The sequence below is a fragment of the Myotis daubentonii genome, chromosome 8 (assembly GCF_963259705.1).
Source record: "Myotis daubentonii chromosome 8, mMyoDau2.1, whole genome shotgun sequence".
NCBI classification, from domain to species: Eukaryota; Metazoa; Chordata; class Mammalia; order Chiroptera; family Vespertilionidae; genus Myotis; species Myotis daubentonii.
Window position 1 is genome coordinate 54,817,366 of NC_081847.1, and position 287,504 is coordinate 55,104,869.

At 48.5% G+C, this 287,504-nt stretch overlaps 4 protein-coding genes across 29 annotated transcripts in view; 3 read left to right on the plus strand and 1 right to left on the minus strand.

The window, feature by feature from the left end:
- Window positions 1-2,350, plus strand: part of SALL3 (spalt like transcription factor 3) — a 19,479-nt gene extending 17,129 nt beyond the window's left edge. For both annotated transcript variants that reach the window (XM_059706401.1, XM_059706402.1), the window contains one exon: window positions 433-2,350. In XM_059706401.1, the coding sequence (XP_059562384.1) occupies window positions 433-864 (432 nt within the window). In that variant the 3' untranslated portion in view covers window positions 865-2,350. The remainder of the gene's footprint in view (window positions 1-432) is intronic.
- A 23,434-nt stretch (window positions 2,351-25,784) lies between these two features.
- ATP9B (ATPase phospholipid transporting 9B (putative)) lies at window positions 25,785-172,267 on the plus strand. Of its 11 annotated transcripts, XM_059706404.1 has the most exons (31): window positions 25,786-26,039; window positions 32,696-32,869; window positions 33,777-33,839; window positions 40,710-40,860; window positions 43,476-43,589; window positions 52,696-52,804; window positions 62,800-62,858; window positions 70,589-70,640; window positions 76,397-76,491; window positions 80,903-81,007; window positions 84,959-85,039; window positions 85,362-85,437; window positions 89,061-89,137; window positions 117,780-117,940; window positions 133,476-133,618; window positions 140,313-140,425; window positions 145,313-145,561; window positions 151,681-151,842; window positions 152,386-152,478; window positions 155,492-155,575; window positions 155,857-156,027; window positions 158,169-158,267; window positions 159,866-159,955; window positions 160,272-160,416; window positions 160,656-160,720; window positions 161,462-161,617; window positions 161,702-161,766; window positions 163,743-163,851; window positions 169,378-169,435; window positions 170,018-170,221; window positions 171,845-172,267. In XM_059706404.1, exons 1-31 carry the CDS (start codon window positions 25,924-25,926, stop codon window positions 171,979-171,981), a joined length of 3,576 nt encoding a protein of 1,191 aa, XP_059562387.1. In that variant the 5' UTR covers window positions 25,786-25,923; the 3' UTR covers window positions 171,982-172,267. The 11 variants fall into 11 exon arrangements, with proteins under 11 accessions (XP_059562392.1, XP_059562391.1, XP_059562395.1 ...); XM_059706409.1 differs by lacking the exon at window positions 151,681-151,842 and having other exon boundaries at window positions 25,785-26,039; XM_059706408.1 differs by lacking the exon at window positions 43,476-43,589 and having other exon boundaries at window positions 25,785-26,039.
- LOC132239707 (large ribosomal subunit protein eL36-like) lies at window positions 124,156-124,504 on the minus strand. The gene has a single exon (XM_059706403.1). The coding sequence runs from the start codon at window positions 124,466-124,468 to the stop codon at window positions 124,169-124,171; it is 300 nt and encodes a 99-aa protein (XP_059562386.1). The 5' UTR covers window positions 124,469-124,504; the 3' UTR covers window positions 124,156-124,168.
- A 15,056-nt stretch (window positions 172,268-187,323) lies between the features above and the next one.
- The window catches only part of NFATC1 (nuclear factor of activated T cells 1), a 105,731-nt gene continuing 5,550 nt past the window's right edge, over window positions 187,324-287,504 (plus strand). The window contains exons 1-10 of one of the 15 annotated variants that reach the window (XM_059706419.1): window positions 187,324-187,599; window positions 200,999-202,097; window positions 213,611-213,770; window positions 223,431-223,633; window positions 225,151-225,323; window positions 226,384-226,524; window positions 234,951-235,006; window positions 239,055-239,187; window positions 254,342-254,724; window positions 254,836-255,031. In XM_059706419.1, the coding sequence (XP_059562402.1) occupies window positions 187,473-187,599; window positions 200,999-202,097; window positions 213,611-213,770; window positions 223,431-223,633; window positions 225,151-225,323; window positions 226,384-226,524; window positions 234,951-235,006; window positions 239,055-239,187; window positions 254,342-254,724; window positions 254,836-255,031 (2,671 nt within the window). In that variant the 5' untranslated portion in view covers window positions 187,324-187,472. Of the gene's footprint in view, window positions 187,600-190,175; window positions 190,237-191,393; window positions 191,846-196,111; window positions 196,213-200,998; window positions 202,098-213,610; window positions 213,771-223,430; window positions 223,634-225,150; window positions 225,324-226,383; window positions 226,525-234,950; window positions 235,007-239,054; window positions 239,418-240,660; window positions 240,754-241,633; window positions 241,844-254,341; window positions 255,032-287,504 lie in introns of those variants that run through there. The other 14 variants (XM_059706427.1, XM_059706428.1, XM_059706421.1 and 11 more) reach the window with 14 other exon arrangements.

The following is a 287,504-nucleotide window of genomic DNA, read 5'->3' on the forward strand; positions in this document are numbered from 1 at the left end:
CAGGGGGCAGACGCTCAAGCAGGAGCTGCCCCCTGGTGGTCAGTGCACTCCCACAGGCGGAGTGCTGCTCAGCCAGAAACCGGGCTCACGGCTGGTGAGCGCAGCGGCAGTGGCAGGAGCCTCTCCTGCCTCCGTGGCAGCACTAAGGATGTCCGACTGATGGCTCCTGGCCTGTGAGAGGGCACAGGCCGGGCTGAGGGAAACCGCCCTGCTCCCCCGGGTGCACAAATTTCGTGAACCAGGCCTCTAGTTGAAGCATAAGATGCTCCGAAAAGTTTGCCTCATATGGACTGGCTTACTAGTAGGATGGGAACGGAAATGGAAACAAGTTCTAAGTGAGTCACGCGTGTGTGGATGGCAGTGGGGCATGCATCCACAGGCACACTGCCTCGTGCTGCTTGCTCACTGATTGTCGCCCTGTCTTCCACGCAGGTGCACATGGGCACACACATGTGGAACAACGCCCCTGCAAGGCGGGGCCGCCGCCTGTCGGTGGAAAACCCCATGGCTCTGCTGGGGGGCGATGCCCTGAAGTTCTCGGAAATGTTTCAGAAGGACCTGGCAGCGCGTGCCATGAACGTGGACCCCAGTTTCTGGAATCAGTATGCGGCGGCCATCACCAACGGTCTGGCCATGAAGAACAATGAGATTTCCGTCATCCAGAATGGGGGCATCCCCCAGCTCCCGGTGAGTCTGGGTGGGAGCGCCATGCCCCCTGTGGGCTCCCTGGCTGCCGGCATGGACAAGGCTCGCACGGGCAGCAGCCCACCCATGGTGGGCCTGGACAAAGCCAGCTCCGACACGGGGGCCAGCCGGCCGTTCACGAGGTTCATCGAGGACAACAAGGAGATCGGGATTAACTAGCCTGCGCAAGGCAGCTCATCTGCCGTTCTGTCCCTCCTACACACTGTGATGTGTGACCGTCAGGTACACACCTGCCGTACCCGGGTTCTCCTTAAAATTGTCCCCATGGCAGAAAATTCGTTCGCTGTGTGGCTGCTGGAAGGTCGTCTCGTAAGCGCTGCATGGTCCTTTCTCAGTGAGCTTGACTGTTCTTGAGAATTCTTCAACCTTTTAAATAAACATAAATCAGAAGTCCCTGGAAAACCGCCTTGGGAACAGAAAGGGCTCCGAGCACATCCGCTGTCTTTCTCCTGAAACCTAATAACCCTGGGAGGGAACCTGGGGGTCCCCTGCCGTATTCCAGCGACACTCATTCAAAACAGACATTGAACTCTTATCCTAAAGACGTGGTCCCGCCCTCCCAACATCGTGTCTTATGACTGTACCTTTGTCTGTAGTATTTATAATGTTACGATTATGCGGGTAACAGACATGCAGCCCCAACTTGAAAGGTAGCTTTCGTACTGCAGAATACATCTGGCAGTGTGATTTTTTTTTTTTTTTGAAAGCAAGATTTGTTTTACTATAAATAAGTGGGTTATTTCAATGCAGGCAACATTGTGAAGTTCCACTGGGAAAGATAGCATGCTTTTTTGTGTGCAAGTACCTGTCAGTAACAAGCCTTTTTTATTTTTATTTAAATGTTTGTAGCTGCTATGTGGACAGTTGTTCTCTAGTGTGGTCTGTGGCCCAGCGACTGGGAACCCATTACAGACGAGCGTCACCGTAAATTATTCACAACATTATAAACCGTTGTGAGTAAATATTTCACGTATCAAAGCTGTACAATAAAGAGGTAATGTTTGTATAATGTGGTTGCAAACTCTTAATTTATACTGTTGCACTTTTAGTATTTTGTATTAGGGAGGTTGTCTATAATTTGAAGATTTAAAAAGATGTAAAGTATTTTATAAATAGTACTTTGATTTAAGGAAAATGAGGGGGAAAGACTTATTGTTTCTTGTTTTAAGGTCAGACAACATGAGAAATCAATGCTACTTAAAACAGAAAAGCCACCCAGACCTCTCAGTTCCGCAGTAATCTAGGGCCTGCCATTTCTTCAGTTAAAATGACTTACGTAACTTTTCTACAAAGCGCATTTAAGAACTTGACCCCCTCTAACGAAACTTTGATGAATTCATCTTAGGAAGGGACAACCGTGGGAGCCAGGAGGTAAGAGGAGGCTGTGTAGGTACAATCTTACTGTTATCTCTATCTCTGTCTTACATACCCATAAGGGAGCCCTGCCTGCCGCGAGCACGGGTCCTCGTGTCCCTAAACTGGGGAGAAATATCTGTCTGGCAGGTAATCAGTTTTAACCGGGAAATTCGCTCCATTCCTGGTGGATTTGTTACCTTCTCAGATGAAAACAAAGCACAGTGTCATCGGATTTCTCAGAACACCAGTTTCAGCTGGTGACTTCCTGGCCTGAGTGAGGACCCGCCCTGCAGCCAGGTGGGTGGGTGGGCGGGGCTGGCGGTGGGGGCGGGGCTGCCTGTTCTACCTCATTTTGTGTGTTGGGATCAGGCTGCAGTCTGAGACTATGGGCTTCTTCCAGCACCACTGTCCCAGAGAGGTCGGGTCCCAGTGCCCTGAGAAGGAATCAGACAGCGACTCAGCTGAAACAGAAAAATAGGACAATCTTTCCAACACACCCACAGCAGTGGCAGATCACATCGTTGAACAGTGTGGACGAATCATAACAAAGCAGACTGCGAAGTTTGTTTCTGTCCAGGATGAACTCTGAACTCGCTCCACAGCCCTGTTTTCTGAGGGATGGGGTCGTGTCCCCACCAGTGCCGCCGCCCCTCCTCGTGGGATGGGGGCAGGGGTTGTCTCAGCATCGTTGGGAAAAGAAACAGGTGGCTTCCTGTAGCTGTGTTTCAGCAGTTGAATGTTTTTATTATTTATCTGTGTCCTTTTTTGCCGTGAATTTTTTGTTGTTAGTATTTGATCCCGTGTAGGGTTCTGTCTCCTCCCAAGAGGATGTGTATATATAACTTCAGAGAAATGTAAAGTGTGTAAATAAGACGGCTCGTGACAGGACCGCGAGACTGACCCCTCTGTGTTCAGGGCGAGGCCGCCCCTCTCTGCATGGTGAAGAGAGACACTATTTTTCTACTGGCGTGCCATGTGGGGCCAGGGCCTCCCCGAAGCAGCGGGAATTGTTACCTAGATCCAATATTTTTTATGACGAAATCTGTGGCTCAACACACCTGCTGATCAAAATGGATGTCTTAGTCTAGGTTCCTATTTTGTCATATGGAGTTAAATAAAATGCAGGATGTCCTACTATTTCTGAATCACGTTCCTTGATTATTCAAATTGAAGCAATGGAATTTGAGGTGATGGCCTCACTTATGCGGGGGGGGGGGGGGGTGTGTACATCCCTGGTGTTTCTCTGAGGAAGGTCAGTGTGGGTGGGCTGCTCAGATGTAAGCAGTATCTCTGTGTATCTTGATTGGTCTTGAAATGTTTAGTTTTTCCTTTTTTCTAAAATAAAAAGGCAGCCTCCTGACTGTGGGTTTTTTTTTCACCTACGATGGAACAGGTAGCGTAGAAAATGCCTATTAGAGGCTGTTGGCAGTGTCCAAAAATGACTGCGCTCAGTGATTTTCCCGTCGTCAGCTCCCAGTGAGGATAGTGCCTCCTCCAGTCACTGGGAAGATAGGCAGCTGTGCAGGAAGGACCTGGAATGGGAGGTGCCACTGTGAACCGCGGGCGCACCTGCCCCGCTATTCCCGGTGGAAGATGTTCTCGACTCTAAAAGAAGCTTTACCTCACCCATAACATCTGATAAGACTTACAACTTTAAATATTTAATAGCTCCTGGATTTCAACATATATAATCCATTTTCTTTTTTTTTTCTTTAGTAACTACTGATACCTAGGAGCCACAGTAACTTTTACCTGGAAAGTGCCAGGTGATTTTAAAGAACTGAACAAGGTACTAACCACTAATTGAACTGCCCGGGCCACCCTCCCAACCTGTCATCAGCCTTAGGAATTAATTCCATGTTGATTTCACTGCTAGTCTAGAAATGATGGGATAGAAAGTGACTAAATCAGTAGATTTGGTTTTTTTTTAATGGTAAGAAAATAGCAAAAATGTCTATAACCATTTAAAACAATTAATATAAATTAAACTGTGGGGAGAGGACCGAGGAGACAGGGCTATACTTCTTATTTCAGAAATATCTCCAATGTAAAACCAGAGGCGGCTCAGCTTCATAAGCGCTGGGTATTTGCTACTTTGTAGCATCAACCCTGGTTGCTTAGACTATACAACAAAGAATCAGAAATGCCAGCCATCCCTAAATATTATTTATTTAAATATGTTTCTGTTCTAAGTGCATTACAGGAACCGTTAACATTTAACACCAATTAAAAAGTATTGCTAAAGGGCCAAAAAGCAATTGTTCTTAAACTCTCCGCTGTTTAATTTCATCCCGGTGGCAGCTTGAAGGCGTGTGGGTTCCCTGCCTGCCTCTCTCTCCTGTGGTTGGCAGACACAGCGGCTCCTGCTCAAGCCTCACAAAGAATCGGGTCACGGCCACATCAGGGGCATTTCTTTATTACGAGGCTGCATGAATGTTTCCAGCCCAACCAACTTCAAATCACTGCACTCATTCTGGCTGTCTGCCTGATGCCACACAAGTCCAGACCCCTCATTTCCCTCCTGCGTGCTTGCAGCAGGTGACTATGTCACACACGTGGAATTCTGCGTCCAGCCACCCTGTGGGCTTCCAGGTTCAGCCCTTTGTGTTAAAGTCCAGGCTCACTCGCCCATTCCCAGACTGGGGTCAGGAGGGAGGGCTTGTTTTCTCCTCTGGCAAGTTGCTGGGGACACATGGAAAACAGGCCTGTTTGCTGACTTCAAGCCACCGTAAAACCTGATCTGCAAAATACTCTACAAAACTGGGAAGAAAATTCAATTCCCCTTTTCCACGTAAGTGGAAATAGTAAGCATTATTTCAGCTTTCTTCTAAGAAAGGACACGTTTAAAGTGAAATCACCCTAGAGGCATTTTCCTACCATTCTGTTCACGTGTTTGTACCAAGTTAACAGGCTTGGGGGGGCGGGGGGGGGGCGTGTCCCCTGGTCTGTGGCCCAGCTGGGCTTGCTCCGCGGTGGCCACAGGCGGGCCACCAGAGCCAGGCTGGCCTCTCTGTGCAATGTGACAGCTTCAGCCCCTCCCTTCCCTCCGCCTCCTTGTCTGTAAGAACGGAGTAGAATTTGATGATATTAAAATCCTTCCCACTTCAAAAATTCTGTTTTTTAACAAGAACTACCATTAATGTACACCTTCCTTTTTCTCCCCAAAATTCACTACACAGACTGACAGTATTTATAGAGAGAATATACAGGTGATTACCTAAGAATATAACTGAGAAATCTATTACAAATGACTTCGCTAAACAAAATGTGTGGAATCATTTTTGGACCGTGAGAAATATGCTGGTATCTTTGACTTGTGTTTTTTTTTTTAAATCATTGAATTCATTGAAGCTTTTTAAAATGCAATTATATTTAAGGTAAAATAAAATCAAGCTCTGTGGACATCATGCTTACTGCGTTTTCTTGTAAAGAGTCTCGTAAAGTGGCCTGCTTTGTGTCCTGGGTACGCGCACGCAGGCACAGTACGGCTTCTCATTAAGGTGAGATGTATATGTGTTCCAGAGAGTATGCAGCTTGTAGCCACGGTTACTTCTTATTGTTCCTGTTAGTAGTATCGGAGAACTTAAGCTATTAACAGCGGTGGTCCTGTCCTAATTTGTAACTGCCGGCACTGTTCGGTCTATCTCACCCAGGGGTGGGCAAACGTTCTGACTCGAGGGCCACAATGGGTTCTTAAACTGGACCAGAGGGCTGGAACAAAAGCATGGATGGAGTGTGTGTGTGAACTAATATAAATCCAAAGTAAACATCATTACATAAAAGGGTACGGTCTTTTTTTTCAATAGTTTTATTCATTTCAAATGCGGGCCGTAGTTTGCCCACGGCTGAACCTCTCTGGCAGTATTACAGATGGTTTCAGGGTAGCTTTGCCTCTTGCTCACCCCATTCGGCTGCATTCGGTATGTTACTGAGCGAGGAGTAGCCCAGTGGGAGATAATCCGCGTTGCTGAGACAGGAAAGAGGTGCCACTAATGTAAGTACCATCCTGCTCTGTTATGTCCAAAGCTCTTTATGTCACCAAATGAAACAGCGATCCACCAGCCAAGCCCGGGAAGCGAAGGGTGCGGGGACCCACACATTCAGTGACTCCCTCCCTGTGTGTGACTCAAACACAGAGACAGGTCGCTCCAAAATGGGACTATCTGTGAACATGGGAATTTTGTAACCCGCTCCCTCCCATACTTTCTAGGTTGGTATGATGCACATATTCTTAAATTATAGTACGATCTTATAATCCAGGATTTTTACAGACCTGTGAGTTGTCTGCTTCACACTCCATCCTGATACTTCATGGACTCACTGATTCCATGCCGTGTATTTTCTTCCAAGCTTAACTTACAGGACAATTGAATTCAACTTCTTACAAGCAGGGATTTAAACATCTGAATAACAACTCATAGAATTTCTTTCGTAACTGGAAGATCTCTTAATTACACGTATGATACAGCACACTTCTATCTTATTTTTCCTATTTGCTGCATCAAGGAAAATTCAAAAGCAGCTTTTGTTATGACCTAAAATTACCCAGAGGAATTATGTCACAGCCTCCCCTAACCACCACTGCTGAGGACAGACAAGCAGCCTGGGAAAACATATGTCCACACCTCACATGGTGAAAGCCTTAGGGATAAATAATGGAAAATTATCTAGAAACATAAATTATTACTCATTCGAATAATTTAAGGATAAATTAAGATTTTGAATTATAAATCCATTTTCCTTCACAAAGAGGCCGAGTTCTGTTTTCCTAGGAAGTCCTCTGGTCTCGACCAGTTCGGGGTGTGAGTATGTGCAGTGAGCAAGAAACACGGACACTTCCTTGACATTTTCTCTTCGTGTTTTGTTTGGAGCTTTCTGTTTTGCTTTGTTAGTGTGTTTTCCTCACAGCGTTAGGTGCAGGCTGCTCAGCGGACGCCGACTTAAAATGCTGGGTTTGGGATCGCTGAACAGGCCTGTGCCCAGACGGTTCCTGTAACTGAGGGGCGGGGGTGGGTGGGGAGGGACTCAGGGGCTCCCTGGTACAGGTGGACCATTCGGTGATGTGACATCGGTCTGAAGACACACGTGCTGAGTGAGAAGTCGAGCCGCCTGTGACTCCCCGGAAAGGACTGCAGGGGTGGGCAAACTTTTTGACTCGAGGGCCACAATGGGTTCTTAAACTGGACGGGAGGGCCGGAACAAAAGCATGGATGGAGTGTTTGTGTGAACTAATATGAATTCAAAGTAAACATCATTACATAAAAGGGTACGGTCTTTTTTTTTTTTTTTTTTTTTAGTTTTATTCATTTCAAACGGGCCGGACCCGGCCCGCGGGCCGTAGTTTGCCCACGGCTGGACTGGAGCATCACTGGCGCGTGTCCAGAGGGGAGCACCATTCAGGGCAGCCGGTCCAGAAGCTGCACAGCAGCGGAGAGAGGCCGGCAGAGGTGGGGAATGTCCTCAACCCCCGTCCCCGGCATCTCACAGCCTCTGGCTGTACTCAGCTCACAGATTTCAGTTAGGAGCTACAGGCCATTTGGGGAAATGAACTTTATCAATACATATTTGTAAATGATTAGCTTTACCTGAGGAACTCTGGACATTTTCCATACGCTCAGTCCATCTCATAGTGTGTTGCAAACATAAATCTCAGGGTTAACTCCTTGCCTGTGGGAGACCTGCCTTCTATCCGTTCCCATTTGCGTGGCTGTCTTCCCCAGAACTGAGCTCCTGGCTTGGTGTTGCTGGCTTTTTCTCTGTCTGTTTTGACCTTGCTCCTATCACTTTTGCCAACAGTTTTTGCTGGAGAATAGAAAGAGAACAAGCTTTACATTGAAACCATAATTTGGTTGTTTTCAAGGGTGATCCCTGAGGCTAAGCTCTGGACCCAAAAACCTTTCCAGTGGCCTGAGTTGGATGCACAGTTTTAGAAACAGTCTGTGGTCCTCAAAGAAGTGAAATCGGAGCTGAACTTGGTATTTAACTGAAGACAAATCAAGGATTTCTCACAGGCCCTGGAAAGGGAGCAGATGATGAGTTCAAGTCCTGACACCCTCCCCGCCTGCTAGCGTCAGTTTAGGTCACACAAGCCGCCTCAGTGGTACTCAGGGCAGCATGCTGAGCACCCAAGCAAATGCATGAGCCTTACCTGCTGAGCCTCGGGGAGCTGGCCGGGATCCGGTGTGTATCTGTGGGCGTGGGCATCTGTGTTTATGTGGGGCGTGTGCACCTGCTGGTCTCATGCATCTGCAGGGCGTGTGCCTCTGCAGGTCTTATGCATCTGTGAGGTATGTGCATATGTGTGGGGTGTATGCATCCGTGGGGCATGCATGTGAGAAACAGACAAGGGACCGGCTGTGGCTCAGCGTGCCTCGTTTCTGGGGCCGATCAGGCGTGAACCCTGACGCTGCAGGGTGGCCGAGGCAGTGCACTGCCTGTGCGGTGCTCTATGGAGGCTGGCTGGCTTTGGGGGCATCAGGAGAGTAATGGTAGGCTGTGTAAAAATTATAAGAGCATTGAAATCATATTTTTAAGCACAGAAAAAACTACCCCATACCCCAACCTAGCCTTTAGGATGAGCTGCAGAGGGAGTGGGGGGCAGGGGGGGTGTGCTGGGAGAGGGGAGGGAGGGGGGATTTCTGGGAGGGGGCTACTGGGAAGGCCTGTCATCCCCACTGAGGCTGGTATGTTGACTCCTCTCTCGAAGGCAGTTTTCTGTCTCCAGCCTCCAGGATTTCTGCCACCAATACAACTGCTGAGCAGTGAGGGGACAGCGTTGGCTTAGTGGGGTGCCCTCAGGATGAGTCTCAAGGGTGGCAGACACTGCTGAGTCTAGACCAAGAGGGGCCATCAGGGTGAGGCCAGGGCCCGCAGTGTTGCTGGCACACAGGGTCCCAGCCGTGGACTCCGTAGGAGGTCCAGCGAGGCTCTTGCCACCGTCTCACCCCCATCGGCCGGCACCAACACGGGGGCCACTTCCCCACAGTCCACAGTCGGCTCTGCCCACTCATCCCTTATGGTGCTGTTTTATGAGCTGAGAATCAGCACTGTTTCCTGTTTCACCGCACACATTGCTCAGTCACATCACACTGTTTTATTGTAAATGTCACGTGTGTCAGGTTCCTGCTCGCACTGCAGGAGCAGTCATACCACCAATGGGCAGGCTGGGCACACTGGGAACTGCTGAGCGCTTTCCCTTTCCACGCACAGAAACCCTGTAACACCCCAGGGGGAGAGCTGGCAGGAGAGTGCGCGCACTAGCGGCCCGCTGGTTAGCTCTGCTCACGAACAGAACCAACCTAAAAGTAAGGGCACATTACAGCACACCTCCCGAGTGTAGAGCAAGCCCATCAAACAAAAGAGGTCTGTACCAGGGACATTTAATGATGGAAATGAGCAAAAATAAGTGTTAAATCCTCCTATAACATTCCTGACTTAATTCAATAGATGATGGATGGAGAGATGGACGGATGGTGCTGGGGTTCTTGTCCCAGCATCAAGAAGGGTTCAGGAATCTGGAAAAGGCTATGCGCAGATGACATAGAAATCCAGAGACTAATAAAGAGTCCAGAGACGAGATATAATTTTGAAAGGCATTGGGGGTCAGAGGACCTTCAGCTAAAGGAACTGAAGATTACCTCCTTGTCTAGGACCCTTGCTTTTATTAACACAATTTGTCCTAAGGCAAGGTGGAGATAATACACTTCAAAGGGTAAGGTTTCAAAGGGTACAGAAGCATTGTCAGAATGGGGGAATTAGCCTACGGCTGTTCAGGTGTTTGGCCAGTAGGAGGCAATAACATGTAGATTAAGATGCCCTTTAACTGGCAGCCACAATCAGTTTCCTATTCAGGTTTGGGGAAATGCCTTTAGCCATTCCCAACAGGTGACTACATGTGTGACTCAACCCTGTTGAGTCCCCAAGTATCAAAAACCTTTTAATGAAACTCTTGAAATTATGACATGCTGGAATTGTTTCCCGGCAGGATGGATGGATGGGTGGGTGATAGATGGATAGGTGGATGGCTAATGAATAGAGAGATGATAGGTGTATAGCTGGTGATGGGTGGATTGATGATGGGTGGATGGATAGAAGATAAGTGACGGATGGATGGTGGATGTATAGATGGAGGATATATGGATAAATAGATACATACATACATAGATGATTGATAGATAGATAGATAGATAGATAGATAGATAGATAGATAGATACTGTCTTTCACACGATATAAGGTGCCCAGGTTCCTTACACCCTTTATCCCCCCAGGCCCTTCCTCTATCAGTTAAGTTTGCATTTGACTGCAAATAACATAAACCCCATCTAATACCTAAGTAGAGGCCTATTTCCCTTGTAACCCAGGCTTAGGTAGTTGCTGGGGATGACTCAGTTGCCCATCGACGCCACCAGAGGCATTCACGTGTTGGCTTGTCCTCATGCTGCCCCCTCACGACCACAGGGTGGCTGCTGCAGTCCCGGACATGTCCTCCACGCTCCACTCGGAAAGAGCAAGAAGAGCAGAGGGCATGAGGCCTGAAATCAGCTCTCCATCTCTTTATCAGAAAAGCGGAACTTCGTCAGGATCCCCGCCAGAGGTCCGCTCTGCCACCCTGGGAGCCGAGCCGCTGAGTGGATAGGGTGCTGATTCTTGACGAGCAAGGGCTTCACGGTCAGAGGCCGAAGCTTGAATCCCAGCGCTGACACTCACAATTTGTGCCTCGTGCTCTCCGAACCTTAAATCCAGGGCTTGTGCAATGGGGCTCGGGGCACTGTCTCACTGGGCTTCCCTAACGGAGCCCCCAGCACACCAGCCATCCCCGGGAAGCTCCCTCCACCCAGGATGCCTGTCCCTGGCTCTTCCCAGGACAGCTCACTCATGTCTTCAAAACCCGTCCCTCCTGAAGAGAGGCCACCAGCCGTGTACGGGCAGAGCAACCATGGACTTGCCATCCAGCAGCCTTGGGAAAGCTGCAGCGAAGCCAGGCAGAGGTGCCACACCAGGCTAGGCCAACTGATGGTCTCTGTACCAGCAGCTTCCACTGTGACCAGCTGACAGTGAGTGTGGCAGGCGTGGGGCATAGACAAGGGCAGTGGTCGGCAAACTGCGGCTCGGCAAACCGCGGCTCGCGAGCCACATGCGGCTCTTTGGCCCCTTGAATGTGGCTCTTCCACCAAATACCAGCTCTTCCACAAAATACCGACTTCTGCGCATGGGCCACGAAGTTTCAATCGCACTGTACGTGCGCACCCGCACGTGGTATTTTGTGGAAGAGCCACACTCAAGGGGCCAAAGAGCCGCATGTGGCTCACGAGCCGCGGTTTGCCGACCACGGGACTAGGGGATCGTGCATCTGGAAATCTGGGGTGAGCCTCAGTGTACAAAAGGGGTAGGGAAAGAGTCGCAGGTGGGTTAGGTTTATTAACATGGGTGTGGCATCAAGGGACCCACACACTGAGCTCTGACACCAAGTGAAAGCAGATAGAAGCAGGCAGCTGGTTCGTGCTGGCACTGAGCATGCTGGCAAAGTCCATGGAGGTGGGAATCACACATGTCCCTCCCTCCAAGTTACAATCAGGCCATCACCCTCCAGCTGATTCCAGCTACTCATACTCTCACTCATGTCTGTAGGAGATTCTTAGCAGGTTTGGTGTCCACAGCAGAGGGATCCTCGGGACCCACTGCTAGCGAGTCACAGCTGTACTGTGAGCCCTGCATGTGAGTGGATTACGCTGCAAAGGGTGTCAGCTGAGCACTAATCCTGCATTCCCGGGAGTGCTCCTCACCTTAGCTGTCACCATCACAGCCAGGGAGCCAGCCCGAAACCGTGGGCATCGCCCATGTCCAGCAGATGTGTGACAACGGGCTGAGACGGTGTCACATGTGCAGAAACATCCTCAGCACTTTAAAGAAGTTGGAGAAGACAGGGGTAGGCCAGTTGACCAAAGAACTCTGCTGTCTTCTACGTCTCCCCTTCTCGTGTTTCAGTAGTGATTATTGACAGGGTGCTGCATGGCTTTTGCACAGTACATCTCTGTTCACCTTGATGATTGATGATATGGGGCACTGCAGACGGAGGTGAGGAGAACTTGAAAAGAAAGGGGTATTATGGTAAATGTGCTGGATGCCTTGCAAATGTGAGAGGATAAATTGAAATTTGACAGGACTAATGAGTTTTTGAAAACTGTTAGCCAGGCTTGTCCAAAGAGTTCTCTCCCTATTTAAGGTTTTCTAAATGAGAAACTCAGATTTCAGGAGCTGTTTTGGTCCTGGAATGAATAAACAGCCAACGCCGATGGCATGTTTCCATGTATGAAACTTACATTGCATCTTGCTTCATACAATGTAGCCATGGCATGTAGAGCACTTGGGCCAAAACTTAGATACTTGGTAACCATCACTAGGCTCGGCTGTCAAAAAGGAAGTGAATTCCAGGTGTTTGCATTTAACTTCTTATGTACTGTGGGGTCTTGAACGTTTTCACATAAGCCTAAAATTAAAATTTGAGGTTAATAACTATATTTTTGAAATTGTCCTTGGTTCAAATAATTTATAGGCCAGTTGTTGTTAGCATCTTGAACTTGATTCCAGAGCTGAAGTCTTCGTGTAGGATTTGAATTTTCACTTTTAATAACACTGTTGTGGGCCCAGAGCCACATCCAGGTATTAGAACCCAGAAGGGCCTGGCTGGCATGACTCAGTGGTTGAGCATCGACCTATGATCCAGGAGGTCACGGTTCGATTCCCAGTCAGGGCACATGCCCGGGTTGCGACCTCGATCCCCAGCGTGGGGTATGCAGAAGGCAGCCGATCAATGATTCTCTCTTATCATTGATGTTTATCTCTCTCTCCCTCTCCCTTCCTCTCTGAAATATATATATTTTTAAAGAACCCAGAAGGTTTGCTGTTAGGGGCAACCCATTCACACACTTGAACTGTGCAAGTAACCTTGAGTCTTAGTACAGAGAACAAAGAGTTCCTCTGATCTCACTGTCAATTGGTCTAAATACTATTTGCCTCCATGTATTTACTGTATTTCCCAGGGAAGGATCCCATTCATCAGTGGAGACCCATATTTACTTTGCATTTAAATACTACCATTATGGAACATTACGTATTTGAATGTAAGGAATATGCTACATGCTCTTCAATATAATTTTCTTCCCATGCAGATCATATCAGGTTATGTTTTTGCAATGTATGTGTGTGTGTGTATGTATGTATGTATATATATATATATATATATATATATATATATATATATATACTGTATAGGTAAAATATTTTATTTTCGTTGCCTATAAATATTCTTAAATGTAATACAAATAAATAAAAAACCAAGTTACTCAATATTTAAACTGACAATAATTTGAGAAATAATTATAAATTCTAAGTTGTGGGGTTTTGTTTGTTGTTTGTGTGTTTATTTGTTGCCCATATCAAAAATATAACAGAGGTGTTTTGTTAAACTGTTAGGATTCTTCCAGACCTCAATTTAATCTTTGCCATTGTTTCATATTGATTTCAATGCTGGAATCATTGATTCTGACATTTTTATCTGTCATTGTCCGCATTAGCAGTTTGTACAGATGTCTCCCCTTTTTACCTGAAACTGGTACTCATTCTGTTACCTTTGTGTTAAAAAAAAAAAAAAAAAAGATTTAAGGATTTCCACCTGAGCAGCAGTTTTCAATGTGTGAGTTGCAACCATTTATGGGTCATGAAATCAATTCAGTGGCTCCAAACTACCTTTTCTTAATGAAAGAAAATAGACTAGAAAATGTAAGACTGCACAGCACTTTGAAACAGTGAGTCCCGCTTTATATCCATCTACTAATATGTGTGGGGACAGAATTTCCATGTGAGGTGGTCAGGTCAAAAGTGTGAAACCACTGTGGTATAGGCTATATATAGGATGGATATATATATATATATATATTCTATACTACAGAGAGAGGTCCTTTCCTTTGTTTCTCTCCGTCTCCTTCCTTCCTTCCTTCCTTCCTTCCTTCCTTCCTTCCTTCCTTCCTTCCTTCCTTCCTTCCTTCCTTCCTGCCTTCCTCCCTTCCTTCCTTCCTTCCTCCCTTCCTGCCTTCCTTCTTCCCTCCATCCCTCCATCCCCCGGCCCTTCCTTTCTTCCTTCCTCCTTTCTTTGAGTCATTAGGTTACTTAATAAAGATTAAAGGCTGAGAGTACATGTGGGCTCCGTTGCTTACTGGTGCGATTGTGGGCAAAGTACTCCACCATCATGCTCAGTTTCCTCACCTGGAACGCGGGCGTGACCAGCACCTGCTTCATGGCTCCTTGAGAACTCCGAGAGCTCCCGTGGAAGGGCGTGCTGCTGGGGGGGGGGGGGCTGCCATGCAGTGAGGTGGGTGCAGTGAGGCAAACACCATGGAACTGGAATTCAGCTCTTGTGTGAGCTTCTGCTGCGATGTTTATGAAGTTGCTTGTCTCATTGTTATTACTTTGCCCATTTCTACATCCCTTAATTGTACATTATTCTCTCAACATTTTATGCTTTGGGTTTGGCTTCTAAACAAAGATGTATATCCTTTCTTATTAGAATTGTTTATACATAATTAAGATTGTCTGCAGTTCTGGATACAGGAACCTTACCAGAGATTACAATGAGTGATTCCTATTTGAATTTAAACATGTTGAAATAAACCTAGTGAGGTTTTCAGTGAAGGGAACTGTCACCAAACGTGTGCATTACTGGGGTAATGGGGAGGGGCTGTAGCATTGGTTTTGGATTATGAATATACATGGGGAAAGGTAATAGCTACTTGGTAACAAAATGGTGAAACACAGCCATTTTTAAGGTGAGACCATTAAGAAATAAGTACTAGGATCTTTTCCTGCGGTCTTGAAAGATTATTATATAGGAAGTTACCAAGAAGGTCTGTCTGTCCCCCAAAATGGAAGGACAAGATGTACCTGTCCAGCCAGCAGTGGTGCAAGATTCAGAAGTAAATGGCAGATTTTAAGAAAGCGGAAATAAAAGAAGATTGTTATCGACAACAGTTCTGTCTTGCAAAAGTGTTTGGATTTTAAGTAGATAGAAACCATCAGAACCTTAATTTGGGGGCTTTAACTAAACTAGATACTGGAAGACTGCACATAATACTAACAAGCGAGGATTCTGTCCTAATAAATTATATCTTTCCAGACATGTAGAGGGTGGTAGCATAACTCAGTGACCAAAGAATTATAAACCCCAAACTCAAAAGGAGCTATAAACTTGATTAATCGCCTTAACTCTACAAGCCATAGCCCCGAACTAAACAATTGTCTGAACAAATACACACTTTTTATATTTCCGAGGATCCAGGAGAAACACTGGCTTTTTGTGAATTATGAAAGGATGTGTGTGCTGATTGCCTTTGCAAATGGAAATCTCTACCCAAGGCTTTCTTTCCTTTGGTGCTGTAAATCTAGCCCAACCGTGAAAAAGTCACCTACGCCATCTGAAAATCTATCTTCCGCAGAACGGGCACAACCAGTCGCTGAGAACAGTATATAATGAGCTTTGCAAACATTCACATCCTCTGGATTAGAGAAACAATGGCAGAACCCCAACCCCCTTTGGAAAGGGTCTTTTTGTTTGTTTGTTTTTAAATATATTTTTATTGATTTCAGAGAGGAAGGGAGAGGGAGAGAGAGAGAGAGAAACATCAATGATGAGAGAGAACCATTGATTGGCTGCCTCCTGCACGCCCCCTACTGGGGATCAAGCCCGCAACCCAGGCATGTGCCCTTGGCTGGAATCGAACCTGGGACCCTTCAGTCCGCAGGTTGACGCTCTATCCACTGAGCCAAACCAGCTAGGGCAGGTTCAGTTTATTTTATATCCAGAAGCTCGTGGGCGTGGCTTCATCGCCCAGCAATGGTGCATCTTCCTGGGCAGTGGGACTCGCTGTGGAACATGACAGGGCACTGGGGGAGGCTTCAGACAGAAGGGAACACAATGATGGGTATTTAAACAAGGATTTCTAACACTGTCACATGATTTTTTACATATAAACGCTGATGTGTGGGATAGAAAGGTCCAGGGCCTTCCATGTGAACATCTGAATAAGGGCCCAGATTCGCGACACCTCCCCAGAGCGTGGGAGCCCATGTGATCCTCAGGTCCATTTTCTCCTTTTGATTTTCTGTCATGAAACATAACACAGAAAATAAAGCACAACAAAAACCATGCAGTCACCTTCATATTGTGGCGAGATTGGCTAACGCTGATATAATGATGGCATTAAATGTATTTCTCACAATTGCCATTGCCTAATTCACCTTCTCAGAATGACATTGATGGAAAATTCCGTTCAGATGGATGACTTTTTATGCGGAATCAATTTGGTTCCTAAGGAAAAGAAATGAAAGCCGACAGCTGGATGGAGCAGGAGAGCGTTTCCAATAGCGTCACTATTTAGAAAACGTTTCTTTCTACTGCTCCCATTCCTATTATTAAGAAAAATTTCTGCACAGAGATGTGTTCCTTGGTGAGTCGTGGCAACTGTATAGATCATAGGAGAAACCGCCGTGACGTGTCAGATGCATTCACAGTGCGTGTGAGCCGAGCAGTCACCACCTGGCTGCCCTCACCCGGATGGTCACTGCTCCTGGCACAGGGCCCAGCGCCCACCAGCGCTCTGCTGTCCTGGCTGCTCTCCGTCCTCTGCGCTCCAGCCCCTTACCTGCCACCCGCGGAGGGAACCTGCCGACATCCCACCAGAGCTGCCCTGAGACGCGAAGGCGGGGATCCCAAGCGAAGGCACCACGGTTTCATCCATCCTGGGTGTTTCTTGCTGGAGGTGTCACCTCGCACAGTTAGGGTCTTCACGGTCCCCACCAAATGATTGGTTCCTAAGGAAACCAATAGCGTCACTAGTGCTTGGAAACCAATAGTGCTTGGGAAGGCGGGCCAGACCAAGTCCCCGGCGGTCCCCAGTGTCCCCGGCATCCCTGCGCCTCCACCCTCCAGGAGGCCAGGCCCAGGTACAGATTTGCACGTGATTCTTGCATGAGATGGGGACAGAGGAGGCCTCTCCTTTGCAGAGGCGCCGAGAGGGAAGGATCTAAGGCAGTCGGTCAGAGGCTGAAGCCAGACCGTCCTTTGCTGGAGCTCTGGGGACACAGAGAGTTCAAAGGTGTCCGCCATCCTGGAGGGACGAGGAATCAGCACTGTGGAGAGCGGCTACAGTGTTTGGACAGGTTCAAGCCTTGGACTGATGAGAGGGCACAGTCCTCTCATGGCCATGTACAAGTCCCAGCTTGGAGGGCAGACCACCCCCACCCCCCCGGCACAATTATAGCCAACAGCTGTAGTTGTAAGCTTGAACCTATGGTCTGAACATGTGGTCCCACGTGCCTGAATGATGTGGGCCTGATAGAGTTCAGGTGCATGTAGTTGAGTAGGATCGAAACCCACCAGAATGTCGTAAACATCTTGACCACGCCCTTACTTTGCCTCGTGGAATCTGGCTATAAAATAAAGACACGGCTTGTGGGCATCGGTGCTGTCTCTCTCCTTCAGAGAGGGCAGCATCCCGCCGAGACCCAGCTTTCATTCTCTTGTCTGTCTTTTCTCAATCCTTCGCCGCCCCCACTCCGGGTCACTGAACCTGGCTGAGCTGGCGCAGCACATAGGGCGCCCAATGTGGGGCTGAGTGTGCCATGGTCTGCCAGCTCGCCACACAGCACAAACTCCTGCAGCGGGAATGCCGGCCGCTCAGGCTCTGCCGCTTCATGATCCAAACTGAGCTTTTGAATCCCACCCCCGCTGGATCTCACTGGGAAATACACACGCTTGGCCGGCTTCCTGGGTGTGTTGACAGTTCAGTGCACACCGTGCCTCTCCAGTGTTCTTGACCCCCGGACCCACGTTCGGTGTCATCGTTTCTCTGAGCGGGGTCCACCTTCCTCAGAACCGCCGGGGTCCGTGTTTGAAATGGAGGTTCTGTACACTGACCCCAGATCTAACTACCGGGATCTTTGTGGGAGGAGGTCAGAATGCCTGAAACTGGAGTGTTTCCTCGGGGGGAGAAGCAGTTCTGGGGTCTCTTCATAGGAGGGTCACGGAGCTGGTGAGAAGGCGGAAGGCCCATCACCACGTTGTGTAGAAAATGTCCCGTATTTACTCGGATCACATGTCGATTTGGGGTGGCCCAGCCCTTGCTCACCCCCACTGGAGTTCTGGCTCAAGAATTGAGCTGGGGAGTCCTTGAGCCTCCTTAAGAAGTCGAAGTCGTGAGGAGGGGAGGGCTCCCCCGGAGTCTCCACTTTAATGGCCTTTCCCAGGGCCAGGAGTCTGAGCCTGCCGAGTGTTCATCCTATTTTTTACTGGGTTACCTGCAACAGGTAAGTATATAAAGATTTTAAACAAGTGACAATGACACCAGGGTTGGCCATCTAGATCATGTCGATTTGATCAGAACATGATCCTTGTTCTCAAGTATGAGAACACACACACACACACAGGGACGTCATGCAGGGAGGAACAGGGGACCCACTCAGCTCCAGGTTCCCGAGTCCCCGAGGGAGCAGTGGAATGTGTGCCCAGGGGCCCTCACTGTGCGCTTGATTACTCTGAGTGCAGAGTGATGCCTGCCAGGGGACACCCTCGAGGGGATGAGTTCTCCAGACACTAACACATGGGTCGGAGTCATTCCCCCCACCTGTTTGCAAAGACCTCGCGTGCTGTGGGCACTGTGTGGGGCACGGAGACTCACCCATGCCATCCTGTAGTGGTGTTGACGAACTTTTCAGTGGGTGTGACAGGAAATGAAATGGGTTTGGCTCTTTAGAAGCCACCAGACTGCAGGGTTGCCCTGTGTGCAGGGCTGGTGTGAGCTTACCCCCCAGGTCTAGTGTGTGAACAATGGAGACATGAGAGCAGAGATGTTGGGAGCAAGTGCGGGCAGCCCGGGGTGCTCCCACTGGCCCAGTGTAATATGTCCCAACAGGAGGAGGCTCAGGTCTGAAAGGTCATCTTTTTTTTAATATAATATTTTTATTGATTTCAGAGAAGAAGAAGAGAGGGAGAGGGAGAGAGAAACATCAATGATGATAGAGAGTCATTGATTGGCTGCCTCCTGCACGCCCCACACTGGGGACCGAGCCCGCAGCCTGGGCATGTGCCCTTGACTGGAACTGAACCTGGGACCCTTCAGTCCGCAGGCCAACGCTCTATCCACTGAGCCAAACCAGGTAAGGCTGAAAAGTCACCTTTTGCACTAAGTTCTCACTGGCCAGCACTGGGGTTGTGGGTACAGTCACCTGACCCAGCCCAGGTCCGGCGTGTTCCCCAAAAGGTTCTGCCAAGGGAGACCAGCTGCCTGTCTCCCTCTGCACTAGGCTGTTGGCTTCTAGAACTGTCACTATGAAAAATAAAATACGTAGGGCCTCCAGAGCTGCTTTTAATTAAGTTGCCAAGCTTCCCATTGGGGGTTATCTGCAAATTATGCTGCTTTCTTTTTTATGTGAAATGAGCATTGTTCAGTGGGAAGCGCTGTGAAATCCAGGACTCCGTACGAGCCTGCCTGGGATGACACGGACGCATGAATCACTCTAATGCCTGCCTCGGAGATTCTGCGCCTGCGACCACATGGACGGGCCACCAAGCAAAATGGGTCCGCTGTCGTCAGGGTGACTAGGCTATGCAGGACGGGATGCTGTGACGTGGTCGCTGTGGCATGGGGAGGCCGAGCCCTTCCTCACGCAGGACTGCAGTCCACTGTCATCAAGAAACAGGAGAGGCTTTGAAAACTAAGGGCACTTCTGTAATTCATTCGATGGTAAACCTGGCCTGAACTAAAGCGAAGTTTGTTACAGGACATAACGTGTCTGCGTGCATTCATATGTCTGTGTATGCACCATCCATCCACCTGCGTGTCCTCCGGTGTGATTATCATATCACTGCACACATACGTGACGGACACCCCCAGATGCCATTGGGCATGTGTAGTGTGTGCCATGTGCAGGATTACTTTTCTTAAGTCCAAAGCCCCCTGAATCTCAGACTGAAGAGTCTCAGTGAATGGGATGGCCTGTGTCTGTGCAGTGTCAAGATGCTGTTTCTCTCAAATGGACGCTTGGATTCAGAGCCATCCACTCAAACCGAGCAGGCGCTGCATCAGATTCTCACGTGTGCATGTGAAAGGCACACCTGTGCCGACCACCAGGTGCCTGACTCGCCGTGTGAGGGGATGCAGGTTGACACAGGGACAGATTTCATACTTGAGAACAAGGATCATGTTCTGATCAAATCGACATGATCTAGATGGCCAACCCTGGTGTCATTGTCACTTGTTTAAAATCTTTATATACTTACCTGTTGCAGGTAACCCAGTAAAAAATAGGATGAACACCCAGGACTAATCCAGTGTTTCCCACGTGGTCCAAAATTTCCATTCTGGCTACAGGTTTGACACAGGTCAACATTTCTGTGTCAGGCAAATCCATCTTCTATGAACATGTGCCCCAGCTCCGGCCTCAGCACTGTATAGTGATGCTGGTCCCCACTTCCCATGCGGCCCCTTCCTCCACCGAGGGCCCCTCCTTCTCTCCTCATTATGTGGTCTCACCAAGGGGAGCTTTATAGTTAGTGTATTTCCTCACAGGCATTTCTGAATTTTAAATTTTATTAATGGTGTAATTAAAAAAGTAAAAATCTGCTCAATTGAAATTTCATTAAAAATTTTTTTCTTTCAATGTTTTATAACTGTTCACAATAAATATATATATAGAAAGGACCCCAACTCCCATTACTATTGATTGTTTATGCTAACATCTGAGATATATCCTTGCAGTCTTCCTGGGGCATGTACAGCACACATGTGCACATACACACACACACACACACACACACACACAGGAATGAGCATGGTCTGGTACTAGACCTGTAGTTTTGTGCCTCTAGCTTTGAAAATGTGAGTTTGGCCTGGCTGGTGTGTCTCAGTGGTTGAGTGTCAACTCATGAAGTAGGAGGTAATGGTTCGATTCCTGGTCAGGGCACATGCTCTGCTTTCGGGCTCGATCCCCAGTGCAGGAGGCAGCCAATCAATGATTTTCTCTCATCATTGATGTTTCTATCTCTCTCTCCCTTTCCCTTCCTCTCTGAAATAAATAATTTTTTTTTTAAAAAAAAAAGAGACTGTGGGTTTGCTACCTGGTCATATAGATGCTAATTGTTTCTGTGGGGTCTTTTGAGGCATATATATCAGGGAGCAGGATGCTCCCCAAGGTCCTGCGGTCACCATGAAGGTCCTGGTTTCTATGGGTTCCGTGATGAGGGACTCTACCATAAGAGTTAAAAGTATGCTGGCATGGCTTCCCCCAGGGCTGGTCAAAAAAGATAAAATAAAATGGAGTGCGTTGGTTTGAGGAACTTCCTTGATGCTCTACTCTTTGAGGGGAAAATACTGTGGTTCAAATATTTAATAGGAAACTGAATCTATGTACATAGGTACATTTTTTTTTCAACTTTTATAAATATGTTTAATAATAGTTGTTCTGTCCACAGGTTTGAGTCAATTCTTGCAGACGTAGGCTATAATATACACGTCTTGTGTTTTAATTATAAGGGGAAGCATTCAAAACCGTATGGCCTCTCCCAACACACGCTATTAGTGCACCTTTCCCAGGGCTTGTGGTTTTATTTTGTTCATCCTGACCTTGTCACACCATCATATTTTTTCCTCTCGTGGACGGAAATAATTGTGAAGATGTGATGGTATGTTTTGTATTACACTGAAAGATAATCTGGGTGCCCCTCCATCTCCCTTGATCATTCCGGTTGGGACTGAAACCTGGTGAGCGCCTACCAGGGGCTAATGGACAGGACAAGCTCACCTGGGCAGGCGGGAGCCCGGCTGGGAGCTGCAGTTCTGGCCCACGCCCCCTGTTTAATGGAGCGGTCCTTTATACGTCTCAGTGGACAGAATCAAAGGCTGATGTGGATTTGTTCCAGGCAATTGCTCCCTTTGTTTTTATTAATTCATGAGTATTAATATTCTTTAATGAGGATTTTTTTTGTTTATTTTTTTTTAATGGAGCTCTGCTTTCCTGCTTTCTGGAGTTCCAAGCATTAGTGAGTTCTAAGTCACGGAATATTCACAAAGTGTACTAGCAACTCTTTATAAAGGGAAGCGGGGGAAAGGCTTGGTGAGTCCTCTCATCATATAGGGTATGCCTACAATTCTAAGGTACTGTGAATGTCCACATAGTCCAACGTCGGTTTGATGTCCTGTTTCACAATCTCTGTCTCTTCTAAGGCAGACCTGATGTGTGGCACAATTCTCAGCTTCAAGCACCTGAGCTAAAGAAAGGAAAGACAAGAGGAGACACTGGCAACAATGCTGAATCAACATGCGAAAAATCCTTGTTATTACCCCTGCACTAAGTACTTGTAGGACTCTCTGTCTTGGCTCTCACATCAATCTTTTGAGGCTCATACTATTGTTATTCTCATTCTTTAGCAAGGAACTGACACTCAGAGTTGAGATCTTGCTCAAGAACATAGGTAGGTGAGGGAGAGAAGACATTGAAACCCAGACGGCCTGTATTCGCTCCTACAATTTAATGAAGGCATCACTGCATCTTAACAAACTTCAGAAAACAAATTTGTCATATTCTGGAGGGTGTTACGTTTCTACAGTCAAAAATTTGCAGAAGGAAGAGGTATTAATAAAAAAATAACAAATGTGATAATAATGATGAACTTCTGTACAGGAAGCTTTTGCAAAAACACGGAATTACTGGAAAAGTTGGAGTTACTGGAGCTTCTACTAGCAAGGAGGGCAGGAGAGAGAGATGGACAAGCATGCACGGTTTGAAGGGCTTGTCGCCAAGCAGAGAACTTTGGACACACCCTGGGCACCACACAGAGACTTTCTAACTGGGAGAGGCCTGCTCAACTCTGCTCTTTCAAAGACCACCCTGGTCATGGTGTCGACAATATCGACGACCACAGGCTGTAGACAAGCAAGGCATGGACCATGACCATGACTCTGGAGCCGAGCAAGCGCTGGGCCCCAACACAGCCCACCTGCCGCCCGAGGCGAAGCTTCTTGCTCACCCTCTGGGTTCCAGGCTCTGGCTGAGTCACTGTGCACAGCCTGACTGTAATGGAAGAGTTGGGTTGCAAAGGGCCTTGAGAAGATTCACATCTAGACTTAGAGACAGAAGGCGAGACAGAGCCGCGATGTGTTGTTTGAAACTGTAGCCTGCGTTTTCTTATGTTAACATTGTAGAATCAGACAACATCTGGAACAAGTAAACGTTACATTTTCTCGTGAAATATCCAAGTGCGACACACCGAACCTTTTAGTTCTAAGACATGAAAGCCAATGAAACATTTTTGCATTTTGACATGAAGGAAATGTTAATGTATCTGTGTATTCTTGTACACAATTAATACTAGCATTTAATGTCTCCCGTAAACTTGCTCAGAGGTAAACAAACAAACCGTCAGAGATTGCAGCAAATGCTCAGCTTGCTGACTGGCCGCTGCAGTAAATAATGACATCAGAGGAAACCAGAGCCCGCAGATGGTGGACAGAAGGAAGGTTTGTTCCCATCCTCACCGAGGGATAAATTACACACCAAAGAGTTCACTCATTTAAAGTATACAATTCAGTGGTTTTAATATATTCACAGAGTCAGGCAGCATTACCACAGTCTAATTTTAGAAGATTCTTTTCAACCCCCAAGAAAGCCTTTGCCCATCAGCACCCCCACCCCAGTCTTGGGCCACCACTGATCTACTTGTTATGTCCACAGAATTGCTTATTCTGAATGTTCCACATAAATGGAAGTGTACAACATGTGGTCTAAGAAAGATTATTTTTTCATTGTAAGTTTAATAGCTATGTACTCATAATGAGAACTTTTTTATACTTTTTTAATAGCTATTTAAATTGCTATTCCCAAAAAGGAGCAATGGAAAGAAGCCCCACTAGCCATATCAAGATGCCTAAACAAGGGTCTGTGAGAAGTTCCTGTGGCTGTTGTGGCTAAAGCATCCCAGGGTTCTTTTTTAATTTTTATTTATTTATTTATTTATTAAAAAATATATTTTATTGATTTTTTACAGAGAGGAAGGGAGAGAGATAGAGAGTTAGAAACAAGAAAAAAACAGAAAAAAAAAAAAAAAACAAAAAAAACAAAGCTACTGGACCAGAAACAGAAAGTTGAGAGTGACTCCTGTCTGCCGACTCCCAGGTCTGGAAGTAGACCATGGAAGTGGGAGATGGGCTCACTCCAGGGGCTTGGGTTGGCTGGGCTGTCATACTTGGGGTAGAGTAAACCAACCAACCAAACCAACCAACCACCAAAACCCTGTAGATGACAGCTGCTGAGGGCTGCAGGTATTACTGACAGTCCTTGGTTGATTGAAGGGGGCAAGCAAGCATTCCAAACCATCGTGTTAGAGGTAGGCTGTTGTGTGGCCAGCTGCTTCCTAGAACACAGTGGGGGTTGGTTGCTGGGGGCTTTTAGAGTGAGTGTCCTCAGGAGACATGACTGCATGGCAAGCAGTGTCTCAAAACAGGCCACACTTCTTTTCAAGTCCCCATGGGACAATAGGAAAATGACCCGCCGCTGGGGGTGCAATGGCAGGAAGACTCATAAACACTATTGGACCCGTGGCATTTTGGATCTCGGAATATAAAACCTATTCTCCGAATATATAGTTTAGAAATCTGACCACATATCTGGCCAGGAAGAAAACCTCAAATTAAAAAAAAAAAAATGTTGAGTTCAGACCAAATTCCAGAGCTATAAATCAATAACAATTTTCTAAATTAACATCATGATAGCAAAATTCGGAACTCTCTGAAGACTAGATCCCTCTTTGGAGGCAACTTAGGGGGGAAATGCAATCTTAAATAAAATCTAGAGAAATTTTTTAAGTACAGGAGAAACCTGAACATATTTACATGTAGAAGACTGAGGAAGTAGGAATTAAAACTACCAGAAATTGGAAGTATGGTGAAGCAAGGACTACATAGGAATTAGCCTTGGAGATTGCTTCAGGTCTGAGGTGGGGGTTAGGAGGATCCAGGTGCCCAGAAGGAAAGACTTGGTCCCTGGGAGGAAAGTGTGAGCTATCCGACACCACTGTAAAAAAATGAAATAAATGCATGTGTGCAGCAGCTTTGCAGGACTACACGGGTCACGGCGCACAATAGAGGCGAGGTCAAGACTTTCTTGGGCAGTTGCCGGGGGCCCAGAACAGGTAGGGGCGCAGAAGGCCGGCTGTCTTGTGGCAGAAGGGCGGCTGTCTTCGCCCAGCAAGCGGGAGGGGTCAGCACCCTGGAGCTCTGCAGGTTGCTGTCGGCTCCTTGAAACTCGGCTTTCTCACCTACACGAACTCTGACTGTGGAAGCCAGCATGGATGCCGGTACAAAAGCGCGAAGCTAGGCGCCACGTGGAGCCGCCTGCGTTCGGCCTGTACCTTCAGCAGACGGGTCGCCCCGGTGAGCGGGAGTTCCGCGTGGTGCCTTCCTATGGCTTTTAGACAAGGTCTTGGGAGCGGGAGCCCGCGGCCCAGGGGGACCAGAGGGGACTCCCACACGCGATCCAGGCAAGCCGAACCGTCCGCTGACACCCTCGCAACGTGGTGACGTAATATGCCTGAGAAGCAGGGGGCGGAGCCTCGAGACGCCACCGCCTACCATTAGCGCTCTAGCCGCGCGGTGTCGTCATCAGTCCCCGACACGCGGTGACGCCATCAGGCCCGGATTTGCCGGCGGCGGGAAGGGCCTGCGGGCCGCGCCTCTGTCGGATTGGAACTGAATGCTTAGGCCGGGAAAGGCGGCGAACTGAGGGGGAGCGGGAAGGGGCGGGGAGGTGGTGGCCGGAACATGGCGGACCAGATCCCTCTGTACCCGGTGCGCAGCGCGGCGGCCGTGGCCAACCGCAAACGCGCGGCCTACTACAGCGCCGTGGGGCCCGGGCCGGGGGCCGAGCGGCCCAGCAGGTAACGACGGCCCGTTCCCCTTTCCGCCCAGGAGCCCCTCCCTCCCGCCCTCCTGCCCTGCTCGGGTGGATCTGCCCTGGGGCCCGCCGCTGGCCTCGCAGTGTGCCTAGGTCGCGGCGCGCCCTCACCGGGAGGGCGCCACCCTCTCCGGAAGCGGTCAGGGGCCTCCGGGCCAGGCGGGGCCCGCCCCCAGCTCTGACCCCCGGCGGCGCCCTGGGCGCCAGGTCCGAAGGGAGAGGGGACCGCGTCCGCTCCAGGGGAGCTGGTGCTGCTCTCTGTGCGACGCGCACGAGAGGCCCGAAAGCTGGTCCCGCACGCAGAGTGTTAGTGTCCGAAACTCACAAGTTGCGACGTCGACCGATACCCCTTTTTCGGATGGAGAGTCACCTGTTTTCACAAATGTGGAGAGCGAGGGAAGACATGCACTCTACCCAGTACACTGTTTAAACATGTGTTTGCAAAGTGCTTCCTGTCGACAGCGGTGTTTGCTTTTAGGAATGAGAAACCGACCCAGGAAGGTTAAGCTGTTTAATGGGGCCACAGTTAGCTTAGAATTAAAACGTACAGACCTTTGATTTAAAAGGAAAGTCTCATACCCTAGTTGGTTTTAACGCCTATGTATTCCTCACCCAAAGAGAAGAGTACGACATGTAACAGATGATACAGTAATTAGAAACACAAACTTATCGAAAGGGGAAATACTGCCTTTTGTAGTTACTAAAATTGTATTCCCTAGGAATTATAGAAGCAATTGGCCTTTAAAACACAGGTGGGAAAACTACAGATTTCAATAGCCATTTGCTTTAGGGTCCGATTTTAGAATACGGCTTTGTTTAGGCGTAGGTATTACAGTGTTACAGAGCTTCATCAAACCTCTGTTCGTTGACTTACTAACTGATCTCAGGCACCTTGTTTAAAAATGAGCCCTGATTTCCTCAGAGGTAAATGGGGAATGATGATGCTTCTTTTCATGGGATTGTAGAGGATTATGGAAGAACCTAGAAAGGTGCCCTGTTCAGTGTTGGACCAAAAGTACCATTTCTCCCTCCTCTGTTGTCGTCTATACAAGTGAGTGCGTTAGTGACCATCCAAGAGGTCGGCTTTTGGAGATCGTTCTCTAGAAATACGCCATAAGTTTCCACAACAGTTTGGGTCTGTCAGTCTTTGCTTCATATTTTTGAGGCTCTCATTTGGTGTGTACACATTTCGGACCCTTTTGTGTTGTAGGTGGGTTTCTTTTATTGTGCAAAGTGCCCCCTTGTCTCTGGTAATTTTGTAGATACTCATTTAGCCACTCCGGCTTCTGATGGATTGATGTTTTCATGGTGTTAGCTTTCAGCCTGCCTACGTGGTTGACTTTGAAGTGAATTTCTGGTTGAATTGTGTTTTCCCATTATTGCATCCATCAGTCTCTGTCTTTAGATTGGTGTATTTAGATCATTTACATCTGAGGTTATTATCTGTACGTTAGAGTGTAAATGTGCCATTTTATTAATGTTTTCTGTTCTATGCTTTTTAAATTTATTTTTCTGATCCTCATTCCTCTGTTTCTCTTCTTGCCTTCCTTAGGGTTACTTGAACTTCTTTTGTTATCTGGACAGTGTTTTTGAGTGTAGGTCTTTGAATAATTTTTGTAGTGTTTGCTCTGAGCATTGCAGTATACATGTCACTTATCACTGTGGTGGATTAGTATCAGTATTTTCCTGAATGGAGTGAAGTGTGGAAACCTGACTTTCATTCTGGTCCCTTTACCCACCTTCTTCCTCCCCCTCCCCGCCCCCTCCCACCCCCCCATGCACACACACCTTAAAATTATGTCCTGAGTGCCTGGCCAGCCTGGCTCAGTGGTTGTATGTTCACCTATGAACCAGGAGGTCACTGTTCAATTCCTGTCTGGGGCACATGCCCAGGTTGTGGGCTCAATCCCCAGTAGGGGGTGTGCAGGAGGCAGTCGATCAATGATTCTTATCATTGATGTTTCTATCTCTCTTTCCCTCTCCCCTCTTCTCTGAAATCAATAAAAATCTATTTTAAAATTATGTCCTGAGTATCAGATGATGTAACACTTTTTATTTAAATCATCAAATGTGACTTATAATAAGTCCATTGTATGTACCCATACTTTTTTTTTTATTGTCTAAAGTTTTACATATGTCTCCTTTTTCCCCAATTGACCCCCCCCCCCCCCCCAGCCATTCCCACCCGGGGCAAGCCCCTACCACCCCAGTGTCCATACTTTTGGTCTTTCTGTTATCCTTCCTTCCTGATGTTCCAGGATTCTCTTTTTATTTCCTTTCCATTGGGAGAACTTCCTATAGCCAATCTTGAAATTCCTTTTATTTCATTCCAGAAGGATACTTTTATTGGATATAGAATTCCTGGCTGACAATTCTTAACTCTTGAAAAACTTGTTTCACTTTCTCCCATCCTTCATGGTTCTGATTAGAAGTCTGCTATCATTCGAATTGGTGTTCTCCTATAGGTAATGTGTCCTCTCTCTCTTTGCTGCTTTCAAGTTTTTTCTTTGTCTTTAGTTTTCAGAAGTTTAATTATGATGTATCTTGGTGTGGATTTCTTTAGGTTGATGTTATTTGGTATTCCTTAAGCTTCTTGAACCTGTTGGTTTTTGTTTCACCAAATTTAGGGAGTTTTTAGCCATTACTTCTTCAAGTATTCCTTCATTTCCACTGTTAATCCTCTCCTTTCAGAATTCCAGTGCTACAAAAGTTGGATCTTTTGTTAATGTTTCATAATTCCCTTAGGCTTTTTTCCCTCAGCCTCTTTTCTCTGTATTGTTCAGATTGTATAAAATCTGTTTATTTGTTCTCAAGTTCCTTAATTCATTCCCTGTTATCTTCACTCTACTGTTGGTTCCACCCAGTGATGTTTACTTTTTTAGTATTTTATTTTTCAGTTTTATAATTTCTGTTTGTTTCAAAAGAATCTGTAATTGATTGTTAAAGCACTTTTATGTTTTCAGCTTAAAATGCTTGTAACAATTTCAGTGTCTGAGTTAACCTTATTTTTTTGGCGTCAGTTGATTGTCATTTCTGATTCACATTGTGAGTGTTTTGGTTCTTGGTATGGCTGATGGTTTTCAATTGTATCCTGGATATTTTGTCAATACTGTTAGGAGAATGTGGGTCCTATTTATATCTTTTCTCATGGGATTCCTTTGTAGTTAAAAACATGTTTCGTGTGATTTCACTTATTATAAATATGGTGCAGTTTGTTTTGTGACGCAGGATATGGTCTATATTAGTTAGAATTCAAAAGCCCTTGGAAAGAAAGTGTATTGTGTTGTTTGGTGAAATATTCTGAAATGTTGATTAAGTCCTGTTAGTTAATGGCATTGAGTTCTACTGTCTTGGTGGTTTTCTGTCTGGTTGCTTTGTCAGTTGTTTAGAGTGGGATGTTGAAGTCTCTAATTGTAATTGTGGATTTGTCTATTTCACCTTTTAGTTTATCAGTTTTTGCTTCACTTGTTTTGCAGGTCTATCATTTGATACATACATATTTGGAATTACTTTGTGTTCTTGATGGACTGATAGTTTTGTCTTCACATAATTTCCCTGTCTGCCTCTAGTAATTATTTTGCTCTGAAGTTTATATTTTCTGACATTATTATAACCATTCCTTCTTTCTTTTGATTAATGTTTGCCTGGCATATAATTTTCTATCTTTTTACTCATAACCTACTTATCTTAAAAGTGAGTTTCTTGTAGTTGGTGTATGGTTGGTTTATATTTTTTTATCCCTCTCCCTTCCTCTCTCTCTAAAAATCAATAAAAACATATTAAAAGGGAGATCATTTTTAATATATGTGTAATTATTTTCTCAAGGAATATGAAACGTGTAGTCATTGTGATTGAATGTAGGCAAATAATATTTACAAATGGAAATGCCTTATAGTAGGAAATACTTTTTTAAATTCATAAACTCTTTTTTTTAAATTTTATTTATTGTTTAAAGTACTACAGATAGTAGTACCTATGTCCCTTCCCCCCCCCCCCCCCCCAATTGACCTTCCCCCGGCCTTCCCTATTCCCCGGCACATTTTTTATTAAGTATGTGAGGCATTAGTTTCTCTTTTGCATTATGATGGCATGAGTTAAATGTAAGGTATTTGTTAATTTGATTATTTTTTTATTCTTTTTTATGGTACCTGTGTCATTCAAATTATCTTGCATGTGTGACTGAAGAAAGAGTGACACTGGACATGATTTTGTCAGCGTCTGTTGCACCTTTCCTTGCATCTCTTTGGCTCTTGGCCCTGCCTAGAGGTATTTGCAGTGTTATAATAGTTAAACCTCAGTATTTAAAAGAGATTCATGCTGAGAACAGATGTCTATTGTCTGGTTATCTGTAAAATATTTCTTGGTAGAGGCAACACACTTTTAAATGCTAGTTTTCTCATTCTGAGGGTCTATACACAATTTTCTTGACAATTTTTATGACTATGATGAGGATCTAATAATATCTTACTAGTTGTAAAGGTGAAACTTTTCTTCTGCTCTGATGGTTTACAGTTGAAAAGCTTTTCTAAAGTACTGAATGATTTTTTAAGACAGTGTTCATCGAAGTACCCAGGCCCAGGATTCCTCAAAATCAGAGACATATTCTAAGATTTATAAAATTCCCTTTAAGGTGGGTCTTTAGTTCACTCAAGTTTATGACATTGTTTAGGCCTGCCAGAATAGAAATATTTCACTTTTTTCCTACCACTGACAGTGTGATCACATGGATAGAGTTAGTAATTGGGAACATCACAGTTTTAGGCAACTATCTTGTACTAACTTGCTCAAGTGTCTTAAAATTTCTGGATTGGCATTGATATAACATTAGGTATTTTACCATTAACTCTAGAAGTTTGCCTCAGTGATATTGATATTTAAGTTTCTTACAGAATATTTTCGAAGAGGAGACAGTGCTCCAAGGTTACTGTGTACACAGTTCACATGGCGACCTCTCTCAGCTTGAGGGGCTGACTGACCCTTGTTCCTGTTCCTTTCTCTACTAAGGTCAAGCCCTGCTTTTCAGGCAGTTCCTTCCTTTCTTTACCTACTGTTCTACTGTTAGCTCCTCTGCTGCTATGGGAGGAAGAGTTCCACTTTCTCTGGTAGCTCATATGGTTTTGCTGCTTATTCATGACTCATCAGTGACATAATTGAACTTAGAAGCCGTATTTGATGAAGAAAACAAACTCATTTCTTTGTAGCACTTTTGTTTTTTACTTTACTAACATGCAGGCAAAAGGGGAATTGTTTATTTTTCTTAAAGAAAACTTAAGCATTAGACATATTTTAAATGTATCCTCCCTTATATATCAGTTTGCTTCTCAGATATGTTTGGTCAAAATGGAAACAAAGCTGTTAGATATTTAAGATAAAAATGTGACTTTAAGCTAGTTATTGCATTGACCTACTTATACTTAGATACATGTAAATTATGTGCCTTCCAGTACTTGAGTGTTTTGTTAACAATTCCTAAATTTTTTAAAACCTTTGGCAGCAGTTAGGATGGCTGTCTTCATTTCTTATATGGCAGTACTCTTGGGTTTGGTATCATTCATTCTGTTGTCTTTGTTCACATTGTTTTTACTTGTCTTAAAAATGTTTCCAGAATTATACTTAATTGCTGGAAAGGTTGATTTTTCTTGAGTGACAAACCAATTAAGTGTGTATGACACCAGGCAACAAAGACACTTAAGATTCTCTGCTTAGCCCATCTATGAAAAAATCCATTATTCATCATCTTACTGTTTTTAAATACTGAAGAAAAATCTTCAGTACAGTAGGAAAATTGCTTTGGAAATGGGATAAAGTGCTTGCCAGTTGAAAGGCTCTGTTTCTGAAGTCCAGGCTACTAACCGTGATGTTGTTCATACTCAGCATCTTTCAGACACACTGAGCTGCTTTTCTGCATTGAAGTGAATAAGATTGGGACTTTCCCTAATGCAACACAGTAATCGGAAGAACTTAATGAAAAAGATTAAAAATCTCATTTTATACATATATCGTAATATATTTAAGTGGTGTTTTGAACTTTAATTACATTTTAAGTATTCAGTTCCTCATTGGGTGTTTTTAAAGAAGTCAGTCATGTTATACAGAGAATAAGAAAAAAGGAATTTTTAAGAGGAAACATTCATTCTGTTTTAGGCCTGTACACAGATCATATAACTTTTTGCCTAAATTATCTGAAATGACTACTGTGGTCAGGCCATTCTGTAATGGAATGGTAGTAACTGGAGTTGTTTGTGGAGAATCGTGTGGAGAGACCAGAATGAGGCTCATTTTGATCGGTGCATTGAGGTATTCAAAGGAGGAGTGCAAATAAGTGACTGCAATGTTTCCTAACAAACTTGTTTCTAGCAAAAGGTCTTCTACCTTAATTGTTTTTAGTGATAATATGGCATCAAATTATTTAACCAAGTCTAATCATCGATAATAAAGTTTTTCCATGCATTTTTGGGGTATACTTTTAAACAGCATAGCCCGTGTTGATCATGTTTGTAGATGAATCTTATATACATTTAAAGTTTTTATGAGATAGTCAGAATTGATGGTTAAAATTTATTTACATTACTAAAAAAAGGAAAGGTTTTTGATGCATCCTCACAAATTCTTGTCTGGTCTGTTCTTATCTTTAACCAGGTACCAGCTGGAAGATGAGTCTGCCCATTTGGATGAAATGCCACTAATGATGTCTGAAGAAGGCTTTGAGAATGACGAGAGTGATTACCACACTTTGCCACGTGCCAGGGCCATGCGGAGAAGACGAGGGTTGGGGTGGTTCGTCTGTGGAGGGTGGAAGTTCCTCTGCACCAGGTGTGTGGCCCCTGGCAACTAATTTTCCCTGCACTAAGCTCCTTTATTACATTACACATAAGCTTAGCTTTTACCATACATATTTATTTTTAAACTAGAGGCCCAGTGCATGGATTTGTGCACTGGTAGGGGGGGCAGGGGTTGAGGTGGGGAATGGCCTGCGGGGATCGGCCCACTATGGGAGCACTGCTCAGCCGAGCGACACCCCCACTGTGGGAGTGCACTGACCACCAGGGGGCAGCTCTTGCATTGAGCGTCTGCCCCCTGGTGATCTGTGAGCATCATAGCAACTGGTCAACCAGTCGTTCTGCTGTTTGGTCACTGGGCTTTTATATATAGAGATATGTTTTTATTGATTTCAGAGAGAGAAAGGGAGAGTGAGAGGGATAGAAATATCAGTGATGAGAAAGAATCATTGATCGGCTGCCTACTGCATGCCCCACACTGGGGATTGAGCCCACCTCCAGGGCGTGTGCCCTGATTAGGAATTGAACCACAACCTCCTGGTTCATGGGTCAACACTCAACCAATGAACCATACTGGCCATACTCATTTTTTTTTATCAAACTAAAGAAGTTGCTCTCTAAATGTTGTCATGGAGAGTATTAGTACATCAGTCAGAACCAAGCATCACTGATCTGAAAGGCATGGAAAGCCAAGTTCACTTTTTTGTGTGAGAGTATTTTTATTTTTTTTAGCAATTAAAAAAATTGTTTTCAATTTCAGTTTACAGTCAATATTATGTATTACTTTTAAGTGTACAGCATAGTGGTTAGAAAATGATGTACTTTACAGATGTTCTAATGTTTGAAAGAGAAGAAAATTTGTGATTTTTGTAATTAATATGTAGTAAAATTAGTTCTGTTCCTATATTGACATTTATAAACTGTGTTCCTTTCTCTTCCAGCTCTAATTGTACTCCCATTCCAAAAGATAGACATGGATCTATAAAATGCAATTTAATTATATGGTAGCTATGCATATTACTTGATTTAAATGCTTTGACTTGGAATAAGAGTTTTCTGTTCATTTAAACCTGAAAGAAATTAACATAAGAACTTCTTATATTTTAAACAAGTCCACTGGTGGTTGAGGGAAACCGATGTTGTGTCTGGCATGTATGAAATCTGTTCACCTTTGACTGTACAGTTTGGTATGTGAAAGTACCTTGTATGTCCAGGACACTTTGCCTGTACTGCACACCCCTGGGATAGGCAGGGCAGGATCTCAGAGACCATGTTGTCATGACTTGAGTGGAGTGTGTCAGATAAGTTACAGCTTTTACTCTCTTTCTGCTGTTCAAGGTTTGCAGTCAGTGCCTTCATTATAATAATTTACTTACATCCCATAAATGAAATTTAAATAATTGTAGAAACATCTTGTTCATCCTCCTCCTCATTATCCTGTTAGATGTGTGCAAACAGACGTTTTTATACCTAATTTGATTTCTGGGTCACTCATGAAGTGATATTCTAACTGTACTCTGTGGAATCCCACGGACTGAGGAATCCCTCAGGGATCGGCAGCATGGAACCAGGAGGTGTGGCTGAGCAGGGTTTAGGCTCCTCACCAGCTTCCAGTTAAAGTAGGCCCTACCTTCATCTTTTCTGTACGCTGTATGCTTTTCAGATGAAGAAGGAATTTCATGACTAAACAGTGTTTTAGAAATTGCTGATTTGTGATACTAATTTAATAATAAGTTTCTATGGCTTAAAAAAGAGCCTAAAACATTTTCTAAGTTAAGTAGCTAGTATTCCAGGAGTGTTCTTTGTAGGTACATATTCATTGCTAGGGTTAATCTCTCTAACAGATGTGGAACTGTGCAGATTTTTTTGTTTAGTTCTGTGTCAGTTGTGATGTTTGGTGCTTTTCAAGGGGTTTATCTATTTTCAAATTTATATTTAAATTCTTCTGATCTAGTTAATTCATGAGGCTCTGCAGGGATGTCACCTTTTTTATTCCTGATATTGGTAATTTGTCTTTCTCCCTTTTTCCCATTAATCTTGATAAGATATTGTGAGTTTTATTCTTTTCAAAGAACCACATTTTTAGTGTTGTCTTTGCTTTTGAAATTTTATCTTGAAATAAATTCAAACTAAGGTCAATGCTGCTTTTTAAAAAAAATATATTTTTATTGATTTCAGAGAGGAAAGGAGAGGGGGAGAGAGGTGGAAACATCAATGATGAGAGAAAATCATTGATTGGTTGCCTCCTGCACGTCCCCCACCGGGGATCGAGCCTGCAACCCAGGCATGTGCCCTTGACCAGAATTGAACCCAGGACCCTTCAGTCTGCAGGCTGACATGCTATCCACTAAGCCAAACCAGCTAGGGCCAGTGTTGCTTTTTGTACTCACATACTCCCCTCGCACAATCCCCAGCCCTTACCCTTAATTGGAACATGGGCTCATTTGAGTGAGGAGGTGATGGGCCCAGATGAGGACTAACAAAATGGGGAAATTGGTCATGCTTTGGTAGAGATCATCAATAATTAACAAAAGAAAATCACTAACCATGCATTTGTATTGAACCCCGCATAATTTTATTACTGTTTGTCCATCAGTGGAGAGCCTGAGCACTCACAGAGCTGGCTGTCAAGAGTTGGGGTGAGAGGGGCAGTGTTGGGTAGGGTGCAGTGGTACTTCCCATACTGCCTAATAGTTGCCAAGAATTACAGACTTTTAATGTTTTCAGTCTTCACAGTGCTGAATACACTTAAAATGATTATTTTTGGTCTTTTATAGGATTTGTTTTTATCAAATGGAACATACCCAAATTTTGGATTTTATTGTGCCACATTTCTTTTTTTAAGGCAAATATTAAGAGCATATTTGAAAATGTAAATTTTAGCAGCAGAAAAACTCATGTACTCATCTTAATCTTAATAGATTTGATCATGCATAAGAGCTAACTGCACCATCTTAGCAGGTGTTAGTATAAATCAGCAGTTGCCAACCGGTGGTCTGCGGACCACTGATAGTCCATGAGGTCTGAAAGGTTGGTGACCGCTGATGTAAATGGCACGATGACCAGAGATGTTGTCACACTTTTCATGTTCAATAGGCATCTGCTGTACCGAGAAACTGTTAACGAAATTAAAAACTGCATCTTACAGAACAAATTATACATTTAGATTGGTCTTGTTTTCTTTATTTCTTCCAAATTTTCAGTTTTCAATATTTGCTACTTTTTAATATCCTAAATACCAGGCATGATGAAATTTGAGGTTACTAATATTATTAGGTGATGGATCAAAGAGAAGATACATGAAATTACTTAGTTTAATCATAGAAGGGAATGTGGGTGAACATTGCAATAAGGTAGATTTCCAATAATTAGTAAGTTGTAAATATTTCAGGTAGATTGCAGCTAATATTAATGAGTCGTAAATATTTCAGTGTATCTCTGTAGATTCTGCAGGTAGTAAAACTTACTTTAGAATTCTTCTTCAGGGAATGAGTAGACTCATTATTTGGCAAAAATTCCAACTCTGCCATATTGAAATACTTTTTCTGTCGTCTGTCTTCAGAGACTCTGACTGTCCTTCCTGTGCAAAATTGTGAAACACGTGGACATGTGTGGTTCAGGAGGATAGGGGGCTTTCTCACGAGATTTCCATTCTACTCTTACCAAGGAGTCCTGAATGGCATTTTTATGTGAAGGGAGGGGATATGAAATGCTGGGATTATTCCTAGTTCTAAATGGCCTCCACATGCTTTATTAATCTGACACACATTTGGGGTGCAGAAGCATAGGCATGGGAAAGTGCGGATCTTTTAAGAAGACCTGAGTACTGTGTTGCTTTTGGATTGGTAACCAAAGGGATCTGCTGGGTATAGTAATTGCCTAATTATTTTTTTAGAAGAGGCTCTCAATTTTGGGAGTTATTATGGCTAGTTAAAATTTTAGAAACAGGATATATATATATATATCACTTTATTTAATATTAGAGTGCCACTTTGATGATAGAGGGAGGCATTTGTGAGAAACTATATTCCTAAAATGTTTTAAGGGAAAAACATAATTTGTGCACTATTGGATTTAAGTTCAATTATGTAAGGTGATTTACAGATAAATGGGAGAGTGTCTTCTAAATTATTGACAATTTAGAAACCAGCAGCATAAAAATATTACTACGTAAAGTTCCTGGTTATTTTCTTCCAAGGACTTCTCTTTTTTCTCCCTCATATTTATCAGTATTTGGCAATGTATTTTATTCACATTACTTTGCCCAATTACCCTGTTTTAAAACCACAAGCCTGTGTATTCATTTAATTTTTTAAAGTAGTGTGGGATTTGATTGTGGCTGCCTGACCATCACTTGATTCTGTCTTTATATAAGGAAATAATTAGAAATAACATTTTTACTTGTTAATAGTTATTAGTAGCAAAGTGTTATGAATAATTGAGTTATATCTTAAGAAGTCTAGGAATCTTAGTTTAGTCTATATAGGATTATAGAGAAAAAATTAATGAATTGTTGTTTGTATGTATTTTAGCCCTTGGTATTTAATTTAGAGTTTGAGACATTAGGAGTTAGCGGGGGAGGGGCATGGCGGGATTGAGGGGTGGGGGGGCAGGTCAGTTTCCTTTGCTACTGAAGGTGGTTTTACAGAGCCTTCTGCCTATAGAAGAATATGTTAATACCAGCACAAACTCTGTACAATCTGCATTTCCTAAGTTTTATATTTTTTCAAACATATATTTTGCTTGTCTTCTATATCATCCTATGTTTGTCTGACTTTTATACATTAAACAATTAAATTAGGTAATTATGTGTTTCAGAGCAAACATTTATATCTGAACACATTATATTCCTGGACGAGTTTTGCAGTGCTTAGGGAAGCATGTATCTCGTAGTGTACCTGCCTGCTCAGTAGCTCTCCCTGTGACAATGGGAATAATCTAGACCTGAGATGTCCAGTATGATGGCCCCACCCCACGTGGCTGTTGAGCACTTGAAATGTGGCTCAGGTGACTGAGGAACTGGACTTTTTATTTCACTTAATTTTATTTCCCATTAAAATGCCACATGTGTTAATGGCTGCTTTCAGGGACAGAGTAGGAATGTACGCTTTTGTTGCAGAGTTGGTTTTGTAAGGTTGGAGACTTTGACTGTGACACTGGAGGCAGGACGGTGGCAGCAGAGCTGCTGAGTGCTGAGGGTAGCAGCTGTGCCAGGGTTTCCCCGTGTGCAGCTCTCCCCTCGCCGGTGCCTCTGAGACGAGGCACAAACAGACCAGGATCTCTGCAGTTAAATGTGTGTTTTATCCAGTGAGTCTTGTTCCTGCTCATAAATTGTTCATTTATTTTTGTCATCTGTTGACTGGCTGCTGTTCTGTCTGAGGCTGAGGAGAACAGCCTATGAATGAGCAGGAGCCGCCCAACTGTCGTTAGGGGGCAGGGAGAACACAACTCTGGGGTCAACTCTGCCAGCACTCGGTGCTTGTCTTTGATGAATCATGTCCCTCTGGCCTCCAGTTTTTTCCTATGTAAGATGTGGGAGTTTGGCATCTGTGCATTGTATGGGCAGCTGTCTGAGACTCTGATTCAGTCACAGTTTAAGAAAAAGTCCCTCATAACCTGGGTAACTCGGATCTGCCACGTGTGTAATGTAACTGTGGGGTTTTGTACACAGGAGCTTGCATGTAACTGGGTCTGAGATTGCAGTGTGGAGTTGCTGCTGCGGAGCTGGGAAGGAGCCCTCCTGAGCACTTAGTTGTGGGGTCATCACTCAGGAGAGACCTCTAGTGAGCTGCAGGGTGCATGGTGTCAGAAGGAGGGTGGAGTTAGAGAGGAGGGTGAGAGATAGTAATTGGAAGCTTATTCATTTTACTTGAAGTCTTTTTAAATTTTTGTTTAATTTAAGCATAGATAAGATCAATATTACCAGCATTTTACCACAATGTACTTGACCGGAGCGCTCCCACCCAAAACCAGTAAAGGTGGGAATACTGTTTTGACAACCTTCATTTACTTGATTCATACCCTGATGTTGGTGATTTGAACTTATGTTGTATGTGTGGAGATGCCGTCTGTTGTGATTTATTTTTAAAGTGATGACGACAATGGTAAGAAATTTCTGTCCTTGCATAGTTGGGTTTTTCCTTATCTGCTCCAGTTGAAACAGAAGGTGGGTGGGAAGCAGGGGAGTTTCCGAGCAAACTCCTTGGCTGGGCCACTAGATAACCGAGATAGCCATGCTCCAAGCCCTCTTCGTCAGACTGAAGATTTTCTGAGCACAGTCAAGAACAGGGCAGATAGAAGAGTAGGGAGGTACTGATTTCAGTTAAACACATGCATGTTCCTTGCTATAGGATGCCACCATGGATGATGATGAACACATCTGTTTTCAGTCTCTGCGATCCTAAAAATGATATGGGTGTGACTGAAGTGACTGAGCTTAGCCACGTGTGCCCTGCCACGAAGGACCTGCAGTGACTTCAGGCTATGCTTACCTCACAATTTGCCAACCTCATTTTATAGCCACACCTTCTAAGGCTGTCATTGTCACACGTATTTCACATTAGCTTTCAGTCTTCCTTGTCACAAAGTTAAGAATTCCTGTCTTACGTGCTGGTTTACAGTTCTAATCCTGACTACATCTAAAAGATGAAGTTTAACAACTCTTCTAAATAAACCACTCTGTGTCTTTACATTCTGGAAATTTGAATTAAACTGAACTGTTACTACTGACATTTAAATTCACAATTATTTAATTCTTAATAGAGATGAATTTGTTACTTTTCATCATTTTCTGAAGTATTTTTAAAAAGTTATTCACAGGAAAGTTTATACTCTCCCTACAAATAATGGTTGGGTGTCCACGCAGGGGAAGTGCTCATGCTCCTGGAACCGACATTGGAGTGAGGACTGATTTAGAATTAAAGTGTTTTTGCCGAGATGAAGATACCTCCATGAAAATATAGTCAAGCTTTCATTATCATTAAACTATATCAGTAATTTTAAATTCTGAATTGAACTATAGTGTTCATTTTACATTAATGCTAATAGAAAAGTCATCTTTTAAGAGAGGAAAAAAGTGATTACATGGAGAGGGAGTCACATAGAACCACTGAGTAGTGTACTGAGAGTCACCAGTAATAGCGAACCTTTCCTTAGCACTCGAAGTATGGGCCACTTCAGAATGTTAATCGTTTTATTTGGCCAAGAGTGGGTCTAAACATGGAAGATAATTTCCTTGAGGTTCTAGAAGTCACTACACAGTTACACAAGTCTCTCAGTATCTTATATCAAACTAGAAGCCCGTGAGGGCCCTTGGCCTGGTCTGCAGGATTGGGCAAAAACAGGCTCTCCAACATCCCCGAGGGGTTCCAGATTGTGAGAGGATGCAGGCCAGGCTGAGGGACCACACTGGTGCATGATTGGGGCCAGGGAGGATGCAGGAGGTTGGCCAGCAGGAAGGGACCATGGGAGGGCTCCAGGGTGTGTCCAGACCAATGGCCGGACCTCAGCAGCAAGCTAACCTACCGGTTAGAGTGTCTCCCCCTGGTGGTCAATGTACATCATAGTGATTAGTCGACTGGTTGACTGACTGCCCCCTGGTGATCAGTGCATGTCACAGTGAGCAGTTGAGCGGCCTTAGCATATCATTAGCATATTTCACTTTGATTGGTTGAACAGATGACTGGACAGTTAGCATATTAGACTTTTATTATATAGGATGTGAATTAGTATGACTGACCTATTTTAAGAAAACCCCTACAGATTAGCATTAGATATGCTATCAGTGCCTGGTAAATATGGAAGCAATCATTATTGGTTATAAATATGTAGAATAAATTTTAAAAAGCATACACAATATCTTTTGTTTCATGTAGCTGCTGCGATTGGCTGATAAATGTTTGTCAGAGAAAGAGAGAGCTGAGAGCTCGCACTGTGTGGCTCGGACATCCTGAGAAGTGTGAAGAAAAACATCCCAGAAATTCCATCAAAAATCAAAAATACAATGTCTTTACCTTTCTACCTGGGGTAAGACTATTAATTCTTGAAAATGGGTTGCATATCAGAGATTGCTAGCTTCCTTTGTTTTCATTGTTTTTCTTTTTTTAAAAATTTTTCCGTTTTTAATTGTGTCATATCTTTTTGTTTTTCAATCATGTTCAAATTGTTAAATAATTCCTATGCATTTTTAATAGATATGTCATAGAGTGCAACTGGAGAAAATTTATAGTTTGATTATTGATTTCAGTTCTAGATAAACATTTAATTGTAGAATTAATCAAGTAAAGCTAAGTAAAATTATCAGAAAAAAAGTCATAAATTTTGTTTGGCTGGGAATTTATTTGGAGGGAAAGTGGAATGTAGTGTTTAAAGCCTGCCAAGGAACTGCACAGTTAAAGTAACATGATTCAAGTACATAACTCAGTAACAAAATGTTTATTAGCATTTATGGCTACTTTCTTCACATCATAAGTTTCACACCTTGTTCTATTGTTATATCATTAGTTACCTTTAATTAGGTGTTAATCCTAATTTTAAATACTGAAGTTTAAATATTTTATTATTTTTATTAAATTACAATACTGAGTTTATGTATGTTTAGAATACTAAATAGTTGAATCTTTTTGTTTTGGTGCATCATTCCCTATTTTAATGACAGATTTATTTAAGTCAAAGGAGGCTGGTACTGATTATATTTTTATATCAAAGTTTTTGACAAGTTCTAGGTATTACCTCTTTTGCTCTTTTGCAAGCAGATCACTTTATTAAGTGACATGAGGGCTGCTTTGTCTTTCATGTTTTCATTTAAATTATCATGCTGACTTCATATGGGCATTGATTGCCCCACCACCACCCATCTACCCATCCATTCAGTGGTTGGCAAGAGCTTGATAAGTATTGTGATAATTTATTAAAACTCACAAAACTAATGGCTCCAATTAAAAGACTGATCTCTGTCAGGACAATAAAATGCAAAGTATTTTTCAGACAAGTACATATTCTCATCTTTAATGAAGCTAATGTTTTCTTTTTAGGGTTAAGTTATTAAATACTCATAGATTGGCTAAGCATTGTATATATTCTTAAGGGTCACCAGATTCAGTCAGTAAACAATCAGGTATTGATTACTTTGGTTTAAAGCCAACAATGCAGCTTACCTTTTACCAGTAAATCCACACAGCCTGCCCGGACGCTGTGTCCCGAAGGTACCTGTTGATCTGTTGATTGGTCTGCACAACTATTACTCCATGAATGACTTTTTTCTTAAATTAGTCTTTTCATCTAAAACGTATTTTAGAAACATTTGGTAATTGCACAGTAGGAATTCTATTCCATTTTTAGCATGAATGGCAATTTCTGAATTGCTAAAAGGTATAATTTATGCTAACAGATTTTAAAGAAACCACTGAGGAGAAAAAGGGCTTTCCTGCTGAGATTAATTTATGAAATGATTCCAAACATTTTGAGACAGCAATTGAACATGATTATGAACATAAACATGTTATCAATGTAACCGATTTTTCAGTCACGCACGTCTGTGTGATGATGCAGATAACTCCATTATTCTTTAAATCAACAATAAGTGCTTAACCTATGGCTCTGCTCTGTTGAGATTTCCATATCTTCCAAGGTGCATAACTAATGGTATCCAAGGAGATTTGGATTTGCAAGTTGCAAGTTTGTGATAAGTTTCATTGTAATTGTAGTGTGATATGGGAATTATTCTCATCTATAAACATTATTTTTGTTCCATTTGATTTTCAATTTAAATCTATTATTTTGAGAATTTGCAGATAAAAATCTATTAATATACTAGGTCTTGTTTATCTTCCTTAAAGATAATTCTATTTGAATTAAGCAAAAACAAAAAGTTGCAGGATTTGCATTCCTAAAATTTTATTGAATTATGGTATTTATTTTATATTTGAAAGTACTGTTGACAATCAACTCCCAGGGGACTGTAAAGAATATATAAGTAGCTATCTCCCTGAAAATTGGCCTGTGCTTTTCATAGCTTTCTATTTCATCATTCCTTTATACTTGAGGGATGTAATACTTCCAGGAGATTAGGACAGTTTTGGGGTACAGTCATACCTGTGTATGTTTTGCTTGTTCACTCAATCTTTGTAAAGTTACCCAGATGTCCACATTCTTATTTCATTTTTTTTTTTACCACGTCATAAATGTAAGGTTGACAGGACTTTTCCATTATAATACTTTCTAAGTTGTTACCAAGTTACACATTTGTATGTGTGTATTTGCTGACTTACTAATTTGGGAAGGCTTTGCTCTCTCATTTGCCTTGTTGTGCATATAAAGAGACACAGAACAGAAGAGTGGAAAACTGGAAAATTGCACTCAGGAATCAAAAGGTTTTCGAGGACACTTTTAACATAGTTGAATGTTCTAAAGGTCTTTTTGTCAGTTTGTTTTAAATATAATTTAGGGGTAACCTTACCTTTTTTAATATGTGATTTAGTTATTGGAAAACTAATGTCAAAATCATTAAATTTACTGTGACCCAAGGTATATGTTTACTGTTTGATGGAAATGTAGTCAGGTATTGTGCTGATTTTAATTATTTAATGAGATATTAAAGATTTTCCTTGAAGAGACTGTTAATTTTTTCTTTTCCTTTTTAGGTTTTGTATGAACAATTCAAGTTTTTCTTGAATCTATATTTTCTGGTAGTCTCCTGCTCCCAGTTTGTACCAGCATTGAAAATAGGCTATCTCTACACCTACTGGGCTCCTCTGGTAAAAGAAAAGATTTTTGAAATTAAGTTAAATTATTAACTAGAATATATTTTTAGAGTTGAAATGGTTAATAGATAAATAGATCAGATTTTCTAAAACCTGATATTGTTGCTATGTATCATTGAACTTTTATTAAAAGATGTTACAGAGTTCTGTTCTTAAATCCTTCACAACTGTGCCCTCGGCCGAAGAAGTTCCAGAGCTGGTGGTGGGGCAGGGCTTCTGCTGGGCCTTGTGTATCTTCCCGGGGACAGCAGGCCTGTCCCCCTGCCTAACTCTCCTCTGTGCTGAGCTGTTGGAAATGACATGTGGGGTCTATTCTGTAATTCCTGATGTCCTGACAGATGTTTACCTTTGTCTGACAATGACAATTCTCATGTATCTCGATGGAGTCCAGACAATTTCTGGTTGGCAGCTCAGTGCATAAAAATGTTTGAAAGGCATATAATACTTAACGGATATTCTCATTTCAAACATATACTGTTTTGATAATTTTATGCTATTTGCTGATCGTTTTTCAACTTATATAGGCACATGTATCACTTCTTTCTTCCTTTCACCCAGAAAAATGCGCTGGTTTTGTTTGCTCTCTTTGGGGCCAACGCCCAGTGTCACACTGGCAAGGGAGCATTGTGGGGGGAGTATTCCTTCAGGGAAAGAGCCAACCAGGCTCAGGTTTCCCACCACAGCATTGCTGCCCTCAGAACTGGAATCTGAGCAGAGTGCTCGTGGTTATCTGCTCTGGTCTGCGGAGCCCACGCCTCACAGAGAGAATCTGGAAGATGGGTGGATTCTGGTTTATGGGACAGACTGAGCCAAACCCCACCCTGCCGCTGTTCCTGGTCACAGGGACTAGGTGGATGGGAGCAATGAAAGTCACTGTATAGGTAACATAAATGCAAAATTACAGGATAGATCTTTTCCACTGACTAAATTGGTGAGATTGAAGGCAGTGTCAGTGCTGACAGTGAAGACATTGATCTGTATAATTTGGTAATAACACCAGAGGCCTTAAAGATGAATGCAGCGTTTTTATTTGAGGGATTTATCCCAAAGAAATAATGATCAGTCACAAAATCTAAAGAATGTCTGTGATTATTTTTGATGAAAAAAAATATTTAAAAAGTCATATTCTAACAATGGATTCTTCAACTCTGCTGTGTGCCATGAGTATGTTGGAATACTGTGTTACGGTGTAGCTAACATTAAAGATACATATCTATATATATAAAAGCCCAGTGACCAAACAGAGGAATGATCAGAATGACTGGAACGACCGGTGGCTATGATGCGCACAGTGGCAGTCAACCAGCCTGATCTGAGCCCTGATCAGCACCCAACATCTCGATCTGGGCAGAGCCAGCTGGCTAACCTCCTGCAGACCCCCCCCCCCCCCGGCCATCCCAGCCTGATGGGCCCCCATCGGGGCAGGCCGGCCAAACCCCACCAGTGCATGAATTCATGCACCAGGCCTCTAATTTTAGAATAAATGGGAAACAGTGGGTTAAAACATGGATAGTATAAATACACAATTCCTTAATCAGCCAATAGTGAATTTGTTTATGTCCAGCACTACTCTCAGCACTGTTGGCACAATAGACCTTGCTTATCTGCTTCCTGACAGAGCTTAGATCTGGGGAGAACGACAATTTAAATCAAGACATAATGCCAGGTAGTAGCCATACAGCTATGAAGAAGAAAATATAAGGGGACTGAGAAGGATGAGATTATTTTAATAGGGTGGTCAAGGCATGCCCCTCTGAGGGGGTGATAGGAAAGAGCAGGTGGGCCATGCACAGAACAGGGAAAAGAGAATGCAGGCAGAGGGAACAGCAGTTGTGAAAGGTCTTGGGGCTATAGGATGCTTGTCCCTGTGGGAGGGAGGTTGTGGACTATTAGAGGGTCTGGACCTGGGGCTGTGGTTGGAAAGGAGATAGGGGCAGGCTAGGGCGAGGAGGCCCCCCAGTAAGGTCAGCTCCTCCAGGTGCTCAGATTTTATCCAGAGTGAGCAGGGAGCTGTTAGTGTATACGCTGCATGTGCCCAGGAAGAAGAACACTTAGACTTACACCACAGTTTTAAAAGCTGATGTTGGCCGAAACCGGTTTGGCTCAGTGGATAGAGCGTCGGCCTGCGGACTGAGAGGTCCCAGGTTCGATTCCGGTCAGGGGCATGTACCTGGGTTGCGGGCACATCCCCAGTGGGGGATGTGCAGGAGGCAGCTGATTGATGTTTCTCTCTCATCGATGTTTCTGACTTTGTCTCTTTCCCTTCCTCTCTGTAGAAAATCAATAAAATATATTTAAAAAAATAAAAATAAAAATAAAAATAAAAGCTGATGTTGAAGCCAAGTAGCCATTAGGAGGAAGTTTTTATTCCTCCTCTTCTCAACCTTTCTTCCCACTGAAATTAACCTCTATTCTGAACTTGAGATTATACTTGCTATGTATCTCTTTACTTTTAGCACTTACATTTGTATCATTAAACAATATGCAATATTGTTTAGCATGCTCTAATAAGTTTATATATAGTTTATCTTATTCTAACATGCTTTTTTAGCTTAACATTGGTTTAGAAAATTGATCCACACCAACACAGATCTAGCTCATTCATTTTTCTTCCTCTAAAGCAGCGGTTCTCAACCTGTGGGTCGCGACCCCTAAGACCATCCTGCATATCAGATATTTACATTACAATTCATAACAGTAGCAACATTAGTTATGAAGTAGCAACGAAAATAATTTTATGGTTGGGTCACAACATGAGGAACTGTATTTAAAGGGCCAGAAGGTTGAGAACCACTGCAAAAAGTATGCCAACATATGAGCCTATCACAAGTGTTTGTCCATCCTCCTGGGAAAGGAGGCTTTGAGTTGTTTCTAATTTTCCGCAGTTACAGACTTTGCTGTAGTGATCATTCCACTTGTACATTATTCCTGATGCACATTTCAGTCTCATTGAAAAAGTACTGTTTACTTTTTTGTTCAAATGATGTATCTTCACGGGGATTTCTTGCTAAGGTCCTGAGTTCTTGCTCTTTCTTTACCTGTGTATTGTAATTGGTGTCTGGAGCCTGGGGTGGCATGTGGTCTTATATGTGTACAAAAGGTTGTACATCTTTTCTCTTCTTGCTCCAAGCTTCTGTATGCTTACATAAAAGGAATCAGTGAGCATTTCCATATTTCTCCTAGGCAAGAACCCACCAGAGAAGCATAAAGCACCTTATAGCTGGAGGTTATGAAATCTTATGTCTGACGTCCACTAATTTTACAGGGAACCGGTTACTTCAGACATTCCCTCTGCTCTCTTGACATTGGGATGTTTCTGAAACACTGGTAATTTAATTAATAATCTTTCTTTTCCAATTACTGCTGGCAGTGTTATTTACTAGTTTCTGCTCTGAACTCTTTCTATTGTATTTTCCCATACAATAGAAAAGTTAACTGAAAATAAAGTGACTTCATGATACTATTTATTTTTTTTATTTTTTTAAATATATATTTTATTGATTTTTTACAGAGAGGAAGGGAGAGAGATAGAGAGTTAGAAACATCGATGAGAGAGGAACATCGATCAGCTGCCTCCTGCACATCTCCCACTGGGGATGTGCCCGCAACCCAGGTACATGCCCTTGACCGGAATCGAACCTGGGACCTTTCAGTCCGCAGGCCGACGCTCTATCCACTGAGCCAAACTGGTTTCGGCTTCATGATACTATTTAGTCAGAATAAAGATTACCTTTCATATTGTTCATCTTTCAGAACAATTCTTCTAGACATAGCTAGTGTAATCAGAGTAACAAAGCATATTGTAATGCTTCTATTAAAATTAATAAGGTGGGCTAGAGTTGCCCATGAAAAGATTTTTAGGTGAAGAAAGTATGGATTTTTAACTGCATCTTCCATATACAGTATAGTATACTCCTGGTACTTCATTAGTACCTAATGGCAGCCAGACAGGCTGTGTAGGTGATAGCCCTGCATGAGGACTCAGATTTCCAGTCTGACTTGAAGGTCTTCCTTGTCCACCCTTTCTCATAAGTCTGTGCATTGGAGGAATGGGCGGAGCATGTAAAGGAAACAGAATCAACCCCTCCCAGTCCCACCGTCCAGACACTTGGCAACAAATGGTGCTGAGATAGCTAGACAGCTACATGCAAAAGTATAAAGTTGGACCCCTACTTCATATCATACACAAAAAGTAATTCGAAATGGATCCTAGATCTATATGAAAGAGCTAAAACTATAAGACTCCTAGAAGAAAACATAGAGCTAAATCTTTGTGTTCTTGGGCACTAAAGCCCAGGTGCCAAGTGAAAAAAGTAAGTTGGACTATATCAGAATTAAAACTTGTATGCATCAAAGAACACCATCAAGAAAGTACAGTTAATGGGAGAAAATATTTGTAACATCGTGTTTGTAAATTACATGACTGACAAGGTCTTTGTATTCAGAATAATATAAACACTCTTATACCTTAACAATGAAAAAACAGATGACTAGTTAAAAAGTGGATGTAGGATCTGAATAAACGTTTCTCTAAAGAAGATGTGCAAGTGGCCAAAAGTGCATGAAAAGTAGTGCAACTTTTGAAACCAGTTCAGCATTTCATAGAAAATGCTAAACATACAGTTACCATATCACCCAGAAGAGACATATCCATAGAGATGGGAAGTAGATTAGTGGTTGCCAGGCTTGGAGCAGGGGAGATTGGTGGTGATTGCTATTGGGGTTTTTTGGGGGTGATGAAAATATTCTAAAATTAGATGTTGGCATAACTCTGAATTACTAAAAATGTGAATTGTATACTTTAAAGAAGTTAATTTTATGGCATGTGAATTATATCTTAACAAAACTGTTAGGTGAAGGTCAAACTCTGCTCATCAGTCATTACCTTCAGTGGGGGCTATTCAGATTCATGCTGCACACTGTGCCCAACTCCCTCTGTGCAGATGGGGCATGTCCCCAACTGTTTGGCTCTCTCCTCAGTGATTCCAAAAGCGCCATTAGAATACTTCTCAAAACAGTGCTTTTTGCAACCACTGGAAATATCCTGGCAAAGACCAGCTGGGATACATGAAGGTGTTTCAGGAGACTACTGACAGTTCTCTGGTGTTGGAGGAGAAGGCAGCATGGAGAGGGTGATGAGGCTAGAGAGCTATCCATTTTTTTAAAAATAAATCTTTATTGTTGAGATTATTACAGTTGTTCCTCTTTTTCCCCCCATAGCTCCCCTCCACCCGGTTCCCACCCCACCCCCTGCGCTTACCCCCCCCCCCCCAGTATATCCTCATCCATAGGTGTACGATTTTTGTCCAGTCTCTTCCCACACCCCCACACCCTCTTCTCCCCAAGAATTATTAGTCCACTCCCTCTCTATGCCCCGATTCTATTCTATTCACCAGTTTATCCTGTTCATCAGATTTTTATTCACTTGATAGATATGTATTTGTTGTCACTTTGTTGTTCATAATTTGTATCTTTACCTTTTTCTTCTTCTTCCTCTTCTTAAAGAATACCCTTCAGCATTTCATATAATACTGGTTTGGCAATGATGAACTCCTTTAGCTTTTTCTTATCTGTGAAGCTCTTTATCTGACCTTCAATTCTGAATGATAGCTTTGCTGGGTAGAGTAATCTTGGTTGTCGGTTCTTGCTGTTCATCACTTTGAATATTTCTTGCCACTCCCTTCTGGCCTGCAAAGTTTCTGTTGAGAAATAAGCTGACAATCGTATGGGTACTCACTTGTAGGTAACTAACTGTTTTTCTCTTGCTGCTTTTAATATTCTCTCTTTGTCTTTTGCCCTTGGCATTTTAATTATGATGTGTCTTGGTGTGGTCCTCTTCGGATTCCTTTTGTTTGGGGTTCTCTGTGCTTCCTGGACTTGTAAGTCTATTTCTTTCACCAGGTAGGGGAAGTTTTCTGTCATTATTTCTTCAAATAGGTTTTCAATATCTTGCTTTCTCTTTTCACCCCTATAATTTGGATGTTGGTACGCTTGAAGTTGTCCCAGAGGCTCCTTGCACTATCTTCATATTTTTGTATTCTTTTTCCTTTTGCTTTTCCAGTGTTTTTTGCTTCTTTGTATTTCAAATCTTTGACTTGATTCTTGGGATCCTCTAGTCTGCTGTTGGATCTCTGTATATTATTCTTTATTTCAGTCAGTGTATGCTTAATTTCTATTTGGTCCTTTTTCATATCCTTGAGGGTCTCACTATATTTTTCGGAGGTTTCTAGAAGATTCTTGAGTAACCTTATAACCGTGGTTTTGAACTCTATATCCAGTAGTTTGCTTTCCTCCATTTCTTTCATTTGTCATCTGTTTCTTTGTCTCCGCATTTTGGCTGTTTCCCTGTGTTGATAGAGTGGCCTTGTGTGGTAGGTGTCCTATAGGGCCCAGTGGCTCAGTCTCCCCAATCACCTGAGGAGGATACTCTTGGTGCACCCCTTTGTGGGCTGTGTACAAAGTCTTGTTGTAGTTAAGCCTTGATTGCTGTTGGTATCACTGGGAGGAATTGACCTCCAGGCCAATTGGCTGTGAGGACCAGCTGTGTCTACAATGGAAGAGCTGCTGTGCAGGAGACACCCTTATGGGGCAGGACTTGCTTCAGTGGCGCTTTGGCGCTCACTGAGTCTGCCCCCTGAGTGTGTCTCTTATGGATGTGAAGAGTTGTAATCAGGATGGTCTCACTCTGACCACTGGGTAGACTGGCTCTTGGATCTCCAAGGAGGTGCAAAGTCAGCCACTGCCTGAGGCCACCCAGCAAGAGCTACAGAGAGATCTGCAGATTCCTCCTCTTTGTTTGGGGTTTGGAGATGCCCAGATGAGGCACAGCTGTGAAGTAATGCAAGCTGCTGATGAGCCTTAGGCCTTCTTTTGGAAGCTCTGAGGTTCTCTGACCCACCTATAGTTTGACAGGTTTTTAGGTGGAAAAAGGCCAGGCCATTCGTATGCAAAAGCCTCTGTGCACACCTTGGGTGGGGTTTAAGTTGGGTGGGGTGTGGTCTCAGGGAATCACCAGAGCAGAGCAAATCACAGTGGCTGCCAGTCTGCTCTGCCTTGGAGTGGTCCCGGGGTCTGTGTCCCACGGCCATGCAGGAACAGTGAACACTGCAAGCACCTCTTCGAGAAAGCCGCCCTCACGTTCCGGCCTGATGCCAGACAGTCCAGCTTCTCTCCGTATGAGTCTGGGTCCCCAAATTCTCACCCGGAACTGGAGTTCAGAGCAGTTTGAGCTTGTTTCTCCCACCTGATTGAAAAATACAACTGCATACCCAAGTGCCAGCCCCTTTTGCACACGTGCCTTTGTACCTCCACACTTCCACAACTCTGCACCTCCTACCGGACTCAATGCGCTTTTCTCTTTCCTTCTAGTTGTAGAATTTCCACTCAGCCAGCCTTCCTGTGGTTCTGGATGATATTCATTTTGTCTTTTAGTTGTAGTTTTAATGTGGTTGTGCAAGGCAGCAAGTTCACGTGTGTACCTATGCCGCCATCTTGGTTGTCCCTGAGAGCTATCCATTCTTAAGGTTGTACTTTAGTAAATGGAGCATGAACAATGGGAACTGTCAAAGGTTTGGGGTAGTGAATTGCTGGGACCCATCCCAAGAGGAGGATTTGGCCACACATTTCCCAAATTCATATTGTGGAAGACATTTTGGTAACGTGGGGAAGGATGATTTGGAGAGAAATGAGGCTGGAGGCGGGAGACTGATGCTATGGGTGAGACCAGAGGAGGGTTGGAGCCAGGCCCATGTGTCTCGGAGGTATGACCTGCGCTTGGTGATCAGTGATGGATGAGTGCAGGAGAGGAGTCAATGGCATTATTTATAGGTGATGGCTATACCTCGAAGATTCAGACGGTGATGGATCATGGGTGAGTGGTGCATTGGGCCACGAGGACTGAGGTTGGAGCCCCGCACCAGCATTCAAGGCGACTGCATAAAGAGGGGCGCAGTTCAGTAAATACCAGAAACATGTTCCAGTGGCCCACTTAATTTAGCTTGTTGATTGTACAGAAAAAAACTAGAATAAAAGATGATTGTTCCTTCAGTGGAAATTCATCCATTGGTGTGTTGTTTATAGAATAGACTAGAGCACATTTGTCAGTACCATGAAGCCTACGAAAGAGGTCTCCAGTTAATCATGGGAGATTGGCTTAAATATCCATGGAATGTGTGTCAGAAAATACGAAAGTAGCCTTTAAAAAAGATTGACATTAGCCACATGTTAGTAGTGTAACAGTTCATAGTAGGTTATAAGTAAATAAAAGTTTTACTTAGCATCAAATTAATCTATTCAGGTTTTAACCTAAAAAATGAGAGAAAGCACCTACCGTACCTATGCTCTCCAATGCCATTGCACGATGTTGCTCTAGGTGAGGAAATTGATCATGATACGTGCCATACCTGGGAATTGTTTTGTTTTCTGAAATGCTTTTATTCTATCAGAAATATTTAAATGCAGAAATTATAAGAGTTTTCTGTCAGTCTTTGTTAATTTGCTATTTGAATGCTTGAATGTTCCAAATCTAATTTCATAGGTTTATTGAAGATTGATTTTTTCTTTGGGTTACTACATATTATGATGTGAATTTTAAAAATTGTCTTAGAGATAGTATGAATTGTAAATCTATTACTATGTATTATATTCCTTTTATAGTATTTTATTGTTACTTTTTTTCTGTTTTCATTTATTTTATATTTTAGAAGTAATATACAGTTGACCACTGAACAACACAGAGGTTAAGTCTCCACAAAGTCGAAAATCCATAACTTTTGACTCCCCCAAAGCTTAGTTGTCCCTTGGCATCCACCAGGGATCTGTTCCAGAACCCTCAATAGATACTAAAATGCATGACTGCTCAAGTCCCCTCTGTAGAATGGCATAGAACAATGCATGTGGTCCTCAGGCCCTTCCCCTCTACCTCCCCCACCCACATCTACAATCCCAACAACAGATCAGAAACAGTGCAGGTGTTTACTGAGAAAAATCTGTGCATAAGTGGACCCCATAGGTCACACTCGTGTTGTTCAAGGGTCAACTATAAATTGAGGGGAAAGAAAAACCAAATAGTAAAAAATAATTTTCCTTTTTTGTTTTGTAGGGATTTGTCTTGGCTGTTACTATCATGAGGGAAGCAATGGACGAATTTCGGCGTTTTCAGCGAGACAAGGAAGTAAATTCACAACTTTACAGCAAGCTCACAGTAAGAGGTTAGCAAGACACCTTTAATCCAGGTCATCATTTGTCCAATGTAATTATCATTTTAGAGTGAACATAAATGAAGGAAAACACGTCTTAATTCTATTATTGAAAATAGTATTATGTGATTGCATATGATATCTAATTTCTTTGAATAATTAGGGCATTCACAAGTGCCTTGTTTACTGGGGAAATTTGAAAGTCACTTTCAAAGCTGGAACTGGACACATGCTCAGAAAAGACCTGAGAAGGTCTTTTGCCCCTGGACACATGCTCAGAAAAGACCTGAGAAGGTCTTTTGCCCCTGGCCAACGTCTAGGCTCAGTGCTAGCAGAGGTGCAGCCTATGGCCGAGTTATAAACAGCCTGGCTAAGTGCTGGAGTCCTCAGCACAGAGCCTATCTGCACAGATACTCTGTCCCTCTCTCCTACCCTCGCTGCTTCACTCTGTCTCTTCCTTTCCTCCTTCTTCCCCTTCCCCCTCTTCTTATCTCTTTCTCTCTCTCTTTCCCCCCCACTGTACCCCTCTCCCTCCATCCCTTTTCTTATATGCAAGGAAATCTCTTTTAGAAACCGCATATGACAGAGAATACACACTTTACAAAAATGAGTTTAGCAAAGTCACTAAACATACAGCTACAGCATCTGACAAGAAACAAAGTGTAGCCCGTTCACAGAAGACATTAAGAAAAATTATTTACAAGGATTTACTAGACAAGGACTAAATCAATTGCCTTAAATATGCTCAAGGAGCTAAAGGAAATGAATTGCTAAAAGATTAGGAGAATGAAGTATTAACAATTACAGAATGTCAATTAAAGTATAGAATGATTGAAAAAGAAGCGAAAGGAAAATTCTGGAGCTGAAAAGTTCAATAAATTAAAAGAAAAAAAATCACAAGTGAGTTTCAGTAGCAGATTAGAGTAATCAGAAGAAACTGTCAATGAACTTGAACCTGGGTCCTATGAATGTCCAGTCTGAGGGGCAGAAGGAAGAATTAGAAAAATAAATAAATCTTAGGAGACTTATGGGATGGCAGCAAGTGTGCTAATATACACATAATGGGATCTTAGGAGCAGAGGAGAGAGAAAGTGTAGAAAAATATTTGAAGGAATAATGATCATTAACTTCCCAAACTTGATAAAGGACATGAATCTACAGATTCAGAAAGTTTAATGAAACCTTGGAAAGGCAAATGCATGGAGAGCCACATGGATACGTTGTAGTTAGACTATGTTGAAACCCAATGAACAAGAGGACACTGAGAGCAGCCACTTGTCACATAAGAGAGGAGGGGTCCTCAGTAAGAAGATGAAAAATCAGCAGGAGGAACATGGTGATATTTTTAAAATAGTAAATGAAAAACTTTCCCATGGAGAATTCTGTACTCAGTAAAATTATTCAAAAATGAGGGAGAAATTAAGGCATTCTCAGATAAACTTAGAATTGGAAATAGGAATGCAAGCAAATTCACACATGCCCATGTTCACTGCAGCACCATTTACAGTTGCCAAAGGGTGCTAACAACCTACATGTCCATCAGTGGATGAGTGGGTAAACAAAATTTTGCTGTATTCGTGTACCTGAATGTTACTAAACCAGCACATTTGATTAAAATGAGATATGATAGAACATGGATGAACCTTGAGAATACCATGCTATATGAAAGAAGCTAGACACAAAAGGCCACACACTGTATGGTTTCATTTACAGAAATGTACAGAGTAGGTGAAGTGATGGGGATAGCATGCAGATTGTGTTTGTCATGCCTGGGAGGTAGAGGAGGGGGTTTGAAGGTCCCTTCAGTGGTGATGAGTGTTTGGAACCTGATGGAGTTGGTTGTAGGATACTGAATATACTGAGGGCCACTGAACTATCAATGTTAAAATGGCTGATTTTTTATATCACTTTCACCTAAAAATGGAATATAATATTGAGGAAGACATACTAATATTATGTCTTTCACACTTCTGAGATGTTTGAAGTAAAAATACGTTAAAAACATTTTTTAGTAGAATTATTTTAAGAACTCTAGGAAATACATCTTTTAAAAAATTGGTCATCGATACTGGTGATCCATGAAATTGACATTTTTCATGCAGTTGATAATTTTTGCTATTTTTTACTTTCTTGTGTGTGTCAGATAACATTCATAATATGCATTCACATAACCACCATCCAAGGGAGGTTGGTATTACCTCCAGGTTACAGATGAGAAACCTGAGGCACATGCTGAACCATCTGCCCTGTCAGGTGCTTGATAGAGCTCAGGTTGGAGCCCAGACCATTCTGACTCTAAGCCTAGTGTTCTTTCAACTGCAGTGCATTGCTTGGTGGTTGGTTATTTTGATGCAAGTGATTGACAAGTAAAGTCTAGAATGTGAAAAAATACAGTTATGTTTATAGGGCATAATTTAACATTTATTTTGTTGTCAAGAATGTTTGTCGCTCTGCTTCTTAATTTCTAATATTTCACAGTTATCTGTTCTTTGAATGGCATTGATGAGTGTGTAATTGACTGGTTTGTTGTATCATATTTACAACATTTGAACTTTTTGTGTTAGGAGTTCTTAAACACTCTTGTAGAACTACACTGGGAAAACATCCTATAGTTTGCTTTTTGTTTTTTTAAAGGAAAGCCACTTCTATTTCAAGTCTATTTCTGTCTTAAAGGTGCTTTGTTTGGAAGCAGAGACTACTTTGACTGATAGATGATCTCAGTGAATACTGGAATACTTTAGTTAGCCCTTTGTTTTATTGCCCGAGAAGCTGCTTTTCTTGTGTGGGAATTTTCCATGTCTGCCACTGCTCTTTTCCTTCCTTCTCCTTGTTTATGACTGCCTTTATTATTCACTGTCTCCTAATAGCGTCAGAGGCAGAGGCAGAGGCAGAGGCAGGGGCAGGGAGGAGAGCATGAAACAGGTGCTCCTGGGTGTTGGCAGTTTTTGCAGAGTTCCTAATGAAGAGGAGTATAAATTGTGTGGCCATTCTATTTTCACATTCTTGGAATCAATGCAATATTTTTTCCTACTTACAGGGAGAGGTGTATAAATTGAATGCCTTGGTAATTATCCAGTTGGCTAGTTCACAATTCAATTCCACAAATGTTTACTAAGTACTCACTATGTCTTAGGCACTGTGATAACCTCATGGGATTCAAACACGAATAAGTCCTGAACTGTGCTTCTTAAAGAGCTCATGCAGTATTTTAGTAGACAGGACAAACCTGGAGGTCTTTGTGTATTTGTATTTACTTTAATCAGCCACCAAATCTCAGCAGGGTTCAGTCGTATCAAGCACTACCTGTATATTTTCCAGTGTTATACCTAAAGCTAACATGAAATATTATATTTAGGAATGGAATTTATTAGAAATGGAATTACTCTGTTCTATGGTTTTTTTGTGATGGTTGTTTCCCAGTATATCTTAAGTCTTTCTTTTAATAGAAAAGAAAGTCTGCTGTCTTTGAACCTTATGTAAATTGTGTGTGAGAGAGAATGTGGGAGGACATGTCCATATTTACATGTTTCTTGTGTTTCAGTCTCCTTCCAAAAGAAGCCTTGTTCACAGGGAGTACAAAAAGGGACTGTTCTCTGTTCCTCTGTGGTTGCGTGGCTTGGATCCCTATCAGTACTGTGTTGTTGCTACTTGTAAAACTCTTATTCTGTTCTTTTATAGTTAAAACATTTATAAAATGTCTCTGTGAAATTTTGTGATCTTTTAGTAAAATTTACTTCATTTGTGAGTTATAATTATCCCTTTAAAAATCAAGAGATTTTTAAATCCCTCTTTAGTGCCTCTTATATATTGTTTATGCATTATACACACTTTCACAGAGGAAATCATAAATGTAACTGATTTTATGAGATACTATATTTTCTACTTGGCAAGAAGGATTTCCTTTTGTGACAGTCATATTTGAAGATAGTTTTTTTTAATAGTATACTCAAGTGTCAGCTGAATTTCCCCATCAGAAAGTGCTTAGCAGCTGATGCACTTGGAAGTAATCAGAGTTGATTGCTGCGATCCGTATGCAGAGAAGCAGTGATGACTCTTCGCACATTATTGATGTGCTGTCGTCTCTTGTTCGTCCACTCTTGTGACAGCACAGATGAAATACAGCCCTGGATATTGGGAAGTCATTTGTGGATGTTTTATTTTATGTAGTCAAAGCAGTGCTTTGGTGCACATGCTCAGCTTTTCACATATTCATCTCATATCCTCCCTTTTGTGAAGTAGACTTAAGTCATCTTTCTTGTCTGTGGTCTGAGCAGCATTTGAAAAGAATCCATTCCAGTATTTTTCAAGAATATTTAGCAAACATTGTGTTTTTACTATACAGTGATATTTATTGCCTGCTATATATGTCAGGCACAAGCACACACTTAAGATTTACTCTTTCATTTGTTTAGGACCGGATATGTATACTCAGGACTAGGTACATGTATGCAGGAGTAGATGTATATACCCACTGTCTCATGGTCAGTACGTTTTTCTAGGTCATCCTGAGAGGATCTATGAATTAATTTCTTCATGATACTCATACATTGGTTTTTATTACATCGTCTGGAACACCTGAAATATGACTAAAATCACTTGCTGGCTAACCCAGAGCCTCTTCTCACACATGTAAGGGCTGTGTGTGTGTACGCCTGGTGGCATCTGGTATTTCCTTTTGGTGACTGGTGTTGCTCTGATGATACTATGGTCTCTCAGCTCCGTGTGCACAACTGCTGTTTCCTCAAGGCTGAGCAGAGTAATTGGCACATGTAGGCACTCGGTAAGTGCAATATTAAGTAAATGAGGAACTTCCAGGTTAGTTATGAAAAGTTTTCATCCTGATAGATGTTGTCAGAGAGCTGCCAGTGAGACTGCAACAGTCTGCACCAGCATGCCCATGTGTGGTCAGCCGGCCCGTGCAACCCTCACCTGGTGTCCTGGACCACTTAAAATAGAACGCTCTTTAACTCACCAGCTTGGTTGGTGAAAAAGGTTCTCATTTTGCTTGCTACTTACCTTTTAGCATTTCATTGTTCGTTTTTAATCTTTTATACAAGTTTATTCATCTTTTTTCCTATTTCCACTTTTTTGCCTTGTTATAATTTATTTATAAGAGAAGTTTATGACATGGCAGATATATTTATCTTGTTTGACTAATTTTTAAAATCTTTTTTAGAGGTAAATTTATAATTTTTATGGATGCAAACCTTTTTGATTGTTTTTGTGTTTTGTTTTTTTACTTTAACCTTAGGTAGTTCTTTTAACCCCAATATAGTGTAGATATTTTTATTTTCTAACAGTGTTGCAATTTTACACTTAAAGTATGTATTACATTGGGACGGGATCTAACTTTTCTTTTTCCCAAATGGTCAGTTAGTTGTTTTAAAACCAGTTATTAAGTTCTTTTCTCAGACCTTTGAGAAATATGTAGATTTGTTTGGGCCCTTTCATCTGTCTTCTGTTCTGCTTTACTGATTCATCCAGATCTCCATGCCAGTTTTAAGAAATGTTCCTTCATGGAACATTTTAGTAGCTTGGGAAACCTCTCCTCCCTCCTTACCTCCTTCCTTCACTGGTTATGTTTCTCTTTCATGTTTTTTTCTTATTTTCTCTGAGAAACCTAAGGCACGATAACTATAAGATTACTGAGACAGTTTCTTCCTGCTCCTGTATTGGACCAATGACATGGAACCCTTAGCAGGAACCTGACGCAGTCCTGCTGTCTCCATCTATTGATTTTCTCCTTCTCCCACCAGGGCTCATACCACTCTCCACACTCAGGAGTAATTGAGAAGGAAGCCATCACCGTATAGATTATTGAACATAGAGGAAACAGGGACTACGGACAATTCCAAACTAAGGCTGGCTCGTATCCCTCTTGATGCCGGCGTAACCACACAGACTCTCGTAGGAGGACATTGGTGGGAGTGTGCATTTGTAGGCCCATGAGAGAGGGAGACCGCTGCATTGTATATCTTCTGATTTTAGTCTTAGAGCCATTTATATTAACGGTCCTGACCTTTGGTAGATATTTAAGAGGCCTGTCTAGCTGCAGAAAACAGAGATTACAAACTTCCCTTAGGCAGATAGTGGTGGGCTTGACCAAGACTTTGAGGGGTGTCTTTATCGTCTAATACCATCTAATGTTCATTTGTATCTGTTAGTTGATAAAATAGTTAATGTTGAGGTACTTATTAAATTTTTCAAATTGTATACTTTTCTACCAAATATTTATCTGGTGAATGTAGTGGATTGCTATTGGTACTTATTTCAGTGTTTAGTTCTGCATATCACTTTAGTTCTGCACATTGGTAGGTAAAAGAGTCTGTGTGGGTAGCCTCTGCAGGTAGCTTCTGGACTCTGCTGGTCATTACACAGGTGGTGTGGACTGTTTTAGCAAGTGAGACTAGAGGGGAAGTGGTTGGCTAGCACAGCTGATCCAGTGAATAACAGTGTTTTATCTTTAAATGTTTCTTACCATACTGTAATATATTATGATTTCAGTGTTCTTCCTAAAGCTAATTCTTTGTTTACAATAGAACAGGAGAAAGAATTGATTCTGTTGAATTTGAGCATTTAAATTTTTTTGTTATTGCTAAAGAATGTTTTTAAAAACCTCATTAATTGTCCTTGTCAGTGGTTCAGAGGTTAGAGCAGCAACCCTTGAACTAAAGGGTCTCAGGTTTGATTCCTTGTCAAGGGCATGGACCTGGGTTGCAGGTTCGATCCCTGGCCCCTGTTGGGGTGCAGGAAAGACAATCAACATGTCTTTCACATCCACATTTCTCTCTCTCTCTCTCTCTCTCTCTCTCTCTCTCTCTCTCTCTCACCCTCACCCTCATTCTCACTCTCTCTTTCTCTTTCTCTCCTCCATGAGGATACGATTTTGCCCATTTCATTCCCACTTTTATCCCCAGCAAATCCTGGGGAAGAGGGCCTGGCCCTGAGTGACGTTAAGCAGAAGCCTGTGCAGCTGCCCAGCTTCAGCAGGGTGGGTCTCAGCCTGAGCGCAGTCTGGGCCTGTGTGTCCCAGGACTAGCATCATGTGACTTGGTCTGTGTACTCATCACTGAACTTGTGGAGCCTCAGATGTTCATCTTGTGCATTGTACTTACTGTGAGCATCCTCGCTCTGCCCCTTGCCCTTCTCACTGCGCCTCAGGATTCAGGTTCCTTCCTCATCCACAGCTTTCATCTCCAAACTCCTTACTGAGAATGGCTCACCTCTGAGAGTCTTATTTCCTCTGCAGTGGCTGTGCTTCTCCATAGCCTTGAGGCCACTTGACCTGGAGGCGGGGTCCCTTCCTGTCTTTACAGCTTATTCTTTTTGTACCTGACTCAGCTCTTTCAGACACCAGTCCACTGATCTTATACCTTAGCACTTTCTTGCCCCTTTGATGTTCTAGTCCAGTGGTCGGCAAACTCATTAGTCAACAGAGCCAAATATCAACAGTACTTCTTCAAAATAGACTTGCCCAGGCCGAAAACCGACTTCTGTGCATGGGCCACGAAGTTTCAATTGCACTGTACGCGCGCCCGCACGTGGTATTTTGTGGAAGAGCCACACTCAAGGGGCCAAAGAGCCGCATGTGGCTCGCGAGCCATGGTTTGCCAACCACGGTTCTAGTCGATTAAGTCCAGTATATCTTTTTTTTTAAACAAAGGCTTGTGGTATCCTAATAACTGTTTACCCAACTCAAAGATTTTCTGTTACGTTTCTCCTGTGTTGCTGCTTCTTATGTTTTTTTTTTTCTTTTTCAGTTTTAGGCTTTACATTATAAATAAATAAATTAATATATATATATATATACACACACACACACACACACACACACACACACACACACATACACATACATCCATGTTGTGTAAATTTTATGTCGGTGCAATGTACAGGTCTGAGTACTTTTCTTGCATGTGGATGTCCCGTTGTTTCTAGCACCATTTGGGGAAGTAGTGATTCTTTCCCACTACATTGCCATGCACTTTTGTCAAAAATAAGTTGTCCTTCAAGTGTGGGGTTTTTTCGCCTTTCACTCCATTGATATATTTGTCTATCTTTATGCTAATTCCATGCTCTTTTGATTATTATTGCTTTATAATAATTCTTGAAATCAGAGATTGTTTGCCCTCCAACATTGTTTTCTAATTCCACAGTTGTTTTGGCTAGTCTAGGTTCTTTGGATTTTCATATGACTTGGAATCCATTTTCATGAAAAAGCCTGCTGGGATTTCGATTGGGATTACATTGAATCTATAGATAAATTGGGGGAGAGTTGATGTCTTAATAATATTAAGTCTCCTGACCCATGAATGAGATATATTTCTCCCTTTATTTAGGTCTTTTAAATATTTCTCAGCAATGTTTTGTGTTTTTTTCAGAGTATAGATCTCTTTTAAATAGTTTATATTATCATGTGAAGGAATAATAACTTTCTCAGGAATGCAAAATCTTAATTAAGAAGTCAAAAAAGGATATGTTTTCTATATTTTAAAATATTTAAAAATTATTTCCTGCATTTATTGCATATTATGCCTGCAGCTATTCATCTCTCTCCTCTTTGTGTCTGTTACAGAGAGTGTGAAAAACAGAAGGAAGGAGAAGAGGGTGCATAGTAGGAGTGAAGAGAAAAGTGAAATATAGGTCCTGGTTCAGGGCTCTGCTGAGGTCAATGAGGGATATTCACTGCCTGGGGCTTAGCTATAAAAATAGAACAGTGGGAGTACAGACAGCTTGAAGTGACCGAGGGAAAAATAATTGAAATAGACATTCTTTTCTGGCTACTTTTTGGCTAATAGTAGACATATACTTATCACTTGTAGAGACATCTTAAGATTTGTTGCCCATGTAATTCTAAAGAACATTGCTATTTTATGGTATGAACACAAATAGGCTCCACCCCCCAAAAATAGCTCCAGCCTTATGTGTCTATTATATAATTGAAGAACATGAAAAACATAGCAACATTTACAAAGCTTATTGATATCCTCCAGACAAATTGTTAGGAACTAGTTTAGCGTTATTGAAACTCAGCTGCTTGAAGAGGTATTTAGGAAATAAGGTTTTATAATAAGTTGGATGTGGTCTAAAAGTCAGGGGGATGGTCATTAATATTAGGTTTTGATAATGCAATATGAACTTTCCTCTGTTCTATTAGCTTTCAGAATAAACAATGTAAAAGGAAAGGACCTTTCCCCATATTAAAACAGTAAAAGTTGTTGCTGGTCCTAAAAGGGAGACAGACAGGGTGAAGGAGACTGCCAAGCTAGGGAGGGGAGTGAGAAACAGAGATGGAGGAAGGATGGAGGCTGGGCCCAGAGACACAGGAAGTGAAAGAACTTGGTGTTTTAAATTGCCTCTATAATGTTTTATCTACTCTATGTGATATGAACATTGTGATGTAGATGTTATATATTTACTGTTACACATGATTAGCACACACTAGCTATCATGTAGATAGTTTAAGAATTTGCACAGTATAGCATGGAGAAGAACCACTTTTCATAATAAAGCTGTGGTCCTGACCTGTGTCTGTAAAAGCTTCTGGTGGAGGGTGATATTCTCTCTGATCTTCTCTGTTCCTTCTTTTCTGTTAGTCATGTGCTAGTCAATGCCATTCCCAGGGTGAGTGTAAGGACTGTACATCTCCATCTGACTCAGTTTCTGTCACCACATTATTTTATTTAGTGATATTTCTGATCATCCTATCTTGACTCACACCTGAAATAATGGTAGATTGGGGAAGAACCTTCCACATGGAACCCTCTTCCACATTCCCACACGGTTTTTATTGGGGGTGGTTAAATTGTATTTGGGAGTTAACTAAGTGAAGTTAATTTTTAGTGACTGTGTCTATCTGAAATATTTATTTTGAAAGTATAAGTAGAGATACATATATAAAGTTTTCCCCCAAAAAGTTATTTCTAAAGTATTATTTATTAATTGAAAGTGTAACTCTGGTGTGCTGTTGTTTCCTTGAGTTGATTATACTTCTTCTTCTTTTCAAGGTAAAGTGCAAGTTCAGAGTTCAGACATACAAGTTGGAGACCTCATCATAGTGGAAAAGGTTGATGCATTTTCAATATATTTCAGACATGTCTATGCCACTTATTAACATTTAGCTTGATTACAAGTAACTTTTGAATATAAAGGAAGTTAAGACATTTATTTTCAATCTTAACATCATTGTGTAAAATTTACTGTACGTGAAGAAACATCTAGATTTCTTTGTATAGTCAGTTTTGTTAAAGTACATTTTAGTGTGCACAGATGACGTCATATTTTGTCTAAAATAAGACATGTTAACTGCTTAATGTTGCATTATCGGTATTATTTCATGTGACCAACGAATTTCAGCTTCTAGAACTTTCTATTACTGATAGATATATTACACATAATTATTGGGTATTAATTCTTATGGTTAATAAGAATTTTTATGGTTAATAAAACTTAAAGAAGGGAAGGTAAATGGAAGCTAAAGAGGATTACAAAGAAAAAGTTTAGGACCATATAGGAAGAGGCCATTAAAAAAAACCCTACATTGGTCAGAGGTGGAAATCACTGGGCTGCTGGTGGTCTGGGGTATAACCGAGTGAGCTGACTGCCTGGCGGTAGCTGTTTCTCATGCACAGTCTTTCCTGAGGAACAGTGACTTAACGGACAGTCTTTTTTCTTTTAATTTTTTTTATCAAGGTTCAAGAACAACTTTTTTTTTTTAAATATTTTTTTATTGATTTTTTACAGAGAGGAAGGGAGAGGGATAGAGAGTTAGAAACATCGATGAGAGAGAAACATCGACCAGCTGCCTTCTGCACACCCCCCACTGGGGATGTGCCCGCAACCAAGGTACATGCCCCTGACCGGAATCGAACCTGGGACCCTTCAGCCCGCAGGCCGACGCTCTATCCACTGAGCCAAACTGGTTTGGCAAGAACAACTTTTAAAAAATATATTAAATAAGTTTTTATAAAACCTCTTACAGAGTAGTGTGAGCCCTTAGTGCCAGTTGGTGTGCAGGCCACATAGGAGCATGGCAGCCCGAGCCATCTGTGCAAGATACTTAGTATAAGAAAGTCATCTTCCTCAAGACACTGCTACATTAATCTGTACCGAGAATGATTGGGGTGTGTTTGATATGACAAAACTTAGATGAAATTAAACAGACTGATTTGCAACTCATTTACGTAGTATTCATTTATATGGATACTATAAGTCACTAATTTTTTATCCATTCTTAGATTTTCAGGTGGTTTCTATTGTAAAGTGCTACAGTGAACATTCTTGTACATTATATCTTTGCACATTTCTAGAAGACAGATGGTAGTCATATAAATTTTGATGCAGTTCTTTAAAACATCAACATTGCCTCACATTTTTGTGGTCAGGAATCTGGGTGCAGCTTAGCTAGGTCTCTTGGTTCCGGTCTCTCTCAAGGCTGTGGTCAAGGATCCATCAGGTGACTGTCACCTTCAGGTCCTATTGGGCCTGTTGGCAGAACTTGGTGCTGTGTTGGACTTAGGACCTCAGTTCCAGGGACTTTGGTTTGAGGCCTTTCCCATTTCTGGCCAGATGGGCCTCTCTACAGGGCAGCTCATAGCCTGCTGCCAGGAAGCAGATGATAGAGGGCTTGAGGGTGCTGGCTGCATGGACTCCTGGCTGTGAGACCTGGTCCCATCGCCTTCAGTTTTCCTTTCAATTTTAAGACTGCCTTGTGTTGTAGGGTTGAAAACTGGGGTAGAATCTGTGAATCCTCTCTTTTCAGTACCATCCATGGTAGGAATGGAGGGGATCACTTTATTCTTGTAAAAATCATCTGTAAAAGCCTATAGCTGGCATCACCCTCAGTGCATGTTGGATGCCTTTCTTCTGAGACTGGGCACAGGGCGGGTGTTTGCTCTACCACACTTACTCAGCTCGCATGTCTAGCCACCGAATAAGGCAAGTAAAGGAAACGGAAGGAATTCAGATTGGAAAGGAAGAAGTAAAAATGCCCCTATTTACCAATGACATGATTACGTGTGTAGAAAATCCCATGCGATCTATAAAAAATCTCTCAGAGCTAAAGAGTTCAGCAAGGTGGCAAATTATAAGATACACATTCCAATGCCAGTGCCATTTTTATATACTGACAATGAACATGTGGAAACTGAAACTAAAAGTTCAGTGCTCTTAGTCACTGCTGTGAAAACACAATCTTAGCTATGCCAGAGATAGATAAAGTGTGTTCAGGAAAGTGATCAAAGGTCTGAGTAAAGAGGTACATTATAGTCTTGGACTGGAATATTCCCCAGTTTCCCCAAAATTGATCTGTAAGTTTAATACACTTCTTATCAAAATCTTAGTAAGGTTTTGTTTATTTGTTTTTTAAACAGAATAAGCTTATTCTGAAACTAATTTGGCAAGGCCCAGGCCCTAAAGTGGCTAAAATAGTCTTGGCCAGGAGAGTAAAGGGAGAAGAATCACTCTTCCCAAGGTTAAGGCATCCTACCTAGACACATTAATAGCATGGTGTGCAAGAAGGAGAGAACCAAGATCAACGAAACATTAGAACCCAGAAATAGACTCACCCAGATATGCTCAAGGGTGTTTGACAGAGTGCAAAGCAGAGAAAGTGAAGAAAAGCCAGCCTCCTAGAGAATGAGGCTAGAGCTGTTTGGGCATCTGTGGGTAAAAAAGAACCTTACTCTAAATGTCACACTTTATACCGATATTAAATCAGACTGGATCATGGATTTTAATGTAAACTAGAACTGTAAAAATTTAGAAAAACATAGGAAAGATATTCAGAATCCAGGGCAGTAAAGTAGCTCTTAGACTGGACATCAGAAGCATAATGCAGCAAAGATAAAACATGGATAAATTGCATCTCATTAAAATTAAAAACTGTGCTTAGTGAAAAACACATGTCAATATAATGAAAAAACAACCTACGAACTTAGGAGAAAATATTTGTAAACCACTTCTGACAAGGATTTGTTCCTAGACTATGTAAAAGCTGTTGAAAGCCAACAGGTAAAAAAAAAAATCAAATTAAAAAAAAGGACAAAAATATAAAGAGAAATTCACCAAAGAAGATATACAGGTAGAAAATAAGTACATGAGAAAATATTCTGTATCATTGATCACCTAGGACTGCAAATTAAAGCAGTGAACTATCACTATACATGTAGCAGAATGGCTACAATGAAAAATGGTGCCCGCACCAAATACTACAATGATGTGAAAAGTGGATTACTTATATATTTCTTATGGGAATATCAGATGTTATAGTTATTCTGGAAAATTATTAGTCTCTTAAAAAGCTAAATATGCAAATATTATGTGACCCAGCAATTGAACTGTTGAACCTTTATCACAGAGAAATGTTAATTTAAGTTGGCACAAAAGCCTATGCTTGAATGTTAATTTAAGTTGGCACAAAAGCCTATGCACGAATGTTTATCATTATTCATAATAGCCAAAAATCTGAAACAGTCCTGATATCCCGACTGGTGATAATATGAGAAACTGTTGTCCATCGGATCACCCTGCATCACGTTAAGGAGGCAGAGGTCCTGTTGTCATGGTGCTCATAGTCTTGAGGGGTGGGAAAGATAAAAAGTATCTAATAAGCATTTGGAGTTATCAAGTTTATTTATGAGTGCCTCATAGAAAATGAAACATGATAAGGGAATAAAAAGTAATGGTTTGGAAATGCAGTTAAATAAAGAATTTCATTTACAGTAGCATCAAAAAGAATAAAATACTTAATAAAATTATTTTTCAAGAATAAACAAAAGAAGTACAGAACATATTTGAAAGCTATAAAAAATTGTGGAAGCATATTAATAGATCTAAGTACACGGAAAGACATCCCATGTTTGTGGATTAGAAGTATTAATATTGTAAAATGGCAACACTCCTTAAGTTGACCTACAGGTTCAGGGCTAGCCCTTTCAACTTTCCAGCTGACTTCTTTGCAGAAATTGACAAGCTGATTCTTAAATTTATATGGAAATATAAAGTTCCCAGAATAGCCAGTATAATTTTTAAAAATTGAACAAAATTGGAGTAACCACACTTTTCCATTTCAAAATCTTATACAAAGTTATGGTAATCAAGACAGTGAGGGTCTGGCATAAATTCAGAGTTGAGAGTCCAGAAATAAAGCTGTAAGTTTATGGTTAATTGATTTTTGACAAGTGTGCCTAAAAAATTCAAGGGTATTGGGGGGTGATTGGGTGGGTGCTTTTTTTTTTTTTTTTTTTTTTTGGCCCAGTACAATTATGAGATTCTTCCATTTTGCTGTGTGTAGCTGTAATTCATTTGCTTTGTTGTTACATAGTGTGCCTTTTGACCATTCTGCTGTTGATGGCTATTTCATTTGCTTTTAAGTTTTGCCTATCGGGACTTTTGTTTCTGTGGTGCCATGCCTGGGCTCACCTGTGCTGCTGCATTTGTGCCTGGGTGGAATTGTTGGATGTGGGGGTATGTGCATGTTCCACTTTAGTAGATACAGCAAATGGTTTGCAAAGTGACATTTCAAATTATACTGGCATCAGCAATGTGTAAGACTTCGCATTGCTCTACATGTTTGCCAACACTTGGCATCATCAGTCTTTTTAATTTAGCATTTCCAATATGTATCTAGCAGTTGTGGTTTTAATGTGCATTTCTTTGAAGACTAATAAAGTTAGACACCTTCTTGTATGATTTTGGATGTCTTTCTTATTTGGAAAGAGCCTGTTAACATCTTTTGCCATTATATATATATATATATATATATATATATATATATATATATATATATATATATATATATATATATATATATATATATATATTTTTTTTTTTTTAATAAATCTTTATTGTTGAAAGTATTACATATGTCTCCTTTTTTGCCCCCATTGCCCTATCTCCCTTCCCCCCCCCCCCCCCCCCCCCCGCACCCCTCCAGCCTTTACCACCCACTGTCGTGTCCTTGGGTTATGCATATATGCATATGAGTTTCTTGGTTAGGGAGAAAGAGATCAACCAATCAGCCATTTTCCTTCTGAGTTAGCCCTTCTTTTCTCATCCCTTTGTGGTCTTTATGTATTCTGAATGTGAGTCCTTTATGTTGCAAATATCCTTTCCTTTCTGGTGTGCTTTGTTGAAAAAAAAATTCTTAATTTTAATGAAGTCTACTTCATTAATCTTTGCATTTATAGATGTGTGGTTTTGTAAAAAAAAAAATTGGTGAGGGGGAAGGAGTCTTCTTCCCTTCCAAAGCATTGTGAAAATATCCTTCTATATTATTGTTTAGGACAGTGGTTCTCAACCTTCCTAATGCCACGACCCTTTAATACAGTTCCTCATGTTGTGGTGACCCCCAACCATAAAATTATTTTCGTTGCTACTTCAGAACTGTAATTTTGCTACTGTTATGAATCATAATGTAAATATCTGATATGCAGGATGTATTTTCATTGTTACAAATTGAACATAATTAAAGCATAGTGATTAATCACAAAAACAATATGTAATTATATATGTGTTTTCCGATGGTCTTAGGCGACCCCTGTCAAAGGGTCGTTCGACCTCCAAAGGGGTCGCGACCCACAGGCTGAGAACCGCTGGTCTAGGAGGACTTTGACATTGAGAAATATAATTCATCTGGAATTGATTTGTGTTTTAATTGAAGTAGAGATCAGGTATTCTCCCCACTCCCCATGGGTATCTAATTTTTTCAGCACTATTTCTTGAAAAGACCATCATGTCCTAATAGGTCTGCAGTTTTATCTTCCTCCTAAATCTGATGTCTTTCCATGTTTGGGATTCCTTCTGGAGCCTGCACTTTATTTACATTGGTGTAATTATCTCTCTCTGTTAAATGCTACCTTGCCCTCATGATTTTACTTTAATATTTTCGTTTTGCTGTATTGTAAACTCAACTCTCTGTGTTTCTTACATTTGTCTTGGTTGTTCTTTTGCATTTCCTGTAAATATTAGCAATACCTTGTTAATTCCCACCTAAAACCATGGCAAGATGTTGGTTGGGTTTGTGTTGAATATATAGGTCAATTTATGAACACTTAACATCTTTGCAATACTATACATTCTAGTTTTGTAACCTGATACATTGTATTTTTTAGGTTTTATTTAATTTCAGTAATACTTAATAGGTTTTTATAGAGCTCGCCAATCTTTTATTAGTTTATTTTTATTAGTTTTTTTTATTACTGAAATGGGAATATTTGAAAAATACTTATTTTCTTGCTGTGTATTACTGATATATATTGAAAGACCAATCAGGAGCCAAAAACCAGGATTACAGGCTTTATTAGGGGAAAGACCTGCCAGGCTGACTCGCAATGGGAGAATAGCAACCCATGCAGAGCTGAGCACACCTTTTGAGGGGAGGAATGGGAAGGAATGGGGGCTTAGCGTACTCGGTGCTCGCTGATTGGTGGCTTAACATAAGGTCCATATAAGGTACATAGTTAGGCACTCTGGTACTTAGGAACAAGGGCTTAGGGTATTTGGCAGGTGTTGATTAGTGATTCAATGTATAGTCCATATAAGGTGCATGGTTAGTCACTCAGGTATTTCTGGGCTGCAGGTTATGTCATACTCTGCCCACCAGTTGGGGGAAGGGAGGATCTATCATATATGAATATATGTATGTAGGTATATATACATATATTTGTTTTCTGTGTCATTCATTTTTATTCTTATATTTGTTTACATCCTTGTACTTTCTCTGTGGCTCATTGGCTGTTTTTTTTTTTTCTGCTTTCAAATGGATTTTTTACTCTTTGACCCTGTGTTTTTAACCTCCCTGTTTGATTGTGTGCATTTACTTGTATACATTTTCCTCTTCACACTTTCCTGACTTTGGCTGTGTTCCACATGTTTTGATGTGTTGAGATTTTATTACTCTTCAATTAAAAATATTTTCTAATTTCCATTGTGATTTCTTCCTTGTCCTAGGTCCTAGGAGCTCTTTAGATCTTAATAATTGCCCTTCTTTCCTCATGTTAGAAAGAAGTAGCTCTATCCTACAACATATTTTTCAACTTCTATTTGTTTTTATTGCCTGTTGACTGACAAATAATCCATTTCTTATATCATATGTAGGAAAATCTTTATGAGGTCTCAAAAAATATAAATAATTCATGAAATTATGAGAAGTATTATTAAAATTATTTTTCCTTTAGCTTGATCGAGTTATTAGTAATAATGATTAAATAAATGTATGACTAGGAACTTATAAAAGTTCTTATGTGCTGTGCAGTACATTTGAGTTATTTTTCCTTTTCTGCTTTATAAAAGAACACCTCTTCAAATTTGTGGAATTTATTTTTGGTTATTCAGTTTTACATTTATTCATTCATTTAAAATTTATTTAGTGTTTTATTTATGATATGCTCTGTTTTGTATGAGGCATTGTAAGAATGTTGTCCCCGCTTTCTTGGGTCATTTACTCTAGTAGGGAAGATATAATTTTTTTATAAGGTAATAACTTCTGTATTATGAGTTAAGGTACAACAGAGATCACAGACATGGCAATATTTAACATTTCTCAGAAATGGAGCAGTTTTCAAGCCATCACTAATACCATTTACATGGTACATTAATGGGGGGAAAATCTTAGAAGTCCAACTAAAATATGAATCAAAATGTTCACTTTTTAAATACAAATTATAAATGTGAATTGCTTCAACATAAATTTTAATTTAATCTTTTTCATTACTTTACTATTTCTATTTTGGAATGGAGTTGTGTTCATTTATAAACTGCATATAGGTAATTAACATTTTATATTACTCTCTACAGAATCAAAGAATTCCATCGGACATGGTATTTCTTAGGACTTCAGAAAAAGCAGGTATTTTTATTTACATTGTTGATGATTTGGTATTTTGGCAGTTTAATTTTCATTTTAAAAGGAAAAATATACCAATTTTTCTTTGAATAATAAATAATTTAATTCATTAATTTCTAAATTACATTTAACTTTTGATATTTAAAACAATGATTTTACTGTATAATATGTTTAAAAAATATAATCCTTTCAGAATCGATCTATCAAATGAGTGCTATCATTCATGTCTATATTGGTATCTAAATAATTAGATGATGTTATTGGAAATTTTATTGCTATTCTGCATTTGCAATTTTATTAATTCAGCAAACATTTACTTACCACTTACTATATTTCAGGCACTATGTGGTGCTTAGGATATAAAAGAGAGCAAAGCCAAATTGCTCCCCTTAGTTCTCATGATCTCTGTATTTTTGGCAGTATACACATTGACAGTAGTAATTCTCTGTTTTGTGTTGATACTGTAAGAGTGAAAAGACATGTGGGGGGATGGGGTTGACACCAGACCATTTGCCTAGCTGAGTTGAAGTGGGCTTCCCAGAAAAAGAAAAAAAAAAAAGGTATTTGCATGACCTAGCTTTCAAGTTAGAAGGATGGAAAAGGGGTACTGAGAGGTAATGATATGGAAGCCTCAAATGGTCAAGAAAACTGTTTTTGGGAATCAGGAAACCTAAAATGTAGTCTGCTTTGGTCAGTTCCTAATTGTATGACCTAGCCACGAGGGAAATACATTTTCATCATCTGTAAAGTCATGGGAGGTTTATCAACTAACATCCGAAGTTCTTTCTGCCTTACATCTCTCACTTTGTTGAATAAATGAATAATATTTTTATAGGAAGCTCAGCATATTATTATTTTTTTGTAAGCTCAGCATATGTATTATTCTATGCAGCACGAAAACTCTAGAAAGGACATAGTTACATTTTAGAATTGCTGATTTAATTTTTTCCATTTATAAACAGCGTTTTCTTAAAATGGCATTTTAAGTCATGAAAAAGAGGGAAAAAATTTTCTCCTTTTATCAACTGCAGCTATGTTACTCATATTGCAAGGTGAGGCTGCCTTTAATAGCTCAGCTACACCTAATAATCAAGCAAACTCGGTATACTTGGCACATTTACTTTATTGTGTGAGACTTAATGGGAGGTTTTGTTTTCCCAAAGGGGTAGAGACTGGAAAGCTACATTTCCAGTCCATTTTCCTTTCCTCTTGGAAATACAGTTGGACTCCTTTTCCTGTCCAGGTAGGTGGGGTCACGTCCTAAGGGTTGGCCTTGGCCTTTACCTCTTGTAGCCACCTGCTCTTCTCCTCCCTGCACGACTGGGCCCTCAATAGTGCATGACTAGGATAACCTTAAAAGCTGCCTGTTGAAACGGCAGAGCATTCCTCAGCTTAGGTTCCTGAATGACTGTGGAACAGAGTCCACTCTGCTTACCAGAGTCCACATCTGGTAATGGACTCTGTGCGAGAGAAATATTCTTGAAGTTCCCATGTTCAAGGTTTATCTTGTAAAATAGCTAGTGTTCTCTTAACACTTGCAGTGCTGTAGCAGGCAGGTCACAGCTTTGCCTTTCCCTTCACTTCTTGTTTTTTATAGAGCCTCCAGCTCAGCCATGAGAGATGATGGCCTCTTAGGCTTTCTGGGGCATGCAGGCAGCCCTGCCTGGGCAGATGGCCTTCTAGGCTCCCAGGAATGTGTTAGAGCTTTTCAAAGCCCCTTTCTGTCATCTGATTTTCTAACTTTTTAAAAAAGATTTTTGTTCAGCTTGTTACCCCAGCTTTATGACCACCTGTGGCAGCAATGACATTAAGCAATTGTTTTTTACAAACATCCCAGGGAAAACACTGTTTTCGGTGAATGACCTCTGCATCAGGTCAAATCTTGTCAGGTGGTCACAGTTCTCTGGTCATGGGGTTTGGGGACCCCTGAGTCGGGTTTGGGCCACTCAGTGGCTGCTAGATTATTGGTTTTCTCAGTACTGTGGAGCTATGGAGATGGGGCAGAATGTTGGGAACAGAGCAAGTCAGAACACAGCTCACTCTTAGCTAGATTTAGCTGTGTTTCTTGGATAAATGCACCTGAGATTGTTGCAAATTTTTTATTATATTCTGGAGTTCTGAATAAGTTATTTTTAACAGTTTTTGCTAATGTTCTCCTATAGTTTTGGAGAAATGGATTTTCAGAGATTTTTTTACGCTGCCATCCCTGCTGACATCACCTACTTATTTTGATTCGTCTTTGTTTCTAAATATATTCATTATAATGAATAACAAAAATGTTTCCATTTGGAAGATGCTTTTTTATTAATTGTTCTTTTAATGACTGTATTGGAAATATATGTAAGATTAAGAATATTATCCTAAATATGGAAATGGTTTTAGATGATCAACTTAAAAGAAGTGCATTATATAGATTGTGTTAGGAGATAAAAAATGAAGAAAATTCAGCATTTTATAATTGGAAAATAGAAATGTCCATTTTTTAGAAGAGGAATCTGAGAGAGAACATAAATTCTTCACTAAATTTATATGACTAATAGCAGTTTTGAAAATTCTTCTTAGGCGTCTTAATAATCTTTGTAAATTGTATCATTGTTATGCAGTAGTAAGACAGCAAGATAGAAATAGAAATAGCACATTGGGCAAGGGAGATACTCCGCTGTGTTAATTCCAGATTAATAGCATTCTGTCCAAATTGATGATGTTTCAAAGAGTTCTTCTTTTATTTTTCTTTAATTTTGCGTTATATTTCATGGTATAGGGACAGTTACTGTGTAGTGTAAGGATACTTAATATTTTGGAGGTCAAGGATCTCTTTGAGTATCTTAAAAATTATTTCCTTGTTCCCCACAAAAAATGTACAGAAGATACATGTATTCTAATTTTTTATTGTTTTATATATTTTTGGAAGGTTATTAATAGAACTGAGTTTAGGACCTTACTTGTTTTAGCCTATGATTCTGTTATATTCCTCAGTTTTATTCTTTCTTTATCTCAAATTACAAAAATAATTAATTACTCATATGCAAACTTTCAAATATCTGATATCTGTTTTATGCTAGTTTTCTTTACTTTGTAGAATGGACCAAAAGCTTCCCTGCTGTATAGAATTTGTACAAAAATTGCTTTCAGTCAAGGATTTTTAGCTTTGGGAATTCTGTTTATATGACTCTAAGTAATTGTTTTGAGTGTCTTAATTGCCTAATTTTCAAAAGTACACATATTTAGAATTTTGTGTGTGTCTACTATCACTGCTAATATTATTTTATTACTTTTCAGTTTTTGTTCAGAAAAACCTGATAATACATTGTCTGTTATAATAGAAATCTTTAAGCCCAAGCCAACATGAAAGTCCTAAATCTATGCAGCTGTTCGAGCCTGGACAATAGCCATGGGGCGTTTGTCAATACAGCTCTGCAAGTCTCTTCGTGGCATCATATTGACTGTGTATTAATACAGGGTATTCTATTGGGCCGTCAGCTGATTGTTTAGAATGTAAATGAAGCTGTTGATGGATCTGGTGACTGATGGCTTAAATTCCAATTAATCAATTGCTTCATCCGTTTCTTAATTCAGATCAAATATCTCCTGAATGCACACAGTTCTTTTAGTGGTATTAAGAGAAATTAATGCTTGAGAACTAATTTTCATCAATCTCTTATAAATGCCAATATCTTTTTCACTTGTCTCCTAAGTGATGACATTATAGTTTAAGTGCTGGGGACATATTACAATAGCTCAGCTGTCACTTGTTGTGGGGTGAGGGGCAGGTAAATGACACTGTACTCATCCATGTTCTCTCGGTGGTGCTATTCATCTTGCCACCAGCTTAAAAATTTCATGCAGAGTCATTAAGTCATATAAATGATTTAGAAATTAAGTTTGATGGCAAACGATCTGCTATTATATATGCAAAGTCAATGTCTATTTTTCTTTTATTGGGCACATACTGTAGCCCATTTCTTTCAGAGCTATTGGATTCATGAACTGTTGCAGGTAGTCTGCTGATATTACAGGGTGACTTGTACAGAATATGACAGACTTGTACTGCTTCTCACAAAGTCCCAGCAGTTCCTTTGTCACCACCTGGTGTGGCTCTCCTATGTGACACATATACTGGTAGATCTCAATTTTATTGTCATTAGACCTGTCAGCTCTTCTCAATTATACAAAATAAAATCAAGCATTCATAATAAGACTGTAATAGGATATAAGCAGACCAATTTAATAATTGATTTTTGCTGAGCCTTAACTGGCATCAGTTGAAGCTCATGCTTGCTGTTAGAAAATTAGTAGATATAGTTCATGTAAGACAAGTCCACTTGGCCATACTTATGCAGCTCCTTCTCTCTTTAAATCATATTAGTTACTTCATCATTAGTAATGTTTACTGTAACTGAAAATAAATGTCAATTTCCTGTAAATTTTTAAAATAGCACATAATTATTTAACATGAAGCAAAGAAAGGCAACTGTATTGTTCCCAGTGTTTCATAAGTTATAGCAATCTAGCTAGAAAAGCTTTCACCTTTAGAAACACAGAATGTTTAAAATTTAAGAAACTCTAGAGACTCTCACCTTTTCTTATTTTATGTATTAGAAAACAAACCTAGAGCAGAACTCTGGCACTGATGTTTCAAAGTGTCAGTCAGACTTTGAAATCCAGTCCCTTTTACTTTTATGTTTTATATCAGATCACACACACAGGCTAAGAGGTAATCATGCAGATATTCAGATGATATTCTTGTAGATATATCTTCAGTTGATAAACTGGGCAATTGGAAAATCAATCCTGTTGTGCCTGAGGAAGGTGAGCTGTTCTCTGCGACTCTCCGGGATTCATGCTGGCAATGGTGATGCCCCTGGCATAGGCTGGTTAAAGGGTAAAAGTTCATGGTGAAGGGATCTCAAGGGGCATACTTTTGGCACTGAATTGCTGGTGGCTATGATTAGCAGGAAGAACATTGGCTGGTGTCTGGTATTTTTGCCATGTGAGAGAGCAGAGAATGCCCATGGTGTGCAGGGGCCCTTTCTTCTGCAGTTTAAGTGAACACGAGGCTGGTATAGATGGGATTGGCACAGTTCCATGTTAGTTTTAGAATGTGTGTTAGGTGTAGTGGACTAAGCTGTGTGAAGAGATGTTCTTATTTCTCTACCTTAAATATTTCCCCAAATTTGAGAAATAACATCACATGATTGTCATCTGTGTATGTCATTCTGTGCATACAAAATGTGCTATTCTGTCTTAGGGTGGGTTCTGAGAAATGGTGTGATAGCATGGTCAAAGGATAGGATTGTTGAAATTTAATATTTTTTCATAAGATTTGATAGGGTTATCAGTATGACAGTAGGTCTGGCCAGGGTTTTGGCATTTTAACTGTGCCTTTATGATGAAGAATGTGTGTTTTCTGATGGTACCTCAGACATTTTATTATCAAAGTCATATCACACATTCTTGGATATTTTTGAGTATTTACTTATTGTTTAGTTATCAGAACATGAATCAAAGGTAGAAATGATCAGTGTGGTCTTTCTAAAATAAAGTGCTATTAATCTTAAACCTTAATAGCCGAGAACGTCAAATAGGAGATAAGGAGCAAATAGTTAATCATCTGTTATCTTTTCAGCAGACTCCTTTTGGGAATCAAATAAAGAATTTTGTTTATGGGAATTTCTTTGGATATTGTTTTGGATCTGACTGTGTTGTAGAATTTTAGTTTTTAAAGTAACTAACTCAAATTTTTCTTTTCTAATGCTAAGGTTCATGTTTTATTCGAACTGATCAACTAGATGGCGAAACTGACTGGAAGCTGAGAGTGGCGGTGAGCTGCACGCAGAGGCTGCCAGCTCTGGGGGTGAGCACCACTGCAGTTACCCCATCATTTATGTTTAGTGAATTCCTGTTTGTACCAACTAATGTATTGACTGCATCGATAATTTTAAAAAATAATATTTACTACTAATGAAGGATCATTGAAAACTATGCCAAAATAATTTCTGTGGTATCTTAGCACATAACCTGTTGGGGTATAGTTTTCAATGTTCCTACCAACTTGACACTGAGGTTTTCTTTCTTTCTCACCCTTTTTGTTTTTATTTTTAAACCCTCTCTGTCCAGTAATCTTTGAAATGGAGAGCTTTGGTGAGTGTTCAGTGGTCCATTGAAATAAAATCACAGTTTTGGTGCCCTGGCCAGTGCGACTCAGTTGGAGCATCATCCATTAATACCGAAAGGTGGCTGGTTAGATTCCTGGTTAGGGCACCTACCTCAGTTTCGGGTTTGGTCCCCAGTCTCTCTCTCTCCCTTCTTTCTAAAAAAATCAATTAAAAAAATAAAAACACAGTTGTGGCCATTTGGTGCTTACTTTGTGTTATATGTAGTATTTATCTGATTGAGAGAAGTTTCATTTTATATGATTCGCTGATATTCAATGGACAATGAAGAAAGATTGAGAATCTCTGAGGTAGAAGTGGGGAACCTTTTTTCTGACAAGGGCTGTTTGGATATTTATAACATCATTCTCGGGCCATAGAAAATTATCAACCTAAAAGTTAGACTGCTATATTTGGTCAAACATTTAATGAACTCACCCTTAATGCCTTGGTGGAGCCAGACAAAATGATTTTGCAGGCCTTATGTGGGCTTTGGGCCCGACGTTCCCCTCCCTGCTCTAAGGGGAGAGAATTGGATACCATGGATTTGGTCCCTTTCCTTAGGTTGGTTGGCTTTGGATAGAAAAACCTACTTGTGTCGCGTCCAGTTAACAGTTCATCACTGTGTTCAGCATGAACCTTCCTCATTCCCCTGTGTCTTGGACTGTTATGTTCACATGTTTAAGACTCAGGAATAGTTTATTCTGTAGGTGTTTTTGGTTGCCTATATGTTAGGTGGTCCCTCTGTTGAAATTCATTTGATCATGCTCCATGTCCTTTTCATATATTGCAGTATTTGATTTGCTGATATTTTATGAAGGATTTTTTTATGCCTTTGTTCATGAGGGATATTTGTCTGTATTGTATTTGTTGTAATGTTTTTGCTTTGATATCTAGGGGTATGCTGGCCTCATTAAATGAGTTAGGAAGTCTTTTTGTCTCCTGTATTTTTTTGAAGTACTTATATAATAGTATTGCTATTTCTTTTTAAATATTGAACAAATTCGCCCTTGAAACTCTCTGGGCTTGGAGCATACTTTGTGGGAAAGTATTTAATTGTGATTAACTTTCTGAATTAGATAATAGAGTTCATCAAATTTTCTGTTCATTGGAAATTTGTATTTTTTAATGAATTCATTTGTTTCATATAAGTTGCCCGATTTAATGGCATAAAATTCATAATATTTGATTATTGTTTTTAGTAGTTGTTGATCTTAAGACCTCTTTCATTCTCAATATTGGTAATATACATCTCTTTTTTCTTGGTCAATCTAGCCAGAGGTTCATCAATTTTAGTGATCATTTCAAAGAACTTGCTTTTGGTTTGATTGATTATTGTCTGTTTATTTTCAGTGTTAACTGATTTCTGTTATCTTCATTTTCTTCATCCTATTTAGTTTGTGTTTAATTTTCTTGCTTAACTTTTTAAAGAAGTTTAGACTCTTGATTTTGTACCTTAGTCTTTTCTGGCAGAAATGTTTAGAGCTATAGATCTCCTAAGTATTACCTAGTCTGTGTCACACAGATTTTTATAGACTGCACTTTCATTATCATTTAGTTTAAAATGTTTCTAATTACTTTATGATTTCTCCTTTCACCCCTCATTTACTTGAAAGAATATTGTTTATTTTCCAAATATTTGGGGATTTTCTTAATGTCTGATAATTTATTTGTTATTTAATTCTATTGTATTACCAGAATGTATTCAGTTCTATCTCAGTCCTTTTATCTGTATTGACTTGTGATTTTGCCCCACAAATGGTCTCTGGGCCAGTGTTCCATGTGTGCTTAAAAAATGTTCCCATGTGCCGTCACCTTACTACTTAAGCATCCAGCTGAGTTCTCGTACTATTTGCTAAAATGAATTGGTTCTTGTCATTAGACGTTCTTGCAGCCTGCTGATTTTCTATAGCATTAAGCCAGTTGTTGGGGTGGTGCTATTTTGCTCAGTTGCAGAGTATTTACTCTTTGTGTCCTTTCTTCTTTTTTCTAGCAAGCATCCTCAAGTAATCTCTCCAGGGTTAAAGGGGAAGGAAAGATCATGAATCCTAAATGACTGGAAGGATTTCAGTTGGCTGTCATTCTTGGATGGCAGCCCCACTTCCAGGATTTCTAGAGTCACTGGAGTGGATACTTGGAAAGAGTTGCATTAAATAATCATTTGTAGTAGATTTAAGAGTGATAGAAGAGAAAGTGCAGGTTTAAAACACTGTATTAGAAAAAAATTTGTTTTAAAGAAAGCCAAACATAAGCCAAGCAAACAAAAGCATGTAGGGTGTGGTTGCATTATTAAGAATTCTAGGGAAGTGGGGCAGTGGTGATGGAGGCTGAGAGCAGGCAGGGAGGCTTGCAGAGGGGAGATAGAAATGTCCCACAGCTTGGGTGATGGAGGCTGGGAGCAGGGTAGGGAAGCCTAATGAAGGGAGATCGAAATGTCCCATAACTTGGGTGATGAAAGCTGGGAGCAGGGCAGGGAGGCCTGACCAGGGGGATAGAAATGACCCATAGCTTGATGGTGATGATGTCATAGGCATATACATGTGTTAAAATGCATGAAGTTGTATACTTCAAACATGCGCAATTTATTGCATGTAAATTATATCTTAAGAAAGTAGTTAAACTTACACTGTAATTATCTGTATTTTTTAGTATTCTCATGATGACAGGAACTGACATTTTATCAGATTCAGTATTATGAAGATTTTTTTCATTTTTGTTACTGACAAAAACCATAAATTTCAAAATATTTACAAAGTTATAGTTTGTAAGTCATATGCTAACTAAAAATTTTTATGGTTGATATATTTTGATAGGGACTGGCATTGAGCATTTAGATTGAACAACTGTGTAGTAAATGAAAAAGTTTTAAATTTTGATATTACTGTAAAACCAAAAAGCAGTATATTAAAAAAAAATTAATGGAATTTCTGACTCATCAATCAAATTAAATGTGTAGCTTTATATAATTGGGTAGATTATGTATAGAAACTTTCTTCATAGAAAAGAAAGCTGTAATTTAATTATGGATACAGACAAGGCAATTTGGTCTTTCATTTAATAGCTTATGCTGCCCATAACTGTCACTCATTTTGACTTTTCTGTTTCTAATGTAATGGATTTCGGGAATATTTGGTGTTCTTCGCTATTTGACATATCATCAGTTGAGCATTGTGTCCATCGTGACACAAGGAATAAGTGAACCTACAGATCTTAGAGCTTTTCTTAATGAACTGAGGACACCATCAAGAATAACCTCTCTAATTTGGTTGCATTCCCAGAGCACCTAATGTGATCAGAGAATTAAAATTTCGACAAGCCCTTTAATATAGCTGTGCTGCAGGTCCTGCAGTGCTTGCTCTGTGTCTTGGTACTGCACAGGCGCCTGTCTAGGAGGTACGCATTCCAGGCACCCTAGACATTCGGAAAATATGTTTCTAGCTTTTGTGATCGGGCAAATTTATTAACAACAATGAGGTCATAGTAATTTTCAATAAATCATGACTTGCTGATTTATTTTAAAGGATCCATATAGCAGTAAACAATACCATTTACATTTAATGAGTTTTATTGAACGAAAGGCAATTTTATTTGTAATGAACCACATGTTATGATTAAGGATGTATTTTAATGACCTTTAAGTAATGCGAACAAATGTTGCCCTTGACCTAATAGCAGAGGCTTTCCTACATGATTGAAAACTTCAGAATGGTTTTTAAATTATCATGAAAAGCTTCGAATGGCATTCTCATTATTGTGCCATCATTCAGTCATTTGATGTCTACTATACTAGATGAAATGCATTCCCCTAAATGTTCATGCACATGTTGAAGTGAGGATGGTTGCTAGCTTGTTCTTTATTTCCATGTCTCCAAAGGTAATCTGTTATATGAACGTTTTATTTTTTGAAAATTACTATGACGGTATAATACTTAACTGATGAATGATTCTCAAACTGGCCTTATCCTAGGAATCATTGGCTGCTTGTTAAACATTCTAGTCATGTTTTCATAAGTCTAAAATTACTAAACAGTGTATTTCTTCTTGTGTAAACTAGCTTGACTTAATTAACTTGAAAATAAATTTTTATTAGTTAATATATAGTCTCTGCTGCAGTCACAGACCCACAGTGTTGAGCTGCTGTACTCCCCCTTCAGCTGGTGTAGCATCTCTGCTCCAAGGCCTCCTGGAGGGTGTGTGAGGAGCTTTCCCAGAGAGTGTGTAAGTCAGGGACAGAGATGCGTTAGCTTTCTGCCCGTTGGCGTTGGCAGTTCTCTGTGCCAGGGTTGCTGTGTATTGAACTTGATAGTGGCAACAGTGTTTTCCATGGAGAATCATTTTGGTAACATTCTGTGAGTAATTTTTGGAGGTTAGTATTGGTCCTCTTCCCTCCTCTGATTTTATGTATTCAATCCCGTTCTGCTCTGAGGAGTGGTTTCTGTTTCCTGTATTGATCCGCCCCAAATCAAGAGAGAAGTTTTTCTCCTTCACCAACATCCCAGAGGTCAGTGGTCCCAGGCTGAGAAGACAGCTCTGTCATCCTCCATTTGTGACTTTCACTGTCCCAAATGTCTGCTCCCAGCCAGCTCAGCCAGCAGGAGGGGAAGTGCGTGGGAGAGCACTCTCATCCCAGGCACTCGGCACTTCTCATCACATCTCACCACTAGAATGAGCCACCTGGTGAGAGCTAGCTGTGTGTGTTGTTTATAGGGGCCATGCGCCTATCTGAAGCTCAAAGTTCTGCCTTTAAAGGCCATGGCAGAGTGGTGGACAGTGATCTTCATCTCTGTCCCTCGTTTGCCATCACACTTCTCACTGGGTGAGGCATTGAGACTCCAGTCATTAGGGTCCTCAGAACAGACGCCCCCATTTGAATCTTGTCATGATTACCATCTGTACTATAATCAGTTACTTCACAGTTGTTCTCAGGAACTCTAAGCAACTTGAAAATGTGTATATCCCTCTCTCACCTAGATTAAAGGAGGAAATGAAATATAAACAGCAAAATAGTACATGGCTCCTGGAAGTGGAGGAGGCCATATCATTTTTAGGCCATTGCCTGTTTTCTGCAAGTGATGACATACAGCCAGCAGCCGGGCTTCTGCTCACAGAGCAGCCCTGATGGGAGGCTGTGTACACAGCAGGGAGCCCTGCATGTTCTGCCTCCCTGGCCAAAGGGACCCTGAATACATGTTTAGAAGTAGCAGGAATGGAAAGGCCATGTGCATTGCAAAACCATTCCAGGAGTAGAAGAGCATTGTGCAAATCTCTGGTGTGTTCTGAGAAATCTTAGAGGACATTGCAGTCTGAAAGAAGCCACGAAGAAGGATCAAGTGGAGGTGAGACCTCATTGAAGGACATGATCGTGGAAATAAGAACACAGTATGGGGCTGGAGAAGAATTGTTCTGCAGCTCCCAGAACAGAGGCCGGAGTGTGGTTTTGATCGCGGTTCGAAGTGGACTCACACTGGACACATTGAGTCCTGTCAGCAGCAGGTGGTGAGGATGCATATGAAGTGCTGCCTGCGTGGGGAAGGGTGTCCCTTGGCACCTCGGCTTGCCCAGAAGAAAAGCAGGTGTTCGGCATAAACATGTTGCTTGGATAAACAGTTTAGGCCCAGGGAGCCTTTCTTCTCTGGGAATGCTGGGAACCCTCTTGAAATCCACATTTTCAGACGCTGGCCAAGGCATCTTTACAGGGAATTTATATTGTTACTAGAGGCCTGGTGCACGAAATTTGTGCACAGGTATGGTCCCTAGGCCTGGCTGGCGATCAGGGCCGATCTGTGGGGCAACTGGCGGAGTGATGGGGGGGGGGCTCCCCACTAGCACCTGCCTTGGCCAGCCTGGGGCCTGCGGGCTGGGGGAAGCTCCTATGTTGAGCGTCTGCCCCCTGGTGGTCAGTGCACATCATAGCGACCAGTCGTTCTGCCATTCAGTTAATTTGCATATTAGGCTTTTATTATATAGGATTCTAGGACCTCACCCAGCTGGGTGGGACCAGCCTGCCCTATTGGTCTCAGGTGTGTCCTATGTGGGTCCTGGATGCAGCCAGTTGAAATGGCACCCATTTACCCTAAAGTCCACCTGAGAAAACCCAGCTGTCCCTTTGAGTTTTGACCTCTAAACCCGGGAGAAGCTTCCTCAGGCAGCAGGAGGGGAGAGCATGCAGACAGTTCTGCCGGACTAGGGATGACCTTGCCTCCTTCCTGTGCCCTGTCCAGTATTCTCTGGCAGCGTCATTGGGTGTCAGACAGCAATCCTAACTCCATGTCTTTTCAGTCATCCCCTCCATTTACCTTGGGAGTGGCCCAGAACAGATCATTCCCTCTCTGGGACAGTGGCACTCGGTAATAAAGCTGCCTTACTAAGGCCTGTGAACAGAAGGAAAGTGAGGGAAGCAGGTTAGGCTCATGATCTACTGCTTCGAACTGCAGTTGATCTGGAGCGCCAGCATACAGGTGACAGCAGTGACACCTTGGAAGATGGGCCTCCCACTTGCAGCTGTGAGCAGGGCTCACATGTTGGGGCAAAAGTGGCTCAATTTCAGATGGCCCCTTGATTGTGGTCAGCTCAGAGGGCCCAGCCAGCATCCAGCTTTCATGGTTTATGTCCCTCCCAGGTGTTCAAATTCTGCACCAGTCCCAGGTGTCCCCATAAGGCCATTCCTGCACTCAGTTTGGTATTGCTCAGGTCATAGTCAAAACACTCCTGGCAGACAATGAGAGTTCAGTATGGGCATCTAGGGTCTGTGAGTCCAGGGTTCCAAGTGATGAGACTTCCAGGCTGTGCCCTGAGAGCTCTGGCTCAGATATGGCATCAGCCCCACACCAAGGAGAGACCCAGAGCTGTCTAGATGGGAGCACAGTCTGTGTCCAGCACACTGGAGTGTTGAGGGCATGGCACTGGTGCAACTCAGGGCAGACCAGAATGTTACCCCCCCCAACCCCCCCACCCCCGTTCAGGAACCAGAGTTCAGAGCTGGAGAGCTGCAGAGTTGTCTGTCCCCCAAGCAGCTTTGACGTGGTATGCAGCTTGAGTCATAGTTTTCTCTTCATTAATCTTTTTAATAGTCTCTAGATTGTTCTGTCAAACCTGTAGTCCTATTACAGAATTTTCCTATAATTTAAGTATCTTTTTTATTCTCCTGAGCTTTTTCAGTTATCTTCAGGTTACCTGACATCTGCTGATAACGCTCACAGTATTAATAAAATGGAAAAGGACCTGCAGATAGGAGCAGGCCGAGGCCAGGGCACTACCACTGCGCTGTGCAGCCCATAGGCAGCAGTGCCAACAGGAGCACGAGACAAGACAGGCTTGAACTCCTTACTCTTCACGTTTATGGACCAATGTCAACATCCCAGTCAAATTCAGCCCTTCAGTAAAAGACCAATATTTTTAAATTTCTGTATTGAATTTGTCCAGCTTTCTGAAGCCAATTAGAAATATTACAAAAACAACACTAAAATATCAATAATTAAAAGACTGTTGAAACTTTACCTTAAGAAAAGCACAAGTACAAGTAATCTCCATTAGTGGATGTAATTTACGCATTATTGTTGGGGTCCACATGATCAATTTGAAAAATGCACCAGCGTGTTTGGGTCATCAGACTTATTTGGTCACTCTCCACCCACACTGTCATTTGCCTGCCCCTGTCTGAATTCAGGTGTGCTTCACATCTGCATGCTTGGCGCTTTGCCTCACAGGTAGTCAGAATTGATGTGGGGTGTGGATTTGTCCAAGTCCAGACAGATGAGGATCTTTCCATGTTGTATATTCCTGGTGATCCGGTAAAAATCATCATGCATCATTAAAAAACTGAAATTTATTTTAGATACATTGCTAACGGTAATATAGCTCCTATTGTTTTAATAAAATTAACTAAACTTTCTGTACCTTATCAGCATCTCACAAGTGCTTTGGAAAAACACCTGTCATCAGGTAGCAGTGCTCTGTTAGAATCAAGAGAACTACCCCACCTCCCTTGAGCTTAGAAATGGTTTCTTTTAGTTATCTTCTATCCTAATTCATAATGTTGGCACACAAAATAGAAGAAAATCAACCATCACTTTTGGTAAATAATATAGAAAAATATTAATTGGTAACTGAAAATTTTAAAGAAACTTTGTTTAATTTTAATGTTACTAATTTAGATACTCTGTATTCCAGGACCTGTTTTCCATCAGTGCTTATGTCCATGCTCAGAAGCCACAGCTGGATATTCACAGCTTTGAAGGCACATTTACCAGAGTGAGTTAAGTCTTCTGTTAAATCAAATACACTCATTGTGTATGTAAGTTAAATATAACAAACTTTTATTTAAAAGAGTTGTATCAGACAGATTCTGCCCTGTAGTTGTTGTTCAGATGGGGAGAAATTCCTGGTTCTTCCTGCTCTTCCATCTCAGAATCCTCTGTCTCAATTCCTTTTTTCCATCTTATTTTGCATTGCCTTTTCACTGCTGGTCAACTGGATCCAGCTGTGGACTTCTTTTTAATGCTATAGATATCTGAAGTGTGAGTGATACAAATATTGGTAACTTAGTATTGTTTTCCTTTTCTTTTCTGAACAGGAAGACAGTGATCCACCCATTCATGAGAGTCTCAGCATAGAAAATACATTGTGGGCAAGCACGGTTGTTGCATCAGGTAAGAAATAAGCTCTATTTTTATAGTTAATTCTCACATAATAGGTGATGCTTTGTGTTTTTGAGTGACTCCAAACAAGTGTTTCTCAAAATGCCTGGCATAACATGTAAACTTTACTAAGCATACACTCCAGTTCAGTGAGTGTCAGACAAGCCTGAGAGTCTGCATCTCAGACAAGCCCAGGGCCAGGGCTGACAGTGATGGTGATAAATGCAGAAAATGAGAGGAAACATTTGGAAATTTTTATAGTAACTCATGAAGTAATTTAATGTTAGAAAAATTGGGGCATATATTTTCTTGTTTTTATATTGTTTCTTTTGTTACTTTATTGTTGTGGTATTTTACAGAACTAGTCCTCACAACATATTAATAATTTAAAAATAAAACCTGACCCTTTATCATTCATTGTTGGTGGGGTCCCTGCTCCAGAAGTAGGTTACTCTGTCTAGGGTTAGGGTAGCTGGAGAAGCTGCTCAATGAGGACAGCCCAAGAGGGACAGCCCCGAGCTCTGAGACGGGGACAAACCAGCTTCTGGCTGAGCATACACGGGACGTGGGGACAGCAAAGAACCCACTGCAGCATGGGGTACGTCATCCACAACAGGGATGGGAGTTGCAGCTTCTCAAACCTTCTGTCTCATGGGCAAGTGTAGAGGATGGGAGGTAGGTGGAGAAATTCTGCACACTTTCTGTTGCTCTGACGTCTTCCCTAGATGTGCACGGTTGCCAGAGCCCAGATCTGGTGCAGATCCCATCTGACACTCTGTGTCCCTGCATCATGTCTTTGTGTGGCTTTTCTCAGGCTGATTTATTAGTTTCATTGGAGCATGTGGGTATATCTGGCAGGTGTGTAGTGGTCACTGGTTCACTGTCACCACTGTGTCTCCACTGCTTGGTGCTTCTTCCCCCACCCCCCAGCCCCCCTTCACAGGGATGCTCAAGCAGCTTGTATGTGAGGTTTTGTTGAGACTGACTCCAGGAGAGCATCTATAAATTGTAGCCAATCCTTAAGGCTGCAATAGGGGCTCCATTTTCTTACTGTGTGTAGCAGGTTCTGGGTATATGATTGGGATCAAGAAAGACTTTGGTTGCTTGATCTTTCTCTCAGTCTGTGTCTGTTTGTTCTTCCCCTACATCTTGACTTTCACATATGCAATCTTTCCTTAAGTCTGACGAATGTGTTATATCTTGTTGCCCCCTCACGTCTCATTTTTAAATTAACAGGTAACCCCTTCCCCACGTTTCTTTGATTGGCCATGTGTACAGGTTTACTCATTCTTTTAGCCTATAAATATATACCTTTTGTCAAAGAGAATGGAGGATATTTCAAATATGCTGTTCTGACTAGTAATTTTAGTAATTAAAATGCACGAGAGACTCAGAAAAAAATGCATATTCTGACTCCAGCAAGTACTCATTTTTAGTAAGAATTAAATGAAATAATACATGAGTCTTTAACAAACTTTAATAGATTAAGTACATAAAATTGCACGAGGAATTCTGTCAAATTCTTGTGTATGTTATATTTAACATGCAAATACTGATTTTAGTCTTTATCTGTCTGAATGCAGTGTTCCCTGTTGGTCTTGTCATTTCACAGACTTCATCTGGGACACTTTAAAGTGTAATGCCAGCCTGGAGTCAACATCACTAGTCACCTACCTGCACATTAGGACAGTGGTTTCTAGCTTGATTAACTTTCAAGCCTTTTCTGAGACTTATTTGTTATAAATTAATTAGAAATAAATTAATTTTGCAATTTTCCTTGTTCTATTTTTATGCTTATTTTACATTAGTGACACTTTTATATTTTGATTAAGTGCAACTTAATTGGCAAATTAGGAAAGTTTTAAAGTATTATATCATTGTGAATTTAATATTTTTCTATATATATGTTAACAGACAGAATATCTAGGAAGTTTATTGAATAACTAGAGGCCTGGTACATGAAATTTGTGCAGGGGGGCGGAGGGTGTCCCTCAGCCCAGCCTGTACCCTCTCCAATCTGGGACCCCTCGGGGGATGTCTGACTGCCCACAGGGATTGGGCCTAAACCGGCAGTTGGACATCCCTCTCATGATCCGGGACTGCTGGCTCCCAACCACTCGCCTGCCTGCCTGCCTGATTGCCCCCTAACCGCTTCTGCCTGCCAGCCTGATCACCCCCTAACCACTCCCCTGCCAGCCCGATTGCCCCTAACTGCCCTCCCCTGTAGGCCTGATTGCCCCCAACTACCCTCCCCTGCTGGCCTGTTCACCCCCAACTGCCCTTCCCTGCTGGCTTGGTCGCCCCCAACTGCCCTCCCCTGCTGGCCTGTTTGCCCCCAAATGCCCTTCCCTGCCAGCCATCTTGTGGTGGCCATCTTGTGACAACGTTCCACCAGGGCATGGCATGAGGGCATGACACCACCTAGGATTTTATTACATAGGATAGGATAATATATAAAGATAGCATTTGTACAGTTTAGAGTTCACTCTGCTTTCAAGAACACAGCTTCTCCAGTGACACACAGTTTTAAAAGGTGTGTGTGGAGGGTGTTTATTCTAAAACAAAAAAATATGTGTCCCCTCTACAGATTTCACTGCTTAGTAGTACTCTAGTGCTCTCTTCCTGAACGCCCTGTGGAGGAGGCAGTTTGTCCTGTGACTTGTGGAACATGAGCTGTCATTGTGCTTTATGTCCAGGAAATCTTGTGATCGCACTTACTCAGAGGGTCCTGCCTAATGACTCACTAAATACCACACCTTAACTTAATGTGACATCAGGGCTTAATTATCACAGTTAATTCTACCATGGTTGTTGACTGTCTTTCTTACTTTAATTATATTTCTTACCTTCAAATTTTTCAGTTAGGATTTTAAATTATGCACAGCTGCAGTTCTAGAAACAGACATCCATGGTTTCAACTTGACATTTCAGGGATGCCTGCCTCTGTACCTCTTCTGTAGTCTATAGGTTGTTCTGGGGTACTTTATGATTTCTTTTGTCTTAAGTTTGATGGACCACAAAATTATCATTTTTTTCTTGACATACAATTAGAAAACCAAACTTTCAGGAGATGAATAAAAGAGACTAATAAGATCTAAATTGAATATCAAAAATTTTATAATATTTCTCTTATTGTTTTAATTGTATATGTGCCAAAATATCAGCAGAGGCTCTTACATTAGGGCTTTAATCTCTACAGTGAAATATACTCCTAGACTCTTGTTCACAGAAACTGGTTCAGTTGGTACCATCATGGTTTAAAAGGTCACATGATGACTTTGACCAGTTAAGAATGTGGCCTCTCTTCATTTAACTTCAGTGTTAGAGTTACCATCTTAGTAGACAATAATGAATGAACAATGTCACTCTGTTTTCAAAGAATATTAGTACATATTCTAATGTAATCTGTAGGTAAATTTGTGTTGCTTAAGGAATCATTTTAGTCTTTCAAAGCTTATTTTAAAAGTTAAGATTAGGTTTTCTTGAACAAATCCAATCAAATGTGCTGTTGGATACATTTATATAAAATTAAATGGTGTAATAATATTTCCAATCAAATTATTTAATTAGAAAGTATTATCTCTGTGCTTACCATTTAAAGTATCTCTGTAAGGACCACTTTCGTGTTTTTGCAGGTACTGTAATAGGTGTTGTCATTTATACTGGAAAAGAGACTCGAAGTGTAATGAACACATCCAATCCAAAAAATAAGGTAGGCTAGATTAAGGAGCAACTGCTTTAATGAACTTGCTTTTTCCTTTCACTAAGAAAGTACCTGTAGTTCTGAATAGCCCATTCATTTTAGCTTAATACGTAACATAAAGTGACTTTCCAAAAGGGTGGAGATTTAGGATAAGAATTCTCTGTATTTATGTAACAACATGTGCATACAGAAGAATTTCCCAAAGTATCTTTTCTTGGTTAATCAGTTTTATATGTCTCTTAAATTTTCATTACTGGATATATAATTTACCCATAATTTGACAGTTAATTGTGGGTCTCTTAATGTCTCCTCAATCTATTTACTTTACAATTGGCACTCTTTATTTTTATGTTAATGATTCGTTTTAAAATAAAGGAATCTGCATTATTTTTAGAGTACTTAATTTCATAGTGTTATATTTTTAAACTAGTTTTATGTAAATTTCCATTTTAGAAGAGGTATATTAAAAACTAGATTTTAGTTTTAAAGCCTGCTTGATTCTATTTCTAAACTAATTATATTCCTAAAATTGTTATTTATCCATTCAATGTGTGTGCATAGTAAATCATCCAAAGTTATATAGGTGACCTTTCTTAAGTTTATGACCTCAGGTAAGAACTTGAACCCTGGCAATTGACTTCCTGGCTTATAGTCTGGGCATTGCCACTAACCAGCTCTTTGACTCCAGACATGTGGCTTAATTCTGTGTCTTACTACTCAATAAATGTTACGTATCATTATTATCTTTCTGTGAAATGAAATGTGAAGTGTTGACGAATGCCATAGATTTTGGACCCAACCCGCAATGTCAGTCAAGAAGTCCTTACTAAGAGGTTGTGTGTGGTCTGGGTTCCACACATCCCTCCAATGACCTGACCCTGGAAAGCCTGTCCGCTGACCCTCTGCACTCACTCTTCCACCCTGTCTTCCCTCTCCCACACCCTTTTAAAAAATAGCTTTCTAGATTTCCCTGGTGTTAGCAGGATGTACCTTATAATAGGAAGGCACCTTTGGAGTTTTCCACGTTGGATTTAAAGCGTCACTTTGCCACTTGACAGCCTCACACATGAAGCAAATGTGCTCTTCCGGTGCCTGGTCCCTTCCTGGTGCTCAATCCATGTTCCATGCCCTCCCCAATGGAAGTCGGGGCAGTGACAGCTAAGGCAAGGCAGAGTGCTGCCCATGCATGCACACACACTCACAAGCATGGGCACACATGTGCACATGCACACACGGTGCTGAGCACTTCTTTGCATTAGGTCACTCGTCTGCACCACAACCTCAACCAAGGGCTGTCCTCTGGTCGCAGAGCAGGGAGATCGTAGAGCAGGAGGCTGGGGCTTGTCAGCCCATGTTCGTTTCTCCTTGAAGGCACTATGCACAGAGCTCCACTACATATGGAAGCATTTGTGTAAATTAAGGAATAATCTTATGAGAGAAATAAAGTCTCTAAATTTGCATATGCCATTAAATCTAAGTGTTAAATGTCAGATTTAAAAGGAAAATTTCAGGAAAAGGTTACAGGCTACAATGGACAGAAAATAACAGATGTAATTTATCCAGGGAAGTATTGACATATCTGGGTGAAAAGAGTGTGTGATATGTGAGTCCCTAAGTAGAGAAGGGAAGACAGATTATTATTCACTGTTCGTACGACATTATCGTCTGAAGTCTGCAGCTCCCTATTCTGACATAGCTTAGTAACCAACAAACTTTTGGCTTCAAAGAGTGCTAGTAGGAACAAAAAGTAAACATTTAATAGGGAAATCGAATCATTTACCCAAGTTTCACTGGACTTCTTCAGGGAAGCAAAACTGTTCTTAACCTCAATTCTGAGAGCTATGTACATGGAGTGTAGGTGGGGACCTTAACCAATGTGGTCAGATGAGATTTTGTGGTGGAGTCCGTTGGCAGCCATCATTTGGGGTGGGAATACCAACTTATGAGAGTCATGTCTCTGTCCAGCTGTTACACAGACTGCCCTGAAACCACAGTGGCTATTACAACACAGGTTTCTTCTCACTGCACACATCTGAAAAGTTGGCAGTTGCTCTGCTTATCGTGGCCCCTCAGTGCCTCTGGAAACTCATTTCCATGACCACAAGGTCAGAAGAAATGGCTGAGTCCATGCTGACCTCACAGCTTCTGCCAAGGAGCCATGTAGGTCTCGTTTTCTCAGCCAGAGCAATTCAGTGGCCTCTTGTAAGTTGAAGGACTCAGGGCAGTATGGCCCTACCTCTCGTGCAGGATTGAGAGCTGACTACCCACTGCATGCGCATGGTTAGTCTCTAATAAGAAAAGAGGGACCTCGTCGAAACCCCCATGCCAGGGGTTAGGGTGGTGAGCAGGAAAGCAGCCAGGAAGGACTGGGAGAAGAGGGTATTTCCAGAGGCCAGTCATCAGCAGCACACTGGTGCTGCAGAGGTGAGGGGGCCAGAGTCAGTGCAGAGGGCCATGGGGTGTGCGGTTAGGAAACATTGCAGAGTGACAGTCATTGCCATAGATCTACTGGTGTGCGATTCAGATGCAAGGACAGGTAGGAGCGCTCTTTCAGGGTCAGCTGTGTCAGACAGTGTGTGTGTGGGGGGGGGTGTCAGAGCACTGGCATCAGAGGGAAGACTGAACAGGCTTGGGGCGGGGAGTGGGTAGCCCTGGCACTGGAGACCCAGTGGAGATAAAAAACTGTACCACGCGAATAGGGTTTTATTAATTTTGTTTGTTTCCGGTGAGAAAATCAATATTATAAAACTATGAATGCTTTCAATAAAAGAAGAGAGGGTCTTAGTTTTTAAAGAACTAAAAATATTCTACAGAAAAATAAGTCTTGTGGGCAGTCAGGAGGAGTAACTTAAATATGTAAACATAAGGTTACTTAAAAGAAAGTTACATATTATTATATAGAGAGTAGCTGCCATATAAACATGGCTTCTTTGATTTGTATAAAATATTTACAATCATCAGTCAAATCCTCCTTCCCTCCCTCCCTCCCTCCCCTCTCACACCCTGTTTCATTTACTTGCTATTTTCATTATTAGTGCATATAAGAGGAACATGAAAATTCGGAAAATTGCTTGAAGTTCCTAGGATAAAAAACACTGCAGTAAAAGCAGTGCTGATTTAAGGGGGGAAAGTTAATGCGCATGATTTGAGGTAATGAACTTGATGCAGAACATGGTAAGGGTTTGAGGCCCCTTCTGATGCACAGAGGACTGTAGCCTCACAGTTGAGGCTTGTGAATTTCTGAGCAATCTACGGACCAAACTAGTGCTGGGATTTTTGGTTTGTAGCAGAGCTGGTAGCAGGTGTGTGGTTTTCTGAGGCTAATTTTCAAGAGCTCCAAAGTGGAAGCAAAGTAGTGGCTAGCCTAAAGTGGCAGGTGGTTGGGTGGGCATGTCAGGGGATTAGAGGTAACATGCATCCCTGCAGATCAGTGGAATCAGTGACAGCAGAAGGCCCTATGGTTAGGATAGTAAACATCATAGCACTTCCAGTACCCACTCTCCCGAGGCTGTCCCCAAGAGTGCCACCAGCCTTTCTTGCTCATGGTGGCATGAGTGTGTGCAGCTCCCCACTGGCGTGGCAGCTTCTTGAGGATGAGCATTTGTACTTTCAAACTTCTCCCAGATGGCTGTTGGGTTTTTAACCAGTATTGTTGGTTGTTTCATAAAACATTTTTAAACTTACCATTCTACTTGACTGATGTCCCAAGCCTTATTTTGGCTAATTCTCTTTTTTGTCTTCATTTCATTCTCTTCTAGCTGCCTTTTAAAAGAAGGATGATGCTTCATATACCTAAAACCTAGAATTATCAGATATCATACTATTTTATTCCAAGTGTGCATTTAAAAAAATAGAAATGAAGATTCTTGCTCTAGGTGCTGCCTTAGTTGTCTTACTTTGTAAGACCTAGCCCACACAGCCTCATCTCATGCCCTAGGTGGCCCTGGGCTGCTGACATAGCTTCACATCAACCTACACAGCCCATCTGAGTCAGTGATTGGGTGTCGGGGGTTCTGACGCCTCTGCCCCCTTAGGTCACGGCAACTAAGATGCACAAAGAATTCATGCATAGGTTCATTAAGCTATAACCAATTTCAGTGACTCTGACACATGTCCCACTTGAATTTATCCTTTTGGATTGGTCTTTGAAATTGGATCTTGAAGTCTAACTTGATGATTTTATATAATGAGAACATATAGCTTTATGCTTATTGCGTAAGTTTATTAGAATACTTCTTTAAGTGCAGCATGTTTTATCCAGACGTGGGGATTAAGAATAAATCCTACAGTGTTGTTAGATGGAGGAACACTCTGCAGTAAAAAGAAGTTCTTAGAGCTCCTTTTCAGGGTGAGAATGTTTTCCCTCCTCTGTCACCAATACAAACAGAAAGCAGGGAGATGGGTCCATACAAACTTGATGATTTTATTTTAAAACTTTGAACAAATCAAAAGTCTTTATTACTAAGCAGTTACTTTTATGATAATATTTGGTGAACGTTTAAATTATAAGGAGTGCAACTTGATGGACTGCTTTATAAAACTGAGCTTGAGATATATTTAATAAGATGACACTTGATTACATTTAAGAGGAAAAAAATTCTTACAGAAGGTTAAGAAAAATCAATTGTGACAGGTTGCCATTTTCACGCCATTCATAAGAATAAGTTGCTCCTAGCAAGAGCGTCAGGATGAAATGATAATACAAATTGCTTCAAGTGGCTATTGTCATCCCTTGGGCATATTGATTTGTGTTCCTAATAAAAAGATGCTTTCAGACGTCTCACTGACAGACAGACAGGTGATATGTGCCATTATGGGAATTAAAGCACTATGCTCCCTGAATTGTTGCAGAGGCGTTTCAGATAATAGAGCAAAATAGAATCAACTATGGTGGACTTTGCAAGTTGAAATTATCAAGGCTGTTTTGGAGAATAGCTTCTTATTTTTAAAGGACAATTAATATTTTAAAGTTCTGTTGATTTATATTAAAATATTACAATGGGATAACTTATTTTTCTCTTTCCTTGTGGTTGCATGTAGGCACAGCACCCTTAATTTTTTTAATAGTTGCCTTCTTGAATAATAAAATAGTTCCAGATTTGCATACTGGTTTAAAAATGTGATCGTGTACTTCCCCAAAGCACTGTATGTTGTAGAATGTAGTATTGCAGGCAGTCCACCTAAATAAAAGGACTTTTGGAATGCTTGCTTTGGTAACTGTTATTAATATAACAAATCCTAGTGTTTCAAGCCTCACCAGGAGAAGATGAACTAGACGGAGAAGCAGACCTGCACTCAGGTGACTCAGGAGCATGTGACAGGACAGGGTGGCTCTGGGTGACGACACACCCAGCTCACAGCACTCGCATAGCCGCATCTGTGTGCCACAGCTGTTCACAGTTCAGAGTTGCGTTTATCAGCATTGTGAATGGAAGTAAACTTATTATTTCAGAAAAGCAGTAAAGAGAAAAAATATGCTAAGTGTTGCGAAAGCAGTCCTGACATCGGGAGCATAATGCTTGTCAGAGGGAGCAGCCAGTATCCAAACTGGAAAATGGAGTCAGTCCCTAACGGCCTCTTAAGTATGAATTTTATTACAAAGCAGGGGTTCTACATAGGAAACACAAGCATATTTATTATTATTTAAATTCAGTACCTTGTATTTCACTAAAAAAGTTTACATAAATTTCTGAATGAGAAGGGATTACTAATCATTTCTTGTGTAGTAAATAAGAACTATTTGGTAGCATTGCATCAACTCTGTTCAGTACAGCTAAATTCTCTATAATCGAAATTCTTAACAGCAAAGTATAATTTATTCAAGAAGCAAGTAAGTATTTCAATAATTGTTTTTGTTTTTTGAAATCCTTGGTTCTTTACTCCGAGGCCATAAAAATTGTTAGAAATTTGTGGAACTTGTGGTGACTTATTTATCATGACATTTTAATCTTAATTTATAAGCTCACAAAACTGAGTATTTACTATTAACAGATTATTCTGAAGCATTCCTGATTAACACTAGATTGCCCAAGGAAGTCATTTTGACTGCTTTTTAATTTCAATTAGAAAAACAATTATGTATATAAGGACACAATGTCTTAGAATTTTGTGACTTTTTGTACAACATATAAATGTGTTTATTAATAATTGTAGTTACCTCCCCCTCCTTCATTTCCAGTATATATATATATGTGTTATACCTATATTGCCCAAAAGCAGTCATTTTGACTGCTTGGGACATTTTAGACTCTTATTATTGAATTGAGTAAATTTCTTATATGACCAGTTCGGCTCTGTATTGAAATAACAGTTTTCATTTTTTTTCGATTACCGTCACATGATAACATACAAGTACATGATAAATTGTCGACACTTGATAAGTTGCAGTTGCTCAATAAGCTAAACTAGTACTTGTTATTCGAATCTTTATGCAGTGATAATTGTTCTAATAAGTTGTTTATTTTATTTCTTTTGCGCCCTAAATTCATGAAAGAAATGTCGAATAGAAGTGAGTTATTGGAAAAGCTAAGGAACATAAGTGAAGAGTGCTCCGATATTATTCTTTCACAATGCAGTCATTTTGACTGCTTTTGGGCAATATAGGTATATACTAAATTTCAGTCTTTCTAGTGTTAAAGCCTTTTTGGATAGCTGAGGAAGAATCATGATCTGAGTATCTTGTAAGATTGAGCGTAGAGAAAGACCAGTTTCAAAGCTTCTCTGTGGAACTAGAATGAAAGTGGGCACAGGGATGGGTGATGGTGTTGTGAGTAAAGACAGAAAAGGAAGGTAGTGCACTGTTGTTTTGAAATTCTCAGCATAGATGTCACTCTCCTAGGCATTGTGAGCTGCAGGCAGGCGGGCCTGTGTAGTGTGGATGTTGTGTCTTTATGCACATTGGACCCTTCCTGGTCAGCAGGCATCACAAACCAGCCTTTGCATGGTGTGGGCTCAGGCAGACTACACTGGGGAAAACTCCAAGCAAAGGTCAGCTGTGACCTCTGGTTTTCTTACCATGCCCCGCCTGGGAAGGGCTGCTAGAGCAGAGTTCTGGGGGACCCACTCTCATTTCTTCTCCTCAGAGAAGAAGCTGGGCACCTACTATGCAGCACCTGGCAGGCTGTGTGGATGCTTCTCCTTGGGGCTCTGGCATGGGGGGGCACCAGTGCAGTGGGAGACCAAAGGGGAAAGGGAGCCCCAGCTCGCTGCCAGGACCGTGGCCACAGTGACACATGGCTCAAGAGCCAACCTCATGCAGCATACCCCCTGACTCTGGCATTTCGCCCTGGCTGCCATGTTATCTCAAGCCTCTAACACAGTGCCTGCCATGTGACTGAATGATTAAATTATTTTCCTTAAGGAGCAGTTCATGTTTTTTAACCCTCTATAGATACTTTTTTCTAAGCAATATTTTTTTTTTAATTACTCAGAAACAAATCTTAACACATCTGGTTTCAACTTAATAGTCTTTTCATACATCCTATATAATAAAAGGCTAATATGCAAATTGTCCCCTCAACTGGGAGTTCAATCAGGGGGTGGGGCCAGCCTGGCATCCCCTCCCCCCACGCCCCCCAGCCAGCCTGGCTCAATAAACCCCGATTGGGGCTGGTTGAGTGGACTCCTCCCATGCACAAATTCGTGCACTGGGCCTCTAGTCTATCCTATCTAATAAAAGAGAAACATGGTAATTGGCGTACGACCGATACCCTTTTCATTGGCTAATCAGCAAGATATGCAAATTAACTGTCAGCCAAGATGGCGGCCGGCAGCCAGGCAGCTTGAAACTAACATGAGGCTTGGTTGCCTCAGTGACGGAGGAAACCAACATTCCCCGCCTGCCGCTGCCTCTGAGCTGGCAGTTTAAGAAACATTGTAACAAATACGCCCAACTTCAGCCAGCAGATTCGCAACATTGTAAGCAAAGGCCAGAAACCTACTTTCAGCCGGAGGCCTAAGAGCTGGAGCCAAGCCTCAAGCTAAAGCTGGCCCAGAATTAAAAAAAAAAAAAAAAAAAAAAGGAAAAAAGGAGCGTTTGAGAGTTCAGTCACCCCCAGCCTGAAAACAGCCCTCAGCCCCTCACCCAGGCTGGCCAGGCACCCCAGTGGGGACCCCCACCCTGATCCAGGACACCCTTCAGGGCAAACCAGCCGTCCCCACCCGTGTACCAGGCCTCTACCCTATATAGTAAAAGGGTAATATGCCTCCCAGCACCGGGATCAGCGGAGCCAAGAGGCCTCCCGGCACTGGAATCAGCATGACAGGGGGCAGCACCCAAACCCCCTGATCGCCCTGAGGCTCTGTGTGTGACAGGGGGCAGGGCCACAACCTCCCTATCCACCCTGCTCTGTGCCTGATAGGGGGGAGCTCCCCCCCCGCCCACGGGCCCTGCTCTGTGTGTGACGGGGTAGAGCCATAACCTCCCTATCAGCCCTGCCCTGAGTGTGAGAGTGGCGGCACCCCAACCCCCTGATCCGCCCTGCTCTGTGGGTGATAGAGGGCAGCACCCCAACCCCCTGATGGGCCCTGCTCTGTGCGTGACAGGGTACAGAGCCCCAACCCCCCTGATGGGCCCTGCTCTGTGTGTGACAGGGGGTTGCTCCACAACCTCCCCATCGACCCTGCCTTGAGTGTGACAGGGGGCAGCGCCCCAACTCCCCAATCAGCCCTGCTCTGAGCCCGACCAGGGGCTGCACCTAGGGATTGGGCCTGCCCTCTGCCACCCGGGAGCAGGCCTAAGCCAGCAGGTCGTTATCTCCCGAGGGGTCCCAGACTGCGAGAGGGCACAGGCCAGGCTGAGGGACCCCCCTCCCCCCCCCGAGTGCACAAATTTTTGTGCACCGGGCCTCTAGTATATATATATAAGGCTAATATGCTAAGTGTCCCTCCTACCATCCTACCAGTCACAATGATGTGCACTGACCACCAGGGGGCAGACGCTCAACACAGGAGCTGCCGAGCTGCAGTGACTTGGCAGCGGCGGTTCTTGGGTGACACATCCCAAAACCAGAGAGGAGGGAGCCCGATTCCCTGTGGGGCCTTGTGATTCCATCTTCAGTCGTGGGTTATGTTGTTGCTGGGGCACTGTTGGGCGCCAAGTCTGGTTTACTGCACACTTGCATTTGCGTTCCACACCCTGTACGACAGCAACTTTGCAGAGTGCCCTCTCGCACTTCGGGACCCCTCGGGGGATGTCGGAGAGCCGGATTCGGCCCAATCCCTGCAGGCCAGGCCGAAGGACCCCACCTGCCGGAGGGACCCCACTCACTCTGCAGACACTAGGGAAGGACCAGAGGAGGTTGGCTCCAGGGCATGTCTGGTCTGTCTCGCCCAATCCCACCCTGCTGGCCACCTTCTAATTAATTTCCTTTCAATGTGCACAAATCCATGCACCAGGTCACGAGTCTAAAATATATTCAGGGTGTGTTTTCCTATATTTGATTTGTTGACATTAGAGTAGCAATTGTATCAAACTTCCTTTTTTAAAACTGCATTAAAACATGTATATGATAAATTTAACATGAGATTTGGTAGCTTGCTTTCCCCATATAATTAGCATTATCAGCTAATAATTACCTTTTGCAAATCTTTCAACTGCATCACATGAGTTTGACTTTCCTACTTAGTTATGGCCAGCCTGGGGTTCCTTTTTGAGGGCAGTTATTCAGATGCAACATTCTGAAAGGCTAGTTTTTTTGTGTGTGTGTTTTTTTTTGTTTTTTTTTTATTGCTTAAAGTATTACAAAGGGTATTACATATGTATCCATTTTATCCCCCCGCCCTAGACAGTCCCCTAGCCTCCCCTATCACCCAGTGTCTTATGTCCATTGGTTATGCTTATATGCATGCATACGAGTCCTTTAGTTGATCTCTTACTCCCCTACCTCCTGCCCCCCAACCCTCCCCGGCCTTCCCGCTGCAGTTTGACAATCTGTTTGAGGCAGCTCTGCCTCTGTATCTATTATTGTTCAAAAGTTTATAATGGTCTCTATTGTCCATGAATGAGTGAGATCATGTGGTATTTTTCCTTTATTGACTGGCTTATTTCACTTAGCATAATGCTCTCCAGCTCCATCCATGACGTTGCAAATGGTAAGAGTTCCTTCCTTTTTAGAGCAGCATAGTATTCCATCGTGTAGATGTACCACAGTTTTCTAATCCATTCATCTACTGATGGACACTTAGGCTGTTTCCAGATCTTAGCTATGGTGAATTGTGCTGCTATGAACATAGGGGTGCATATATCTGAAAGGCTGGTTTTTAAACTGCTTAATACCATCAAAATTAAACCTTTTTTTGAAGCCTTGAAGTCAGAATGAATTCTTTGAACTTTCTTGTTGAACACAGTTAAAACACAGAAACTTGTATGGGATGAATTGCCACATAGACATTCCTTTCTTTCACTGCAGTGGAAATTGGAATTGGTGTGCCTGTGCATTTATTAGTAACACTTTCGAGGAGCAATAGGGAAAGTTTTAAATGAGCCAGATAAATTATCCCTTCCTCCAGTGATCAGAGCCTTCTGGTTACAAAGCTTCAGTAAATATTAGGTGCAGTATTTACTCTTTAATATTGTAAAGTCAGGGTGGTGGGGTGCTGTGGAAAGAGCTCTGAGGCAGATGGGTGCGCAGTGTCCCTGTGGTGTGCCTAGTCCCTGCTCCCCTTGCATCTCCATCCCATGCTGAGAGCATTGTAACTAGAGGATGGAATGTAGTGTGATAGGTGCTCAAGCCTGTCAGGTGCTTCCCATGTCTTGAGGCCCATCCCTGTTTAACAGTGCTCAATACTGCGTGAGCTGCATCCACGTGAGCTGGTGACTGATGGCCGGTCAGGTAGAGCAATAGACTGGAGTGTGAGCAGCTTCGTTTGCTTGATTACAATTTGTGTAAAGTGAGACCCAGATAAGAGTATCCTTCAGAGGATCATCTTCCTGAAACTCTTCATAAAGGTTCATTGAGCCACTTTTTGTTCCTGGATGAGGAGAGCGTATTGGTAACACTTTATTTTGAGGATGAAAGACCAGATAGTTAAGTACAATGAGATGCTGATGTGGGATGGAGGAAGCTGGTAGCACCCAGTCACCTGTGTTAATTGGCTCTTTTACTCCCTTGAAACTTCTAAATTTCTAAACAAGCAAGCATGCAACACAATGTTACGAACTGTAATTAATAGTCCTTTCTGTTTATTTTTACTTTTTGAAACAAAATCTAGTGGGTCACAAAAATTTATGCTTCCAAAACAGTTAAAGAAGAGGAATTACTTATATTAAAAGTTTATAAATGTATAAGAAGGTTTCACCCTAGCACTTTTAAGGATTTAAAATGTTTTATACAGACCCATAAAAATATTCATAGAACATTGAGAATGCAGTCACTGCCTAAGTGGCCAGTTTTTCGTAGTGGTTTCTTTGGCAAGAACTAGGATCTTAAAAACAGGTGCATTTAAAATATCCACTTGCATAAACATTTGCTACATGGGTGGCCAGCACCCTTGGGCGCTGCTTCCTGGAGCACCTGGCTCCAGTGGTCCTCACCGGCCACACTGCAGGGTGTCAGTGCTGGTCCCTTCACTTCTACACAGAGTGCTCACCTACACCCTCGCTGGTGACCTGCTTCCTTGTCCAATAGGATTCAGCAAACACGATGTCCAGCATCTACACGTGTCCCCAGCTCTCTCAGGTCTTGCTTGGCTGTCTTCTCCATCGGGACCCTTTTTCTGACCCGGTTTTCCACAGTCAGGATGGTGACGTGTTTGCAGTTCCACCGTCATGGTCAGGGCTTCTCCCATCTGTCACAGCACTGACCATTACGTCTCTCAGATCCACTTACCGCCTCTCTATCCGCAGCCTCTGTCTGGCTGACATCATTTCCACCCAGGCAGCTCCAACAGCTGCTCTCCCCCAGCTCCCTCTGTCCGCATACTCTGCATCATCCCCTGTGCCACGTTTACAAAACAGTGCCTAGGTTAGTTCAGGGATTCCTTCTGCTCTCATGGCAAACACCGAAAGACCAAGCCTCTGCTATCACCTCCTCCAGGTGTGCATCCTGAGTCTCACATTCCTTACTCCATGCTTCGCCCTGCAGGCTTGCCTCTGCTTCTCAGCACCGGGCTTCATGATCCCGTTTGGTCAGCCCTCTTGTGGCAGCCCCAGCACACCCTGTGCTCCTCCTGAGCACTGAGGGGAGGTGTAACTAGATAATTGGTGGTCTGTCTGTCTCTTCCTCTAAAATGTAAGCTTTTTACCATAAAGATTATTCATCTCAGTGTTATCTGAGTAAACCCAGGATAACTGCTCGTTTATCTGTCTGCCTCTCCCTCAAGCTTTTAAACTCTCTGGAGGCAGAAGCTGTGCCTTATTCATCCCTGTGTCTCCAGCTCCTCAGACACAGTTTAAATTGGGAGCTAACAGAGTATAAGTAATCCTTATTCACACGTAAGCTATGTGTAGTCTTAGTCAGGGAGATGGCCATATCTGTAAACAAATTGAATGAGAGATGTTGTCCTGGATACTGTGGTGCTCTGGTGTCTAGTGGTGTAGAGCACAGGGTGCGGACACGGCAAGGAGCACATTGATTGAGCACTTGCTGCTCCACATGCTACAGGCGCTTCCTGCATTGTCATGTGTGTGACTTGAGGTTTTCGGTTTGTTCATGGGGTTATTATGTTACAATGTTTGATTGATGCTCGTATTGGCCCTTCTTTGGCCTGTGGGAGTCTCTTCAACCTGGAAGCTGTGTCCCATTATTGTAAACCCATCGTCCATCATTTAAAAATATGTTTTGTTCTTTCTGTCACAACAAGATGTTCTAGACCAGGGGTGGGCAAACTTTTTGACTCAAGGGCCACAATGGGTTCTTAAACTGGACCGGAGGGCCGGAACAAAAGCATGGATGGAGTGTTTGTGTGAACTAATATAAATTCAAAGTAAATATCATTACATAAAAGGGTACGGTCTTTTTTTTTTTTTTTTTTTTAGTTTTATTCATTTCAAACGGGCCGGATCCAGCCTGCGGGCCGTAGTTTGCCCACGGCTGTTCTAGACTCATCTTGTATTCTTTGCCCCAGCCCTGGATCAACCCTGCCTTCCTTTAATCAGCAGAGCATGGTATTTAGAAGTCAGGATCTGGGAGCTGGGTGTGCTCATTAATGTTCAGATATGTTCCCAAGCCCACACAGTGGATAGACTGAGGGGATGGATGGGTGGATGGATGGATGGATGGATGGATGGATGGATGGATGGATGAGTTGGGTGGGTGAATGAGTTGGGTGGGTGGGTGGGTGGGTGGGTGGGTATATGGGTGGATAGATGGGTGGGTGAATGGATGAAAAATGGATGGATGGATCAGATGTGATGGATGGATGGATGGATGGATGGATGGATGGATGGATGGATGGATGGGTGGATGGGTGGAAAAATGAATGGAAGGAATGGATAGGTGTGTGAGAGGGTGGGTGGATGGATGGATAGATGGACAGACAAATAGAGGGGTTGGTGAGTGGAAGGAATGAATGGATGGGTGGGTGGGTGATTGGATGGGTATGCATACATACCTTTTAGGTCTATATTTATTTTTATATTTATGTTTATTAGACACCATGAGTTCAGACACACTTTCAGTTCCAATTCACATCCATGGCATTTCTTCTAGTCTTGTAGTCTTTCCATGTTGTAATTCTCTTCCCTGACAGTGAGAAACATGGTTACCATTACCCTTAATGTCTTTACTCAACCGATCCCTGCATGTACCAGCCTGTACCTCCTTCCTCCTGAGCTCCAGCACCTGGGCCAGACCACCCTAGCCTGTTTTCTTCCTCACTGGGCATGGCTCCACCGTCCCCCTTCCCCCACCTGGGCTGTGCCCTCTTTGATGCCTGGACCACTCTGCTCAGGCACATATGTGTGTACTGTGTTTAGATAGAAAGATGTGGACACATTCAACAAATTATTCTCTGGTGATTTTATTTTTATTTCACTTCTTGAGGGCTAAAACCATGTTTGTTCATTTTGTAGATTTCATCCAAAGCTTATAGTGTTAAGGCAAACACATTAGGTGTGCAGTAAGTGCTGATTTAGTGAACAGATGAGTCCGTCATTGAGAGACCAATGAAAGACACATTAACTATGTAAATTAGCACCCCGAAAGAGCCTTGAGATGAGTATTTGCCTTTAACTGATTTAGGAGAAAGTATGACCAAAAGGGCTCTGAATCTCCTCGAGTGCGGAGCATAACATTTTACCTGCAAGCAGTGTGTTTTATTTTTTGCCCATCTGTGGTCTCAGATGACTGTGTCAGCATAGCAGGTGTGCTTGCCAAGGGACCCTTGTCTTTCCAGAAAGCTCTGGACAGATGCAAGTGCCTAGGGTTCATTCCACATGAGGACACCATCTCCCTCCAGTGACCCTGTGTCTCTGCCCTCTCAGTCTGCCTCATAATCGCAGCGAACCTGCCTGAGTGTCAGTGCCTTTCGCCTCCTCTGCTGCTCAGGTAGCAGAAGTAAACACTGTCATCAAAGAGATTATAATCAACAGGGGCGTTCCTCACAGACATGCTCTCTTCTATCTCTTCCCTTATGTTTGCACAAACCAAATCTGTAATAAGTAATGATTTATCTTAGGTGTGACTTGCTCTGCTGGCAATAAAGATAGTTGGTTTTTTTTTAATGTTCCAAATTAAGTGACTTCAGAGCAAATGAACAGATTTAGGAAGCTAGGCCCAGAACTCAAGTCACGTCTTCTAAGCTGCACAGCTAGACTTCTGTGAACACTGTTGTTGGCACTGATATGAAATCAAAAGTGTTCTTCTTCACTGCAGTAATGTTGATCACTGATGTTGTTACCTGGAAGCATGGAATTGCCCAGCTGCATTGTGGACACTCCCTCCATCACCAAATACACATATAAAAATCAGAGCTAGAAAAAGACAAATGTAACATTTCCACATAAAAGTTCATTAACCTGTGGAAATGAGCAACTTCTCTACGCAACAATTTAGAGAAGGATTTATTTTGTTTAGGTTGGGTATTTAGTCATTCAAGCAACAATTTTCTTAAGTTAAAGTCAATAATTTGTTTTTTATTACAATTACAAAAATTGTTTCATAGCCTTAAGATACAGACATGGTCTGAAACACACAATATAGAGAACAGAATTTTCATAATGGATCAATTTAATACGTTTTTAATTCCAAACAATATAAAGAAAAATGACTGCTCCCAAGGTTTAATTTCACTCTCAGATGATGCATTTGCCCTCACTCTGGATAAATGTGATGGCATTGCAGCAGCCTCAGTTCAGGAGGGTGGGGGTGCAGTGAGCTGGTTAGCAGTCTCAGGTTGCTGTGGAATATATACCAGATTTAAGAAGAAAATCAAATTGCAGACTTTCCTCACAGTTTTTAATTATTATTCAATCCTTATTTGAGATATACTCTGAAACTATGGCTTTTGGGGTAAATAATCCTAACAATTTAAAAAATAATTAATGGTTGCTAATTTAAATAAAAAAAATAAATGGGTTCTTGGACATTTTGAAGTATCCATGTTATTTGCACTAGTTCATTTAATGCACATTTGAATCATTTTAAGGCTGTATAATGTGCAGGGTTGTAGACACAGGTTGTTTCCCAGTGAACACTGAGGGTAGAGCATTAAGGGAAGATGGCTCACGATCACACACAATCTTATAAAGTGAGGCATGAGTTGCTCAGGGAAGATATTCTGTGTCTAAGTTTTAAGAGTAAATAGAGCAGTTTAATTATTTCCCCCTTAAAATGAACATAAGTAGTTCAAGAAGTGTGGAGTGTGCATTTTGTAATTTTGTTAATGCTACAGTAGTAGATTTTCAGGATCCAATGGGGGTTTGTTGGCCATCCTGTTGTCCTGCCTGCTTCTGTTCACTGTCTGTCTAACGTCCTGGTTAATCTGGTTGTTGTATGCAGGTTGAGTTATTAATGCAGAGTGGTTTTTCTATTTCTAACCTTTGATATCAGCTTCCACATAAGTCATGTTTCGTACTGATGGATTGAGTGTAAGTTCGTCCTTCGCTTCTCCAGAGAAAGATCTTGGGTGCTGAGGTGATACTCTTTCACCCATTTGGTGAACATGGATTTCCTGCATGTGGTTCAGCACAGTGAAGACACAGATGATGGCGGGAGAAGAGGAGTGCAGGGGGTAGTGAAGGGCTGGTGGGAAAGAGGTTGAAATGGTTGGTCTTGAACCCGGTGGGTGAGGTAGAGTGCCAGGCAAGAGCAGGGTGGATTTTTATTAGACTTGGGGTAGGACTGGGTTAAAGGGTCAGCAAAAGTCTTCCAGGTTCCATAAATGAAAGGAACAACCTCTGGGTTTAGTACATCCCAGTAATTTAGAAATTTAGAGGGTGAAATTCAACCTTCACTTTGTTCTCAGCCCCCCTCCCAGAAGACACCCAACAGAAACAGTGAGGGCTGTGCTGCGTGCAGACAACTGCTGCCAGACCTTTTTTTGTGTGTCATTCGTCTGCCACTCTGCAGGTGTTTTTCTGGGTACTTGACCTCTCCCAGTGGAACGGCTCATGGGAGCTTCTACCTTCTATGTTGCTGGTCTCTCCTATGGACTTGAGCAGCTCAGTTGACGCCCTCAGCTGACAGGTTGTTGTCACAGATGAAAATGTGTAGGATTTCCTCAGTTTAACATCTATAAACCTTTTTTATTCTAATCATAGGTTATCGTGTATATTATTTAATCAGCTTCTCATTTCTGAAGTTTCAGAAATGTCCTTTATTGAGCAGCTTTTAAGACTTCTTATCCAGTTTTATATCTACTTAATTTTCCTCTAGAACAGTGGTTCTCAACCTGTGGGTCGCGACCCCTTTGGTGGTCAAACGACCCTTTCACAGGGGTCGCCTAAGACCATCCTGCATATCAGATATTTACATTATGATTCATAACAGTAGCAACATTACAGTTATGAAGTAGCAACGAAAATAATTTTATGGTTGGGTCACAACTTGAGGAACTGTATTTAAAGGGCCAGAAGGTTGAGAACCACTGCTCTAGAATAATCTTCCTCCTCATATCATGTTGCTAACACTGGATGTGGAGCCACAGAGCAGTGTAAGTTAAGCCATGCTCCCATTCAACTAGGGAGTGTTTGGTCAGTTCTTGAATTTTGCTTAAGAACAACAATAATACCTAATGTTTTTATTTTTAAAATGTTTTGCTGAATTTGCACACTTAACACAAAGTGCACAGCACAGCCAGTCATCACAAAGTGAGCACAATTCTGGGTCTTGCCTGGTCAGAACACAGCTTTCCCAGCTCCCCACAACTCTCCCTGACCTCCCACCTGTAGGGAGTCACTGTCTCCATAGCAGGTCAGGAAGTTCACACAAGTACACTTAACATAATATGTATTCTTTAGCACTGGCTTGTTTTGTGCAGTAGTCTGCATCTGTGACGCTGTTCACATTGTTGCGGGTCATGGTACTTTGTTCATTTTCACGTCTGTGCACTGTTCCATCGAGTGGATCAACCTCACTTGTGTGAGGCACTCACTCTACAGTGGACAGGTCTCCTTGCCAGCTTCTTGCTGTTAGGGGTTGTCCTGCTCTGTATAATGTCGTACAGGCACGCACTTCTGTCACCTGAGTACTCAGCAGGGAAATGCTGGGTCATGTGATACGTTTATATCCATTTATGTCATCCCAGAGTTCACTCTTCCCAGTGGTATAAGAGAATTCAACTTCCTCTGTGACCTTGTCCACACTGGTGGTGTTGGTTGTTTGAAAAGCATTAACATCTGAGTGGTGCCTCCTGTTTTCACCTCCTGACCACCACTGGGGTCAGGTTTCCTTCCCATGTCATTGGCTGCCTGGGCCTTGGTCTGAGCACTGCCTGCCTGTATCTGTTGCCCATTTTCCCATTGGACCGTGAGTCCTTTTCTTACGGTTCTGTAGGAGTCTTTGTAGATCCTAACAGGAGCACTTTGTGGTACATGGGTATTACTTCCCACACTCTGTTGCTGGCTTTTCACTGTCTTCATGTGTCTTGGTGAATAGCAGTTCTTAGGCCTAATATAATTCAGTTTATCTTTTCTTTTTCTGATTTAAGAAATATTTCTCTCCCCTAGGTCATGGCAGTACTCTCTTACCTTATAGAAGTTTTATTGTTTACCTTTCCAAGTAGCTCTCTATGAAAATATGTGGGATTTCCTCAGTTGAACATCTATAAACATTTTTTATTATAATCAAAGATGGGTTTTGTGTTTGATGTGAAGATGGGACAATTTCCAGTTTTCCCTCTGTGGATACCCAGTGGCCCATAGCAGTGTTGAAAGTCCGTCCTTGAGTCTTGTCCACACACAGGTGTGCATCTGAACCTTCGTCTGCAATTGTCTGCAAAGCCCTTTCTGTGCTAAAAATCTGTACTTACCAGAGGAGCTGGATTGGGGTTGCATCTGCAGCTGGATGGGTTCCCCAAGGGCTTTGCTCAGACTTGAACGTAGGTGAGAACAAAAAGTAAAGGTAGAAACCAGATTGGAGGAGAAGTATCTATGTTTTTATCACACCAGTAACAAGAATGATAGCAAGAGGCATTTAAATGAGCAGTTACTGTGTGAGTGGTGAGCGTAGCTCAGGAAGGTCCAGGTGGCCTGTGAGCCCACACTGAGTCATCAACACAGGGCCAGAGGGAGAGGGAAATGGGAAATGCAGCCCACAGTCTAGTTGTGGGAATGAAAATAGATCTTGTCCAGGACACATTAGTGGGGCTGCGTGGGCCAGGAGGCTAGGCTGCAGCGGGAGGCAGAAGCTAGGAGGGCAGGCCCAGTGGTGGCAACACGACACACAGGTCCAGTAACAGAAATCATACAGATGCACTTTGTAAAGTATGAAGGCATTGGGGTGGATGTTCCTAGGTCATAGGGGGTCAGAAATGAATCAGTTATAACAATTTAAACCAAAATTGAAGCCATTTTATGTGAGTTATTGTTGTGGGAATCATCTTATGAAAGTGAATTCGTTATTCCTTTATTTGTGTTTGTCTGAAGCATTTTCCTGGCAGATGAACAACGTTAATCCAGAGGTATAACCTGTTGAGTATATTTTGCCATAAGACAGTTCCCTAATTACTAGAATTTTAGCTCTTTTAGTTTAGGGCAACCTTTGTGCCATTCAGCGGCATGCTTCTTTTCTCAGCCAGCATGTGTAATTACATTTGGAATAAGTGCCCTCCAAGTGCTTTAACAGCATTTTGATATTAGTGTTGTGACCCAGCAGTTGTCTTCTGGTGGCTGAATAATTAATTTGTGTCTAAGAGCTTTTGAGTGTGATAGTTGCCTAACACAGGGTTTCCTTGTGGAAGGTTTGCTAGCTTCCAATGACCCTTAGCTGCCATCTGGTGCAGATTCAGTGCTTCTGTCATCTGCTGCTAATTGCTGTCACCTGCACATCCAGTCTCTCCTCACTGAGACAACATGAGCAGCTTGCATGCTGCCTTGGGAGTGGGGTCCTCGTGCCTGCATATGTGTACCCCAGAAAAGGAAATGATTGGCTGGGGGCTTCTCAGTAGAAGCATGTTAATTTAATTTGTGTTTTAATAAACATTGTATGAAAGATGGTGACGGTTTGTGAAGGTTATTAATTCACTAAATCCAAGTATTTTGTCTGCTCTGTGATTTGTTTTAAGGGTTCCAGCACTCAGTGGCCCATTTAGGCTGGAAGGTCGTCTCTGTGCGATGTTACAGACGATTTCGTAAGCGGATCAGCTTTAGTCGGGCACTAGCCTATAGCAGCATATTAATGTATTTTACTTGTAATTTAGAGAACAAGAAGAATACCCTGATTTGAGCTAAACTGTCCCCTGTGGCACTGGCACAGCTGATAATCGCGAACTAGAAAGATGTGTATATCAAATAGTTTACAAAATGAAGCCAGCTGTGTTTCCCTACATACTGTGGCTTCCTGACATGCATCATTAAACCTTATTAGCTACTTCCTTTTACAAAGATTCTTGTAGTCTTGAACATTGCATATTAACATTTTCTGCCCCTCCAACTGGAAATGATTTGCTTTATTGCAGAGTGTCAACTTGCTCTAGTTTCTGATGCGTTCTAATTGGTACTTCAGAGTATAATCATCGGGAGATACCATGCCACGCATTTCTTTATTTGGAAATTAATATAGACCTTTTCACTTTATCTGTCAATCTGTGCAACTTTTTAAGCAATTCCCAACTCTTGGAATTGCTTACAAGCCATTAAGTATGAAATGGTTCATAAAATGACTTTGAAGACATAAAGTAACACAAAAATTTTAGATGGTTTAAAATAGTGTTACGCTTTGCCATGATACCAGTAATAAACCTCTTAATAGATAGTTTTAATAATAAAAAGCAAGATGAAAAGTTTATTCAACCCTATTACACTTATCATTTAAATTTTTCAGGAAAGCTGCTAAATTTCAGTTTTGTTTGAAAACAAAAGCATGCAAATCATGAGAACCATAGATTTTGAACACTAACATTGATTCACAGTTTCCTTCATTCTCTTTTCTGCCATTCTGCTCAGCTGCCTTAAATGTTAAAATGTTTATTGTGATTACCTTTGGTCAGCAGCTGGTTGTGCTAACATGTGGGTGGGACAGCAAAACGAACAGGACCATGTCACTTTGTTCAAGATAACAGTAATTCTGAGGTGTTCCAAATCCTGGTCAGCATTTATGGATGTCCACATGCTTCTAATATAATCAGAAATAGGTAATTTACATTTCGTTACAAGGGAGTTTCATGACTTCAGTGACCAGTGACTATAATGTGGATTCCAGTGAATATCTTAGTAATAGATCTTGTCAAGTCAGCTAATGACTCTTGATTTAAAAACACTATCGAGTGGTTTTATGTAGTGATAGGTGCCAGATATCAGAAGATTGGGGTGAAGACCTTAAATGGTCCATAAATTCCCACATATTTACTCAATAAGGCATGGAATGCTGAAAGAGATGGTGACACATTACTGCACACCAGCATAGCCTTTGTGACACATAGCGGGTGGGGGTGAGGGCAGCTTCTGGGTCCAGTGCAGCTTGCAGAGCCGGGAGGGGTGGGGGGTGCCTGCAAGGATGTGAGAACATGCGGAACTAAACCTACCATACCAGGGCATTTATGCGTTGTGGAATTTTCCTGCTAATTGTCACCACCGCACCCCAAGATACCGTGACTTAGAATTAGTGGCTTCATGATGCTATGCTCAATATTTGACTCAAGTAGTCCTTAATAAAACCAGACTTTCTAGCATCTATTACATAAAAACAATGTTAGCTACCCCTGAGTAAATTCCATAAACCATTAAATAAATACCTTATATTTGTTGGTATGCCAAAGTTAGAATTTAGATGGTGGCATTTTGAAATTAATCACCAAACAGATTTCTGACTATTATAGAAACTCATCTGTATCATGACCTCTTACAAAAAGAATCTAGGGCTGGAAATTAAAGTTACATTGTAAATTAATGATTTACTAATAAAAACTTAGCCATTCCCTTTTCCAAAATTTTATGAGGGAATTAACAAAGCAGGTGGAAAGGTGGTACCCTTGTTCCATTCAATTTCCCTATTAAAAACAGCAGTTTCTGTGCCATGTCCCAGGAGGCTCTGGGCAGAGGGCCAGGCTAGTACCTGGCTGCTCCAGCCATGTCCTCTGCCTCTCCTGTGGTGGTGATGGCCACACACTCACTTTTTGTGAGAGAGAGTGTTCCTCTTCCATGTCCCAGCCTCTCCCGTCATCTGTGCTGCAACTGTTCTAAGTCACTCGCAGGAATAATTCCTTGAGAACCTCACTTTCTAGATAACAAAAGATAGGGAATACTTTTTTAGCTCTTTGAAAAGAATCAGAAGATTCCCTGGAGTCACTCTGCCCCAGAATTCCAGGGTGTATGGCATTCAGCACCCTCGCTGTGTAGTTAGTAATTTCCTTAACAAGTACTAACAGACCCCAGATTTTAGTAGTAGTATTATTAATGTACTTAAAAATACAAGATTGTTTTCCAGTCGGTAATAGGTTTTGTTTTCATTAAATTAATATTTTAAGGGTGTTTCTAAAACACTCACACACAATATTTAAAATAAGAAACTTGCTACATTCAGGAGAAAATAAAGAGGCACGTACCTCCCAGAAGAAAAGTGTGCTCACTAGTGCAATCTCTGCTGTGTGGACACTGAAACGACTAGGAAATGAGAGGTGACACGGCCCGTCCGCCAGCGATTTCACAGGAAGTATGGTCTTCCCTTTCTTACTGCATCTGTTAAAAATGTTAAGACTCCTAATAAAAGCCTTTCTTTAAAAATATCAGTACCACTTAGAGGAATTATTAGGAAAAGCTATTTTTCATGTCCTGTGGCTATGAGAGTCCCCAGAGTCTAGAACAGCACAAAGCAGTCTGATCTCTGGCTGCACTGGGACAGAGGCGTGCTGACGTCCATGCACCGTAGCAAGGGCATTTTACATAGTAAGGACTCAAGATCTGTTCAAATAAATATAAAGTTACCAAAATAAATTGTTTATGTAATTGGATTACATTGAAATCCAAATGTCTGGCTTCAAATTTCACTTATATGAATGATGTTGAATGTTGAAGTTTCTGGTGTCAGTAGATAGCTTAGATTAATGAAGTAATTATTTTAAATTAGTGGGTGGTCTTGGCAAAACCATTTAAAATGGATAGCTTCCTACATTGTTAAGACAATAAGGTAGATACATAGTATATGCAAGATCTTGAAACCTTTAAGAGAAGCTATTGTTACAGTTTTATCAACTTCAGAAGTCTTCAGAGAGTATTAGCACTATGTAACTGTGCTGACTGCCTACACTATTTTGGATGTCATATCTTTAAATATGCTTCCTTATATGATAGTAGTTTTTATTCAGGGAGTTCCCCCCATACATAATCCACATTAAAGTCTAAAAGTTCTGTCTTGACTTCTGTATGATAAAGTAGATACTTAGGGTTACTCCTTTAAAAACAAACAAACAAAACATGTGTTAACTATACCGAATTGGTGGAATTAGATCTAAGTTCTGCTTTCACCAAAAGCACATTTTCAGAATTCAGAAAAAAGAAGCATCAAACTTGAGCGCCCTCTGCTGGCTAAGCCACAGCATACCAAACCTTTGCCTTGGCTCCCTGCCCCCCCCCAACCCCTCAAGAAATGTTACTGTAACAATGGCAACAAAATGCCGATATGAAACATGTCAGTAGTGTACACAAATTGTATTCACTGTAGTGTTGGAATGATAATGATTTTGTATGGTTTGGTCTCCTTTACATCCCTGATTTTCAAGTCAGCTGTGTACTTTTGTAAAATAAGATCAGGACTACTATATGTTAGAAAATCGTGGGATTTTCTTAATATTAAGTGCTGGGTTTTAATGTAATTTGTGTACATAGAATACAAATTAAATTTCCAAATAGTTTCCAGACTGTTTTATATATTTGTGCATACTTATTTTTGTTTTAAATATGGCTTTGATGTGTCACATTTGAGAATATTTGAAATAATAATTACTAAACAAAAAAAATTGCTTTAAATTGGATGACTTTTTATATATTGATTGCACTTTAATAAAGGTTCTAACGTGACAGAGGGGCTTTCACAGTAACTGGCATGACAGATTTGCCTGCATTTGTAAAAGCAGATCTGAGGTGTGTGTATGTGTGTAGACATATTTTCATAGAAATGTCTATTTTATGGCATTTTTGACAATTATGGGAAGTATTCTATTGAGTGGATATGTGTCGTAGGAAATGCGAAGGCCAGTATTGAAATTTCTCAAATGATCTAGATTCTAGAAGGTCAGCAGTTTGAGAAGATAGCCTCATTCTGCATTCATGAAGCCCCCTTCAAACTTAGCAAGTAGTATGTTTGGATTTGGGGAGTAACTTCACCCTTTGACGTCATGTTTATTGTAGACCAGCTGACCAAGTGGTCTGACAATAGTCATTGTCCTAAATAAGCTTGGAGTTGATCAGCTCCACATTTGTGTAAAGTAGGCCAGGGCTTTACTTTGAGTTCCTGTCTCCTCTTTAAGTTTCTCACATTGATATGGAAAGTAGTTTTACTTCCTATTGAGTAGCTAAGCTTTGCAGTAATACCTTTTGTTTATATAAAAATATAACAACTCCATTTCTTAAAAATGTTAATTAAATGTTTAAGGAAAACATTGTGAGTAATAACTATGTAGTAAGCAAGGGAAAAACCTTAAATGTGGAATGTAGAATAGTCTGGCAAAATTTGTTGGTAATTAAAAATGTAGGATAAGAAATATTCTTTCAAAATAGACTTTAAAATGTTTATTGTGTAAATATAGATTTCTCTTTTAAAAAATTAAGGTGATATATTGTAACATTAAGAATTGTCATACTGATATTTACTTAGGGAGCTTTATAAGCACAGATTATTGAGCCAATAGACTAGAATGGCTCAAAGAAATGCTTCTTATTTTGCAGATCACTGAGGCGGTAAACGGTAATAGCTCAGACACATCTACCGTGCGGGCCAGCCTGCAGGTGTCACAGCACTTGACACTTAGTTGTTCATATCCAAAAAGGAATAAATAAGTAAACTCAAGAAGCAAAAAAAGGACATGTAGCATCACTTTTTTAAAAAATGAATACTTTCCATTTAAACTAGAAAATGGAAAAAATGATTGCTATAAGATTTTGTAGTTAGATTTAGTGTATGAGTTTCAATTGTTTGGCATTTGAAGTACAAATGAAGGTCTGCAAATTATTTTGTTGTTTCTTAACATTCTACTAAAAGTGGAAAATATAGGGCTGATTTGCTTCAAAGGTATTTGAAAGGTGTGAGCTTTTTATTAGGAATTTCAGTTGGGTCGTAGTGTAGCCCTATGTCACTCTTGGAGTCACAGTCCAAATTCTACACAACAGGAGCCAGTGGGCTGGCTGAGACACTCACCTGCTGAAAGATAGCAGCCTTAGGAATGCTGTTATTTTCCCCAGTCGTCTTTCATTATAAAGCTGTCCTGTCTGTGTGCGGTCGTCTTGCGTGAGTTAACTGTGAGATTGGAGGCTTTTCTATTTTTCAAATTATATTGTATTTACAGGGAAAATATAAGACAAAGTAATATTTACCTTTCTACAAGAGTTGCAATCGGCCTTTTGACATTTTGCATCTTACTATTTTGCTATTCTAAAATATTTCCATGTAACAAATAAGTGTGAGTTTTAAGAGAATGGTAAAAGTATGTGATATTAATACCATATGATCAGCAGCTAGTGGTATGTATGCCTTTGTTCTAGATAGGAGTTTGGGGAAGTTTTTATCACATGATACTTGGTCCTGGTTTGGTGTGCACATTGATTTCTTAGGGACTTGGTAGCAGGACGAGGTTCAACGCCAAGATGGATTGGAGTGGTGCTGTGTCATAGAGATAAGGTGGGTTCTCATTTGTCCACACATGCATTTAAAAACGGGCTGATCTTTACTTGATTAAGCAGGAGAATACCGTATTTACCCTTTATTGTTGGTATAAACCATTATTTTCCTGAGCACCATTAGCTGTTTAAAACTTGGTACATAAATTAAAGAGGAGCTAAGTGGATTTGTGATCGCTGCCATTAGCGGCATTTTAGATTATACAGGCAATTATTGTGTTCATTATCCTAGAACAGCCCCTTCGCAGAACCATTGTGGTGTCTTAGACATTATGCACAAATTTTCCCTTAGAGATTAAAATTTCCAGTAGCGTATTTAATTTTGTTATCACAGTTGTTTCAAATAAAACAAATATTATGACAAGTAGAAGAAATTTTGCTTTACTAATATAGGAAGTTACAATAAATATTGAAAATTACTTCCCAGTGTACTTAATTTACCTTTTCTTACATAGTCATAATTACTTCAAGAGATATTAATTTATTTCATGGGTGAAAAGTCTTTGCAGTCAGAGCAAAAGGTATCTGGTCTGTTCCATGTCCCAGGAAATTTTTTAGAGTCACATGAAAACCCAAGTCATCACCTTTTTTACAGAATCTATAACTTTATAAGTTAACTAGTTTATATTGAATAGTTTCTAAGAGTCCAGGTTGCATTTTAGAGTTGAAGGAACTTTTAAAGGTGTTTTAGAGGAGTATAAAAAATTAACTATTAATTGAAAGTGGACTTTAAAAAAATAAGTTGAAATGTATCTTTTCTTCTCACCATTGTTAGAATTGGCAAGAAAAGCCAAGCTCACGCAATATTCTATAGCTTGGTTGCAGTTATTTGCCAGGAAGAATCGCCACAGTTCAGAACAGCCTGCCAGTGGGAAGCGGGGTTTTGCTCTGCGGAACTTACTCCTTCCCTCCAAGGTGGCGGGTGGAAGAGGACACACTGACGCCCCGTCAATGAGAAAGGTGTTCACGCTGGAGTTTCTGCATGTCGGCTTGCAGTGGCCTGCTTTCAGACTCTTATCCTGTGTGTGCGCTTTCAGAGGAAACTTTGGCCCATTCCTGACTGTTTTGTCCCTGCTTTTCCAGTCTTCTTGAAAGTGTGAGGTAGTGCGTATACATTTTGCAAGACAGAGATTCTTTATTTTATTACAAAAAAGACCAACTCTGGAAGGCCAGATTAAATCATTCCTTTCACTTTTTAATGGGATTTGGATGAATAGAGTAAAATATGCACTTTGCATTCATTGATAGCATCTTTAGGTTGAGGTAATTGAGTCTTTTTTCCCTGACTGAATGAATAATGACTTCATCTGACCCTCAGCGAGCCTGAGACTTAGGCCGCCTTTGTCACAGCTAAAGGAGCTGGGCTTTGAAACATGCTCTACTTCCCTGGCTTAATTTTTCTTCATTTTAATCCAAAACCCTATTTTTCTCAATAATTCAAGCATAAACTATGTAGTAGTTGAAGGAGCGGAAATTGCAAGATATTTGTCCTCGTTGTGCTGCTTTTTAAATGGAGCTGATAAATCAGGCAGGTCCTCAGCTGCCTGGTTCTCAAGGGAAGCACAGCCATGGCAGCCCTGCGGGAAGCCCCAGCCCAGAGCCTGCAGGTCCCTCCAGCCATTGGTCCCAGGGAGAAGGCAGGCCTGGTGGCTCTGTAGCTGCGCCTGGAGGTGCTGAGCAGGTGACCCAAGGAGCAGTGTGCTTTTCTGCTGGATGCTTGGAAACTGACGGGAGAAGGGCCTCGTCTCCTGTCACACGCAGATGCCGTAGATACTCCATATAGAACTGGCAGCTAGGTTTTCTTCCGCCTCCTGAATTAGGAGTCTGTATATTAAGTGAACAGATGAGACCACATTTCACAGGCCTTGGCCTTTATTCCTGCTTCTGGAGGGGGAGGGGCCTGCAGCAGGATGGGGCCTTGCAGGGGCGGGGCCTGCATACTCCAAACCCACCTTGCAGAGATTCCAGCTGCTTCCAGACCTCCCTGCAGACCATGCAGTGGTAGTAGAACCTATACTGTGGACAAACGGCTTTCATATCTGGGTCCCAGTTGTCATTTTCATTGTTTCTACCCTTTTTTTAAGGCCATGGAGTGCTAACCAACAGCACTGCTGGCTGTGAGCGATAAGAAGTGAATCTATAAGCTTGGATAGAGAAGAAAGCTTTCTATTTTGTAATTCTCTTTTATAGTATTTATTACAGGTGTTCATCTTATTTTTCCTACTAGATTGGCTGTTTCTTGTGGGTAAAATCTCACAGTTTACTCATTTTTCATGACCTTAGAGTTTAGCAAAAAAATATAGTAGACATTTCCATTTATTTTTGTAATGAATTTTCTTCACAGCTACACTTAATGGATTTTCTGAAAAAGTTTTGTGTTTCCTCTCTAACTACAGGTTTAATGTTCTCATGAGAGTTTGTGGCAAATATTAATTCAAAACAGATATAAACTAAATATATAAAATGTAAGAAAGGCTAGCTTTTTATTGGTCAAAGTTGTGGATTTCAAAAAGTACTACAAAATAAAACAAGTTAACAATTAGCCCATTGAAAATTACAGTATTTAATTTATTTTATAAAAGTTTTGGCAATCTTTTTTTTTTTAATTATTCTCTTTCAAAATTTGTACCAGATTCAAGAGAAACTCAGTTGGCAGATAGATGATAGCCTGGTACGAATTCAGTTTCTGTTCGAGTCATACACGGCATGAGTGAGCACAGGGCCATGCCAGAAGCCCCCATGCTGGGCTTCTCCAGGTAGTACATAGGTAGCACCAGTTTAGAGACAAGGAAAATGGGGCTTAAAGAGTGTAAGCACATTCCCCAAGATCACACAATTAGTAAGCAGAGATTCAAATCCAAGTTTTTAATAATAATGACAATTAGAGAATACTAGTAATAACATGTATGTAGGCTTACCCTCTAACCAGGAGCTGTTCATGGTCTCGTGTAAACCTGAGTCCTGATAGGAAGACACTGTGATAACCCCATTTTACAGCCTGCCCAAGATTATCCAGCCAGGTGGCAGAGCCAGCATTGGAATCAGCCTCCACTAGGCGTCCTAAGGAATCCCTTCTCCCTCTGCCTGGTTCTCAAGCCTTTCTCAAACGCCCAATACTATAGGCCAATGCAAAGGAAAATTTACGGATATCAGAACTGTCATGTATTCAGATGTGTAATGTTAAGAGCATTATGTTTATGTCTTAATTCCATGTTTTTCTTTCAGGTTGGTTTGTTGGACCTTGAACTCAATCAGCTGACCAAAGCGCTGTTTTTGGCGTTGGTTGCTCTCTCGGTTGTTATGGTAACCTTACAAGGCTTTGTAGGCCCATGGTACCGCAATCTTTTTCGGTTCCTCCTCCTCTTTTCCTACATCATTCCCATCAGGTAGGTTGAAGAATTAAGGTAAAACAAATGTCTAGTTTCATTGAATATGAGTTTATTAACATCTGTTTCTCATTGTGAAAGAAAGAAATTGTTCACACAAAGCTCAGTAACTCTGGTGAATCCTGAGGAATCCTGTAGGAAGTCATACTAGGAGGGGGCAAAGTCAGTTTTGTAGGAATAGTCTAGAAATCTGATGCTTTATCCTATATAAATGTATTGATAATATAATCTTCAACAATTGGGTGATATAAACATAAAACATAAATCTGAATCCAACAAAATAGTATTTGCTTATTGCTGGTAGACTTTTTATTTCCAGTGCTCTTCGGTCCAGTGCAATCATTGACATTTTAAAGTTATCTATATTTCACAGACCATTTAATATACCTGTCAAGTTAGATAAAATACTGAGTAAGGCAGTCTTCTAATATGAACAATTTTTCAAAATGATAACCCATCTAACTCGAGATTGGGATATAAATAGTTAATATTAGATGTCTTTAATTTAAAGACTAATATTTATAACAAATGTAGATGTCCATTTAAAAATATTTCCACAAAGAATATTTTTAATAGATACCCTAAATATATATGATTGAAATTTTAATATGAATGGGCAATTAAGCCCTAATAAATCATGCATAAAGTATGAACCCAGAATAGCTGTCTTCTGTATCAAAGAGTGAACTAAAACGTTACCAGTATTAGGCACAACATACAAGCATTTGGAGAGAAAGGCATATCTTTATTTACAGACTGGTATCTCTAAAAGTTTATCTATAGGAATGTCTCTTTCATTGACTTATATCATAGCAGTGGAGCTGTAGTTTGTCCCTGGGGCTCTGTACACAGAGCTGTTACCCCCCCCACACACACACATTCACACTCTCTTCTAACTACCAGCATCTCCTGTACTCATTTCTGGAACAAACTGCTTTTCTTGGGAATTCCAGGTGTTTTTTATTCTTTCATTAATCTTGTTTCTCTTCATTGCTGCTGCTTGTATCTGTTTTGCAATGTTATGTGATGTGACGTCTGAAGCAGAAGGCCCAGGGAGAACTCTGTCCTGCTCTTATCTGGGCCTCTCCCTTCACTGGTAGAAGCCATTGGAAGAAATGTTTTATTTCTGTGTGATGTCTCCAATTTTTTCCTTCAGCAAAATAATAAAGAGACTTGGCACTTTCTCCTTTATCAAATTAACAGGAAAAAAAGATGATTTGAGTTTTGATAATTAATACATAAGCATTTTAAAACTAAAACTAATTTTTACTGTTTTTTATATTTTGAGTATATATATTTATAGTACAAAATTAGACAATACCTAATACTAGGAGAAGGAAATAAGTACTGTCTCACTTGATAAATTCTATAAAGGCTTTCAGATGTGTATATACATAGAGTCTTATAGTTATGAGGGTGCAGGTTACACACATAGATGCACCAGCACTCACACACACACACCCTTCCTTTAGTCTCTGCATCCTCTTTGGAAGTCTGCTAATGAAATGGGGACGGTACCAGGCTTCTGTAAGTCTGTCTTGTTCTAGTGTTTCAGTGCACAGTTTAATATTTAACACTAGAGGCCCGGTGCACAAAAATTTGTGCACTCGGGGGAAGGGGGGGTCCCTCAGACCGGCCTGTGCCCTCTTGCAGTCTGGGACCCCCTCGGGAGATAACGACCTGCTGGCTTAGGCCTGCTCCCGGGTGGCAGAGGGCAGGCCCAATCCCTAGGTGCAGCCCCTGGTCGGGCTCAGAGCAGGGCCGATTGTGGAGTTGGGGCGCCTTCCCCTGTCATGCACAGAGCAGGGCCCATCAGGGGGTTGAGGAGCTCCCCCCTGTCACTCACAGAGTAGGGCCGATAGGGGAGTTGGGGCACCGCCCCCTGTCACACTCAGGGCAGGGCAGATCAGGGGGTTGGGGCGCCGCCACTGTCACACTCAGGGCAGGGCCAATGGGGAGGTTATGGCTCTACCCCATCACACACAGAGCAGGGCCCGTGGGGTGGGGGGGGAGTTGGGGCGCCGCCCTCTAACACCCACAGAGCAGGGCCAATCAGGTGGTTGGGGCTCCGCCACTCTCATACTCAGGGCAGGGCCAATGGGGAGGTTATGGCTCTACCCCATCACACACAGAGCAGGGCCCGTGGGGGGCGGGGGGGTTGAGGCCCCGCCCCCTCTCACACACAGAGCTGCAGGGGGATCAGGGGGTTTGGGCGCTGCCCCCTGTCACACTGATCCCGGTGCCGGGAGGCCTCGTGGCTCCGCTGATCCCGGTGCTGGGAGGCATATTACCCTTTTACTATATAGAATAGAGGCCTGGTGCATGGGTGGGGCTGGCTGGTTTGCCCTGAAGGGTGTCCTGGATCAGGGTGGGGGTCCTCACTGGGGTGCCTGGCCAGCCTGGGTGAGGGGATGATGGCTGTTTGCAGCTGGCCACACACCCTTCAGGGTGGGGGTCCCCACTGGGGTGCCTGGCCAGTCTGGGTGAGGGGCTGAGGGCTGTTTTCAGGCTGGGACTGAAGCTCCCAACCGCTCCTTTTTTTCTTTTTTTCTTTTTTTATTCTGGGCCAGCTTTAGCTCTGAGGCCTCGGCTGCTGAAAACAGGTTTCTGGCCTTTGTTTACCGTCTGTATTTGATACAATGTTGAGGTCCGGCTGGCTGAAGCTCCGCTGAGTAAAGCAGGTTTCTGGGGTTTTTTTAGCTTCTTTATTCGCAACATAGTTGCTTAGAGTTGCAGCTGAGAGGCCGGCAAGTCAGGCGGGGAACGTTGGAGTTCTCCATCACTGAAGCAAGCCTCCCTGTTCGCATCAGCTGCCTGGCTGCTGGCCACCATCTTGGCTGCCAGTTAATTTGCATATCTCGGCCCTACTCTGTGAGTGACGGGGATTAGCCAATGGGAAGGGTAGCGGTCATACGCCAATTACCATGTTTCTCTTTTATTAGTGTAGATGTTCAGTAGAGCTTGGAGAGACTTACTAGACAGAATTATAGTTGCACCTCTGTTTGGCTCTGAAACATCTTTCAGGTACTTTACCCTGACACTTCTGTCCTTCAGTCTGAGGGTGCAGCTGGACAGACTCGACAGAAGGGATTAAAGCCAGGAAGTGTGGACAGTGTAGCCCACTCCTTTAGGGAATGGAAGTTTACATTTGATTCAACCAAGGAGATTTTCCTTTACAAAATTTCCATTAACTATGACTGATAATACATTTTAGTATATGCTAAACACTAGTATGCGTTCAGTTTAATAAAGGATCAAGTTTTGATTTTTTTTGTTTTGCAAAGTGCACATTCTGGAAAGTGTTTTTTTGTGTGTGTGTTTTTTCTCTACTGACCTAACACTCCTAAAAGGTTTTTCCAATTTAAGAAAGTGAGGCTGCTTTATACTAGAAGACATTCTTTGGAGAATAAAATATGTTTAAATCACCTGATATAATTTACTTTGTCTTTCAATAGAAACATTACAAGATTTGACTCTTACTTTCATAATTAAAATGCATATACATTCCCTGGATTGTGTATCACTTACAACCAACAGCAGACTAGCCATCCCAGTTCTTTTTTTTTTTAATTAAATCTTTATTGTTCAGATTATTACATTAGTTACTCTTTTTTCCCACCATAACTCCCCTCCACCCAGTTCCCTCCCACCCCACCCTCCGCCCTCACTCCTCACCCACTGTCCTCATCCATAGGTGCACGATTATTGTCCAGTCTCTTCCCTCACCCCCACACCCTCTTCCCCCCCCCCCAAGAATAGTCAGTCAATTCCCTTTCTATGTCCCTGATTCTATTACAATCACCAGTTCATACTGTTCATCAGATTATTTATTCACTTGATTTTTAGATTCACTTGTTGATAGATGTGTATTTGTTGTTCATAGTTTGTATCTTTACCTTTTTCTTCTTCTTCCTTTTCTTAAAGGATACCTTCAGCATTTCATTTAATACTGGTTTGGTGGTGATAAACTCCTTTAGCTTTTATCTGTGAAGCTCTTTATCTGGCCTTCAATTCTGAATGATAGCTTTGCTGGATAAAGTAGTCTTGGTTGTAGGTTCTTGGTATTCATCACTTTGAATATTTCTTGTCACTCCCTTCTGGCCTGCAAAGTTTCTGTTGAGAAATCAGCTGACAGTCGTATGGGTACTCCCTTGTAGGTAACCGATTTTCTTTCTCTTGCTGCTTTTAGGATTCTCTCTTTGTGTTTTGCTCTTGGCATTTTAATTATGATGTGTCTTGGTGTGGTCCTCTTTGGATTCCTTTTGTTTGGGGTTCTCTGCGCTTCCTGGACTTGGAAGTCTATTTCTTTCACCAGGTAGGGGAAGTTTTCTGTCATTATTTCTTCAAATAGGATTTCAATATCTTGCTCTCTCTCTTCTTCCGGCACCCCTATAATTCGGATGTTGGTATGCTTGAAGTTGTCCCAGAGGCTCCTTACACTATCTTCATATTTTTGGATTCTTTTTTCTTTTTGTTTTTCTGGTTGGGTGTTTTTTGCTTCTTCATATTTCAAATCTTTGACTTGATTCTTGCGATCCTCTCATCTGCTGTTGGGAGTCTGTATAATATTCTTTATTTCAGTCAGTGTATGCTTAATTTCTAGTTGGTTCTTTATCACAACATCGAGGGTTTCACCAGTCTTCTTGAGGATCTCACTGCATTTATCGGCGGTCTCACCAGTCTTTTCGAGGGCCTTATTAAATTTATCGGCGGCTTCTAGACAGTTCTTTAAAGACCTTAAAAGTGTGGTTTTGAACTCTATATCCAGCAGCAGTTTGTTTCCCTCCAATTCTGTCGTTTGTGTCCTGTTTCTTTGTCTCGGCATTTTTTATGCTTCGCTGTGTTGATAGAGTGCCTTACTGTGCTAAGTGTCCCAATTACGTGAGGTAGACACTCTTGGTGCACCCCCTTGTGGGCTTTGTGCACAGTCTTGTTGTAATTAAGCCTTGATTGATGTAGTTATCACTGTGAGGAATTGACCCCCAGGCCAATTGGCTGTGAGAATCAGCTGTGTCTGCAGTGGGAGAACTTCTGTGCTGGAGACACCCCTCTGGGGCTAGACTTGCTTTGATGGGGCTTTGGTGTTCACTGAGTCTGCCCCCTGAGTGTGTCTTTTATGGTTCCACGGAGCTGCAAACTGGATGGTCCCACTCTGACCTCTGGGCTTCCTGGCTCCTGGATCTCTAGGGAGGTGCTAATCTAGCCTTTGCCTGAGGCTATCCAGCAAAAGTCTCCCTGCAGGGCTTGGGTGGGGCGGGTCCCACAGGATCAACAGGGTGGGGTTAGCAATTATGGCTGCTCTCAGTCTTGCCCTCAGAGGCTCTGCTTCTCAGTGTCCCAGTAATCGCTGCAAGTCCCACGGAGAGAAAGCTGCCCTAGGGTTCTGAGCGATGTCAGACAGTCCCGATTCTCCTGTATGAGTCTGGGTCCCTAGAGACTCGCCCGGAACTGGAGCTCAGAGCCTGAGACTCCCTCCCAATTGAAAAGGACAACCACGCCCTCAGCCGCCAGCCCGCTCTGCATGCACTTCACACCTTAGTATTTTACTTCAGCACTGTGCCTCCTCTGAGTCTCGGTATGCTTTTCTCTTTCCTCCTCGTTGTAGAACTTCCACTCAGCCAGCCTTCCTGTGGTTCTGGATGATGTCCGTTCCATCTTTTAGTTGTATTTTTGAAGTGGTTGTTCGAGGCAGCAAACTCCGGTGTTTACCTATGCCGCCATCTTGGTTTCTCCCCCATCCCAGTTCTTTACAGGACATTTAGTTCCATTGGGTCAGGAACATGCAGTTCCTCATCTCATTAGTTATCACCCCTTTGTCTGCAAGCGGTGAAGTGCATTAACGTCCTAGTTGAGAGCACTGTCTCATGGGGCAGAGCGCTTCCCTCTCACATGCAGCCCCTGGGCAATGGGCACAGTGGGGACTGTCCATGCGGCATCTCTGTCTGATGGTATCAGCGCCTCAGGAGGCAGTGTTCTCTTCTCTTTAACACAAGTTGGTCATGTCAGCAAGATGCCCACATACTCATTCTGCCAACCAGCCTGCCGCCTAAAGGACTACCTACCACATGCTCTACTCAGAGCTGTGCTCATTCACACACTGAGTGGATTATCAAAAATGTCAGATGACACACGTACAAAACTTGCTTCAGAATGTAACTTCCCTGAAGTTTTTTTTGTTTTGTTTTGTTTTTCCTGAAGAGGTTTTATTACACAGATAAGGGGTGGGGTTCAGTCCTTCTTGGCTGCTGCCTTCCTCATGGCTACAAGGACATTGCTCAGCTCCTCTCTCTTTCTCTTGGTTCGGATGTGTGTCTCCACCCTTTTATTGATGAATTTCAGGGCCCTCTTGTCCTTAGAGACCTTGAGCAGCTCCATGGCTCCCCATACATAGGGGGCAAAGCCAGACACCTCTCGGATCGTGTCCTGCACAAACTTGGTGTGCTTAGTGAGGCGCCCGCGGCGGCGGCTGTGCCTCAGCTTGCTCATGTTCTTGGTCACCTTGTGGCCCTTCTTAAGGCCCATGGCCATTGGGTAGCGCAGAGCTGTGGCTGCTTCTCCTCAATAGCTGCCCTCCCTGAAGTTTTATTGCAAGAAAATTCTTAGGAGCTTATTATCAGCTTACAGGTACCCTTTCTGTGGCATTTTAAAATGTGTATTAACTTACCCAACATCTTTAGTTAGACCTCATTTTCCAGGTTGAATGCTTTCAGAAAAGAGTATTTTCAACCTTACGTAGACCTAGGGATAATATTTAGGTACTGATGGTCCAGGAAATATGTGGCCTGTACAGATTGCTAAAGACGCTGATATTAGATTTGTTTTTTGAAAAGTGTGCCCAGGAGAAGAGATTGAGGATGTGCTTGACAGCCTTTGCCGAAGAGATTAGGCATGTGACTTGTCTCAGCAGAGGCCAGGACTGGATGGTATAATCCAGGAGAAATCTGTGGAGGACCAAGAGGTACCTGATAATGTGGACCCCGGGTACACACAGGAGACTCAGAAAGGTTTTGAGATTGTCCTAAGGGCAAAAACATTGCCAGCTTGGACTGAAAGGAACAGGGACAAGACAAGATGTGAGAAGCCTGTCAGACTCCCCAAAGCTGTAGGCTCAAAATGAGCTGCTAGAGCTACCTGGCTGCAAATGTGTGCTGACTGCAGGAAAAAGGAAGAACGACTGAGGCCAGTGCCTCATGGCTGTGGTCACTATGTAGTTATTTGTATGCTCTGCATGTTCTCCTTCAGTTGTGTTTCTCTGAAACTCTTCCTTGATCTATGACTTGAAGTTTTACTCGCCCAGTGGTGAAATTACAAAAAGAAGTCATCCATTTCACAGTCACATGTATGAATGTCTCTGTGGGTAGTCGTCACTCTGTATTGTTTATGGAATCCTCTAGTCCAGGTGTGAGCCTCCTCCTGCATTAACTCCTAAACGCTGACCGGTCTTGTCTCTGATCCCTTAAAGGTGTTTTTATAATGGTATGAAGTAGATTTTCACATTATTTTTTCCATACCAATTGTCTTAGTACCCTTTACAGAAAAGACTCTTGTTCCCTCTGTCATGTACCAGTTATTCATTTATGCGCAGGTCTATGTGGGTCCCTACCCTCTTCCTTTGGCCTGCTTGTAGATTCTTAATCAAATAACCGACTACCTTATTTACACACTGTGATAATAAGTTACTAATTGATAAGACAGCCCTTCCTTCTTGTGTTCTTTAAGAGTTTCTTTGCTCTCCCTGGCCATTTGCATTAATATTAAATCTGCCAAATCATGCATTGGCATATTTCTTAATATAAAATGTTGTTAGAACTATTCTTAGATGCTTGATATTTTTAAAATGCTATTATAATACTATTTTTTAAACTATTTTGTATGTATTGGTTGCTGGTTATAGATGAATAAAATTGATTTTTATAAAATGATTAAGTCCATCAATTTTTGTAAACTATCGATTAATTATTAATCTGAGTCTATTGGATTTTCTGTATAGATAATCACATCATCAGTAAATAATGCCAGCTTTGTTTCTTTTGATTCCTTGCACCATTTATTTCTTTTCCTTGTCATTATAGCAGAGATTTCCAGTATAACATTAAGTAGAAATAATGATTATGGACATTCTTCCTTTGTTTCCATTGCAGGAGGTAGAACTTTTTACATTTCACCATTAAACATGCTATATGTTTTCATAGAAACCCTTTTATATGTTAAGGAAATCTTTTCTTATTTTGCTTAAAGTTGTTTTTAAATCATGAGTATAATTTTAAGACTATTTTCATCTTTAAATTTTTATTTGTTATTAATATGATAAACTTATTGATTTTCTAATAACATACCTACTTGTATTTGGGGGGAGAAAATGCAGCTTGATCATGGTACAATACTCTGTCTTGTATTATTAGATCCTACCTACTTGTGCCTTTTGTGAAATTCTTGCATTGTTACACGAGTGAGGTTAACTTATAACTTTCCTTCTCATGACATTCCTTTGTGTTTAGTGTCAAGATTTTGCCAGTCTCCTAAAATACACTGATGAGTGTTCTCTTACTTTCACTTCTCTAACGTATTTTATTTAGAATTATAAGTATTTATTTGGATATTTACACATTGGGAGGCCATGTGAGCCTGAACTTTTTGATGTGGAGAGATGTTTGACAGAGTTAATTTCTTTAATAGTTTAAATACTAGAGGCCCGGTGCACAAAAATTTGTGCACTCGGGGGCATCCCTCAGCCCAGCCTGCCCTCTCTAACAGACTGGGAGCCCTCACAGGATGTCCTCCTGATGTCCCTGTGGGGAGCGGGCCTAAGCAGCAGTCTGGCCTCCCTCTGTGGAAGGCAACTGGCCAATCAGGTGTATAGATACTTTCTGAAGGCAACACAGACTCCTTCCTTATTTCTTTCCTCTGTGGTTGGAGAATAGGGGACTAAAAGGTAGAGACAGAACTGTGGCCGGGCCTGGGGCTCTTGTAGGCAGCAGAAGGAAGGAGAGGGCTGGGGAAAGTCTAGACATGGTTTTCTTGAATTGTCCTCCCTTCCTCCGGGCCCCTCACTCTGTTCTTTCCTTGTCGTGGACGCTTGGGCCTCGGACTGACAGGAGCCCAGCGACAATGGAGTTCAGCCCCCTCACTTCTCAGCTGAACATACAACCGCCTCACATTCCAAGTGGAGCTGTTTTCAAGTGGCTAAAGTGCTGGCAATTCATGCCTCCTGGCCTTTCCCCTCTCGGGTTTCTTCCTTGGGTCAGTTGCAAACTTCACCGAGACACCGAAGCAACTCTGCCCTGGTAGTTCTGCACCAGCCCCTGCCCGGGCCTGGCCGGGCACTCTTCCTTGAGGTCTCTGGGTCCACAGTCTGAGCTCAGGGAGGTCACCCGGAGCCCGTTACCCCGGACAGGTGGGGCAGGGGGGCTAGCTTGATGAGCCGGAGGAATATGGCAGAGTAAGAGTTGGTATGAACCAGCGCCTGCTTAGCCAGACTTCCTAAGCTCCCCATCGGGCCCAGGCTGCGCCCCTTCCCCACACCAGGAGGATCCCAGTTGAGGTCCCCTCCCTGCACCCAGCGCTCTCCTCCCTGTTCTACCACTGGGGGAAGGGAGCAGCTCACCTGCTCTGGACCCTGCCAACCTGGCAGGCTGAAGCACAGGCGGTGCAGCCTAGGGTGCTGGTGGCTGTAAGCCTTCTCCCCCTTCCTGAAGCGTGGGGCAGGGTTGCAGCAGCTCACAGCTGCCCCTGGGCACCATGCATGGAGACACTGCTCTCCACTGAGCCACCGTCCACCCAGGACCTGTGGGGGTTGGGGTGGCCTCGGGCTCCCACTGGCCCCACTGAAGCCAGACTCGGCTTGACCGGCCACCCCCGCTGCCCGAGGGCTGCGCATGCCCCATGGGCCTCATCGCCCTCATGAATCGCCGTGGTCCAGCCGTCCCATCCCAGGAAGTGGCCATCCGGATCGCCATGGCTCACTCCCCGGTGCAGTTGGGCCTGCCCAGCAAGCATGTAGGCAGGAGCTGGGCCTCTGAGGGGAAGGAGGAGGGATGTGCAGGCCAGGGCAGAAGTGGGGAACTTGGCGGTGTAAACACAGCCCCCCCCTCGTTGTGCCAGCCCCTGTGCTCTCGGGCCTGGGGTGTGGGTGACGGACCTGGAGCTGCGGCCTGAAGGCAGCCCTCGTTGGCTTGGAATCACAGTGGTCGAACAGGGAGGGATGTGGGGTGTCAAATTCTGTCTCTCTCTCTCTCTCTCTCTCTCTCTCTCTCTCTCTCTCTCTCTCTCAGAGAGGGCCCAGTGTTTCCAGCGTGCGGGCGGGGCTCAGGCGAAGACAAGTGATGCCGATCGCCTTGCCTGAGCATCTGCCCGCCCCCGGGTCGCACATGGGAGTGGGCCCCGTGTCCCTGGCAGGCGGGCAGGGCTCAGGCGAAGCGATCAGCGATCACTTCGCCTGAGCCCCCACCCCCAGGTTGCACACAGGGGCCTGGATGGCGGCTCACGCTGTCCTGCCCTGCCTGCACTATGCAAATTAGCTGCCATCTTTGTTGGCAGTTAATTTGCATATCGCTCTGATCAGCCAATGGCAGGCAGAGCGAAGGTATGGTCAATTACCATGTTTGTCTATTATTAGTGTAGATATTTTTTATTTTTTTAAAAAAATTAAATCTTTATTGTTCAGATTATTACAGTCGTTCCTCTTTTTTCCCCCCATAGCTCCCCTCCACCCAGTTCCCATCCCACCCTCTGCCCTTACCCCCCCTCCCCCACTGTCCTCATCCATAGGTGTACGATTTTTGTCCAGTCTCTTCCCGCACCCCCCGAGAACAGTCAGTCTACTCCCTTTCTATGCCCCCGATTCTATTATATTCACCAGTTTATTCTGTACATCAGATTATTTATTCACTTGACTTTTAGATTCACTTGTTGATGTGTATTTGTTGTTCATAGTTTGTATCTTTACCTTTTTCTTCTTCTTCCTCTTTTTTTTTTTTTTAATATATTTTATTGATTTTTTACAGAGAGGAAGGGAGAGAGATAGTTAGAAACATCGATGAGAGAGAAACATCGATCAGCTGCCTCCTGCACATCTCCTACTGGGGATATGCCCGCAACCCAGGTACATGCCCTTGACCGGAATCGAACCTGGGACCTTTCAGTCCACAGGCCGACGCTCTATCCACTGAGCCAAACCGGTTTCGGCATTCTTCCTCTTCTTAAAGGATACCTTTCAGCATTTCATATAATACTTGTTTGGTGTTGATGAACTCCTTTAGCTTTTTCTTATCTGTGAAGCTCTTTATCTGACCTTCAATTCTGAATGATAGCTTTGCTGGGTAAAGTAATCTTGGTTGTAGGTTCTTGGTATTCATCACTTTGAATATTTCTTGCCACTCCCTTCTGGCCTGTATAGTTTCTGTTGAGAAATCAGCTGACAGTCATATGGGTACTCCCTTGTAGGTAACCGATTTTCTTTCTCTTGCTGCTTTTAGGATTCTCTCTTTGTGTTTTGCTCTTGGCATTTTAATTATGATGTGTCTTGGTGTGGTCCTCTTTGGATTCCTTTTGTTTGGGGTTCTCTGCGCTTCCTGGACTTGGAAGTCTATTTCTTTCACCAGGTAGGGGAAGTTTTCTGTCATTATTTCTTCAAATAGGATTTCAATATCTTGCTCACTCTCTTCTTCCGGCACCCCTATAATTCGGATGTTGGTACACTTGAAGTTGTCCCAGAGGCTCCTTACACTATCTTCATATTTTTGGATTCTTTTTTCTTTTTGTTTTTCTGGTTGGGTGTTTTTTGCTTCTTCATATTTCAAATCTTTGACTTGATTCTTGCGATCCTCTAGTCTGCTATTGGAACTCTGTATAATATTCTTTATTTCAGTCAGTGTATGCTTAATTTCTAGTTGGTCCTTTTTCATAACCTCGACGGTCTCATTAGATTTCTTGAGTGTCTCACTAAATTTATTGGCAGTTTCTAGAAAATTCTTGAAAAACTTTATAAGTGTGGTTTTGAACTCTATATCCAGTAGTTTGCTTTCCTCCATTTCTGTCATTTGTGTCCTGTTTCTTTGTCTCTGCATTTTTTATGCTTCCCTGTGTTGATAGAGTGGCTTTCTGTGCTAGGTATCTTATAGGGCCCAGTGGCTCAGCCTCCCCAATTACCTGAGGTGGACACTCTTGGTGCACCCCTTTGTGAGCTTTGTGCACAGTCTTGTTATAGTTAAGCCTTGATTGTTGTAGGTATCACTGGGAGGATTTGACCTCCAGGCCAATTGGCTGTAAGAATCAGCTGTATCTACAGTGGGAGAACTTCTGTGCTGGAGACACCCTTCTGGGGCAAGACTTGCTTCAGTGGGGCTTTGGTGCTCACTGAGTCTGCCACCTGAATGTGTCCCTTACGGATCTGAGGAGCTATAATCTGGATGGTCCCACTCTGACCACTGGGTATACTGGCTCTTGGATCTCTAAATTGGTGCTAATTTAGCCTCTGCCTGAGGCTACCCAGCAGGAGCGATGGAGAGATCTGCAGATTCCTCTTCTTTGTTCGGGGTTTGGAAGTGCCCAGATGAGGCCCAATTGTGAAGCAATGCAAGCTGCTGTTGGGCCTTGGGCCTTCTTTTGGAAGTTCTGGGTCTCTCTGACCCAGCTGCAGTTTGTTAGGTAATTTTCAGATTGCAAAGGGCCAGGCCTTTCATATGCAAAAGCCTCTGGGCACAGCTTGGGTGAGGTGGGGTGGGGGTCTCAGGATATCAACAGTGTGGAGCAAGCAGCTATGGCTGCTCCTCAGTCCTACCCTAAGAGGCCCCGAGTTTCAGTGTCCCGGTAATCACTGCAAGCTCCTCTGAGAGAAAGCCGCCCTCGATTTCCGCCCACTGCCAGACAGTCCAGTTTCTCCCCGTATGAGTCTGGGTCCCCAGAGACTCTCCTGGAACTGGAGTTCAGAGCAGTCGGGAGCTTGAGACTCCCTCCCGATTGAAAAAGACAACCATGTCCTCAGTTGCCAGCCCTGTCCACGTGCGCCACATCCTCAGTTGCCAGCCCTTTCCACGTGCACCTCCGTACCTCTGCACTTTACTTCCGCACCTCCTCTGAGTCTCAGTGTGCTTTTCTCTTTCCTTCTAGTTGTAGAATTTCCACTCAGCCAGCCTTTCTGTGATTCTGGATGATGTGCATTTTGTCTTTTAGCTGTATTTTTGAAGTGGTTGGGCGAGGCAGCAATTTCTGGTGTTTACCTATGCCGCCATCTTGGTTTCTCTGTAGATATTGTTTAAATAGTTGACTTTAAAGAGTTACAAAACTTAATTTCAAGTTTTTTTATTTCTTTTCGTGTCAGTTTTGCAAAGATGGCTTTCAAGAAACATGTCAACTGCACCTAAGTATTCTAATTTATTCACAAAAGCTTGCTCATAATATTTTCCTATAATCTCCCATAGAGAGAGGATTTTTTTCTTTCCTGATACTTAGTTATCTTTCCTTTTTTCTTTCAGTCTTCCAATAGGTTTGTCAGCTTCAGTAGTTGTAGAAAAACCTCCTCTATGCTATATGATATTTTTCTTTTTTATTAATAGTACCATACTTTATTTCTTTCCTCCTACCTTCTTTGGTTTTTATTATCCTTACTTCTTGTGATAGATGCTTAATTCACTAGTTTTCAGTGCTTTTTCTTTTTTGAATACATGCAGTAGAAGCTATGAATTTCTTTCTGTAGTAGTACTGCTTTGGCTGCATCCCACAAGTTTTCATATTTTGACAATGCTTTTTAATTTGCATCGTGATTTCTTCTTTGATCCATGGTTATTACAAAGTTATTTCTTCATTTACAAGTATATTTGAATTTTCTAACTGTCTTTATTTTAGCTTAGTTGTCACAGAACATACCTTCATTGTAAGGTTGCACCAAAAGTCACTAGTTCAGTTCCCCGTCAGGGCACATGCCTGGGTTGCAGGCTCAATCTCCACTAAGGGGTGTGCAGGAGGCAGCCAATCAATGTTTTTCTCTCATTGATGTTTCTGTCTCTCTCCTCTCCTTCTAAAACAAAAAGTTCAGAAAGAGCTTCCTACAGACATGGAAAAACTTCTGATGCCTGTATTTTTTTTTTAATTCTCACCCAAGGATATTTTTTCCATTGATTTTTTTTAGAGAGAGTGGAAGGGAGAGGGAGAGACAGAGAGTAACACCGATGTGAAAGAAACACATCAATTGGTTGCCAGGGCCGGGAGCTTGCAACCAAGGTACGTGCACTTGACCAGAATTGACAGTCCACAGTCTGACAATTTGTCCACTGAGCCAAACCAGCTAGGGCCGGATGACCTGTATTGAAGACCAAACACAAGAACATATCCCACTTAGTACCATGATGACCACGGCCAAAGCAAAACAATATTGAAAGAAAAGGCTGGACCTGACTTCTGTGTTGAATTTACTGCTAGTTGTGGGTGGTTTAAACTATTCAAGAATTGTTATTTATTCTGTAATGTGAGAGTGAGTTGTGACCCTGTAAGTGCTCATATGAAGTCAGCTGAAGAATTTTTGTAAACTCTAGATAAGGTGATTGTGGAGGAAAATTACTTGCCAGAGCAAATATTCAATATGGCTGAAACTTCACTATTGTGGAAATAAATGCCTGAAAGGACTTTCATCCCTAAGGGGACCAAGTCAGTGTTGGTTTCAAGGCTTTTAAGGATGAGATAACCATCTTGCTTGGTGGCAGTGTTGCAGGTTACAAATTGAAACCCTTTATAATGGGGATAGTGAGAACAGCAGGGCCTCCAAGCTCGTCAATAAGCACGCTGCCAGTGTCCTGCGGGAACAATGAGAAGTCACGGGAGATCCAGCTCCTCCTCCACGATGCCCTCCTGAGTTGCTGTGTCAGTGGAATAGAGAAGTACTGTTTGAAGAAGAACATAGCTTTCAAGATTTTGCCTATTGTTAATAACACTCATGGCATCCTCTTTTTATTGGTGGTGTTCTTCCCAATATCAAAGTGCTGTTTCTCCAAACATTACCTCTTTGATCAAATGGATCAGGGAGTTGTAACAGCTTTTAAAGCCTACTCCCTGAAGATGACTTTTGCTCAGGTTTTTGCTGTAACTGAGGAAGACACTGAGAAGTCATTGATGCAATTCTAGAAGGACCTCAACCTCTGTGACTACATCAGAAACCTTGCTTAGGATTCGGATAATGCCACCAAGGAGTATAGGTTCTTGTTATAAAACAAGACCCATTTCAAATATTCCCAGTGGGACACAGCCTGGCACCCTGCCTGCCCAAGGCATTTAAAACAGCCCATCTTTTTCTTTCCCATTGATGTCACAGATCACGCTGGAGGACAGCATGAGTAACTACTTCAGTGTCACCTACAGGCATGTCCTGGGGTGTAGAAAGGTTTGCTGACTTAAAAGACAGTAAATTCACTTATTTCAAAGTCTAAAATTCAATGTTACTTATTTCGTGTAAAATTAAAGATAATGTGTATAAATAAATAAATTTAGATGGAAATCATGAGCATGTTAGTATTCACACTAACCATGTGATGATTTTATTTGGCAGTTTGCGTGTGAACTTGGACATGGGTAAAGCAGCATATGGGTGGATGATGATGAGGGATGAGAATATTCCCGGCACAGTCGTCCGGACCAGCACCATCCCAGAGGAGCTGGGCCGCCTCGTGTACCTGCTGACGGATAAGACAGGTACCACTTGTGTGTGTGTGTGTGTGTGTGTGCGCACACGCGCGCACCTCAGGTTGCCTGGTGTGTATATGTCCACGTGGGTTTATGGTGTCTGTGCATTGAGTCACATTTAGAGTTTCTCAGACTCTGCTCTTGAAAACTGACACGCAACTAATTTTCATCTTCTCATATACACAGTATCATCAGAATTAGCAAAATATTACATTCTCAGAGATTGAAATGACATTTCTATATTTTTAATTTTTTACAGCCTTACAGATTTTTTGGTCTTATTTTTAACTGCTTTTATTACACCTCTCTAGTGGCTTTTTAAGAGCAAAAATTGCTTGTTTATTATAGAATGACACATGAGCTATAGAAGAAAATAACAATTTGATGTTTTAACAATGACCTTCTCCTTAAGAGCCTTACCACAATTTATCTCACCTTGGGGTTTCATGCCCAAAATAAATTATCTTTATTTTGTTTTGTTTCTTTTATTCATCAAAGAATTCTTGTCAATCCATAACATACTAGGAAAAAAACACACAATTTGAATGCAGCACTATAATAAAAACCAGATCTAAAGGTTCAATTCCTCCTTGATTTATTGGTTTATGATTTCCAAATAATTATTAGTGAACTATAAATAAAATAATATTTGTATAAATGGTAAAGAAAATGTCTCGAATAAAAGTCAGCATTTTAAATAAAATATTAGAAAAGTTCTCACTATAATCAGGAAGAAGAAAGAGAAATCTGCTAACAACACTGCTGTTTAATTATTATTATTCTAGCCATTGCAGCAAGACAAGAAGTAGAAATAAGGTAAACAACAAAAGGAAAAAACAAATGTTTGCAGATGTAACGATCAACCAAGAAAAGCACTGGTGGATACAAGCGATCAGTAGAGTGAGTGGCAGGTTCCAGATAAAAGCAGCACAGTAGCCCTTTGCGGGTAGAATAGACTAGAGAATAGCACCCTTCCTGCTAGCCTAAGTCCACGCAGAGCATGCACGCTGGGACCCGATAGCCTAAGTCCACATGGAGCACACATGCTGGGATGTGAAGATGGCAGAGGGCACATGTGCAGAACGTCCAGCCATCACAGAGAATGGAAAAGAAGACAAACACATCCCACATGTGAAGTCCCCATTGCAGAGACGGTGGCCTCACAACCATGCCATACATTTGATCACTGCAGTGCTGTCAGATCCCGTGTTGGACTGTTCGGGTTTCCTTTGGGCCTGTCTTTGACGGATGTTGAGAACTGGCCAAGCAGGCGATGCTCAGGAATCAAGAGTAACTCAGAAATAACAGTATGAGGGGCTCGGGTTCAAACAGGTCAGTGGAGGGAGAGCCTGCAGAGTTTCCCTTACTAGCTGTGTTGAGCTGATGGGAAGAAGTTCAAAGAACAAGCCTGTAACAATATCGAAAGCAAGCAAAACGGCGTCAAAGGATCCAGAAATGGAGTTGTTGCTGGAAATTGTTTGAGAGAGCAGCCAGAGAAAAGCACATCTGAACTTGGAGTGACTCTGAAGCATAAGAAGGGAAATACTGAATGTAGAGCCAACAGGTGCACAGGGCAAGCATTCACAGAAGAAACTATCCTGCTTACCAACCAATCAGCCTGGAGTTAATTGACAAATGTAACCGGAAACCAAAAATCACCTATAGAAATCAGAGTGCCAACATGAACAAGTGAGCTGTTCCCAAAGAAAAATTCAGTGGCTTTTACAAAGAAATCTAAAAGAACCATCAGGGAAATGTTTAGAATTATGAGAGAGCTTACACATTTAAACCCACTGTCAAAGCTAAACTGCATTTCTGTGTATCCACGACAATTGGGACACTTAATGTAAACATGCCGGTTAGAATGGCAAGTAAATGAACAAAGCAATCCTATATAATAAAAGCTTAACATGCAAATCTACTGAACAGCAGAATGACTGGCGGAATGACCAGTCGCTATGATGTATACTGACCACCTGGGGCAGACGCTCAATGCAGGAGCTGCCCACAGGCCCCAGGCCAGCCAAGACGGGTGCCAGCGGGGGCCCCTCAATTGCCCCGCTGGTCACCCCATAGAGGGAGGTGACCTGCAGCAGTGGGGCAGGGCTGGTGAGTGGGCGATGCCAGGCCGCCCAAGGCAGGTGCCAGGAGGGGCCCCCCCATCACACTGCTGGTCGCCCAACAGATGGACCCTGATCTCCGGCCAGGCCCAGGGACCCTACCTGTGCATGAATTTCGTGCACTGGACCTCTAGTTAAAAATAAATTGAAATAAAAACATGTAGGACTGGGTCTCCTCCTTCCCGAGGGTGTGTTATCTCAAGTCAGGGTCCCAGGCATGTGGCGGGGGGAGTGTTGGCTATGGCCATTCATCAGGGCCACACTGACCAAATCATAGGTGTGCAAATAGAGCACTGATTGTCTAATTATCCTGTCACTGCAAGCAGGTGAATAGTATTCAGCCCCATCTGCATTTGGACACTGAAAAACATGGTGTCCACATAGTGGGATGGGGTCCATGGACAGACCTGGTCCACTAATGACATGTGCACTAGGGCAGATCCCCTAACCCTCTAAACAAGCCTTATTGTGAGCAAGGCTCTGTGGTGGGGTTGGCACAGCAGGAGGGCACTGAACAGTTAGGCACACATAGATTTCTGTGCATTAGCAAGTCACAGCCAGATTCCAGAAACTCCTCTGTGCCCCTGAAACGGGCACATTCCTGATGTTTACTTGTGTGCATGTGCTTTCCAGGAACTTAAGTAATATGCTCTATTTCTATTCCTCACTTTGGTCATGTAAAAAACTCAGGTCTTAGGGTCACTGTGATGACCTCCATCACCCTGCAGCAGCAGGCCTGACAGGAGGTAGTTGTCCGGTGGAACTCTTGGTGTCAGGGAGGGCGGGAAGCAGTTTGCAGACATCTTCCAAGGAGCCTGCACTCTGGCTGGAATGAAGAGCCTCTGTCTGAGGAGCCCCACGTTGCTACATAACTGCGAGGTGGGGCTTCACAGTACTGCAAATTGGGTTTGTGCTTCATCAAGAAGCTTTTTGACAAGAGGTCTCCCTAAATGCAACTGTCCTTGGCCAGAGCAGAGTGGAAGAGGCAGGGAGATGCAGCACCCCAATAATCGAATTACAGTTTCTTGTGGACAAGAAAGCAGAGTGGTATAATTAGGTTTGATTGGAGTGCATGTTTCTGGTAAGATCTGAAATTAATGATGTTGCTATAGTGACACATCTGTGGCCACCAGTGCATGAGACATAAAGTAATTCATTCGGCAGGAGTTGGCATCTGTGAGCTGCCAGGATGTGGAGCATATTGACACTGACCACAGATACAGCCGCTCCATGATGAACAGCGCTGCAGCTGGACTGCACCTTGTCAGTCTGCCGGGCCTTCCTCTCCAGTGCCTTTGGTGGTGCCACTGGTTAAGACAAGGCTGCAGGGGACTCGAAGGTTTTAAAACAGTGCTGATTCAGCCTGTTAAATCCACACTCCAATTTGTTTGTTAGGGCGTTTTTATCTTCATGTAGAACAAAGCCATTATTGAAAACACTCACTAAAATCACAGGTTTCTTAGGACTCACAAATTAACTTAAACCCATTACCCAAAATGCCATGTTGCTTGGACTTGAATCACTCACACGTTTCCTAGGACAGCCATCTGTGCTGGGCCATGTTGCTGCCACAGCATGCAGGGTGCCTGCGAGCCACACTCTCATGAGGGATGAGCAGTGTTCTGTCTGGAGATGGTGACAGGGTCTTCAGTTGAGGCATTAATAAGCAGTCCTGCTGGCACAGTCACTGCAGTGTGGATTTGGGTGTGAGTGCCGTTGTTCACATCTTGGGGTGTTTGGACACTCCACAGTTGAACAGATCCTACAGTTCTGGGAACGTCATCTTGAGAAAGCCCATGGACAGCAAGCACTGTATGTGACTCCACATTAAATGGTGTCCGATAGTTTAAAGAATTGATGCATACTCTACAGTTTGATAAATTAGACGTTTTCTAAGAAGCTTTGTGTTTTAATATAGCCATCAACCCCATTGCTGAACTAGAACCTTCACAGGAAGTGATGTGCAGGCTGGAAGCTGCCAGTCCTATGAGCTGTGGGCAGGTTGTCTCTGTTTCCTATGGCAACCACCTCTCCCTCCTCTGCTGCAGCAGGTTCTAGTTTTAGTCTGAGGCCAAATCACGACCAGGGAATATTTGATCAGAAAGCTCTGCATCTGCTTCTCTGACAGTGTTCCTCTGCTAGTTGTGTCACATCTATCACCATCCCAAGACGACGTCTGCAGTACTTATTCCTTAGAAGTTAATTTCCTCTTTGCCTGTTTTTCTCATTGTAGTCCAAAAATCTGCTTTATTAAAGAGCTACAGCCTTTAAAAAAAAAATAGGAATCACAAACAAACCTTTTGTTAAAAGACACTTCCTGTCCATGGAGCCAGTATCCTGACTAGAGGTCATTGGATGCTCTAACCTAGTGGCTCTCAGCCTCTGCCTGACTGTTAGTCCTGCCCCTTTGCCAAGTTTCAGATTCGGGACATACTAACTTCTGCTATATTAAGACAAAAATTGTAGGAACTGTCAGGAAGATAAGATCTGGAAAATAAGTTTCATTACTGATTCTTTTAGTAACTGGTGTTGTCTCCCCACATTGGCTGCTATACCTGAGGGCACAGAAGTACAACCCCAGCCCAGACCGTCCTGCTCAGAGTCCTGCAATCAGCTGTGGGAGCAAAACTTCCTTGAAATTTTAAAAAATATTTTCAGGATTCACCTTAAAATGTGAGAAATTATACATGCCACTCACCTAAAGGCATGTCTGCATAAATATTTCAGTATCTTTAACCCAACAGGATGTAAACTTAATTATTCAAATGCCAAAGTAACAGACACAAATATTTCATTGTTCATTTGATGAAAATGCTGACTATATCAGTTTTAAATGGCTTAAAACTTGATTTAGTAGCAAGTTAGAATTTTAGAAAGTGCAGCAGTTGTTGCACAATGTTTGAATCAAATAACAGACCTTCAGGATGTATCACTCTCTCAATATTTGGCATAACTACTGGACAACCTTCATTACAATCTAAGTTTAGAATGTTTTCATCACTCTACAAAGCCTACTTGTAAATATACACCAGCCTCCATCCATTCTTCCTTGTCCCCATCCTGTCCTAGGCAACTCCTAATCTTACTGCCTCAGTGAATTTGCCTATTGGATTTTTCAAATGACTGGCTTCTTTCACTCAGCATAACTGACATATTGTAGCATGTGTCAATGCTTCATTCCTTTTTATTGCTGAGTACTATTCCATTGTATGGACATGCTACATTTTATTTGCCATTTATTAGTTGATAGACATTAGCATTGTTCTGGGTTTTGCCTACTGAATAATGCTGCTATGAATATTCAAGGTTCTCGCCACAGCTATCAGGCAAAACCATATGTAACATAACCTTTATGTAGAAAATCCTAATCTAAAAATTGTATTAGAACCAATAAACAAGTTTAGTGAGGTTTCAAGATATGAGATCAATATACCAAAATGAATTATATTTCTATACACTAGCAATAAACTGTCCAAAAATAGAATTGAGTAAACAATTCCATTTACAATAGTATCAAAAATAAAGTCAGTGTACCAGTGCATAGGATCTCATAATGTTAAGATGCAGCATTATTCCCCAAATTGATGTACAGCTTTGAAATAAGCGCAGAGAAGCCTAAGGGAGACAGTACCAGAGCCATCCAAACAGGACTGATGTGTACCTCACAGGAGGTCAGACTCTGAAACCAGATGGGCCGAAGTTAAGTGCATATATTAATGTATTTTTATATTAACTGATTCGTAAAGTGTTGAGGGTCTCCTTCCTGAGCTCTAAGAAATATAGCAGTGTGAATTTATTCCCACTTAATAAAAATTCAACAGCTGTCTGAAGTGTGGTGGTATCTCTACCCACCTCTCTCATGACGTTGCTTCACTGCATCTGCTTGTATATCTTTTTGGTAGGAAGCCGAAACCACGAGCTCTCAGAAAGTTGACCTGCTTGTGCGCCCCTCTTAGCCTGCCTTCCTCACTGCCTCACGCTCACATTAGTGCCTGGTCCCAACCGACTGGCAGTCCCAAGGATTGACCACTGATGGCTTGGACACTGTCCTCGCCTGCCAAGGAGTCAGTGAGCATACCAGCAGCTCACAGCTACAGAGTAAATGCCTTCCCTCCCACTCCTTTCCTTTCTCTTCCTCCAGGGCTTAGATGCACCTGCTTCTGTTCAATTAAAAATACTTAATTTTTCAAAATAAGTTTGTTGTTTTTAACTGATAGACACACTAATTTGGGGCTAGTTGTCTTGCTCGGGCAGGGCTCTGTCATGTGATTACATAGCTGTGACTCAGTGTTGCAGTTTTGTGCCTGTCGTTTTCAGAACAGGCAAAAATGGCGTTTGTGTCAACAGGCAGAGGGGAGATTTTCTTCACAGAACTAGGCCCCTTCACATCACTAAAGTTACTAAAAGTTATTCTTGACATGCTGGGAAGAACACTTCTTGTCCTCACTAGTAAGATGAAAAGTGCAGCAAAAGGCATTTCAGGAGACTCTGTCATGGAGCAGAGGTGTGGCAGCGGGAGGGAACACCATGATCTTGATGAGCCACCTGTATGCTCTCATTTTCTGTTGCTCCTTGTATCATAGGAACCCTCACTCAGAATGAAATGGTATTTAAGCGGCTGCATCTGGGCACTGTGTCCTACGGGACAGACACAATGGATGAGATCCAGAGCCACGTCAGGAGCTCCTACACACAGGTACGACTTCCGGTGAGCCTCAGGTGCTGGTCTGCGCACTAGCAAACTCGTTCGTTATCTTAAAGCATTGCATTAGTTCCATCATCAGCTCTAACTTATAAATCAAGCAACAGATTTGGACTAATTTTAAATAGGCATTTCTATACTGTAGAAGCAAGGCATAAGAGCAAATCACTTACTCATGTTAAATTTTCTTAGAGAACTACTTATAAAATTATTCTGTGAAGATGGTATTTCAAAAATACTAAATAGAATGCTTCATCAGATGTTCCATAATAATTCCTCTGGTTTTCTTCATAATTAACAAGACTTCTTCATATATCCTTTTGTTTTTTCACCTTTTCAGTAAACAGAAGTGAGAGTACAGTGTTAGAAGCCTGTGTACCTGTTATTCATGTCAGCAGGTGCAGTAAACTGCAGGGCTGTTCACTCTCCTTCACCCAATGCTTTTCAAGTGAAACTCACATATCCCATGATTTCACCTATACTATTTAGTCTGTCTCTAATAGATAAGGGCTCTTTTTTTATGATATAGATTAAATCTCGATTTTTCACTGGGCCCCAGAAGAGTTGTGTAAGGTGGCAAGCACAGGGACTATTTGCTTTCACAGGAGGGTGCAGCCTGGCGGTTAGGGCGTTTGCCTGTCCCATAGGCAGTGGAGTCCTGACATTCCAGGCTCCTGACGTTGGACACGGCCGGGCGAGTGCATGAGTGCAGATCATGTTGAGATCTGTGGAGGGGTTGGAGACAGACCATTTCCCAGTGTTCGTTTTTTAGGCTCTGAAGTCTCCATAGCTCTGTTCCCAAGTTGTGTGTTTCCTTCCTTTGGATTTCCTTCTACCTGTCCTATAACCTGAAATCACTGATTCAGAGTACTGAAACGTAGCAGTCGAGGGAATCAAAGATGCTCCCATGCAAGGCTGCTGTCTGTGTCAGCAGTCATCACTTCCTTGGCTTTTCCTCTGCCTCTTTGTAGATTTGTTGTAGAATCTAGTCACCCACATAATAGTGAGCCAAGGTGTGTCAGGGTAGAAGTACTTATCGTTCACCAGGGCAGCGAAGGCTCCGTGCACCGAGGCCCTGCCCCTCGGGGCTCCCACGGGGCCACACCAGGTGACTTGGCAAACTCTCATGTTTGCATCATTCCTTTCCAGTCTGCGTAGACTGGATTGAATGTACTTACACTTTTCCCACTCAGACAAAGCTCAGGTGTTGTTGGCACTGTCGTCAGATCCATGAAAACTCTGTCTTCTGCAGTATTCTCCAGTCAGCATATACTTTACTTTTGAGATGCTGTCAAATGAAAATAATCTTGTATGTGTACACATTTATCATGTACGTACACTTTATCATCTGTGTGCATATTTAACATAGGTGTACATGTGTGCATATTTATCATTTGTGTACATATTATATGATATATACATATTTATCACGTGTGTACATATTTGTTATATGTAATATTTATATACTCATACGAGCACACACACATGCACAAATACTCAAAGCAAAGCACTTTATTAATTCAGATATCACTCATTTCAGTAGGAGTACTTTGTAATACAGAATATAGGTGTCGGAGCTCCAGTGGCGCAATCGGTTAGCGCGCGGTACTTATACAGAATATAGGTGTCCCCCAAAAATGTATACACACTTTGAACGATTATAAAGTCAGTTTTTATTAACATACAGATAATTTTCAAAATTTAAAATAATCTACAGAAAGGAGTAATTTTTTTTGTCAATGCCTGTTTTCAAACTGATGACCATTCTGGTCCAGACACTGCTGGTAACACGAAGCAATGGAATAACAAACATCAAGAATCATTTTGTTCGGTATTTGTATACCCTCAATTCATCAACTGTTGCCAGTTTTGTACTGTAAACTTTATCTTTTATGTGTCCCCATTATAAAGTCTAGTGGGATAAATTTTCTTTGTTCAAAGCTTAGTCTGACTTCACTCATTATTTCAAATTAGTTAAACCTGAAAAGGAGTGAAGATTGAATTATATTAGCTGTTAAAGTGTATAAAAATGTATATACACTTTGAATAATTATAAAGGTAATGTTTATATTTTAACTGTGTTTCAAACTTGCAGTAGCATTTTAGGATGAATTTCCTTTCAAAGCTTAGTCTGACTGAAGAGAAAGCAACATCAGTTGAACTATCAGCTGTTAAAGTGTGTATACATGTTTTTGGGACACCCTGTATTTATTAATAGAAATCTTTTCTCCTCTCCTAGTAACCTGTGTTGGGATTGAAATGGTACCAGGTGACATCTGTTCTTTTCAAAATTAATTTATATTATCCATGAACTAGAGGCCCGATGCACGAAATTCGTGCAAGGGCTCGGCCCTCGCAGCTGCGGCTTCGTCGGTAAGGTCATCTGGAAGGTCGTTTGGCTGTCCGGTCTAATTAGCATATGACACTTCTATTATTATAGATATGATTATAATAGCTCCAAATAAGTGATTTTACTAGATAAAAATAAAAGGAGGAAAGATGAGTCATTATATAAAAATAGCAAATATTTAATATTTTCCCCACTTAAGAGGACTTTAAATTTTATTTTTTTACTAAAAGCTATCTGTTGATGACCTAGTTAGACAGTCCTTTTTATGTGAAATTGACTTTACTCCTTATGTTCTTTATTATTAAGATGACAGTAGCCTACTCGGTCCACTGTAATGTACACAAATCTTTTATAACCTGGTTATATTTCCCCACTGGAAGCACTGGTGATAGAGGGCATATCTTTAATGGGATTTGTGCGAAATTAAATTATACAGCCATCAGTGAGCATAGCCTAATGCAGAAGGTGGGCGTCAGCGAGTTTCTGCTGTAACGGCAGCATGTGAGCAGAACGCAGATGTGGGGTCTGAAGCTCGCTGACAGGGGTGCCAGCTGAGCAGAGAAGTTAAACCCTTCATTAGACAGCACTGTAATTTGATGGGCAGAGTAGTCACGGTTCAGTGGCTCTGCACGCCCCGTCCAAAAGCGGCAGGCTTGGTGCTAAGGAGGATCGTCACAAGTGACTCTGAAGTTACTGAAGAAATGTTTGACAGTCCTGTGGGGTCAGGGGGCGTGTCCCTCCCCCGAGTAGGAGGTGAATAATAAAAGTCATCCGCTTGGCTGATGAACTGAGACCCTTGAATGCAGCTGAATGTGATGAGAGCCAAGCAAACGTCAGTGCTAACTGGATCGTTGCTTCAGGAGAACAGGGTTTTGAGATATGACGTGGGGGTCACTCTTCCTCAGAATGCAGCCATTATCGGTTATTATGAACTCCAAAACTGGACACTAACTTTAGAAACTGTTGCAAGCTGGATTGATTTATGGTATTCAGCAAAGGTTTATACCATTCTAAGTAGAACATTTGTAAACAAAAATGAAAGAGGATGTATTATATACCATTCTATTTTGCTCTCAAACTTACTCTGCTTTTAGAAATAGTAAATAAGCAGGGATTATGAAGGACTCAGCAAGTTAATGCCACAGTTAGATTGAATCTAGTAAAAGGAAACTGTCAGATTGTAAGCATTATAGCAAATATTTTAGGGTACTTGACAACTGGGAAATACTACAGCACTTGCCGCAGTCAGATAAAAACCTTATCCTACCAGCACATATGATGTAGATCATGAGCAGGAAATCAAATCAAGCTCTTTTTCTTACCCTAATTAGTTTATAAGGTAATACATGATCATAATCCCAATGTCAGCTATGCTTTGTCTTCAACTTTGTAACTTCCATATTCACAGCCACACTCTCAAGCTCCTCCCGGCCCCGCGATCAGCGGAGCCGAGAGGCCTCCCGCCCCGGTGATCAGTGGAGCCGAGAGGCCTCCCGGCCCGCGATCAGCGGAGCCAAGAGGCCTCCCAGCCCCGGTGATCAGCGGAGGGAGAGGCCTCCCGGGCCCACGATCAGCGGAGTCGGAGGCCCCGCAATCAGCGGAGCCGAGAGGCCTCCCGGCCCCGCGATCAGGGGAGCCAAGAGGCCTCCTGGCCCGGTGATCAGCGGAGTCGAGAGGCCTCCAGGCCCCGCGATCAGCAGAGCCGAGAGGCCTCCCAGCCCCGGTGATCAGCAGAGCCCAGAGGCCTCCCGGACCCACGATCAGCGGAGGCGAGAGTCAACCCAGCCCCGCGATCAGCAGAGCCGAGAGGCCTCCCAGCCCATGATCAGCGGAGCCGAGAGGCCTCAGGAACCTGGGATCAGCGGAGCTGAGAGGCCTCCCAGCCAGGTTATCAGCAGCCGAGAGTCCTCCTGGCCAGAGATCAGCGGAGCCGAGAGGCCTCCAGGCCTCAGTTATCAGCGGAGCCGAGAGGCCTACAGGCCATGGTTATCAGCAGCCGAGAGGCCTCCTGGCCAGGGATCAGGGGAGCCAAGAGGCGTCCTGGCCCTGGGATCAGCGGAGCAGCGAGGCCTCCCAGCACCGGGATCAGTGTGACAGGGTGCGGAGCCCCAACCCTCTGATCTGCCCTGCTCTGTGCATGACAGGAGTGGCGCTGCAACCTCCCTATAGACCCTGCCTTGAGTGTGACAGGGGGCGGTGCCCCAACCCCCCAATCAGCCCTACCCTGAGCGTGACTAAGGGTGGCATCGCAACTCCCCAATCGGCCCTGCTCTGAGCCCGACCAGGGGTTACACCTAGGATTAGGCCTGCCCTCTGCCACCCGGGAGCAGGCCTAAGCCAGCAGGTCCTTATCTCCTGATGGGTCCCAGACTGTGAGAGGGCACAGGCCAGGCTGAGGGACCTCCTCTCCCAACCCCGAGTGCACAAATTTTTGTGCACCGGGCCTCTAGTTAGTTTATAAGGTAATACATGATCATAATCCCAATGTCAGCTATGCTTTGTCTTCAACTTTGTAACTTCCATATTCACAGCCACACTCTCAAGCTAGTGGAAACAATACCAGTTCAACTCCACCAAGAAAAGCCCAGTCTTCAGGTCCCAAAGTTAGAAAGAGTGTGAGCAGCCGAGTTCACGAAGCAGTGACGGCCATTGCGCTGTGCCACAACGTGACACCGGTATACGAGTCTCGAACTGGCGTGACCGGGGAGACTGAGTACGCAGAGGTGGACCAAGACTTCAGCGATGAGAACCGCACCTACCAGGCCTCCAGCCCCGATGAGGTCAGTCGGCCTTTTACAGAATCTTGTTTCACCGTGTTACTCCTCAGAGTACAAAGCAGTGTTGGTCGGTGTGTTTCATTGGGACTCAAAGGCATGAGCATGAGTTCTTTTAGGAGTGAACAGGGGAGCTTTAGGATAGTGTTAATGCGTCAGGCTGGGAAACCTGGGTGAGTGAGGACTTTCTGCGTGTGCACTTGATCCTACTGTGTCTATACACCTCAGAGTACTAAGAGCTAGTCACAGGAGGGAAGTCAGTTGTCTGAGTGGATAACTGACTGGAGTCTTGACAGGCTGCGTTACTCAGTTTCTTTTCATCTCCAAATGCATCATCAGTTTCCATATTAATTTCTGGTTATGTTTGCCAGAATTTAAAATTTTTTTAAATCTACACAAAACAGAAATGATAAAACATTAAATATGGTAATTAGTAACTTCTAACTTTATATTGTTCTTTGATTTTTAGTTTGATAAAAATCTATTATTGCCCTAGCCCAGTGGTCGGCAAACTGCGGCTCGCAAGCCACATGTGGCTCTTTGGCCCCTTGAGTGTGGCTCTTACACAAAATACCACATGCAGGCGCGCACATACAGTGCGATTGAAACTTCGTGGCCCGTGCGCAGAAGTCGGTATTTTATGGAAGAGCCACACTCGAAGGGCAAAAGAGCCGCATGTGGCTCGCGAGCCGCAGTTTGCCGACCACTGCCCTAGCCGGTTTGGCTCAGTGGATTCACAAGACAACAGTGTTTTATGTCCCGCGTCAGCCTGCAGACCAAAGGGTCTCAGGTTCAATTCCGGTCAAGGGCATGTACCTTGGTTGCAGGCTCCTCCCCGGCCCGGGCCCTGGTCAAGACTCGTGCAGGAAGCAATCAATCAATGTGTTTCTCTCACATCAATGTTTCTCTCTGACTTTCCCTCTCTCTTCCACTCTCCCTAAAAATCAATGGAAAACTATCCTCAGGTGAGGATTAACAACAAAATCTATTATTAAACTAATTTGCCCAGTTCCCATACAGTCTTAGTATATTTTATATATAGTTTTCTTATATACTCTTTCCACTCCAGGTTCTTCAGAACTCTGTAAAGTAATCAAGCCAGCCATGGAAAATACCAAAAAACATTTTATTACACATCTACCTTATTACCTGCCAAAAATAAGCACAAATTTTGTTGAAAATACATAGGATTTTTCATCTTTAGGTTTCTATAACACTTTGAATCTTGAATTAGGAGTTCACAATAGAGAGGTATTTCCTTGATTCAAAGATTACTAGAACTAAGTAGAAACTGCTAATCTTATATTTAAATGTGTACTTGTTTAAAATTTCTTCCTACTTTGGGAATTGGACAATGATTAAAAAGTAGCAGAATATTATATAACCATTAGGAAATCCTTAACACGAATTTTAGTCTGAAAATGAAAAGGTTAGATATCATAATTTTAAAGGGCTGTATGGATGCAGTGTTTGTGGATCCCTGAAGCCTGAGGACAGTTGTTTAAGGTCTCAATACTGAGCTGAGTAAACTTGGCTGCACTAGGCTGATGGAGGATGGCGCTGGGTCCAGTCACTGGCTGCTTCAGAAACATTTTTATTGGATCAAGTGATGAGGATCGTGCACCCCAGAGCTCTACTCAGGGACAGGGCCCCATTCAGGAACAGGCCTAAGTGGACATGGCCAGCAGGCAGATGGGCGCCAGCTCAGGTGATCAGGGACAGCATGACACAAACCTTGACAACACCTACCCTCTTTTGGCCCAGAAAGGTGATTGAGCGTGTTTCTTGTGGCTGTGGACCCTGTACACCTGCTATTTGGTAGTAACACACTTCCCCCGGGGCTACACCCTTTATCACAGGTAGTTTCTACATTCAGATATCATTTCAGGGGTAGATAAATCTTTACTGGGTGGTTAGTGAAGAATCAGCTAAAATTTAGGACAAACCTAAAAACACAAGAACGTTATGTCATTAACAGCATTGCTTTTGAATTGAGCGAAGTAAGCTCTAACGTATGTGTTGTGCTCCAGTTTAATCCATGTTATTGCTGTGCCTGTCGAAGCAGAGGACTGATTGTGCACTTGTGTCAGCATGTCTGTGGGGAGCAGGTCCTTGTCAGTGACGTCAGCCCTCCTGTGACCCTCAGGAGCAGAAGAGAATGCCGACTCCATGGCCAGCCATGAGTATTGATTGGCAGTCTTTCCAGGCAATCAGATTGCAGTTTATGTTCATAATTCTGTTATTATAACAATGATGGTACTAGCACAGATTATGATGGATAAGTGTGTGGTAAAAACTACCCTGGAGGATTGCTGGCAGCTATGCCTGTGTAATTGCCAAGATGATAAAGGACATTCTCCCAGGCTGTTAAAGAATGACAGCACAACTCATACAACCTAACAAAAGGAAGATAAACAACCCAATTAAAAAAATGGGCAAAGGACCTCAATAGACACTTCTCCAAAGTGGACACACAGAAGGCCAAAAGGCATGAAATAGTACTCAATGTCACTGATCATCCGAGAGATGCAAATCAAAACAACAATGAGGTACCACCTCACACCTGTAAGAATGGCTATCATCAACAAATCAACAAATGACAAGTGTTGGCGAGGATGTGGAGAAAAGGGAACTCTCATGAACTGCTGGTGGGAATGCAGACTGGTGCAGCCTCTTTGGAAAACAGTTTGGAGTTTCCTCAAAAAATTAAAATGGAACTGCTATTTGATCCAGTAATCCCACTTCTAGGAATATATCCCAAGAAACTAGAAACACCAATTAGAAAGAACATATGCACCCCTGTGTTCATAGCACAATTTACAATAGCTAAGATTTGTAAACAGCCTAAGTGCCCATCAACAGATGAGTGGATTAAAAAACTGTGGTACATCTACACAATGGAATACTATGCAGCTGTAAAAAAGAAACAACTCTTACCATTTGCAACAGCATGGATAGACCTAGGGAGCATTATACTAAGCAAAATAAGCCCGTCAGAGAAAGATAAGTATCACCTGATCTCACTCATATGTAGAATCTAATGACCAACATAAACTGATCAACAAAAATAGACCCAGAGACATAGAAACATTGAACAGACTGTCAAACCTCAGAGGGACGGCAAGGAGGGGGGAGGAGGGGAGAGGGTGGAGAGATCAACCAATGAACTCATATGTGTATATGCATAACCAAAGGACACAGACAGTGGGTGGTGAAGGCTTGGCGGGGAGAGGGCAATGGGGGGGGGGGGGAGGGACATATGTAATAGTTTCAACAATAAAGATTTATTTTAAAAAATAAACACAAACACAATAAAAGAATGACAGCACAGAAACTTTTTAATATGAAATTGTAGCTCCCACCCCATGTTCTGTTTCCTCTCATTTCACAACTCTTGGAACTACCTTCCATACTGGTTACTAAGAATGTAGACACATGAATGTGTAAATAAACTTCCTGAGTGTGTTACTCAGTGCTTATGGATGAGACTTAGCTCAGGCTCCCACTTACATACATTTTTACATCACATTTTAATTATTTTTACCTTTGTATTATTGTCAATAATCACATCATTAGATATTTCCAAAAGCTCTTGTGAAACAGTCATTTCAAATAGATTAAACCTTTATGCTCTAAGTTACCTTTACATTTCAGAGAAAAATATCTCAGGATTATGTCCTAGTATAATGTCAAGCAGAACCTTCCACATGAACATGGCAGCACACAAGTATTGGATAAACCACTCTCTGCATGTTTCATTCAAATACTGACAAAAATTCCTGGAGAGAGAAAATCAAGCAACAGCATTGGAAACTCTCTTAAACAGAACCCAGACCTAAGCACTGGGGAAATCTCCCCAACTCTCTAGGACTTGATGATGGAAGGAGGGCACATTCTTGGGAGGCCCACGCCATCACTGACAGCATCCAGAGGGAACAGGAAAAGACACACATCCCCTTCTGTCCCTTCCTCCTGACCATGAGGGCTGCACAGTTGGGAAATTCAAAAAGCAGCAGAGTATTAACTGCTCCTGAGATAAATTCTAAGCCAAAGCCCGCTCCTGTTAGAAGCCACCACACAGAGTATGCAGTCTGACCCAATATAGAAAAGGATGACTTTAGAGAAGCCATGGTCAGGAGAAGCCGAGATGAAAACAGTCACTGAACAGCTCTAGCTCAGGCACCACCTCCCTGACTCTGCCAGCAGCACAGCGGTGACAGGAGACAGAAACTCCATCTCAGCAGCTGTTGTATTAGGGAGTGCCTTAAAAGATAAGGCAGAGATTGTGTGCGTCAGGAAGAAGCAATGAAACATACAAACTTGGCATCCACGTAAAAACATTAGAAGAGCCATAGCCAGTTTGGCTCAGTGGATAGAGCATTGGCCTGCGGACTGAAGGTTCCCGGGTTCAATTCTGGTCAAGGGCACGTACCTTGTACCTTGGCAGCAGGCTTGATCCGATGGTCCTGGTTAGCGCTTGTATGGGAGGCAACCAATTGATGTATCACATCTATGTTTCTCTCTCTGTCTCTCCCCCTCCCTTCCACTCTCTCCACTGAGCTGAACCAGCTAGAGCAAGAACAACTCTTACCTTCATACCACCACAGACACAGATGGTCAAGACAGATGGCAGGAAAGGCTCCAGGTCAGAACCTTTCCAGACAGCGTAACTCTCCCAGCGCTGACCTCTGGGCTGTGCTCAGAGACTGGACCCCCCCGGCCCCGAGTCTACAAAGATGCCCTCTCTGCAGCACAGGGTGACGGTGGATGCTGCCCCCGCCATCGGCAGGACAGCAAGACTGAAGTGAGAGTGCTGCTCAGGGCGAATGATCACAATCCGATACAGTCAAGGCTCATTAGCTGGCAATCTAATGTGTAACGTTTTGCTGTCCTAGATTTACGTCAGCCAACTATGCTTTTATTCATTAAAATGAAATGTATTTTTAAAGGATAAATTGGGGCTGAGGAGAAATGGGCACACTGCACAGGAACCAGCGACAGGTGGTGGGACAGAGGAGGGACTCACAGGGAGGGGAAGGCTGTGGTGGAGGACAGACTAGTGGAAGGGCCTCCCCATCCTCCTCTCTGCTGGAGACATGGCAGCAGGATACAAGGCTCTAAGGCAGTGGTCGGCAAACTCATTAGTCTAACAGAGCCAAATATCAACAGTACAACGATTGAAATTTCTTTTGAGAGCCAAATTTTTTAAACAAACTATATAGGTAGGTATATTGTTATTAACTTAATTAGGGTACTCCTAAGGCTTAGGAAGAGCCACACTCAGGGGCCAAAGAGCCGCATGTGGCTCGCGAGCCGCAGTTTGCCAACCACGGCTCTAAGGCATCGCCTGCGCTGGGAAGCGACTTCGCACTGTCCACCTAGGACGGGACCTGCCGTGTGTCCTCCTGGGCAGTGGGAAATGGCATCTCAGTTTCTTCTGTTTCTGGGGTTCAGGTGAGGAACCGGGTGAGAAGGTTGTTTGAGTGTCCACTCCCTTATGCCTTTTTTTAAAAATATATTTTTATTGATTCCAGAGAGGAAGGGAGAGAGAGAGAGACAGAAACATCAATGATGAGAGAGAATCATTGATCGGCTGTCTCCTGCACGCCCCAAACTGGGAATTGAGCCCGAAACTCAGGCATGTGCCCTGACTGGGAATCAAACCACGACCCCTTGGTTCATAGGTTGACATTCAACCACTGAGCTACGCCAGCTAGACTTATCTCTTATTTTAGGAAAAGGTCAGATAAGCAGAGAGAGTTGGATGGTTCTCTGTCTCATAGGCTCCTGGAATCAGAAAGAAGCTTGGAAAGCCGATAGTGAGTGCCTGCCCACCACTGAGCCCTCCAGCCCACCGTGTGTACCCACTAAACACTGCCTCTGGGCAGCTAGTAAACCGGAGCACACTCAGCTGTGGCCTTTGTTTCAGAAAGCAAGACCGAGGGCTCTGTCATCCTGCTATTGTTGGCCTGAGGAGATGTTATTAAAAGTGAACACTGACACAGCCACAAAGATACACAAGTTCTCAGCACAGTGAGCTGCGTAAGGCCAAGCTTTCTGACCGCCAGCCTCTTGCTTCCCTTCCCAGGAAGCCAGTAGCCTCACCTGTCACTGGTCTCCCCCAGGTGGCTCTGGTGCAGTGGACGGAGAGCGTTGGCCTCACCCTGGTCAACAGAGACCTCACGTCCATGCAGTTGAGGACGCCCGGCGGCCAGATCCTGACCTACTGCGTCCTGCAGATGTTCCCCTTCACGTCGGAGGGCAAGCGCATGGGCATCATCGTCAGGGTAGGTAGGCGTGCTCGCCCCACAATAATTGACACTGCGAAAGGGGTGACTTCAGATAGCTCTCTTGAGACAACTGAGGCAGAGCTAGTGAAAGGTCATTTCCTCATTCTGTTTTGTTTTCAACAGCAGGAGCATGCTGAAGACTTTAAAGTAAGAATGATTTATAACCATAAAGTTGCTGCAAAACACCCCCATTAAATTTTTAACAAATGCCAAAACTATATATTGGAAATTGGCTATACAAGGAAGTTTATTCATTCAGTCAAACCATGAAAAGTTGAGAGAATTCATATTTACCTTGCAGTCCAAGGCATATGTCCAATAACTAATTTTATTCTGAGCACCGCACAGTGACTAGAGATCTGCAGCTGTGTTCTCGATCTTGGTGCCTGAGCATCGGGGCATGTAGCCTGTGTAGAAAGAGGTTCGAGCAGTGCAGCACCAGGCATCTGCATGGAGACACTGCTCTGAGCCTGTTAGAGCCACTGTCATTTGAGGAGCAGCATTGGTCTGAACATAGCTGTTTATTTTCCTTTCTTGCAGGATGAGTCCACGGCAGAAATCACCTTCTACATGAAAGGTGCCGATGCTGTCATGTCCACCATCGTCCAGTATAACGACTGGCTGGAGGAGGAGGTAACTGGCACTCTGTCATGGGAACATGTTCACAGATTAGCAAGCAGACAGAAAACCAGTGTCCTGTCCCAGCTGGTAGACCTGGGATCTGGGAATAAATTGAGACGCCAGGTTTCAAACCCAACACAATATTTTGCAGGATAATGTTTCCCACTGGATTACCTCAGGTGACACCAGCTCAGTTCCACAAGGTTGTTTAGTGATGAGCAGCTTCCTCTCTTTGTGCACAACTTCTGTGCTGGGTTTTGTGTGAAGGTATGTCATACACACATATCTTCTGTAGGTCCTATGAAAAAGAGTATTTTGTTTGCATTAGTGAAAAAGCAGAAAATTCTGAGATAACTATGTACACATAGCCAATTTAATATACTCATTTTTTAACCTAAATTATTTGCAAGGAGATTTAATTAGAATTTAAGTCTAGTTCTAATTTGTACATAGGATTCACTTTAAAAATAGAAAGTAAGATACAAACATAACCAATGCTCTACTGCATCAAATTCTCCCTAAACAAATATGGCTTATTTTTAGCCTCATGAGGTTATAGTATTTGTTGTTTACATTTATGTATTAATAAGAAGCTGAATTTGAAAGTAAAACTAAAGCCCTGCAGTTACAAACACCAGCCTTTCAGCATGTGCACATTGCTGTTGTGCTAATATCTCCCCACTGTGGACAGGAGACCGTCTGTCAGTGAGGGCCACACCCTTCACAGAGGTATTGGCAATATGAATCAATAGCTCCTCGGGCACTGGGATTTAATCAGGAACATGAATAAATTAAACTCCCTGAAGACCTAGTAAAATGCCATAAAAATTACTTTTGGTCATAATGATGTGCAATTAATTATAAAATACTTGTTTAATTTATTTAGCTTTATGAGGTCAAATCAATAAATGTCTTGCAACAGACACATAATGTCAGATTGTCTTTCACAAAGATAACTTTATTAACAATCCTTTGTACATTTATTTCCTCGGCATTGCAGTTCTTCCCTTAGTTGAATCTTTGACCTCTGCCCATGTCTTGGTAGTGATGCTGCCGTAGTCTGAAGGCCTTTCATGGGGGAGACCAGCAGGCTCTAGGAGCCTGAGTCCCTGTGGGCTAGTTGGGCTCCTCTGTCTCAGACAAGCCCCCAGGTTGGATTCTTGACTATAAACTTGTGTTCTGCAAATATTAAAAAACAACAAAACAAACAACTACCAACACTTTTCACTCATCATGTGACAGAAGGAGCCGATTTTATCAACCCTACGGCGTGAGTCTGCATAAACTCCTGAACCAGGTCCTGGATGTAGCAGCTAACAGTGGCCGCCGTCCCTCGAAGGCAGGCTTGCCATTCACCCCCAGACCTGATGTTAGGGGTGAACAGGAGTTAGAGTTGGGGAACAGGGGAGTATGAGGGCATAGTGAAGAGCATACTGCCATCCCCTGGGGTCCCTGTCCCCAGCCGGGACCTTCCATCAGCTCTTTCTGTCATGTCTGCAGCTGTGTGTGTGATTGTGCGCATCAGACTAGTCTACCCAGTGAACTGACAAGGAGCTTCAGCAAACCCGAATGGCTCAGGTTTTGTATATGCCTACAGATTTTAGCATCAGATGTAGCAAATGAGCTTTGCTGGAGATGAACCTCCTATAGAGGGAGGTGACGTTATCTAGAAACATTAGCTTTGCCCTGAAGGGACAGTAGGCAATGACAGGGTCTCTGCACAAGGCTGGCAGGGCGAGCAAGCTTGGGAAGTCATGTCTGCATTGGTTTATCAGCAAGGCTGCGTGCTTGTCCCTGGGCGATGTGGAATTTCTACTCATGTCTCTAATTTCGATGCACAGAAGGTCAGACAGTCAAAATCACAGTCCCCTCGGTGGCTGGGATGCAGAGCCAGCCTCCCTGAGGGAGCTGCAAAGAGGACACCTTCCTCTCCCCTTCACGCTGTACAGATGCTAACAGTATCAGTCCTAACAGTGCATACCCATCACTAGTGTTTGACTTTCTTTCATTAAAAAAATAGCTGGTTCGTTTGTTGGCGATGTATTTGTTTAAACACATCATCACATTGTCAGCTTTACGTTGTAAATGTACACTGAGACACTGTTTTGATTAGTTGTTCTTTAGCTGTGACTAGAGTCCTGTCCCCTGGTATTTGCTCAAAGTGTTTTGAAAAGACCCTGCTCCTGACACTGCCTTTGCCAGCCCCTTGCCCAAAAGTCCACCACAGTAGGGGCACCAGCAGACCCGGGAGCGATCACCATGATCTCTGTAAACCCCAAATGCCCAAAACAAGCTGAACAGCTGGAGTTTGGAGCTTTCAAAATATTGTCAAAGACAAAGTTGAAAGGCAGTCATTGCAGAGGGGAAGGGCCTTAGGCAGCCCGTAGCAGGTGGTCCAGGAGCCGAGTGGCCTGGATAAGCCTGGGCTGTACTCTTGGTGTCTTGACAGGTGAGCTTCAAACAGGTTGTTTAGAATGGAATAGTTTAGTGTTCATCACATCGTGGCTTAAACTTTATTTTTCATAAAAACACGTTACTCTGCAGTACTTCTTACTTCTCACCACACTGCCCCGTAGGGTCTTCCTATTTCCAGGCCTCCCCTCCTCCCCTGGCCTCAAGCATTGATCTCCCTATGTTACCCATGCAGCGAGGGCCAGCACGGAGAGCAGTATGGTTTCAGGGTTTGTGGTGCCGTTTCTGACAAGTCTGGTGTAAGGTGGGAAAGAATATGCTTGTCATCCGGGAGCTGCACTGTGACACCAGCACCACTGTGTGCGTGCACTGCTTGTTCTCAGAGGTCAGGAAGAGCAGAGCCAGCATGGGGTGGGGGACGGCATGGCAGCAGTCCCTGAGGACACAGCTTCTAAGTACTGTACCCACCTGTCTGGCAAGGATGTAGACTGGAACTGTCTGAGCCTGCCGCTCCAGCTCCAGCCCTGCTGGCACTGGACACAGGAACTGGGGGCCAGAGATAAAAATGCAGAGCTGGTGGTGACAGCACAGTAGCCTGCCTCTTCCTTTCCAGTGTGGAAACATGGCCCGCGAAGGTCTGCGCACCCTCGTGGTCGCGAAGAGGGCGCTCACAGAGGAGCAGTACCAGGACTTTGAGGTGAGCAGATGGTCTCTCTCCACCCTCATGGACCTCCCATCTCTCGTGGGCTCTGGTGCTGCTGTGAAAAGGAGTTCATATTGCTTGTGGGACATTGTGAGGTTGTGTGGCCATAGCTGGGAGCATCAGGACTTAGTCCCCCACCCTGTCATGGCCCCACCCTCTTCTGCAGTCTGCTGGGAGTGAGAAGTGAGGATTTCTTTAGTGTTGCAAGTTTCCATGTATTCAGCAAGTCCTAAATGATAATAAATATAAATAGCACAACCCATCTCTGTCCTCAGAGCCGCTATATGCAGGCGAAGCTGAGTGTGCACGACCGGGCGCTGAAGGTGGCCGCGGTGGTGGAGAGCCTGGAGCGGGAGATGCAGCTGCTGTGCCTGACGGGGGTGGAGGACCGGCTGCAGGCAGACGTGCGGCCTACCTTGGAGATGCTGCGCAACGCAGGAATCAAGGTACGGCACCTGGAGCAGAGCGCACTTTCCCTGCGACGGCGTGACCCCTGTGCTGCCTTCTCTTCCTGGCCGATGTGCCCTCTCTGCGCACACACGACATTAGCTCCTCCTGGGGTGAGGCTTAGTTTCCAGGAAGGTGCTTTCTCACCTTGCGCTCCCCATGAGGCAGAGGCTCAGTTACAGAATGGTGGGCGCCTCGGGGTGGGGCCTCCACTGTGTGAAAGAAAGGAGCCCGGCTGCTTTTAGAAGAGGCTGTTGGGTAGCTGGACGGCGAGACAGTGGAGGGGTCGGAGGCAGCAGTGCACCAACTCCTGTTGGACTTGGCGCATGGAGCAGGTTGGTGGTGTGCAGAGAGCAGTGTCAGTGAGCCCTCCGCAGGGACCGACGCCCCAGCGGGTCAGGAGGGAGTTCAGTCACGAGAGCTACTCAGACTCAGACGTGCAAATGATCTGGATCTGACTGTTGGGGCAAGAGATGTGATTATGACAGGTAGATGCCCTGCTTGTTTTTCTGTTCCTTATCTGTCCATGCTAGATTATCAGTGCTCCATGTAAAGATTTAGGTACTTATATCAACTCCTCACTAAACTCAATAAGACTTTCTGGGGTTCTTTTTTCTTACATTTCCGGTTGAAGGAAACCCCCTCACAGATGTGGGGGCCTGATTTCAGCTGTCCCTTGAAACCCAAGGTGCTGCTCCAGCCCGTCAGCTCGCCCAAGCTGCTCGTGGGCCTTGGCGTGGCCTCTCTTGTCCTCTGTGATTCCCAACTTAGTCGTCACAGCGTGTCAGGGTCTCGGGTCCAGGCTCAGTAAAGTGAACACAAACGTGAGATAAAAAGCACAAATCTTCAGACACTGAGAAGAGCCAAAATGCGTGGCGCCCAACGAATCCAGAGCACATATGACTTTTCTGTGTCCTGCTTCCAAAAATGCATGTTTACATGTGACACATGAGACAACTGAACAGTCCAGATGATGAGAGGTCACTGGAAGTTTTTGCTGTGATAGAATGTATAGAGAGACTACTTGGTAATACATTTAATGTCCTGGTTTTCTCTCTTTTTACTCTAGGGATATTTATATACATAATATGTGCATGTGTGTGGGATTTAAAGTAAAAGTAGTATGATTTAACATGTGTTTTTTAAAATATATTTTTATTGATTTCAGAGAGGAAGGGAGAGGGAGAGGGATATAGAAACATCAATGATGAGAGAGAATCACTGATAAGCTGCCTCTTGCACACCCCACACTGGGGAATCAAGCCCGCAACCTGGGTATGTTCCCTGACCAGGTTCTTAGGTTGGCACTCACCCACTGAGCCACACCAGCCGGGCTAACATGTTTTATTTGCTAGAACTTTCAGCTTAATTGCACCTCTTTGCCCATTTTGAACCTCATTTTCCAGCTGAATACCAGCCAGCTGGAACAGGGTCTTCAGGATCTTCCTAGTTCATGGCCAGTGACCGTGTGGTGCCCCGGGCCTATTTGTGTGGCATGTGAGGTTGTGTGAATACTGCCTTTTGACATGTAATATGTCCTAATCAGCCTCAGCCATATGATTTCTAAACCCTGTCATTCGTGTGCCTCCAGATCTCAGCTCTGAGCCTAAAATCGCTTTGCTGCCAATTGTTTTAGTGAAGCAAGTCAAAAAGACTTGTTGTTGTGGAAAACGTGAAGTTTTTCCCATTGTTAGGTGCACAGCTCACTGGCACTAAGTGCATTCACATTGTTGTGCAGCCACCATAGCACTCCAGAACTTCATCTTGTGAATCTGACACTCTCTCCTCAAAACCCAGCTCCCATCCCCTGCCCCCCCCCCCCCGCCCCTGGCACCCACTATCTACTTCCTGTCCCTACAAATCTGACCACTCCAGGGACCGCATACCAGTGGAATCAGACAGCATTTGCTCTTTGTGGCTGGCTCATTTCACTCAGCACAGCATCCTCGGGGTTCACCCATGTCGCCTTGTGGATGTGCCACATCTTGCTCACCCATTCATCCTCAATGGACATTTGGGTTGCCTCCACATTCAGATATTGTGAATAGTGATGCTGTGAACCTGGGGTGCAAATATCCTGCAATGAGAGACACTTTAAAGAGACGAAGTGTAATGATGAACAGGGTAAACTGTTTCCTAGATATGGATGCTAACAGGCGATAAACTCGAGACAGCCACGTGCATCGCCAAGAGCTCACACTTGGTGTCGAGAGCACAGGACATTCACGTCTTCAGACCCGTAAGTCTGTGTCGAAATCACTTTGATTTTAAATGTTGTATCTCACAATTAAAACCTGTTGATTCTGTGGGATGTACATGCCGTTACTTATTATTTATTGAATATCAGTTTTAAAAGAGAAATACTGCAATTTTCTTACTCAATTTATAAAAACATTAAGATAGATTTATATTAGTACATTGTGATCAAAAGCTGCTTTTTGATAGAAACAAGTTCCAAGTTTACAAGTACTTTTCTGTTGTTCTATTAGAATTATTTGTACGACTAAATATCTGCTTTAAGTTAGACATGCTGTTCATCTGTGGAGGTGTATATTGATACAAATTACATCTTCCTTAGTTACACGTGTCACACGGAGTGCAGAGCTGCCTTTGTGGGACAAACGCTACTACAGAGTTGGGATGTGTCTAATCTGCCCCCTTCCCTGAGCAAATGCTCTTCCTTAATTAGCTCAAAGAAAGTTAATAGAGATGAGCTAAATTTATGTGTTTACTGTATGTATTAGTTATTTTTAATTTAATTCAAACAAAAAATAAAAGTTTCTTGGGTCTTGATTGATGGTGGGTGAACAGACACTGTGTGTCTGCGTCTGTTTTAAATGCAGCGCTTGTACCTACAGAAATAGTTATTTGAATTTCATTTACATGTAAATGTAGTTTATTTCAAAACATCAGAATCGCAAATTAGGCCCTGCAGTCGACTATTTGCAATTAAATTATTAATGATTCTGGTAAAACGTCAGATCAATTTTTGTTGACTTTTCTGTGTTATAGCACCACAAATTAAAATTTCCACAATAAAACCTACCTACTTAAAGATGAGTCTGAGATTAATTTGTACTGCATGAAACTTTTAATTTATTTCAGTCCTGTAATATATCATTTATTTTTATGCCCCATAAAATCTCCACAGAAAGAATATCAAAAACCAGTGTGTTGGTTTCTGAAATGTTTTCCTTCTAAAATTAATGACATTTCAACATTATGACTTGATTTTAATCTTTTAAATCATTTCATCTTTCATGTATTTGTTGGCGTGAACTAATAGAATAAGTTGAAAGCTGTGACACAGACAAGAGAAGTGACTTTAGGAAAACATTTGCACCAGTGGTGTATTAGGAAAAGAGGCGTCTTTCAATCAGACCTTGACCTTGGGTCACTTGTCTGGAGCTCGGCTCCCTGGGCTCCTCTGTTGCTGTACTGGAGTATCATTGTATGGACGTACCACAGACTTAATCAGTGGTTACCGTGGCATCCTGTGGGACTGTCGTGACAGAAGGCAAGGCAGTCGTTAGCTCCTAAAGTGCCTGTTACCCATTTCTGGACAAGCCAGCTTCTTCTGTCTGCTGTGTTTTATTGTAACTACAGTGTTTTTCTGCACTTTACCATGTGTCTGAAAACAGTGTTAGATAAGGAGGTGTGTGTTCCCAGCACTGCAGGAGAGGTTTGAAAGAGCTGTTCTTTATAGGACTCCATGGGGGAGGCACTTTGGGTTCTAGATCATGTGTCTAACGATGTCAGTGTGGCTCGTAAATAAGCGCTTGTTGGTGCCTCTGGTTTCAACAACTATACTTGGGGTGCCCTCTCCCCTTTCTGCAGGTAGCCAGTCGAGGAGAGGCCCATTTGGAGCTGAATGCCTTTCGAAGGAAGCATGACTGTGCGCTGGTCATATCTGGGGACTCGCTGGAGGTGAGGCTAGTCCCTAGCCCAGCACATGGCCATCTGTCTGCCCACCTGTCCGTATCTCTGGCCCAGAGTGTGTCTGCTTTTCCCGCTAGTGGACTAAAGGCTTGCTGAGTCAGATATGTACCTCAGGCTGCTTTTGCGCATCTCTGTGACTTGTTAAGTAGTCCCGTTGTAGCCTGGTGGATGTGTTTGTGAGCAGGTAGAGCCTGAAGAAGTTCTGTGCAGTGCCTGTGGCTCCTCACCCACCGGGAAGTGGGGAAGACCCTGCACGCTTGGATTGGCCGCCGTAGCTGGGTCAGTGACCGGGTCTGTGTTCCAGGTGTGCCTGCGGTACTATGAGCATGAACTTGTGGAGCTGGCCTGCCAGTGCCCGGCTGTGGTGTGCTGCCGCTGCTCACCCACCCAGAAGGCTCACATCGTGAAACTCCTGCAGCAGCACACGCGCAAGCGCACCTGCGCCATTGGTGAGCCCCTGCCCTCCCCTCCCCACACCATACCTGGGGCCACACCCCCCACACTCCCTGTAGAGTAACTTAAGAGAAACTGGTATCTTAATATCTACAGGCAAAGTTCTGTTCAACCTCCAGTACCAGTTTGTTTTAATGTCAGTTGTGGAACATTCTAACACAGCTTCTGCTGGTAAAAGAGGAAAACAGGGCTAGGGATAGGTTTTTTTATTTCATCTCGTGTTTGTGCTACCCAGGTGACGGTGGAAACGACGTGAGCATGATCCAGGCCGCAGACTGTGGGATTGGGATTGAGGGGAAGGTACGCTTGTCCTCTCACATCAGCGTCTCGAGCATGCATTCAGTCAGCACCTGCTTGCGAGCCTGCTCTGTGCCGGGCCCTCCCCATAGATGTCACCACATCCTCCAGCAAACCTTCTTGGCTGCCGTGGGACCTGCAGCTTCTCTCTCGGGCTTAACACATGGTCATTTTCAATGTCCATGTCTCCTGGCCAACTGTGTGCTGTGGTTTGGGGTTTGTCTTTTATGTTCATATAACGACACCCCAGAAAGGCCTGCAAACGAAGCAGGTTGCAGTCCAGCTTCTCCCTGGCTCTCCGCTCCTGTGCTGACAGCTGTGTGTCGGCAGAGCATTTAAGGGCTTCCCTCACTTACACTCAGGGGCTTTGTGAGATGGCAGGTGGGTGGCATTTAAACGCGAGAGGACTGAGGCTTAGACAGTCATCCTGAAGGTTCCCGAGATCCCTGGGCCCATCTCCTGGGCAGCACTGCCATGTTCCGCCTCTGCTGAATGTCTGTGATTCTGACAGACGCCAAAGGAATGGTCCTGGCTTCCTAGCCAGCGCCCCTCTCCTGTCATCGGCTCCCAGTGGTGTGCGCTGTCTGCCCCTCCCAGGAGCTGTCCCTGCAGCCCTGTCACCTTCCCCAGAGGCCACCCCTCACAGTGGGGCAGGGGGTCTCAGTGCTCTCTCAGTGGAGCTCTGCACATGCGCCCCGGAGCACAGATTTGCCGTGCAGGTTGTGAGGCGCCTTTACATTGCAGGAGGGGAAGGCAGCCTCACTGGCAGCTGACTTCTCCATCACGCAATTCAAGCACATTGGCCGGCTGCTTATGGTGCACGGGCGGAGCAGCTACAAGAGGTCTGCGGCACTTGGCCAGTTCGTCATGCACAGGGGCCTCATCATCTCCACCATGCAGGTGCGTGGGCGCCACGGGTGGCTTGGAGAGGTAGGGAGTGTCGGGAGGGCCTGTGAGTAACTACTGTCCTTTCCTCTCTCCAAGGCTGTGTTCTCCTCCGTCTGCTACTTCGCATCCGTCCCCCTGTACCAGGGGTTCCTCATGGTGGGGTAAGTGGTAGGAAGGAGAAGCCCACACAGCAGGTGTCTGAGTGGCCGTGCACAGTCAGTGTTTACGTGGTGTGGCTGAAGTAGGAGCCAGCCTCTGCTTGTGTGAATGTGGGGATGACACTCGCTTCCTGTCCCTCTTGCAATTTTACCATTAAATTAGAATTTCTGTTTTCACGGCAAAGCCATACTACCTGTGAGGAATATGTCAGATCCAAGATGTTTGAAAGCATCCTGTGCATCATTAAGAGGGGGAACAACAGCCCATCACCGTCCCAGGACCAAGGGTCCTTCCATAGCCTCTTCTTTCACTCTCTCCCAACACCTCCTCCCTGGCCACCGCAGACACCACCACTCACGGGCCAGGCTTTTTCACAGCAGCAGTGAGCACACGGGCTCCCACCTGTTCTGAAGCCATCCCCTGCCTGCAGCATCCCCACGTCGTGGGTGACAGCAGAGACCCAGCGAGCCCAGAATCCACTCAAGGCCACAGGGCTGGTAGGAGGCACAGCCAGGACAGCTCAGACAGGTGACGCACACGGCCCTCCTGGCCACTTTTCCTGCAGCAGTCAGCACAGAGCAAACATGGTCAGTACATTTCCTCCGGCCGCAGGCAACACAGACCTCCCATGCGTGTCCCTGTTGTCTCAGGAAGAGGACAGAGGGCAGGGTCAAAAAAGGACTCGAGGAAATAATGGCCAGAAACTTCTAAATTTCAAAAAAGACAAACCTATAGATTCAAGAAGGTAAGCAAACACCAAGCAGCCTCAATCCAAAGAAATCCATCAAGTCACGTCATCAAACTCATGAAAACTGAAGGCAAACACCTTATAGCAGGCAAAGAGAAGACGCCCCTGGAGGAACAGTTCAGCGGCAGCAGTGTCCGGGCCGGAGACACCTGGAGCTGCATGCAGTGAAGATGGCTCTGGGACTGCGGGAATGTATGCTGCCACTTGCCAAGGAGCTTATAACTACCTCGCAGGACTCCACAGCCCAGGACAGTCCCACTCAACTCAAGGTGGACCCAATGTGAACAGCAGTCCTCCCAGAGCAGGTGCAGAGCTGCTCAGGGGCAGTGCCCATGGGGAAGCAGACTTAAAGCACAGTGAGACACCACTACTCATCATCCGAGCGGCTGGGACCATTGTGGCAGTGCCAGCCACGGAGAAAATGTGGAGAAACCATCCTCCCACACTGCTGGTAGGAACGTGAAATGGACAGCCACACTGGAGCACTCTGCGGCAGGTTCTTACAAAAACTACGCACCACGAGTCCAACATAAATGAAAACTTATTTTTACAAAAAAAAATCTGTGCGCTAAATGTTTATGGCAGTTCTAGTTGTGATAACCAGAAACTGGAATGACCAGGATGTACTTCAGTGAATGGTCAGGTCACAGAGACTGCTAAGTCCACAACCACGGACAAGCAAAAGGAGAGAAGTGTTGGTACAGCAACCCTACATCTCTGCAGGGAATCAGGCCGAGTGATAGTGCCACCCCACAGGCTACCTGCTGTGTGACACGTGTGTGCACCTTGAAGTGAACAGATAGGTGGTGGCCAGGGGCTGAGGGGCTTGGAAGGGAAGCGGTGGCAGGAAGCCCTGGGTGCAGAATGCCCGTGTCTGCACAGTATCCCTGTCCCCATTCTGGCTGTGAGCTAGGCTGCAGCTTGGGAGATGCTGCCGTTGGCGGCAGCTGGTTAAAGGGCACAGGCTCTCCGTGTTACGTCTGATCCCTGCACTCGGGTGCACAACGATCTCAGAATGTTTAATTAGGAAGGAAAACCAGGTCCTGCCACCTGTGCATGCGTGGCTTGTAGACCATGGTGCTGGGTGGTGGGTGGGATGAGCATTGAGTTTCAGTGCCACCTTGTGTTCGGTCTGTTTAGTTTTTTAACCTTAGGCCTCTGATTGCAGAGGGTGTTCCTAGTCGAGTGGAACGTTCCTCGTGCTGACCTCACTCTCCTCTGGGCTCTCAGGTACGCGACCATCTACACCATGTTCCCAGTGTTCTCACTGGTGCTGGACCAGGATGTGAAACCGGACATGGCCATGCTGTACCCAGAGCTCTACAAGGACCTCACCAAGGTACGGGCCAGGCCGGCACCTCCCGCTCCTCGCAGACACTCCACTCCGGGTGTTCCACAAGAACACTTGCCATGAGAAAAGGTACCCCTCGTGAAGCAGGTTCCCAGCAGGTTTAAATCTATTCTCTGTCCTTCCAGACATTTTTTATTTCTCCTAGTTGGTTTTGGCATTTTTCTTTTGAAAACAGGGAAACATAACCAGCAAAGAACAGCGCTTTCTCAGACATTGGTGATGACGCTCTGATGTCACAGCAAAGTTCTAATCTAAGGACGCTTTCACCCCCTGGGCTTGTAGGAGCTCCTTTCCCAACTGTGGGAATCTGTCTGCAGGGGGGCTGCAGGATCACACCTGTGTGAGACATGCTTCTGTCCCCAAGACTCATGTGCCGTGGTTGCCATGATACTGCCAAGCAAAAGTCCAGCCCCTGAAACTATGCAAAAGATTCACTCATTTACCTAAAACTGTGCTGTTAAGATTAAAATATTCCTGGGAGAAGTGTTTAGCTTATCGTGTTTTTTGTGGAAGCATCTTTTTATAGCACAAAAAATACACTCTGCATCCAAATACAAATCATAGTGACTTTGGAATCTTCCAGAAGGCTTGCTTTTCCTGAACCAATGCTGAGAGCAAAGTCCACTAACCCTCAAATAAATTTAGGTTTACAGTTGATCATCTGTTTCTACGGCAACAGCGGCATATGGGGCAGCAAAGAAGGAACCTCACTGAGCAGAAACCAGTGGCCTGCAGCCCCAGATCCCTGTCCAGTCCGATTGGTGCTGAGCTTGATTTCATGGAGCTGCTGTGAGGATCTGTGTAGAAAATCCCATATTACTCTCATAGGACATAAATAGAGCTAGCTCACCAGTATAGTATAAAATAAGATAAAATAGCAAGCATATGGTCATGATGATAATATTGTGAATATTACAACTAGAAGAAAAAAGGTTTTGGGTTAATCTTCTGAAATGGTGAAATCATTACCATTCAGTGAAATAGAATAGGGTAAGAGATTCAAAACCCACAGGAAGCTATTGCAAACATTGTGATTTTAGTAGATTATGTCCCTGTTTCCAAGCCTTCAGAGACACTTACATACTGCTCACAGATATACAGGGAAATAAACTTTTATGTAGAATATAAGTTAGGTGACCTACCCAGAAAATGGACAGTTGAGTCTCAGTGGAGTTGAGGTCACTGCAGGTCAGCCCAGGCCAGCTGCCCAATAGTCAGTGTGGGATTCTCAGCAGCTCAGTCTGCACCTGATGGTCACTGGCGGTGAGGCAGCAGACACATTGGCCTCCTGTGTTTAGGGCTTAGAGACTGTGCCCACCAGCATCCCTCGATGGCTATGGGAGTCACTCCAGTGGCAGAACGTGTTCGCAGGGTCACTGGCCCCTGAGCTGAGCAACTGACTCCTCTCAACCGTAAAGTCCATGCCATTGGCTGATGCGTTAAACATGCGGGGATGTCGGGAAAACTTGTTCAAGTCTAAGTTGGATCTAAGGTGCTAGCTTCCCATTCTGTCATGCTGACGAGCGATTTAGAATATTTCAGTGCCCTAAGTCAGGACACTGAGTCTTTTTATAACAGCTTAGTCACTTCTTTTCTCCAGGCTCCTTTTCTGTCAGATCCAAAACCTATGCTTCTTGTCCTTATAGTATGTATGTCTTTAAAAATCTCATACACATCACGTCCTTTGAAAACAAAGTAGCATTAACGTGCTCACTTGGTGAGAACCGAGCTGCTTCTCCTCTTGGCGCTGGAGAGAGTTTGTGACGCTGGACGCTCAGCCAAGCCAGTCTGAATGCGGTGCTGGCAGGGATTGGGCAATGCGTCTGTGAGTCTGTCTGTGGTAGGTGTGGTGAGGGTGCTGTGCGGGGCTGGTGAAGGCGTGTGAGACATGGCTCCTGGCCCAGCAGCCCACGTGCAGCCAGAGGGAAACCTGAATGCAGGCCAGGGAAACGGTAGCTGTGCAGCAGCACATGGAATAAGCAGGCTGGTGTTCGTACTGCCCAGGGACTGATCTGTCTAGTAAGCGGTGAGCAGAAATCGGGTCACAGAGAGCGTGAAACACCTTCAGAGGTCAGGCATGCAGAGGAAAGCTCTGTGCTTTGAAATAAGTGTCTGTGCTTGTACCTCTTTGTAAACGGTCTCTGGTCTGGGGGTGAGCGGCCAGGCATCGCGGGTCTGGCTTACTGTCCGACGAGATGCCCGGAGCTGCTGTGCACAGCATGCCGCCTCAGGGCTTCGCACGGGGAAGCAGGGTCTGCTCTGTCAGTATTTGAACCAATTAAACAAAGATGTGACTGCTCCTTCTTGCCAACACCACAGCATCTTCATTCCTACAGAAAACGATGTGATCGTGACAGTAATACTTAGGTGTCCCTCGGTGCAGTCACTGCTAAGGTGCTGGGTGCTGCAGGACATGGTGTGTGCTCATTGCTCTCCTGTCTGCAGGCAGCTCTGTGGTCCTGAGGGCCAGGACCTCTTGTGAAAAGCCCTGCGCCTGGGCCCAGGGTCAGGACTAAGATATGTCAGTGCCAGAGCGCTGCCTCAGCAGAGCCAGAATGTCTCAGACGTCAGCTATGAATTCAGTTCCCAGCTCATGGTTTTCTATTGATGATAAAGTAAACTGCTAACAGAGAGACATCTGGGTGTAGTTGGGCTAATTGTCAAGACACCAAGTAGGTGTCTTTTACCTACTGTCCTTGGTAAAAGTCTTTGAACCGTCAGACATTGAACAGCGAGGACTGCTTCACTATCTCCATTTTCTGTTGAACATTTTCAACATGGTTTAACTTTTGAAATGTATATTTGCATCCTTATATAATTTTTAAAATAATAGTGATAAGGCGGGGAAAGGACATTAAAGGCATAGACATTAGAAGGAAAAAATAAAAATATCTGTGCTGTCGCCATAGTAGTCTGGGTAGAAAGTCTCAAGTGATCCACACAAACCTTTTAGACGAGGAGGTCTGGGAAGGTGCAGGACCACGGAAACCTGTGGCTAGCGGTGAGCAAACAGCACTGTCATAGCGTAAGACAGGGGTCCTCAAACTTTTTAAACGGGGCCAGTTCACTGTCCCTCAGACCACTGGAGGGCCGGACTATAGTTTTAAAAAAAACTATGAACAAATTCCTATGCACCCAGCGGCAGCAAAAACACCCGGCGGGCCGGATAAATGTTTTCGGCGGGCCACAGTTATGCGGGCCCCCGGCGTAAGATGTGAAATACTCTGTATAACCAGCAAACTCATGCAGGATGTACACGCTGAAAGCTCTACACCACCGAGGAGGAAACTTGAAGAAAGTATAAATGGATGCTCACAGGCTGGAAGACACGATGTTGAAGGATCATGACCAGCAGATTCTAAGATTTATATGGACAGTTAAGGGAATAGAACCACCAAACAGTTTCGGAAAAGAACGAGATTGGAAGACTTTCTGTGAAACAGCAGTCACAGCACAGGACAGACAGGGAGAGTGGCCTGGAATTGAAAGCCCAGAAATACAGCCAAGTGCAACAGCCGGTCTTGGACAAACATGAAAGGAAACATGGAGGAGGAAGGGTCGTCTTGTCAGCAGCCGATATGCTCACAACTGGGCACCCTCAGGCAGGAGCGGACCATTCACCCGTGTCCATGCCTGCCATGGAAATGCCCTCAGGATGGCTGAGGGCCTGACTGAAAGGTGAGACTACACCGTGCAGAAGAAAACATGCTCAACCATGATCAGGCAGAGCTTTAGATAGAGGATCAGAGCATGACTCCTAAAGGAAGAAATGGGTGAATTGGACTTGATCATCAGTCAACACTGCTGCTCTGTGCATGGCTGTTCGGGAAGTGAAAGGACAAACACAGATGGCAGGAAGTATCTGCAGATGGCCCCTCTGGCGGAGGACTTGTACCAGGATATACAGAGAACCTCCAAACTCAAAAAGAACAGAATTCAGTTCTTCAGTGGACAGGAGACCTCGGCTGACACCACGCTGACGACGACGATGTGCAGGCGCAAGTAAGCTCACAAAAATGCTCAGGGCCTGTCATAGGGAATTAAAATTAAACCAGAGATGTGAAGTCTGAGAATGCAAAACCCTGGAATACCAGCACCACCACGTGCTTGGATGGGCACCAGCAGGGGCCCCTCTCACTGCTGGGGGATGCCAGCGGCCCAGCGCCTTGGGAACACGGCTCAGCCGTGTCTTACAAAGTGAAGCGTGCACTTACCATCAGCCCAGCAGCCCCAAGAGGAAGAACGTGGGGGTTCACACAGAACCCTGTGCACCGAGCTTGTCGGCCCCATTGTCCTAATTGCTCAGCCTGGGAACGGCCAGGTGTCCTTCGCCCAGTGACGCTGCCACACACGGGACAGTGAGAGGGTAGGGGGAGCCCTCTCGACAGCACAGCTGAAGCTGAAGTGCGCTTGGCCACACAGAAGGCAGGCTCAGAAATGTGTGCTCCCAACATGTGACCCTCTGGGGCGGGGAGCAGGTCAGTGACTGCTCAGGTTCGGGCAGGAGGGGGCTGACAGGGCATTGGGCAAGAGAGCTCTCAGCTCGGCTTGGGGGCCCGTCGTGGCTGTGTTGGTCGAAACCCACAGAAGTGGAACCACAGATGCATGGGACACAGACTGTGACAAATGCGTCTCACCCCAGGAGAGACGAGTCACCTCCATGCTGGCGGGGGCGGGCGGGGGAGGACTGTGCAGTGGTCCCTGGGAAAGTGTCTGACCGAGTCTGCAACAAGGCTGGGGGCAGGGAGCTCACAGGAGCCCTGGGTTGCAGCCAGTGAGTGTCTCGCAGGAAAACTACTCCGAACACATGGGTGGCACGTGTTGGCTGACGAGAGGCGAGGCCAGAGCTGAAGGAAGGACAGAAGGGCTCACTGTGCCCGGTGAGGCACAGGCAGAAGGAACCAGGGCATGCACGAGTGTGGGTGTGCGGGGGCCCATCCTCACCCATGCCTAGAAAGAGGGTGCGCTCCGACCACTGGGTAGTGACAGCAGGGACCAACCTGAGAGCTCCCGGTGAGCAACAGGAGCTGCATGCGGCCCTCGGGGATCAGGAACTGGGACTTTGGGAAACCAAGCCGCAGACAAGAAACAAAAGCCACAGTGAGTGAAGCTCAGGAACATGCGACGCTTCTGCAACTGCCTCTGCTTCATCCTCATCTTTGTCCTCACACACCAGGTGGCACACATGTCAGCCCCGGCTTCTCCCAGTCACCCTCGGGCTGAGTCAGAGCTGCTGGTTCCCGGGGTTCCTGCCCCAGCCCTGCACACACACCCACCGCCCCTCAGTAGGTGCTTCCGGTCAGTTCCCACAGCACTGCCCCAGCTTAATTGCCTGGACAGACCTTCTGTCCCAGAGGCTCAGAGAGGCCGCACCTGTTCCCCCTGAGTGCACAGATGGGAGCTCTGACACAGCAGTGGTGGGAGGGCGTGTCTGAGTGGGCCTGGGCCTGCAGGAGTCACCAGGCTGAGCCCCGTGAAATGCGGTGGTTAACTCGCTCTCTCCCTTTTCCCCAGGGCCGGTCCTTGTCCTTTAAGACATTCCTTGTCTGGGTGTTAATCAGCATTTACCAAGGTAAGAGCCCGCTGCTCCTGCAGTGACGCAGCGCCTGTCTCCTGTCCCACCCGCAACCACATTCCTGTCCACCTAGTGATCGCCCCTCTGCCGCTGTCTGCCAGGCCCTTCACTGTGCAGCATTTTCTAACCGATGAGTGCCACCTAAAAACTTACCTGTTTTTAATGAAATGTAAACCCAGAAACATTTTACCAAGCACTTATCACGGTGGTTCTTTCCAGGAGAGACAGCGGGACGTGGAGAATCTGAGTCGAGTCGTCACAGGTTGCTGGCCGCCCTGTGTAGTTCCAGACAAATGAGAGGCGGTTGGAAGTGAGATTACTGGAGGCCAGGCTTACCGCATCGAGACGCAGGCGGCCTGCGCTAACTGGGGTGGAGGCCTGCTCGCCAGGTCCTTCATAAGCCAGAGTTTAAGAGGATCGTCCGTGGGAGGTTGGGACATTCGTAGCCCACGTCTCTGTTAGAAACACCAGCCAGCTCTTCACGGCCCTTCTTCTAGCACCTCACATAGTAACAGGAACTCCAGTCCAAGCAGAAGTCCGTCATGTAAAAGCCACCCTCGTCGTCCTTGTGTCTTCCAGGCGGCATCCTCATGTACGGGGCGCTGGTGCTTTTTGAGTCGGAGTTTGTCCACGTCGTGGCCATCTCGTTCACGGCCCTCATCCTCACTGAGCTGCTGATGGTGGCGCTGACGGTCCGCACGTGGCACTGGCTGATGGTCGTGGCCGAGTTCCTCAGCCTCGGCTGCTACGTGGCCTCTCTGGCTTTTCTAAATGAGTATTTTGGTAAGTTGCCTTGGAATTGTTTTTGGATAATTGTTTTTGATTTTTTAACATTTTTTTTTAATTATTACTTATTCATACATTGTCTAAATCGCAGATCACAATAAAACCCACATCAGAAAGCTTCAAACACAAGCTTATTTGGGGGAAAGATTAAACTCCTTATAATTTATAAAATCAAGGTATTCACCATCTTGGCTTTTAGATAGTGACCGTGACATGGAGACCGCTTCACACCAGGGCTCTGTGGTTTGGCAGCTCCCGCCCATCCTCTCGCACACACAGGGCACCGTGTTCATGGCCTCAGCCCCACCAGCAGGCCAGCTGCCAGCACAGTCGTGCCAGCCCCTCGCCAGCACTATGGCATGGCATCACTGGCGCCTGTTTCCCACTCAGTGGTCCCCCCCCCCAACCCTTCCAGCTCTGCCATCCCCAGCCAGGGGCCGTGATGCTGGATGAGAGCTGATGGTGACTGAGACCCTGGACGAGTATCAGGCGGTGGCTGTCCCCATGTTCTCCAGCCAGACTCGCCTCATCTTCACACTCTCAGGTGACCTCTGATGATTCTCTTTTGAGCTCAGGGTCCCAGGAATGACTGCCCATCACAGGCACAGGCCTGGTGGCAGCTGGCACATGACAGTCCTCCACCCCTGCCCGAGACAGCACCACTGCAGTCCGCCCTCACCTGACCCTGGTCAAACCCTGCTCATCAGTCACCCTCCCAGTTCCAGACCTTTCTAGCCAGCGTCTGAGAGAGGTTTCCCTGTGCGGCCCCAGCTGGTGATGTGTCTGACAGGACTTGTGAGATTCTTTAAGGTTTAAATCTGGCAAAGAGAAGAGAAGGAGTGTGGTCCATGCTCCAGGTGGTGATTTGTCCTCAGCGTTGGCAGTGGGGATGGTGACTGTTCCCACTGCAGTGGAACGCAGGGCAGGGCTGCTCAGGGACCGCGGGGCCACGCCTCTCCTGCCAGACCCGGCTTTGCAGCAGGTTTGCAGGAGGGGAAATGTGCCCGCCCCGGTGGAATGTCACCGAGCACCACGGTGCAGGGACGCATCAGGAGGTCTCGTCCCACCTCTGACAACACACGGGGTTTCTGCCACTTGGAGAAGCGAACACTGTAAACGTCTGGTTTTTCATGTGCCTCTTCCCATAAGAAAGTCGGACAGCCCCACCGTTAGGCTGCAGCTCTGTCACAGCGCCTGTGCAGGGCCACCGCTGGGCTTCCTGGCCGAGGCTAAGGGACAGGAAGGACAGGCGAGCAGTGACAGCACCGCCTGCTGTGTCCCTGCCCCTGCAGCCCAGCGGCTGTCCCTGGAGAAGGTGGGCCTGGCCATCTGACACGTCACAGGGTCCCTCCTGCTGCCGGGGTTCCTCTGGGACCAGCACTCAGGCGCCGAGTGGCTGCTACCGCCCGGCCTTGGGTGGCGCAGGTCACACTCTCTAATATTGTGCTCTCATGACTCCCGTTAGGAGAATTCATTCTCCCTGATGCGCAGGCAAAGCAGTGCTTCATAAAGAAGCCTGCAGTCCGCGAGGCCCCTCTGAGGTCTGGAGTGACTCGGGTGCGCTGCAGGTGTGCGGCCTCCCTGACCACCTCTCACACTCGCCTGTGTTTCTCCCTACAGACCTCGCCTTTATCACAACCATGACCTTCCTGTGGAAGGTGTCAGCCATCACCGTGGTCAGCTGCCTCCCGCTCTACGTCCTCAAGTACTTGAAGCGCAAGCTCTCCCCACCCAGCTACTCCAAGCTGACCTCCTAGCACAAGCACCTCTGGCACCATGGGCTCCGTGGATACAGGTGTGCGGTGGCTGCTGGGACAGGAGGACGAGCACGGAGCCCAAGGAGCTCCCCCAGCGCAGGGGCTGCTGCAGGAGGCACCTCCCATGCAAGGCAGCACCCCGTTCCTTCCTTTTCATATCGGACTGGCTTCCGCTTCCATGGCAAATGAGCTCTAATTATTTCACTGTTACTGTAAAGCACTCATCTTACTCTGGTTTCTGAGAATTAAAACAAAAGCTTATTTAATACTCGGCAGTTTCTAAACATTCAAGCGCTTTCTTTGATGTTACAGCAGAAAGTCATTCCTACTTAACTAGAATAAACCCAGGCGCTGAAACGCCATGTGTGTGTCCTGCAGCTCCTCGGGGGGACGATGTGTGTGTCACCATTGGTCCCTCGACGTGGGGTGGCCCATTCACATGCTCACCTCCTTCCGGCCCGACAGTGCTCCAGTGACGTGAGGAGATGGCACCTCACACTCAGTGGGGTGAACCGAGATGGCATTTCTGCGCCTCGTCCCTTGGCAGCTGTGGGACCTGTTTCTAAAGTTCTGTCCTCACTTGTGGGACATCACACTTGACCGTAAAGCCACGTCTGCGCTGGGCACCCTGTCCTTGGCTGCTCAGGTTGCAAACGCACACACACACCTGACCCAGAGCAGGAAGGCCTCTCCCCAAATGTCACCCCCACCTCCAAGTGCCAGGCCTGCTGCTGCTGTTAAACAGCATTCTCACTGGATAAGGAGTTGTCCCCTCCCCCTCCTAGGAAGCACAGGGCGCCTGGGGGTACCTGGCTGGCGGGTCAGGCTGCCTGACTTTCCTAAACTGAGGCTGCAGGCCTTGCACCAGGCATTTTGGGTCTGTTTGTGCCCTTCGTGTCCCCAGACCTGGGGGAGGGTGGTGCTGGGCCGGGGGAGGTGTGAGCCCGCCAGGGGTTTGCCCATCGTCTGTAGTGCCCTTGGTCAGGCCCACAGCTACAGTCTGATCCACGAAGCTGGCCAACCACCACACCTGGTGCCTGGCCTCTGCCACAAGCTTGCCTGTGACCTTGGGGAGCCATTCCCAGTGCCGCCACAAGGTGTCGCTATTCACTGGTCTCAACCCAGCAGCCGCTGTGGGGCTTGTGGCTGGTTTGCCCCTGCATGAACGTTCCCAGAAGTCCCTCCAGGTCTGGACTGACCTGGACCTCATGCGTCCCCTGCCCCCAAGCTGAGAGCAGCCAGCAGGCGATGGTAGCACTGGAGCCCAGGCTTCACTGGGTCCCGGCAGCCTGAGGATGGCGCCTAGGTGACCACTCCTTTAGTACACCACACCCTGTGGCCGCCAACTCGGTTGTGACAAACAGGAATAGGAGCTGAGAAGTGGGAAGGGACACACTGAGCCCTGGGTTCCTGTTGCACCGACGGAGCGGACAGGTCGGCCAGCTTCAGGAAGCCGAAATTGTGTAATTAGAGTTTTCATCTGGGAAGTGAAGACAGTGTCCACCTGGGGAACTGCTGTTGGGCCCCAGGGATCTGGCAGGTGGCGGTCATGCCCGCAAGCAGGGTGTCCTCATGGGGATGTGTGTATTGGGCCAGGTGACAGGGCCATCGGGTCTGCGGGGCACCTGGGTCGTTCATACTTCTAAGCCCTGGAAGCCTCCTCAGCCCCAGAAGTTCTGGCAAGTGGCTGGCCCAGCCCGTAGGACTTGAAGGTTATCTCTGCATTTGGGGACCTGGGACTTGCATTTCAATGGTTTGCTTGTGTACCCGGATCTTCGGGCTGCTGGGAGCTCCACGGAGAAAGGACCATCCTGCCCTCCCCGCCGCGCCCCCCCCCCCCCCCCCGGACACAAGCACACTGGGAATCCACCACCGTGCGCCTTGTGCAGACGCCGAGCTTACAGGTTAGCATAGCAGCTGTCCTCGGGAGGGAGCCAGGTGAGACGGAGGGGGTGCCAGGAATCAGGTCAGGTAATGGCTCTTGTGAGCAGGTGAGAGGGAAGCTGAGGATACAGAGGGGCCAGACAGAGCTGCACAGACCCGGCGGGGGGCTTGGGGCCGAGTACCAGTGCAGGCAGGGGAGGCTGGCTCACAGGCTGTGGTGCCCACTCGCCTGAGAGGTCACGGAGGCCTCACACAGAGGAGGAAGCCGCATGGGGACCCCCCTCCAGAAGTGTGACCAGCAGGAGGAACAACCCAAAGTCAAGGGAGCCCAGGCGTGTGTGGGGAGGGTCTGGCATGTGTTCACCTGTGAGGCCAGGTGAGCGGCATTGAGGAACAGCTGCAGAGGAGAGACAGAGTGGGGAGAGGGGAGGTGAGGAGAGAAACGGAGATTGGGAGAGAGCGCTGCAGGGCAGAGAGCAGCTGCTTTGGGGGTTCTGAGGAAGTTACACGGGTCAGTGGTGGTCTCCAGTGTGTCAGCGTGTTCAGATCACTGGATTTTGGAGCAATTGTGATGGCGGGCAGAGGGACAAGGGTGTGAGTTAGGGACGGAGACTAGTTTGAGGGAAGTGACTGCAGGCAGGGTGAGGGGGTGAGGAGGTGGCCCTGAGCCCCTGGCCTCAGTGACACTCAGTCATGTGTGGAGTGGACTGGATGGCTGGATGGACAGACGGAGGAGCAGGCGGGTGGATGGATAACGTGTGGGGGGAGGGGGCTGGCCATGTCCCACGTCAGGGTGGTGGTCACCTGACACTTGATACAGTGAGGGAGGACCTTAGAGGTACAGGGATGTTAGAAGTGATTTTCCCCAGAGCCCAGAGTGTGACTGGAGGCTCTCCGCTCCTCCTGGGAATTTTACCCAAACCAGAGGTGCACAGGTGCCTAGAGTTTGGCCATGTCCCGGACTGTGGTGAGGAACGCATGGGGGATGAGGATGGGGAGATGGGGGGGGACATGCGGGGAGAAGGGGGTGTGGGGACTGTGGGGATATAACAGGCCTGGGGCATCATGGATCCTGGGACCTGGGTCTCAGGTGGAAAGGGTCCTTCAGCAACTCCACCTGGGCCTCACAGTAAAGGTCACTGGGGTCAGAGAGTCAGCAGAGGATCCTCGATATTCCAGCAGAGTTTGGGGGTCCCTGTGTCCCCACACAACTCGGATCTTGGGGTGCCAGGGAGGATGCCAGCACCCGTCTGGGCAGGTCCACCATGGGTGGACTTTCCTGCCTGTCCCCCCTCCCTGGTGTCCTGAAGTGACCGTGGACTTTGGGGGAAGTTGCACAGACAGCACAGAACTCCAGGGCCGAGGGCCGAGGGCCTAGTCCTGTGGCCCTGGGAAGCCACATGGTGTCCCCACGAGGAGGACTGGCAACTCCCAATTCCCACGGATCCGTTTCTACCCCAGGATCCCGGGAACCTGGCCTTCAGGTTTACCGGTGCCCCCTCATGTCCCTCCATCCCGGTGTGCGGGGGGCGGGGGGCGGCGTGTGGGTGACACTGGGAAGGGCCCAGGGCATGTGTCCTGAGAACCCAGTGCCCTGCTGGGAGGGTTGAGCCCCCAGTGCCCCCTGGGTGCCGCTGGATGTAATTCCCCAAAATTCCAGCAGGTGGCACTGGAAGCTAAGAAATGCGCACTGGTCACCTGGGGTCTAGACTGGTTTGGGGCCCAGGGTGTTCAGAGCCAGGTCTCTCCCTGAGCTGGAACAACCGGGCCCAGAGCCTGTGATCCCTATGGACCCGGTCACCCCACTGAGGAGCCCCACCTTCCTCAGGTGTGGACAGCCACAGGGCCTATCTCCCTGAATGGGAACCATGGTCCGTGGTCATGACAAAAGCCATGCTGAGTTCTCAGGTCTCCAGGTCCTTCTGGGGAGACCTGGCCCCATGGGTGCTGCCACCTTCTGCCGGCTCCTGCCTGCAGCTCCTTCCCAGGGGACACCTCCTGGGAGGCCAGAAGGCTCTGGGGGCCATTGGAGAGGACACTGAGTGGAGCCACAGGGACCCCGGACAGCTGAGGCCTCAAATCCATTTTCCAAAGTCCTGCAAACTCTCATTACTAACTTCAGAATTTTCTAAGTCTCATCACCATGCGGCTTGAGAACCAGAAAATCCTAGCACTTCCAGCTGGCCCGCTGTCAGGGCCCCTGGGCAGAGACACACCCCATGGGCACCCTGTCCTTGGTACTAAACCCCACCCTGAAGACTAAAGTGCCCACACTCTTGAGCCAGAGCTGGGGCTTTGCATCTGTCCCGCTCATTAACGGAGGGGGAGGTGGGGGCGCTAAAATCAGCTGGACCAGAGCCACGAGATGCTCTTCGAGTCCATCCTCATCCCTACATAGAGGACACAGACCAGGAGCCCCCATCCCCGTGGCCAGGAGCGCCTTAGGGGAGGTAGTCACAGCCCAGGTCTGTGTCCTGAACGCAGCACCGTGACCAGGGCGAACTCCGTGCATGCTCAGTGGGTGCTCTCGCAACACCCCCATGTGTGACAAAAACAGGGAGAGACTAGAACGTCAGCGAGAGGACAGTGGGTGAGCTGAGTGGGCAGCCATGGTCCTGGTCACCTCTGATGACCTGGCTGGTTTATGGAGACCCAGTGTCTCAGGATTAAGGTGAAAGCAAGATGGGCAGGACAGGGCTGTGAATTTAGGAGGCAAAAACATGGGCTCGATGCTGATGAGATGGGGGATTGGGGTGCAGTGGACCAGCCCAGAAAGTGCTGGCCCAGGAGCTGTGGGTGAGCCTGGGTAGGAGAGAAACCGCCAGTTGGACTTGGACGCGGCGTCAGGAAGAGTGAGAGATCCTCGAAGTGAGAGGGTCACCCGGGGTAGCCAGCTTTCAAAACCCTCCCCGGAGGCCGCCTGGCAGCCTCGGCCTGGACCAGTCTGCTCCCCAGACCACTCCCACCCTCCCCCACCTGTCTGCAGGGCCCTCCCTTGGACCCCAACCCTGACCACAGGCCATGGTGGGCTCCAGGGCACCCCTCAGCTCTGACACCAACACAGGGGATGTGTCCTCAGCCCGGGTGGGGGTCCCAAGTCCTTGGAGGAAGCTGGGAGTGGCAGTGATGGGGGAGAAGGTGCATGGGCCAGTGGATGTCCGGCTGGTTAGGCCAGTGGGGCCCATGGCCATTTCAGCAATGATGTCCACTCAGCACAGCCCCCTGCTGCCCTGTCACCCCCACCCCCAGGCCTTCCCCAGCTGCTCACACTGCCCAAGAGGGTCCGCCAAGGCCTGTCCCAGCCCGACCGGACTGACCAGCTGTCAACTCAGAGGACACCCCTGCCCAACCTGTGAGGACAGCACATGGGGTCAGTCGATCCCTCAGGAGCAGTGAGGCCCCTGCTGTGGGCCCAGTGACAGGACAGTGAGGCCCCGTGATTTCCTAGCTGGGCTGAGCCTTTGAGCATCGCAGGTGGGGACGTAACCGTGGCCATGGTGGCCTCAGTGGGACCTGAATCTCTCAGCCTGTGTTGCCTCAGGCATGGGAAGCGCCACCCAGGGGCTTGGCCTCCAGCCCCCAAAGCCCTGCCCCACTGTGTCCTGGGCCCCTGAGGCTCGCCGCTGCTCCAGTCTCATCCAAAGCCCACGTCCTCCAGAAGGGAGCATCCCTGAGAACCTGCCCCAGTGCCGCTGTGGCAAGGACACCCGCCAGCCCAGCAGAGGCCGCCATGGGGAATAGCACGCGGGCCCTCAAGCACGGAGTGACCGCCTGACCCAGCAAACCCCCCCCCCCCCCGTGTCGTCTCCTGGAGGGTTGGAAGCAGCATTATTCACAGTGGCCAAATGTGGGAACTTCCCTAATGCCGTGCACGGACGAGGGGATAAGAGCACGTGGTGTGGACATACAATGGGGTTACACACCCTAAAAGGAAGGGAATTCGGGCAAGGGCTCCAAGGTGGGTGGACCCAGAGGACATCCTACCCAGTGAAACTGGGCCATCACAGTGGCCGCACGCCGTGCGATTCCATTGTGTGAGGTGCCTGGAGTGGTCAGAGTCAAACAGCGGCTGGGGCCAGCGGCTGGGGCGGAGAACAGAGTTCAATTGGGAAGTCGGGAGAATTCTGTGGGTGGGCGGCGGTGCGGGCTGCACAACTGTGCGAGTGCCCTAATGCCCCTGAGCTGTGCACTCAGGAGCGGCTAAGACGGGACGTTTTGTTATGTGTATTTTACCACAATACCTGTAAGGGACTCTGGCTGTCTGAGAACCAAGCCCAGGTGGAGGAGAGCCGTGCCAGCCAGCGCCCACCACCCAGCACCGGCTGCCCACCCAGCACCCGGAGCTCCTGGGGCCACACGTCCAGGGCCATGGCCCCGAGCTCTTTGGTGTGGGCTTTAAAACTGCATCGTCGCTGAGGGTTCACGTTCATTACACTTTGGCGAGATGCCACTTCCTGTTTCTAAGTAGAAAAAAGGCTCAGTGGCTTGTAAACGGTGGCTGTCGGGGGACATCAAACGCTCTGACACAGCCCCTTGATGATTTACTTGTAATGAATCAGAAGCACATGGACTAAATTCCCCTTGAAATTCACTCGGGTTTAAAATGAATGGAAAAAGTGCCTTGCAAAGCTTGTTTAGAGCTTTATTGAACCAAACACACGTTTAAAATAGTTTTGGGAGCCATGGAACCTAGTCCCGGGCAACTCTATCCAGTCCCCGGGCCAGCGTCTCCCCAGCACTGCATCCCCGGCACTAATGACCCCGTTCAGATGGAGAAAGGAGGCCAGAAGCACAGACTCCCGGGAGTTTAAGAAAAAGGTTACAATGCTGTCATTAGCAACTAGTAGCTGCTTTTATTTTGCAAGAGGAGAGAGTTGTGGATTCACAGGTGCAAGCCCCACATCTCGCCAGAAGCAAAAGTAACATTTTTCCATGGGGAGGTGTTGAGGAGCAGGTGCCGCAGGCTTAGAAAGTGGCCCCTGGGCCTGCACCACCCGCCCCCTCCCTCCACCCGCCTCCCCTCCTCCACGTTGCCCTGGACATGGAGACTGCCCCCGAGGCCCTCTGGTCCTGCAACTGTGGAAGCAGAGGAGGCAGAGGCCCACCGAGCAGATGCTGGGCCTTCCTGGGGACTTGCCTGCGCTAGCCGAAGGCTGATGGGAAGGGCCCAGGGAGCTGGGCCTCAAGGGATCAGGGCAGGCGATGCATCCCCAAACCTGTGCGGTAGCTGATGCGGCCAGACCCGCCCGAACCACGTGACCACTCAGCCTACTTGTGCTTCCAAGAGCGTCAAGGTAAATGTGAGGAGCCTGGCCAGACCCCGGTGGCAGGCACATCCTGGGGGCAGGTTCACGCAGCTTCAACGCTTTCTTCCTCCGCCCTCTTCACAGAATTGTGTATTTTTCATCTGCCTACGAAGCCCATCTCTCCTGTCCTCACAGATGCACAAGGGGCCCCGGCCAGGTCCCCGAGCTATGGCTCTTGGCTGGTCCGTGATTCCCAACTCCAGCCAGACCGAGCACCAAGGGCAACAGTCCCTCACCGGAGTGGGGGGGACGCAGGAGGGCATTCAGGTCCCACGGGAGCAGATGCTCAAATGCTCGTGGATCTGCCTCTGGACTCACTCTCCTCCACAAGCTCCCCACAGCAGGAGAGCGCCTCTGCCCAGCGGCTGCAGGCTCGCACCCCTGGGAGCGGGGTCCTTAACAAAGGCTGACATGGGATGCAGGGGTGCCCACACTGGCCTGGAAGTAAGAGCCCAGTCCAGTGCAGAGGTGCCACTGCCGGGCTGCCAGCCAGGCTCCCAGGGTGTCCTGGGTGGGGGTCACTTCTGGGCCACCCGCACTGAGACAAGGTGGGATGCAGGGTCCTGGAAGGAAATGAAACCACTTGGCATTTGTGCTGGTTCCCTGGGGCTCCCATTAACAAGTGACCACAAACTGGGAGCTCGAAGCAGCAGAAATGCATTCTCTCAGGTTCCAGAGGCCAGAAACCCAAGATCAAGGCGTCCGCAGGGCTGCGCCCCCCTGGAAGCTGTGGGGGGAGGAGGGGTCCTTCCTGCCTTTTCCAGCTGCTGGGGAGCCCTGGAGGTGGTGGTGAAGGAAAACGGGCCGAGAGTCCTGGGTCCAGTGAAGATGCGGCCTAGGCTGAGGGGAGAATTGGGAGCAGGACCCGGGCACACTCCCAGACGTGCCTCAGACACCATCCCAGCCACGGTTTGACCAGGCCCCTTCTGTGGAGGAGCTTACTGCCGGCATTGCTGAGAACAGCAGAACAGTCACAGTCGGGGGCTGTGAGCTGGGTGTGGCCAAGGAAAGAGAGTCCTACCAAACCTCGTCCTCCCAGGCGGACAGCGGGCACCCAGGAGCCACGGCAGGGTCTGAACACTGTGGGAGGGGAGAGCTTCACTCAGATAACCCAGCCCCTCGCTAAGCAAATAAACAATCAAACAACCACCACCCAGGCTGGGAGGGGAGGAGGTACCAGTACCAAAAGGTGCCACAATATATTGTCTAAAATACCCAGTTTTAAACGAAGACATTACGATGCAGGCAAAAAAGGGCAAGAATGCATGACCCATACATCCTTAAAAAGCAAAGCAAAACAGGTAACCAAAGCTGCCTGCAAGAGGGACCCGATGTTGGATTTAACAGAAAAGTAATTAAAAACATTCGCTGTGAATGTGTTGACAGAACTGGGGAGAAGCTTGATTAAAGAAGTAAAGGATAGAGCAGGGCTCCTCAAACTACGGCCCGCGGGCCACATGCAAATGCAAATATTGTATTTGTTCCCATTTTGTTTTTTTACTTCAAAATAAGATATGTGCTGTGTGCATAGGAATTTGTTCATAGTTTTTTTTAAAAACTATAGTCCGGCCCTCCAACGGTCTGAGGGACAGTGAACTGGCCCCCTGTTTAAAAAGTTTGAGGACCCCTGGGATAGAGGATGATGATGTCACATCAAACAGGTGCGAGCCATAAAGAGACAGAAACTGTAAAAAGGACCAAATGGAAATTCTGGAGCCAGAAGGGACCACTGAAGCACCAGCTCACCGGAGGGGCCCCAGCAGCAGGTGTGTGCCGGTGGCAGAAGAGGACTGAATGGACCTGGACAGGTCAGTGGAGATGATGGAAGCTGAGAGCAGAGAGAAACAAGAGTGAAGGAAATCAAGGATGGCCCGGCCGGTGTGTCTCAGTGGTTGAGGGTTGACCTACGAGCCAGAAGGTCATGGTTCGAGTCCCGGTCAGGGGACGAGCCGGGTTGTGGGTTCAGTCCCCAGTAGGGGGCGTGCAGGCAGCAGCCCATCAATGACTCTCTCATCATTGGTGTTTGTAGCTCTCTCTCCCTCACCCTTCCCCTCTGAAATCAATAAAAAAATATTTTTTTTTTTTTTACAAAAGAAGATGGTTTCAGAAAAATGTGGGCCAACTATGGGTAGTGGGGCTACAGGAAGGACAGGGGAGAGAGAAAGGGGAAGAAAAACATTCAAAGAAACGATGGCTGAAAATGTCACAAATTTATCGAAAAACAATAACCTCCACATCCCAAAAGCTCAGTGAACGACAAATTCGGAGACCCACTCATGACACATCTCAGTAAAAATGCCAGAATTCGAAGACAAGGATCTATCTCAAAGGCAGCAAGAGAAAAATGATGCGTCACTTACAAGGGAACCCCATAAGAGCAACAGTGTCTTCCCAGCAGATGCAATGCAGGCCTGAAGGCTCTGAGTACCCCAGAATCCTACACTTAGCAAAACTATCTTTCAAAAATGAAGATGAAATGTAGATGTTCCCAGATCAACAAAAACTGATAATTCGCTGCTCGCAGACACACCTTACAATAAACACTAAAGGAATTTCTTCGGGCTGAAAGCAAGTGACTCCAGACAGAAATGGATCCACATGAGAAGAACAGCTCCTGTAAAGGGAATTGTATGATTTTATACAGTACGGATGTGTGTTCTTCTTTCTTCTCATGGCTGATTGAAAAAGCAACTGCATAGAATAATGTGCATATAGTGTGATGCTGGGACTATAAATAATAGAAATGTAATAGGCTGCGATCTATCTGCCAATAACAACACAAAAGAAGTGGGTGGAGCAAAGCTGTTTTGGTTAAGGAAGTGGCTGCAGGTGGTAAAGTAATCATTGCTACAACGTGTTGTGGGGTTTGTAGCATCACTATTTGTAATATGCCCAACAGAGAAGGGAGAGAGGGGTAGGCCTCTGTGGGGTTAAGGTGTGTATGTGTCACTAACATTAAGCTGCTTGTGGTATGTTTTTGTTTTGTTGTTAATTCTCACCTGAGGATATTTTTTCCATTGCTTTTCAGAGAGTGGAAGGGAGGGATGTAAGAAGAGGGAGAGAGAGAGAAAAAAAAGCATCGATGTGAGAGAGACCAAACCTGAAACCCACGTACCTGCCCTTGACCAGGAATCGAACCCATGACCCTTTGGTGGTCGAGCCAACACTCTAACCACTGAGAAACAACGGCAAGCTGCTTGTGATGTTAATGTGTGTGGTAAACCAGAACAACCAATAGGAAAATAACTTATAAAAAGTAAAAAAAAAAAAAATCACTAAGTAATTAAAATGCTCCCTTTAGAAAAATACCACTCAACATAAGAGAAAGCAATCAAGAAGGAATAGAGGAACAAAAAAAGACATGAGAAAAACAGAAAACAAAACAAGTACAATGGCAGGTGTAAATCCAGGTAACAATATTGGTATGAATTAAACAAGTCAATCAAAGACAGAGATTGTCAAATTGAACAATAAAACACAATCCAACTTTAAGCTGGTTATAGGAAACACACTTTAGATGCAAAGGTGGAAAAAGACAATTATGCAAAGAACAACTATGGAAAACTGGAGCGGCTGTACTAATGTCTGACAAAGCAGATTTTAACACAAAAAGTTTTATTAAAGATAAAGAGGGATATTTCATGATAATTGAAGACCAATCCATCAGGAAGACAACAGCAAGTATAAACACATGTGTCCCTAACAACAGAGTTCCAAAATATAGGGTGTCCCACACATTTGTATACACACAATGTAGATTCTATTACATTTTGAAAATGAAATGTATTTTGATCAACACTGCTTTTATAATTATTCAGTGTGTATACATTTTTGGGACACCCTGTGGATAAAGCAAAACCAGAAGGAATGAAGGGGAAACTTGATGGTGCTACAGAAACACCCCCCCCCCCCGAGACTTCACTACCCCACTTTCCTTTTTGTTGTTGTTATTAATCTTCATCCAAGGATATTTTTTTGCATTGATTTTTAGAGAGAGTGGAAGGGAGGGTGGAGGGGAGAAAGAAACATTGATGTGAGAGCGACACATCGACTAGCTGCCTCCTACACCCGCCCGACCAGGGCTGGGGAATGAACCTGGAACCCAGGGACATGCTCTTGCCCGGGAATCAAACCTGTGACCCTTTGGTGCTCATGCTGATGCTCGAACCACTGAGCCACCAGCCAGGGCAATACCCCACTTTCCATAATGGATGTAACAACCAGACTGGCGATCAACAGAAACCAGAACACTCGAACAACACCTGAGACCAACTAGACATTCCAGACATCTGTAGAACACGCAACCAACAGCAGAATACAGATTCCTCTCAAGTGCACATGGAACTCTGCCAGGTAGACCACACACAGGGCGGGGCAGAAGCAGGTGTACAGTTGTTCACATGGAAAATACTAAAATAACTAATAAATAACAATACAAGAATAAACTCTGTTTCACATACTCACAACTGCACACCTCCTTTTGCCCCATCCTGTACTAAGTTATGAAACACGCCAGCCGTCTAAGGCAGGGACTGGGGCTAGGGAGGTGGGCGGAGATTTAGCAGACAGGCAGGCCATAGGGACCCGGGGAAGAGGGTGGGACGTGGGTTGGAAGAAAGCTCTGGTGACTGACTAACTGTGGGTATGGGGCGATGATGCCTGCCGGGAGGGTGAGGGCTAACAGTGATGGGTGAGGTTTCCCAGTGAGGAGGTCCCTGGGTGGCTGCTCCAAGTGTGGAGGGTGCGGAACCAGGAGCAATGCTGAGCGGTTTGGGGGTTTTCTGGATGCCCTGGGCATGTGCCCCAGGGCAGGAAGTTGATTGAGTGATTGACTGACTGCAGTTTCAGATCTGGTGGTCAGGCTGAGGCTAGGCTGGGAGGCCAATGAAGAAGGCCTTTGGACGGGGTTTGGATGAGATAGTGCACAAGTGAAAGCACAGTGTTGGATATCTGAACCCCAAATGTATAGATCTCTAAGAGCACCCCAAACTTAAAAGGAAAATCTGAATGTGCTGATACAGACGTATAATAAAAGGGAACCCTTTCTTTCTCAACTCCAGCCATAGCTGTGAAATTTACTTACTTTGGCTTAAAAAAAAATCCCAGCAATTTACTTAAAAGTAATTGACCCCTCCATAATTCCGATTTCTTAACTTACTTCCAAGCTCTGCACTCCGGCTCAGTGCCAGGTCCTCAAACCTGCTTCCAGGCACCTCTGTCCCGCGTGCGCTCCTTCCTCGCTGGGTAAAGGGTGCTGTCAGGTGGCATCCACCCCTGTAGGGGACAGGAGTCAGCGCATGGAGTGTTCCTAAATGGAAAAGTGTTGAAGCGGCCACCACCGTGGCTCAGGTGTGGACCAAGCTAGAACAAGCGTCCACATTTAACCCGCAGATGTCCGCGTGATGTTCCTGAGCAACAAGTGGTACCTGGGTGCGCGCGACTGAGTTACGGGAGGAAAGGGTGGAACTGGCCAGGCACGTGAGCAGGACCCCAGGAGAAGGCGGGCAGCTCCAGGCCAGGTGCGCCGAGGTCCCGCGGGGCTCCCAGGGCAGGAGGCCAGAGCTTTCTCAGGTCCTCCTGACCCGGCTGGACCGCCCACATCGCTGAAGACCGCGTCTCCATAGCAGTTGTGCTTAAACACAACACCCAACCATCGTGACTGCCCGGGTCCCTAGAAAATCCCGGACGGGGTGGAACATCCCGAGTGCGCGCCAGGAGAACGGGCTTGGCATCCAGGGGGACTTTGAAAATGGTAAGCTTCTCGGTGTATTTGCCCCAATAATCCACAGAAACAGCAGTAATCTAAAAATAGTCTTGTTTTCTGCCCTAAGCTCCTTTTAACTTGGTTAGTCATCACCCATTCTTAAAATAAAATCCGTGTAACGTCTCTCCTGGTAGCGGCTATAAACACACCTCAAGAGGAAGCGGGAGGCCCGGCCGGCGGGAGGGGCGCGCAGGGGCCGCGGCCGCAGCACGGAGCTCGGGGGCCGCGCGGTGGCCGCAGGACCCGCCGCGGACCCGGGGGCGCGCTGGCCGCAGAGCTGTGCCGCCGCCTCCGGAACTCCCTACGCCTTGGCGCGCGGCCACCGTGGTCCCGGCAACGGCATTAAACAGAGGGAAACAGACGGGGATTCCGTCACCGGGCGGGGGAATAAGGAGGGCATTGAGAGCAGACAGGAAAGAGCTTTTCTGGATGGAGTGAAAATTATTTATCGAGGGGGAGGGGAGGACCAGCCACCTTGGCCACCAGCCCCGGCTCCGGCTCTTCCCCGTCCAAGGGCGCACCCGCCCATGTGGGTCCCGCGGGCTCTGGGCCGGGGAGGGGGGTGCGCCCACGCGTGTGAAAGTGCGGGAGGGGCAGAGGTGGAGGTCAGAGTTGACTTTAACACGACATGCGGGACCTCCCTTCGCTTCCCCCACAACAACTCAGCCTCCTCCGCCGCCGCGTTCTGGGGGTGTGGGGCGGAGATCAGTGGGCGGAAACCCTCCAGGCAAAATCCTTGGGGCGGGGGGTTGGGGGGGAGGACGGGAAACGGAAACTCTCCAGGCAAAATCCTGCACCCAAGTCTGGGTACACCAGTGCAGAAAGATCTTGTGCAGGGAGGTGGCGCCGGGGGGCGGAGGCGCGAGGGCGGCGCGGTCCTGGCGCCCCCTGGCGGCCTCCCCCGCCGGATTCTAGCTTCTCACTGAGCATCAGGCATCCTCTCCCTGTCCCCCACACCCTCAGAGTCCTCTCGGGGGTTCCCCCAGCCTCGGTGTCCTCGCGGCCACTCCACCCTCTCGGAGCCCTCGCGCCCCTCTCCCAGCCTCGGTGTCCTCGCGGGGGCCCCCCTCTCCCTGCGCCTGGGCACCAGTTATCAGCATGAGAGCACGTGTACAGGTAGTGACTCGTGAAAAGTGTGACACCCACACAGACACCCCAGGGATGAGGGGCTTAGTGGGAGACCTGGCCCGGAGAGAGATTTCGGTTCTGTCCAGTGGACGCCGCTGGGCAGTTTGCTATCATTTACTGTCCCACCCGATTAGCTGTCTAGACCCCCCTTTCCCTGGGTTCCCCATTTCCCTGGGTCCCGGGCCTGGATTCATCTGGGGGACCCATCCGCACGCCACAGGCCTCCTGGATCCCCGCAGCAGACACGTCTCTTGCTTTTGGGTTTATTTTAAACCACATAAGGGTGTCGTGCCATAGATTTATGGGTTTTGTACACCAGACATTTTTACCGCCCTAACACTCCAGTCCCTTCCATCCGCGGCCAACGAGAAAATATGGTCCCGTTTGGCAGCCGAGCTGCGCAGAGGCCGAGAATTTGAAAGAGGAAAGTGTTACTTGAACGGCGGCGTCGGCGCTGCGGGCCCAGAGCAGCCCTGCTGGCCGATCCCGAGCCGGGGGCCGGGGGCCAGGGGCCGGGGGGGGGGGGGCCGGAGCCGGGGTGGGGTGGGGCCGCGCGGCTCCCCTGCCCACCCCCAGCTCCTGCAACCGGAGATGGGATGGCTCGGGCATTTACACAGTGAAACGACAGTAAGTCGAGGTACCGGGACTGCCGTGCAATCTGTTAGTGATTTGGCGGGGTGGGAATTTCCTTTCTCGGGCCTGCCAGTGGGAGCGCTTTTCCAAATTTCCACCGCGGGGAAGCCTGCGATTTTACATAATGACTTCAGCATGCCGCGCTCTGGCGCCCCTCGGCCCTGCTACCCCGCCGCCCCGCTCTGGGGCAGACAGCGACTCTCTCGACCCACCCTGGACCCGGTCAAGGCTGGTCGGTGCACAGTGCCCCCACGCGAGCCCATGCCCGCCTCACTTGCGTCCCAAGCCGAAAGAGGGGCAGCTCGGTCCGGGGAGGGGCCCCGCGCTCAGCACTGGTCCCCGGGGCCCGCGCCGGCTCGGGCGGGCGGGCGGGCGGGGCGTGATGTCATGGCAGGGAGGGGGCGCGGGAGCACCGGGCGACGGGAGGCGGGGGAGGTGTTTTCCAGCTTTAAAAAGGCAGGAGGCAGAGCACGGCCCTGCGTCAGAGCGAGACTTTGAGACTCCGGACTCGCAGGCACAGTCGCTGCGAGGGATCCGGCTGCCAAGCGTGGGGACCGGGCACGGGCGCACCCCTCCTAGCGCTGCCACTGCCACCCCGCTTGGGTCCCGGGCCGCAGCCGCCCCGCCACACGCGCACACGCCCCTGGATGACATTTCTCCGGGGCGCGCGACGCTGAGCCCAGGCAGCGCGCGTCCGCCGGGGAGTCAGCTTCCCGGGAGCCCGACCCCGGCGGTGCCCGCTCCTCCTCCTGTTCCGCGCCGCCGCGGCCGCGTGGATGCCAAGCACCAGTTTTCCAGTCCCTTCCAAGTTTCCACTCGGCTCTCCGGCTGCCGGCTGCGGGAGAGGAGAAACTTTGGGGCCCGCGCCGCCCGCCGGCGGCACCATGAAGTCGGCGGAGGAAGGTAAGCCCGTGCGGCTGCCGCCCCCCACACGGCCCCCCAGCCCTGGCCCTGACGCCCCCAGCCCTGCGCCCACCGCCCCCGCGCCTGTGCCGCCGGCGCGAGCCCCCAGGGTCCGACCCGGGGAGGGGCCGGCTGGCCGGGCCGGCGTCTGTCTGCGCGCGCGGTGGGGCGCGGGTCCCCCGCGCGCTGGCGGGCGCGCAGCACAGATTGGGAAGCGGTGTCCCCCTGGTGTTTCCCCGGAGCAGCCCTGATTTCGAGCGCGCCTTCTTGCCAATAGGTGTCTCCTCTTCTCCAGCGCTGAGTGCGCGCTCTCGGCCTTTGCTGGTGCAGCCTCGCTTTGAATCCCGGCGGTAGAAACTCGGTTCAAAGGCGGGCGGTTTGAGGACGGGGTGAGGTTAGGACCGTCAGATCCACGAAGGACACTTTGGGATGAAGCGATGTTTGGGGGAGGACGAAGGATGGTCTGTTCCCTTGCCCTTGGGGGGAGGCCACCTTCTGGCTTCAAAGACCAGTCAAACGTGAGGTGTGGGGGCCTTGCCCCTCCGCGAGCGCTCTCCCCAAGGGTCATCCTCCAAATCCGCCTCCGCGTGGCTGAGCCGGCTCTGAGCCCTCGGGCTGGAGGCCGGATGTAGGATTGAAAGCGATCAAATGCGCTGTCCGAATGCAGCCCCTGATTCTGGCGGTTTTCCGTCCCATGGACACCAGAGTTCCAACCGCAGAACACGCTTCAGGACACTTTGAAAGGGGGCCGCCAAATTTCCAGCTGCTTGTTCGGAGTCACAGGATGGCTGTCTGCGCTGTAGCCTGGCGATGGCGAGGCCCCGGCGGACAGTGAACTCGCCACCCTCCGCGGGGCAGTCTCAGTCACAGCCCCCTTTGTCACAACCTTGTGAGAACCACCAGCGAGCAGAGCAGCCGGGACCTCTTGTGGGAGGGGAAGCTCCCTCAGGTGTCTGGAAACCTGGGGAGCGGGTGACTAGCACCCCAGGGAGGAACTAGGATGGCAAGCGCACAAGGGAAACTGGGCGACATCTTTCCAAATGCCTTACGGGTGCTGAAGCGGTTTGTTTAAATTACTTTAAGAAAGCTGGCAAACCTGCCAGGGTAATGAGCACTCATTTTATACAGGCGGACATCCTTCCGCGGAGCGCTAGAAAGTACGCCCTGCTGCTTCCTGCTCCCGCCAGCGCCAGGCCTTAGAGTGCAGTTCCCAAAGCCTGCCAGCCGCCGGGCGGGTTACCTCTGGCAGAGGGCTCCGGCCCACAGGCTCCGGGCAGGCTCCGTGCCACAGCGGCCTGGGGTCTCACGTGGTGTTCCACGTATTCTGAATCAAGGCAGAATATGCTCCTTACCATTTCACCTCGATTTAGAAATTGTCAAAATGCAAACATCAGGGAATGTTTATGGGACCAGCCTTGCTACTAAAAAAAAAGTTTTTTAAAATTCTTGAGGTTTTGATTGGAAACCCTTGGACACTTATTTTAAAGTTTTCCCCACTATCACTGCTTAAAAAGTTCAGGGTTTTTTTGTTTTGTTTTGTTTTGTTTTTACTTGGATAGTCAGGGATCCGTCCTGCAGCAAAGAATCTTTTTACTCTGACAAGAGGAAAAACCATCTCTGGGGGCGGTGCCGAGCTTTCCTGTTTCCTACTGAACAAGATGTATTTCAGAATGCCTCTGCTGAGCGCGCAGTGCCAGGTGCAGCCTGGCCTTTGACTAAACAAATACTGGTGTATTTTATAAGGACAAAATTAGGCTAACCAGAACGTATGATCTAATCCATAAATACAGGCCCTCCATCTGAGGCAGGTCACCCTGCAGGGCTGGGGGGACGACCTGCCCCACACAGGCCCTCGGAGGCATTAGGTGCCATCTCAGACTCTGAGGCCACCGGCCTCGCCTCCCCCAGTCATGAGCATCGGGCTGCAGCTCGTTAGGCACTGTTGTTTCTGATGTCCCCAGCTTGGCTTCCCTGCGCACAAGGCGGAGAAATGCAGGCCTGTAGGTAGCCACCCGCCCACCCATCCCGAGGTTGCTTCACACTGACTGCCCCCAGGCTCCCAGAACAGAACAAAGCACCCCTGTTCTCCCACCCGCCATTTAACTTCTCGGCCATGTTTCCCAATCCAGATTAGAAGGGCGCTGGCGCCCCACTGCATGGCACTCGGGGCTGGAACGTGCACCAGGGAACACCCGCAGCCTCCGAGGAAGCGCCAAGCTAAACATTTCCCTCAAGACAGGCGTGTCTGCTGAGTTGGCAAATAGCTCCGACCACTTTTAAGATGAGAGTCCTGGGGTGCTTGTAAGAGGAGCATGTTTTCAAAAGGGCCACCCCAGCTAGTCACCTTGGTTGGGGATCTGAAACTAAGTGGGGACCAGCTCAACCTTGGGAAGAGCAGCCCTGAGTCCTGAATCCTGCAGGGCCCAGGGCCCAGGTGGGCACGGCCCACGGAGCGTCCACCCACCTCTCCAGGACAGTGGAGCGAAGTTTTCATCTAAGCAGGTGATGAAGGCTCTTATTTGTGTGTCAATTTTTCGCGGAGGTGAGAAGGTGGCTGAAGTTAAAAAAACAAAACACGGAGAGAAAATGAGATGTTGTGGCTTCTCAACAGAACACAGAGCTTCCATTTGCCTGAAGGTCAGCAAAAAAAGCAAACTAAAACAAAACAACCCTCCAACATACATCTCAAAGTGAGAACTATTATTAGAAACCAAATCAGGCCAAAGTGAGCTATAGTTTATCACTGGAGAAAACCCGCCCTTTGCAAAGGGTCACGGGAGAGCAGCTCTGGGGGGCCGGCGGGGTCACGTGACTAGTGACTAAGCGGGGGTCCCTGCTTCTGGAAAAAGCAATGCCCCCGGGGCAAAGGGCCTGTGGGGCAGGAAGGAGGGCGGGTTAGCAGCAGGATTGCCACTGCGGATCGGGTTCCACTGCCCTCTCCCCCTTGGCACTGGAATGCCCCCGTGTGCTTCTCTGGCTGGCGCGGTGGCCTTCACGACCCCCCTTCCTGTTGCAGATGCTGGCTTGGGGTGGTGCCCCGACCCTGGGGACAGTTAGCGCTCACAGCGGGGAGAAAGACAAAGGGCGGTGGGTGCGCTGCTCTGCGCCCCCCTGGGGTTCAGCCCTGGGGGGCTTGGAGCTGCCAGGCCTGGCGGGGGGCGGGGGGGGGCTGGCATTCCCCTCGCACAGGAGCGTGCGGGGCGTTTAGGAGGTTGGGGACTGGAGGAGGAGGTGTGACGGAAAAGAAGGGGTGCCTTAGGGGCCCGGGCCTGCGAGTCAGACCCCGGAGGCAGAAAGGCCCGGGAGCTAGGGCGTGAACGCGGTGCGGCGGCGGCCGAGCCGGAGCGCCCCTGTCCTCCCTGCGCCGCGGGGCTGGCGGGGCCCTGGGCCTGGGGGTCCGGCCGGGAGGTTCGGGCCTCGGCGGGTAGCGCCACCCCCTTCCCCCGAGAGCACGGCGGCGCGCAAGCTTGAAAAGAAACAAAGTTGTAGACGGAGTCCGCGGGCCTGGCCGGTGCCGCCGCCGCTCTGGGCGCGGGCACTGCTCTTTGCGCCACTTGGTGTCCCGGCGGAGCCGGCGGGACGCGTGGGGTCCGGACAGGGCGCTCCCCCCTCGCACGTGGACCCTCGAGGCCGCGGGACACGCTGGGGTCTCGCCCGCGGGTGGGGCGCTAGGGCGGGACACCAGCAGCGGGCGTGCGCGCGGCTCCCGGAGTTTATTTAAAACTCGGGACGCCGCCGCGGAGCTGTTTGTGTGAACCCGGAAACGCGGGGGAGGGGCCGGAGCGCGGGCGGGGGAGGGGCGGCCGGAGTCACGTTACCGGGACCGGCTGGGCGCCGGGCGCAGGGCGCAGCCGAGCGGGGCGGCGACCACAGGTGCCCGCGGCCGGCCGGGGACCCACCCGACCCGGCCCGCACCCCGGCCCCAAACCCGATTCTGGCCGCAAACCCGACCCCGACTTCCCTGGGTCCTGGCCCCGACCCTCTGGACCTTGCACCCTGGGCCCTGGACCCCAGCCCCTACCCTGGACCTCGGACCCTGGCAGTGACCCCTGATCCCGGAACCTGATTCCGATCCTGGACCCCGACCTCAGACCCCGGCCCTGACCCTGAACCCCAGACCCCGGACTCTGACTCCCACTCCGGACGGGCCTTCCCGACATGACGGGTCTGGAGGAGGACCAGGAGTTCGACTTTGATTTCCTTTTCGAATTTAACCAGAGCGACGAGAGCGCCGGGGTCGCCCCAGGTGGGTCCGCGGGGGTTGGAGGTGCAGAGCCCAAGGTGCAGGGGACACGGGCTGCAGGGTCTGGGTGTACAGGGCAGGGGTTGTGGGTCTGGGGTGCATTGTCCAGGGTGCTGGGGTGCAGACGGGGGGGGGTGCAAGGGTTGGATGTAGAGGGTCCAGGGGTGCAGGTCCTTGTGATGCAGGGGTCATGGGTGGAGGCTCTCGGGGTACAGGAGTCAGCAGGCGGGGGTGAGGTCTGGAAGAGCCAGGCTGGGGCACAGTCTGGGGCCAGAGCAGCCCCTCCCAGTCTCTCTGCTCCTGTGTCCCTTGGTCCCCAACCCCTGCCCAGGTCAGGGCAGCACCATAGTGTCCCCACTCCCAGTCCGGTGCCCGGGCCCCTGTGGAGCAGGAGGAAAACAGGTCAAGTTTAATGGAGAGTGGCAGGTGGGGCCGAGGGAAACGCTGTGAAGCCGCTTGGTGCCACAGCTCAGGTGTCCGGCGTCAGGGAGCTTCGGGTCCCCTGCCTGTGGGTCACTTGTGCTGGTCTCTGGAGCCTTCCTGTGAAGGGGCCGCTGGCTCCAGGCGGCCGCTGCACCACTCAGGCCAGGGCACAGGAGCGTCCAAGGCCCAACTTGGACAGTGCCTGGGGACAGGTGGTGAGTGGTCACTGCCAGAGGGCAGGGGGGCCATGGAGCCCCCCATCTGTTGGGCTCCTAGCCCCTCCCAGAACGAAGCTAAAGTGGAAGTAGCCCAGCCCTGGGGGTGGGGGGCGGTCCTTTTCTTTCTTTCATTTTCTCTCCTCTGTCTGAATAAAGGGACCCTGCTGCCCCCAGAATGGGAGCTCTTGAATAAGAATAAGAGCTGCAAGAGATCCCGGCCTGTCTGCCAGGCCGTGGCTTGGGGAAAGCCAGGAGCCCCTTCTCAACCCTCTTTTTCTGTGGCGACTTCAGGGTCCGCTCTCTGTCAGTGCGGTGCCCACGTGGCGGTGAGACGATGAGGCTGCACACAGTACTCTTGGCACTGTTGCCATTTCTGCAACAATTGTATAATATTTTCCATACCGTTCATGCTTTTCTTTTAAAGACTGTAACACCCTGGTCGTTTTAAAAAAATAAATGTTCTGACCAGGCCGAGGCTGCCTGATCTTCCTTACCCGCGCTCCTCTCTGACCGCCTCCCGTGTCTTCCTTGGCTGTGGGTTTTCAGGCCTCGGAGACATGGGCGCCCAGGAGACCCAGTGGGAGAGATCTGAGGCCTTGACTCCCCCCTGCCCCCCCACCCCCCGGTCTGGCTGCCTGTGGCTCTGGGTGCAGCTCTCTCCCTGAGTGTTCAACCACTTTTCAGTTCATTTAGCAAAGATGGCAAATGACAGGTGCAAGTATGGACCGCACTCTTGGCCTCTTTATGGTGTGAAAGGCCGGAATGTCACATAGTTGGGGTCACACAATATGTAGCTTTTTAGAGCAGTTCCTTGCCCTTAGCAATGTGCATGGGAGGTTCCTCCAGGTCTTTTCATGGCTCGACAGCTCATTTCTCTCTGGTGGTGAATAGTATTCCACTGTCCGGATGGGCCCCAGCTCTTCACCCATCACTCTCTGAAGGATGTTTTGGTTCCTTCCAAGTTTTGGCAATTATGAATAAAGTCTTTTCTTCTTGTTCTTATTAGTTGCACATTACATTTATTAATCATTAAATTATTACACTATTATATTAAATTGTTACATTCAATTCTCCAGCTCTGAATGGGTGATAGCAATGGCTTCACATGATCTCCGGTCTGGGCCTGGATATAAATAAATGAATGAGTGACTAAAAGCGAGATCAATTGTAAGCTTGGTGACACAGCTTTATTAACACATGCTGAGCACAAAAACAGGCCCTTCATCAGGACAGGTCAGCCCTGACCACAGGCGGCCCGGCTGCTCGTCTGGGTCACGGTTCCTCTGACTTGAGAGCAGAACCCTCGGTGTCCTGTCCTCCAGGGCTTAGCCCTCATCCCCCGTCTCTTAGGCCACCTCATGCTCTTATTGGCTGTGTGGCACTGATGGGCTTCTGTCTTACCTGTTCCTTCAAAGGAATGACTGGGTCTTGGGGTTCTTTTTTCCCAGAGGGCCTAGCAGGTGCAAATAGGCAGTCAGCAGCCATTTCTTGGGAGAAAGAAAAGAGAATTTTAAAAATAATGTGCTCTGGGCTGGGTAGGTGAGCTGTTTGCGCCCATCTATCTTCCGGTCCGTTGGCCCCAACCCCCTCCTGGGGGCAGAAGGCTGGGCAGTGGGTCTCCTGCTCACCTCTGGGTCTTGGGAAAGAGCTGCTTGCTGTCAGTTGGGAGGCGGGCGTGGCCCAGCTTGCCGCCAGGGCTCCTGTTTGCTTCGTTATTTTGGCCGGCCCACCACTGCCAATACTGTCACCCTGGCAACTCCGGAGGAACTTGGCCAGGCCTCTGGGTCTGGCTGGAGTCTCCCCAGCAGTCGGGCCACCTCCAGCTCAGTGCAGCCGGTCTGCGCCCCTCGCATGCTTGGTGGGCGGCATTTTGTCGCTCCCATGCAGAAGGGATGTCTCTGGAGGCATTTTTATTCTCAAGTCCGTTCTCAGCAGTGGTGAGGGTGCCGTGAAGAGCCAGAGCCCTGCTCACATGCAGGTCAGCCCGGCTGCAGACACCGGGTGGGATCCCGCCCTGGGAACGCTGTCCCCCGGCAGGGAGGCCCTGGAAGCAGGGGGCATGCGAGGTGTGGCGGACCGTCACTGTTTCAGGACAAGCCCCTGTATCTTTCATACGAGCGGCCCCGCCGCCCTCAGAGACAGTTGTATGTACGGAGGGCACTTTAATTCTGTGTTATGTTCGTCAAAGGCAGACCACAGCTAGTCAGGAACAACTTGCTGGTTTTAGCTCCTTAAATACAGAATGAGAGGTAAGGCGCTCCAGGCAGAGGGCCCTCCGAAGGGCCAGCGGGGCTCGCTTACGGGACATTCTGGGGAGTGTTTGCCGCCATGCGGAGGCTGTTCTGTTGGCCTTTGCAGAGCCTTCTCCGGGCAACTTGTTGGGCCAGTGGTGCCCTTGGAAGCTGTCTCTGTCTGTCATCTGTGGGGCCTGCCCAGTCCCCGCGCCCTGAGGTAGCGCTTTCCGCTGCTGCTCAGTAAACAGGTTTCAGCGCTGGTCTGGGCACTGAGCGTGTTTTGGTTTTATTTTGTTTTGTTTCCATTACCTGCAAAATTATAATCTTGCCGCGTAGGTACCAGCCCCATTGCCCAGTGGATGGGGGTCCGGCCAGGCGTTTGGGAGGACGGGGCCTGGCAGTCACTCATGTCAGTTCTATTTCTAGCCTCATGTCCTGTGGCTCAACCCCAGCAAACACGAAAGAAAAGTAAAAGTCAGTGTGTCTCTCAGAGTTTGCAAAAGACCGCAGGATGCACAGGGGCCAGAGCGGAGATTCCTGTTGGAAACGTCTGCTCAGGGGACACGGGGCCCCGCGTGCGCCGAACATCAATGCAGTCGGTGCTGGGCCCGCCCCCTGGTCCCGCTGTCACAGCTGCGGAAGGGCAGCCCCCACAGGGTGGTCACGGGTGCCCGCATGACACCAGGTACTATTGGCCTTAACAGAAAGCACGTGGATAAAACTTGGGGGTGGTGATTTAGAAAGAATAAAATAGGAGGGTTCTGAAATAAATTACTTCTCAAAATGAGAAAATTTGCTGAGCATTGAATTTGCAGTGGGCGCTGGACCAGCCTAGGAGCCGAACAAACCCCTGCCAGCCACCAGGCCCCGCCTGCTCTCACACCGTGTCCATCATCCAGCCCCAGAGCGCCTGGTATGGTGCTCTGCCGGGAGGGTGTTGGCGCCGAGGAGAACGAGGAGAGTAAGGGGCGGGCAGTTCCTGTCTTCCCAGGATGAGCCCCGGTTTTATGACTTTTATGATAGTAAACTACTTTGAATAAGCTCCCAGTGTTTGCTTAGCTCCTGCTGCGGCTTTGTACTCACCTGCACTGTAATTTAATGAACCCTCCTGGGCAGGTGGCCAGGGCCCAGAGCGCCAGCAGAAAATGACTCCAATGGGTGCTGAGCTCCCTGGGGGCTCCTGACACGCCATGAATCGGCTTGACATCGCAGGATTGTTAGGAAAGTTACTGGAAATATTGTCATTCCATGTAAATGAGGCCCCTTTGAATAACTAAATAATTCAGACTTGAACGCAGTTTCTTTGGTAATAAAACCAGACGAAGTGAAGCGGCAAGGGAGGGTGCTTGGCCCGGCCGGCTGCGACTCTACCTCCTTGTGGTTTTGTTCTAAAGGGAGAACTTCGTCATCAGCTCCGTGGAGTGTTCATGGCGAGGTTCACCCTATCAGGGCCTTCATTTCAAAATTTGTGTAATTACGGAGAACTCATGCTTAGGTGAGTCTTTTCTTGTTTTCAAATAAAGGCTTTGTGTTTTTTCTCCTCATCGGCAGACTTAGGTTCATTTAAATGAAGGCCGCTTCCTGGAATATTCTGGTTGTCAGTGGACCCCATGCTCACACAGAACTGCCCCTCACTCTGCCCACCCCCTCCTACCTGCAAGTTTATCCCCAACCTTCCAAAGGGCTAAGCCCTGTGGGCAGCTGTTGGGGAGCCCCCAGACTTGCTCTGCTAATGGCTAGACATTTTTTTTTTTAATTCTCAGAATTACCTTCCTGCCAACAAATGGTTCAACTGTGGGATTGGCTATACTAGTATCTCTTTGTTTTAATTTTTTTAAATATATTTCTATTGATTTCAGAGAGGGAGAGGGAGCGAGAGATAGAGGAACATCAGTGATGAGAGAAATCATTGATCAGCTTCACGCCCTACACTGGGGATCAAACCCATAACCCGGGCTTGTGCCCTGCCCTGACTGGGAATCATCGAACTAAGACCTCCTGGCTCATAGGCCAATGCTCACCCACTGAGCCACACGGGCTGGGCTGGCTCTATCTCTTAAAATATGTTATAGATGTGCATCATATTTTTTTAGCTGGGCAGGAAGTGTAGGGATCTGTCCAAAACCTCCTCCAAGGCCCAGGCGGGCTGGTGCCAGGCCTCCTGAAAAGGACACCAGGGCTGCTTAGGGCAGGACCCAGCAGTGCTGGGAGGCAACTTCATGTCTGCAACCACACGTCCTATTTCCACGTGCCTCGTGCTGCGTCCCCGGAGATGGCGGTTTCTCTTTGACGTGAACGTTCATTTTCTATGGATGTTAGGTCACCTGCTGCTTCGCAGACACAAAGGCTGTAACCGAACAGTGGACCCAGCGTGGGTGTGAGTGTGGGGCCCGTGCTCACGGGCAGCCCTGGCTGCATGGGCTGCTTCCTTCTGTGTGTGTGTAGGGGGGGCGTGGGGGGGGGTTTTGCTTGTTTCTGTCATGGGGACGTTGCCACCTCAAGGACCAAACATCAGGAAAGCTCTGGTTCCCAGGGAGCAAAGTTTGACCGGTGCAGGCGGGCCGTGCGGACTGTAGCCGCTGCCTGGTTCCCGCAGCCTGGGGGATCGTGGGGGGCTCCCAGGGACATTCATCTGCCCCCAAAGCAGGAGGGGTGCCGAGACCACAGGAAGTGACCCCCGGCTCCGTCTCATTGTGCCAGGAAAGTGCGTGTCCAGACTAGGAAAAGGCCAGCAAGTTCCCTGTGGGTGACCAGCCAGTGCAGGGGTGCTGGGCTGCAGAGGGGTCTGCAGGGGAGCTGGTGGGACACCGGGGGACCCCCACTCCTTAAGGAGGAGCCTGGGCAGCCAGGAAGGGGTGTGCTGCCAGCACCTGCGGCTGTAGAGGAAACACACCAAGACGCAGTCATCTGGTCCGTAGTGAAGACTGCCAGAGTGGATGCAGGCAAGCCTCGCTCTGACCTACACTTAATGTTGGGACAAGTCAAACAGAATAGAGCTGTTTGTTGAAGTCTAATTACTAAAGTCCTGCCCCATAGGTATACGGTTCGGTTTCACACTTGCTTTGCTAACATCCTACTTACGGATCATTTGACAGTAATAACCATAATCACACAGTGACAGGATGGGGCTTCGCTCTCGGTCGGACTGGCTTTACCTCCAGTCGGAAGGACTTGTTGACACCTGCCGGCCGCTGATGTCCTTTTATTGAACTGGGAGATCTGGTGGGACACTGGGGGGTGTTGGGCCGCCATGGAGAGGATGCGGGATGGGGCCGTGTGGCCGTGTCTGTGAACACGTGGGAGAGTGTGCAATAAGGTGCACGTGTCTGTAGAGAAGCATTATTTACCAAGGCCATCTTTAGACTCCCTTTGGAAGGAATACAGAGTAGCATGTCATCTCCCGGTGACTGAAGGAGTAAGATTTCCTTCTGTGGGGCTTGCCTGCCCTGGCCTGGTCCCTCTGGACAGAGCCCAGGCCTGGCCTCTTCGTGTCCAGCTCAGGCGCTTTCTGTGCTGTTTGTCATGGCCCCGGGCGGGGGGACGGCCTCTGGGTCCCTGCCTGGCGCCTGCACACAAGAATGCAGGGACGTCCCCACTGAGAGGTCACCATGACCCTGGAGCCTGGGGCCTCAGCAGCTGCAGCCCCCTGCCACCTCCTCCTGAGGAACCTGACCTCTGCCAGGAGGTGCCTTTCCAGGGTTATTAGCTTCTTGAAGTTTTATAAATATCATAACCAAATTTTAACATCTGATTTCAGTTTTTGTGTTAAAACTGGCGGGTGTGACTCAGTGGGTTAGAGCATTAGCCTGTGCACAGAAGGGTCCAGGGTTTGATTCCCGGTCAAGGGCGTGTACCTAAGTTGCAGATTTGATCCTTGGCCCAATGGGGGCATGTGCTGGAGGCAACCAACTGATGTGTATCTCACATTGGTGTTTCTCTCTCTCCCTCTCCTCCCCTCCCACTCTCTCTAAAAACCAATGGAAAAAAATATCCTCCACTGAGGATTAACAAACAAACAAAAAGTAGTAGTGAGCCTGTGAGGGTGTTGGTGTGTGCCGGGGTCACTGATCATGTTGGTGGCACGGGTGTGGTTGTCCAGGACTGGCAGCAGAGCTGGGCACTGGCATTGGGGTCAGGCCTCCCCTGGTCCTCTTAACCCTGTGGACATGAGGCTCATCCTTTTTTCATGTGACAGTCCCAGTGTCCCGCTGGTGCCTGGGGAACACCCTGGGGGCACGGGATGGCAGGACCAGCATGTTCAGGACATTGCACTGTGGACGTGTAGCTGCAGGGCCTGACAGGCACGCCCCGGGCATGAGGCATCCCTGCTGCTCCAGCCTCTAACTTTCTCAACCGTAGCTTTGTTTTCTCTTCCTTGTCACGCCTCCGTGTCCCCCGGGGGCTCTTTGGAACCTGGCACCGGTTTTGAGCATCTGGAACACGGTTGCTCTCTCTCCAAAGGGCCGCTCGCAACACAGGGTTGAAGCGGCTGTGGGTTCTCCCCAGGCTGCCTGGAGGGGCCGGGCCTGCCGTCTTGGGAACAGCCAGTGTTTTTACCAGGGGGATTTAGCGCCATCAAAGCAAGAGCCTCTTGATTGCAAGGATTACAAGGCTGGATTATCGAGGGTGGTGGATGGCTGCTTTTGGAAACAAGTGGGTCCAGCCTGTTTGGTGTCTGTACCCATTCCTGTTAGCAAGGGCCATGGGGTGTGGACCAGCACCCTGAGACCCGGCCTGCTATGGGTGCACCCACGTGGTGTCTGACACAGCACAGCCATCAAATAAGACGTCTCTGGTGGGTCACTGCGGCGGGAGCCAGGATAGAATTTCCTTGTGGGTGTTTCCATTATTTAGCGACCTGGATATCTGCTCCACCGCACACAATAATACAGAACAAAGATGTTTTCAAACTGGAATCCAGAGTGACTTTTCTGATAAAAATTACTAATTACACTAGTAATGATTTTTAAAAATATCTTGTTGAGGTTATAATTAGCATATAATGATTCTTAAATCCAGCTGTGTGCCAATATCATCTGCTTTGTTTTTATTAAAGGAGGGATTTTCTAGGTCATGAGCCACCATCAAAGAGAAACCCCAGAATCTGCTTCCATCGAACTCTTGGGGTGTTTTCTTTGTAGCTGGTGATAAGAGCAGCTCAACAGTGACTAGTCTATTAAAACCTCTTTATATGCACAGGTCCCTCTATCTAAACCCACCTACTCAACCCACCCACCCATCTACTCACCCACCTACCCATTTTCTATCCATCCCATCCATTCATCTACCCACCCATTCATCATCTATCCATCCATTTATCCACCCATCCATCCATCCATCCATCCATCATCCATCCACCCACCCACTCACCTCCCCATTCATCCACCCACTCACCTCCCCATTCATCCACCCACTCACCCATTCATCTACCTATCCATCCATCTATACATCCATCCATACATCTCTTCATCCATCCATTCTCCCTCCCATCTATCCCTTCATCCATCCATCCATCCATCCATCCACTTATCCACCCCCTGTTCATTGAATCCATTTATCAATTCATCTATCCATCCACCCATTCACCTACCTACTCATCTGTTATTCAACTATCCATCCACCCATCCATCTGTCAAACAAACTGAGCACCTATTATGTGCCAGGCACAGTCCTAGGCTCTGAAGACAGTGAACCACAGTAGATTGAGGCAGGCAAAGGCTCCTGCCTTCAGGGAACTTAGTTTTCTGCTGGTGAAAGAGATGAGGCACAAGATGATGACGAGTACTAAAGAGAGGAAATGAACTGGAGAAAGGCTCATTCAGAATTCTGACAGAGCTGTTGGGGAGGCAACTTTTTTTTTTTTTTAATAATTTTAATTTAATTTATTTTATTTTATTTATTTTATTGCTTAAAGTATTACAAAGGGTATTACTTATGTGTCCTTTTTTTTTTGAGCAAAGAGCAGAAAAAAGCAGGGAGGCTATTGGTGCTGCTCTGGGAGGAAGGATGTTGGGCCGAGGGCAGCCGAGTGAGGGGCTGTGCTGGAGTGGAGACGGGGTGGGGGGGGGGAGGCCGGGAAGGGTCCCAGGAACCTCATTGCCGGGACAGGTTCCCCCGGGGAGGCCATCGGAGCAGCGTGAGCACCGCCCACGCCGGGCGGGGTGAGGCCGGGAGCTGTGCCGAGACCTGGGACCCGATTCCGAGGCTCACTGGGCTGTGGGTTTGCATGTTTGATGACTGGCCCCCTGATGCCATCTTTTCCTTTTCATTTTTCCTTCCAGAGCATTACAGCTATGTGTCCTCCAATATCAGTCCGGGCCTGTCCCTGCCCACGGCGCACCCCTCACTGCCGGTGCAGTGCCACGACATGCAGACGTCAGCCCCCGGCCTCTCTGCCGTGGCGGCCGCGAGCCACCCCTCGGGGTACGGAGCCGCTGTGGACGGCGGGCCCTCGGGCTACTTTCTGTCTTCCGGCCACGTCAGGCCCAACGGAGCCCCGGCCCTGGAGAGCCCCCGCATTGAGATAACGTCCTACCTGGGGCTGCACCACAACAACAACCAGTTTTTCCACGACGTGGAGGTGGAGGACGTCCTTCCCAACTCCAAGCGCCCCCCTTCCACCGCCACCCTGAACCTGCCCAACCTGGAGGCCTACCGGGACCCCTCCTGCCTGAGCCCGGCCAGCAGCCTGTCCTCGCGCAGCTGCAACTCCGAGGCCTCGTCCTACGAGTCCAACTACTCGTACCCGTACGCGTCCCCGCAGACGTCCCCTTGGCAATCCCCCTGCGTGTCCCCCAAGACCACAGACCCTGAGGAGGGCTTTCCCCGAGGCCTGGGGGCCTGCAGCCTGCTGGGCTCCCCGAGACACTCCCCTTCCACCTCGCCCCGCACGAGCATCACAGAGGAGAGCTGGCTGGGGGCGCGCACCTCCAGGCCCTCGTCCCCCAGCAACAAGAGGAAGTACGGCCTCAATGGCCGGCAGCTGTCCTGCTCCCCGCACCACTCGCCCACGCCGTCCCCGCACAGCTCGCCGCGGGTCAGCGTCACGGACGACACGTGGCTGGGCAACACCACGCAGTACACCAGCTCGGCCATCGTCGCCGCCATCAACGCCCTGAGCACCGACAGCAGCCTGGACCTGGGCGACGGCGTCCCCGTCAAGGCCCGCAAGACCGCCCTGGACCACTCTCCCTCGGTGGCGCTCAAGGTGGAGCCGGCGGGCGAGGACCTGGGCACCACGCCGCCCTCGTCTGACTTCCCGCCCGAGGAGTTCCCCCCCTTCCAGCACATCCGGAAGGGCACCTTCTGCGACCAGTACCTGTCGGTGCCACAGCACCCGTACCCATGGGCCCGGCCCAGGTCCCCCACGTCCTATGCCAGGTGAGCGGGCGGGGTGGGTCCAAGGCTGGAGGTCTGCGTGCAGGTGTCGCAGGGCTCGAGCCCCTGCAGCTCTGAACCAGAACCACCTCCCCTGCACCGGGGTTTGCTGCCACTCGGGGGAGTCTCGTCTTTAGCAGCTTCACCCATCCCGGCCCTCCGTGTCACGTGGCTCTCTCCCTGGTGTCTCAGTGTCCAAGTCGGTGTCTTTATAAGGACACGGTCATAGTGGCTGCAGCCCAGCCTCCGGGCATCACTCACCCCCTGACAGGCCCAGCTGCAAATAAATTCACATTCTAGGGAGTGGGGTTAGGGCTCCTGCATACAGAGTCTGGGGCACACAGAGTTTACAAATACGTGCGCTTGGCGTTTGTTTTGCGAAACCAAACGATCCCTGCCCTGTTTGTTTTCGCCTCCTACTCACCCACTTCCCGTCGTCTCCACCTAATTGCTGTCAGCGCTGGGTGCAGATGGGCCTCAGCGCAGCACTCCCGAGCGAGCTAGAGCGAGCGGCAGCCGCTCCCTGCCGTGCCCACGTGCCCACGCTGTTTGGAGAACAACACAGCCGCCTCCTCCCCAGAGACACACCAGTCCCTGCAGGCTGGTGACGGGAGCTCAGGCGTGTTCCAGCCTCACGTCTCGGGTTGTTGGTTTTTCTCTTTAACGGCGTGTGGGGCCGCTGGGGCTCAGCTGGGGCCGCTCACTCAGCCCCGCGTCTTTATTTTTAACTGAACAGCTTTCCCAACAGGTGGGCCTCTAACGACCCCTGGCGCGTGCAGCCCCTGCAGCAGCATTGTGACGGGGCGTGAAGCGTCCGCCCGTGCCTCCCGTGCGTGGCACCGTTTGACACGGGCAGTGGCCGCCTCAGGACGAAGCCCCCGTGACCTCCAGGAAGAGGCCCGTGTGACCTGCGTGTGGTTTGGGGGGTGAGCTAGTGTTTGGCTGGAGGGATTCTGGAAGCGAGATGGGCGTAGTTGTCCTGGCTTCCCACAGGGCGCCCCCCCCAACCCCCGCCAGGCGCGGAGGGTGAGCAGGAGGGCTGGGCACTGTGGGACCCTCCAGAGGAGACCTGACGGTTTGTCAAGCAGTCGGTGCTGATGGTTAGGAGTCAGGACTCGGAGAGAAAACAAACACGAGCACTGGCTTTTCTTGACGTGCATTAGGGCACGTTTTTATCCCCACGTCTGCTTTCAACGTGTGAAGTTTAAAAGGCTGGTATTTTCAAAGGTGTCATCGAACAAACGTATCTCAGAACCTGGGATTCGTTAATAAGCGTGGGAACTAAAAACCCATTTGGGAGCATTTTTATAAATTTAAGGCTGGTTATGCCTGATGTGCTACTTTACAACTTCTGTGTAAAGAAGAATGAGAATATTCAGAAGCTAGCCGCCTCCAGTCCGGAGCCGCCCACGTGTCCCAGTGTGTGACCTTCTGTGTGTCCCTGGACCATGAAGGTCGTAGGCAGTGCCCTGGGGCTTCACTCCAATCTGGACGTCAAAGGCAGAGTGCCGTCGGCAACACATCACTGTACCTGTGAGCGGGAAGATGACCGTAGCGAGCGGGTTTGTAAGAAGTTGTAAGAATTCAGCTTGTCGGGGGGGCTGGGACAAAATACCAGACTGGCGCCCTGGAGACCTCCCTCCTGGGCGTGTGGACACTTGTCCTCAACCTGTCTCTCCTTTGTCTTCCTTCTGTGTCTCTGTGTCCAAATTGCTCCCACCGAGCGGGACACAGACAGCTTGGATCAGGGCCCACCCAAGGGCCTCACTTTATAACCTGATCCCCTGTAAAGACCCCGAGTCCACCCGCAGTCACATACTGAGGTCCCGGGGTGAGGACTCGGCCTCTCCCTTCGAGGTGCACTCGAGTGTTCCTGGAGGGTGGCCGTCTGCACGACCAGCCTGGGTTTATTTAACTCGTGGTCAGAAAGCAGGTGCCCTTGGTCCCTGTCATTCCCTGGCCACCCGACTGCTCTTTATCTCTCGGTTGCAGAGCCCAGTCCGGTGTGCCGCGCCTGACATTCCTGTGCGTTCACGCAGACAAAGCCCGAGGAAGGCACCAGCCCCCCCACGGGTGTGAGGCTAACCTTTCCCACCGTTGGGGCCTCACAGCCAATATGTTTCCTGGTCCTGGCCGCCTGTTTCCCTGTGACCCGTCAGCTGGTGCTCAGGGGCAGCAGGGCCCCGTGGAAGCCAGAGGGGAGGGCGGCCAGACTTCCTTCCTGAGAAAGTGCAGCCAGCGTCAGACGTCAGCAGGTCAGCCATGCAGCAGATGCTGCTGCCATGATGGTGCAGTCTGGGCGGGGAACCTGCCACCACCAGCCCCCGCCCTCCGTTCAGGGCCTCTGTACCCGGTTACTCGTGTCCCCCCAAGAAAAGGAGCATCGTTGCGGGGTGAGCCCCGGGGGGCGCTGTGGCGTCATTTCCCTGCTGGGTGGGTCTCCTCGGTGCAGCGTTTGTGGCTTACCCCTCGGAGCAGAGCGTCTGGCAGGCCCGTGGGGTTAAGACGACGTTGACTTCTTGCTTGAGTCGAGTTTGATAGAATTTCACAGTTCTAGAGTTCAGACTTGTTTAGAGCTCAGTGGAATGATGCTTCTGTTGTCTAGCTCAGGAAATGCACTGGAATTCCCGCTGACTCCGAGTTCCCCATAAAAAATCCGAGTTTTAGTGTCCAGGTCAGCCCTAAGCCTCTTGGGAACGTGAGGGGATTCTTCCCCCGCCCCCCACTTCTTTCTGCGGTGATGGTGCTGCTGCCGCTGGCGGCGTCCCCAGGCCCACCTTGTTACAGGACGCGGCCACCTGCCCGTGGGCTCGAGAGGCTGGCTGCCCGGTGCAGGAGCCCCGAGGGTGCAGGGGCCCCGAGGGTGCAGGGGCCAGGGCGGCGGGAGCGTCTGGTGCCTGTGTCTGCATTTGATATTTTCTAGGTGGTCGTTTGCAGATGTGCCTTTAGCCGGTTTCATATTAACCTAAAGGGGCTGAGCGTCTGCCACGGGGGCTGGGCGGCGCCCGTGCCCAGGGGTCATCTCTGTGCGTGAGAACGTTTAGTTTCTTTCAGATCCAGGTCATGAAAAGTTCCGGCTTCGGGGGTTTAATGTCTTTAGCGCCGGGACCACCTCTGACTCGGCCTGGTTTGGGGAGGCGGAGCGTGTTCCGTGCGTCTTGTCTGATTGGGTTCGAGCAGCTGGGCGAGCAGCTGGCATTTCGATTTGCGTGCTCACAGAACACCAAGGGCCGCGATTAGCTCGATGCACAGTGTTTACTCGGAGCCGAAGGGTTCGGTGGCCTGGGGACGACGTCCAAATCCATGTATTTTCGACGTTGCGCCTTTTAGGTCTTTGGCTGTGATAGTGATGGTTTCAGAAATGTTCATAGCTTTTGTGCCAGGCAGAAGTGTTCACTTCCAAACTCTGACGAAACTGCTGAAGCCTGTTGCGTTTATAAGTTACCTGACTGTCTTCAGATGTATCCTACTTTGGAGTAAGATGAGTGCTCCGGTCAGAAGCACCTGTGCCAGAGTCCGAGAGAGATGACATAAACCCGTAGGCGAGTCACCAGTCCAGCCGCAGGTCCTTCCCCAGGGGTCACCGCTCTGGCCGGCCGTGTGCTCGGTGTCCGTGTCAGGCCAACCCACCCGGACAGCGGACGTCGCTTCGGGGTTTTTTCTTTTCCTGACTCAGCGGAAGCAGCACGGCACCTGCACACCATGGGGGGAAGCTCCCTGGCGGTCTTTGGGGAGGTGCTGCGGGGACACAGTTGGAGTCGGCACAGCTCTGAGTGCCGGCCGGCCGGAGCTCAGCGTCGGGGCTGCTTGCTCAGGCCCCCGGTTCGCCCGCACTGAAGCCTGTGGTCACCGGGCTCAGAGCTGCCCCTCACTGGGTCCCTGCATCCAGAGACCCGGCTGGGTTTCCATCTCCCAGGGGCATCCTCTGGGGTGGGTGGGACCCCAGAGACGGATGTCCCCACGAGGCCCAGAGACTCACCCCGGCCACAGCCCTTTCTAGAGCAGTGGTTCTCAACCTTCTGGCCCTTTAAATACAGTTCCTCATGTTGTGACCCAACCATAAAATGATTTTCGTTGCTACTTCATAACTGTAATGTTGCTACTGTTATGAATCGTAATGTAAATATCTGATATGCAGGATGGTCTTAGGTGACCCCTGTGAAAGGGTTGTTCGACCGCCAAAGGGGTCGCAACCCACAGGTTGAGAACCGCTGTTAGAGGATGAACTTGGTATAGGACGGGCAGGAACCGGGGGACTGTGTGCTGTTGTTGGGGGCATGGGAGATGATGATGTCCACTTGTGCACGGGCCCGGGTCAGGTTGGAGGGCGGAGAGCTAAGCCACAACTCTCTGCGCCTGCTCTGTAGCATTTAGGCAGCTCACAGCTTTCTACCTGGCGGCTCTGAACAGGTCCAACACCAGGTGTTGCCGTCCTGACTGCCAATCGGAGAGCTTGCCTGATGGTCACACCTGGGACTGTGAGTGAGCGGCCGAGGGAGGGCCGGGGGCGGGGCTTGCTTCACCAGCACAGCCCTCCCCAGGTGTGTGTGCGGGATGTGGGCCCAGGTTTCCCTGCTGAGGGGATTCTGTGAGTGTCCATTATGAGGAGAAAGAGGAACTGCGGTCCTTCTGCATCCTGGACGGCATAAAATAATTCGGATCTTTGTGGCTTGACACTCAGATTTTTAAGTCGAGCTGTTGAGATCTGAAATGTTGCCTAATATCAGAGAATAATCCAAATGCCAGAGGAGTCACAGCCGTGCGACTGGCCAGCACCTGGGCTGCCCTGCTCGTGTTCCTGAGTGCGTGCCGGGCGGAGGCTGCGCTTGGGCCTCACGTCCCCGACCTGGGCGCCTCCGGTGTCCGGTTTTGACATTTCCCACCCTGCCCAGAGGTGGGAAGGAGGTGTCCAGTGAGGACGTGTGTCACTGACCACAGGCAAAGCAGAGCGGGTTCTGCGCCCCCCTTTTCCTCCGAGCAAAGTGGTGGGGAGGGCCCTTCACCGTCGAGCCTGCAGCGAGCCCTGCGGCCGACGTGCGCCAGCGGCCTGGGGAAACCAGATAGCGCCCTGCCTGGGAGATTAAAATTTAATCGGGAGACGGCGGTTGTCTCCCGTTAAAACTAGACCTTCCGTGTAATTGATGGGACTTGTTTGCCGGTGTTCTTGGGTTCCTGAGCCAAAGCGGTTTTGTTGTTGTTGTTTGCTATTCCTCACCATGGGATATTTTTTCTGCTGATTTTGAGAGGGAGTGGCGGGGGGGGGGGGGGAGAGAAACATTGATATGTCACTTCGATTGGTTGCCTCCCACACCCACCCTGACTGGGGCCGGGATCAAACCTGCACCCCAGAGACCTGCCCGTGACTGGGAATAGAACCTGCGACCCTCGTTGTGCAGGCCGACGCTCTAACCACTGAGTCACGCCAGCCACGGCCGAAGTGTTTTCTACGTCACAGTGCGGTTTGCTGTTTTATCAGTGCCTCTAAAATGCCTTCTGGAAGCTGGGCTGACCCAGGTGCAAGTTGGCTTTCAGTAAAGAAAGCGATGAGATTTCCTGTGAGTCCAGGCTGCTCTGTGCTCTGATATGACCTCCGTGTGGGGGGTGGGGGGTGGGACAGACCCACGTCCGTGGTGAGGGCACCATGCAGAGAACGGAGAAGGGCCAACACGGCTGCGTCAGCTAAGCGCCACGAGGATGCAGGTGTCGGGCGTCTCTAAGTCGTGACACCTACAAGCTTACCTCTGTGGACCCGGCCCCACCAGCCGGTGAGGAGCAGGCTCTGGTCTGTGCAGAGGGGGACGGTCGCACACTCGGGGTCAGGCAGTGGCCAGGCAGCGGCCAGGCAGCATCCTGGGGGTCAGTGTGTGTGGCTCCTTGATCTTTCCGGATGCACGGTTGAAGGACTGTGGGGTGGACAGCTCAGTTCTCTCCTGGCTGCCCAGGCGCCTGCAGACCTCACGGCTCTCCAGAATCTGAGGTTGCTTCTCAGGCACCGGGTGACACGCGGGTGGTCGTACCCTGGGAGGCCCTGCGCAGCACAGAGATGCCCACTTCCCCCCGAAAGTCACGTTCCACGGGTGAGTATGAGGTGTGGGGTGGGCACCTGTGCCGATGCCGTTTCCCCGGAGCTCAGGGCTCTGCGTGCGGAACGTATGGTCCGCGGTCAGAGGACACCCGCGAGGAGGAGCCAGCGTGAGTCAGAGCTCTCCTGTCGCAGGGCAGGAGCCCAGCAGGCGAGCAGTTAGTGTCCCCAGATTCTGCCTCTGAGAGCCACCTCACCCCCAGTTGTAGGGAACGTCCCAGGTGATTCGGTGGGAAGAGCCTGGCTTTGTGAGTCAGAGGGGGCGGCTGAGCTGGGTGGTTCGGTGCATCTCTGCCCACGGGTGCCTTTGGGGACCCAGAGACCCTGCCTCACTGGCCCCTGAACTGTGCTGATCACTTTTTTTAAACGAGAGAGAGAGAGAGAGAGAGAGAGAGAGAGAGAGAGAGCAGCCGCCGGCCTGAGGACACCTCGAAGGTTTGACACGTCTCCCTCACGCTCTGGCTCTCCCCTGGGGTGGGTTTGCGTCCTGCCACGTCGAGTGTGTGGCTTCAGCGACGTTAGCCGTGTCGGCCTCATGAAAAGGCTCTCCGGTTTCCTCCGTGGTGGGACGTGTGGGCTTTAACTCTTAGAAAACTGAAAACAGAGAGGGTTTTACCCAAACGGTTGAAACTGCCTCCCCTCTGGGTTCCTACCACGGAAGGAAACCCTCTCACCCACAGGGGCGATCTGAGACTCTCACTTAGCTCAGCGGGTGGGGTGACCGACGTGACCATGAGTCTCAGACCCGGGGGTGCAGGTGTGTCCAGGCGGGTGCCTCTAGCTCAGACCCGCACGGCTGGTGAGGGCCCGGGGAGGCTGGGTCTTGAAACAGTTTGTTATTGGGGTTACCCAAGGAATACCCTCCACTGCAGAGTTCTCCGGAGTGTGGATTAGCGAAGAGACAACAGGTCCTGAAGTCCTCTGCCCGGAGGTGGTGGAGATGAAGGACCGAGTCGCGCAGGGATCACTCAGCACACGTCCTTCTCCCGTGCGTAGGGCCGTTCACTCGTCTTACGGAGGATGTTGAGCTCGTGGTTGTTACAGACGCGTGGCAACTGACTCGGGGTCGGCCGGTCTCAGCTCCCACCGGCTAGTGTGCCCTGACGTCATTTGGCCTTTTCTCTAAATATTCAGTGTGAGATAAAAGACGGGACTCGTTTTTAGAATTATGGTCCCGTAGCTATCATATTAGGTACTAACAAGTAACTTAAAAGTAACCCCTTGGCGTCGTCGAGCGAGCCGCGGGCTCCTGCCCGGCCCCCCCCTTCACCGCTGCTGACTCACAGGGTGCCTTTACGCTTTGCTCCCCGCGTTCAGCCGGGATGAGGCCTGACGCTTCCCCAGACCCTTCGGGTTGCCACGTGCCACCTGGCTACTCATCTGTCCCGTGTTCCCTGTGTTTTTCTCAAACTGCTGCTGAATCTGGGGGATTGCTGGGATTCTGGCTTCATGTTTGGCCACACGGTGCGTGCCCTCGGGGGACAGGCCTGTGTCTCTCTCCCTGGTCACTGACGAAACGGCCTGAAGGTGGTTTTCAATTTTAAATCGAGAGGCTCGGTTTGAAGGTCTGGCTTGTGTCCGCGCTCCCACTCAGTCCTGGGATCTCAAGGGGGTGGGAGGTGGGGCTCCTCCAGGGGCCCGAGAGGAGGTGGGACGGCTCGAGAGCCTGAAGCACCATCGTCAGCAGTGAACTGTCCCCAGGCCACCTGGGTTCTGAGTTCTGGGGTACACCGGCAGGTCTCAGTATTTGTTCCCACGGGTCGGGGGGCGCTGAGCTTCCAGGTCCCCGGTGCGGGTGGAGACGCAGGACCGTCGCAGGGAGCGGGGATGCTGAGCTGCACCTGCGGAGACCGTGGGAGTCGGCGATGGGTCTGCACAGAGAAGGGTGTCCTGTGCGCCCCGGGGGCTCCATGAGCAGGGCCTCCCGCGGGTGCTGCTGTGCACCTGGCTGCTCATGAAACCCTCGCGCTGCAGACAGGCCAGCTCCCGGGCGGGCGGGCGGCAGGGCCGGTGGGAAGAAGCCCTCCCCGTGGGTCCCCACGGCCGACTTCTCAGATGCAGCCGAGGGGGTGGGCAGCGGGGCAGCCGGGAAACGCGTGGCCCCGGTAGTAGAGGCAGACGGAGGAAAACCCTGAGTGACTCTCCCATTTTGGATCACAGTGTGTAGGTGGCTTTGCTCTGTGAACAGCGTTTAAAAGAACCCTTCACACTTTTTCTATGTGAAGGAAACGCAAAAGTTCAATAAAAAACGAAAGGCTTTTCTTTTCTCATGGGAAACAGTGGTCACAGCAGCCCTGAGAGCAGGGTGATTCAAACCGGGAGCACCCGCATCTTTTCCACCTGGGGAGACCGCACCCACGCACAGCAGACACGGGGAGCTATGACTCGCTTCCCTGCGTTATCACAGGAGGCGTCCCCAGCCAGCGGGCAGGGCTGGCTCCTCACTGGCAGACAGGCCAACCCAGGCCTGAGACGGGCGAGCCCGTGGGACCACCCTTCACCTGGCTCCTGCCCCCAAGGGTGTCAGTGATAGCAGCCACGTGATGGCCACAGCAGGCAGTCTGCACTGACGGGCGGACCTGGACCGGGCAGCTGGCCAGCCCTCGGGAGGTAGGGATGATGTTAGTAGAACATTGCTCTGACTCTCATGCACAGGCCCAACGGTTAGCATTTAAAAACCTTTTGTTTTGCAAGAATTCCAGATTCACACAAAGTGGCAGAGATCCGTGTCCCCTTTAGCTGTGTCCCCTGTAACAACACTGTTGACAGCAGGACCTACGTGGGCACCGTGTGTGTGTGTGTGTGTTGCCGTGGAGGAGACCAGGGTACAGAGGACGGGCCGTGTCCCAGCTTTTCTTAGAACCTAACCCATCTCCCAGCAGCTGAGCGAGGTGGTGTGACTGTCACCCCCATTTTACAAGGGAGAAAACTGAGCAAGAAGTCAGGAGAGAGGTCGTTCTGTGGAAGCCGCCCGGTGCTGGCCCTGAGCAGGCTTTCTCTAGAAGAGCAGCCTCCATGGCTCTGCAGGGTCGGCCTCCGTGACCTCGGACCTTCCCCTGGACCCTGCGCCAGGCCAGGCCCGGCCCGGCTGGTGCCTCTGGGGAGGAATGTGTTTGAGACTTTGCAAGTTAAAGGCGGCTTTAGCCAGCCCTGCGCCCATGACCGTTCCCCGTTGTGTCCTCCACGTGCATGACTCCTGTTGTGTTTTTGAATTTGCTCCTCACATGATGCTCACCACACCACGTCCCACTGTTTATGAAATCATTGGGTTTTACCTGACAGATGACCACAGCAGGCCCAGAGTGGTGAGCGCTGTTTGCCGCAGGTGACTCTCTGTCGGACAGTCACCGTCCCTCTGGAGTGTCTTCGCAGACCCCAGAGGGCAGGCCTTTGGGATGGGCCGGGCCTGGAGCTAGGGCCTGGGGCCACGCTGCCTTTAATAAAATGCAGGGTTGAGAAATCAGGACGTGTAGAATCTAGAGATTTTCAGCAGTTCCTGCTGGTGGCATGAAAGTATCTACCTTCATTGTTTTCATTTATTTGTTTATTTATTTATTTTTTTAATCCTCACCCCAGGATATTTTTTCTTTTGATTTTTAGAGTATGTGGAAGAAAGGGAGGACGGGGGGAAGAGGGGGAGGGGGTAGGGGGGAGAGAAACATGGATGTGAGAGCCGGGGATTGAACTTGCAACCCAGGTACGTGCCCTTAAACCCAAGACTTTTCGACAGGCAGGCCGATGCTCCAACCACTGAGCAACACCAGCCACGGCATGTGTGACTTCTAAAAAATCGAATTAAGCTGAAGGTGACTCGGAAGCACGGACATGTCTGTTGCATTGAGCCAGCAAAGCCCGAGGCTGGGGCTGACGTTCCTGACGGCAGAGCTGGTGCGGGGCTGCGAGGAGGGAAGAGGGGTGGCCGCGAGTCACCGCGTCGTCCAGCTGCCGGCTGGCGCTTTTCTCCTGAATCAGATATACACTCGCACTTTATGTGAAGCTGCCAGATTCATGCTGAACATTTCCAGGCAAAAACAGTAATTGTAATCATCCATGATACAGTATTTATTTTGTGAACCATCCTAACTTTAAATTGTGCTCATGGTGTGTGGCTGACTCTCAGCGAGACAAGAGCAAATTATTCGCACAGATTCATTCGATAACATTCAAGTGCAAAGCGTCTAGAACAGCGGTTCTCAACCTTCCTAATGCCGCGACCCTTTAAAACAGTTCCTCATGCTGTGGTGACCCCAACCATAAAATTATTTTCGTTGCTACTTCATAACTGTAATTTTGCTACTGTTATGAATCGTAATGTAAATATCTGATATGCAGGATGTATTTTCATTGTTACAAATGAACATAATTAAAGCATAGTGATTAATCACAAAAACAATATGTAATTATATATGTGTTTTCGGATGGTCTCAGGTGACCCCTGTGAAAGGGTCATTCGACCCCTAAAGGGGTCGCGACCCACAGGTTGAGAACCGCTGGTCTAGAAGCTACGTTGCCCTTACCCCACGAGTGAGGAGTTAACTTTCCTCTGTTCCTCCCACCCCCTCACTGTCTCTCATGCTCTTTTTTTTTAAAGTTTCTGGGAATCAGATGGAGCTAACTTTTTATTTCTTTTTTTTTCTATTTATAGTAAATGATAGTAGTCTTGTTACCTAGGTCAGCAGTTTATACACAGAAATACAACATAGAAACAGCACATTGGTACTCTGGACAGAGGTGCTGTCTTGGGGTCTCGGGGCACTGACGTCTGCCCAGAGTCTGGGAGCTGTGGGGAGGCCCTCACTGTAAGCAGTCACGACTGCGCCCCCTCCCAGGGCCCCCCTTCGTTCCTCGTGTGGAAGTCCGGTGCTCGGGTGGCTCCTTGCCTCCAGCCGTGTGCGGGACACAGAGCAGGTGACGCGGGAGGTCACCCGGGAAATGCCCGCCAGGGAGCTCTCCCGCGGTTGCTGTTTCGTGTCACTCACAGGCGAGCCTGCGTTTCGGTGGTGGTGGCGCCTGTGCCCAGCCCCGTGACTGGCATTTCTCTCATTCTCGCGCTCACGCGTATTTATCCCACTTCTCTTGGTCAAGTTACAGGATGGAATGTCTGCAGAGGTGACTGGGGTGGTGCTGAGGGAGAAACAGGGTCTGAGCAGGCGTCCCTCTGTGGCTGGGAAAGACGCCCCGTTAGACCTGGAGCCGAGCCACTAGGGAGGTTCGGTCGTCCACACGGGCCCGTCAGGAGGGAGGAAGGTGTTGCGAGGTCCTCCGTGGGAAATGTTTCCATCTTGTTCAGGAGCCTCATTGCGAAGACCCGCCAGGCCCTGGCCACGTGCCCCCAAATAAGCTGCCTGTGTCAGGACGTGACCTCACCAACGGGGCGCGGGGGCGCCGTGGGGCGCGGTGTGCGCGGGTCTAACGCTCTGCTGTTCTCTTCCAGCCCGTCTCTCCCTGCCCTCGACTGGCAGCTGCCGTCGCACTCGGGGCCCTACGAGCTGAGGATCGAGGTGCAGCCCAAGTCTCACCACAGAGCCCACTACGAGACGGAGGGCAGCCGGGGGGCCGTGAAGGCGTCGGCGGGGGGACACCCCAGCGTGCAGGTAACGGCGTGCTCACCTGGGCTTCTCGGGTCCATAGGCAACTTTGTGGCAACCGCTAGCATCTCTTCCTTTTCTCTCTTTAAAAATAAGCTATCATCTCCAAACTGGTCCAGCGAAATACTTTGTGTGCCGGGGGAAGGCCTGGCTTCTCCCCGTGCGCTTAGAGGCTGAGGGACACCGTGCAGCTCTTTTTGCTGCCGCTGGTGCGTCAGCTGCAGTCACGGTGGGGCAGGGGCTCTGCCGGCAGGGCCGGTGCCACCCCCCCTCACAGCCCTTTGGAGGAAATAGGATTTAGGGTTAGAGCTGGTGTCCGGGGAGCACCTTGGTCACCGTGACAGGGACAGGGGTCACCTGCCGCCCTAACCTTGGCCCCCTGCTCTCCCCAGGGAGTGGGTCTGCAGGCCCCAAGGGGCTGTGGGCAGGCATCGGCGTTTCCTGGGGTCTCACATCACCTAAGAAGCTGTAAGTCCCCTCCCCTCCCCCGCCAGGCTCCTGGTGTGACCATCACGTTGGGGGTGGGCGGGCCTCGCCCCAGAGCTCCAGGCCATGCAGCAATGACAAGAACGTTTCCCCGAGTCTGTGCCCACCACGGCCGCGCCCGGCCCGCTATCGGGATGATGCCAGTGGGCGCCCGTGTTAGGCTTTATTCACTGAAGTAAATAAGAGCTTGGGAGGGAGGAGGGCACGCAGGCCAACGCGTCGGCCAGCACGACAATCAGCACCATCGGGCAGGCGCTGGGGGCGGCACTCAGCCCCGCGGGACGGTAGGTGGCACTTGTGGCCGTGCACTTGGCACCGGTTAATACCTGCCTGGTTAGCTGCTCGACTCGGCGCAGCCGGTGACATTTTAAGTTGCCGCCTCCGGGCAGAGAAAGGTCAGACACGCCTACGTCCAGCCGAGCTCCACGGCTGCAGGCATTTAGCTCCCTTTCTGGCCACAGTTTTCATGGACGAACGTGGTTGTGGCTGAACGGGAGAGACGTTCCAGCCGCGAGAAACAAGGAGGGGCATGAGGATAAAGCAGCGAGAACTAAAAGCCCTCCCGCTGCCTGTGAATGCCGGCGAGAGACGCGGGGGATGCGGTGCGGCCCGTGGTGCCTCCCTCACCGGCGGCTGAGGACTGTCCAGTGGAGGGTGTCCACCTTCACCCCTTAAGTGTCCTGGGCGGTCGGGGTGTCACCATCAGTGTGACAGCTCGGAGCACTGACACCTTTTGGAGGAACTCTAAACATTTAAAATAGCCTCAGAACTTAGTTCAAATTACAGGCCGGCAAAGTGGGAGGGGCTGGCTCTGTGTTTAAACAGAAGGGACAGCCCCACCCCCATCGGTGCCCAAACACCAGGGTCAGGACGTCTGCCAGCGTCTCCTCATCAGAAGCTGGTCATTGAGGATTTCTGACCCCACGGTGCCAGCGTGAGTTTGCGTCTGTGCAAGTGTGAGGCAAGCGTGAAAAAGAAGGGATGGGGGGTGGGGGGGTCCTTTTTCGGTTGGTGGACCACAAGTCAGATAAAAACTGAGTTTGCACACAGTTATAAAGCAAACGAAGGAAAGCTTGCAGCGTGGCTGTGATGGCTCGATGCCCCCAGCCCTGCCCTGCATGGCACCATGTTGCATGTCCTCCGACACCAGGACCCACACCCGCACCCTCGCCTCCTCCAGAAATGGCCACAATCGCAGGGCCTTAGCCCGACGTGACCGGTCGCTGTTCTGATAAGAACTGTGTCACCACGGATCGCGGGAGAGCCACCCAGCGAACCCGGGAGCTCTCGCTGGACAAACACGCTGTCCTGGGACCTCCAGCGGTCAGACCTTCCACATCGCCGAGAGCTTGTCTGGGAAGTGAGCCCGAAAGCTTCTGCAGGAGGGGACGCCCAGGTGCCCGAGCGAGGACGCAGCCGTTTCTCCAGAGTCAGTGACGGGGGGAGCTGTCCCCACAGTCCCCCTGCTCTGCATCCGGGACGGCGATGACCTCCTTTCCAGACGGATGAGGGGACAGCGTCGGCCGGTGGGGTGGGGTCGAGGAGTGTGCAGGGCACTTTCCACACTCAGGACGCTTCCTAAACTCTCCAGTCACCGACAGCCTAGGAGGCGTCCTGGAGAGTCGGGGCTGCTCACTCCGCCCCCCCACCCCACCCCCACGACCACAGCACGCGGCACGGCTCTGTGGGTTCAGCAGGCTGGGTCTGGGCCCCGCGGTGGCTCTGGGAAGGGGCGGTTCCGCCACCTTCTTGGGGACAGGAAAGCAGAGGGGTTGTCGCCTGGGTGGATGGCGGGAAGATGCCTTTCCAGGGAGGCGGGCTGGGCCTCTCCCGGTATTTTTACTAATAAACCAGAGAGTGACATCCCTGAGGAGCCTGGAGCTGGTGCCACCACCTTCTTCAGACGAGAACACAGACGCTCCCAAGCCCCCGCGTTCATCTCTTCTCCGTCCTGTTTGCCTGAGCCCCGCCTCCTGCCATCCTCCGGCCTCTGTCCAGGCCTCCGTCCAGGCCTCCTCCGTCCTTCCGCTCTGTCGTCCGCCTGTGTCCCCGACCCCAGAGCGCCGCTCACGTGAGCCGGTGGTGGGTGAGCATCCAGAGAGCCCGCCTGGGGTGTCCTGTGTCCCTGCTCCCGTCGGGGCTCGAGGAGCCACCCGGGGAGGCCGCTGCTCTCTGACCGAGGGGTCAAAGGGTGAAGCTCTGTTTACCAAGTCACCAAAATAACTTTCTCGATAGCATCTAGCCCATCACGCAGGAGGCCGGTGTATGAATAATTCATCAGTCATGGAAACATGAAACACAGCGAAGGCTTTGTCGATTCCTGAACAGCGTTTTAGGTTTGCTGGTCAGTTATGAGGGACCATGTAACCCCTGTCCGGCCGGGGAAGGAACCGGATCCAGAGCTGGGGGCCGGGTGCACCTCGCCGGACTCACCCTCAGGCTGGGGCTCAGACAGGGTGGCTTGTGCTCTGCGTGGGTCCAGGGTCCCGTTAATTAGGGCGCTTGGGGATTAGGCTCAGTGTTGCCCCCATAGACCACGGCAGATACCTTTCTGTCGCACTAGACATGTGGGAGCTGAAACCACGGAATGAACGCAGTCGCTTCTTGTCCGATGGTTAGAATCAGCATCCAGAGTCAGGCTCTTACAGCTTTCGTTTTATGAAGTCTCCCCCCCGGGCTGGGAGGGGTGGCTGAGTGCCCAGCGCTGTGAGGCTCAGGCCCTGGGGGGCGCGACTCCTGGGACAAACTGTGAGTCCTGTTATCCACTGTCCTCAGCATGTGTATGTTCCCCACAGCTTCGTTCCACTTTTCATCCAGCCTACAGCCAAGGCAGCACTATTAACCTGGAAAGCCAGGGTTTCGCAAAAGCCAGGGAGGTCGCTCTCACCGAAGTAAATCACTATTTCATGGCAAACCCGAGGCCCACCTTGGAGCCAGGCGTCCGAGACCCAGAGCAGCTTCAGTTCTGCTCAGGGCCCTGCATGGGGGCCGGAGGCCGGGCAGTGGCTTTTAATGCAGGTCTGAACCCAGCCCGAACCCGCCCCGCCCGGCCTGCAGCCACACGCTGCTGACCTGCCTGGGCGCGGATTAATTTTTCATGGGTCGGCCTCAGCCGCTGGGCATCTCTCTCTACTCTTTCACGGCGTCCGGGCAGGTGGTCGGCTCCTTCCCGGGCTACCTCGCCCGCGTGCCCGAGGATTGCGCCCTCGTGTGGGGCCTCGTTGTTGCTGTCAGGCGCTCGTGAGGACTTGGCGTGTTCTCTCCTCCCTCCTGCAAAGCCGAGCGGCTGTGAGTGGCGAGGAGGAGGCCGGTGACGATAACGAGGAGTGGGGCGAGGGCCGGTGGGCCGTGACCTTCACCCAGAGCCCCGGCTTTCACCTTTGTCTGCTGCGTTCAGAGGCTGTTCTGTGTGTGAGGGAAGGGCCCCGGGTGGGGGGATGTCACCTCCTGAGTTGCTGTTACATAACTGTCCCTGAGCCGCTGTGGGCTGCGGCGCCCCGAGTGCCGTCGGCCTGGGCCTGGGTCTGCGTCGCTGGACACGTTATACCAGTGGCTGGCCACGGCCTCACCTCTCGTCGGGAACACGGGGCCCTTGTCCGGATACAGCACTTTGCTCTGTGTCGGCACAGAGACGGGCACACAATCGCCCCTTGATCAGCCGCTCGGTGGCCGTCCCTCACAGCACTGGGTGCCAGGGGAGGGGCAGCTGATGGCAGACTGGTGTCCGGCCTGTGGGCAATGGGCATCTGGCCGGCATTGCCTACAGACCAGTGCGGGAGCCCCTGTGAGGTCTCCGGGGCCCAGCACTGGCGCCGGCCGCTGTCCCAGCCCTGCCTTGACTCAGGAATGGCAAGCACCAGGCCAAGCATGGCTCCCAGAAGGCTCCCCTGTGTCCACCCTGCACACAGGAGTGGCCCGCCAGCCTCATCCTGGGCAGTTAATTACAGTCTCGCCCTCCGACGACTCCGGGGGCTCAGCTGTCATGACTTCCCACCGCACCAGCTTTGCATTTCAGGGCTCCTGGGCCTCCGCCCGCCAGGTCCACCCTCCCGCCCTGCGTGGCCGTTGTCCTCAGGCCCACGTGTGAGCCGGGCAGCTGTGGCATCGGGGGGAGTGGCCTTGTGAGGAGGCACCACCTGGCCTCACCCTGCCACGGAGGCCCCTGTGTCCCGAGCACGTGGTCCGGTTCAGGTGCCCCAGGGCCATCCCGCCTGCCGGAGACCTATGGCTTCTCATTCTTTTATTTTGTGTCTAGAAATTTCCATGTGCCTCAGGGAAAGCTCAGGAAAGTGGGGTCTGAGGAAACACCAGGCATCGGAACGAACCCTCGCTGCCCGCTGACAGCCCGGGAACAGGAATTGGATGGCCTGGGCCCTGGTGGCGACAGCGTGGCCGGGGCCCGAGCCACAGAGCCAGGCGGACATTTCCTCTCAAAACCCGTCACGGCCTTCCATGTGGAAGCCACGTCCCATCCTGGGACACCGGGGTGGAGGCGGAGGGGGCTGGAGTGAGACGGGACGCCCATCCCAGCAGGCAGAAGAGAGGTCTCCATCGGGAGGAGGCGGGGTGGAGGGGGGCCTCCCTGCATCGAGGGGTGGCTGCGTGTCTGGGTGTCTGCACACTACACGGCCCGCGCCCACTGTGGAATGAGAAGGAGGACAGACAGTTTTGAGTGCAGGTTGGCGAGGAGAGGCCTGGGAAGCTTCACTCACTGTGGAATGGAGCCGCGTGCGGGGGGAGGAGTTGGAGCCAGGCAGGCATGTGCTTAGGAAGACAGCCAGGGGTGGCCACGCCTGTGGACAGAGGCCCGCGTGCCACCGTCTCTGGCATTTCGGCTTTTCAAATATTTATGCAGATAAACTCCCTGAATGTGGTCCTCACTTAGTTTCTGCCTTTTCAGAAAGGTTGAAAAATGTCACACACAAACCTAGGAAACTCTAGGAACGAACTCTTTTTCCTGCAAGGAACATCGTGCGGCCTCTTGGAGCCTCTTTGTTGCCGGAACTGAGTCTGTGACTTGTGTGCAGTTTAAAAACTGGCTGGAAGGCTTTGGTGTCCTGGCCATTTACACCATCTCGTTTTACGGCATAAACCTGGTTTTGTGAGAGAACACGCGTGGTCTGACTCGGTACTAAAGCAATGTCATCCACAGGGAGGGCTCTCAGAAGTAAGGTGACACTTCATGGTGTAAACTCAGTGTGGACATTGGGTCATTGCACACATGTGCACACGTACACACATATGCAACACATGTTTGTACATGCATACACACGTACATGGTGCACACCTATACACATGCACACGCACAACACCGTGGGAGCTGGGCAGAGTGGCCCACCGAGACATGAGTCACTGAGACCAGCGCTGCAGGTGAGTCCTGGCTGGACGTTGCAGGTGCACAGCCAGCTCTGTCCCCGCCCATCCCACGGGAGTTCCGCGTCCTCCCGTCACTCGCTGTCACTGTAGGACGGTTCCCCTGGGCTGACTGGGCCCAGAGCCAGTGCTTGCATCCTCATCCCTGCACATCTGCACACCCTGGCGCCCAGGCACATGCACACACACATGTACACACATCACACCTGCACACACACCAGCCAGCCTTGTGAGGAAGGGAGTATTGAGGGCCCTTCATCTGGCAGCTTTAACCTGCAGGTCGTCATGAAGCAGGAGGCTGCGGCCCCTGAAACTCACTCTTACAAATGCAGAGCTCTCGTCCTGCAGCTAAGGTTCTGCCTGCCCCACGTCAGCAGGTCCCGGGGAGGCGTGGCCCAGAGGGTGGGGCAAGGTGCCTGGGCTCACGCGTGTTCTCACACAGTTTGGGGGCTTTTCCTGTGACTTCTGGCTCCATTTTGTTGCCAGTTTTGTTTCTTATTTCTAGTTTTCCTCTTTCCTTAATAAGGAGGCAAGAAATCGGTGTCTTTACAACTGTCAGCTGTGTTTTGATGACCACATGTCACAACAGCAGGCCCTCCCCTCACCGACACCGGCCCCAGACTAGCTCATGGCCACCCCTGTCGCTCACTGTCCCAGAACCGGTGCTAGAGACTGTGATTTCCCTCTTCATCATCTGGCAGAGACATGGCGGGAGCCCCTCGGAGCCTCACTCCCCATGGCCTGTCCCTCGCCACCGCCTTCACCACGAGGCCTGGCCTCCTGGGCAGTTGGCAGCGAGAATCTGGGGACTGAAAGTGTAATGAATGTGATGATGCTCATACGACAAACAGCCTCTGAGTTAATCCATAGCAGGAACGTTTGGGTAAAAAGAAGTGAAACCCTTTCCTAAACTGGATTTTCCCTCCCCGCAGAGTTCCTTTTGGCATCGAGTAAAGACACAAATTTTACATCTGGGTTAAATGCATAATTTCCCTTTGCTCCTGGGTCGATGCTCAATCACTGAGCCACACCGGCCGGGCCGTAATTTCCCTTTGAACAGACAAGCTAAGATTCCCTTGCTTAGCTTGTGAGTAAACCAACTAAGAATGGCTAGTTGAAAAGGAACTAATTTCCCTCAACTGCAGGTCATCATGAACCAGGGCCTCGGTCTCCTGTACTGACTTTTTTGTTCACACGATACTGCCTTCCCCTGTGTGTGTGTATGTGCACCTGTGTGTCCTGTGTGTGTGTGTGTGTGCATGTGTGTGCCTGTGTTGGGGGCATGGGCTTGGGAGCACTGCTTGAATTTCAACATTGAATAAACTTGACCTCAATCTCTCCCCTCACCTGTCATCTCACGTGTAAGTGCTGAGCTAAGCATAGGAGCTAAAAACAAACATTTTTATGTGTAGAAAACTCAGGAGCTCTTACACCTTGAAATGGAAAATGCATTTTGTTTAGCATAGAGAGGTCATGGTTATGACAGATAATTTTATAAATATTATCCTGACAGATACTATAATGTGCCAGAGGCTGAAAACCATGCAGTGCAACATGTGAAGTATTTAAATTGCTTTTCTTAAAATGAACTTCATGTTTTAAATAATAGATGTTTACCTTCCAGGTTAAACCCCATATATTCCCATTTTCACTGAAATAGCATGTTTTTAAAAGGCTAGTTATACCCACAGTCCATTGCATTCCACATGCCATCTGATAATCTCCACAGTGGGAGTCCCAGGGGGATTTTAAATTGTCATTTTCAAAACATCTGACCCTAGCCTGGCCGTGTCAGGCCAACGGGACTGCCTCCTGCCTCCGAGGAGCTTGCTGGAGCCGCACAAGACGAGGTTTAGGCCGAAGACTCGTTTTCTTGCATTAAGTTTACCACATAGAACACAGAATGGCAGAATTTGTTTCTTAATCAATCTCTGATTTAAATTTAATATTTTCTGATCATAAAATGTAGGTTTGGGTCCAGCGTGGAGTTAGGTTTCTTAGTAAGTTCGCTAACCTGGCAAAGACTGGAGTCGCACTCCCAGAAGGAGGCGGGAAGGCGTGGCCCAGACAGCGGGCCTCGGTCTCCCTACTGACTGCCCACAGTTCCCGCGCAGACACTCCCGTCTGCACCTGGAGAAAGGTCTTCAGTCCACAGGGGACACACGTCGCTCCTGCAGGTTAAGAGCCACCTGAGGTGAGTGCCAGGTGCTGGCGGGTTCCCTGTGGAGACCGGGAAGGTCTGCCTTGGTGTTCACCTGCACGCGGCCAGGAGGAGAGTACCTGGACAGAGCCGGCGAGGGAGAGACCACCCCACGCCCCATGCTGAGCACAGTTCTCTGTTCCTGCCAGCCTCTCCCGTGCCACTGTGGAAACTCAGGTGTGTCAGCTGCAGGCAGGAGACGCGCCCCATGTGTGTGCACAGGCCTTGCACACTGTCATTAGTCCAAACGCGTCAGAGACCTGAGGATCAGGATGACATTCAGTTATTTCAACACGAAAGGACCACTTTGAGGTCTATCACATTGGCAATGCTCAGGACTGAGGCACAGGCAGGCAGACGGAGATAAGACTAGGACACGCACACTGCAACCGGGAGTGCAGTCTCCCCACCAAACACAGGGCTCCTGAGGGGCTGGGGGCTGCTGAGTGTGCATGTAAACGTGAGTGTGCGTGGTGTGTGTGTGTGTGCGTGTGTGCGTGTGTAGAGCCTGTGTGTGCACATGTGTGTCTGAATGTGAATGCATGTAAGTGTGTGCAAGATGAGTGTGCATGAGTGGACTGTCCCCTGTGGTTCAGACTGGGGATGTCTGCACTCACCTTCTGTGCACCACCCTCCTCTGGCTCCGTCACCTCTCCCCAGGGCGTTCAGAGCCTCCTGCTCCATTGGCCACAGCAGGTGATGGGTGTGGTCTGTCAGCACCGATGGGCGGCTGCAGAGTGCTCGCCAGGACAGCATAGACACCAGGCCCTGAGCCAGCCTGTGCTGGGTGTCTCAGGGCCGCTGGGGAGTTACTGGAAGCTGCAAATTCATGCATCTCAGGGGCTGCAAATTGGTCTGTGTGTGTGACAGCCTGTGGATGGTGTCACTGGGGCAATACTGAAAGAGCTACTGCTCTTTCCACTGGTCCCTCTGAAGGGGCCGCCTGAGACAGGGAGAAAAGGATCGAGTCCCATTGGGCACTTGATTCTACCAAGCAAATGGCTTAGTCTTAGCGTTGCCCAACTTTCTGATGGGGCTGCCCAGCTACATGGGGTCCTCACAGCTGTCACTGGCCAAGTGGACACAGGGTGTCCTCGCAGGCTGTGACACACATGGAAGGCAGGTGGGTCTGAGGAGCAGGCAGCCACCACCTGGAGGGACCCGCCATGCCCTGAGGGACCCGTGTGCTGGGAGGGACTGGGGCTCCTTCCCACCTGCCTGTCCTGCAGAGGAGACGGCACGGCTGTGAGCATCGTCACTGTCGTCATCCCGCGTGCTGGTCACAGCGGTGGCTGTGGCTGCACATGTGCGCGTGTGTGTGCACGTGTGTGAACGTGTGTGAGTGGGTACGCAAGCGCCTATGTGTGCTTGAGCAGGGGCAGCAGCGTTGAAAGCCTGCCTGTCACCAACTGTCCCCGGACCTGGGGGTAAGGGGACCTTTCCAGGCTCCTGGTTTCATTGTCACAGAGAAGCAAGGGGCCGAGTGGGAGAGACTAACCCCGAGCACCTGTCACCGTTTCCTTTGAATTCGCCTCTGCTGATGAAAGTTTAATTGCTTCTGAGCGGCCTGTGCGCGGGCGCTGAGCGGGGGTTTGTTCTCTCGCCAGCTCCACGGCTACCTGGAGAGCGAGCCCCTCACGCTGCAGCTGTTCATCGGGACGGCGGACGACCGCCTGCTGCGGCCACACGCCTTCTACCAGGTCCACCGCATCACGGGGAAGACTGTGTCCACCACCAGCCACGAGGCCGTCCTCTCCAACACCAAAGTCCTGGAGATCCCGCTTCTGCCAGAAAACAACATGAGAGCCATGTAAGCACTGCCCGCCACACGGTCCGGGTGCCCGGGGCACGGCAGGTGTGTCCTCGGCATTCGTAGCCCCCACATCCCACAGCTCAGTAGCCCAGTCCGTAAATAAACTTCACCAAGGTTAATGAGGATTTCTGTCTTTCTGGGGTTTCAGCCAGTTAAACAGTCCTGCAGCTGTGAGTAACCCCCTCCCCCAGTGCATTCAGCTCCCACACAGGACCCAAACTGGAGGGACGGTTAGCCTGCAAACATTGAACAGTTACAGAGAACACCGCGTCTGGGCCACAGTCCGTGGGCTGCAGTCCGTGGGCCCTAGTCTCTTGGAGTCCTTGACCTGTAGTCAGCTCTGACTCCCTAGTTTAGAGTTGGATTCCTTATAAGCTGAGGCTTACACACCTCATCTCTGAATGGGGCCTGTACTCATGGCTTCACGAATGCTCTAGTTGAGTGACTGTCAGGGGCTGTGCACATCACTCCTGAGCTGTGGACGCCACAGAGAAAGAGACCACAGTCATCCCATGGGATTTACATCCTGCTGGGGCCCCAGGGTGGTGTATCGGAGCTTGGTGGCCCCTGGAGCTCAGGATCATGTCCCTGAGGCAGAAAGCTGGGTATGCAGGGAGACAGCGTGTGCAAAGGCCCTGGGGCAGCAGAGTTTGGGGTGTTCATGGGGACAGTGTGGGAGGTAGGGCAGGCCAGGCCACAATGTGTAGGACTTTGAGTGAAATTTGGTAAGTTTTGTCATGAAACCGTTCGAGTTGAAAACAGAGGGAAAGTTTTCTCTTTGTGTGGATTTTTCCCAGATTTGCCCACACCTCCGAGTTCATTCTCAGCCCTTGGGTTTAGTTCAAGAGCTGGAATCAGTTTCCCCCAGACCAGGCAGTCGGGTGGTCGGAGAGCCCATGGCTCCTCAGCAGCAGCAGCTGTGACTTCGGTGAGAGCCGTCCAGCTGCAGGGGCACAGCTGGAGCCACCGCGGTCCCCAGTCCGCACCAGTGGGCCAGGCCACCAGTGGGCCGGCTGAGTGTCTGAGCGTCTGCCTCCTCCGCTTCCTGAGAGGAACAGTATCAGTTTCCACCTGGCATGCTGTACACAGACTGTCGCGCTGGAGTTTAGTGCTCAGTGAAGCTAAACAAAATCCCATGAAGCTGTAGGAAATTCGGGATCTTGAGCTGAGCAAGGGGCTGCTGCCAGAACCTTAAATAAATGAACTTAGCTCCGAGACGGAGGGGCAGGTCCTGGCTCTGGGTTCCTGGGGCGTGTCCTGCTCGGGTCCCTCCAGGCCATGTACCTGCCAACGCTGTGGGCCTGCCCGTGTCTGCGGGTGGACGGTGGGGGACCACGGCGAGAGGACTGGGCTGTCTGCACGGCCCCCCTCCCTCGCCGGGGTAGATGGCAGGGTGTGTCCTGTCCCCGGTGTGTGGCTGTCCTGCCCTGGGGGCTCGGGCGGGTGGAGCGGCGAGGACGGGTGCCTTGCCCGTGGAGTGGGACTGGCAGGCAGTGGACTTCTGTTTTGGGCAGCATCGACTGTGCCGGGATCCTGAAGCTCCGGAACTCGGACATTGAGCTGCGCAAGGGGGAGACGGACATTGGCAGGAAGAACACTCGCGTGAGGCTGGTGTTCCGGGTGCACATCCCGCAGCCCAGCGGCCGCACGCTGTCGCTGCAGGTGGCCTCCAACCCCATCGAGTGCTGTGAGTACCCCGTCACGCCGACAGCGCGTCCTCACCTTTTGTACGGCCCGAGCGGTGGGTCCCATCCGCTAACACGTTTTCCTGGGCAGTCTCGGCGCACGCCCCTCGTCTGACAGTCCCGCCCCGTGTGGTGACGGCAGACACGGGTTAGCAGAGTCGGCGCAGGGCCTGGACTGGTCCCAGCACCAACAGGGGGGCGGGGAAAAAGTGAAAGGAAGTTTGTCTTGAAACACAGATCCCTGCTGTGGTCGCATTTGCGTTAACCCTCCCACGGGACGTTGGGAAGCTGAGTGTCATCCAGCGTCCCTGGTGGTCCTGCTTCCGTGTGGTCTGGGGTCCTTCCTCTTGCGATCGTTTTGCTAGCTTTTGTTAGCAAATTGGGTGCCCTGCATCCCCACACAGCGGGACCCCAGGCTGGGTCTATTGAGCTGCTCCCCAGGAAACCCGGGGGGGCCTGGCCCACCCACCAACCATGTCAGAACCACTCCTGCTTCCCTCATCTCGGAATGGCCCGACCCAGCCCCAGGTGTGGGCTCTCGGGAAATGCACCTGTCCTCACGCTCACCTGCCCCCTATTTCAGCGGAGGGCCTTGGTTTGGTTCCTTTGTTGCCCGCGCTAACGTCAGGCTGACTTGGGGATGGGGTTCCTCTCGCGCCCCGGCCCCTGCCCTGTGACGGTGGCCCCACCCAGCTGTCCCCTGTCACCCTGTTCCTGCTGGCCCCTGCACGTATCGCAGACACCTGCCCCACGCCCTGGCCTTTCTGCCGTGTGGCCGCCTCTGAGATGGGGGACCCCCGGGCTGTGTGAGAACCCGGGTACGTGGCGCACCCTCAGACACTCTGCCCGCCTGCCTCTGGGGACAGTGTGGCCTCTCCCAGCACCGGTGGGGGGAGGGATGGCTGCCCATTGTCCAGTGACAGCTCACGCTGTTCACACAGTCCCCAGAGGAGCTCTCTGAAGGCAGCGGTTCCCAAAGGCCTGGGTGTCTGGGGGGGCATCTGAGGGGTGCTGGGGCGGGCAGGCCGGCGGCGCCTCACTCACTGTCTCCTGACCCCGCAGCCCAGCGGTCGGCCCAGGAGCTGCCTCTGGTGGAGAAGCAGAGCGTGGCCAGCTGCCCCGTCCTGGGAGGGAAGAGGATGGTCCTGTCCGGCCACAACTTCCTGCAGGACTCCAAAGTCATCTTCGTGGAGAAAGCACCAGGTATCTCCCTTAGAAACAGACCATCGAGTGTTTCCGGGTGGGCGCTGGGGCCATGGGGTCCTGGAGGCGGAGGCCTCTGCGTGTGGGTCCGCGTGTACAGGCGTGGGCCGTAACCACTGGGGCTGCGTCCAGCCATGAGCGTTTGTGCCAGCAGAAGGTTTACTTCTGGAGTCGCTGAGGGCCCATCCTCACGCAGTTGGTGTCCGAGGGGCTGCAGTGGGGCCGCCGCATGGGTGGCATGCTCTCCCCTGGGCCGCATGGTGGCCCGCTGCCTGGACTGGGCAGGTGCCTCCACGTGGATCAGGTCTTTCTCAGAATCACAGACTCTCAGAGGCAGGTGACCCGGCACAGAGCAGCCGCAATCACCAGTGGGACCCGCACTGAGGCCCACAAACCTTCTCATCACCCTCCAGCTTCCCCATCCGTGCTGGTGACCCCCAAGATGCCAACACAGAATTGCTGTTCTCTTTGTGACTGGTGGCCTCCAGGCCCCAGCTGTTCTCTGTGAGCCGTGCAGACCTCATTGTCAGGAGATCTATAGATGTCGTCTGTGTGGGCAAGTGTAGACTCCACCTGTGCTGGCGATGTAGACACTGTGGGCCAGTGTAGACCTCTGTGGGCGAGTGTAGACCTCTGTGGGCAAGTGTAGACCTGTGTGGGCAAGTGTAGACCTCTGTGTGGGCAAGTGTAGACTTCTGTGTGGGCGAGTGTAGATGCTGTGGGTGAGTATAGACCTCTGTGGATGAGTGTAGACCTCTGTGTGGGCGAGTGTAGACCTCTGTGTGCTAGTGTAGACCTCTGTGTGTGAGTGTAGACCTCTGTGTGGGCGAGTGTAGACTTCTGTGTGGGCGAGTGTAGACACTGTGGGTGAGTATAGACCTCTGTGGATGAGTGTAGACCTCTGTGTGGATGACTATAGACCTCTGTGTGGGCAAGTGTAAACCTCTGTGTGCGAGTGTAGACCTCTGTGTGGATGAGCGTAGACCTCCGTGTGGGCGAGTGTAGACCTCCGTGTGGGTGAGTGTAGACCTCCGTGTGGGTGAGTGTAGACCTCTCTGTGGATGAGTGTAGACCTCTGTGTGTGAGTGTAGACCTCTGTGTGGGCGAGTGTAGACCTCCGTGTGGGTGAGTGTAGACCTCTCTGTGGATGAGTGTAGACCTCTGTGTGTGAGTGTAGACCTCTGTGTGGGCGAGTGTAGACCTCTGTGGTGGTGTTTGAAGAGGGAGCTGTGGACAGAGGGAGCTGTGGGGCGAGGGTGAGAGTCCCTTTCCTCTGGACAGATGTGGGGTGGCACCACTCCTGCCCCATGGATGCCCTACCTGAGTCTGTGGAGAAGCCGCTGGCGCTCACGTGGTTAAGGTACGAGAGTGAGGGTTCCTGGAGTTTGTGGTTGGAGCCAGCCTGTCCGCAGAGCAGCCTCCACCCTGCTGTGGGGGAGGGGAGCCTGCAGGTGGCCAGGCTGGTGACCTGTTTCATCTTTTTCAAATTTCCCAATTGGAATTTTCCTGAGAGTGCCAGGGCCGGACTCATGCAAACCACTGAAAACCGCCAACATTCAGCCTCCATAATGGGTCTTGATTTTGTACAGTTTGCAAGAAAATTAAGTGCTTCAATCAGAATGGGCTTAAAAGTCTTCCCCATTTAGCGTAGTCTGCCTATGTAATCATGCACATAATTGGAAAACATGTCTTGAATTATGGAGAAAAACCAACTAAGTGTGATGACAAGGAGAGGAATTTGAATTTCTGGAACACCCTTCTTTGGAGGACGTTAATCTTGAAATAATTTAACCTTTTGAGCTTTAAACGTGTGTGTGTGAGTGCTGAAGCAGGAACGCCGGCCGGGGCTCTGTCGTCGCGCGGAGACTGTGATCAGAACTTGCACAAAGCGGGGGTTGGAGCACTTTTCTCCCTGTTCCCTTGACAGAGTCCCTTGCCTCCAGGGTGGGAATGGGCGCAACTCCTGGAGGCGCTCAGCCTGCCATGGGCACCTGGGACCCCTGCTGCGGGCAGCTCCCCCAGCCACACTGAGGGCTCGGTCATGGCGTCTTCACTTCATGGACTCACAGGTGTGGGGAGCTTAGTTCAGGAATGCCCAGGCGTCCTCACCGGGGCCCCTCAGGGCTTCCCTGGCTGGGTGCCAGGCTGTCCCTTGCCAGCTCGAGTTGGGGTGGTGGTGGGGGGGTCCTCACCCCTCCATCTCCTGCAGCAGCTGGGCGCCTGGTGCAGAAGGCGAGACACAAACAAGTGGGTGGTGACTAGGTGTGACATAAACATCCTGCACCTGTGACAGCGAAATGCAAACATGGCCCCCACACCTCTGACATGCCAGTAATTTCACGTTTGGATTTAAGTAAGGCTATTTGCATGTTCATATAGGCATGTGCACGTTGCGTGTTTGCAGAAGGAAGTGCATTCCACATGTTTTCTCCTGGCAAAGGGCGCTTGCCCCCTCCTCCTGCACTCCCCACGAAGAGAAACCACTGAATCAATTTAGATAACAATACAGTTGGCCTCTGGTTTTCCAGGGAGGTCACCTGACCCATTTTAGTTGTCTTTAAACGCTGCCAGTGGCACCCAGGCCGAGTGTGAGCGGGAGAATGTGGCCGTGGACGTCCCTGCCATTGCGTTGAAACCTCACAGAAAGGCTCCTGCAGCTGCAGCAGGCGTGGCTCTCATGGGCGTCAGCCTCTCCAGGGCTACCCCCCCCCCCCCGCCCCTGCCCCGCCTTGGGCATGGCCTTTCAGAATCCGCAGGAATCCCTAGGCGCACACTACTCAGCTTTTTATGTGTTTCAGGGTGGGGTTCCTTCTGCCCTCCAGGTCTGGCCGAGCCCGTGTTGCTCCGAGGAAGGGGTGCCTGTCCAGGGACCCCCGACAGAGGACCGCGATGGTCATCAGCATTGGGAGCAAGGCCCCTCCCATGGAGTCGGCCAGCCCCTGGGTCAGCGAGGGGCCACGGGCCTGGAGAGAAGCGCCACAAAGGGGTGGATGGCATCCACACGGCTGCTGGCCTTGCACTGAGTCACACAAAGGCCCAAGGGGCAGTGCTCCAGCATCTGGGACCTTTGGGGGGTTGGCCTTTACCAGGGGGTCTCGGCAGGCCCTGCCAGCAGCCCATGAAGTGACTGGCGCTGGTGGCACGTTTACAGCCCTTGGAATATAAGGAACTAAAATGACTTTGTCTTGTTAGTTCTCACCAGAGGATATTTTCCCCATTGATTTTAGGGAAAGTGGAGGGATGGCAGGTGGGGAGAGAGAAAGAAAGAGAGAGAAAGATTGGTTGCACTCACTCCAGCGGGCCTAGGGAACGAATCTGCAACCCAGGTACATGCCCTTGATCAGGAATTGAACCTGAGACCCTTCAGTCCTCAGGCTGACGCTCTAACCCAGCCGTGGGCAAACTACGGCCCGCGGGCTGGATCCGGCCCGTTTGAAATGAATAAAACTAAAAAAAAAAAAAAAAAAAGACCATACCCTTTTATGTAATGATGTTTACTTTGAATTTATATTAGTTCACACAAACACTCCATCCATGCTTTTGTTCCGGCCCTCCGGTCCAGTTTAAGAACCCATTGTGGCCCTCGAGTCAAAAAGTTTGCCCACCCCTGCTCTAACCCCTGGACCAAACTGGCCTGGGCGTGGAACTGAAATGATCTTAAATCAGCATGATGCTCACCAAACCTAGGGGTGAATGAGACGCTTTTGCAGTTTTGTCTCATGGCTCAGGCATCGAGAGGGCACCCTCACCTCACCGTGGGGAACAGTTATGAGAGACAAGTGAGGCCCTGTCTTCGGGACACCTGGGCCTGAAGGGCCAGTTCAGGAGCAGTGTGTGCAGGGTGTGAGTGAGTGAGTGTGTGGGTGTGCACGACAGTGTGTGCAGGGTGTGTGTGCGTGTGAGAAGCTATTTGTGTCGGTGCGTAAGAGTGAGCGTATTTGGTGACTGGGAGCAGGGGTGTGAGTGAGTGGATGTGTGTGAGGGTGTGTGAGCTGGTGTGTGTCAGGGTGTGTGAGTGTGAGCAGGCATTTGTTTCAGGGTATGTGAATGTGAGCAGGTGTGTCAGGGTGTTGAGTGTGAGTGTGGTCCTAGGGGCCGCAGCCCATGGCCTGGCTGTGCTGTGTGGGCGGTGAGTGACACCTGGCGGCCTGGGTGCCCAGAGCTCTCTCCGTGGCGCCTTCGCAGCTGGGCCAGAGCCCACGCGGGTCGTGTTTCGCTCGCCCTGGCCATCCAGCTGGCGCTCCGTGACGATGCAGCGCAGCCCCAGCCAGCAGCTCGCACCTCCTCCCCTGGTCTGGTCCCAGGGTCGTGGCCGTGTGGAGCCCGGTGCGTGTCCCGGCCACAGGGCTGGAGGCCCGAGCCCTCCGCGTGAGGTCTCTAAAGGACGTCTGGAAGTTCCCCAGATGGGACACCGCAGGCGTGTGGTGCGGCGCACACGCCGGAAGTCATGACTTGGCATGGAGGAAGAGACCTCTCCTTCCAGACTTTCCTGGCGCTGACATGGGAAAGAGGATGGGCGATGTCCATGCACCCGACAGCTGTCGTCACCGTGCTCACCCACGTCAGCCCTCCAGGTGCTGACCTCCACCGTGCCCGTCCTGCAACCCGGGTGGGCGCACGGGGCCCAGGCTGGCCGATGGGTGGGCAGCAGAGACTTCCCTGGACTGTGCTGGGAGTCACACTGGTGTCCAGTGAGTGGAAGAGCAGCTGTGAGCCCGGCCACCCTGTGTCCTAAGGAGGCCCTTTCCTATGTCTTTGGCCTCAGAATGGAAAGATGACCCGACAGTCTAAGTTGTACAGCGTTCTGAACAGTCGTGGGAGGAAATAAGCAGCCAGGAGCCCTGCGCTGGGAGGCGTGGTGGATGGGTAGCAGTGTCGGTGGGCCGTGTCCGCCGGTCCCAGACCCCTGCTCCCCAGCCCCCTGCACTCAGGTTCAGGGAGGTCCCAGGAAGTGCCCTCACCCCAAAGCGAGGGCTGTGGCTTCAGCCCAACCCAGGGGGCCTCGCTTCCTTCAGGGCTGTCCTGTGGGTCCCAGGCTGACCTCTGAGGTCAGCATTTGAGGGACCTGGGAGGCGAGTAGGTGGTACAGGAGGCGGGACTCAGCTTGGCCTCTGTGCCCTCCCGACCCTTCAGGGCCCCGGGACAAGCCTGTCCCCCAGGCACAGTGACTGATGGTGGAGGGGCAAGGTGTGGGCAGGAGGGCCTCTCCATGGGCACCCGCGGGGCTCCGAGAGCCAGGCAGCACAGGCCTCGCATCCCTCCTCACGTGAGTTGTCACCGAAACCTCAGGGCGGATGGCTGGTCCTTCCCTCGGACTTACCCCAAACCACAGGTCTCTTCCTCCAGGGTCTGCCCAAGGCAACTTCCTCAGGGTGGAGAGTCATCATTCCAGGTGCTGCTTCTGTGCACCCGGCTGGCCCTGGCTCCTGGTGGGGAGGGCGTGGGAGAGGGCACGGCTGGGTGCCCGGCCTTGACGTCCTCTTCTCCCTCGGCTTCCATGACACAGCAGCGCCGCCGTGGTTGTGTGGGAGACGCACTTTTATGTCAGCTTTGAGGTGTAACTATCTCACGGACCGCACAGCTCACCTGCCTACGCCCACTGGTCTTGGTAAATCAGAGCCGTTCCACCATCACGCACCCCAGGACGTTTTCATCGCGTGGCATGCTCCAGCCTCGTCCCTGCGGGAGCCTGTGTGAGGACTGCGCTCGTGGAGGTGGACGGCGCCCATGTATGGCCAGCTGCACGCGGTGCCCGGGTTTCCACATGGACGAGGGTGCATGAGCACCGGTGCCCGGGTTTCCACATGGACGAGGGTGTTCCTTCCCTGGGCACAGTCCCGCGATGGCAGCTGCTGGCCACTTGGAAATTCCATGTGGGACCCTCTAGGAACCGCCAGGCTGGGTCCCACAGCACGTGGGTCGTTTCCTCTCCATTCCCATCTCTGTGCCGAGCAGGCTGGTCCCAGTGGCTCTGTGGACGCTGTCAAGTGAGGCCTGGGAGGGTCCCGAGGACGGAGGCGGCGATGGGACGGACCTGGACGCACACCCTCAGGGTCCCACTGCCTCTCTCTGGCCCTCCCCTCTGTCAGGCCCTGCACAAGCCTCTTGGCATCTTTCTGTGGGGAGGTGACTGGCAGTGTACACATCACACGCCTTCCCTGACAGCCAGCAGCCGATGCCAGCACAGGTCTCACTGTCGGTGCCTCCCCAGGTGTCCCGTGTGCAGGCCGGACACAGTGTCGCACAGGTACCGGGAGTAAGCGTGCAGCCTGCTCCTGCGGCCAACTGACGACCAGGAGGAGATGACGTGTGTGTGGCTGCGGGCCTGAGTAGCCTGGGTCCCTGGGAGTGGGCGTCATCGCCCTCCAACCAAAGACTCTGAACCAGGCCCTTCGTTATTCCCGCGCTGCTGCTGCCCACCGGCTGCCGGAGGCTCCCAGATCCTGGGCCAATCCGAGACTCTCGGAACCCTCCCGGCCCCAGAAGAAGGCCAGAGAGTGTCCCAGGACAGCTGTGGAGGCTGGGCCCCCGTGGGGACCCGCACGGCCGGGCCGGCGGACGGAGGCGCAGCAGCCACAGGCCGCACGGGAGCCTCCTGGCGGGTGTGGCGGGGAAGCCTTTCGGATGACTCACGCTGCAGGGAATTCCCTAATGACTGGGAATATTTTTACTTCTGGGCTTGTGCACAGTTTCCTACTGAGAACGCAGCGAGCTCCTGATAAGCTGAACACAAAGGCCCATTCAGGCCGATTTCCCTTCCCAGTAAAGCTGACGTTGAGCACAACACCCAGGCCTGGCAGGCTCTGCAGGAGGCGGCCTGGCCTGGGCCGGGCTGTGGAAGTGGGAGCCACGGTGCTTTTTCCTCAGAGTTCTCCATCCGCGTCTTTCGCGCCTCGGTCCTGCCTCCCCTGGGCAATGGCCGTGCGTGAACAGATGCTGTTTAAAAGGCATCGGCGCCCTTAGGGCCTCTGAGCCGACCAGGAGTGCCAGTGCCCGCCCTGGGGCTGCGGACCAACCACAGGCAGGAAGACCGGGGAAGCAGGGCCAGAGCCCGGGGCTTTGGCATGCCCTGGGCGGGTGGGCGGGCACAGGGGGCCCCGGCTTTGAAAGGTGCGTGCACTTTGGGGGTTCCAAGACCAAGTCGGACATCCGGATGCGTGTGTTTGTGCTGGTGCCAGTCTGTGACTTTTCAGAAGCTGTGGTGGGGCGGGCCCAGCCGGCTAGCGGGCGTAGGCGCAGGGCCCGGGCTGAGAGCTGCTTGGTCAGGCTCCTGATACTTCAAGTGCCTGAGCCTTCGTCCGGGTTCCGCCATTTCTTACTGGAGGGGGTGGGCGCTGACCCCTGGGCCCGAGGTCGGCATCTGGCCCGTGGGTGGGCCCGGCGTCCCCAGAGGCTGGTGTGGCCCGGCGGGTCGTGACTCACGCTTCCTCCCCGTCTCCACTCCACCCGCCCGGCAGTCACTGTGAGGGAGGAAAAGGAGCTTGTCTAATTTACTTATAATTTAGGATTTGTAACACACATTTCTTCTTTGTAAACAGCGTGTGTGTAGAAACTAATGCTTATAGGAGAACTGACTGTATAAACAATAACAAGGAAAGAGGCCTCTGGGCCGTGGGGGAGGGGAGGGTGTTGACACCTATCAACTCAGAATTCTTAGAGCCAGTCCCTACGGGTGTGCCTGCAGACAGGGGCTTGCAAGCACCAGGGTGCGGTTTGTGGAAGGTCCTGGTTAGTGGGGGCCCGACCTGCCCCCCTGGGGCCCCGGCCCAGGAACAGAGCCCTTCCACAGGCCCTTTTGTGAGACTTTATATGTTTCTTAAACATGCAGACAGCCACGGGGTGAGGATAAAAGTCGCGTGGGCTTTGCATGTCTGTGTCCTGACCTGGCAAGCAGTAGTCAAAGAAAGGACTCTCTCATTTACCCTGTGGACCTGGCTCCCCGAAGGCACGGGCTCTGCAGGCTCAGTCACCGGGAGCTGAGCTGGCGGGAGAGGGGACAGGGCACTCCCCGGGGTCACCACGCTTTCCTGGGCCCGAGCTCCCTTGGATGTGGGCGCTTGGAAACCCTTCCCTGACTGATGGGCGACACTGGGCAGAGGGCAGTTCCTGGGGGAGTCCCCCACCCCGCAGCCAGGCTGCGCCCTGCAGAGCCAGGTCTTTGGGCTCCGCCAGGTTCCCTGCGCCTGAGTTTGGGTGTGAGTCTCCCAGCGTCTCCCCCCTGGGCCTGGCGTCCATCCACTGTCCCACAGACGTGACTCTCTGGTCTTGCCGGGTAGCAGCCAGCACGACAAGGCCGAGCCAGGCGGGTGGGTCCTCTACTCGGCGCCTGCTGTCCCCGGGCCATCTGCCTGGACCGAGGTGTGTGTTTTCGGGGGATGCGCTCAGTCAGGCACCGAGTAACGGACTTCCCATGCCCTTTCTTCTAGATGGCCACCACATCTGGGAAATGGAGGCGAAAACCGACCGAGACTTGTGCAAGCCAGTAAGTATCTCTCAGACGTGCACACGCCGTGCCAGGCGTGTCAGGGGGCTCCCCACGCGGGGGCGGGTTCCTGCCGGAGGCACATGGCCTCTTGTTTGTTAAAGTGGAAGGACTAACAGAAATCACAGAAAGACAGTGCGAGGGAAGTGGGTGTACAGCACTCCCTGGGCAAGGGTTCCTGAGAGGCAGCGAGACAAGGCACAGGGCGCTGCGGAGACGGACCCACGGGGCTGGAGGCCCCACGGCGCTTGTGTGCCAGCTCCTGCACACGGCCAGGACAGGGGGAACGTCATGCCCCAACACGGGGCTTTTCTGCTGTCATCGCCACCAGGGCCCCACACAGATCACTGCCCCCCAGGAAGACCGCTGCCCCGAGCCTCTGAGGGCGCGGGACCTGTGTGGCACGCAGGTGGCCAGGTTCCACCAGCATCCGTCAGAGAACACACTGCTCACCAGACTCTTGTTTTGAACCTGAAATGGGTGGAGCTGTGCCTCTTGGGCTGGCCAGTTCCCTTTGCCGATTAGCCAGTGGCCTGGAGGCCTGGGAACACCTGCCTGGTGGTGTTGAGGCCGCTGAGCTGGGCCTGGGGCCTGCAGGTGGCCACGTACACGTGCCCACACTCAGCCTTTCACGGCTTTTGGGTACCTAAGAAATAGTTATTGTTTCCTTGATTGGTTGTTCCTGGAGAATGCCTTTTGTCTGAAATTACGGCGCTGTCCGTTAGCTCTCTCGGTTACCGTTAGCCCAGTGTGTCATCTGGGTCTCCCCCTGTGACCTGAGCCTTCGCGTTGAAGGGGCTTCCTGCAGACACAGGAGCTGGGCCTTCCTCCCGGGTGGCGTCTCATGGCGCGGTGTGTTTGGACCGTGGTGCTGAAAGCGATGGTGATTAGTAGCAACCATGAGTGTGTGTTTCCCACCGAGTCCTGGAAAAGCTGCAGGAAGTGGGCTGACATGGGATGCCGGGGCTAGCGAGGGATTTGTGGAGGACACTCCCAATTCTTCCATCTTCATAGCACGTTCCGCTGATGGCGATGTGAGCGGTCCTTCCGGAGGTGCAGGGGATGGGAAGTACTGTTCAGGTCAAGTGCTTCATTCGGGGGGCTCCTTGTGGGTCCTGCACGGTTGAGCCGGGTGAGCAGGGCACCTGGGTCATGGGGTCGGCTGAAGCGATCTGGGTAACTGCTCCCTGCCCTGTGGCGGGCGGGGCCTCGTGGGTGCCCCACGGGTGGCTCGGGTGGTGCTGGGTGGCTGCTCACAGTGGCTCTGCCAGGACAAACCATCTTCCACCTGGGGTGTGGCTTCCTTGTCCACGCTCCACACCACTTCCCGGTTGAGGAAGTGGTGTCGCAAGTGGTGTCGGAAGGAGATCCCTCCCTGGCCCAGGGCGGACCTGTGTTTAGAAGTGTGCTGATGGAGGTGGGGGGACTCACCCTGGCCTCACGGGCTCCTGCTGGCTCCCTCTCCTGAGGAGCCGGAGGACATGCTGCAGCCCCGGGCAGTTCGGCTTCCAGACGGGTCCCGGCCCGGCAGGCCTGTGGGCTGCCGAGTCAGCGCAGGGCTTGTGGTGACCGGACACCTGGTGGCTGGAGACACAGCCCCGTCCGCCTTCCAGGGCGCACCTCCCTGCCTCCCTGAGTCTCCCCGAACCCTGTCACACCACGGGGCGGCCTCACTCCTGCTCCCGCCCCCCAGGCCGGTCTCCCCCTGCTTCCCCCCCGCTGTGGTGCCACCCCCAAGCCATCTTGTTCTATAAAAATAATTCCTGCTAAGTTTGCCTATTCAGATTTTCTGTCACCGAGTTTTCTTTATGTTGAATAGCTGCATTTTTAAAGGAAGCTTGACAGTTAGTTGTGTGTTTTAAAAGGAACGTACATGTGGATACTGGTACACTTTGTCACAATTCCATCCTTATCGCTTAAATGAGGTTCACCTTTACGTTTTCCCTAATTATAAAAAGACCGTCACATTCATGGTGGTCATTGGTGTGGGTGTGCATGCATGTGTATTGTCTACACCTTCACACACACATGTGCACATACATCACAGTGTCTGTGTTTTTACACAAAGCGGAGTGTGCTGTGTATAGAGCTTATATGCTATCGTGAGCAGGTTAGACAGTGGATATTCTTAGAGCGAGCCCCCGATCCTCGGAGTGTCATTTGTTAGCCTTATTTCTGCCCCTGCACTTTCTCCCTTACCTCTCCCCTGCTGGGTATTTCAGCCCCGTGCTCCGGCGGGGAGAGCGTTTGTCACAGAATTTGTCTGTTGTGAGAGTGGGAAGCCTATCAGCCTGTGCCCGCATTAGAGCGAAACCCCGGCTGCACGGGCTCCCGTGGCCACAGCCGTCCCTGCCTCCCCGCACCTTAGTTCCAACCTCAGCCCAAGGAAGAGCTTTCTTTCCTGTCTCTTCTCTGACTCTCCTCTGTGGAGATGAGACTGGTTTACTGTCGACTCCGTGAAGCCGGCCACGTGCCAGGCCCACCGTTACCACTGTGTCTCCTCCCAGCTGAGTCCTTAGGAGGTGACCCGAGAGGTAGCGACTTTATCCTTATCTTGCGGGTACGCATGGGAACCTGAGACTCCAGTGTGCCAGAGCTGTGGCTGAACCCAGACCTGGGTGACCCGGAGCCAGGCTGCCCCCCCCACCCCGGGCTGCGGGTGCATAACTCGTTCCCAACCTCACCCCCTTTGCCCCTCTGGCTTCGGGGCCACTTTTGGGTAAGGGTCGGCAGGCTGAGGCAAAAGGAGACGGTGTGCTTGATGCTTCTTCTGAATGACACGAAGTTATTAAAACAACAAAAGCATGTGGCCCAGAGCCAGCGTGGTCCCAGGGGACCCCTCCCGGGCCCTGCCATCCGTGTGCCCTCCGCAGCCGGCTTCCGTGCCTCAGTTTCTCTACCTGTAAAAGGAGAAGGCTTGGCCTGAAGTTCTCTTCAGTTTTCTGTGTTAACATTCTTAAGATTTCATTACTAACATAATTCAGTCAATTTTGCTATTAATCTGGGGAACAAGCTACAACTAGTTTAACAAAAAAAAATTATACAATGGATTTTTCTTGCACATTTTTCCTGCTTGTTAACTGAAATCATATGACCAAAAAAATGGTGGAACTTTTGGGATGTGAAACGTTCCCCTACCCCACCCCCCGAAATCCAGTGCAGCTCCCCCTCCTCCTGCGCAGCACATGGCGCTCGGAGCACGGGTTGCTGACCTGCTGACAGCCACACAGGGACGGCCGCGGGAGCACACAGGTGGCCGGGATGCGGGTGTACCGACCCCGCCGTCTCTCTCCCCAGTGCCCCGCTGCCTCACGGCAACTTGCTTTTATAGCTGTACTCGAAAGAGCATGATGCTAGATGGTTGCTGATTTTTATTTTAATACACAGGAAGGTAACAGCAGCCACATGAACCGCCCTGTTCCATCTCGGGCTCCACCTCCTGACTCTGCCAGGCGCCCAGCCCTCCATCTTCTTCAGTTTGAGGGAGCCTGGGTGTTGGTGAGGGGCTTTGGGCCTTGTCCTCACAGACCCTGCCCCCAGAGACACATCTCCAGGACGCACCTGCCCTGGGTCGTCATTGCCAGTTGCCCGGACAGGTGCTCCTGGCTCCATCCAGGGGTCAGTGCAAGGAGGGCTCGTTCTCATTTTCAAAGGCCACTGACCCTTTGCTGTAGGGCAGACGGAAGCGATTGGGGTCAGCGGCCGTGTGGCTGGTCCCCTCTCAGCATCTGCACTGGCCTCTCTCCTGCGCCAAGTCGGTGGCATCTTAGGTGAAGCCCCCAGTCTGCGTCCCCTGCACACGCCACCTCAGACCACCTCTCAGCTCTGGGTGTGCAGGTCATCAAGGACCCTCTTCCCTGCTAGCCCACGTGGGACCGGCAGGCCGGCCCGCACACGCGTGTGCCCGCTCACGTGCAGGCTCTCTGCGGGTGGCTTCTTCTGGCAGCCCCGCAGTGGGAGCTGTTCTCCACGCGGACGAACCCTCTCCGTGCAGAGCCCCTGCGTGGGAGAGTGCTAACCGCCCCTCCTGTCTGCCCTCTCACACTAGAACGCGCTGGTGGTCGAGATACCGCCGTTTCGCAATCAGAGAATCACCAGCCCCGTCCAAGTCAGCTTCTACGTCTGCAACGGGAAGAGGAAGCGAAGCCAGTACCAGCCCTTCACCTACCTGCCTGCCAATGGTAACGCTATCTTTCTAACCTTACGTGCTGCGAACGAACCGGTGGGGTGCTTTTTCTAAAAGACGCAGAAACGATGAGCTGCTGTCGCTGCAAAACAACACGGTCGCATTGTACCTTTAAGCTGTGTTACTATCCTGTTAGCAAGACCATGTTGCCAATTCTTAAAAAAAAAAAAAATATATATATATATAGCGAACCTTCCGGTGTATTTTCCTTTATTACTGTTGCGGGGGGGGGGCGGGGGGGGTGGTGTATTGGGGTAATTGCTGATCATTTTGCGGGCTGTTTGCAGGTATGTAACAGCCGGGACGGGGGGGGGGGGGTGTGAGTGGGGGGGGGGGAGAAGGTGCGTCCCTCCTGCACTCAGAGCTGAGTGGGCTCGTGTGCGTTTAAATTGTATAGCTGTGCACGGTGGGGAGCAAACAGCTGTAATTATTTTGCAGGTGCCTTTAGAAATAAACCCTTGCTATTAAGCCTAAAGGCTGCTGCCTGATGTGGTCATTAAGTAACATTGATGTTTTTGTACTCGTGCTAAAACCCGCATGACTTTGTTCCTTGAATAATTGCAACGTCCTGTGACCATGAGGCTTTTTACCTTTCACTCGGCCACAGCGTATTCTCTCGTTCAGCTGGTCCGTCCGCCCATGTTGAGGATGGCTTCTTACCGCTTTTTGAAAAATCAGTTCACTTGTCCATTTTTCAGGGTCCGTTATTAAAGAAAATAGCATCGTTTGCGTTTCCACCCGCTGCACTCGTAGAAAGTGAGGGTGTGTGCGCAGAGCCCACGCCCAGCGCACTGTGGCCCGTCACCCCGGCAGCCAGGGCCTGTGTGCACAGGATGGCCGTGTTGTCCTGGGTGTGTGTTTCGTGGAAGCCCAGCTATGCAAACAGTCTTTTAATACTGTAGCCTTTGTTCTAAAAACACACGCGTGAAGAGGGAAACTGTACTCCGAAAACTAATGACAAGAGCAGCCATGTCGTCATCTCAGTGAAAGGGAGACTTTTTTGAAGGTTTCTGTTCTCTCTAAACGAAAAACGCCATTTACATAGACAGATCATGGAAAGCTCTCGCACATCGGTGTTGATAGCAAACAGTTGGAATGAACTGTCCTTGAGGCAGATACTAGCCAAGCTTTTGAAGGTGTGAGAAGTAAGATTTTGTTGTAAAATTGCCATATCGTGAGTGCGTGCACGGAGCAGGGGTGTGGCTGTCAGGAGCTCGTGGAGCCGGTTCCAGGAGAGGGTTGTTCCCGATCGCGTGGCTGTGGGGCTTTGTGATGTATCGCACGTGGGCCATGAACCCTGTCCGCTCTGGAATAAGGTACAATAGCGCTTAAAAAGAAAACATTTAGCCTTTTTTTTTTTTTTGAAAATGTAATGATTATGTTCTAATTAAACTTCAAGCATGATTGACCAGATATTGAATGTTTTAAAGAAAACCTAGGCCTTATAAAGAAAATTTTCTTTGTAAAGCAGTTCAGAAAATAGCTCTGCAGTCCCTGCTCCAAGTTCACAAGTGCCGAGGGTGACACACGACCCGTGTGTGACATGCACACCCTCTTCCAGGTGGGGGACCGAGGCCTCCAAGGACACATAACTGGGATCCCAGGGTGATGCTGGGCTGTTCATGTGCCATCCAGGGTCACCCGCCTGCACAGCCATTCAGTGCTGCAGTCTCACTCCCACAGAGCTCAGAGCTGCCCTCTGCCCCAGTAACCATGACCCACCCTCTACATCTGCCCCGGGTCCTCCATCACCACGCTCTACATCTGCCCCGGGTCCTCCATAACCACGCTCTAGGTCTGCCCCGGGTCCTCCATAACCACGCTCTAGGTCTGCCCCGGGTCCTCCATCACCACGCTCTAGGTCTGCCCCGGGTCCTCCATCACCACGCTCTAGGTCTGCCCCGGGTCCTCCATCACCACGCTCTAGGTCTGCCCCGGGTCCTCCATCACCACGCTCTAGGTCTGCCCCGGGTCCTCCATCACCACGCTCTAGGTCTGCCCCGGGTCCTCCATCACCACGCTCTAGGTCTGCCCCGGGTCCTCCATCACCACGCTCTAGGTCTGCCCCGGGTCCTCCATCACCACGCTCTAGGTCTGCCCCGGGTCCTCCATCACCACGCTCTAGGTCTGCCCCGGGTCCTCCATCACCACGCTCTACATCTGCCCCGGGTCCTCCATCACCACGCTCTAGGTCTGCCCCGGGTCCTCCAGCACCTTCATCACCATGCTTTCAATGACATCTCACCTGGACCCCTCTCCCTCTGGCTGGTGCCCCAGCTTCACCTACAGAGCCCTGGTCCATCCCATTAGCAGGGTCCATGAGGCTCCCTAAGGCCTGGACTTCCCAAGCCTTTCTGGTGGTGGGAGCCCTATTTTCCTCAGGCCCTCATCTCCTTTCACCACTTGTCTCTGAAATTTACTCCTTATCTACGAAACTGCAGGTGCCCATGCTGCCCTGGGAGCGCCCCAGCCTTCCCTGCCTTCCTGGGCTGGGTCCACCAAGCCCTGTGGGGTTGTGACCACTCAACACGCCCCTAGCCTGTGAGCTCCCCGAGAGCAGGGACCTCCACCTGCATCTGACTCCGTGCCTGACTGTGGGGCTGTCCTTGTGTGGTGTTTAAGATAAATAAATGAACAAATGATACAATAGAGCTCCAGCAGCAGTTTTGTTCTGGTGTTTTCCTCGCCGTGCATTGCCGCCTCCTTAGCTTTGGAATTGAGTGTACTCACCCCACTAAGCAGGTGGGAGTGGGCACGGGACCAGGTGCCTGCCCTTGTGCCTTGCCCCCCCGTCACCGGAGGTCACTTAGAGCATCTCCACCCAGTACTCCCATCACTGAGACCGATTGCCACCCTGAGTTCCGAAGACACACTGGCCCGTTGGGCTCTGGTGGGGGGAGGCGGGGGAGGGTATAGGGCATGGCATTCATCAGGAGAGGTTCGCCTGCTGTTAAGGTACTCTGGTTTGTGTCCCTCTCTCTCAGACCTCAGTGGTGAGGCTGTAACGTCCTCCTCCAGGTTTGGGGGCCTTGTCCACCTGACCACGGCAGAAACGGCCTCAGGTTGCTGTTTGCTAATGGAGACAGGCAGATTCCCTTCAAGCGCGTGAAATGTGCTGTTGAAACATACAAGACGATGGACATAAACCCATTTAAATCCCACCCCTGAAGTTCATTTTCATGTGCAAATGTGTAAGGTCAAACCTCATCTTAGGTTTTCCTTTGAAATTGGGTGGAAGTAAGGGGATGGTGGGGCTTTCCTGCTGTTGGCTCTGGGACAGGGACCTGGGGAAGGCACTGCTCTCACAGAGCCCCCAGGGTAGGCGCGCCTCCTCCATGCAGGCCGCCAGGCCTTTCCGGTGTTGGATGTGAAGGGTGACAGTGTTGGTGGATGGGCAAAGGCAGAGGCCTGCGAAAGACCCACACCTGTTCACCCTCTTGTTGCCTTCCCCACCTTGTGTCTCAGCTCTGATGTTACCTTCAACGACAGCAGATAAACCTCCAGCCATCAGCTCCCAGGGGTGATGCCCACTCCCACCCCTACCCTGTCACGGCCGAATGCAGAGGCCACAGTCGGGTGCGTCATCTGGCTGCTGGTCTGCGTGGGCTCAGGGTGGTCGGCTCCCTGACCCTCTCTGGGGGCTGAGTGTTTAGCGGGGGAAAACTTCCAGGTAAAGGCAGGGCCGTGAACAGAGGCACAGCTCCTAGGAGAGCCCTGCACTCACCCCGGCCGCCCTGGGGACAGCACGCAGGGCAGAGCAGAACACTTGGTGGGATTCTAGAAAAGCTGCGCGCTCACACACAGCGGGAGCTTCCTCAAGGTGCTTGCTTGTCGCTGCTTGTATTGAATGGCACCAACGCCGCCTCTGAAAGGAAGCTGCTCCTTCCACCCAGTCGTGCCCTGTGGCTGAGGCCCTGGCACCGCCACAGGACAGATGCTGCCCAGAGGCCCCTCGGTTCTGAGAGTTGTTCCACAACGTCAGATGCGGGTCCCAGGGCCTACCTGGGGATGGAGGTCCACACCGCTGTTTCCCCGGTTGGGAATGGCAGGACAGGGGCGGGAGCTCACGGGATAAAAAGAATTCCAAGTTGGGACCTCAGAATTTCATAAAATGAGAAAAATAAATCATGACACATTTTTGGGGTCTTGGGGAGTTGATGATAGGGTGGGGCCCTGCAGGTGAGGGGCCTGGAGCTTCCCTTTGTCGGGTCCCGGTGGCCAGGACTCCCCAGCTGGGAACCCGCTTGTCCTTCACAGACACAGTCCTGGACGGAGGCCACGTGGTGATGACGATGCAGCTGTTTGTCCCCAACAGGACCTCTCGGGACTGTGGGAGAAACCACTTGAACCCCTGAGAGCGACCGCCGACCAGGGACAGAGGTGCCCGGGATGGCCCTGTCTGCGGGAGGGGGTTTGGAGCTGGAGAAGGACCTCCACCGTCCTCTCCTCGCTAGAGGGACCCCGGTTAAGTCGGTCATCCTGCTCCGAGGATGCCCTGATTGAAAACACATCTCCACCTCCAGAGGGAGAGAGGGGAGTAGATTTCTTGTTTGCATTACTCAGTTCAGACGTCGGAGTAGAGTGAGAAGAGGGGAGTGGCCGCGGGAACCGAGCCAGGTGCCACATGGATTACCCCACCGCGGCCAGAGCAGGGCCTGAGTGGCAGACAGGTCTCTGCAGACCCCAGAGTTGTGGCTGACCATGTGAGGGCCCACCTCCAGCCCCCTTGGTCTGATGCCCGCCGGCCCGCCCAGCTCTCAGGGCAGCTGGAGCATGTACTGTAGATGGACCTGGACACGCAACCTTCCCTCCGCCCAGCAGCCTCACCGCACCGTGAGCTCCAAGTCCACCAAACGTTTTGGCTCATTTCCCCCCAAGTTCATCGCATTAAAGTTTAACCCCAAAGTATTTAGCGTTGTGTACGTGGTATACATCCTAACAGTGACTTCAGGTGGCCACTGGCTTCTGTGAGGTGTGCTGGCTGGACCCGAGCCTTGGGCCTCTCGTCTCCTGCCCAGAGCCCCTGCCCCTCACCCCGGGGCCCTGCCTGGGCCTCAACTCATAAATGTCCCTCATTTTATAACAAAAGAAATGAGCCCCTGGGAGCTTGAGCCGTTGGCCCCAGACACACAGGGGACACACACCCCTCCTCACTTAAGCAGGTGGCCCCCTGTGGGGCGTGCATGTCTGACTCCACGGCCAGTCCTCTCCAGGCCTGCAGGGCCTTGCATTAACCTTCAGAAAGGCTGCCCATGCCCCCTCTGCTGGGGACTGTTCTCATCTCTGTCTGACAGGAGCAGGAGGTGCAAGGCGGGGCTCAGTCAGGGTCCACGCTGGCTCCCAGGCCGGTGCCTCCAGGGGGCTTTCAGATAAAGCAGATCGTCCCGACATTTCTGACCCACGCTGTGCATCCTGGGAACTTCCTCCTAAAGGCAGATGAAGCTGAGGGGGGACAGGGGGGTGGCCAGAGGAGATGGCAAGGAGAAGGCGCTGTCCCAGTAGCTGCTCCCTGCAGGGCCCCGAGACCCAGGCACTCAGCAGGCAGGCTGCTGTGGTCTGCAGCATAGCTGGTCCCATAGCATTCTGGAACCTTCCTCCCAGGGGAGTGAGTTGGTATTGGGAGCGGGGCCAGCCCCCAGCTTTGTCCACCGGCTTTGACGTCACATCTCATTAAAGGGTCATAGAACCAAGTGACTGTTCTCATTAAATTCCCGTTTTTACTGGCTCTCGTGTTATTCCAGCCAGAAAAGGAGGGGCCAGTGTCCTAATCTCTCTCCACATTTTAAACCTGATAGAATAGAGGTGCCCAGGTGATGCTCTGGGAGGGGTGTGTCCCCTGTGGCTGAGGGCCTGACACCGCCACAGGACAGACATGCTGCCAGGAGGCCCCTGGTTCTGAGAGTTGTTCCGTAACGTCAGATGCGGTTCACAGGGCCTGACCTGGGGGTGAATGTCCACACTCGCTGTGTCCTCAGCTGGGACTGGCAGGACAGGGGCGGGAGCTCACAGGCTAAACACGAGTGAGGACAAGGCCAGGTCTGGGGGTGACTGTGTTGCTCAGCGTGTGATGGGGATCTGGGCCAGGGGCAGGAGGTGAGCGGGGAGGGGAAGCCGTCCACCACGCGCGGCTCAGGAAGCCCGTCTTTCCACGCAGGTTCCCCCCTCGCCTCTCCTGGCCTGCGTGGACCCAGCTTCTGAAGCATGTGTCTGACCTCCCGTCAGGGGGTCAAGTTGGAGCTGGGAGGGCCCCTACATGTTAGAAGACAGAGAATTGGGGCACATGCTGGAGGGGCTACCCTGGCCCGGACGGTCTGCGCCAGGACCCCAGCACACACCCTGAGCCCTCTGACCCGGCGTTCCAGATCACAGGCCGCGTGTTGGAAGTGGGACCGGAGAGCCCTGGAGAGATTCGAGCGGGGATGGCCGTGGGACAGGCCGTGGGACAGGCCGTGGGGTCTGAACCAGAGGGAGGCCCATTCCCAGGAGGCCTGTCCCACGACATCTCCACAAGGGGGTCTCGCCACGGCTGTAGGACACTTCCCTCCCACTCGCCCTGGGGGCCCCAGTGAGGCTCCCTGGGCCTCAGACCAGAGCCGAGGCCCTTGGCGCACAGCTGCTTGGAGGCAACCGCATATTGTGAATCCCGTTCCTTCCCACACAGTCTGGCAATTATTGATCTGGAAATTTGATCAATGTATTTTGTTATGTGTGGTCTATTTTGACTGTAATCTGCCATCAGCCTAACCGAATGACAGGTCCCCACATCAGCAAACCTGGAAATGATTGGCTGGTGCCCACCTGTGGCCATGAAGCAGCACCCAGCCAATGATGCGCTGACCACCTGGGGGCCGGGATGCCTGGGGGTCCACCCTGACGTCCAGCGGTCACTCAGGCTCTGGACCTGGAGAGTGGCCTTCCTGGCCCCAGGAGCTGGCAGTTCACATGGTTCCCATTTGCTTCCTCTCTCCTTCTCTGAAATAAGTCATGCCCTGAAGTTATCACCCTGGTGTGTGCGTTGATGGTAAAACTCGGCTCGAATGTTTGCAACAAACAGGAGCTAGTCTGCTCTTTGTTTTCTGGGGTTTAGAACAAAATCTGTTTGCCCAGGTGTAGAAGGGACCTCCCTGGTAGAGTCTTTCAAGCTGCGACGGTTGAGGTCACGGAGACGTGCCCACACAGTGAGGAGGGACACGGTTAGAGGGTGAACCCTGCCTGCATCCAGCCCCTTCCACAGTCCGGTGGTTAGCGTGCATCCTGTCCCTCGGTCCCATTACTGCCTGGTGAGCAGATGTTACTGCAGATGAATAAGGGAGTCTATTGGGATCAGGCCACCATCACACCACGCCACAGGCTGGGCCGCACACACCACTGCCCACAGTCTTGGAGGCCGGGGTCAGAAGTCAGGTGCCGGCAGGGTGGGGACCAATGAGCACCACCTTCCAGGCTGCGGACGCCACCTCTTCCCTGTGTGGTCACACAACTGTGGGCAGAGCGAGATCTCTCTTCCTGTTAAGACCACAGCCCCCTCGGACCAGGGCCCACCCCACCCCCCACCCCCGTTTAGGACCCGTTTAACCTAAATTACCTCCTAAAGGCCCATCTCCAAATACAGTGACACTGGGTGTTAGGGCCTCAACCCATGGATTTGGGGACACAGTTCGGTCCGAACCCCAGAACTGGGCTGTGCTCCCTGCCAACTGCTGGCCCCACAGCCAGAGGCAGCTGTCGGGAGCAGGAGGGGACCCAGCAGTAACCCCAGGTGTGGAGTCTGTGCCAGTGGCTTTGTTCCTGATGGTGCCCTGTGTCCCTCACCAGCTTGTAGGTAGACGTTATCTTTGTTACAGCGGGGAAACTGAGGCCCAAGGGAGTCTCGTGATTATCCCCTCGGCCGATAGCCTAGTGGGTGACAGCAGGACTCACTCCAACCCAGGCTCGCCCCGCGGGAAGCTCAGGGCAAGGAACCGGGCAGCGCTGTGACCGTGGTCCCCCCTCCGAGTGAGGCGTGGACACTGTGTCCTTCCCAGGTCCATGTGCAGGAGAAGCACGTGAGGCTGCTCATTAGGAAGGAGTGTATCAGACAAAAGTGCACAAATAAAAGTGTCTGCCCTTTCTCAGGAAGCTCCTCCTGCCTTCATTTGCTTCCCCTTTCACCAGGGGTGGGGCTGCACTGGGGTCAGAGGCTGCACTGAGGTCAGAGGCTGCACTGAAGTCAGAGGCTGCATTGGGGTCAGGGGCTACTGGGGTCCAACCCCAGCAGGTCCAGGGGTCCCCAAAGGTGTGGACGGAGTCGGCGAAGAAGGAATGACACAGGGACAGTGTTCAGTTGATCAGCAGCCTAGCCAGGGTCTCTAGCCAAGTTCTGGTCAGGATCTCCAGCGAAGTTCTGGTTAGGATCTCCAGCCAGGTTCTGTGTCCATGTTCCCTTGCTAGGTTCTCCAGCCAGGTTCTCCAGGTTCTCCAGCCAGGTTCTGTCCAGGATCTAGTCAGGTTCTCTTGCCATGTTCTATCCAGGTTCTGTAGCCAGGTTCTGTCTCTAGGTTCTGTGGCCAGTTTCTGTCCAGGATCTTTTGCTATGTTCTGTCTCTAGGTTCTCTCTCTAGGTTCTGTAGCCAGTTTCTGTCCAGGATCTTTTGCCATGTTCTCTCCAGCGAAGTTCTTCTGTCTCTAGGTTCTGTGTAGGTTCTGTGTCTAGGTTCTATGTCTAGGTTCTGTGTCTAGGTTCTGTGTCTAGGTTCTGTGTGTTGTTGTCTTGTTACATCTGTATTTATACCAGTTGATTCCAATCCTATCAATCTCTATTCCAAAGGTTAGGGCATTTCTTATCTCCATTCCAGGGAGTAAAGATTATGTAGCTTAAGCATGATTGTTTGTAGTTAAAGTGATTAATTACCCGCCTGGCACTTAGTTAAGGGGTTTTATTCCCTCCCTAACTTCAAGGGAAAATCCCTACCTGGGGAAACAACCTTTCTCAGAGAGGTGACCTTGGTTAAAACACATAGTGCCAAGAAGGTGAGCAAACATATTAAGAACAGTATGCCATATATGCCAGGTCCCTTGAAACAGCAAGGATGGACCGGCTCCCGGCAAGGGGCTACACTGAGGTCAGGGGCTGCACTGAGGTCAGAGGCTGCACTGGGGAAGGGGGTGCACTGGGGTCAGAGGCTGCACTGGGGAAGGGGCTGCACTGAGGTCAGAGGCTGCACTGGGGAAGGGGCTGCACTGGGGTCAGAGGCTGCACTGAGGTCAGAGGCTGCACTGGGGTCAGAGGCTGCACTGAGGTCAGAGGCTACACTGAGGTCAAAGGCTACACTGAGGTGAGAGGCTGCATTGGGGTCAGAGGCTGCACTGGGGTCAGAGGCTGCACTGGGGTCAGAGGCTGCACTGGGGCTGGAGGCTGCCCTGGGCTGGAGGCTGCACTGGGGAAGGGGCTGCACGTGACAGTATAATTTGAACTCCGGGGATTCACACAGTGGGTTGCATTCGTATCTATTTAAAGTTCCGTCATAGTTTCTGAATAACACAGCTGGATTTGGGAGGCACTGTACTCACGGGGCTGGGTCCCCAAACATTTCTGTTACAAAGGGAGAGAACACCTGTCTTTAGGCCCCTCGGGGCCACCACTGGTTAGAGAGGATGGGCCCAAACCCAGACTCAGGATGGAATTACTGGGGTTGCCCTTGAGGAGGGATGGGGCTGCTCAGAGAACAGGCAGGACACCGGCTTCCGGTGCTTGGTTCTGAGCTGAGCCCAGACGGGCAGGTGTGACGGCCGTGGCGGCATCCCCACACTGCTCCGCGTGTCCACCTGTAGGCGAGGGAAGGCGGTCAGTGCTCTCAGCGTTTGACAGCGAAAGTGAGAAAATGTGCTCTGCGTGAGGACCCACAGGCCCTGACCATCTGGACTCCCTGCCAGGCAGGAACAGCATGTTGCCCCCCACACCCCAGGGAGTGGCCCCGACAACTGTCTTTTTAATCCAAGAGGAAGCCTGGGGGTAGAGGCCAAGCGGGGACCAAATTTGATTTTGCACCAACCTCTTGTCACTGCCCAGGGCTGAGTCACTGTCAGCTCAGCCCACTGGCCGCCTTTGTTCTGTTCACCGATTAAAACATCCAGGCCAGGCCGGTGTTGCTTCGTGGTTGGGCATCAGCCCGGGAACCAAGAGGTTGTTGGTTCAGTTCTCAGTCAGGGCACATGCCCCGGCTGCAGGCTTGATCCCCAGGAGAGGTCATGCAGGGGGCAGCTGATCGAGGATGTTTCTCTCTCATGGATGATGTTTCTACCTCTCTATCCCTCTCCCTTCCTCTCTCTCTAAAAATCAATAAAAACATATTTTAAAAGAAAATTAAAAACAAACAAAAACAAAAAACAGCCAGTGGTGGCCATTTACAGATGCACCCCGGGGTGACAGGCAGGGTAGAGATTAGCTGTTCACCCAACATCCTGGGCCCAAGCCTGTCGGCTTGCTCTCTGGGGCGAATTCTGAGAGGTGTCAGATGGGTGTGTGGATGGGGTGACGGTGGCTGAGCCTCGAAGGGGCAGGGGCACATTGACTCCTGATGGTCTGTGTGAGGTACGGCAGTGGGGCCCATCTGGGGGCCTTGAGGACCGGGCCCAGAGCCTGTGCACGTGGCACCCACCCTGGGAAGGTGGGGGCCTAGGTGGCAGGTGGGCCTGCAGGAAGCATACCTCCCCCTCGCCTCCTCTGGCCACAGGACAGAAACTGGGGCGGAGCCACCTCCTCGGAAGGCACCTCCCACCACCATTGCCCTGTGGGGAGAGGAGCCCAGTGGCCAGACTTGGATTTCTCTGAGCGAGGCCAGGAATGTTCTGGAATGCTGTTTGGCCCACAGACCGCCTTTGCGGGGGGCTGTGGCGGGGGAGAGGGCATCCTAGGACAGAGCCTCGCCCACTCTCATTGTCTCCAAAGTTGTCGTGTGCATGTGGCAGAGGGAGAAGACCCTGCAGCCTGGCTCCTGGAGACAGCGTCTCAAGGCTGTGAGGGATGCCCCCGGGGTGGGGGTTGGGGTGGGCCTGATGCCACCACTCCTGGGACCGGAGCTCGGAGCCCTGTCAGAGAGGCGCTGGTGTCAGGCACAGGGGGCCTCAGCGCCCGGCACGGAGCAGACTGCAGCTCCGGGGGAGGTGGGGCCTTCGGGTCGGACCCCTCCCCGTAGGCTGCCTGTAGCAAGCGTGGATTATAGGTGCCCCTCCTCTCACCTCGGTGTCCCTGGCATGGCCTCCCGCTACCAGCCCTCCCGCCGGACGAGCAAGGGGGTGGACACAGGGAGCCTCCGTGCTGGGAGGAAGCTGCTCCAGGTGGACGAGACCCGCCCGCCAGCCGCGAACAGGCGCTCTGCTGAGGCCTCTGCGCGGACGCGTCCTCCTCCCTCACTGATGGGAAACAGGAGGCTGATTGACAGGGAGGTGTTCGTTTCCTTTGAAAACCACACGAGAAACAGGCACAAGCAGGGTCACTTCCGTGGACACCACAGGAGCACGGGCTGCGGCTCCGTCCCTGGAGGGTCGGGTATGCCTTCCCGAGTTATCACACGCCCGCGGGCTGGCAGGGGCACCCGCACCTGTCTGTCTCAGCCTGCGGCCAGGCAGTGTGTCCCGGAGGCCCTTCCCGGTGCTGAATCATCAGGCGTCTCTGTCCTGGGCATGTGCGGAGTCCCCGGAGCAGGCAGGGCAGGGACCACCTCTGTGACCTGCACTCGTTCACTCCCCAAGGGGGTCTGTCGTGGCCTTGTGTTGGGCCTCTGGAGCGGGCCTTGGGGTAAACGGGGAGCCCGGTGCCCGCGGGGAGCAGACCACCTCGTGGGTGTGAGTGGCAGCGGCTGCAGACGCCGGGAGGGGTGTCTGAGGCAAGAGGATCTGGTCGCCGGGTGTCCCCGAAGGCGGGGTGGGCGGGTCCAGCCTGATGAATTCAGCCCTATGTCCATGCTCCACCCTTCTGAAGCCATGGGGGGTGCCCAGTCCCCTGTGTCGTCCCGTCCCGTCCCCCCCCGCCCCCCCCACCCGCTCAGCTGGGGACTCCCAAGGCCCCCAACAGGGACTCTGTGGGATTTTCCCAGGAGGAGCCCTGGGAGCAGGCTGATGTGGGAGTCAGTGCTGGTGCCACGGGGGCTTTAACAGGTGGTCAGTGACAGGGTGGCCACCCAGCGGGCACAGCAGCCTGCTCCTGACCATTGCAGGCGCCCGCTCGGCTGCGGACCAGCCCCCACAATTGCTGGCTTGGCAGCACGGCGAGTAGGTCACGCTGCTGGCGTTTCCCGGGCCGCTCTGTCAGGCTGCACCTTCAACGTGGTGCAGAGCAGACGGGTAAGAGGTTTAGCGAGCTCAGGGGAACGCATCCTGAGAGACACGGGCCCTCGTGCCTGGCTGACTCCGGGGCCGGACAGTCCCATAAGGCCCATAATTTAAGTGCCAGGCATCCATGAACTCTGAAAGTTACCAAACCCGTGCGGACTGTTACCTTTGCTGCTCTGGACGCCCGATTTCACGCAGGCGCCTTTGGAACGGGAGACACTGGTCCTGCCGGGGGCGCATTTGCTCATGGGACGTGTTTAGCAGCCATCGACCTGCCTCCTTGCCCACTTCTGGGCTCACAACATTCTGGGAACAGGAGGGAGGTTCCTGGTTGGGCCAGTGCCTGGACCTGCACCTGGACCACAGAGCCGGCCCCAGGGACTGTCCGAAGGTAATGCTGGCCAGCAAGTGGCTGCAGGGACCAGCCACTTGGGCGGGCCATCCATCTGCCTGGAGCTCAGCCCCTCAAGGTGGAGGAGCGGAGGCCGCCTTCGCACGCTCAACTCTCCAGTGTGAAGCCTGGGGCTGCAGCTGTTCTCTATTAACTGTGAGGACGTCATCGCGGTCCCGGCAGCCCGGGTCTAGCTCGTCCCCTGCCTGTCTGTGGACACGGGCACGTGGCGGGGAGTCTGCCTGCGTCAGGCGGCCAGAGGGAGCAGAGGCAGGAGGCCCCAGCTGGGGTGCTCGCCAGCAGGACCCCGTCACTGGGGCCGATTAGGAAGCTAAGGGAGACCCTGGGAGAGGGTGCCTTCCCAGGTGCCACCTGACCAAGCCACACATCCTCTTCTGCACACCTCAGGGCCACAGACCACAGACACTCACGGCCTCGTCACAGGGTGGCGGCTCTTCCGGACACACACCAGCCCTCGGGAGCCACCTGCCTCCCAGGACTCCCAACTGCTAGCCGGCCCAGGGCCTGCGGGTGTGTCACCGATGTGATCAACACGGAATTAACATTTACCCCAGAGGACAGCCAGCTCTTCTTGTCCCTTTTGCAGCCACTGACAGGCTCCTGGGGACAACAGGAGGAGAGGAGCCCTTCGTCCTGGGCCCTGACCAGCAGTGCTCTCCGGAAACAAAGGAAAGCCCTCCCCCACCACGAGCGGAGCTGTGGAGCAATACGGGGCAGGCCGGGCACTGGTTGCAATACCTGTGTCTGCTCACAGCCCGCCAGTGCCCCCTCGGGCACCCGCACAAAGTCTGCCCGCGCTCCATTCATCCCCCAGGCTCGCCTGCCCCCCAGCACTTGCCAGGTCAGCCGAACTGGACCCAACATGCCTCAGGATGCTGGGGCGCTCAGGCCCCCGGGTGGAGGCAGCGTGGCATCCTCGCACGCAGCCTGAAGGCCTCGCAGCTCTCAGCCACACGCGGCTTCACTGAGCAGCACCTGGGAGTCACCGACAGCGATTGTGGCGATGCTGGGTGGAGGCCTCGTAGCTGCTGTGACCCTGTGTTTCCTCCCTGCCTTCCACTCACTGTCCACACCGCCCAGGTCCACAGACTGTAATCCACGCACCCTGGTCTGTGTGCAGAGGGACACCGTAACGACGGATGTGTGATGTGAGTCCAGCTGGGACACGCTGTCCCGTGGTGAAACCCCGGAGCTGAAAGCTCAGGCGTGGACCTTCATAGGGGATCACTCGCTGGGAACCTTCCTCACCATTTAGTCTGAGTGCCGCCTTCACCTGAGAGACAAGGAGCCCAGCAAGCGGACACCTGCCCCAGGGCACACCTGTCCCAGGGCACGCCAGGCAGCTCCCACCCAATGTCCCCACCCAGCTGCTTGGGGACCCACGGGCACCCGGTCACAGGGGCAGAGCAGCCAGCACACTTGCTGGGTCAAGATCTTCCTTAAACATTTTGTCTCAAGATGTAAATACGCTTTTAGTTGCTTGAGGAGGAGGCTGCCTGCGTAGGCCCCAGGCTGTGACGGAGGGGTGTCCCTCAAATGACAGCTCCTTGTCACACTACAGTCTTTGAAGCTGCACGGGCACGTGCTGGCAATGTGTGCGATCGCTGTCACTCAGACAAACCCCGACCACCGAGATGTCTCTGGAAATGGGCATAAATGAAGACGACGAGAAAACAGGACACGGGAGGCGAGCGCGGAGGCAGTGGCCCGGGGTGGAGCCGGAGCCGAGCCGAGGCAGCACACGGGCACCGTGCGCCTTCCCCCGACACCCCTTGCAGGACCCGGGCCTGCGGCACCCTCTCCTCTCCCGTCTGCCTTCAGCTGCATCCCAGCCTGTTCTCAGCCTCGTCCGCTTCCTAGTGAGGAGGCGGGGTGCACTCGAAGCAGCTCAGAGCCTCGCCCGCGGGCCAGGGCGGCGGGTTACCCTTGTTCTTCAGGAGTGGAAGCCGAGGGCCGGGAAGGAGAGGCGGCCTTTCCGTTCCTGGCGCTGACGGCTCCTCTCCTGACGCCGCCGTCGGGTGTGTGCGCCGCACGCTTGTCCTCACGCTCACCGCCTGCGCAGACACTTATCAGATGGCGGCGGTAGCGCACAGATGCAGCCGTGCGTCCAAGTTCACATTCTCACTTTGATTGCTACAAATCCGTGGGCCCTCGGGTCCAGGGCTTCTACTGCCGTTTGCAAATGGATTTTTATAGCACATTAGTGCCGTGGGAGATTCCAAGGAAAATAGTTTTCTCGGTATTAGAAGCAGCTGTGGCTCTCGGAGCCGATGACTCACGCCCTCCTTTTTAATTGGGTGGGAGAACCGGGCGGGAGACACAGGGCTCAGTCAAGACGCTGTTTGTCTTCAGAGGGTGTCCTGGCCGCAGCCCGCCCCATCGCACCCATCTGCAGCCGTGTTTATGTAACGCTTTTTTCTTCTCACAGTTCCAACCATAAAAACAGAGCCCACCGATGACTACGAGCCGGCCCTGACCTGCGGACCAATGAGCCAGGGCCTGAGCCCGCTCCCGAAGCCCTGCTACAGCCAACAGCTGGCCCTGCCGCCCGACCCGGGGTCCTGCCTCGTGGCCGGCTTCCCGCCCTGCCTCCAGAGGAGCACCATGATGTCTCCGCCGCCCAGCACCAGCCCGAAGCTGCACGACCTGTCCTCCGCCCCCTACAGCAAGGGCATGGCCAGCCCGGGCCACGGCCCCCTCGGACTTCAGCGGCCAGCCGCGGGGGTCCTCGCCGGCCCTGAGATGCCCAGGCCCGTGGGTGCGCACCCCGGCTCCCCCCAGCAGCCGCCCCCTGCCCTGCTGCAGCCACAGGTGAGTCCACAGCTGAGCAGCAGCCGTCCCCCGGGAGGCCAGCCAGCACTCTGTCCCCACAGCCCCTCGACTGCATTGCCATCCGGTACCCAAGAGCCGACCTGTTTGCAGTCCTGCAGCCCAACCCGCCCACCCGGGATGGGCCACCAGCAGCACCAACTGCCGAAGGTTCCGGAAAAAGAGCCTGCAGCCGCCCGGCCTCTGCCGCTGCCCGAGGTGCGTGAGGACAGTAATCAGGGTCTGGCCCCCACTCCCGTATCGGTCAAGCGAGAGCCTCAGGAGTTGGACCAGCTGTACCTGGATGACGGTAAGTGCCCGCGGCCGCAGGTGGGCGCCTGGCTTTGCACCGTGTGAGTGTGCGAAGGAGGGGTGTGCGAACTCGCTGCTTGGCGGAGAAGTGCACCCCGGCTCCTGAGCCCCAGCACGGCAGGCGGCTCTCCCTGCAGACGTGTCACTGAGCGTGGCAGGCAGGACGATGGTGTGGAAATCTCGGTGCCGTGGCCTTCCTGTAAAATAGTAACAAGGCGCCTGTGGTGGTTCGCAGCGTATTTATGTAAAGGGCCGCCGTTTCCTTGGGCACAAGCTGGGCTGCGGCTGAGGGCAGCAGGCAGTCCTGACTTTCACCTTGATCACCATGATCTGCTCGCTAAGCGCCGGTCGCTAGCAGTTTCCTGGGCTGCGAGCACAAACGATCCACATAAGTGTAAGCTGTTTCCCGGACCTGGGCACGGACGGTCCGGCTGAAGGCGAGTGGGGAGCGGTCAGGGGCGCACACCTCTCCTCTCGGGGTGCTGCCCTGGCCTCCATCCCTCCTGGGCGAGGGCAGATGCCCGGCAAGCCCCTCCAGCCTGTGTCCCGTGACCCTGGCACCTCAGGGGCAGCCGCAGCCTTTCCCAGGAGGGGTGCTCATGACTGGGCAGTGTTTCACATTCAGTGGACTCACAGGTGCTGGTTCTGCCCTTCGAGAAGGTGCCAGCATGGGAGGTGCTGGCGTGTGAGGGGTGCCAGGGCCACGGCCCTGGGCCAGTCTCTGGGCCCCTCTGGATTTGGTTCGCTTGATGGCAGGAGCCAGACTTGGTTGAGAGGTCAAAGCTGAGTAAGACAGTCACCCTGAGTCCCTCAGTTCAGGGGACGGCCATTGTCACGCAGGCCCAGCCCCATGGGGCAGCCTCTGCTGATTGCCCTGCCCCTGTCAGCCTGGTGGGGTGCGGGCATGGAGCTCCGAGTGCCCAAAGACTGCACCCTCCTGCTCCTCTGGGCTCTGACACCCACCCGGTGCCTCCGATGAGCTCCTGCTCCCCCCGTCACTCTCCCAGCTGACACCAAGCTCCAGTCCTGGAGGTCCTGCCTCCAAACATCTTTCAGACGCCTGTGCCTCTGCATCAGTCCCCACGCTGCTTGCCTGTGTGGTCAGGACGCTCTCTAGCAGGTCGTCTGCTCTTCATTTTCCCCAAATACTCCTCTTGCTTCCCTGTGATCATGGTCACCTGTAGAACAGTGTAGAAGTCGCTCCCTGTCCTCAGCCTCCTGCCCTGGCCGCACACACACTGCCCCTCCGCCATGCACGAACCGCCCCTGGTCTGCCCACTTGTCTCCAGGTCACACACGTGGTCCTGGGCCCCTTGAGAGGTCCCGCGGCCCAGCCCAGTGCAGCTCCGCGCACGTAGGTTCTGTCTGCTCCGTTTGAGACCACGTTTGGGGGCCTTATTCCCCTAAGTCTCCGTCGTCCCAGGACAGTTATAAACAAAGCTTTTCAGTGTGGCCCAGGACAGCAAGGCAATGTTCGTTTTGGGGTCAGGATTGGGACCGTGGTTAAGACAGCTGTGCCAGAGGCCTCCCTAGAAAGCAGTAAATGATATCTATAAATATGTGCCTCTTTCATGCAAACCACCCCCCCCCCCGCCCATATGTGCATTTCATTGCTGATTCTCAATCAGAACCACGTGGGGAAAGCCTCGAGCCCCTGCAGAGTACCTCCTGGCCTTGGGCCCCTTACAGAGACGCTGATCCGCCCCCACGGGAGAGCAAATTCCCCTTGGCCTATTAGAGCTGGTGGTGGGTGCCCACGGCTGACCAGCCTCTGCCATGGAACAGCCGTTCCCAGAGGCTGAGGGTTCTGGGATGCAGCCTCCCACGTGTTAGGCTTCCCTCGATGGGGCTCCCCGGCCTGAGGGGCTGGAATTGGTCCGAGCACTCAGGCCTGATGACCTTGCCCAGTCCTGGCAGCGGGAGCCACACCTTGTCCGTCCCCGTCAGAAAGCAGAGCCGATGCCTCTTGCTGTCTGAGCAGCTGAAGTCTCCCGAGCCCGTAGGCATTTGGAATATAGCTGAGCCCCGCTCTCCCCGGAAATCTTGGGGTACTTAACGCTGTGCAGCCGCTGTGAGGAGAAAGCACCTGTCTCACCAGAGGGTGGGCAAACCGCCTGCTGAGAAGTCAGGGCTCCTGGGAAGATCTTTATTTATTTATTTTTATTATTATTATTGACCCTCTCCCTAGGATTTTTTTCCATCGATTTTTAGAGAGTGGAAGGGAAGAGAGAGAGAGAGAGAGAGAGAGAGAGAGAGAGAGAGAGAGACAGAAATGTCGATGTGAGAGAGAAAAATCAATTGGTTGCCTCTGGCATGCGGCCCAACCAGGGCCAAGGATCAAGCCTGCAACCAAGGTACGTGCCCTTCACCAGAATCAAACCCAGGACCCTTCAATCTGCAAGCCAACACTCTATCCACTGAGCCAAACTGACAGGGCATCATGGGAGGATCTCGAGGCCAGGTTTTTGTGCCAAGCCTGACCCCTCAGAACCTGGAACCCGCCCTCTGGTTAGAGCAGCGATGTCCATGCAGGTCAGACCTGGGACGGCATGACATCAAATCGAGGCCATGCCATGAGCACAGGAACCTGAGCCTCCAGCCTCCCACCCTACATTCTAAGGGCCTTTGGGGTGGGTTTGCACTGTGGTTCGTTGATGTGGTGGTTGGAGAGAGTGACCGTGGGTGTGGGCAGAACTACGTTGCTTCCATAAAGCTTGTGTGGTGCATCAGCTCCGTGATCTGATGCTTTGCTGGCCCCCATGTGAGGTTCTGTGTAACTGAGGTTTTTTACAATTACTTTGTCCAACGGGGACACGGTCAACATTCCTGCTTGTTGTGGGTGGAGGAGGGTTCCGGAGGGTGCCAAAGTGTGTGCTCGGTGTGTTGGGAGCACTGCCTCGGCCTGCGAGGGTGGCCAGGGCTGATCCTGGGCAGGGAGGGGAAGGGTGAGCAGCAGGTGTGCCTTTGCCAGGAGGGTACCTGTACCACGTCTCCAGGCCAGCGTGTCACCTGCCCCACGGGCCTCACGGTATCTCTAGAACAGATTGCTCAGCCTTTTGGAGTTGCAACACCTTATTGTGGTATGACCTCTTCACCCAGTTATGTTCCATCATTCTTCCCAGAAAACGCGCCTCAAAGGGAATCCCAGCCTATTTTAGGATGTCTTTGTTTGGGGTTGTTTCTACTCTCAGGTTTTGTTTCAAAGGTACTCAGCCCATAAATATATTTCAATTACAGTTTATTCTTTGGTTTAACAATATTCCTAAGACTTTGGCTCTCAGTTTAGACTTCCCGATCATAGTAGAACCACAAGAGCACGTTTTTTAAAGATTGGTTTTTATGGACCTCATGTTATTTGAAATGTAGATTCAAAAAATGTGACAAAAGCTGCACGTGAGCCCTGTCTCGGACAGGATTTCTGTGGATTGCTGTTGTCGAGAGCCTCTCCCATGGAACAGCCGTTCCCAGAGGCTGAGGTTCTGGGATGCAGCCTCCCACGTGTTAGGCTTCCCTCGATGGGGCTCCCCAGCCCGAGGGGCTGGAATTGGTCTGAGCACTCAGGCCTGATGACCTTGCCCAGTCCTGGCAGCGGGAGCCACACCTTGTCCGTCCCCGTCAGAGGAGCGGCACAAGGAGACCACCCCCCGCCCCGGGAAGGGGATGTCCTCGGTTTACTCACATGGAGCGTGCAGTTCACCCCCACACACCCTCACCTGCATCATTGCTTATGTGCCCCACTTTCATACATTCGCTGGAGGCATATCCTAAACATTTCTGAAGCACACGGGGTAGTCCAGCATTTGTGTGAAGGGGACCTGCACCCCAGTTTGGCTGAGACGGAGCCCCTCCTTAGAGCTTTACAACTGGAGCGATGGCTCCCAAGGCGTTGGCTTGTCTGCCGCCAAAACCCCCTGTTGTCACCTCGACCTCCCTGCCGCCTCCACCACAATCCACAATCGGCCCTTTCAGCTCCTCCAGGAGCTCTAGGGTTTCCAGAAGTCTCGATGTCATTAAAGCAGCAAGCAGGTGGACCAGGCGGCCAGGATCGTGTCTGCCCCGAGTCTGGGCCACGAGCCCCTCCACCCCTCCTTTCCTGAGCTTAAGCTGCTCTGGGAGACAACAAAAGGCTTTCCTCATGGAAAGTTTTACTAACCTGGCCCGGCGCCCGCGTCTGAGGCCTTCCCGTTCCCGACGGTGATTGAAAGAGTCTGTATTACGGTGAGCAGGCACGCGGCGTCGTTAATATTGTGCACGTTAATATTGTGGACGTCCTGCCACACGACGCAGAGGAGGCTGAGCTCAGCTGTGCACCTAGTTCATTAGGGTCCAGCCTGAATGACGTGGATGTCTGCATGGCGGTCACCAGGCGTAAAAACGGCACCGTGTGCCACACAGAGATGGGGACTGCGGCCGGTCGCCACGGGAGCCCAGCAGCTCTACAAGTCGCTCTCTTGAGACCCTGCGACAGGAGCTCATCCGGTTCCCAGCCCGGAGCTGCAGGCCGTGGAGCGGGACCTCGAGCTGCTCCCTTCCCGGGTGCCACGGTGGCGGCCTCTCCGCACGGTGTGTGCCTCTCTGGGATGTCAGAGTCTCTACACCAGCGGTTCTCAACCTGTGGGTCGCGACCCCTTTGGCGGTCGAACGACCCTTTCACAGGGATCTGCATATCAGATATTTACATTATGATTCATAACAGTAGCAACATTACAGTTATGAAGTAGCAACAAAAATAATTTTATGGTTGGGTCACAACATGAGGAACTGTATTTAAAGGGCCAGAGGTTGAGAACTGAAAGGGCCAGTCGTCTCAGGGCCTGACCACGCTGCTGGCGGCCTCGGGCACCGACTCCCCAGCCCACGGCGGGAGCCCGGCGCAGGCTGCCACCCGCCCGCCGCCCCCGGACCGGACCCACGCAGCAGCAGCAGCGGCGGGGCGGGGCGCGTGCCCTCGCCCGAGGAGATGGAGGAGGAGGCGATCGCCGACACCCCCGGGAACGAGACGGAGGATGTGGACTTCCTGCCTGGGCTGGAACTGGTCGATCTACTGGACCCCCAGCAACCGGACTGGCCCCTGGAGCCCGGGCTCAGCTCGCCCTGGGGGGGGCTAGGACTGCACCCTCCATCTTGCCCTGGGTCCTCCATTTTTGGGGCGGCCGCCATGTGCTCAGGAGAGTGCCTTCTTCCCGGAAGCCCAGGCCCCTGCTGGCCACGCCCAGGATTTCTTTAAACTAACCAATGACAATCAAGGGACGTGCGCGCCATAGAGATGACCCGACTCGCGCCTGGCCAATCAGTGGGGCCCACAGTCCCCTCTCCTGGCCTCACTCCACCCCCCTTTAAAACCCCCTGTCCCATCAGGCCTCTCTCTCTCTTGGCCACTGGAGCTTACCGTTACATCGGTGAGTGTGGCAGGGGAGCCAAACCCGGGTTTGAAATAGATGACTCTTTGCTTTTGCATCGGACTGACTGGCTCCCTGGGGGTCTTGGGAACTTTGAAATCTGGGCACAACATTTTGGGGGCTCGTCCGGGATTCCCAGGACCACTGAGGGACCCCCAGTCCGAAGAGTCTGACTGACCGCGGTAGGTGTGTGTCCTTGTGTGTTCTGTTCTGTTTGAGCTCGTTTCTGGATTGCCTGAGGGGTCTAGGCGGACGCGCCGTGAACGACCACAGGCGGGGGAGAGTTGGAAGACGTTCCGCTCCCCAGGAGGGATGGATATGCCCCTCACCCCAGGAGGGATGGATATGCCCCTCAGAGGGATGGATATGCCCCTCGCGGAAAGCAGGTCGCTCCTGCTAGCTAGTTTGGTATAAGGCCATTGTCTAGCTTTCGGGTTTGGCTTCCATGGAATTGGAAGCCTGTATTTTCGGGCCCTGTTTAGTGTTCTGTGTTTGTACTGGATGGATGTTATGGGATGGACTCAGACTGCACCTTTGGGTATTGTGATTGATCATTTCAAGGAGACTGGGGGAGGCTTTAGAGCTCCCTCAGGGGTTGGGAAGTTGTTAGGAATTGAATGGATTGTTTGAATGTCTGAGTGTGGAGGGAGGGGGACTGCCCTCCCCCCTCCTTTGTGTGGTAGTCCACGGCCGCCTGAGTGAGGGTCTGTGGAAACAGGTCACCCCCTCCCCAAGTAAATGCGTCTGGGATTTCTGTGCACTTGTAGGGAGAAAAGCCGGCTTAAAACTAATGTGCGCACCGTCCGATTTTGGATAGGGTTTTAAGCTAGCGTCTCCTTTCAAAAGTGCAGGATAAATCCCAAGACTAATCCATAATAAAGAACAGTTTTTCGAAAGGGAAAAAAAAAAAAAAAAAAACTGGTCCTTTGTTAATTAAGAAAGCTTTTCTTAATGGAGGGAGGAGATAGTCGCCTCCTGCCTGCAGCAAAATCTTAAAGAATGTGGTCAATTTACATCTGAAAAGACCAGGGAGGCCAAAAACCTGTCTTGCAAGGCTCGAATGTGGTTCTCCAGAGCCACTTGAAAGTAAAAAGTAATTTGCCTCATGAAAAATCTAGAAGACAGAATTAAATCTGTTGGTTAAGTATTGAGAAATGAAATCTAGAAAACACTGCCTTCCTTAAACTAAGGACAATTAAAGGTTATGTCAAAGTCCTTCAGGTAGAAACTGTGGTTTCATACTGATCTTAAAGGGCTCCAGTTACCTTGCCAACTCAGTATTTGGGAGACCCAGGATATGCCTAAGTTTAACCTAGGTTCTAGATAATGTGTTTACTTAAATATGTATCTTTGTTGTTTAAAATTGTTTAACTAGTGCTAATCACCTAAAAATTAAGGCTAAAAGTTCTAGCTACCTGGAAAGCATGGCCTTGGTGTGATAGGAGGAAAAAAGATATGTTAAATGGATGGTAGACCAGTGAGCTGGGACTGGTCACTAATGGTGGATTGTGAGAAGGGCTGGTTGTGGCCTAACTTCTCCTTCCTTGGTACCCCTGAAGCGTCAGAGGGTACTTCTGGCCTTGGTTTTCCAATGTGTTTAATCTGTCAATTTTGTTGTTTCGCCAAAATCCTCTTGAGTGACATTGAATGATTCTTTCCTTCCTCTTTAACTTTTGGGGGACTGTGTGAATGGATTAATAGCTTCTAGATGGTATTCACCATCTCTGAGACTTCCAGAGAGAAGTCAAAACTCAGACTGGCTACACAACTGAAACTGATTTGTTGGTATTTTGTGATATAAATGTGGACCGTTTCTATCTGGATGAGACATAGGTCAAAAGTCCTGTCCTAGGATGTGAGAAAGGGAGGCCTCCACATCTGTTCCTGTCTGCTCAAGATCCCAAGACTGTAAAGGTAGACGGTGTCGCGACCTGGATCCATCACACTCACGTCCGGTCAGCGGATCCATCCATGACCCAGAAAGACTTCATCACCAAATGGAGCATCGATCGAGATCAACACAACCCGCTCAAGCTCAAGCTACGGCGTGCTCGACCTGCCTGATGCCGGTAACATGGCTCGCGATCACTCCTGTCACCAGGAGCCCCCACAATACTGTGTAATACACTTAGATAATGCCTGCATCTTCATGGACAAGGCTCCAAAGAGACAAGGACAATTTATGGGGTCACATGTTTTTCATTGTATTGATATGTTATATTAACTTTTGATTCTTTTGCAGGTTTTGAATGTATGTTGGCTATCCTGGAAGGGAGCTGTGTGGGGTGACCCCCAAAAGTAAAGGGTGCCTAGCTGCCAAGAGGGCAGGTGTCCAACTGGGCAGGGAACGGTGCCCATCAGGTTTTGGTCTCTGTTGAGAGACAGCTAACAGTTGGCAGCCTGTAATACTGTCTTGCAGGCCTGAGTCACCATGCCCATGTCAGGGGTAGTAAAACTGGAAAAAGCCTGTTTAGAATAGAAGGTCTGAGGAATAGTTATGCATAGAAAGAAGGTTTTATACCAACAGTTACTGTTTTGTTTTAAATCCATGAAAAGGAATTAGCAAGGAAAGTCAGAAAATCTTAGAGTAGATCAGTATGTTTTTCTCCTTATGTAATTCCTCCGAAATCTGGCAATGCTAAATAAGTACGTTTCTTTGCATAGATCCAATGAGACTGGTTCCTAATAATGGTTTTATTAACGGAAAACTTTGACTGGAGTATCATGTTTTAAAGAGCCCTGTCTGAGCTCTAAAGACTTGAAGCCACTAAGAATGCCACGAAGAAAGCCTGGTATCCTGCTTGGGAGCCCTGAAGATGGCTGGCGCTGGAGCGTCAGGCCCATGCCCTACCATCACTGGCGGTTGGTAAGAGTAGAAGGGGAGCAGTAAAGATGCCTCTGCATCCCTGCGGAACCCCCACACACTCTGGGCCGCAACGAGTAGGAGGGCTACTGAGATGGGCCTTAAAGCCTGGAGCGTGGGCTCAGGTGGAGTTGCTACAGGTGAGGGATTCACCTAACTCAGCAGATACTGCAGGCAGGCCTGATGGCATCTGGATGGCTTGGCTTCCTGGCCCTACGGGGCACATTAAGGTTCAACCATGAAATTCCAGCAAAGATAGTCAGTTACCATTCTTGTTGTGTTTATGCAAACATCAGGACAGTAGATAAATTAATCTTGATTTGGCTTTTTGATAGGCATGGAGGAATTTTAAGAAGAAAAATCCTATTTCAATAGAAGTTGTTGAATCTAAAATGGTTTCTTTCCCTTCCACCAGACCATTTGTTAAGCTTATAGGGATAGTTCAGTTGATAGTTCTGTATGCCCAGTACGGGCCTCTAGCAACGGTGGAATAGAAATGCAGTCCGTCTCATGATTGAGCCGGAAGTTCCAAGACAAAGGGGGGATTGAAAGGGCCAGTCGTCTCAGGGCCTGACCACGCTGCTGGCGGCCTCGGGCACCGACTCCCCAGCCCACGGCGGGAGCCCGGCGCAGGCTGCCACCCGCCCGCCGCCCCCGGACCGGACCCACGCAGCAGCAGCAGCGGCGGGGCGGGGCGCGTGCCCTCGCCCGAGGAGATGGAGGAGGAGGCGATCGCCGACACCCCCGGGAACGAGACGGAGGATGTGGACTTCCTGCCTGGGCTGGAACTGGTCGATCTACTGGACCCCCAGCAACCGGACTGGCCCCTGGAGCCCGGGCTCAGCTCGCCCTGGGGGGGGCTAGGACTGCACCCTCCATCTTGCCCTGGGTCCTCCATTTTTGGGGCGGCCGCCATGTGCTCAGGAGAGTGCCTTCTTCCCGGAAGCCCAGGCCCCTGCTGGCCACGCCCAGGATTTCTTTAAACTAACCAATGACAATCAAGGGACGTGCGCGCCATAGAGATGACCCGACTCGCGCCTGGCCAATCAGTGGGGCCCACAGTCCCCTCTCCTGGCCTCACTCCACCCCCCTTTAAAACCCCCTGTCCCATCAGGCCTCTCTCTCTCTTGGCCACTGGAGCTTACCGTTACATCGGTGAGTGTGGCAGGGGAGCCAAACCCGGGTTTGAAATAGATGACTCTTTGCTTTTGCATCGGACTGACTGGCTCCCTGGGGGTCTTGGGAACTTTGAAATCTGGGCACAACAAGAACCACTGCTCTACACAGAGATGTGGAGCCGACCTCCCATGGACTCTGTGCCTTCGAGGGGCTCAGACATTGGCTTAAATATCTTAGTGTTTGTCTAGAATAGATAAACCCGACCATCACCTGCAAACCACCAATGACTGGCGGTTGGTGTGAGGACCATCTTGCTAACCTGTGGAGGCTGAGACAAGCATGGTCTCTGCTGTATCTTGGAAGGTGTGTGTGTTCGTGTTGGAAACCCGTTGCCGTGGACTCCCGGGAAGCAGCAGGTGGGGACCTGCCCCTTGGTGAGGAAGGAATGGAAAGGCAGGCACGGCTCTGCGTGTCCTCTGAGTCAGGTTGTCCATAAATAGGGCTGTGACGGCAGCGTGTCTTCTGTTCCTTCCTCGGTGGGGGTGAAGGGCTCCGGCGTCTGCGAGGTCCTGGGCACTTGGCTCGGCCGCCTGACGCACACGTTAACAATAAGCTCAGAATGCTTTGAGTGACACGCCTTTCTCACAAGCCCCGTTCTGCAGCCCGGTGATTTTCTATGTGCTTGGAAGGGAATCTGGTGGGTTTGCTTTCAACGAATCAGCCCTCTTCTTTCTCTTTTAATGAGAGGTCTTAGCTCATCCCCTTCTTTAAATGGAGAGTTGTTTGAGGTTATTAATTTGAGGAAAAGAAATGGGGTGGGGCAGAAGGAAACAAAAAGGAGGAGCCAGGGGTCTCGTGCAGCCTGGACCGGCGGCACCATTCAGAGCTGTTTGGTGCCGAAAACACTTGTCCCCAAGAAGCAAGAGGGAGCGGGAGCTGATGGTCAGGTAGGACTGCGTGCGGGCCAGGTGGGCCCGCTCGTGACTGGCTGCCCTTTGTCACAGGCGAGCTCTGAGCAGTAACAAGGTGTCTGTGCGTGAGCACGTGAGCACTGCACGGTTGTGTTGTCGGGGTTTTTTGTGAGATACACCGTTTCCTCCTGCAGAGAGGTGGGCGCCGTCCCAGAAGCACTCAGGTAGCTTTGTCTGCGTTTCGGACCAGTGTGCGGCGGTGGCCCGGGCTCTGCGTGCTCCTTCTCTGATGCTCGCCCTCAGGAACGAGCGCTCTGCACAGACGCCCTCAGATCTGTGAGCCGGCCAGTAGCATGCCACTGCGCTGTGTCACCGGAGCGTGAAGCCACAAAGCGGGGCATTTAGGAGCACAATAGCCACATTCACAAAGCCCAGCTGTTGATAGACCGTCAGGGCTTGGCGTCTCTTCGGGGAGAGCGGTGACCAGGGCAGTGCCGGGCTCTGTCTACATCTGTCGGACAACTGTGTTTTCGCAAGTGGGGCCAAGGCCCTGTAACGTGAGCCAGGCGCTTGGCTCTGTGCCCTGCAGCTCCAGGCGGAGAGCCAGCTAAACACGGACACTTCCAAGTGATCTTCCTGATACAAAAGTGTGGCCTCACGTACGGATTCCCGAGGAACAGTGTTCACCGGCTCACAGATGTCCATCAGGTCCAGAGGAGAACACAGACATTTGCAGTTGTACTAATTGTCTTCCCGTCAGAGCTGAGAGAGTTGTTCCCAGTCCTCAGTGACACAGCGTTGCCAACTCACAGAAAACCCAAGCGGCAGTTAATAGTAGTCAGTACTGGATGCGTGGCCTTCGGTACTTCCCCGGGTGACTTTTATATATATCCTCTCCGTTTTCATACCCGACCTTGCAACAATCCTCTGGGGCACAGCTGCCCATGGTAAGCCCACCTGGCAGAGAAGGAAACTGAGGTTTAGGCAGAAATGCCATTGGACTTGCTCCGCAGAAGCACAGTTAATGAGTGACAGAGCCAGGGACACTCCCTCAGTCTGCCAGCTCTGATTTGAACAGTCTGTCTGCTCTGCTGAGGTTTAGCTATAATGCTGAATATCTCCCCCCCTCCCCCCACTAGAGGTGTGATCAGCAAAGATTCCTGGTCAAAAGTCTAGCTTCCAAGTGCGAGTGGGCCTTGGGAGCTGAAGAGGAGTGTGGTGTCTATTTTTCTTCATCAGAGAACTTCTGGTGATTAACTGAGGCACATTTGGTAACTCAAGAAGGCCTGGAGGACAAATGGGACTTCCAACGTGATGGAGAGAGGACCTTGATGAATCCCTCCCCCCAGAAGCAATAAAAATACTGACAAAACTCTCCAGTCAGTAATTTCAGAGCCTGGAAATTACCAAACAGGCAGGACAAGTGAGAAACATTTACTCATGCAGAACTGGGCCTTGGTGAGAAGAGTACGGCCTGTGATGTTTTAACCTGGGCTGTTGCCACCTCCCCGCCAGCTCCATGAAAAGCGAGCACTTCACAGACAGTGCCGGAGATTGGCCTCTTTGGGGGTCCCATTAAGAACCCCATCCCCACAGTATTTTGACTCGTCATGAGCTCCCTGGAAAAGCTGCATTCCTCCGGCATCATCAGAAACAATGGGTGCTGGCCTGGCTGGGTGGCTCAGTCGGTTGGAGCATCATTCTGTGCAGCAAAGGGTTATAGGTTCAATTCCTGGTCAGGGCACATACCTAGGTTGCAAGTTCCATCCCCAGTCACGGCATGTCCAGGAGGCAACTGATCCATGTTTCTCTGTCACATCAATGTTTCTCTCTCTCTCTCTCTCTCTCTCTCTCTCTCTCTCTCTCTCTCTCTCTCTCCCCCTCCCTCCCTCCCTCCCTCCCTCCCTCCCTTCCTATCTCTAAAATCAATGAATGTGTCCTTGTGTGAGGATAAAAAAAAAAAATTATGGATGCTGGAATTATGCTCATTGGAGCTGCCCAACACTGTGGTCTCAATTGGAACAAACAGGGACTAAACCTAACTAGATGACCACGGCGGGGGGGGGGGCGGGGGGGTGGTGAAAAACACTGACATATTCCTGGGGACCTAGAAGACTGCACATGTGCACACAGATGTGCGCATGCTCAGGGAAGACCTAGGGAAAGAGAGGGCTCCAGTCATTCACCTCTGGCTGACCTTGAGACCCTGCACAAGCACGAGTGAAAGCTAAGGCTGACTTGTGAATTCCCTGCAACACACAGATCTCCTTGACAAATTGCCTAATGGCATTTAACCGACTGACCATTAAACTACACTAACCTGAGGGTGACCCCTAGAAGCCTAGTTTAAACATAAAAGCAAGATATTTTTTTTAAAGGAGGACAGAGAACTTAGTGGCCACACCGTTAGTTCAGAAAAGCCACTAATCAAGTGAACAGCAACAGGGAGAAGAAAAGAGTCCACAGTAACAACACATCATGGGGGAAGGGCTGTTTCTGCTGCAATATATTATCTATAATGTCCAGTTTCAACCAAAAAATTATGAGAAACACAAAAATACGTCTTATATGTGGGGGCAGGGGGGGGCGCGGTACTAACCCACAGGCAACAGAAAGTGTCCCGAGAGGGCTCTAGTGTTGAATTTAGTAGCCAAGGCTTCAGATCAGCTACTATATAGTATATGTTCAAAGAACCAAAGGAATCAATGTTTAAAGAGTTTGAAAGTGAGTATGACAACTCTCACTAAAGAGAGATATTCAGTAATGATATAGAAATTTTATTTAGAAAAGAGCTAAGTAAAAATACTAGTGTGTAAAAATACAATAACTGAAATTAAAAATTCATTAGATTGGAGCTCACAGAGTAAAAGAACCAACAAACTTGAAGGAAGGTTGATGTATTATGCAGTCTAAGGAATAGAAAGAAAAAAAGAAAGGAAAGTGAACATGGGTACATCATAAAGCATACAAGCATATGCTTAATGGGAATCCAGAAAGAGAGGAGAAAGAATGGGGTAAAAAAAAAATTGAAGAAATAATGGCCAAAATCTTCTCAATTAGATGAAAAACATTATTCTATACATCCAAAAAGGTTAACAAATTTTAAATAGGATAAAGTCAGAAATTCACACCTAGACACATCATAACCAAACTGTCAAACATCAAAGAAAATGAGACAGTCCTGAAAGCAGCAAGAGAAAAATAAGATACCAGGTACGTAGATGCCTCAATAAGATTAACAGCTGACTCCTCTTGAGCAATCATGGAGGCCATAATGCAGTGGGATGTCGTATTCAAAGGACTGAAAGAAAAAGGCTATTGACCAATAAGTCTGTATCTAGCAAAAGTGGCTTTAGGAAAGGAGACATGAAGCTATTCCCAGAAAAGCAAAGATACAGAGAATTTGTTGCCAGCAGATCTGACCTACAAGAAGAACTAAAGGGTGTCCTTCAGGCAGATGGTAACTCAGATCAACACAGAGAAATAAAAAGCACTGCTGAAAAGAATTGCATAGGTAAATAAAAAAGACAGCATGGGCATGTTTTTAAACTTTTTTCTTCTCCTAATTTTTTAAAAATACATAAGACAATCATTATAAAATGTTCCGACGGGCTTACAATATATAAACACATTGTTTGTGTGACAATAACAGCACAAAGGAGGGCATGGGGAAGGAAGCTATATCAGAACAAAGTTTCTATATATTTTTAGAAATAAGTATTAATCTGAAATTGTTTTACATTAAACTGCATATTGTAATTCCTAGAGGAACCACGAAAAAAATAACTTTAAAATATATAGTAAACAAAACAAGATCAAAAGCATTTAAATGATATGCCAGGAAAAATATATTTAACATGAACGAAGGTGGTAATGAAAGATCATAGGAACAAAGCCACTACAAACAAAAAGAAAAACCACAAGATGTGGAAAACAAGTCATAAAATGGTAAATGTAAATCCTACGGTCCAATCACATAAAATTTAAAAAACCTAAATGCTCCAATAAAAAGGTGGAGCTTGTGAGACTAGATTGGGAAAAACCCCACAGGACCCAACTCTATGCTGTCTACAAAAGACCTGTTTTAGACTGAAAGCACAAGTAGGTGAAAGTAAAAGGGCGGATAAGATATGTCATGCAAATAATGACCAAAAGAGATCTGGAGTAGCTATTCTAACATCAGACAAAATAGTAAGGACCAAAAAAAATGTTACTGGAGACAAAGAGGGCATTTATAATGAGTAAAACATAAATTGAGTAGAAAGATATAACAATTATGAATATATTTGCACCTAACAACAGAGACCCATAATACATGAAACAAAAACTAGCAGAATTGAAGGGATAAATTGAAAGACAATTGAAAAATAATAGCTGGAGATTTTAATATTCTGCCTCAATAATGGATAGAACAACTAGACAGAAAATCGGCAAGGAAATAAAACAATTGAACAGTCCTGTCACCAGCTTGACTTAAATAACGTCTGCAGAACACTCCACAGAGTGCATGCGTGAGGACCCTTCTCCAGGACAGACTTCCTGCTTGGCCGTAAACCAAGCGTGGATAAATTTTCAAGATTAATTTTGATCACATGGGAATTAATCTATAGAATCAACACAGTCCCTGCCAAAATTCTAGCAAATTTTTTTCTCAGAAACTGATGAAATGATCCTAAAATTTATATGAAATTTCAAAGATCCAGAATAGCCAAAGCAATTTATAAAACAAAGAACAAAGTTGGAAGGCTCACACTTCTATATTTCAAACATCACTACAAAGCTGCAATAATCGAGATAGTGTGGTATTGATATGATACAAGACATGCAAATCAATGCAACAATAGAGAGTCCAGGAATAAACCCTTATATTTTTGGTAAATTGATTTTTAACAAAAGTGCCAAGCCATTGAATTGGGGCAAAGGATAGCCTTTAAAAAAAAAAATAGTGCTGGGACAAATGGATAAATACATGCCAAAAAAATGAACTTAAACAATTAACTAGAAATTGATCATGGAATTAAATATAAGAACTAAAACAATAAAGCTTAGGAGATACTATATGAGAAAATCCATAAATTAGGCAAAGATTTTTTTTTTTAGATATAGTACCAGAAACACAATCCATAAAAGAAAAAAAAAATTGATAAGTTCAACCTCATCAAAATTAAAAATGTTGTGCTTCAAAAGATACCATCAAGAAAATGAAAATAGCCCTAACTGGTTTGGCTCAGTGGATAGAGCATTGGCCTGCAGACTGAAGAGTCCCAGGTTCGATTTCGGCCAAGGGCACATGCCTGGGTTGCGGGTTCAGTCCCTAGTAGGGGACCTGCTGGAGGCAGCCAATCAATGATTCTCATCATTGATGTTTTGCTCTCTCTCCCCTTCTCCCTTTCTCTCTGAAATCAATAAAGAAATATGTTTAAAAAGAAAATGAAAATATACCCTAGCTGGTTTGGCTCAGTGGGTAGAGCGTCAGCCTGTGGACTGAGGGGTCCCAGGTTCAATTCCAGTCAAGGGCGTATATGCCCAGGTTGCGGGCTCGATCCCCAGTAGGGGGCGTGCAGGAGGCAGCTGGTCAATGGTTCTCTCTCATCACTGATGTTTCTATCTCTCTCTCCCTCTCCCTTCCTCTCTGAAATCAATAAAAATATATTTTTTTAAAAAATGAAACTACAAGCAACAGACCAAGAGAATATATTTGCAAAACACGTATCTGATAAAGGGCCTGTATCCAGAATATACAAAGAACATTATATCTCAACAGTTAAGACAAACAGCTTAGTCAAAACCTGGGCACAAGACGTAAACAGGCTTTTCTCCAGAGATGATACATGAATGCCTCCTAAGTGCATGAAGAGATACTTGACATCGTTAGTCACAGGGATGCAAAAGAAATGCCAGTGCAAATGAGATAACATTGCTCACCCACCGTAGTGGCTGTAATAATCAGGGAGACAACAGCCAGTTTGGGAGAGGATGTGGAGAAATTGGAACTCTCACGCATTGCTTGTCACTTTGGCAATGTCTTTAAAAAGAGTCAAACAAAAATTTACCATAGGACCCATCACTTCCACCGTTAGGTGTCTACCCACGAGAAACGAGCACGCACGAGCCCGCAGACTTGCACACAAATGTTCTCAGAGGTAGTAGTCACAGTAGCCCAACCTTTGAAACAACCTGAACATCCAGCAACTGGTGAATAGGAAAAGGGAGATACACTAGTATTTATACTGTGGAGTATTATTCAGCCACAAGAAGGAATGAAGTACTAATTCATGCTAGGACATGGGTGAATCCTGAAACCATGATGCTGAGTCAAAAGGGCCAAACACAAGAGACCCCACAGTATAGTTCCATTTGTATAAAAATGTCCAGAAAAGCAGAGGCAGAAAATCGCTTGGCACAGGGACGTTTCCAAGGATGAGTCCGGGTCTGCTTCTCCCGTACAGCTCAAGGAACTTCTCTCACAAGGAGTGTTCAAGGTTAAGCATCGTTTGGTAATGTGCTTAATGAGCCTCTAACATGCTCTGCTCCAAAGGAGACTCGGTGGGTGCAAAGCTCGGGCCGGTGTGTGTCACGTAGTTTTCAGTTTGTGCGGAGAGCACATGTGGTCCCAGGACTCATTCTTTAAGAAGTGTTGGGAGAAAATTCTAGCTCTATGTTAGACGGGTCCTCTCAGCCCTGTACGCCATGCTGATGGTAGAATTTCTCTTAGGGAATAAACACGTGTGCCTCTCTGTTACATACTGTTCAGTTAAATTAAGGGCTGTCTTTAAAGCCTGGACCGAGGTGATGGGAACAACTCCACCTGTGGCCCCAGCAGGATGGACGCCGTCCCGTCCTCTGACGCGGGCGATGGAGGGCCTCTGTCCGGGTAGGCATGCGGAAGTTCGAGTCCCTTTACCTTTTCAGTTTGAATTTTGAAACTGGGTTCTTCCTTCCTTCCAGATTATAATATAAAGAACAAAGAAAGCCTTTGAAACTTCCGCCCTTATCACGCCCAGAGACCTCAGCTTAATCACGGCCTGATACTTGGGACAATAGGCCAGTCAGCCAGGCCCCTCCCTCCGAGCACAGTGATGGCTCCCAGGGCCCAGACGCTGATTTTCTTTTGTCCCAAAACGGGGGCAGACAGTGCAGGATGCGGTCACCTCCGTGGGCCAGGGGCGGGTGTTATCGGCCCCCAGCCTGTCCTCCCTCCCGCCTGGGGGTGAAGGCATGCCGGGCCAGGCCCTATCAGGCCCTCACAGCTGCTGTTATTTCAGATACGGCAGGAAGTGGGCCCTGGAAGACAGTGGGAGCTCAGAGCCCTCAGGAACATCTAGAAACGTCTGTGATTTACCCGGGGCCCTGGCTGCAGTCCAGCCGTCACAGGAGGGAAGAGGGAAAAGTGCAGCAGAGACGCTGTCTGGCTTCGCAGACAAGCGGGGAGCTTTGCCATCGCCTTGGGGCCCTGGCCGGCCAAGGCTCCAGGTGGTGAGGCCGGCAGCTCCCTCTGCCCTGGGGGGCGGGACCCACACATGGGCAGCACCCCTGAGCCTCCTTCCTGGACCGTCTCCTCCACCCTCTCTGCCCATGAAAGGGGCAGGCCTGCAGTTTTGCCCTGTGGGCCCCTGCAGATGACTTTAACAGGGTTGAGCTTTGCCCCAGCGGAAACCAGGTTGGAAAACCCAGGGCTGACGTTCGTGAGGTCGTGTTTGAGGGCCGAGCAGTTCTGTGCAGACGGGTCCTCTCCTACTCAGCTCGGTCCAGGCGGCTCAGAGTGCCTGGAAGACACACGCTCTGCGTGGCCCTGTCCACGGGCGGGCGGGCGGGCGTCTGCCCCCTCTCCCTGCTCCTGAGCGTTTGCTCTGGGACCGGTGCTTCGCGAGGGGCCCAGATGCGACAGTGGCTCCGTCAGCGATCTCGCTAGCATCTGCGAGTGTTTAGTGCGAGAAATTACATTTTAGGACATTTCCTCTTCATTACGGCCCAGGCGAGATTGGTCAGGGTGGAAATGTACTGAGGTCACGTGTCGGGGCTGCCGTGGTCCCGGGAGGGGGAGCCGTGCTGTTTGCTGCTTTTGGCGCAGCTCCTGCTTTCACAGCGTCAAACTCAGTCGCCTTTATGTGCATTTTCCTTTTCTTCCACAGTAGCTGTTGCCAGCACGCTGTAAACTACCGTCTATCACTCAGAGTTAAGAACCTAAACTTTAAAACAAATTAAACTCTTGTTGACATTGTAATAAAAATCAGAATGGAACCGAGCAGCTCAGCAGAAGTGAACTTCAATTATTTCTGTAGATTTAAGATTGTTTTCTGGGATCCCCAGGCTCCCAGCACAGCAGAGTTATTTCCTCCTGGCAGATGGCTGGAGAGAAGAGGTGATGGATGGATGGATGGATGGATGGATGGATGGATGGAGTGAGGTGGCAGCCGCTGGCCAGCCGGAGGGGGCCGTCCCCCCGTCACCTGAGCAGTTGCTCTGGCCTCGGCAGGAGCGTCTGCGGCACACTTAAAAAGGCCGCTACGGGACAGCTACGCATGTTGGGGGGCAGGAGCCATATGTCGGTATTTTTATGCGTTTAAATTTAAGAAAGGAGCTCAGCCCTGGCTGGTTTGGCTCAATGGATAGAGCGCCGGCCTGTGGACTGAAGGGTCCCGGGTTCCATTTCGGTCAAGGGCACATGCCCAGGTTGTGGGCTCGATCCCCAGAAGGGGGATGAGCAGGAGGCAGCCAATCAATGGTTCTCTCTCATCACTGATGTTTCTATTTCTCTCCCTCTCCCTTCCTCTCTTTGAGGTCAATAAAAGTATATTTTTTTAATAAAGAAAGAAAGAAAGAGAGAGAGAGAGAGAGAGAGAGAGAGAGAGAGAGAGAGAGAGAGAGAGAGAGAGAAAGAAAGAAAGAAAGAAAGAAAGAAAGAAAGAAAGAAAGAAAGAAAGAAAGAAAGGCTCAAAACTGTTAGTCAGTGTCTGTGTGTTAATGAGGTGTTTGAACTGGATTACAGAGCATTTGAAGCATAGGTCTGACTGTCCTTCAAACTCATCCGAGCACCCCTCCCAAACCCCTTATCTTCATCGCCACACGAACCGTGAACCACGATGTTTGATGCTCTTTTCACAATCTCTCTCACTCCCTAGGAGGGAAACGATGGTTTCCACTGGATCCAATGCCAGCTTTCCACCCTGTGTGCCGTTTCCTGCCGTGATAATGTAGAATAAAGCATTGCGGAGAAGCCGGCAGATGGAAAGTGGGTGATTGATGGGTTGGAGAGCACTCTCCGGAGGCGGCAGGCTCCTGGGAGCTGAGTTTTGACCTGGGCTTCCGAGGGAGCCTTTCCCCAGCATCGCCAGGCCCTCGCCCGCGGCTTCCTCCTCTGGGCGGCTCCCTGTTTCTCTCTGATTTCAGGGCCAGGTTGGCAACAGGTTTCATGGCCTCTGGCTCATAAAAATACTGATGTCCACGTGCACCCTTGTTGACCAGAGCTCCCCTACATTGTCCCCCTTGTTAAGTCTTCAAAGCCCCCGGCCACCTGAGGGGGGCGAGAGTGGCTGAGACGTGGGTGGCGGGGCAGGGGGAGGCGGCCTGTAGAGGAGCCGGGTGTGAGCAGAGGGTGCCCCACTCCCTCGCCATGCCCCATGCACTTCCTAAATGGCAGGAAGGTGAGCAGAAGGGGACTTAATCGTAATTCCTTCAGGTCTCTCAGTGCCACTTGCTGGTTAGAGGAACTGTGGATGCACACAGTCACTCACTGGCCCGTTCACCAGGGTCTTGACACTCACGGGATTTCTAAAGTATTGATCACATTGATTTGGTCAGTGATCTCCACTTGTCCAGCTGAATTCCAGGGCGTTTGGTAAAATGTGCACTTTTGCTCTTGAACGAGGGAGTGGATTTTAAATGTCCCACAGCTGTGGAGAGTGCAGGTGCAGAACATAGAACCCCTCTCCTCCACCCCCTCCCCCCCCCAGCTCCTGGACTGTGCTTGGGGTCCCCTCCACGTCATCTGGGTCTTTATGACTTGTTGTTATGGAAACAGGCTGCAGACATGTCCCGAGGCTCAGTGAGGCGCCATGGCCAGCCGCAGCAGCTTCAGTCCAGGGGCAGCGATGGTCTCACTGGTCTGCTGAACGTCTACGGTGAACGGGTCTCTCCAAGTAGCTTGTTTCTTACCTAGTCAGTGTTTTATCTGAGGACATATTTTAAGGCTTCTTCAGAAACCAAATTTAAACCAAGAGAGAAAGAATTAAATTTTCCAAACAGACAGCTTGTAGAAAAGAAAAGGAAAAACTGCAGCAAACAGCATGCAGATTTCCACGGCAGTGACTGCGCCCTGAGCAGACTTCCCGGGTGCTGCTCAGAGACGCGCGGAGGGATGCACTCAGCTTTCTACTGTGGACGTGGGCAGCCAGTGTCTGCAGGCTCTGCACGTAGTTCTGGCACAGCAGGGCCATGAGGACAAGGCCATGAGGACAAGGGCAGGGCATGTGCCTGAACCGTGAAACCCCAGCGGGAGGACAGCGCAGTGCCACCAGACGCTGCCAGTGAGGAGCCCAGGGACTCGCAGAGGCGATGGTTACGGTGAACCTGAGGGCTCAGGGTGGCATCAGGAGGGACTTGGAGAGGAATCCAGTCCAGGGCCAAGGCGGACGGGTCATCTGCTCGGGTGTCTCTGCTCACACGGGAACTGCACTTAGTGTGACTCCACGGAAGGTCCCACCGCTGTTAGGTTTGGGAGTGGTTGGTGGGAAGAATTTCCCCCAGGAAGTGGGAAGGTGTCCCCGCTGCACCGTGGCCCCCAGTTCACGGCCCCCCGCCTCCTGTCTGTGTTCAGGAAGGAAACTCAGGTGATTTCCTCACCTGTTCTTGCCAGTGTCCTTAGTAATGCTGTCCCACTACCTGGCTGAGATGGTCTTAGGGGTTCCACCGGGCTGCTGGTCTTGGTGGTTAGCGGGGGCACATCCTCAGAGAGTCATTCCAGAGGGTCAGAGCGCGTGCGTAAGGTCCCGCTGATTCGATTTAGGAGAACGAAAGCCCAGTAATGTGCAATTACAAGGACTTAATGGCCCTTCGTACTGGCTGCAACGTCCATGGCACCTAATATGCTTTGATGAATTGCTCATTACATGCAGTGTTGGAATAGCTTCTGTAAAGATTAATAATTGGATAATCAATACCAAAATTCAATCTCGGGTGTTTGTTCCCACGCCAGGGTCGATATGCCCTAAAGATTATGGGACCTGTCTCCTTTGCCTGTGCGTTTTCTGACTTGGCCTCTCTCTCCTACCTTTTGTTTTCCAGATTGGGAATGTTTAAGGGTAACTGACCAGCGGGTCCCTGTGCACTGCTCTTCATGCCTTCTGGATCTTTCTGTTCAGACCTTTACAGAGTGGAAACACAGGCCCCATGCTGGTCAGTTTTGTCTACATTCACAGGGACAGCTTTTACCCTTAGAGTGGGCTCAGCCTGTGGGGGGTGTGGACAAGACGGTAAAGAATCGTGCAGTGAAACCGGACTCAGCAGGCACCTCTGGCGAGGACGGGGCACCAGGTGGCCCTCCTCAGGTGGCTGGGAGAGGCCGAGAGCGGGTTGTGGGCATCCTGGGGCACGGACATCACAGCCGGACTCGGGAAGAGGTGTCAGGGTGCACCTGGATGCCACTGGGGTGGGGTGGACAGAGGGGCACGAGGAGATGGGTCTCCCCAGGGGCACACGGGCCCTTAAGGACAGATTTTCGCCTCGGCAGCGCTCGCTCTGGCTGTGGGTGGGAAGTGCCGAGGGAACCCCATTGAGAGCCGGTGGCCGAGTGGGCTGTGGAAGTGGTGGACCTGAGGACAAGTGGGCGGACGTGTCCGTATTCCGGACCCGTGTGGGGACAGGCAGGATGCGGGCCGGGTGTGGGTGGTGAGAGGCAAAGGCAGCCTCGGGCAGTGGGGAGCGACGATGGGGAGCTGTGCGTGGAGCTCCGCAGAGGTCTGGGAGGGACCCTTGCTGGAGATGCCGCGGCTGAGGCTGAGTCCCTGGGAGGAAGGCGCACCGTGGGGTGTGCAGAGGACAGACGCTCGGGGCTTCTGCTACTTCCTCTCTGGCCGGCCTGAGGGATGGGCTGCCGGCTGGGAAATGGCTCGGAGAGGACGTGGAGCTGAGGACAGCACACCTGAGATGCCAGCACACAGTACTGCCCAAGATTCCGAGGTGCTAGGTGCGACTTTGTGTTGAAATTGAACTAAAGGCAGTGCTGTGAGGTAGAAAGAAAGAAAGACTTGCCCTAGCCCATTTGGCTCAGTGGATAGAGCGTCAGCTCTCAGACTGAAGGGTCCCGGGTTTGATTCCGGTCAAGGCCATGTACCTTGGTGGGGGTGTGTGCGAGGGAGGCAACCAAGCGATGTGTCTCTTTCACATCGATATTTCTCTGTCTCTCCCCATCCCTCTACTCCCTAAAACTCAATGGAAAAATATCCTTGGGCAAGGATTAACAGCAAAAGAAAATAAATAAAGACTTGATGCTGCTAACCCAGTGCTCTCTGCCCCCGGGCTTCTCCCACCAGCAGCAAACCAGACATAGAACCAAAGCACAACGCTGCTCTGCAGGCACCATACCCAGACCCTGGACTTTGGGGCACCCCACACCTTCTCACGCCTGCCCAAAACTGCTTTTCCGCCTGGGCACTGGTGGCCAAGAGCAGCGGCTACAGCCCACTCGATCACAGGGGGCTTGCATTGCCTCGGCTGGTCCACCAGTGGCAGGAGGGACAGCTTTCAGGACTAGAATCCTGCCCTGTGTCCTCTGCTGTGACTCAGGGAAGGCTGCTGTTCTCTCCCTCTGGGCTGTGGCTGCAGCCATTCCTGGAGCTACAGGATAGTGGGCAATGGCGGGAGACAGCAGGTGATGGTGGGCAATGGTGGGGTGATGGCGGGCAATGATGGGTAATGGTGGGGCAATGGCTTGGAGATGGCTGGTGATGGCGGGAGATGGCAGCCAATGACAGGGCAGTGGAGGGCGGATGTTGGCGATGGCGGGCAGACAATAGGAGCTGTATTCCTCACTTCTCACCAGCTTCTCCACCAAGGAGAGACAGCAGTGGCTGTGGCTGAGGCCCATGTGCTGCAAGGACCCACCAGGATGCAGCTGCTGACCCGCGCTGACATCACACACCTGTGTGGGTGCAGGCTTGTGGAGGGGCCACCCCCATTGCAGATCTCAGTTCTCACACGCTGTCTTTCTGCTTCAGCTTAGTTTCTGTGCCTGTGAAATGGAGGTGGCCTTGCAGGAATTCAGTCTAAGAAGTGTGGAGGGGCATCAGTAACTTTAAATAGCACTTTAAAAACTCTTGCAAATTCTAACAATGAAAATGAGAACATCTGCATGTCATCTTAATTCCTTTCTCAACACTCAAAGTCCCGGGCTGCTGTGCAGAGGCCCGTTGGCTCAGAGCAGCTGAGCGGAGCTGTCACCCCATCTCGGCCGTCCTGTGCCACAAGCTGCAGGTGAGGATGGGCTCCAGGTGACTATCTCCGGGTGGCTCTGGGGTTGGGGTGCTGGTCCCCAAGCCTGAGTCCTGAGGAATAAATCAGAGCTGCGTGTTGGCCCTGAGATCTGGGCTGGGTGACCTCCTGCCCCCCAGTGAGGATCCAGCTTTCCAAGCGATTCTCTGCATCCCCCCCCCCCTTTTCCATTCAGCGCCACAGCCACATGGCATCGTCCATCACTCCCCAGCCTGCGTGTTACTCGACACTGCATTCCTCGGAATGTTTAGGCTGTGCTCAAACCTCAAGCAAAATGTCACTCGTAGTGTTACGTTTTCACTTTGTAAAAAAACTAGCACAGAATTTCCTCTTAAAGATTTGAATGAGGTTAGGGTATTTGAAGGTGAGCAGCGCTAGGGAAGTAAATGAAGGGTAGAGTTCTCCCAAGGCACCCAAAAGGCTTCTGAGCACTTCCTGGTCGCCCCCAACTAACCCCTGTGTCTCAGACATCCGTGTGGGGGAGGACCAAATCTTGGGCTCTTCTTCAAGTGTTTTGGTTCAGTGGGTCTTGTGGGCCTGAGAATCTGCATCCGTTCCAGCTCCAGGTGACTCGGCCAGTCCCCAGTGTCACGAGGAGCAGGGGCAGGCCCGGTGCGCCTGTGGTGTGGTGTGGGGCCGGGGCCAGGATGCCCCTGGTGTCCTCCGCCTCACCTGGGTGCCCAGAGAGCGGGTCAGACGTGGGAGGCTGACCAGCCAATCACCATCTTCCCTTGGGTTCCCGTTTCTCTCTGAAGATAGTGTTGGCTTTTAATGGTGAAAATTTCAAACATCCACAAGAGTAGAATGAATAGTATGATGGGTCTGCACACCCCTCACCCAGATTCATCACCAGGGCGGGCACGATCGGACACCGTCACTCCATCATGTCCTTTAGTGGTGGCTGCCGAGATCATAGAAATCAGCTCCCGGGCCTCACACCTTTCCACCCCTCCATCCCTCACGCACATACCACTTACGTCTTTCAAGTGGCCGTTTCCTTCCAGGGTCACAATGCCGTTGACCACACCTAACACAGTTACTAATAGTCCTTTGGTAAGGTGAGGATTTGGTTCAAAGTCACATTTCATGACAAGAAGGTGGGTTTCATTTCCCATGAACCCCGGAACTGTCGCTTCCTTAGTGCGCAGCATCTTCTGACCCAAACCCGGCAGCTGGTGAGCGGTTCCGGGGCGCCAGCGGACGGCCTGATGGGTGCCGAGGGCTGATGGGCCACGTTGGCCTCTCACACCCAGACTCAGAGCAGCAGCATTTGGCCTTGACCGGCTCATCCGTTGCCCCACCAAGACGGAAGCCACACTTTGTTCTTGCCTTTCACTCTGAGTCCCCTGGTCTCACAGCAAACCTACCCTAACCCGCAGCAGTCTCTCCCTCTCCGGGCCCATTTGTTTGTTTGTTTGTTTGTTTTTTAATTAAAGGGAGCTTTTTAATGTGTCATTTTTTCAATCCTGTTAATTCTGTTTGAATAGAAATTTCGCCATTTGAGAGAATACATTTCTAGTAACACAAAGAAAGCCCTGGAAAAATGCTTGTTGGCAGTTTAATGATCCCAGTGAGTGATTGCGGAGTGGGTTTGGCATCGATAAAATAATGGGCAGGTGATGTGGCCAGCACACGCCCTGCCGTACGGCGGGGAGAGGCGAGGAGGACGAGCCTGTGGAAACGCCCGGTCACGTGGCTGCCGGTCCCCACGGGTGCCGGAGTTTCCACACGGGGCGTTTGCATTATTTGGAGAATTCAGGCTAAATAAGGAAGCGGTACTGAAGGTAGGAAAATTATTCTGTTTTAATGGCTGGCAGGCCCGTGTAACAACAGTGTTCGTCAGCCAACCCCACATCCAGCTGGGAGGGTCATGTTTTATTAAAACGGTGACTTGTTGTCAGTCAGCCCCACCGCTGCCCCGTTCTCCCTCCTTCCAAAAATAGCAGGCCCCGTGGCGGTGGTTGATTAGGATTAAAAAGATAAAAATAAGTGAAGGCTGAAATCGGTCCAGGACACCCCAAGTAACCCGAGAACTTACTTTTTAATGAAACTTGAGAAACTGTATTATTTTCCACTGCTTCACAGAGCATCTTCGAAAAAAAAAAAAAAAAAGCTGAAAGTAAAAAACGAGTTTAGTGATGTTGCAACTCTGCATTTTCAGAATTACAGTGGTTGTGATACACTCATGGCCAAATCGCCCTGTTTCCAACCCACAGTCACAGGCAGCGCCTGGCTCAAGAGGTGCCAGGGCGGCCGCCTAACGGGCCCAGTGAGGCCGTGGTGGACACAGCAGGCTCCCCGTAAATACCTGCCCCTGCTGACCTGGGCAGGGGCAGGTATTTACAGCAGACGTCCTAAGAGGTTGCCTCTTCTGAAGAAATCAAAACCCACATGAGAGAGACCACTGCGCTCTCCACGGGCCCCCACCCAGGTGCTCTCGGGGCTCAGATGCACTGTCGCCGTGGAACTAAAGCGTGCTCCCCGCTTCCCACTTTCTCATCTCTGAGTTGTGGCCGCCATCCTGGTGTTTTCACATCCTCAGCTCACACCTCCTCTAATTATTTAAGTCCTTAAATACAAACCAGTGGAAACCGTGAGCGCTGGGCATTCAGCAGTCCCCCGAAACCGTAGGCATGGGGAGCGCAGCTCTGCGCCCCTGTGGGAAAAGGTACAGCCGCGCGAACAGCTGCATGCCCCGTAGGGCTTGACTCGCCATCCCAGAATCAGCAGATATGGTAAAGGTTTAGGACAACAAGCGACTCGGAGACTTCCCGAAAGGGACGTCTTTAAGGACAGGTTTGGCCTGAGATATTTCGGGTTTCCGTGTGTCCACCTCAGTTGTTATGCTCTGAGGTTACCATACTAACTTTAGCTGAAGGTGTGTTTTCTGGGAACGTTAGGAAATGCTTTTTAAAATTATCTCCTACTTATAGGAATGGGAAAGAATGTCCTTCCTGTGTTGTTTTGCTCCTTGGAAAGCTGTTTTGGCTTTTTTGAGACGTTTCTAACTCGTCCCCTGTAAGGATTGTGCATTTTTCTGTCCCTCAGAGGAACGTGGAGTAAGAAGTGAGAGCTGCTTTTGTGCTGTGTACTTATTTGTGGTCGGCGTTTAATTGGACAGAATCCCTGGGACATAATGCGACGTGGGAAGTGATCCTGTGTGGACCCCGTGGTGGAATCATGAAGACTTTGTGCTTCCCATTTTGCTTTTGTTTAAACGACAATAATGGCTTTGAAGAAATTGTTCTTTTCATGGAAAAGCAACATGTTACCAAACCAGGCAGTGTCCCTGCTGGGCTGGCTAATTTACTAAGTGGCAGTAGATGAATACTGTTAATTTTTTTAAAATTCCTAGTACAATTGGTTTCCTTACTGGAACTAACAAAACTATTGAAGAAGAGGAAAATGCTTTAAAAAGCTTTTTTGAAAGTAAGCTAATAGGTACCTATATCAACAAAGACGGGTTTAATTGATAAAAGTGCTACTTGCAAAGTGTGGTCCTTCTCCCTCTTACCCTTTTGTAAAAAAAACAAGGATGAATGAATGGGTTAACATTGAGGAGCCAGATTTCTTATTCTCAGCCCAAATCCAGTTCTTAGGGAACTAGAATCAATATCTGTGTGGACATCCATCTAAAAATTCCTAGTGCCTACCTCCCTGGCTCTCCCTTCCCCAGAGCCCACAACTCTGGGGCCAGGTGTGGGGCCACGGTTTTCCTGGCCGATTCCATATGAGAGAAGTGAAAAGACACAGCTAACGTTTGCATTAACCTAAAAGCCTACACAGGCATTTGTCCAGGTAATAAAAGGGATACACACGCATTGTAAGAAACGTGGAAACTAAACGCATAGCAGGATAAGCCCCGTCTTGTTCACCTTGTGTGTCTTTGTGAGAACATGTGCGCCTTGTGGTTGAGCTCAGACTTTGCATTAACTCCAGACTGCTGTGACTTTCACTCACATGCCCGATAATTTTCTCCTTTTTCCGACAATCAGTAAACTGAAAGTTTACCAGAAAGCGCGAGTGCACGTCTTTTCTTTATACAAGCAGGTGATTTGAGCTTTGGATGGAGCATTTTAGCAATTGTGCCATTTAAAAAACTGGCCCGAGGCCGAGGAAGCCACCAGCTGGCAGCCCCACCCTCTCTGCTGACGTTGGTGGAATCCTGACGGCACCTCATCCCACCAGCGGGAGCCCTGTTCCACTCCTGATTCTGTTTCCCTGCTGTGCGAGGACTGGCTCATCTCCTGCCCTCTCTGGTCCCGTTTCCCTAATAAGCATACTCCCCGCCTCCCAGAGAGCTGGGAGGGAGGCCATGAGCTTCATGCGTTGTGTATTCCCCAGCACATGGAACGCTAGTCTCCATTTCGATGACTGAAAATCCCCGATTCATAAAGCAGGAAGGGGCCTTGGCCGAGCCTCCTGTTTCCTCAGGTGGGACCCTCAGGCCCCAGCTCCTCCGGGAGCCATATCACTCGGGGCTTCAGAGGCGAAACGAGAACAGGAGCTGGTCTTCCAGCCCCTTCTCCCGACAGCGAGCGCTCAGTCTGCAGAGGTCTCAGGCTGGCCTTGCAAAGGTCGGCCGCAGGCCCCCGCGCTGCCGCTGCCTCGTGCTTCTCTGTGCGATGGTTGGAATGCTGTGCCCTGAATGCAGGGAGAATGTGGGACTGAGCAAAGTGGGAAAGGAAATCACAGGGTTTTCAGGAGTGCGGGTGTCAGCGTTGGTTGGTGGCCATCCGAGAAAGCGTCGCATGGCCCAGGCACCGCTGGACAAGGGGACGTCAAGCCATCTTTAAAGGCAAACACACCTAGATATGCGCTGTGGTTTCCGTCACTCTTTAGGGGGCACTTTTCCTCCAGGGTTCATTTCTATCTTAACTCTGGCCACGTAACGTCCTACGTTTCCTGGGATCTACGGGCCACGCTAACTGCCAGGACGCGGTTTTCTCCGCGGCCATTCTTTCCTCCTGCAGGTTAAAGTGACACCGTTATCCCTTCACTCAAAGCCCCTCCGCACAGAAGCATGACTGTCACCCCTTCCCTGAGAGTAGCGAGCAGGACGTGGGTGATAAAGCTTGGGACTGAGGAGACAGGTGACGCCGTGGAACCCTGTCCAGACTGCAGTCGGGCCTGGAGCCCCGGGCCCCTGCCAGGAGGAGGCCTTCGCAGCGGGTGGTGGGCGGCTGCCACTCACTCGCCGACTCCCGAGAACGAGTCACAACAGGTAGAGCACACCCATGTGGTAGAACATCTGCTCTGTCCCGGTCAGGCCTCCGCCCGCCTTTTTCATGTGGAACAGTGTGAGTTAGGGGCCTGGCGGCTGGGGTTTCTGAAGGCTTGGTGCGTGTCAGCAATCTCTGGGCACCGAGATCTTCACGGGGCACCCGGTTCACCTTCTGTGTGTTTTAGAGCAAAGGAAATGCTGACCATCGTGTGTGCTCTTACAATGCAGTGGAAAGTAGGTGACAGACAGGTCCCACGTGGTTCCTTTGGTCATGTCCCTCTTCTCCTTTTTAACAAAACAAAATGTTTAAAGCACATAAAGGCTGATACAGGAGAAAGGACTGGGGGGGAAAAAATCTGTTGTTAGCTCCAGCAGAACCACCCATGCACGCGCACGTGTGTGTGTGTGTGTGTGTGGTGCTGGTGGTGGGTGTAGATGTTTTGCTTTTCTTGAGAGAAGCTGCGTCAGAAAAGGGGGTAATCGCTGTGCCCTCTCCTTCCTCCCCTTGGGAACCCCATGTCTGCGCTCTGAACGGGTGAAACCAGTGAGGACCAGACGAAGGGGACGGTGGTGGAATTAGGAAGGGAGGGACGACAGGCCCAGGCACCAACAACAGGCCTGTGTCCGCCCACCCTCCCAGCACCCTCTTGGGGACCACAGCTCCTGGTCTCTTCATGACCTTTTAGTAAGTATTAGAAAACAGCTTGCACCTACCATCGATTTGCAGTGCAGCTCGCAAGTGCCGTCGGAAGCTCTGAGAACCAAGGCCTGGGGTGCTGTGGGGCAGCAGCCACGCTCTGGTCACCAGGTCCTGGTCTCAACATCCTTGCCTCTCAACTGAGTGTGCCATGGTCTCTCCATGTACAAAATTCGCAGCCACAATATCTGTCCTTCCTTCCTTGTAGGATGCTGCAAATATTCAGATTAGTGTCTGTGCCAGTGCTGAGAAGCCAGAGGACTGGGTGAATAAGTGCTTTGCTCAGTCCTTAAAATGAGATTTCAGATCCTTTGTTGCTTTCAGAAACCATGAATTCAGAAACTTTGCCTAAAAGCTAGGCATTGAGAAGGACAACCATATTAAACAATATTCAAACTCCAACAATGCCTTCCCTATTTGCGCGGCTGTCAGTAGTCATACAAAACCCATGAGTGACCCTGAGAGATGGACCTTGGATATTGCACTGCAACATGAGGCTTTATGTCAACCTTTTCAAAATCGTGATCCAAAAAAAGAAACGCATTAATGAAAGTACATTTTACTTTAAAAAGGGCACTTCACCTTCATTTGTACAACTACTGGTGAACCGAGCGATTGTCTTCTTAGCAAGAATCTGGGTAATATTTACAGATAATGTAAGTACAGGTAAAAAGCTGTACATTTTAGCTTTTATATTTTTTTTAAAAAAAATACTAATTTCCCTTTCACTCAACTTCAGATATGTATGTAGAGGTGGATTTGGGTGTGTAGGACACACACACACACATCCTGCATACACATCCCAGATTAGAACAAGAGTTCGAACTGCCACATAAGTTTTAGAAAAAAGCAATAGTTTCCACCTTAGGAGCATTTTAGTGAAAAAATTAAATATAAGGGAAAAAACCCTTCTTATTAAATCAAATTGTGGTGTAACAGCTCACCACATCCTGTTGAGGGACATCTGACGTGAAGCCAGGCAAAGGTTCCGCTTTCAGGTCTCTGACGAGCTGTGAGGGTCACATGGTACCTGCAGTTCAAAATACTTCTATAAAGAAAAACCTTGGTGTAGGTGGAAAAGCTGAATAAGAAATGGAAACTATCAGCAGAAAGAAGACATTGTGGGAAAGCGTGGGTGTCATCGACACGACCATATCAAAGAGAGAAAGCCACTCCCAAAATAGCCCGCGCAGAGCCCAGGGTAGCTGTGAACTGATACGGACTCGGAACCATGACCTCATGGAAGAGAAATAGGAAGTTGTGGCCAGGAGAGGAGCGGGGCAAGAGGGTCCCAGGTTTTTATTCTCGGCCCGGTCATCAAAGAAATACTTAACCTTCCTCAGCCCTTCCTGATGGGTTCTCCGTCCATCCGTGACACGGGAACCCTCGTGGCTTTCCTGACTCAATGACACAGGCTGTAGCTGTGGAAGAGAGGGTGGCTTTATGCTTGTTGGTCTTCAGTTGTGTAGAAGGTTGTGTGGGACTTTGCCCACTCTGAACTTCATGGTTACCCATCCTCAGCTGTGTAGAACATTGTGGGGGACGTCATCCACTCCGCAGTGTATGGTTGTCCATCATGGCTTGTTGTCCATGGAGTGCTTAGGGGAGATTCTAGAGCAACGGGTCTCAACCTGTGGGTTATGACCCCTTTGGGGGTTGAACGACCCTTTCACAGGGGTCACCTAAGAACATCGGAAAACACATATATAATTACAGATTGTTTTTGTGATGAATCACTATGCTTTAATTATGTTCAATTTGTAACAATGAAATTGGGGGTCACCACAACATGAACTGTATTAAAGGGTTGCGGCATTAGGAAGGTTGAGAACCACTGTTCTAGAGGATGTTGACGCATGTGTGATGGTTCTTGAGTGAGTCCCCAAGATGTCTGAAACATTGTGATCTGTGATCCCGACTTGACATTGCTGGGCTTGTCTAATGACCCAGCACTTCCAGCGTCATGTTGTTGGAAGGGAAGCAGGGCCAGTTGCTCATCAGAAACCAGTGGACCACAATGACAGGCAGGCGAGAGCTTTGCTCACTGGGTGGGCCCTTCCAGCCTCCTCATTCTCCTGAGGCCCCAATAGGGTCAGAGAGCAGGGCCAGCACCAAAGTAGCCACATGGGAACCGGGGCCTTGGATGGCTCAGGACACGCTGCATGGTTTCCACACTCACACCCACTTCAGGGGCTCCGCCAGGTTCAGGTGCGACCGTGGGCAGTAGGGGAAGCCCACTTATGAAGTTTCTTCCCCTTTTATCTTTTCAAACAGATGTTATTTTCCTGTGGTCTGTGTCACCTTGAGGAACCAGAAGATTATAGTTGCTTTGCTTATTGCCTCCCTCCTCTTCTCCATCATTATTGCCCTCAGACCTCCCTCCTCTTCTCCATCATTATTTCCCTCAGACCTCCCTCCTCTTCTCCATCATTATTTCCCTCAGACCTCCCTCCTCTTCTCCATCATTATTTCCCTCAGACCTCCCTCCTCTTCTCCATCATTATTTCCCCTGGACCTCCCTCCTCTTCTCCATCATTATTTCCCTCAGACCTCCCTCCTCTTCTCCATCATTATTGCCCTCAGACCTCCCTCCTCTTCTCCTTCATTATTTCCCTTGGACCTCCCTCCTCTTCTCCATCATTATTTCCCTCAGACCTCCCTCCTCTTCTCCATCATTATTGCCCTCAGACCTCCCTCCTCTTCTCCATCATTATTTCCCTCAGACCTCCCTCCTCTTCTCCATCATTATTGCCCTCAGACCTCCCTCCTC

Excerpts from the sequence above, each read along its gene's own strand:
- LOC132239707 (XM_059706403.1), bottom strand. The coding sequence starts at position 124,468 with ATGGCCATGGGCCTTAAGAAGGGCCACAAGGTGACCAAGAACATGAGC.
- ATP9B (XM_059706404.1), top strand. The coding sequence starts at position 25,924 with ATGGCGGACCAGATCCCTCTGTACCCGGTGCGCAGCGCGGCGGCCGTG. Across the intron at positions 52,805-62,799 it reads CAGCAAGCTCACAGTAAGAG|GTAAAGTGCAAGTTCAGAGT; the intron begins GTTAGCAAGACA and ends CTTCTTTTCAAG. Across the intron at positions 152,479-155,491 it reads ACGACTGGCTGGAGGAGGAG|TGTGGAAACATGGCCCGCGA; the intron begins GTAACTGGCACT and ends CTTCCTTTCCAG.